At 41.3% G+C, this 230,600-nt stretch overlaps 5 protein-coding genes and 1 long non-coding RNA gene across 17 annotated transcripts; 3 read left to right on the top strand and 3 right to left on the bottom strand.

Annotated features, from left to right (window-relative positions):
* Window positions 1-19,965: 19,965 nt before the first annotated feature.
* Window positions 19,966-81,429, bottom strand: LATS2 (large tumor suppressor kinase 2). Of its 6 annotated transcripts, none has more exons than XM_061628574.1 (8): window positions 81,044-81,429; window positions 69,063-69,718; window positions 40,021-40,153; window positions 37,702-39,254; window positions 35,901-36,483; window positions 33,336-33,518; window positions 24,559-24,665; window positions 19,966-23,229 (listed from the first exon to the last, which is right to left on the bottom strand). In XM_061628574.1, exons 2-8 carry the CDS (start codon window positions 69,402-69,404, stop codon window positions 22,735-22,737), a joined length of 3,396 nt encoding a protein of 1,131 aa, XP_061484558.1. In that variant the 5' UTR covers window positions 69,405-69,718; window positions 81,044-81,429; the 3' UTR covers window positions 19,966-22,734. The 6 variants fall into 6 exon arrangements, with proteins under 6 accessions (XP_061484558.1, XP_061484560.1, XP_061484561.1 ...); XM_061628576.1 differs by having other exon boundaries at window positions 81,322-81,429; XM_061628577.1 differs by lacking the exon at window positions 81,044-81,429 and adding an exon at window positions 80,400-80,803.
* Window positions 81,430-81,958: 529 nt separating this feature from the next.
* LOC133385982 (uncharacterized) lies at window positions 81,959-104,318 on the top strand. The gene is made up of 3 exons (XR_009763042.1): window positions 81,959-82,041; window positions 100,895-101,050; window positions 104,126-104,318. It is a non-coding gene; the product is annotated as an uncharacterized LOC133385982 (long non-coding RNA).
* Window positions 104,319-107,149: 2,831 nt separating this feature from the next.
* SAP18 (Sin3A associated protein 18) lies at window positions 107,150-115,285 on the top strand. 2 transcript variants are annotated; one of them, XM_061628572.1, is made up of 4 exons: window positions 107,150-107,480; window positions 110,796-110,905; window positions 111,943-112,065; window positions 114,809-115,285. In XM_061628572.1, the coding sequence occupies exons 1-4, from the start codon at window positions 107,409-107,411 to the stop codon at window positions 114,963-114,965; spliced, it is 462 nt and encodes a 153-aa protein (XP_061484556.1). In that variant the 5' UTR covers window positions 107,150-107,408; the 3' UTR covers window positions 114,966-115,285. The 2 variants fall into 2 exon arrangements, with proteins under 2 accessions (XP_061484556.1, XP_061484557.1); XM_061628573.1 differs by lacking the exon at window positions 107,150-107,480 and adding an exon at window positions 107,595-107,687.
* Window positions 115,286-118,869: 3,584 nt separating this feature from the next.
* Window positions 118,870-137,390, bottom strand: SKA3 (spindle and kinetochore associated complex subunit 3). Of its 2 annotated transcripts, none has more exons than XM_061628566.1 (10): window positions 137,175-137,390; window positions 133,506-133,661; window positions 131,915-131,979; window positions 128,026-128,191; window positions 125,588-125,933; window positions 124,953-125,038; window positions 122,925-123,100; window positions 122,522-122,746; window positions 122,282-122,400; window positions 118,870-120,006 (listed from the first exon to the last, which is right to left on the bottom strand). In XM_061628566.1, the coding sequence occupies exons 2-10, from the start codon at window positions 133,606-133,608 to the stop codon at window positions 119,934-119,936; spliced, it is 1,359 nt and encodes a 452-aa protein (XP_061484550.1). In that variant the 5' UTR covers window positions 133,609-133,661; window positions 137,175-137,390; the 3' UTR covers window positions 118,870-119,933. The 2 variants fall into 2 exon arrangements, with proteins under 2 accessions (XP_061484550.1, XP_061484551.1); XM_061628567.1 differs by having other exon boundaries at window positions 118,870-120,056; window positions 137,175-137,388.
* On the top strand, window positions 137,386-139,851 carry MRPL57 (mitochondrial ribosomal protein L57). 3 transcript variants are annotated; one of them, XM_061628570.1, is made up of 2 exons: window positions 137,386-137,492; window positions 139,440-139,851. In XM_061628570.1, exon 2 carries the CDS (start codon window positions 139,442-139,444, stop codon window positions 139,754-139,756), a length of 315 nt encoding a protein of 104 aa, XP_061484554.1. In that variant the 5' UTR covers window positions 137,386-137,492; window positions 139,440-139,441; the 3' UTR covers window positions 139,757-139,851. The 3 variants fall into 3 exon arrangements, with proteins under 3 accessions (XP_061484554.1, XP_061484553.1, XP_061484555.1); XM_061628569.1 differs by lacking the exon at window positions 137,386-137,492 and adding an exon at window positions 137,518-137,605; XM_061628571.1 differs by lacking the exon at window positions 137,386-137,492 and adding an exon at window positions 138,080-138,104.
* A 4,827-nt stretch (window positions 139,852-144,678) lies between these two features.
* Window positions 144,679-215,706, bottom strand: ZDHHC20 (zinc finger DHHC-type palmitoyltransferase 20). 3 transcript variants are annotated; one of them, XM_061628564.1, is made up of 13 exons: window positions 215,164-215,706; window positions 195,855-195,881; window positions 189,674-189,768; window positions 180,997-181,117; window positions 179,380-179,449; window positions 172,006-172,038; window positions 171,186-171,306; window positions 161,516-161,648; window positions 154,557-154,683; window positions 152,812-152,901; window positions 150,426-150,541; window positions 150,115-150,195; window positions 144,679-149,321 (listed from the first exon to the last, which is right to left on the bottom strand). In XM_061628564.1, exons 1-12 carry the CDS (start codon window positions 215,321-215,323, stop codon window positions 150,158-150,160), a joined length of 1,131 nt encoding a protein of 376 aa, XP_061484548.1. In that variant the 5' UTR covers window positions 215,324-215,706; the 3' UTR covers window positions 144,679-149,321; window positions 150,115-150,157. The 3 variants fall into 3 exon arrangements, with proteins under 3 accessions (XP_061484548.1, XP_061484549.1, XP_061484547.1); XM_061628565.1 differs by having other exon boundaries at window positions 144,679-149,325; window positions 150,504-150,541; XM_061628563.1 differs by having other exon boundaries at window positions 144,679-149,325; window positions 215,164-215,705.
* Between the last annotated feature and the right edge of the window lie 14,894 nt (window positions 215,707-230,600).

Genomic DNA, 230,600 nt, shown 5'->3' with positions numbered 1-230,600 from the left:
TATTTCTATCAAACTTTAAAAAGCAGGGAAATCGGGCAGCTATAGTGAATGCACCAGGGGAGCAGGAGACCTGACCTATCTAAGATACTGTACTGCCCTACACATTTGTCAAAATGCAAACACAATTTGGGTTCGTCTTTCACAGTCCAATCCACTTTCTGTGTAGCTTGGAATAATTTGGTAACGTGCCTCTGAGCATGTGGTGAGTGGTGACAACACCTGCCATCTCCAAAGATAGAGAATTGTATTTTTGTATGTTTGTTAGTGTTCTTCTTACTTTGCTTCATTCCTGTGTAACTACTGTTTCTACAGAGAATTTACTGTTTCTACAGAGAACTCTAGAAAATTATATTTCTCTCATAATTCTGCCTAGAAATCTGTGCCAAATTTATTTTTATTAATTTCAAAGCCTTTTTATTGGTCAATTTCATGTGATGGTGAAGACAGCTTTTTGTTTTTCAAACTGGAGGTTATGTTCTATTTCTCTTTTGGGTGCATTAACAGTTGAATATGAACCTGCAGTTTGATGTAAAATCAGACTGATTACAATATGTTGCTACTTAAGCAATTAATCCAACTGTTGGAAAAAACAAACTTGGCTTGCTCAAGATGCATATTTTCAGCCTGCTATGATTAAACCACTCCACTTAAGGAAAGGTGGATGTGATGTTCCTGTATTAATGTATATATGGTAAGTGCTGTTTGTATAGAAGATACATGGTAAGTGGAATGAAAGAGGAGGGGGGAGTAAATGAGCAGTAGAATGCTGGATGATTGGCTGAGTGTTTGGATGGCTGAGAGTATAAATGGAAGGATGACAGTTGAATCTGGGTGGACGTGAGTGGGTTGTTTTGGTGGAGTTGGGAGGTGGGTGTGAGTTGGTGTATGTCAGGAGAGTGTGGAGAAGGAGGGAGGTGGAGTTTGGATTAGTAATAAGTCAAATATCACAGTAATAGATGAAACCATAAGCTTGTAGATCATTATCAAAGTTATCTTGTTATTAATGTCATTTAATAAAAACTATATTTGGTTTACTGAAGGCCTGATCCTTGGCTGGGGTTTCAGAGACCAGAAGGGAGGGTAAGGTAATGACCAAGGCTGAAGGGAAACAGTAACAAATGGTGGCAGCGGTGAAGAGGAGATTATAACATTCATAAGTATCTAGAGCAACCCTGAGTTATGAGTTACCTGCAGTGATACAAGGGGGTTGGGAACAGCATAGGCACGCAGTCACGAATGTAACCGGATAGAGAGACTCAGGCAAGGTCTCTGGGAACATTGGTTGTAGAACGTGACTGGTGGTGCTGCCTAGCAGGGGGATCTATTGAGATCTGTGCTAGAGCGGAGAGAGAAACCATAAAAAAGGACAGTCCGGACTGGTGGAGTCCCTGATGGTGCCTAGTGAAAGGCAGTAGCCACGAGCAGGTAGGAACCTGACAGGGAGAGCCAGGGAAGGGCGTCACAGTGGACATGGTCAATTAATAACACAGAGCACACCTAGAAATTTGCTAGAGTATATTTCACATCCCACTGTTTTATCTTGTGCAAACTGAGACACTCCATTGGAGACTATTCCAATGTGCCATTATTCCACAATTGTTCTGCAGTTTTATAGTGTAAATTATGCAAAGTGTTGCTGTAATTCACATAGTTGCAGAAGCAGAAGCACAAGAAAATGATTAACTATAGGAAATGTCACTAAACTTGCAAAGTAAGTCAAACATGCAGTACAGTATTTAAAGTGACTAAACTATATCAATTGTTCTAATATTGTTGCTTCCTCCCTGCTAAAACAAAATCAGCACAGCACGTCTTTTTTCTGTTATTTCAACTGATTGCAGGTGTTGCTACCACTCACCATGTGCTCAGAGGCACATGTTACCAAATTCTTCCAAGCTACACGAAGTGGATTGGACTGAGAAAGACCAACCCAAATTGTGTTTGCATTTTGACAAATTTGTGGTGGGTTTAAGCAAGCTTGCATGCCACCACCCCCTTTGATAGGGAGATGTCCTCTCTAGCTAGGAGGACATCTCTATGCTTGTTTACCATGATGTAACTTCCTAAAGGGTGGGGTTATTTACCTTCTCTTCCTCCTCCTTTGTTAAAGAGATATTGGTCCTTTTTGCATATTCATTAAGCTCAGGAGTGAGAAGCATACATACGCTTCTCTTCCAAGATGACCATTACCATAGACTAAGACTTCTATTTTTCTATCCAAGCTAGAGCCTTGTTGAGCCCCAGGTAACCCAGGGGGGCCTGGATCAGGAGGTGGGGGACCCCCAGGGCCCCTTCCCAGCACAGAGTGACTCTGGGGGGGAGCTCTTTGAGGGTGCACCCCCAGCCCTGCAGATGGGAGAGTTGTCAGATGTGGAGGATGCTCCTTAAGATCTGGGAGAAGGAGACACGACCAACCACTCTCTGATTCCCACGGGAAATTTGCCCACTCACGTGGAGACCCCTTCCTTGCCAAGTTACCCAGGAGAGCCATTGGAGCAAGACCTCACGTGTGCACCAACTCCACCCCAGGATTCCTTGTCTGGCCCTTCAAACACCTCCCTGCCAGAAACATCTCCTCCCCCTTCAATGGAGCCAGCACCTGAGGAGTCTAGACTGTCCGATGAGCAGACGTGTGCGCGCCCTCTGTCACCTCATGTGCACTGCCGAGAAAAGAGGCTTCGCCAGAGGGAGGTCCTGTGCAGGAGTCAGAGATTACGAGTGAAAACCTCTTCTACTTAAGCCTGCGACCCCTTGATGAGGGTGCTGAGTCAACTCCCCTTACATGCTGCAGAGTAAGCCTGAGTAGGCTAGTTAGGGATTACAGTGAGCTAGTTAGCGAAACCTATGAGACGCCTTACCTTCAATGTTACTCTAATAAAACAGGAATTAATTCCAGTCTCGACTCCGTTTCATGATTCTCACTCTGGGCAGGACAAGCCTATCTTTCCTGAACATATGAAAGGTTGTGAGTAAATATTCTTTATACTTTTTACCTATGAAGACTGCCTGTCTTTTGTTTATTTCAAATTAACTAGTGTGCATGAGAGGAAGGTGGGACTGGTTGTTCTCAATTCCGCTGCTGCGTATATATACTTTGCTAAGAAATAGGACTACATTTAAACCAAACAATTTGTAGGGCAGTACAATATCTCAGAGAGGTCAGGTCTCCTGCTTCCCTGCTTTTTAAAAATTGATAGAAATATCTGTTGGCTATAGGTACATTCTTAAACCACAAGGATTTTTGACTATTAGTGAATTTCTCTGCTTTTTAATCCGGGAGGGTAAGGCAAGGAATCCTGTGCAAGTTTGCTGAGGATGGATTGATCATTTGCATGCTTATTGAGTTTACTCCCCAGCAATCATGCTTAGGATTTAGATTTACTCCCCAGCAATCATGCTTAGGATAGGTGAAACTGACCATGGGGGAGGGGAGAGGACAGGAAAGGGGAGAAGGAGGGGATTGGAACAGGGGGGAGGGAATAGGAGGGAAGGGACAGAGAAGGGGAGGAAGGGTAGAGAGGGGGGAGGGGGAGGGAAGGAGCTACAATCCCCAGAAGAGGGGCTGACTGTTAAACCCCTCTGGCCACTGGAGCTCTGTCAGGGGAATAGGAGTCTCCTAACAACTCTCAGCACCCTTCACGAACTACACTTCCCAGGATTATTTGGGGGAAGCCATGACTGTCTAAAGTGAAATGAAGGTCTGGTATGCGTGTGGCCACCTGATTAGCTAAGCCAAACAGCTGTGAGTCTGGCTTTTAGAACACTGAGCATGCCCAATGTTATAATAGACTTCAATGTTAAATTTCTTAAATTAATTAAAAATTAGTCAGGCATTTTTAAAACTTTTAAACTGCAGAAGATGAAGGTCAGAGTATGAGGCAAGGTCAGTAATAGGATTACAGGTACTCTGAACATGGCTGCTTTTTAATTAATTTCAACAAATTATGAGACCACTGACATAAAAATGTCCAACAGGGGTCTGGTTGTTATTTCTCTTGTTTTACACTTTGAACTCTTGATTCTCTATGAGTGTTTTGTGTATCACCATGAAAACTTAACAGGGTTGTTAAGCAAGCGTTTCTAAGTTTCGGGTTATATGTTTTGTAAGGTTTTGTTTTGAAATGTGCTTATGGGAAGCATCAGAATGGCATGGGGGGCTATATTCAATTTAAGATTGCAGAATGCGAAAAATCCATTCTGGCTATAGTATACAACCACTCTTGTGGCTGTATAATTAATGTCCCGATTGCTATAATGCATGCATGGCAAGATTACTTTTTAGCCTATGAGGAGGAGTAACACAAATTGAACTAAATGAAAAAGCTAATGTTCTCTGTTTTCCTAGAGAGGGGGATCAATTTTTAAAAATATTTAGTAGTCACCGGTAAAAAAGAATGGTAACAAAAAATGGTAGCAATCATACATGCCTTTTACCACTAGATGGCTCTTGCCAACAGTACCACTAAACTGTATATTGAAATATCATAGAGTTGGAAGGGACCTATAAGGCCATCGAATCCAACCTCCTGCTCAATGCTGGAATCCAAATTAAAGCATAGCCAACAGATGGCTGTCCAGCTGCCTCTTGAATGCCTCCAGTGCTGATCATTATTACACACACACATTTTGTATTATTCAGCCCATAAATTACACCTTACGCAGCCAACACAACTTCATATATCATTCCCAATACTGACAATTTAATTAGCCCCCTAGAATGCATATAGAACACCTGTACGTTATTCTACAGGATTTGTACACTAACAGAAGTTCAACCCTCAGAGGCTGGGAGTTGGAGGACGCTAGTAATGGCTTAAGGTAAGGCCTACAAAACTTTTGAACCATAAAGCAGAATACAGCCCACCAACCATGTATATGGTGGTCCACTCCACGTTCTGTTTTTGCTGCCATGTCTGGGATTATAAGAATAGGGGAACTGTCAAACATCCCTGAGGCACCTGACCTACATTTGAATTATAGGGCAGTCCTATTTTTGCAATGGCCCCTGAAGGGCATAATTTGCCCTCCTACCTCTATTCATGCTCCATGACCCCCCTTGAATCTCTCTATAGCTCTTGAATCTCTCTATAGCCAAGTGAAACAGCCTCACTAACTCGTTAACTTATGTTATATCTGGGTAGAAACACACTGTTGTGTAGTTTCCAGTGCATCTCCACCTCTGTTTTCTGAAGATGGAGGCACACAAAGCTAGCCAGCTCCACCCCTTTTTACTCTAAAACCTGGTCAGATCAGCTCGAGTGTATTTTTTAAAAAATTTAGCTTCAGGCAGAGTTCACTACTGATTGGTAGATCAACCCATTGCCCTTCCGGGTGTGGTCAATAGAAACACTTTGCTGTAGGCTCAGGCAGAGACAGTGATTGGTCCAACACTTAGCTGTGGGTGGTCCTGAAAGATCTGAAGTCAGCAGTGGGGAAGGGAGGTGTGTCCAACAGAGGGCAGAGTCACTTCAGAACACAGCCAGAAAAAACATTCTCACTGCTTTTGAAACCGCTAATGTGCCCACAGCCTCTAAGACAATTTACATTCCAAAAGGCTCAAGAGTTTCAAGGTCAGTATATTCTTGAATTCCAGAAAAAGGGGGAGTCCAACTCAAATGTCCAGTAGAGAGCCTTTGGAATGGAGCTTCTACTGAAGTTATCAAATTACACTGCAGGTGGGATGAGCCAGAGGGGATCCTTACCCTTTATCTCTGACAGCATGTGTGTCAGGGGATAGTGGATTTCATGATAAGCCATATTACCTCCCCTGCCCCTGCACTCCCAAAAAATTGTGTATAGTTTTACAAGCTAGCTGGTGGACTTAAATTGCCTTAATGAGTCACACAGTGAAATTAAGTATTGCTTACAGTGCAGGAGTTATATTAAGGCATCCAGAGTTTGGAAGATTACTTTTAAAAAGGAATAAATTACAATTACTGTTACATGGCCCCAAAAAGGAATGAATTACCATTACAATTACAACTGTTCTGAAAGGAATTAATTACTTTACCAATACTCAAAAGTAAATCACTGCAATTACACTTAAGTTACTTAAAAAAAAAGCAACTAGAGTGCCTACAAGGTGCTGGCCTTTGGTTGCTGCATACCTAAGTAGCCTTAAGAAGCATTAAACATTAAAGAAGCATTCCCCTTGTTGAGAGGAAAATTCCCACCGGCGTGGAAATCACATATCGAACAGATAGAAAGCTTTTTAATCTCAATAATAATAATAATAATAATAATTTAATTTGTGGGTCGCCTATCTGGCCAATGGCCACTCTAGGCGACGTACAATTTAACAACAATACATTACATCATAATAAAATACATCATAAAATACAATATAACAATAAAACAGTTCCAGTACAGAGTAGTAGGCTATTGGTCGTAAAAATTTAACCCTCCCCGTAAGTCCCAAAGGCCTGTCTGAAGAGCCAGGTCTTCAAAGCTTGGCGGAATACATTCAGGGAAGGGGCATGTCGAAGGTCATACGGGAGGGAGTTCCAGAGAGTGGGGGCCGCCACTGAAAATGCCCTCTCTCTTGTCCCCGCCAACCTAGCTGTTTTAGTTGGCGGGATTGAGAGAAGGTCCTGTGTGGCTGATCTTGTTGGGCAGCATGGTTGGTGGCGCTGGAGGCGCTCCATCAGATAAACTGGGCCGAGACCGTATAGGGATTTAAAGGTTAATACCAACACCTTGAATTGGGCCCGGGAAATAACTGGAAGCCAGTGTAGGTCGAACAACACTGGGGTGATGTGTTCCCGGCGGCGACAGTTTGTAAGTAGTCGAGCCGCAGCATTTTGTATAAGTTGTAATTTCCGGACCGTTTTCAAGGGTAACCCCACGTAGAGTGCATTACAGTAATCCAACCGAGAGGTGACCAGGGCATGTACCACCAGTGGGAGCTGATGAGCAGGAAGGTAGGGCTGCAGTCTACGAATGAGGTGTAATTGATACCAAGCTGCCCGGCTCACTGCCGAAATCTGAGCCTCCATGGACAGCTTGGAATCAAGAACAACCCCAAGGCTGCGGACCTGGTCCTTCAGGGGCAATTTCACCCCGTCGAACACCAGGTCAACATCTCCCAGCCTTCCCTTGTCTCCCACGAGTAGCACCTCGGTCTTATCAGGATTCAACTTCAGCCTGTTCCTTCCCATCCATCCACTCACGGATTCCAGGCACTTGGACATGGTCTCCACAGCAGACTCTGGTGAAGATTTAAACGAGAGATAGAGCTGAGTGTCATCCGCATATTGGTGACACTGCAGCCCAAATCTCCTGATGATTGTCCCCAGCGGCTTCATATAGATATTAAATAGCATGGGAGAGAGGATAGAGCCCTGTGGCACACCACAATTGAGAGGCCAAGGGTCTGAAACCTCCTCCCCCAATGCTACCTGTTGATGCCTGTCGGAAAGAAAGGAATGGAACCACCGTAGTACAGTGCCTCCTATTCCCGATTCCTCCAGGCGATGTAAAAGGATACTGTGGTCGACAGTATCAAAAGCCGCTGAGAGATCGAGGAGGACAAGAAAGGTGAATTCTCCCCTATCTAATGCCCTCCTCATATCATCAACCAGAGCGACCAATGCTGTTTCAGTTCCATGTCCAGTCCTGAAATCCGATTGGAATGGATCCAAATAATCCATTTCATCCAAGTGTGTCGACAACTGATTAGCCACCAATCGCTCAATGATCTTGAATGGTAGGTTCGAAATTGGGTGAAAGTTATTCAAAACTTGGGGATCCAAGGAGGACTTCTTTAAGATGGGCTTTACAATTGCCTCCTTGAGTGCTAATGGCATTACACCCTCCTCCAAGATGCATTGACCACCGCCTTAATCCCCTCGCCCAATTTCTCTTTGCAGCTCACAAGGAGCCACGATGGGCAAGGATCAGTTAGACAGGTGGTAGGCTTCGCAGTCGAGAGCACCTTGTCCACATCCTCAGAAGGAAGAGGTCGAAACCGATCCCATTTGACCGGATTGCAACTGGCCAACTCTGTTTCATTTACTGTGTCCACGGCGTACGGAATTGAGCTCCGTAAATGTTCGATTTTGTCGGCAAAGTGCTTTGCTAATTTGTCACAGGAGGCCTTAGACTGTTCCAAGGATTCCTGAGCAACTGGACCGACCAGGCTTCGGACCACTTGGAACAACCTCCTGGGACAGCACTCTGTGGACGCAATAGAGGCAGCAAAGAACCTCTTCTTTTCTGCCTTTATTGCCACTTGGTAGGCAGTTACTGCTGCTCTAACCTGTGTCCGGACATCTTCGGAACGGGATTTCCGCCACTGGCGTTCTAGTCGTCTCACCTCCTGTCTCAGATTTCGCAACCGTGGAGTATACCAAGGTGCTAACTGAGTTCTGTTCAGGAGGAGAGGACGTTTCGGCGCCACGCGGTCCAGAGCCCTGGTGATCCCCTCATTCCACTCCATCAACAGGGTATCGACCGTGCGGCCTTCAGCAGGTTCCAATTCCCCAAGCGCAGTCAGGAATCCTTCTGGATCCATTAGGCGTCTGGGGCGGACCATTCTAATAGGTCCTTTTCCCCTACGGAGGGTGTGTGGTATCGAGAAGTCTATATTTACCAGATAGTGGTCTGACCATGACACAGGGGTGGAAGAAGCCACCCCCAACTTCTGAACACTTCCCTCCCCTCCCAGGACAAATATAAGGTCGAGAGCATGACCGGCTACATGGGTGGGCCCAATATTACTAAGGTGCAGTTCCCAGGAAGCCATGGTTTCCAGGAAATCCCGAGGGGCTCCTACGAGAGTGGCCTCAGCATGTACATTGAAGTCCCCGAGAATTAACAGCTCTGGGGACAACGCACGTACAGCCGAGACCATCTCTGGCACCTCGGCCAGGGAGTCTGCTGTGCAGCGGGGTGGGCGGTACACAAGCAGGATCCCCAAACTGCCCTTCGGGCCCAACCTCCAGTACATGCAGTCAACAAACTTAGTCCTATGAAGAGGAGGTCTGGTAAAAACTAGAGACTCACGATAGATGACTGCCACACCCCCTCCCCGCCTTCCCACCCTCGGTTGTTGTGCATAATGGAAACCCGGCGGACACATGGCCTCAAGAATGGGAGCTGAGGCCTCATCCAGCCAGGTCTCCGTAATACATGCCAGGTCTGCTTGCCCATCCAAGATTATATCATGGATATGCTATGTTTTTTGTACTACAGACCTGGCATTACACAACAACAATCGAAGGTCGGTAGGAATCCTGCATCCCCCAGTTGTCGTCTGGTTCTGAACAGACCCGGAACATGGGATGGGTATTACACATCTATCCCGTGTTCCCCTCATCTGGCATGGTCTGCCAACAGTACCATTCCAGCGTCTGCCGCCCACTCTTTCTATAGTTTGGCCCCTCACCCTCCCTGTCACATCCCCCCCTGACTTGCACATGCCCCTGTCCCTGTTCGCCAATCAGACAGGCCACCCACCCTAAAACAATAATGAGCCGGAGACCCGCCTCTAACACTCTGATACTGCTAAATTAAATTTAAATTAAAATTAAAAATCATTACAATTCCCCCACAACCACACATCCACACATCCATACATCCCCACAGTCAAAATCAGCCCAAAATCAACACAAGTAGTCCTAGTCTTGGCAGTGGTGGCAATAATAAAGATGACAATCTTCCTTCGGTTGCTGGGCCGCACCCAGAGCCTGGCTGCCCTTCACGGCGCTCCCACCGCCGCCGGGCCGATGTCCTCCACGGCTCTTCTACACTGCCGCCCCGACCGTTCTCCTGGCGCCTCACACCGAGTCCAGGGCCCGGCTGTTTTCTGCGGCGCTCTCACCACCGCCAGGCCATTACTCTCTACAGCCCTCCACACCACAGGCAGGGGGAGCAGGCTAGGCGCTCTCCCACCACCACCTGGCTGATGTTCTAGCCGTCCGTCACACTGCTCCCTCACTGCCACCAAAATCAGACCCTAAGGTAGGGGGGGTGGCCATAAAGGGGGGTGGGCTACTCAGCTCAACACTACCCCCCTCTTATAGTCCCAAAAGGTGTTAAAGGGGGATAAACTTGATGTTAAAAAAGTGGCTTACAGAGCTCTAAGTAGAAGGCAAATAGGCTAAAAGCAAAAACTAAGGTAATTACAACCTCCATTGTAGAACTTCAATATGCCGATTATAATGTAGCTGCCGCACATTCAGAGAAAGATCTTCAAACTATCCTAAATGTCTTTGCAGAAGCATATGAAAAGCTTGGCCTCTCACTTAATATAAAAAAAACCAAAGTGCTTCATCAACAAGTGCAAACCAATCCCTCTGTAGCACCATCAATCCAGCTTAATGGTGCGACGCTGGAGAATGTCGATCACTTTCCTTATCTTGGCAGCCATCTCTCCGTAAAAGCTGACATCGACGCTGAAATCATCTGAGCTCTGCGAGTGCCGCATTCTCCTGAATGAAGCGTAGAGTGTTCGAAGATAGGGATACAGTAGGGCCCCGCTTATACGGTGGGTTCTGTTCCAGACCCCCGCCGTAAAGCGGAAAATGCCATAAAGCGGAACCCCATTGACTCGAATGGGCCGCGTCGCGCGAAAATGGCGCGAAACAGCGCAAAAGGGGAAAAAAACTTTAAATTGGAAAACGAAAGCCGCCGCATCAGCGGAACGCCTTAAAGCGGAACGCCGTAAAGCGGGACCCTACTGTATTTGCAGGGAGACCAAAATGCTTATTTACAAACCCATTGTACTACCGACCTTACTGTACGCCTGTGAAACATGGACCACCTATAAACACCATTCCCTTCTTGAAAGATTGCACCAACGCTGCCTCCGGAAAATTCTGCAAATTACTTGGGAAGATAGGCGGACTAATGTTAGCGTATTGGAAGAAGCAAAGACCACCAGTGTTGAAACAATGATCCTCCAACATCAACTTCTCTGGACCAGCCATGTTGTTCGAATGCCTGATCACTGTCTTCCAAAGCAGCTACTTTACTCCCAACTTAAGGATGGAAAATGGAATATCGGTGGACAGCAAAAGAGGTTTAAAGATGTTCTCAAACCTAATCTAAAAAAATGTAACATGAGCATCGAGAACCGGGAAGCCTTGGCCCATGAGTGTCCCAATTGGAGGTCAGCCATTATCAAAGGTGCTATGGACTTTGAAGAAGCATGAGTACAGGGCGAAAGGGACAAACGAGCTAAGCGGAAGGCACGTCAAACAAATCCTCATTGTGACCATCTTCCATATGGAAACCTATGTCCTCACTGTGGGAGGCTGTGTGGATCCAGAATTGGCTTCCACAGTCACTTATGGACCCACTGTTAAAGACCTTACCCTGGAAGACAATCTTACTCAGCCACGAGTGATCGCCAATGAGCTTCAAAAAGCATAAAAAATGAACACACACACACAGAGGGTAGTAGAATATTTTTTTTATCCATAAGATTAACAGAATGGCATAACAGAATCTCACATCCACCCTCCACCCCACCCCCACCCCCACCCCAACAATGGTGATACCCCAACACAAGTATACTTTTTCACTTGAAATCAAATTTTACACTTGAAATGCTTCTTTTGCAAAATATTTCTGTTATGTCGCAAGAGAACAAGATGCTCAAAGATCCCATCAGACAAGGAATGTCTTTTTACAGTCATCATGTTGCCACTGGTACAAGTGTTCTACTGTGGTGCTTGAAGGCATGCCTGTGTTGTGTTGCAAAAGACACTGCAGCACCCCTTTCAACTAATACACATTTTTACCAATATAGCAATCCCCTATCATCAAAGAAAAATGCAAACTTTAGTACTTTACTAGTTGCCTTTGTGATTTTTGTTAACAGTATAACTTAGAGGTAACTTAATCCTGTACATACTTACCTGGGAGTAAGTCCCATTGAACTCACTGGGTAGACACATATGCACAATTGAACTGTCTGAGGTAGAACTTAAGAGAGATAATGTAGGTAAACAGAAAATGCACATGTCAAAAGTAATCCACAAGAATAAACATTGTCCCTTCTTCAATTAAAAATGTAGTCTTGCACAGCCTGTAGTTAAACTATGGAATTTGCTATCACAAGAAGCAGTGGTGAGCACCAACTTGGATGGCTTTAAAAGAGGATTAGACAAATTCATGGAGGATAAAGCTATCAGTGGCACCTAGCCATGATGGCTATGTTCTACTTCCACTGTCAGAGACAGTATGCTTCTGAATATCAGTTGCAGGAAACCACAGGAGGGAAGAGTGCTCTTGAGCTCAGGTCCTGCTTGTGAGCTTCCCATGGGCATCTGGTTGGCTGCTGTGATGACAGGATGCTGGACTAGATGGGCCACTGGCCTGATCCAGCAGGCTGTACTTATGTTCTGTATGTATTGCAACAAACAACAAAATTTACCTTTGAGGCCTTAGAGATGAGGGATAGCTAACGTGGTGCCATCCAGAAGTTGTTGGTCTACAATTTCCATCATCCCTGATGTTAGGTCCAAACCCAACACGCGAGTCGCCTCTGTCAACCCCAACTCGCTTACACCCGAGAAAGTGCGGAGTTGAGTGCAAATGAACCCACTATCAGAGATCAAATAAAGACAAGACAATTCCTTTGCAAAGGGGACCCAATACTTACAAGCCAAAGCAGGTCAGCATGGGAACCTCGTTTATTGATGTCTTAGGGTTTATATAGTCTCACCCCGAAGTTTACAATATCGGGCTCACGTCATAAAATATAAAAGAAGCAATTGCTAGATATTGCAGCCTCAAGTCATATGTAAGGAGGTAAAGGGGTACGGAGGGAAGGATAAAGTGGAAACATTGAGACTCTATGTCTGCATACTTCGCATGTCCTTGAGATAAGCACTATGCAGCAAACAGACAAAGGCAACTATTGAGGGGAGGCCCAGCTGCAACCGGGCGCCCCATAAACTGGAGACAGACATGAAATTACTACGCTTGCATATCAAAGGTTTTACAAGTCAAGGTTTGTGGGACAGCGGAACAACTTTTTAACATTTCTATGTGAGGCACATTTTGTAACAATAAGCAAGGTTATAGGCATAGATCTGATACAAGAAATACATAATAGTGAAGTTTCCAGCTTAAACCAGCTTTTATTATTTGATCCACTGGAATGTAGGTAAGGGTCAGGTCACCAGGAAATAAACCGACATTTTATATTAAAAGTCAACTAAAGGCCACTTTGGTCCTATTTCCCATGATGCCCAAGCTGGTTCATGTAAGACAAGTGAATTATAGTTCTACAGGCAACTGGGGTTCAAATCCAATCCTAACACTGATAACTGGTTATGTTGTCTGAGACTGATGGGAGTTGTAGTCCAGCAACATCTGGAGGACACTATGTTGATGACCCAGTTAAATTAACACAATTCCCTTCCCACCTACCCACCTGTATCAAACATGTCCAGAAAAGTATGTCTCTTAAATTCTATGTCTGATACCATGTTCCTTACAAAGGTAAAAATTAATCTGCAATCCTTTATACTTCTCAGTTTAACTCAATGAGGCTTAATTTGGAGTATACATATATAGCACTGGACTCTGCTAGAATACATTTCAGCTTTTCAGGGACTGCACTTTATTAATGCTGTGCCAACTACAACTACCAACTGCTGCTTATATACATATTGTTATGAGCATGGGGGGTCGGAATGGATGATTCCTGTGGGTCCCCTTTGCAGCCTCGGATTTGGAATCCTGTACCTTGGGGCCAGCTCTGCTAGCCAGATGAATTTCTTTTGTTAACCAAATAGAGTGGACAGGTAGTTAATGGGCCTATTAGGTGCCCAGCAACTGATGAATGAGCCAAGAAGATCCTTTTGTCATTGAAACTCTTCAGGAGAGCCTCCCCCCCCCCTTCTGGAGCCTAGGAGAGGTTTGTGTTTTTAGTTGTGTCCAGAGAAAGGCTGGTGACTGGAGGCAGGCAGAGAGACTGGCTGTCTGCACCATGGCATTTGGGGTGCCTCCTGTAATACAGATGGAAAAGCTGGATATTGGACTGCTGATGCCTTGAACCCCCTCCATCTTAAGCTCGGGTTGGAATGTGTGTAAATAAATAAACCATATTTCATAAAGACACCGCAGTCTCCGCTGACCTTCTTCCCAAAGGAAACCAAACCCTGGAGGAGCGCAGGGACCCCAGAAATCTCACCGCTCGAAGATTGGGGAGGCGCGCAACAATTTATTGTCTCAGCCTAAGCTACCCAACACAGTTGTTGCAAAGATAAATGGGGGGAGGGAAGGGCAATGTATATGGCATTCACAAATCAAAAGTAAATCTGGGGAGGGAGCATACACAAGTAATAAGATGTCTGACAGACAGAATGTTAACAGGTGGAGCTTTCCTGCATTGAGCAGGGGGTTGGACTCGATGGCCTTATAGGCCCCTTCCAACTCTACTATTCTATGATTCCCCATAATTGTATTTCCATACTAGAAGAGGCTTGCCCCATTTAATTTCTACCTGCCCCACAGCTGTTAAATGCACAAGAGCCCTGATCTCCTGCAATACTAACCCTAAACCATGGGGAAAACTCAAGTTAAAGAACAACCACAGAATTTGGGATTTTTTTTAAAAAAAGAACATCTGTAACTGTATGAAATACGACATTCTCAGGCAAACAGAAGTGATGAGACACTAGACATAAAAACATACACAAAGCCTTGACAAACAGCAACAAAAATACCCAGACCATGAGCATTTTCACATTTTAAATTTTTACTCATTATTGTTTTTGCTTATTTATTGCCATGAGCCAGTTTCTAACTCTCAACCTAACCTACTTCACATGGCTGTTGTGAAGATACAGAAGGCAAAATTAGAATGGCTGCAAAAGGAGACTAAGGCTGCAATCCAATACATGTCTACTCAGATGTAAGCTCCATTGGGTTCAATAGGACTTACTCCCAGATAAGTGTGTGTAAGTGTGCAGGTGATCCAATACACACTGACCTGGGAGTAAGTCCTATTGAACCCAATGGAGCTTACTTCTAAGCAGGCATGTATTGGATTGCAGGTTAGTCCTTGTATTATAGGCATGAAATTTTACTTGCCTTAACCAGAGTGATGCATCTTTGTACTATAAAGAGTCATACTTTTTCTCTCTCCCCCTGTCCCCCACACGTTAGTATAGCTTAAAGGCTTCACCCAGTACTTATCTGACCTAATTAGTGCAATCCTATACCCAATTTGATTTACCTGGGAGTAAGCTCCATTAAACATAAAGAGACTTACTTCTGAGTAGACCTGTATATACTGAACTGTAAGTTAACTATACAATGATTTTTAACAAGTGCCTGTTTGCAACTTTTTGCATTTGCTATGGGGATGGGGATTTTTTAATTTGCACAAAGTAACTTCCAGGGAATACCTTCCTCAGATGACAAAGATGCATCCTGGTTGTTTAGGAAGAAAGGAAGGGCAGGAAAGAAAACTGGAAGCAGTGGCTCTTTAGGACTCTGGCTGCTTGCTGTTGCAACTTCTGCCTGCCCACCCCTAGCTCACCCTGAAGCCCCGGCTGTGAAGAGGCTATTGGCTCTGCTCCTTGCTCTCTCAGCAGCCCTGCTACTTCTGGGTGGCTAGTGAGTGGCAGCAGCTAGCTAGCAGTGGTGGTCTCTCATCTCTCCTCTGGTAAGAGAGGGGATGAGAGGAGGGTGGCACCAAACCAAGTGCACCCCCCCTCAGCCAACAAGATTGACTCAAGCACCTCCCAGACTCTGCCCTGCCACAAAGCAAACATTTTCCCCTGGGGTGCAAAAAAGTTAAAACACTGCAAGTGCAGCAAAGTAGCCAGGGAGGGCTACTCCCTCACACCAAGTACTTACATACATATGTACGTACACATACACACACACGATCGTCTCTCACCTCCACAGTTCTTCACGTCCATTCTGCTGCTGCCTCCTTGCCCTCCAGCTCCTTTCTCTCTCCATTCTTCTCCACCAATGTCCTTTTTTTAAACAATTTTCTCCACTCCACCCTCCTGTCTTTCTTTCCATCTCCTCCCTCGTTGCCTCCTAAACACACGAGGGACGAGCAATGCTGTGTAGAAGCACATGATTTTCATCCATGAATCTGAGGAGCAGAATGCTTCCCCTCTCCCCCCTAAGTAAGGCCCAAAAGTAATGCTGGAAACACTACAATTACAGGTCAAAAGTAATAAAATTACTCCTCATTTTATTACAATCAAAATGTAAAGAAATTACCCACTTGTTCTTAAAAAAAGTAATAAATTACAAATAATTTGTTTTTCCTAACAGATTACTTCCAAACTCTGAAGGTATCCTGATTGATGCTTTCCTTGTGCAGTTGTTAGGTTAATTGTTTAAGTTGGGCTGCATACACACCATATGTTTAAAGCACATGACTCCTCCCCAAAGAATCCTGGGAGCTGCAGTTTGTTAAGGGTGCTGGGAAATGTAGCTTTGTGAGGGGTAATCTCCAGTTCCCAGGATTCTTTGGGGAAAGCCATGTGCTTTAAATGTATGGTGTGTACACAGTCCATTCTTGAAATATTTTTGCGTGAGCCAACAGGAGCTTCCATGGCAGCCATCTGAGCTTGACCATAAGATCAGACTGACGTTTAAGACTAAGTATGGTTAAGGAGAAAAATGGAACAAGTTTAAGGGAGCATAGATAATGCAGCAATGACACAATTTCCCACTATTAAAATCTATCATTATTTGGCACCCACAAAATGCCCTGCCAATGCTCAGTTCTCCAACAAGTGTATCTGGTATGTGAATTCTGCTAATGTTGCCTCAGTATTTAACTGAAGAGTCTGATTCATGGCAACCATGGCAGCGTAAGATGAATTGCCAGCAGCATTCAGTCTGCCCAAGGGGAAAAAAATTGGTAGTAGGGAGGGAACTGTCATGGTATTTCAAGTCTTGGATAATGGCATTTACAGGTGGTATTCCCCACTTACTTTAATGATGTATTAGTGTATTATTCATTTTATTTTATTATATTTGTATTGCATCTTTCCTTCATCATGGAACCACAGCATCTTCATCATCACCACCATTCTTCTTCAACACAATTGTCTCAAGGCAATGTACAATTAAAAACAGCCAAAAAGAGTTTAAAAAACACCAAAAAGTAGATACATTAAAAATACAAAATCGACACCTATGACAGAGACTCATTAATCCAGCTGGGAATGCCTGCTAGAACAAAATTGTCTTCAATTATTTTTTCAAAATGCAGATAGTGGGTGCCTGTCATTATGTTGACAGGAATGCTATTCCACAGACCAAGGGCAGCCACACTAAAAGCCCTGCTCCAAGTTACTGTGGAGAGGGCTTCTGACATCTTTGGATCTTGCAGAGGAAGTTCTCTCACAGATCACAATACCCTAGTGGGTATATAAGATATAGGACCATCTGTTCCTGAGCTCTATAAGGCCTTATATATGCTAATACCAACATGTTGAACTTGGCCAGGTAGCAGATTGGCAGCCAGTGCAAATCCCACGAGCAAGGTGTTATATGTTGGCAGTAGTTTGCCCCCACAAGCAACCTAGCCACCACATTCTGTACCAGCTGCAGCCTCTGGATCAACCTCAAGGGTAACCCCACATACACATTGCAGTAATTCAGCTGTGAGGTTACCAATGCATGAACAACTGTGTTCAAGTTTCCTGATCCAGAAATGGCTGCTGCTGTTGTATTTACCAAAGTCAGTAACCATCCTAGCCATTGAGGACACCTGCACCTCCAGTGACAGAGCTGGATCCAGGAGCACCCCCAGACTGTGCACCTGCTCCTTCAGGGAAAGTGTGACCCATTCCAGGGCAGGCTGCTTATCAGCTTCACAGATCCAGAAGCCTCTTACCCACTGAGCTTACATCTTGACTAGATTCAGACTGTTTATTAGTTCTCATTCAGCTCAACACTGCATCCAGACACCAAATCCAGAGCCTTCTCAGCCATTCTTGATTCAGATGTTACCAAGAAATAGAGTCTGGTATCACCAGCATACTAATGACATCGTTGGGAGTGGTTATTATGGAATTTCATGTTTGATTATCTGCCAATAATACTGCATTTTTATATTTAAAAAAATTAAAGGTAAGTTTTTGCATTGTACAAAAAATGGCTTGGATCCTAAGAATGTAGGGTGCAATCCAATTGCTATTTACGCTGGGCTGAGGGGAGTTGGATATGGCAGACCCCCGTCTGAACTGACTGGGTCTTGGATTAGCTGGGCTATGCTGGCGGAAGCCCCGCATCCCGGCTCTGCCACGGCAGAGCCAGGACCCAGCCAGCTCAGCCAGGGGTCCGCTGAGAAAGCCCAGCCTGGCAGAAAGGGAGCCGGTGGAAGCCAACAGAAGGCCCGAAAGAGGGGCATTCTGGGGGCATGTTAGAGGAGGGGCTGCAGGGGGGGACTGAGACCAAATCCAACTAGTGTTCAGACCACTCCTCCAAGTCCTGATCTGGGCAAAAGTTATGCTGGGAAAAGGGTTGGCCCAAGAAAATAATTGTAATGGAGGTCAACGAAGAGCACTTACTCCCCCATAGTAGGGTTTTTCATGAGAACTGGCTTTTACTTTCCAGCTCCTGGCTGAGCCAGTGTTCAGCTGGCCTGGAGGCTTCTGATCTTCCCTCTGGCACCCCTTCCGCTGGCTTTCCCTGAGTTCAATTGTTCTACCTGGCTGCAGTTCTAATACTGCTCACCTGGGAATAAGCCCCATTTAATTCAATAAGACTTATATCCGAGTAGGTATGGTTAGGATTGCACTGTAAAGCTGCAATCCTAGACAGAGCTGGGAGGAAGACTCACTGGACTTCTGACTAGATATGTATAGGAGGTTCATGGAAAGAAAACTTTCTGTTCCAGCATGTGCATGTTTTTTCAACCCACAATAGTACAGGAATCAGGAATCTGTGGTCCTCCAGATGTTATTGGACTACATCTCCCATCAACCCTGATAGTTGAGCATGCCGACAGAGGCTGATGAGTTGGAACCCAACATCTGTAGGGCCACAACATCTGGACCCCCTCAATACCAGCATTAATGACTATTGAATCAGAGGTGGTAACTATTAAATTACTGTTAAACACAAAGAAGTATCTTGTGAATATATGTTTTCACACCTCTTCCCCCCCCCCTTTGCTAAATATATGGAGCCTCCCATGCACGATCAAACATAAAGGCTCCTTCTCCAACTTTATTTCCTGTTATGTGCTTCATCATCTTCTCCCCATAGCTGTTACTGCTGTAATCTGATTAACTAACAGTGCAGTCCTATGCATACCTACTCAGTAGTAAGTCCCACTGAGTTCAATGGGACTTACTTCTAGGTAAGTGGGTATAAGATTGCATCCTTAGTCTCTTAGCAAAACTGGTCCCACTTTGGCAGGGCTGCTATGTTACAAGTGGTACTATTAAATTAGTTTAGTTCTAGTCTTTACACCAAATCAGAATGTGCAAAATCCAACAAAACACCCCTTCACAACAACTGCATTAGTCTTATTGAAACTCTGCTGACCTCCTTCAAAATGTCTCACCTGAAGAGGAACCTCCATATTTGCTTCATATTTTATTATAGGCAATATACGGTAATACAACGGAGAGATATACTGACCTCCTATTTATCCCTGAATTTCATTAATTTTATCAAAACTCTTTTAGCTTCCCATGAAATTCCCTCAAGCCTTTTGCCTGAGGAGAAACTTCCACATTCAGCTTTGAACTTTACTTTAGGTGATGTGTTTGTGGCAACTCTACCACCAGGTTCCTAAACACCTTCTTACCTGGGAATCGGTGGTAAGAATCTTCACGGTCTACAAAAGGTGGCCTTCGAAAAACAAATGTAGGGATATTTAGGGAGGCAAAATTGTTGTCAGCTAAGTAATACATATGGGCTTGTTATCAGGGCTATGTAACTCCAGCAATTTCAGTTTGCCTTCCATCAATTAACAGGACATAAAAACACAGAGACATCTTTGGATTTTGATTCCTTTTTTTAATAATAATAATAAATTGTGCCAGCAGAAGCTTTCGAAAGACAAATGATAAATAAATAACAGTTAAACTGAGTTCCTGAGGAAGAACCTACCACATGAAAGAATGTCAGATAGTTGTAAATATAAAAAAATGGCATTATTATATAAAAAGTAGTAATACTGAATCTTTCATAAACTGCCACAACACAAGCACTGCATATCTCAGAACACTCATACAAATGTAAACAAATACACAATCATTTTGTTTAGTTTAGCCTGATGGATTTACAGGTGCTGTTGCTTTATATATCTAGACAATGGGTAGGATATGATAGGCTAAATTGTTAAGGAGTAATATGTGGAATAATATAAGGAAAAAATGAAGCTTCAGATTCAAAAACTTAAAATAAAGCAAAAACTCAGTGGAATATTGCCCTCAAATGTTATTGCAATCAATTATTTAAAAACAGGACTGTTAAACTAATCTGAATTAAGGATTTAGGTATATATAGAATATAAATGAAGATACTTATGGCTTAATTATCTTTAGTATTCCATTATCATTTTGAATAATCCTTATGTTAACATAACTAATAAAATGTATATTTTAAACAATTTTTAAAAATATTTTAAAGTATGCTTGCATTTTGACAGAGATGAATTATTAGTATGGTCCATCATAAATATATAACAATACAACAGACCAGGTATAATCAGGGCCACCATTTGGGAACTTCACTTAGACAATAAGGCTGCAACCTCAAATATTATTCATTTCTGTGTGTACAAGGTTAGGGTAGGCCTGTCTATTTAAAATAGGTCAGAATAGTTCTCAATTCCTGGCAGCTCTGGAACAGTGTCAGCCATTGTTGCCTCAATGTGATGTTAATAAATGGCTGCAGGTTTTTTAAACAACATGCTTTTACCATGTATGCAGTTTCCAGGCCTCCAAGTGATCACTGAGAAACAGCTAGATAGGTCAAGATAATCTGATGTTATCTACTTTATGATTTTAGGGACTGTTTAAATGAATACTTGGGGCAGCTACATATGGGGGTTTCCCATCATAAGATATAGCCATAATAATGAAAAGATGCCTCTGGGGAGAATCTATATCTCAATGGCAAAGTAGATGCTTTGAATGTATAAAGTCTCATGTTCAATCCCTAGCATGTCCAGTTAAAAGATCTCAGGTAACTGGGCTTGGAAGACCTCTGCCTGAGAGACTGCCAGCCAGCGTAGAGTATAGTGGCTGGGATAACAAGGATTCAACTCAGCATAAAGGCAGCTTCATATACTCAACACATTCTAGACAGAAAAGTATTGTCACTGCCTTAATATTACTGCTATGAAGAGCAGAGCTTGGAAAGTTACTTTTTTGAACTACAACTCCCATCAGCCTCAGCCAGCATGGCTACTGGATTGGGCTGATGGGAGTTGTAGTTCAAAAAAGTAACTTTTCCAAGCTCTGAAGAGTCCTATCAACTTTAAGGATAAGAAAATAAGGCTTGTGAATCAAATTTAAGGCACAGAAAACTAAAAATTCTCACCTGTGTTTTTCCCCATATAGACACTAACTGATGATATTTATGAATACTATATGGCAAGTTTCAAACTACTGAACACTATATATCATGTGCTAGGTAAGTGGTCCATCTTACACAGTTAGTAGATCCTGGCCACAAATTTATTTTAAAAGCAATGTTTTGATATTTACCCTTCTTTGGGAGGATAAATATTTTATGAAACAAGACAATCCAATTATACTAACCTCCCTCTTCCCCTATACACACCACCAATCCCTAGCCTGAATTACAGCTTTATAAATTTGTTTTTACAGAACATACAACGGTGGCACACAGTCATAACAGAGTCAAAACCATCCACACAATATGTTATCAACACACAAGGCCTGAAGGGTTAATGTTCAGACCCTCAGTAAAAATGGATACACAGGACCTGCCTGTGAATGGCAAGAAAATGGTCATTTCAAAACAGAAACACAAAATAATCACAGCCCCATGCAACATTCTCCACACATCAGTCACTGAAATCACTCTTTGATTGCCACTTGCTCACATTTTGATCACTAAATAAAAAAAAATCAAAAGGGGAAATAAAGCAGCTTCAAACATTATGTAAGGATATTTAAATGTGTGAAAAATACACATAAAGATTATGATGTGAATAAAAATGGCACCGGTAAATTTAGGACATTAAATTTAGGACATTAGACAGTGGACTTTTCTTCTCTTATTAAACATTATTGCACAGAGACCATTAATCACACGTTCTTCAGTCTTCCGCATTTTCCTAAAAATATGACATAAGTGCAATGGACAATTTTTAAAAAATGTAGAAAAGAAGAACAGCAGCATGATTTGTCAGAATTAATCCCTATAATTTAGTAGGATAAACACAACCCTGCTATAAACAAAAATAAGTGCTCTTTGCTCACTTAAAAAAAAAATAGCACAATGCTGTGGAAGCCTGTAAATGCTCAGAGTGGGCAACACTGGCCCCAAAAGGAAAACTTGATTAAGAACACACTTGTCCTCGGAAATCTGTGGCGAAAATCTGGATTTCAAGTGCACTCATCAACATAGCTATCTACCGTTCTAAATAGCCTCTAAACCCAGAACCAGCTTGCATTTAGGACCTTGTCTGCAAGTCCTAGTCTCTCCAGGCTCATATTATCCTCAACGTTATCCCAGATAAGGACTATAAAAGGAAGATCCTAAATGAATAAAGGGTGGGGTTTTTGTTGTTTTAGAACTCTGTACAATAATTTACACATATACAGGTTGACAGGCTCCAGTCTGATCCATCCCATCTTTGCTTTCTACATCAGAATTCTCAGACTGGCTCACTTCTGGCCCAGAAGGCTTTGGGTATCTGAATGGGTATCCATTGTCATCAAAAAACCTTCGGAAAGTGAACTCATAGAAGGCATGTTCTGTGTGTTTGCCACTAGAAGAAGTCTGTGGGTCCCATGCCCTGGTGCTGTCCTCACTAGTGTCATCCCAAGGACCATCTTCTTCAACTGGATCAAAATTCGAGGTGTCCATCGGATGGCTGATCTTTGGGACGTAGGGAGCTGGCTGCCTGCGGATATCAGTGGAGAAGTCTATGGAATCAAAGAAAGGGTGAGCCTTGAGATCATCTGCTCCATTTCTTCCAAGCCTCTCTTCAGCAGCACAACACAGCTTTGTGATAAGGTCACTTGCTTCAGGGCTAAGCTTGATCTGGGATGGAATGTGCAGTGTGTTCTCCCAGTTTATCACCTGAAGAGCAGTAATATACAGTTAGCATCCAATAATATTCCTCCTAAAAGGCGAGACTTTTAGACGTACAACAGGTTTGCTGCAAATTGGAACAGGATAGTTGGCCCCAATGACAATTCCATTTCTTGTTATATCCCCTACACATAATTTCTCCTGCTGTAAAAAATTAGGCTAAGAAAACAGCAACAATGAATACAACCCCCACACCGCTGCCATGACATCATTCTGTAAAGGGTGAAGCCATGAAGCAAATTAATTAAATATTAAATATTAGAAGAGGCACCATCTCTGTTAACTTTTCATTGCCATTTGAAGACTTTCCTCTTTCAACAAGCCTTTTAAGTAGAAACCTTATCTACTTATCCTAGTTTGTATCTGCGTTGGAACTGTTTTTAAGTTGTTTTAAAAGATTTTTTAAGAAGTTTAAGATGTTTTGGTTGAAAGATGTTTTTAGGATGTTTTGTTTTTAAGATGTTTTGCAGATGTTTTTAATTTTTTGATGTTAGTTTGCCACCCTGGGCTCTTTCTGGGAGGAAAGACGGGATATAAATTTAACAAATAAACAAACAAATCAAATTATGCTAGCATGGCCTCCTGTTGACCTATTTCTTCACTGTCACCACCCCAAGACCTGTAAAAACACTGCCACAATTTTGTACGCACATCCCACCAGGATAGGGCCAACAAGAACAGAGTGACATATCCAAGTGAAAGTACTCTATTGTCATTGTTGCTAAGGGCCCCAAACCAGTGAGGTACCACAAATTAGGTTAAGACAGGCATAGAAGGTGTTCTAATTGAGGCAAAAAGATATTTAAAGGATTCCCCCACCCACCAGAAGAACTCTTGAATTACCAGACATTCTTTCTACATATGGGTATCATTTGCTAAGCAGTACCAATGTGAATTAGAAATTACCATATTAAATTTTCTTAATTTGGAAGAAAATGTGATCAATACTATTTTTAGACAATCTTAAAATGATTTTTGCTGAAGAGATACAAAGTAAATCTAACTTCATTCTAATATATTGATAAATACTGATATTTAATGCTGGCTCTATTAGGAATTTTGGATATCTTTTGGGATTTTTTAAAGGATTTTATTGATGCATATTGTCTTATATATGTGGAAGCAATGCACAAGTTAATTAAGTAATAACCACGATGCTTTGTCTAAATTTGATAGTTGCCAAACAGCAAATTCAGATTAGATTTATTATTTGAAGAAAATTGAGAAAAGATGGGGGAGGAACCACTGGATATAGTTTTGAACCTTCTCCCTGAGCTACACAGTTTATTTTAACAACATTAATTGGAAAGAATTTACCTTCAGCTGGGTTTCTGTGGGAGAGGCAGCCAGAAAGGGAGGCTGCCCTACCAGCATCTCAAACAGAATCACACCGACACTCCACCAGTCACAAAGCTGAGTGTATCCTGAAAGGTAAGCAGGAAAAATGTGTTATCCAGTTAGTAAGAACAGAATTGTATACATGACTCGCTGCTGTGTTATGAAAGACGCAAGTCAGATTTAAAATTAAAAACAAAAGAAAACATCTCACCACATACAGGTTTATAGGTTCATCTCAAAAAAATGAACTGTAGCCAAAAATTACTGAAAATCTGTTTTATATGTGTTGTGATGGGTGACCTTGATCCTGCCTCTGAAAGCAAAGTGGATATTCAAGAGTGCTCTGAATATTTTATTCACTGCACTAAACAGACAACAGCATACCTAAGGAAATCTGGAATTCTTCACTGAGAAGCCTGAACTTTTCATATCAAACATAGTCAGAATTACGCGACAACAATCCTAAACACATTTAAACCCCACTGAACAAGACTGTACTTACTTCCAAGTAAAAATGCATAGGATTGCACTATCCACAGTATCCTGTACGCTTGTATTGGGTGTTATTAAGTAGGGCACAAGTGTCACACCCAGTGTTTGGTGTATCTGTCTTAGTGTTTTCACTTGCAACACTTTAGTGAATCCAAAAACTACAAAGTCTCAATAAAGGTGGACAGGAATTCCCTGCAGTTCTTTCTACTTTTTGCATTTGTTGCCCACCAGGCATGTCTCAGCTCTAAGGGTAAAATGTACATTGATTCAGTGGTTGAACATCACTCTTGTGTTTCCACAGCTGCAAATCACCCAGCACTATGAATCTCAAGCTTCCTTCATGACATATACAGAATACAAGGCAGGAGTTAAAATATCAGACTTCATCTAACAGAGCTAGGAATCCCTGGAATGTTGATGATATTTTTCCTTGTCATCTCAATCAGGTGAAGCAGTAGGGTCCTGGACTTGGTAGTGGGCTGGATAATGGCCCATAAACTGAAAACAGAATTCTGACAAGAGGCAGACCCTGTAGGTAAGCAGTTCTTGTGTCTGGGAATTAGGCAGAGTCTGTTCTGGATGCAGCTCCCGGAGGAAGAGAGGATTTTAAAGAGGATTAGACAAATTCATGGAGGATAACAGTATCACGATGGCTATGCTTTGTCTTCACAGTTGGAGGCAATATTTATTTGTTTAAGACATTTATATACCACTTTTCAGGTAGACCTCACAAAGCAGTTTACATAAGATTAGTACATCAGACTTCCCGGAAGGAGTGCTGGCTGGTGGCTGTCTCTGAGGGAGCTCTATCTCAGAGAAAGCTTTTTTCAGTTTAAAGTCAGTCAAGAGGAATCTATGACTGGCGCAAATGTTCTCCAAGATAAAAGGAGAACCGAAGATTATCCACGTAACTTCGTTGAGTTGCAGATAGCTGGATTTGATCAGGAATCCCCTGAGATAAGAAGGCATACCTGGCAACGGAAGACGGAGCTTGGATTTCCAACATGCTGTGCTGAAAGTAAGCGAGACTTTTTTTTCTCTTTAAAAACGTTTTTAATGAGCTAGCCTCCATCTGTCTAAATCTTATCTTGGACTTAAATTACTACCGTAAAAGAGGATTGTTTACGAATCAGCTAATTAAGAAACTTGGGTGAGTCACACTTTTGATTTGTTCTGCATAAAGTTAAGGAAGAAGGGAGCAATACAAAGAATTTGTTTTACTTTTTTTTTATATATGACAAAAAACTGGCTTAAATTTGGAATTATAAAGATTAAAACGAATAAGAGGCAACCTATTGGACAAGATAATTTGATTATTTGAAGGAAATATATCTGAGACTATTTTTTATTCATTTCTATTTTGGATTATGTTTTTTTTTTTTTCAATGAATCTGCTGTTCGTGTATGTTATTAACTGCTGGACGCTGAGAACTGGATTTGTTTTACATTCTTGAACGTGCCGGAGATAAGAACTGTGTTGGCTAAGATCATACTAACAAGCCTGATTATATTAACTCTTTTGTTGTTGAGGAAAAGTAAGAAACAGTTTGCCACTAAGTTTGGGAACATTGGTTAATAATAGAAAAAGTTTTACCTTTTAAAAATGACAACCAGGAAAACAGCCAAAGTTTTAGAGCGAAGAGTTTCAACTGATACTCAGGAAGGGATAGACATGTTTCAGAAAATTATGGAGGGGTTTAATGACTTTAAACAAGAGATGAAACAGGACAGACAACAATTTAAAGATGAATTTCACAATATGAAAAAGGACTATAAAGATTTACAAGATCATATCAAAACAGAAGTGGGTGAGATTAAAAATAATATTGGGCAATTAACACAGGAAGTAAAAAATGTTAAAGATAAGGTGCAAACCTTAGAGAATAGAATTGATAGTTAATTTTCTAAAAAAAAAGACTAGAAATATGGTATTGCAATATCATTTCAACAATGGCTTCAAAATTGACGGTAAAGAAAAACTGGTGATGAAGAAAATTCCTATTAGACTTTTACGAAAGAGAAAAGAATATGCTTTCTTCACAGAAAAACTTAAACAATGTAAAATTCAATTTAGATGGGATGTTCCAGAGGGAGTGATTTTTACATTCAGACAACAGAAGTATCGATTAAATACTGTTCAAAAAGCAAGGGATTTCTTGAGAAAAGCTTCAAAAGATATGGAAGAAGATAAACTCAAAGACATGGATACAATTCCTGGGAAACAAAGTCAACAGAAACAGGTAGAAGAAGAAAAGGATGATGATGAATCAAAGGGAGCAACAGGTACAGACTTTTCTAAAATACATGCTTAAAAATGGATTACAAATATTTAACTTGGAATATAAACGGAGCTAATTCGGCGCAGAAGAGAAAGTATTTCATTATTTGAAAAAATTAAAATTGGATATAATTTGTTTACAAGAAACTCATATTAAGAAGAAAGACTCCAAATATTTAATCTGTAAAAATTTGGGTGAAGAATTTATTTCGGCAGGATCAAAAAAAAAAATGGTGTGGTCCTCTATATTAATTCACAATTGTCCCCTAAATTGATATTATTGGATGATAGTGGCAGATTTGTGGGAGTTGAAATTACCATTCAGGGTACAAAAATTTTGATAGTGGGCATTTATGCTCCCAATGAAGATAAAACAAGGTTTTATACTGGACTTATGGAAAAATTATCAGAGTTTGTATATGATCATTGGTGTGTCATGGGTGATTGGAATGGGGTAATTTCACCAAAAATGGATAGACTTTCTGAGAAAAATATTAAAGAGACACAGGGCAAATTGCCGAAGATTTGTTTTGAATTGATGGAAAATTTGGAATTGGTGGATGCTTGGAGACATATAAATAATAATGCAAAGGAATTTACCTACTTTTCAGAAAGGCATAAAACATTTTCGAGGATTGATATGATTTGGATGTCTAAAAGTTTAGTGAAAGATATTTCCAAGATGGATGTATTACCAAAAACTTTTTCGGATCACAATCCAGTGATATTGACTTTAAAAAAAAAAAATCTTGGATTTAGATGGAGATTAAATGAATCTTTATTACAGAATGATAAAATAGTGCAGGAATGTAAGAAGAAATTAAAAGAGTTTTTTGAACACAATTTACATAAAGGGATAAGTGAAAATATTGTTTGGGATACAAGTAAAGCATTTATGAGGGGATATTTTATTAAATGTAATTCTGAATTAAAAAAGAAGAAACAACAGAAAATGCAATTAATCTTGGAAGAAATAAAACAAAAAGAGGAAGAATTGAAAAAGAATCCAACTAAAGCTTCTACTGTAAATCAAATTAAAATGTTACAGAAACAAGTGTCAATGTTGACAGAGAAATTGAAAGGAAATTAAACTTTGCTAAACAAAGGACGTTTGAATTTGCAAATAAACCGGGGAAATTGTTAGCATATAAATTAAGAAAAGAACGACAAAAAAATCTTATTTTAAAGATACAAGAAGGAGATGAGATGTTGACAGACAATGTAAAAATCCAAAGGGTTTTTCATCAATATTATTCAACTTTGTACAAGTGTCAGGAAATTCCCTCTGAAAAAATAGAAGAATATATATCTAAACAGAATTTGCCTAAAATTACAGATTTTGAGAGACAAGCTATTAATGGTCCTATTATGTCAAGAGAAATATCTGAGGCTATAAGTAAAATTAAATTAGGAAAGGCGCCAGGACCGGATGGACTATCAGCAATGTATTACAAATGCTTGGAGGAGGAACTTCTATTACCTTTACAGTACACAATGAACTCTATTTTGCAAGAAGGGAAGATACCGGATAGTTGGAAAAATGCCAATATAACATTAATACCTAAAGAAGAGCAGGATTTAACTAAAACAAAAAATTATCGGCCAATATCTTTATTGGATAATGATTATAAAATTTTTACAACGATTTTGGCCGAAAGAATGAAAATAATACTGCAACAATTTATTCAGGAAGATCAAGTGGGATTTTTACCTAAAAGACAATTACGTGATAACGTCAGGAATGTTTTGAATGCGTTGGAATATCTTGAACAACGAAATGACATACAAGCAGCCTTGATTTTTCTGGATGCTGAGAAAGCATTCGATAACTTGAATTGGAAATTTATGTTTAAGGTTCTAGAGCAAATGGACTTTGGAGAAAATTTTATAAAATGGATCACATCAATTTATACATCACAGAAGGCACAGATAATTATCAATGGGGATTTAACGGACTCATGTGAAATACAAAAGGGCACAAGACAGGGATGTCCACTGTCCCCTCTTTTATTTATTTTGGTTCTAAAAGTGCTGCTTAGAGACATAAGGCAAGACAAAAGGATTTCGGGAATAAAGATAAAAAAAGAGGAATATAAATTGAGAGCATTTGCTGACGACTTGATAATTGTACTAGAAAATCCCTTGGAAGGAATCAAAATATTGATGGATAAATTAGAAGAATTTGGATCATTAGCAGGATTTAAGATTAATAACCAAAAAACAAAGATGTTGGTGAAAAACTTATCTTTAAGGAATCAAAAAGAGTTGATGGAGAAGATAGATTTTAAAATAGAAGAAAAGGTGAAATATTTAGGTATTATTATGACAAATAAAAATTCAAAGTTGTTTCATAACAATTATGAAAAATTATGGTCAGAGATTAAGAAAGATCTGTTAAGATGGGACAAATTACAGTTGTCATTAATGGGCAGAATATCTGTAATAAAAATGAATGTATTGCCGAGAATGATGTTTCTATTTCAAACAATACCTGTCATATCCTCTGATTTACCTTTTAAACAATGGCAAAAAGATATTTCTAAATTTGTTTGGCAGGGGAAAAAACCAAGAATTAAATTTAAATTACTACAAGATGCCAAAGAAAGAGGAGGATTGGGATTACCAAATTTGAGACTCTACTTTGCTGCTTGTTGCTTAGTCTGGATAAAAGAATGGATTGAATTGAGGAACAAAAGATTATTGGATTTGGAGGGTCATAACTTGAAGTGGGGATGGCATGGATATCTATGGTATGATAAAGTAAAAGTTAATGTGGATTTTAACAATCATTTTATAAGACGTCCTTTGTTGAAAATATGGAATAATTACAAAACAAGGTTTTTTTCAAAAATACCACTATGTGTTTCAAGTCAAGAAGCATTTTATAGAAGAGAAATGGCTGGAAAAGAGAAATGGTTAACTTACCAAGAATTATTAGAAAATGTGCATGGAGAATATATAATGAAAGAGAGAGAACAATTAATAAAGGAAGGATATAGTTCACAATGGTTTGCCTATTTACAATTGTTAGAAAGATACAAAATTGATAAAAAAATGTATGGGTTTGAAATAAATAAATCTGATTTTGAAGTAGATTTGTGTACAAATGATGAATGTATAATTGCAAAAATGTATAAATTTTTATTGAAAATGGATATGGAAGAAGAACAAGTAAAAGAGTGTATGGTCAAGTGGGCAAAAAATTTTGGTTATAATATACAAATGGATCAATGGGAAAATATGTGGAAAAAAGGTTTGAAATTTACATTATGTTATAATCTTAAAGAAAATTTTTATAAAATGATGTATCGTTGGTATATGACACCAGAAAAGTTGTCAAAAATGTATAGTAATGTTTCTAATGTATGTTGGAAATGTAAACAACAAGAAGGATCTTTTTACCATATGTGGTGGTCGTGTAAACAGGCAAAATTATTCTGGGCACAGATAGGTAGGATGATGCAAAAAATTTTGAAGATAAATATTCAGTCAAAGCCAGAATTTTTTTTATTGGGCTTTATGGGTAAACAAAAAGAAAAGAAATATGGAAGAATAATATTATATATGATTACGGCAGCAAGATTATTATATGCACAAAAGTGGAAAATGGAATCAGTACCAACAATGGAAGAATGGCTATTGAAATTAATGGACTTAGTCGAGATGGACAAATTGACATGCCTTCTCAGAGAAAAAACGATAGATACATTTCTTAAGGAATGGAAGCCTCTTTTGGACTTTTTGTTGAAAGAAAAAAATGAAATGATGATAATGGGATTTGACGATTAATCAAGATAGACTATGGAAAAAAGTGAACTTTGTATGTTTTAGGGGTCAAGTTTGATATATATTATGTACCTATAGCTGATCTGTAACAAATCGGAAGTCAAGTTTTTTTTCTTTTTATTTTTGTTGTATTGTTTTTGTTGTTTGATTTTGTTGTGTTTGTTTTATAAAAATTTGAATAATAAAAATTATTACAAAAAAAAAAGATTAGTACATCAAAAAGTAATGATTTTTTTTAAAAAAAGTTACAATAAAGTGGAAAAGACAGCTTGCTTGTTTAAGACAAATCTATTACTGCTTCTTCTCACTCCCCTCAGGGCAAGATGGTTCTACTGCAGATGTCCCTGTGGGGAAGGAGTGCTTCTGAATACCAGTTGCTAGAAACGGCAGTGGGGGGACTGCTCTTGAGCTCAAGTCCTGCTTGTGGGTTTCCCATGAGCATCTGGTTGGACACTGTAAGAACAGGATGTTGGACTAGATGGGCCATTGCCTAATCCACAGAGCTTGGAAAAGTTACTTTTTTGAACTACAACTCCCATCAGCCCAATCCAGTGGCCATGCTGGCTGGGGCTGATGGGAGTTGTAGTTCAAAAAAGTAACTCTTCCAAGCTCTGCTGATCCAGCAGGCTTTTCTTATGTTCTTATTGGGTGCATAGTCTGAGATATTCTTAGATCCAGCATTGTCGCGGGAAACGTAAGTGTCCTCAATGGCACAGAGTACCTTCTGCTAGTTTTGGCTGGGCCACCAGCTATGGCCATTCTTAGACAAACTTAGACTTGCCACAGTGACCCATGTTGGACTTGTTATGGGCTTCCTCCAATTCTTTTGTATTTTTACCCCCAAGAGTTCTCATTAGTAAGATGCATATTATGTACAGTGCAAGAACTGTTATAATGCTGTATAGGATTAAACCAGCTGAGAGATGCTGTGGGCCTTTTTCCCCCTTAGTCTTCGGCCTGACATTTGATTTCCAGGCATTCTGCCAAGCTTTGTAGTAAATAAAAGATAAGACACCTGGGAATGAAGCCAACAGCATAGAAGTGAACTAGTTATACTAGTTGAGTTTCTTTTAGAGACTTTATTGGGAACGCAAATTAATGTCTCTCCGAGGCATAAAATGGGTGATCCCCTGTACCTTACAAAGATGGTGCCTGTAGATAACACTGAGTGCTATAAATATGAGAGAAACAGAAAGCTTGTTACCAGTGCTTTCAAGCCTAGTCAAAGATGCTGCAGCTGCTGCTGAAAGTCCCTCCCAAGAATTCTTGGGACTTAGGAAATAGGAAAATAAATGGGAGTTCAACAGCGGCATATCTTAAACTTCTTAACCCTTAATATCTTCACACTTAATGTTTTACATGAATGCATGTAGTTGGCCATTAAGTCACAATCAAACAAGTACTGTGCAATATATCTTAAGGCTATCCTCCAGTGTTCTATTACTTTTATCAATATCTCTCTGTCTTATCCAGAAAGAAAATGAATAATTATCTCACCCCAGTGTGGGAGTCAAACTCTGGACATTCAGCAGCAGCTGCACCATCTTCAATGCTACACAGGATCGCTCACTGTATGCGTTGGAGAGACATTAATTTGCATTCCCAATGAGGCTCTTGGGGGTAAAAATACATAAGAATTGGAGGAAGCCCATAACAGCCTGTTGGGATCTTGTTACACCTATCCTGAAAGAGTTGCACTGGCCACCACCATGCTACTGGGCCAAATTCAAAGTGCTAGTGATGTCTTATAGAAGCCCTATAGAACTTGGGATCTGAATATTTGAAGGAGTGTGACCTCCAAAATCAACCTGCTGATGTGTCAAGATTAACAGGGGAGGTGCTGCAGTTATTTGAATCTGTTCTTCTGGGATACCAGAGAGGACCTTCTCAGTGGCTGCACCCCGGTTGTGGAATGCCTTCTCCGCTGAGATGCAGCTGATGCTGACTTATTACCTTGCACTTCCAGTTGAAGATCTACCTTTTCACAAGGCACCTTTAGAGTACTAGTGCTAAGACCTGGTTATGTGCTATTGTTTTGCTGTACAGCTTGTTGTGTCCCTTTATTATCTGCTCTTGCTATAGCATTAAGGAATACTGAGGTTTTATACTGTTTTACTGTATCACACCCTGGGTACAGTAAATGAAAGGTGCTCTAAAAATATTACAAACAAACAAACAAACAATCAAACAAGCCACTTACCTTTACGAAGCAGAACTTCTGGTGCAATATAATTGGGTGTTCCAACTAATGAATGGGCTAAACATCGCTGATGTTGCTTTTTAGCTCTCTGTTCCAAGGTCTTCAGCCTGTCTCCACATCTACAGTTTGACACTTCATCCCACAGATCGCTTGGTTCCATGCTGTCCTGCCTGATGTGGCTCCCTTTCAAAAAAAGGGGGGGGGAGAAAGCAAGCATAATTACATGGAAAGAAGAATAAAAGCTCTCCCAAGAAACAAAATAGGCAGCATTCACCGTTTTCCTCTGAACTGCAGTATGTGAGATGTATACTTATGAGTTTTGCAATTTAATTTTGGCTGCAAGGTGTGTTTGTATTTCCCCTGTCCCCTAACATGTAACATCTTGAAAATTAAAAGGGCATTTAAAAAAAAGCTCAGATGCCAAAAGGTCTCTCCAGTATTTCAGCTTCTTACTGGAAGACAAAAAGGTTCAGCTCTGGAGGGAAACTCAGGAACTGCCAGAAACAGTGACTAAGGTCGCCTCCAGACTGTCAGTATTTTGTGGGAGTGATTCAAGCACATACTGGAAATTTAGGTTTCTTCAGTTAAAGTGAATTAAAGTGTTCTGTTTCCCTGGTGCAACAAATCCACTTTTAAAAATACACCAGAGTCTTGGCAGTTAAAAAAGTGACAGGAAAATACACTGAAAGGTGTGGGATGAATTAATGAATGATAGGAAGATGTATAACCAACATGCAAATAAATACTAATGAGTGCTCATTATTACATAACCTCTCCGCAAACAAATGAGAAAGAATCCTCAATAAAGACTGGACATAGTCTAACCTCTGCATAATCCTTGTACAAGCAAGTTAGGATGAATGCTCAATACACAAGTTGTCTGAAGGAGCCCTATTTGTAGTGTGGAGTATATGGCAACTGTGTATTTGTTTGCACATTTATAGTCACCTCTGTTTGTAAACAGTTTGGCCTTGACTACTGTGACACTCACATCTCTGGTCTTCTGCTATCACACCTCGGCCCTCTCATCTCTATCCAAAACTGCCATGAAAACCATTCATGCTTTTACAATGAACTTCTCTCTTTGTTCTGTCTGTCCCTGGGTCCAGTACAAACTCTTTGTTCTCACCTTTAAAGCTCTTCCTTAACCGTGCCTGCGCTTATCTCTCTGCTTTTACATGTCCATACATCTGTGCACGTGACCGACACTTCTCCAGCCCCACCACCCTTAGCCATCTGAAGGTTTTCTGCTCCCTCAAAAGACTGTCCTTTCTCCCTTATTGCCCTGTATGCTTGGAACTGCCTCTCAGAACACCTGGACAACATCACATCCTTCAAACATCTCCTCAATCCTCACCTTTCCCATGTTTTTATTGTATTTTTGATTTTGTATTGTAAGCCACTCTGGGAATTTTTTTGAAGGCCAAAATACACATTCTTGTAAAAAGAAATAAGGCCTTTGGCACAATTCGGGAACCCACCTTAGACAATGGCCAGAGATGATGCAAACTGTAATCCAGCAACATTTAGAGGACCACAGATTCCTCTACAACACTACTGAAGGATTTTAAACATATACACACAATGCTGTACTACTTTAGAAGTTAATAGTAACATCTAGAGAGCCACAAGTTCCCAATCCGTGTCTTAAATCTTACCTAACACTGAAACTATTTTTATTTTTTAAACATGTCTATACTGCCAAAATTAAGAATTAATGAACTAAACCTAAAGATTTGTAACTGAAGTGAGTGCACATTCTTCCCCTATTCACCTTCCTCATGCTGTTGTCGCTCCTAAGTCTAACTTGGATTGCCAACTGCTTGGGAGAGGGGCCCATTTCCTTCTCTCTCTCTCTCTCTCTAAACATGTAAGCACCCCATCATGACGTCACAGTGTGATGGGGCGAGCTATGTGGCAGCCGCAATAGCAGCTGTGGCCTGGACAGGAGGCCAGGTAATAGGTCAGCCTGGGAGGTCTGGTGACCTGCAGGGGGAAGGAAAGCTTTGCCAATGCAGGAGCAGCATAGAGGCCTGGTGGAAGTTTGGTGACCCATGGCAGGGGGAGGTTTGGCAACCCACAGAGGAGGCAGGGGGAGTGTTGGTGACACATGGGGGGCAGGGGTAGCTTTGGTGACCTGTGGGGGGGGCAAAGGGGAAGCTTCAGCAACCTGTGGGAAGCGAAAGTGAGAGCTTTAGCAACCTGCAGGAAGCGAAGGGGGGAGTTTTGGCATCCCATGGGGAGTGCAGGGGGAGCTTTGGCAACCTGTGGGGGGAAGGGGGGCTTTGGCAACCCAACAAGATCAATCAGAATAGGAGGCAGGGTTGACAAGTGAAGCGAGCAGGGGCACAGCCCCTGGTACTCCATAAAAACAGGGCAGCTGACATGGTGCCCTCCACATATTATTGCAAGCATGGCCAATGATCAGGGATGATGGGAGTTGTAATCCACCAACATCAGAAGGGCACTGTGGTAGCTGCCCTGCTGTAAAGTAGTAAAGGTAGTAGTAACAACTACAGCAGCACGTTTTGAAGTTACATCCTTGCCCCCAGGTAAGCACTATACCTTTCTGATAATATTTTGAGTTGTGTGTCCACCTGAATCCAGTGCAGAGGCCAAAATCAGTCAGTTTGATGTGTCCATCAAGATCAATCAGAATGTTATCAGGTTTGATGTCTCTGTGGATAAACCCCATTTTGTGCACACTCTCTATGGCCAATGTGAGTTCAGCAATGTAAAACCGAGCTAGCTTTTCTGGAAAGACTTCCATTCGGATCAACAAGCTCATCATGTCTCCACCAGGGATGTAATCCATCACAAAATATAGGTTCTCTTTGTCTTGGAAGGAATAGTAGAGCTTAACCACCCATTCGTTGTCTGCCTCTGCAAGGATATCTCTTTCTGCCTTGACATGAGCTACTTGGTTTCGGTTCAGCACATCTTTCTTCCTCAGAGTTTTCATGGCATACAGAGCATGAGTGTCAACTTTGCAGGCAAGGCAGACTTCTCCAAAAGCGCCAATACCCAGAGTCTTGATTTTTACAAACATTGATTTGTCCATTTTGGCTCTCTTAAGCCTGTTGTAGTTGGACTCCTTTTGGTAGAGAATTTTCCTCATTTGCTCTTGTTCTGCTTCACAAAGGCCAGCCTTGATAAGAATGGGGTGGGGAGAGAGCAATCAAGACAGTTAAGATTATCAGGAAAAAAATGTCAGAAAGCTACACAAACACCTCAGGAAAATTATTAAAAAATTAAAGGCTGAGGGTGTTTTTGTTCCATTTCAACTTTTAAATATTTAAACACAGGACATGCAGGTTGCATTTGGTCTAGTACTTTAATTTGGTATATAACTAGGGCTATGTTCATTTCATGCTTCTACAGTCACAAGCATATAAAGGCTTGTATCCAAAGTAGCATCAAGTCTCTCATTCTGTTATGCTTGCACAATGGAACTTCCCGTCTCCTCCCTCCTCCCCTCCCCCCTAAAATCTGTTCCCAACCATTTGAAGCAGATTTGGGAAGGATGCAGGAGAAATGGAATGAAGGCATTGGATGCTGTTCAAAATCTGGTAGCAGGCTCAAAACTCATCATTATGATAATCTAATCCCCAGTCTCTCTCTCTCTCGGCATGTTAGTAGCCCACATGACAGGGAAGACACCTTGAAAAATTGGGAGGAAAGCCCTGATAAATTCTTAGAGGTCAAAGGGGATTGACAAGGATTCCACTGGTCACTGGAACATAAGATGAGCCCTACTGAATCAGACCAAAGGCCTATGTACTCCAGCATCCTGTTTTCCACATTGGCCAAGCAGATCCTTATGGGAAGCCCTCAAGCAGGACATTACAATAACCCTCTCCCAATGTTGCGCTCCAACCACAGGCATTCAGAAGCATGCTGCTTTGATAATAGAGGTTCCATACAGCCATTAGGAGCACGAGTCACAGCCTTATCCTCCATGAGTTTTCTAATCCCCTTCTGATCAGGGCAGTGCGGTTTACCTATATGCTCCTCTCTTTGTAATTGGGAAAAGTTGGGTGGGGAAGAAGCACAAATTACATGCGACACTATATTAAAGTTCTGAACAGCAGAATATATTTCTATATTTTCTTTGGGTTTTGGATGAAATTATGATTGCATGATAATGAGATTATGAGAGGTCTGAACAAGCCTGAGGTGGAGAACACAGGTGGGGGAGTTCACAAACACACATCTGCTCCAGGCCAAGACAGGAAACGGACTGGAGTGGGGGCATGGCCAATAGGCAAAGGGCACAAGAAGGAGGAATAACCCACCATGCCATGTGTTCACCACCTCTGAAGAAGCAAAAGGACACCATCACCACCACCCCGGAAAAAAAAATTACCTTGGCCATTTCTTGTTCCAACTGCAATCGACGATTAATTTTTTGCTGGTAGGTTTTTATGACATTCTCCACATGTTGTTCCATGTAGAATTTAAAGGCAAACGGTGAGTAACTTTTAATACGGGACTCTCTTTTCTCTTCATCTTTGCCATTCTTCCGCAATGGCACTGGGGATGTCTGGATCTGTTTTTTATCTTTGCCCATTTTTTCCACTTTGGCTGATTTGATTTTGTCATTCCTTTCCACATTTTCCTCAGCTTTATTGCTTGCTGAGTTTGGGACTCCCCGAAGTGACTGCTCTATTCCTGTACGTAAGCAGTTGATATCAAAGTGCTCAGAACTATTGGGTAGCAGCAAATGCTTAGGATATGGTGGTGGAGGGCACCTGAGCTCCTTATTGCTATAGTCAACGTCTAACTGATAGGCATTAGCTCCTCCAACAGGAAGGGAGTGCTGTTCGATCATTCCTAGGCCATCCACAGCTGAAGACTGTGCAGATAACCAGCCAGGATGAGAAGGGCCTACAGCAGTCTGAGGTTCAGGCCTCATCACTCTTGTGCTTTTCACTGGCTGGAGAATATGAGCAGACGTGACTGCCGTGATGGTGTTTGGGGAAGTCATGGAAGCATCTGCTTTGCCCGGAGAAGTCTGTCTCATGGATACCGGTATTTGTTGCTGATGGTTGTTAAAGGAATTGGTTCTGCTTGGGACACAGCCATCTGGTCTGAAGGGTACATGCTGCCGGGGAGATGCTTCCAGTGCTGGATTCTGTAATGAATCACGACGGGAGGAGGAGGAGGAGGAGGAAGAAGATGTTGCTTGCCACTGCTGAACTTGAGGGTTGTTCATATCATACAGGTCCATGTTCAGGCTGTTTCTAGATGGTGTTAATAGACCCTGTGGTGGGCTGTCTGAAAATTCATTTGTAAATGCCGGGCCTCTGGTGATCACATGCATTGGGTGAGCAGATGGGATTGGCTGCTTGTGATGAGAGTGTGGCATATACATACTGGCTGGTGCTTGCTGGAATCCATGGCCAGTGTTATTCTGAACAACCGCTCCTTTGTTTGGAAGGCTTGGATACCCTGCCTCCTGTTGCAACTTGTTTTGAAAAGACTGGCTTCGCTGAATCCCATAGCCAAGAGCCTGAGTCTCCCCCTGTACCATCACAGGTTGCCTGCTGTAATGTGGGCTGTTTGAGCCATGGGTACCTTGGAGCTGCAAGGCTTGGCTGCTGTGACTAGCCACTGGGTAGGTGATCACTGGGGTATCTATGTTAGCAGGATACGTTTTCTGCTGATGACTGCCAGGCGTGTTGTGGGAGCCTAACCCAGCCGTCCTTTGAACTGGAGTGTTTATGGTTGCAGACTGTGAACCAGAGAGCAAGTAGTCCATATATGGTCTGGGAACTTCACCAAGAACATTTGCAGCTTCTGCCCCAAAGCCTGTTCCTTCATAGGGTGGGTTGCTAATCTGGTGATAGGATGGAAAAGATTCACTGGAACCTTCAAAACTTGGCCTACGGCTTATGTTGTTTGGCATAATACCCTTTCCTATAGTGGGGGGGGGGGGGAGAGAGATAACGGATTGGATAATGTTAGGAAACCATACGTATGAATAAATTTATATTCCTTCACATGCATACACAAAACCCATAATTCATTATTTATTTATTTCATAGGATTTATAGACTGCTTTTCATGAAAAGGCTCAAATATGTAAACAAGGGCAATAAAAACTGCAATCAATTAGAATACTGTTAAGATCAGCTCCATACAACACAACAATGCAACAATAAAAACAGTCTTGAATAACCAAAAGAAGAGGTCAAACTGTTGTTCTTTGTAGATTCAAGTGCAGCTCTTGGCTAAGTTTACCTTTCCATTTGCACCAAGTCAGAAATAGGGAGGGGAAGGAGTAAGAGTGGCACATCACATGCTTCTTTATGAAGAGGACAGGAATGGATCCATGGATGGGATAAATTTCAGCCCCTTTTCTTTTCTTTTTTGTACTGACAACACTGCAAAATTCTCACATTTAAACTTTCCCTTGTGAACTCCATTTCAAATTATTTAAGAGCGAAATGCAATGAACTTGTTGCAAGAGTTCTGTTTGTTTACATCAGACTTTATCACATGAGGAATGAAATTTCAAGTACAGACTGCCACATAGTCCACAGGTCCAAGATATCTTTCCCCTTCTCAAGGGGTCTACAGGGTCAACACGGCTTCAAAGTTAATTTAATCTTCACAGAACATCAAACCCAGCTCAAATGCTACAAAAGCACAGAAATGAAACAGAAAGAATGCCTGTGCTTACCTGAAGAAGTCTGCTTAATTACACGGACTATTTGTTCGTTTCTAGGATCTAAGTATCCCATCTTGCTAATGTATTCCAAAGCTGCTTCAATGCTTCTACTACCAGTCTGTTTCAGGGCCCTCACAGCCATCTCCTAGACAAAATTAAGATATATACATTAGGGATGAGTGAGAATTTTGATTCAGTTCGCATTTCAACCCAAATTGTCAAATCTGTGATTTCTAAAACAATATAAGAACCAAAACACAGCCATCCTTCAAAATTTACACTTATTTGAATTTAGTGATGCAGTACTCCCCCCAAACAATGTTTACAAAAATGCATGTGTTATGGGAAAGTGTGCATAAAAATGAATATGAGTGAAAATAGCTAGCAAAAGTGCATTACAGTAGGGCCCTGCTTACCGGCGTTCCGTTTTCCGGCGTTCCGCTGATGCAGCGGCTTTCAATGAGGGGAAATTCCCTGTTTTAAGGCCGTTTTTGCGCTTTTGTGACATTTTGCGACATTTTTGCGTAACACACCCCATTATTTTCAATGGGTTTCGCTTTACGGCAATTTCCGCTTTACAGCGGCAGTCAGGAACGGAACCTGCCGTATAAGCGGGGCCCGCCTGTATATGATGAGATATGGCTTGAAAAATGTGTACATTAATCAAAACTGCTTACAAAAATATATTGATTGGTAGACACACACTAAAATGCTGGAAGAATTTTCGTAAGGATTTTTTTTTTAAATTGCCAGCTACTGCAAAAATGTGGAGAACTGAATTTAAGACTGGAAAAATAAGAAAGTGAGACAACCAAGATATTTCCATCCCTAACATAAATACACAAATAAGGGCCTGGTGAATGACGTGATAGAATAACATTGGTATTCTCTACACTGACTAGCAGCAGCTCTCCAGGGTTTCAGAGGAGTTTTTTCCAGGCCTACCTGGAGACATCATGAATCCTGGAACCTTCTACATATAAAACAGATGTTCTGTCACTGAGCTATGGCCTTTCCCCAATTTTAGATGGTACATGCACATGTTAGAAGAGGCACTGTAGAGCCACCTCTTCTAAGATGGCACCATATTCTCCAAGTGTATGAAAAATATAGCTAATATTTTAAAAATGCTGCTGCATGATTGATTAAACATGAACCTTCAATTAATCAGAAAGTGTGAAGTGCATTAACCAATTATTTTATTGAATATTCAGCTCAAAAAGAAACAAGTTTTTGCTACTGAATTAGCAATATTAGGCATTGTAGAAATAATAAAATAATGTTTCAGAACTCTGGAAACAAATAGCACACTTCCCATTTATAATTAACAATAGAACAGAGCTATCTAAGACCAGTTAGTTGAGAATGTTCCCAAAACATCTGTATGACTTAGCAACCCAAGATACAAACACAAAAGAGCCAAATTCTGGCAGGTAACTACCCTGTACTTGGACTTTCAAAAAGCTGTTGACAAAGTACCTCACCAAAGACTCCTGAGTAAGCTTAGCTGTCATGGAATGAGAGGAGAGGTCCTCTTGTGCGTCAGGAACTGGCTAAGAAACAGGAAGTAGAGAGAGTAGATATAAATGGACAGTTCTCCCAATGGAGGGGTATAGAAAGTGGAGTCCCCCAAGAATCAGTATTGGGACCTGTGCTTTTTAACTTGCAAATAAATTATCTAGTGTTAGGGGTGAGCAATGATATGGCCAAGTTTGCTGATGATACTAAATTGTTCAGGGTGGTTAAAACAAAAAGGGATTACGAAGAGCTGCAAACTGAGTGAATGGGCAGTAAAATGGCAAATGCAATTCAATGTAAAGAAATGTAAAATGAGAACTGTTGGGGCAAAAAAAATCTGAATTTCATATATGTGCTCATGGGATCTGAACTGGCAGTATCTAAAACAGCTCGTATTGTAAAGAAAGGAATAAAACCTAATAGTAGAAGGAAAAATAATGCACAAATGCTGGGGTTCACAACATGAACAAAAATATACAATATGACATAAAATACTCAGAATCTGAACAGAAAAAAGCTGAACAAAAACCATAATGACTAAGGCCTGCATATGACACACACAAATATATAATGGCTGTGCATATAGTACAATCAATAATCGATGTTGTTTTAGTATATAGTACATATACATCTTTTTATAAAATTATTTGTTATTGAGTCAGATGAACTCATGACCAAAGGTTATGATAGCCAAACAAGCTACTGAAGAAGTTCTGCAGCCGAAAACGCATTTGGCACGTAATTACTCAGATAATCTACTGTGGAATAACATCAGCTGTGCAAACATTGATTATATGCACAGCCATTATATATTTGTATGTGCCATATACAAGCCTTATCCTAGTCATATATGGTTTTTGTTCAGCTTTTTTCTGTTCAGCTTTTGAGTATTTTATGTCACAGTGCATACAGTATTTTGTTCATGCTGTGAACCCCTACATTTTTTGCATTATTTTTCCTTCTACTAATCGGTTTTATTCCTTTCATTACATTAAAATCTGTTTTTAGATATTGTTAATTTTCCAGTCATATTTGTTGTTCTGATAGGCTTATAGCTTTTAGATATTTGGGCAGTGTCACTTTTTCTGCAGTCTCATTGGATCTGTCAGAGTATATTTCCCATTTTTTGCTTAGTCTGAACTGACAGTGAATGACCAGGAACAAGACCTTGGGGTTGTAGTGGATAGCTCAACAAAGATGTCGATCCAGTGTCCAGCAGCTACAAAAATGACAAATTCCATGCTAGGGATAATTAGGAATGGAACTGAAAATAAAACTGCTGATATAATGTTGTTATACATATCTATGGTGCAGAGCTTGGAAAAGTTACTTTTTTGAACTACAACTCCCATCAGCCCCAGCCAGCATGGCCACTGGATTGGGCTGATGGGAGTTATAGTTCCAAAAAGTAACTTTTCCAAGCTCTGCTATGGTGTGACTGCATTTGGAATACCGTGTACAGTACTGGTGGGTTCACCTAAAAAATTTTTTTTGTAGGAAAAGGTTCAGAAAAGGGCAACCAAAACAATCAAGGGAATGGAGTAACTTTCCTACAAGGAAAGGTTACAGTATTTGGAGCTCTTTAGTTTTGAGAAAAGACAAGTAAGAGATAACATGATAGAAATGTATAAAATTAAACATGGCATAGAAAAAGTGGATAGAGAAAAGCTTTTTCCCTCTCTCATAACACTAGAACTTGTGGACATCCAATGAAGCGGCATGTTGGAAGATTCAGAACGTACTTCTTCACACAGCGCAATTAAACTATGTAATTCGCTTCTACAAGAGGCAGTGACAGCCACCAACTTGAATGGCTTTAAGAGAAGAGTAGACAAATTCATGGAGGACAAGGCTATCAAGGGCTACTAGTGCTATGAGAGGGCAAAAACTTTTATCTGTACATTTTCTCCACACTATGCATGCATTTTGAATTGACTGAAGGAAGGAAAGGCCATCAGAAGTGAAAACCAGGAAGAAGAATATTGCTGAATGAGAGTAGGGATGAGCATTTGGCAGTGGATGCAGAGAAAGAAAAAGAGCCCATCTTTAAAATGTTGAAGATGAAGAAATTGCAGGCCATGGCAATGATCTACATGTAGGAAGAGAGAGTGGAATTGATCATAGGAACATAGGACGATGTCTTTTACCGAGTCAGACCACTGGTCCATCTAGCTCAGTGCTATCTACATTAATTGGCAGTGGCTCTCCATTATTTTAGACAAAGATATTCCAATCCTACTTGGAGATTTGGAGGACAGAACCTGGGCCTTTCTGCATGCAAAGCAGATGCTCTGTCACTGAGCTATGGCCAGTCCCAAGTTGCATATCTGGGAGACAAGAGATAAGACCTCTGACAAGCTGGGTGAGAAGATGATGACATCTGTGCTGTTTATATAACCTTCCAAGATGAAACAGACGCAGGAAAAGGACCTGTATGTTTCACAGTCTTATTTGCTTGTAACTCATTTCACTGTCAATTATTTATCATGTAATCATGTGATTAATGGATTGTTTCATTGCAGCAACCAGTTATTAGAACATACATCAATAAAATTAAAACAAAACATGTTTATTTAGACATTGTTAAGAGAATCTTTTAACTCCTTGATAAATTATTTATCTACAAGGAAAAGAATTTTCCAGGAACAGCTTTAGGTTTTGGGGGGCTAAAATTATTTCACACATTAGCAAATCTACATTTGAGTGTTCCAGCAATGGGGTTTTTTCTTCTTCTCTCCATCATGCATCCTGCAACAAAAATGCAGTTGTTCCCTTGATGTGCACAGTCCACTATGGCCTTCTCCTGATCAAGCCCTGTCGAAAATCAATGGAAGCTACAGAAGGTTGGGTTTGAGTTTTGCACACACTCCACAGTATCAATTTGCTACTGGCCCAGGTTAAAGGTTCTTGTGTCATTTCAAAGCCCTGAACAGCTTGGGTCCAAAGCACTGTCTGATTTCTTTTTTGCTCCACACCGATCACTGAGATCCTCTGATGGGACACTTCTGGTGTTTCCCCATGTCCCTGAGGTTTGATCCATCTTTACCAGGTAGAGACTGAGCCTTGATTGTAGCAGGCCCTGCCCTGTGGAATGGCTGTAAGGATATAATGTACATGACCCTCTTGGAACATTTAAAAAGTGCTATACAGATAAATGCCTGACTACTGTATAATGACATGGACCAAAGATAGAGCTCTAGACAAGGCAGGCAACAGAAATGCCACAAACTCAGTCAGCTCTAACACCCAAAGAAGAAAAGGTGATTGTTTAATAGCCAACAGAAATATTTCTATGTATTTTCCACCTGATTGCTCTGTACATACTGAAGGTAAACAACAGTGGATGGCTTCCCCTGTTTTAGTCTCTGTGCTGGCTTTTTCCCCACTCACGTTGGCAGTGGATACGATTCAAGTTGTTTTATAAGGCTGTCCAGCAACATTTTTTCATTGAGAAAAAAAAGAAGCTGGTTGCCAGAGTATATTTATAATCACAAGTAAAATTTGCTCAAAAAGTTACAAAAAGATTCCTCCCCTCCAATAACTGAGTACAATTGAAGGAGACAATAAGCCTCTTAAAAGATCTGGACAAAAGAAAATCAATCACACACACAGAGTGAATAACTTGCTTTCCATTCACAAAGAAGGATGGGTGACAGATGCAGGAAATAGATAAAGATTTCCTCAAGGGAGGGGGCAGAGGCAGCTGGCGTATCAGAACAGCATCTCCAGAAGAATCAAGATTTAGCCTTTTAAGGGAAGCTCCTTTTCTGAGGCGTGAGGCATGGCTAAATATCTGGCCATCTTAAAGTCTGTAGAAGACAATTTTACAATATGCATTTCCCAGGGCACATAATGTCTTGCACTTCTATGCTACTGTAGTCAAGTACTGTAGTTATATACTCCAGGGTCTTGCTTCTGTACATACTATGAGGAAATACGAAAGCTAAAAACAAAAATTGTCCACTGAATTAGCACAAGACGTTAGCCTCCCAAAATGTTTTATACGTCTTATAAAGCTGAGAGAGACAGCTAGTGGCCAACTAGTTACTTTTATTTTATTTATTAAAATATTTATATACCATCCTTTATTGAAAATTCCAGGATGGTTTATAACTGTTTCCATTAGAACAATACAATAAAACCAGACAAATTCAAAATTCATAGGACAAGAGAGAGTTTGCCATCCCACTAACCTGAAGGACCTTGTGAGTACCCCTCTCTTTGAGAAATGATCAGTCAATCCAGAGGCCTCATGTGCTATCACAGAGATTTCTGATAAGAGGCCTCTCATTTCCTGGTGGAAGAAAGACTTTCCAGGTACAACTAGTGCCTCATGCTCCTCCCAGGAGAAAATTAGTGGGGGAGGGCAGACAGAAGTTGAAGGATGGGCAGAATCATTTCCATCTTGGTAGTGCTGATATTAAATGCCAGGTTAGTTCATAATAAGACCAAGCTCATCCACAACTTGATCATGGATGACGGGGCCAACCTGGTATATATCACCAGAATGTGTGTGAGAGTGAGAGCAAGAACTGGGTCGAGTAATCTGACCCAGCTGTGCCCACCCAGGTACTCGGTGCAGCAACAACCTAGGATGAAGGGATGGGGGGTGATGTTTGCTGCAGCCTACAAAACTTCGATCTCAGTCACTGGTGAGTAGGCTTTGAGGGTTGGCTTACTTTGAGGGTCTTCACTTGTTGCCCTCCAGATGTTTTGGACTACAATTCCCATCATCTGACTACTGACCATAATGGCCGGGGATGATGGGAATTATAGTTGAAAATACCTGGAGGGCACCAGGCTGGGGATGACAGTAAGGATTAGAAGCTTAATAAGTGAAAGATGAAATGTGTCAGAATAATGATTGGTGCCAAATAAAAAACACTCTATAGGGCTTGTGTAGCCCTTCCTACTGCTAGTTTTCTTAAAAGGACAACATGTACCTTATTAGTTGGCATCTTCCAAGCCAGGATGCAGTTGCTGCTTTAATATTGGATGGAATGCTAGTGAGAGTGTGAAACTCTGGTTTCCTTCAACCTCCTATAAGTCTTTCTTTTTTCTTCCCAAGTGGATTTAGTGCTCAGAACAGCAATGGAAATGCTGAACAACATTTAATTTTAGCAAGATCAGAACTTATACACCAGCCGGAACACTTAGTCTGGACAAGCCCTCCTTACTGTCCCACAGTTATCTCATAGTCATTTAGTTTCTATGCAAACTAAGACTTTTAGTGTACTGGCACCAGTATCTTGGAACACTATTCCCACTGAAATCAGACAGGCACCCACACTTCAGATATTTCGCAGCCTGCTGGCAGTGTTTTGAATTTTGCCAAGCATTTTAAGAGAATTAATTTGCTTCAGTGTTGGTAATTTGTTCCGTATTTTATGATTTTATAATGTTATGTTTTAATGATTTTATTGTACACCAGCATGATTTTTAAACGAGTTAGCAGTTTTGAAATACTCTTAAAATGAATATAAATAAATAAAACTTTGTCCCATAGATGTCTTGCTAGAGATCACTTAAGAAGTTCTCGTCAGCCTGCAAAACTGTTTAAACAAAAGCCTACATTTTTATATTATTGACTTGGCCCAAACATAGCTAAAGAAACTGTGTCTTTTAGTATGCTTTGTGGCAAACTGAGTATCAATTACTGAGTTTATTTATTTATTATTACATGTATATTTCACCTTTCCTCCAAGGAGCTCAAGGTGGCATACAAACATGGTTCTCCCCTTCCAATGTTATCCTCACAACAAGGTTGTGAGAAAGATTAGGCTGAGAGACAATGAGTGGCCCAAGGTCACTCAGTGAGTTTCATGGCCAAGTGAAGATCTGAACCCTGGTCTCCCAGGTCCCAGTCTGAAGCCCTAACCTCTATAGCACACTTTACTGTACTAGGCTGCAAAAACCAGGAAAATGAGAAGCTACAAAGCTGCCACTCTACCTGGCCTGTTGCCCACAACGTTTTTATTCATTTAATTTAGCTTATATCCAGCCTTTCTCCCATGGTGCTCCAGGCAGTATGTACATCTCAAAAACATGTTTAATTATTCCATACTGGAAAGCAAACATTACATAATTTAACAGCTGTCTTTGATGCCAGTTGTGCTGTCCTGTCTGGACTATGATCATGGCAGGTGGGGACAGAGGGAATGTGTGTCAGCAGTCTGCTTCTGAGTAACCAACCATTTGTACACAAAAAAATGACTCCCCCACCCTAAAAATAATCTCCACCCACTACAGAAGGCTTTGTGTTGTACTCTGAACTTCATGGCTCTAGTGTAAACACAAGGTCAATTGAGCCATAGCAATAAAGCTGAATTAACACAAGCCATGCTACTGCTCTCAATTGGTCCAACTTTAGTGCTTATTATATAAGGGAGATACAAGTTAAAGAAATGTGGTTGCCTCAAGTTAGAAGCCCTTTAAAAATATATATATTAAGTGTATGTGCTCGTACATAATTGAAAATAGTTGCCACAATAGAAAAACATGGTGTTAAAAATCTCGCAAGTTACTGAGAGGTACATACGGTTTCAATGTGAACAATCTTGTAGCCTCAAGTCAAAATATATTTTTAAAAAATCTTGGTTGGCATCTGAGCATTTTCAGCAGAAGCGACAATTCACATAACTGTTTGAGTCACTACAAGGTGATTTCTGTCTTCAGTTTTCATTTAACACAGTGATCTTCTGCAAATGTTCTTGGTGAATAAAAGTGCAGATTTCTACATCCTGAAAATACACTGATTTTCTAACAAGTTTCTGGATATGGTAGCTTGCAAACTTACTAGAGTGAAGGGATTGGTGGAGAGGAGGACATATTTTCACAACTCTGTTCTGCTACATGCAAGTTGAAGAGAAAAGTTACAGCTCTTATAACATTGTTATAAGAATAAAGTTAGTTTTAATTTTTGCTGTTAAGTAAAACATGCATAAAATGAAGTTCAAGCAAGGGGCACATAAGGTGTTTTTGCGTGTGTGCTACCTTTTGAAAAATGGAAATTTCCAAAACACGGCTTTTTTTTGGAAGGGTCAGATGTAATGATGTACTATTAAAAGCATAGGGTTCACTGATGTCCTGCTTGTTCCCATCTACACACATTCTCCATGTGCTCAGCTGTCAGACTGTAATTATACCATATCACAAATAGCAACCATTTATGTATTTAAAGCATTTTTATCCCGCTCTTCAGCCAAAAAAGGCTCCCAGAGTGCCTTACCACTGTCAACGATAAGACAGTCCTGCCCTAATGTTTTCAATCTAAAAGGATACAACACAAGAGGAAAAAGGATTAGGATGGAGGTAGAAAAAAAAGAGTTACAGAATTCTTGTAGATGATCTGGAATTAAAAAATTTTAAGGAGAGGAGAAGTCAAAGTTACTGGTCTTTCAGCAGAACTGATGGAGAGGGCCTATAATCCCATCTCTCTCTCTCTCTCTCATACCTTGATGGAATGACTGCTGATGACAGTTGAGATAGGAACCCAGCGGAGCTGGTCTTTCAGCAGAATAGAGAGGCTCTGCATTCCCATCTCAGGATGGGGGAGAAATTCAATTCAGTATATATGAAAGCCAAATCCATCAAATCCGCACTTTCCAATATAATATGAGAATGTAACTCCATCCTTCAAGAATACAGCCATCCTTTGAAATTCGCACTTATCTGAATTTTGCAATGTAGTTCTCCAACCAATGTTTACAAACTTGCATATATTAGGGGAAAGAGCACATAAAATATTTTTGTGAAAATAACATACAGAAATGCATTATGTTAGGAGAAATTGTTTGCATCAAAACTGCATACAAAATGTGTTTATTAGGAGAAATTTGCACTAAAATGCTGATTAATTTTCATGTTTCTTTTTTTCACGCAAATTGCTGCAGAAATGTGAAAAACTGAATTTAAGGTTGGAAAAATGAGAACTGGGGAGAACCAAAATTGACAGATCTTTCCATCCCTAGTCCCATCTCTCTCACGCACACACATGCTTTTGATAACAACCCCTTGACCTCAACCCTAAGGGCAACTAATCTGTCTGGATGGCACTTTCAATGAACTGTTTTGATGAGGTTATTCCCCTCATTAGCATCAGTGATGCATTTTACTAATTTTACCACACATAAATGTTAGCCAAACATTCATTTGGCTGACATTAAAGTTATAAAAAGCACTACCCAATATGCCAACTATTTCAGTACTGCAGTCACTAATTTAGAAGTGACTAGGTTCTAGTCACTTCTAAATTAGTGGCTGCAGTACTGAAATAGTTCTAGTTATTCTCTTCCTGCAGCTACTAAGATAAATCTGGAGTATGTGTAAAATCTGTGCTGTTTACAAATCTTCCAAAGATTCAAGTGGAATAATTCTGCCAAGCTGGGTCTAAAGAAATCTCTCAGCTGTGTGTTCAGATCAAAAATTGCAAGTCACTGAACTAACTGCTCACAGAAAAACCAGCATGGTAAGGAATTGCAGACCTTTCTTGTTACGTCAATTATAGTCCTTACACAAATATAGTATGGCAATAACTCCCACACTTGTGACATACTTTATATTAATAACGCAGCTTCATGTTATAGCCCAAAGGAACAATGTCCTACTCATAAATATATTTGCATCCAACAATCTGTCAAATGAGAGTTGAGAAATTTGGGGGGGGCAGGGTTCTGAGACAAGTTTTCTGTCTAGGTATGGGCCAAGCCTAAACAGTCTGCATCAGAAAAGGAATGGGAATACATCAGGTGTCTTCTGACAATTTCATGTTACAAAGCAGTAAAGTCTTCCAGTTCACCTCTCCATTGTGGATAATACCACCTTTTGGCAACCCATTAATAAGCATCTTATATAAGCAATTGGAGGAAGTGTCCAGCATTTTGCACCAGCTGGAGCTTCTGAACCAGGGCCAAGGGCAGCCCCACATAGAGCGCATTGCAATAATCCAACCTTGAGGTTACCAATGCATTGACTACAGAGGTCAGGCTCTTAGTTTTAGTCCTGACTCTTAGTTTTTAATTTTTACAGCTGCTTTGTATTTTTAAAAAGCTCTTTTTAAAAACTAGGCTTTAAAAATATATATAAACTGTTTTGGGTGCCTCCAAGTTGGAAAGGAATGTTTTTTTAAAAAAAAACATTGCTGGGTTTAAATGAGATGCATTGTCAGTCAAAACATTAGTGATTAGGACAGTACAGCTGCCAGGAAGGCTGCATCAAAGGCTGCCATGTAGCACCCGTTTCACCTGGCAGCATTCACCTTGTATACAAGCTTTTAATTTGAAAGCCTTTCAAGGGGCCTCTCTTGTGGCAGTTGCAACACAAGAAAATATGATGATCTGCAAATATGAGGCCAAGTAGAGCAGTAATTTGACTTACAGTGAAGTTTACTGTGCTAATTTAAGACATGCACAAGATGAAACATATATATAAATTATAACTGAAATACTAACTGTGACACTGATCTGCCCTGCCAGGGATATATCCCTTTAAGACGTACAACTTCTCTAGTCCTCCATTCTGTCTAAGTGGGCAAGGCACATAATTCTAGGCACTTCTGAGTATACAATCTGAGCAATCCTGTCTGTCAGGAAAAGACCAGGCAATCTCCCTTTAATTGGCACCTTGACAGCCTCATCTCCCAGAAGGTATCGAGCCTTTCCCCATTATGGGCAACCAAGCCCACTGAATGCACACAGCAGCCTGTCAAAGCCACCTGGCTGCAAAAACCACAAATATCAAATACGGTGCCTATATTATTTCGTCCCCATATTTTCCTTTTTTTTATCATTAATTTTTATTCAAATTTTCAAAAACAAAACAAAACAAAAATAATTAAACAATAAAATAAAATGTTGACTTCCGATTTGTCGCAGATCAGTTATAGGTCTACAATATATAACAAACCTGTCTCTTAAATTTGTTATTTGTTGTACACCGCCCTGAGAGCTTTCTGCTATAGGGCGGTCTAAAAATGTAATTAAATAAATAAATAAAATAAAAATAAATAAATAAATAAATAATATTACAAAATCACTTTCCTCCAGTAGTTATCTTAATTAATCATCAAATCTCATTTCCTTGAGAAATATATCTATCAATTTTTCTCCAAATAAACATGTCGATTAATCCATCTCATCAAATCTGTTAGGTCCAATAATTTCAATAGCCATTCTTCCATTATCAATGTTAATTCCATCTTCCATCTTCAATAATCCTGTTAAGTCCAGTAATTTCAGTAGCCGTTCTTCCATTATCAATATCCCATAATAATCTTGCTGTCATAGCCATAGTCATATAATAAGAGTCTGATGGGAATTTCCTTTATCACAAATATTTCCTTGCCATCAATTCTGAATGTGTTGCTGAAATATTGTTGTAATGTCATATCTCTGTTCTTTTTTACGAAATGCACTGGCACATCTCTTGAGAGTTTTTCCATTGTCACATATCTGTAATTAATTCCATAGATTTTTTCTATGTCAAGCTCCATCACATCATTCCAGTCCAGAAATTTATCCAAGACATTGATAGCTTTATCTCTATCGTCATTAATTTCTTCAGAGACAACGTTGAATTCCAAACAATAAATTTTATCTCTAATATCCATAAACTCCAAGTCTTTTTCCAGTTCCACATTTGTTCCAATCTCCAGGGCTTGCATCTTCCCTTTAATTTTTCTTTTTTCATCTTCTAATGCTTGTCCAGTTGTATCTCTGATCTCATCAACCTCCTCTCTCACAAGATCCCCTATTTCTTTAAGCTCCTGCTTCATTTTGCCAAATTCAATTTTCATCTCCTGTCTACCCTGTCTCAGGGTTTGTTTCGTTATCTCAATCTCATCCATTATTTTCTGAAGCATATTTACTTCCAGGATCTCAGCCACTTTCTTGATTGCCATTCTTAAAACCACGAAGAAAAAAAACCACTTCTTATTCCAGCAACAATTGGGTTAATATTCCAAGCCTGATGACATCACAGTGTAGATAGCACAGCCTGCCTTATCTCTTATATGTTCAGGAATGCAAAACAAATTTAGTTCACAGCATCAAAACAGTTAGTGGCATCGTGAACAAGCAGATTCATCAAAATGAAATAGACCAAAAAAATAGTCCCAGACATATAATACAGTTAGGTTGGTGGGTACTAGGGAGAACGCCTTTTCTGTGGTGACCCCCACTCTCTGGAACTCCCTCCCATATGATCTTCGACATGCCCCTTCCCTAGATGTATTCCGCAAGGCCCTGAAGACGTGGCTATTCCAGCAAGCCTTTGAGGTCATTGGGTAAATCACCATGATTCTGTCATTTATCGTATGTTGTTGTTATAATTGCTTTTATATGTATTGATGACTGTCCAGTATTTTATCTATTGTTATTAATGTGATTACATCTGTTATTATTGTATTTTATCTCTTTTCATGTACGTCGCCTAGAGTGGCTAATTGCCAGATAGGCGACAAACAAATTAAATATTATTATTATTATTATTATTATTATTATTACTCCAAAAGTTCATAAATCAGATTTATTTATTTATTTTCTCCTCGCAATAGAAATCCCTCATCCGTTTGTATCTTTAAAATGCACAAATTCCAGGCCAGCTTTTTGCAATAATAACAAAGATAAGCTTTTTCAATTTCTTTCCTCCTTAATTTTGTGAATGAAAGAGAAGAGTTACAACTCACCCAGGGATTCTTTATAGCTGATTCATTGACAAATCTCTTTTTGCTGCAACAATTTAAACCAGATGATAAAAATAGAAAGAAGGATGCTTGCCTGTTAAAATCCGTTTTCCTTTGAAGAAAAGATAAACGTGTCGCTTAATCAGTTAGAGCTTGTTTGGAAGTCCGTCCGGCACTGCTGGCTGAACCTTCTCTCATAAACTAATGAAATCCAGTCCTCCCAACAAACACAGGCTTTTGTGGTTAATCTCTACGTTTCTCCCTGCCCGGGAGAAAGTCTTTACCAGTAAAAAAAAAACGTTCTGACTGATTTTAAAACTGAAAAAGCTTCCTCTGAGACGAGAGCTCGTCTCAAAGGCAGGCACAGGCGAAGTCACCCTTCCTGGAAGTCTCGTCCCCATATTTTCCAAACCTTTGGCTACCCAATGATGCTGCTTGCTGAATCTAGGGTTAGGTGACCCTGCCTATGTGAATAGTTGAGACTGTCTCCAACAGTTTTCCATAGATAGATATTTTAATGTTTTATTTTTAAAAAATTACCATCTTGCTTTCTCTTTTGTGACTCTGTTTCTTAACAAGACCTTGTTTTAGTTTGGCTTTGGGGTTTGAGAATGTGTTTGTGATAGCTTCCATGTTCCAGAGGCTGTGTCCTCCCATATTTTTATATCTGTTGGCTTCATACTATTGATTCCTGCATAAGGAGATTCCTGAGGAAAGCAATTGGCTCCTGGTCCACCCAAGGCAGGATGGGGAACCTGCTAAACACTCTCTCATCCAGACAACTAATTGGCTTGTAGCCCTGGCTGTCCCTCCCAGTCAGCATTAAGAGGGTGGTGGAAGACAACTGAATGCCACTGGCATGAGTGGCCTCCCCCAAGGAGCAGTTAAGACACAGAAGTGCTTTACTGTCTTTATCATCAGTGACAAGTTATGTGAAGCTAGACCATGCTGCAGAGCCTTTGTAACAGATTAAATAATAAATAAATAACAGATGGGATCCATCTTTAAAATCTCACAGCAGCTCCATGGATATACTACAGGGACTCTATTCTTTTGATTGTAGGGTTGCCAGATCTCAAGTAATGTCTTGAAACCTCAAACAAGTGGGGCCCACTTTCATGCCTCCAGCCAACAGCTCAAATTTCCATGTCTAGAAAGGATAGCTGGGATCTCCTTACATTTTGTCTTAGGAAAAAATTAACTGTCAATCTTATAGTCCCTTTGTTAGGATACAGCCACTCATGATTTCAAGGAAACAAGGCTCAGAAGTTAAGCGTACATTTACAGTGCCTTGCAAAAGTAATCAGACCCCTGACCAATGCTCTCATATTACTCAGTTAGAAATGGTACATTGTAATTTCGTTCTGTGATATTTTATTTTGAAACACTGAAACTCAAAATCAATTATTGTAAGGTGATATTGGTTTTATGTTGGAAAATGTTTGTAAGAAACAAAAAACTGAAACATGTTGCTTGCATAAGTATTCAACCCTACACATTAATATTTGGTAGAGCCTCCTTTCGCTGCAATGACAACTTTAAGACCTTTGGGGTAAGTATGTACCAGGCTTGCGCACAGTGTCGGAGGGTCGCTCCAGGTCGTTCAGCTTGGTTGGACGTTGCTTGTGGACCGCAATTTTCAAAGAGCACCACAGATTCTCAATGGGATTGAGATCAGGACTTTGACTGGGCCACTGTAGGACACAGGGCCGGTTCTAAAGGGCGGCCAGGTGGGGCACTGGCCCGAGGGCCACTGTAGCTACAGAGGCTCCTGAGGGGCCCCTCAGCTCCCCTTCTGCGATCCGCGGCAGGAGCCGCGGATCGCAGGACAGGAAGAGCTTCTGAGCCACCCGCTTCACCTACCTTTCTCTGCTGTTTTTTGCGGCTGCACGCACTGCATGCACAGGGTTGCCATCAACCAAGATGGCGGCAGAGGCTTCAGCCCCTTATGGAAAGCTCGGCCACTATCTTGATTGATGGCAACCCTGTGCATGCAGTGCGTGCAGCCACAAAAAACAGCAGAGAAAGGTAGGTGAAGCGGGGGGATAGTGAGCAGCTTGGAAGCTCCTGTCCTGTGATCCGTGCACCTGCCGCAGATTGCAGAAGGGGAGCGGAGGGGCCCAGGGCAGGCTGGTGCCCAAGGGGCCCAGTATGCCTGGAGCCGGCCCTGGTAGGACATTCACCTTTTTGTTCTTGAGCCACTCAGTGTTGCTTTTGCCTTGTGCTTGGGATCACTGTCCTGCTGAAAAGTGAATTTCCTCTCAAGCTTCAGTTTTTGCATGGACTGAAGCATGTTCTCTTGCAGGATTTCCCTGTATTTTGCTCCATCTATTCTTCCTTCAATTTTAACAAGCTGCCCAGTCCCTGCTGATGAGAAGCATCTCCACAGCATGATGCTGCCACCACCATACTTCACTGTAGGGATGGTGTGTCTTGAGGGATGGGCAGTGTTAGGTCTGTGCCACACATAGCGCTTTGGGTTTTGGCCAAAAAGCTCTATCTTGGTCTCATCTGACCACAAAACCTTTCCCCACATTGCAGCTGGGGCACTCTCATGCTTTCTGGCAAACTCCAGACGTACTTTCAGATGGTACTTTTTGAGTAATGGCTTCTTTCTTGCCACTCTCCCATACAGGCCAGTGTTATGCAGAGCTCTTGATATGGTTGACTGGTACAGTCCACTCCCAACCACTAAACTCTTTAGCTCTTTCAAAGTGATTGTTGGCCTCTCTGTGGCATCTCTCACAAGTCTCCTCCTTGTTCGAGCTCTGAGTTTTGAGGGACGGTCTTTTCTTGGCAGTGCCTGGGTGGTGTGATGCAGCTTCCACTTCCTGATTATTGATCCAACTGTGCTCACTAGGATTTCCAAACACTTGGATATTATTTAGTATCCTTGTCCTAATCTATGTATTTGTATTATATTATCTCTCACTTCTGTAGAATGCTCTTTGGTCTTCATTTTCCTTCATATCCACAGCCTGACCAATGATCCTTCAACAGTGGGGGTTTTATCCTGACAATGTGAGAGCAACTTTAATGGTTCACAGGTGGAGGCCAATGGTAAGGTAACTGTGTCCTCGATAGGACAATTTCTTTCATCTGTGTAAACTGGGAGCTTCCACAGCACAGGGGTTGAATACTTATGCAAGCAACATGTTTCAGTTTATGTTTCTTACAAACATTTCCCAACATAAAACCAATGTCACCTTACAATAGCTGATTTTGAGTTTCATTGTTTCAAAATAAAATATTATACAAAAAGAAATTACAATGTGCCATTTGTAATTCAGTAATATGAGAGCATTGGTCAGGGGTCTGATTACTTTTTCAAGGCACTATAGCTCCTTATCTTCAAGGTATGGAACAAACAGGAGTGGGTTCTTACCTAGTACACTGCAAACTAAAATATAGTACACTACAAACTTAAAAATATATAAAAACCGAAACCACAGAAAATGACGTTATCATTATCAAAATGCCAAATATATGAGCTGTGTTCCACAACAAACATAGTCTATGCAGGAACAGGATATTCTCAATCACTATTCCAAATGGTCAGTACTAAACAAAACAATTGCAGTTAAACTAAAAATGAAAAGAAAAAGGGTTGTGTTTGTTTTTTGCTAGCTCAAAATTCTTTTTTCCTTACAGATGGACAATTTAGTCCTCAAAGCATTTCATTGGCACAAGTTGGAAGAGGAGGAAAAGATGGCGTGTGGAGGAAGAGAAGCAATCCATGAAAACATTCATGTTCCTTCACCATCTGCACTCTCCAGTTTTTGAATGACATTCTTTGTACTTTTAACTAAGAATTTTGTCACAGACTTAGCTCAAGCCACATCCGTACCATACATTTAAAGGACTATTATTTATACCAGAGTTCCCTGGGAAGAGGGATCAATTGTTGAACCACTCTCAGAGTTGTATCTCTTAGAGGAATAGGGGTCTCCTTACAGCTCTCAGAACCCTTAACAAACTACACTTCCCAGAATTCTTTGAGGGAAACCATGAATGTTAAAGTAGTGTAAAAGTATGATGAGAATGTAGCCTCCCTTTCAACCAATCAAGCCACCTTAATTTTGTTATTTTTTGTCCTAGATTTGGCATGCAGGGCTACTATTAAAAAGTACTTCTCATTTTCATTTGTTTGTTACATTTAAGTCCTATCTGTCCTCCAACACATGTTGGAGCATGCATGTTCCTCCCCTACCCCCATTTATTCCTCACAACCGCCAGGTGAAGTAGATTAGGATGAGAGTTGGTGAATAGCCCAAGGTCATCCTGTGAGCTTCATAACTTTAAGTTAGTTGAGTACTGGTTTTCATCTTTTAATTGGGTGGGGCAGGATGTGTCTTTTTTATGTTATTGCAGGATGAGCAATTTTAGTTAATAATGTACTTTTAAAAAAGTTGCTTTGAGACAAAAAAATGTAGTAAGTGATAAATATATATAATTACCAATCGTAACAAACATTATTATCCCTATTGTACAGACGGAGAAGTGAAACTACCAGCAACTTGTCAACAAAATGGCAGGCTGGATACTTGGATCCAGATCTCACACAATCAAGCTCAACTCTACATCAGTGGACGTTGTCCTACCAACCTCAGTGTGCCTTCAGCCATGCCCCATCTGCCCACCTCCTTACTTACAATGAGTCTAGGGCTTGGGACTGCCTGTCAGCTTCCCCCTCTCAGTGTTGCCCTTGTAGAACTCACAAGGGAGGAGGATGGGGACAAAACTAGCTTTACTTGGCTCTGCTTGTCATTGGCTCTGGATGCACCTATTGCTGACCTACCTGCCTTCCATGCTACTAGGCGTAATGAGCACCAGCCTCCACTGTCGAATTTGCTGTGAGGCCTATAGAGAAAGCCTTCCAAAATCTCCGTGAGTGTTTAATTGATTTCTATACTGCAGGCATAGTGAGCATCATCCATACAGCTGTCAACCCCAACTCCATATTTTGGGATGCCTCAGTGGTGCACAGAGAACACAACACAAATCTGAATGAGGCTTTACTCAACCCTACCCATGACACTTGGACTTTGCCCAAATTTGTGCATGCCTGGCCTCAAGCAACTTGGGCAAGATTAGGTTCATTATCTGCCCGCTAGGTAATGAACTAGAAAAGTATGGAAACATTCACACTTCCTGCAAGAAATATCCTATATACGCTGCTTTAAAGTGATACCTCACTACAAACTGGCACGTAGCCTGTGCATTCCAGAGCAGAGTGTCATGCTTTCCTGACCTATAACACGCTGAAAATTACTGGCATCAACAGTCCTCTAGTGCAGGATGTTATTTGCAACTTGGAAAACAGTTGAAGATTGGTTAAACCTGGCTTATCTCTTCCACGATTGCATTTCTTTATTGAGCCACACAACTGTACTATATGTATGAGTGTTTGTGAGTACAACTACTCACAAACGGAAGTCTCAGCCCATCTACAAAGTCAAGTCTAAGCTATCAAGGTTTAAACTCACCATAAAAACCTTCCAAGAGGAACTACTACACCCTGATACTATTGTGATACCACTTCCTGTTGCATTAGTAGTACTCTTAACCTTTTGGAATCAGAAGTGACTTTGACCATAGGAATGAACAAAGACTCAAAAGTTTCAATGATCTGCTGAAGCAATCATTTCCTCTTTTCCCAACAAGACTTGGTTCTCATAATTACACATTCCTTTGTCTTTCACTGCTCCCTTCATATCTTATCTTACTATATAATATTTTTCTAAGCGTTCACAAGTAATGTGACACTGCAAGGCTAGGCAATGGTGGTGTGCGAGGCGCCTGCTGACAGCGAGTGAATGAATGAGTGAGGCAGAGGCAGCTGTGCTAGCTGGTCCTGGTCCTGGGTGAGTGGGGGGAGGCGGTGGGATGGGGGTCTGGCAACCCGTGGGGTGGCTGGAGGGAGGGGGAGGGCTGGTGACCCATGGGAGGGAGTGCTGGCAACAGTAGGCAGGGTTGGAAAGTGAGCTGAGTGGGGCGGAGCCCCTAGCAGCAAAATAAAATGACAAAAATCCAGTGTCAAGTGGGTTAAGAGGTTTTTACGTGCTCTGTGCATACACAAAAATCCAAATTCTATTCCAAGGAAACACAAACTCCATGTTCAGAATTAAGAAGTTATAATGTATGAATTATTCTGATTACAGGATTGGGAAGAGACTCCCTGTCTGAAACCCTAAAGAGCAGCTCCAGTCAGTGTAGACAGTACTGAGCTAAACAGACCAATGGTCTCACTCAGTATAAGGCAGCTTCCTAGGTTGTCCGAATGCAGAGGCTGGTTTGTTTGAAACAAACCATGAGTGAGAGGCCAGAAATAAACCAGGGACAAACCTTGGTCTGGTTTCAGATAATACAACAAGCCACAGTATTGTTTGAGGCAGGCAGGAGCTGAATGGAAGTCGGATGTGAAGCTGCATGGGGACCGCACTTTCATGATTAAACCATGGTTTAATATAAACTATGGCTTATTGTGACGTGTGAACCAAATCGGCATGTCTGGGAAAACATGCATTTTAACATTTGAATGCTAGATGAAAGTGGCTGTGAGCATGGCAGATATACTCAAAACACACGGAAGCTTCTCTGTGTCACAAAAACTAGTGTGGGTACCTGCCGAGACAAATAAATTGATGCCTGGCAGTCAACTTTCTCTTCACTAGCATCAATGACAGAAGTGTGGAAGTAGTAACACCAATGATGATGCAGATGATACAAAATTGGGCATAGCTAATACCATGGAAGACAGAAACAAAATTCAAAGGGACCTTGATAGGCTGGAGCATTGGGCTGAAAACAACAGAATGAAATTCAACAGGGATAAATGCAAAAATGTAGCCCAAATCTAAGAAACTATGTGCATGACACTGACATGGGTTATCCAATACAGCACCCTCCAGATGTTGGACAGCATTGTTGGACAGCAACTCCCATCATCCCTAACCATTGGCCATGGTGACCAGGGCTGATGCGAGTTGAGAGTCCAAGAACATTTGGAGGGCACCACACTGGATACCCCGGCATACAGCCTCCTCCTCCTCATTGTCAGCCATGCCTGTGGTCTCTTTTGGCTTCTGAACCACTGTAATTCACCACCAGTATATTATACAAGTTTTGCTTTGACACAATGAAAACAGGACCTGTACTGCTTGAACAACAGAAAATGAAAAGACCTGCTTAAATATCATCTTGACCCTTTAAAATCTGACCTGATTTGTCTAGGTTCTCATGTTTGTTCTCCTACTAATTATCTCCAATAACACAATCTGCAATATCTCATTGGATAGTTAAGTGTATTTTTAATTGAAAAAAATAAAACAAATAGTTTAAAGTTTAATAACGCATGATACTGCTAAGTGCAGAAAGGACTGCCACAAGAACTTCACAAAATCTTATTTTTCATGCAGTGTTTGTTGTTGTTTTACTGCTTCTGTTGGCAGCAGGAGAGTCAAAAGCATTGTAATCTCCAACAGCCAATTTGCTGCTGTCCTGGGTTTAGATCCCCAAATTATTGTACTCTCACAACAAAAGGCTTCTTTTTGAAAAAGCATACACAATTTTGTTTTAAGCCTGCAAATGTTTTTCACCAACAGCTAGTTAACTCATTAATGTGCTTCAGCCATTACATTTTGTTATAGTGGTAGCAACTTCAAAATCGGGGAAAATACACTTTTGTGAAGGAAAAGGGATGGTTGGAGAAATGTCAGATTATCTTTGGCTGGAGACAGGCATACTATCAAACAAGGGTCCACAGTGCAATTCTTCAGCCTTGCGGAGAACTCACCTTCATATCCGAAATGTCAGATGACTATATCAGCAAATCGATGGCTCATCAGTCTTGCCTCCACCTAATCACTTTCTCTTGCCTGGGGCAGGGTGGGGGAAGTGTCCTACAGACTTCTGCCTGATACATGAGCAGTGCAACCTTCTCCTATTTCAAGTTTCCCAGCTGGAGGGCACTTGGTTAACTTCCTCCAAGGTGGAGATGGCAATAACGGATAAGCAAGGCAACAGGTAGGAAGAAGCATGGCTGATAAGCTTGAATTAACATTTGATTTGCTGTTACGTTTACCTGATGATTCAGATATAAAAGCATGTTCACAGCACTGTGAACATGCTGCAAGACCTCTTTTTGTATTCCAGAGGAATACATGTTGGTCTGTTGCAATAAATGTAACAGAGAGTCTTTGGGCCCCTTAAAGACTAAAGGAATTTATTGTGGCACAAGATTTTTGTAGAGTAGGGTTTAATTAATTTGGCCCATGAAAGCTTTAAGCCACAATAAATTTGGTTATTCTTTAAGAGACCACAAGACTCTTTTGTTGCCTTTGCTCTTGTATCTGTTCAGTTTTTCAAAGTGTTTTCCATTACAGCAAGATCAAAGGATTTTGGAATGCAATCAAGACTGTTGCCCCAGCAGACAGATTCCAAGCCCTTGACTTCAATACAGGTGATGGGTGGATGTTCTGAGACATGTTACAGTATCCACTAATAGCTCTTAATTTTCCAGTTCATTGAAAGGCATCATAGTCTCAGGTATTAGCAGAACTGTGAACCCCTCAATTGTGCCAGACTACAGAATTCAGCAATGCATGCAGAATTCAGCATTCTGTAGCTGGTGAAGTCCTAGACCTCAGAGAGGGGATATTATTTTAACTTGTACATCATTCAGAGGACTCTTGTTATTGGGTGGCTGATAAAGCACATAATAAATATTGAAAATGGAGGAAATTGTCTAGCCTTCTATTGGGACCTTATCTACGTTCAAGCTTCATGGAAACATGGTAAAAACTAGACATTAATGAATCATACTTATATCATGCCCTTCAACAAATGGTGCCAAGGCGGGCTGCAGAATGTAAAACAGTACACACGATTTAAGCACAGTGTAGGGGAAAACACTTTCTCTTGAAAGTTTAAACACTTTCTCTTAAAAATTCTCCTGAAGCTGCAAACGTGCCCCAATTTTAAAATCCCATGTTGCAGTCTTGCTCCAGATTTTAAAAAACCAGTCACAAGGGTTGCTGCAAACAAAGAAATATAGCCAGTTGAAGCTCATTATTTTAATCATATGCTTAAAAACCCTATATAATTTGACCCAAAGAGAAGAGACAGAAATCAAGCAAGCAAACCAACAGAGCAAGGTGCCGTTATTGCAGGGGAGTAAATCCCATTGAACTCAATAAGCATTCAAATGATCAATCCATTCTCAGCAAATTTGCACAGGATCCCATTTCTTATCTCCCAGATTAAAGAGCAGAGAAATTCACTTATAGGCAAAAAACAAAACCCTTGCAGTTTAAGAAGGTACATATAGCCAACAGATATTTCTATCAAACTTGAAAAAGCAGGGAAATTGAGCAGCTAAAGTGAAAGCACCAAGGGAGCAAGAGACTTGACCTCCTCTCTGAGATATTGGACTGCCCTACAAATTTGTCAAAATGCAAACACAACTTGGGTTGGTCTTTCACAGTCCAATCCACTTTCTGTGTAGCTTGGAATAATTTGGTAACATGTGCCTCTGAACATATGGTGAGTGGTGGCAACACCTGCCATCTCCAAAGATGGAGATTTACAAACGCCCTCGAGCTGATCTTCCTAGGGGCCGGTTCACATGGCAATTTAATGTGAGATGGGTTCTACTTGCATGCCCATTTAATTCGCAGCGATCACATGACATAGGAGGCAAAGGGAAGGCATCCCGGTGCTTTCAGCTTTTAATCCACAGCAAATAAATTCAAGTTTAATCCAAAAAGGGAAGGAAAAACCATCTGTTTCGTATCTCTAGGGGCTTGTATATGCTTAGCTCCGATCCTTTTGTGAGTCCACACCCACTCCCTCCTCCTCCCTTTGTTATGTCATTTCCTGCTGCCTCCCATTCTGCAAGCCTGCCGCAAACGGTGTTTTTTTCTTTCTGCCCTAACTTGTACAAAAAAGCATAACGTTGTTCAAACAAATATTTATATTTCTGTTGGATTCTGAAAATACATATAATCAAACTTAAGGATTTTTTTCTTTTTTTAATGAAACTTACTCTGGAACAAACTGAACATGCTCGGTTGCCAGGGTAACCAGAGGAAGTGATAGTTTGACTTTAAGTGGCCGTGGTCATTAGGAAGCTGTGCGATTGACTCTTTCCCTTCAGTACGAACAGAAGACAGCAATTGGAAGGTAGGGTGATCTTTAAACTCCCATTGTGATGGAAAAAGCTTAATCTTTAAAACCAAGTTCAACTCCAGTGTGAATGAGCCCCAGGTTTTACAGTAAAAAGGAGCGGGATTTGACTAGCGTCACGTCCCCACATTTTCAGAAGAGAGAGATGGGGAGATGCACTGGAAACGGCAGACCTGTGAGTGTGTCTCTCACTACCCTCTCTCTCTCTCTCTGTTGTAACCAGCAATGGCAGATGTTGTTAAAGGCCAATTTTAACCTTCCAGCCGTGTCTGTCTTCCTTCAATTTAGACAAAGAACCTACTCTACAACAAACCGCTGTTGAACGCCCACAAGCAGGGCAAAAGCAAGTTAATTACCCTACACATCTACAGTTGATATAGCAGCTTTTCCCAACCTAGTGCCCTCCACATGTTGCTGGACTATTCCCACCAACCCTGACTATTGGCCCTGCTAGCTGGAGCTGATGGGAATTGGAGTCCAAAAACATCTGGAGGGTACCAGGTTGGGGAAGGCTGTCATATAGGATTTCTTGAGGTCATGGGGAAGCAGGGGTTCGGTGTCTGACATTGCTCCTCACCCTCCCCATGAGTAGCAAAGTAATTCTTTTATTTGCTTAATTTGTATAATATATGCACAATTTTAAGCTCACACAGTTCCAGGTATTAGTATAAATGGTTTTGCATGTCTTTTTTTTCCCAGTCTCCAAGCCACAAATATTTTGCCATTTTATGAAGAAAAATGTGTTAAGACACAACCAGATCAACATTGCTAAAACACACACACAGTTTCCCAAGGAACCCTCATAGCTCAGCAAAGAAGCCGACAACTGCAGCTCTTCAACAATTCACATCAGAATATCATTTTGTAGTGGAAGCACCAACCCTGTCAACTTTTTCATTCTGGGAAAGAATGAAAAAAAGAGAGCGCAAGCCAGAATCCAAACCTCTCCAGGTTGATGAATATATCCAATCGTATGCTCAACAGGGGTGTATTTGTCCAGGGTCTCAGGGGGTCTTAGACCCCTTACTTTTTTGGGAGCAGGGTCCCAGCACAGTGCCTATGTCTCCAGCATCCTACAAGCTGGAGGAACTAATAAGCATGAAAGGGGAGTGTGTTGGCCATTCAGAAAAGTCTTCTGACATGCTTCCTTGTCCTTTCCTGCTGATTGGAGCCAATGAGAGTTAAAGGAGGTGAGTCAGCCACTGAGAAGACTCTTCTCAGTAGCTGACACTCTCTCCTTTCATGCTTATTACCTCCTAGGGATGTCTGTTGTTGTGGGAGAAGGCATTAACAAGGATCTCATTCTCAACCCATCAGTCAAAACTGTGACTATCATGAAGGGACCCTGCACTTCTGAATTTACCACTACACTATTGTTCAATTGCATCTATTCAGTGCAATTCAAATATTTAAAATATTTAAAAATCTACTATCTATAACTGCATGCAACATTCCACATCTGATTGTCTGGAGTGCTTCTAAGTAGATTAATGTTCTGCAAGAAGAATATCTACTGTCCTGCTGCCAGTAGTTCTTGAAGACTGAAAGGTGCACTTTCAAGCCTAGCAAGTTTTGTTTACCAACCGATGGGCAACTACCAGCATTTCTGGCTTCATATTTTCATGCTGAGTAAGGTTGTGCCTTTTGCTGTCAAGTTCTACAAATCCTGGAACTGTCTGCACTGCTTTTTTTTTTAATTCATAGCATCATCACATGCTAGTTAGTTTAGTCATATCTGAATAATAGTCATGCTAGTGTGAGATACATCCAGTTGTTGGGAAAAGAACAAGTCTAGAATTACAGTTTTGTTAATGTCTCCTTTGTACACCAGTGATTTACAATACTTTTAGACTTTTCAATCTAAAAGCCCTAAGCAGATCTAAATAAAAACATATACCTCCACTTTGAAACTGAGCAGAGTTTCCAATTACTTGTTATTTAAGCCATGGTCAATGAATAAGCCAGAACCATGAACTAAAGTTAGTTCAAGCCGGGCTTGCTTGAACTAGCCGTAGTTTAAACAAACCAGAGTTTGCCCTGAGTTCAAATATAACAGGAAACTATGGTTAGGTTAAGTGAAAACTTCCAATCTCCTCCTTGTAGACTGCACAGCTGTCACTTTAAGAACCCTTCATTTTTAATCATGACAGTCATCATCAAGATTTCTTGCCTGGTCTTTACCCTTAGGTTCCAGGGTGAGTTACAACAATTTAAAAATGCAATTATGAAAATCAGTTAAAATAAACAAATGTTTTATTAGCTAATTTGAGAAAGGCTTAGTTCATCATCTCATGGTTGTTTAGCAGCTAAACAATCAAGATAGAAGCCCACTTCATATTGACAATATTGTGGTTAATTAAGATATGCAATGGTACCTACATGGTGAAGCTGACGTATCATATTAAACTTAAAAGATGGTTGGGTTGCAGCTGAACTTTAATAATTTGTCATGCTTCAAGCCTTTAGACTTATCTGAAGGAAAACATAATGGATTCTTTAAGGTATAAATAATTGTGTTGTTATTTGTGCATTTTCTGTGGAGAAGCGTAATGCATTTTAGAACTGTATTTTCTATTGCTCCATGACCTTTAGTGGAATTAATCCACATAATAGCATTGTAGGACTCCTATTTACTTGTAGCATCCAAATCAGCTCTACTTCTGGACCAGAATATTTTTAATGGGGCTCAGAAGATGTACTGTAATTCACAATAATTATTTTCATTAATATTACTACTACTACTATATTTTATTTATTTATTTATTTTACACACACACACACCACATTTCCTGCACAGAGCTCAAGGTGGCATATATGGTTTTGCCCCTCTCCATTTTATTATCTCAACATCCCTGTGGGGTAGGTTAAGACTAAGAGACAATGGCTCACCCAGCGGTCTTAATGGATGAGAGGGGATTTGAACCTTTGTCTTCCAGGTCCTAATCTAACACTCTAACCACTATACTACACTATCATATAATAGCCCTACTGGATCAGATCAAATGTCTGTGTAGTTCATCATCCCGTTCTCATAATGGCCAACCTGATGCCTTTGCAAAGCTCAGAAGCAGGACATGAGAGCAACCTCCTAAATAGCATTCTCCTGCATATGATCCCCAGCAACTGGTATTCAGAAATTAACTGCTAATGTAAGGCAGTCAAAGGATTTTAAAGTGACTATAAGTTTGTGCTGCCCTAACAGCAGAAACTTGAACTTTATCAGCTTGTATCCAAATAACTCTTTCCATGAGCAGAACATAACTGGTTGTGCAAATTAGGGATTCCTTTTATTTTCACCAGTTGCACACATGCCCTGTGGCATCCCACCATGCCACATCACATTTATTTACACTAACTTTTTATCCCATTTTCCCCCTCCAGTGAAGACACTCAAAGCACCTAACAATGTACAGAAACATCAAAAGTAAAAACAAATAGTCCCTACGACAGAAAGTAATTGCACAAGTGGGTCAGTGGTGCGAGATTACCCTTCTGAGTAGCCCTTTATAACAGAACAGTCTTCCACAGGCATCAGTAATAGTTCATTGCTATTTATCACAAAGGGTGTGCAAGCCTTGAAAATACTTCTCAGGCTTTCATGCCACTCTGAAGTGATTTCCAACCATCAGGAGCAGCTTCTCAGGGGCGCGAGGGGCTGAAGTAGGGAGAAGGAAGAAAAGCGCATCTTGCACAGATATCACTATTACAGTACAAGATGATGTTACTTTGAGTTTCACTGATGTAACATTATTCCATTTTCATTTTAAAGCTCATACTGTATATAGCCTTCATGGGTCTAGAAAAATTGTGGGATCAATTTATATGGTCATCCTGCACTGTCATACATCCCAGCCTTTGTCTTCCTTGGACACAGAAGCAGGAAGAAGCAGTTACTCCTAGAAATAGGGTACATTGCAAGGGGCATCTGGACACTGGTTGTTCTATAGACTCTCCAGTCCTTATATTCAATGGCTGTATTTGCCCTAAAAGGCACTTCAGCTCAGAACAGAAGTAAAAGAAAGTAATACATTTATTTTAACCAACACTTACATTCTGAAACCAGAGATGTCAGGGCTTGGGACTCTCTAGAAGTTACACCCCTGGCACAGAAAGCATGCTTAATGCCAGCTGCATATGGGCTGGTCAGTTATTTCAGGAGAAAGAAAGAGAAAGGCACTCTATTTTTTACTTTATATATTCTGGTGCAGAAATGTGACATTAAAATATGTCTGGAGGCTGAGTCCTGGTGAGCCCTGGTTCAAATGACAAGCTATAGTTAATACACTTTGAAATTGCTGACAAACTTAGATTTTTTTTAGGGCAGACCTCAAAACTGGAACTTAAAAGCAATGGATTAAACTTTGTTGGTTTCCCAGCTTTCTGTGCTCCAATTACTTTTAAACCTTCATCTGCAAACAGAAGAATTAATTCCAGGTTTTAAGCCATTGTGCATCACAAGATTTGCGAAACAACTGTGAGAGTTGATGGCTAGACAAAAAGAGAGGAAACCACATTTTGCCCCCATGCAGTGTTTGTCAACACAGTTCTGTTGCAACAATAAATGCTTTAGCTTATGCCTTCTTACGAAGTGTGAGGAAGAGTTCTTATTCTAATCACTGCTACTCAAATCTTCCAAAGCATTGAGGAATCAAGAGGTTCTGGCAAAGCAGCAATGAATTAAATCCACTGAACATTAAATAGGAACAAAGGACACAATGCCCTGGTTCACACATCTTGCTAAGCCAAACCATGACTTAGCATGAACGTGTGGGCTCTTAAGACAGGAGGTTATGGCCGCTTTAATCCTTCTTGGTCATTCTGCTCCTATGCTGAGCTAAACCATGCCTTGGGGTGTCATCCAACCACAGGCTTGTGGTTTAGCTGTCTTCAGATTAACTTTATTTATTTGTTGGTTGGTTGGTTTATATCCCGCCCCTTCTCTCAGTAGGAGCTCAGAGCGGCAACAGGAGCTCAGGGTAGCTTGTTCTAACCAAGGCTTGTTCTTTCATTTACAGTTTGTGATTTGTGTGGGAGAGCTAAACCATGGGGCCAGGCTCAAACAACACATTAAGTCAAACTATGGCTTGGCTCAATGCAGTGCAGCAGCAGAACAATCAGGCAGGATCAAAGCCGCTGCAATCTCCTCTTCAGGAACCGACATGTTTGTGCTAAGCCATGGTTTAACCAAGCAGGTTGTGGAAACCAGGCCAGTGAGTAACACTCAAGTGGTGAGCACAGACACTCTGAACATAGAGGAGCTTCTTCATGTTCTCTTTTAAGAGCAGGACGATGTTTTGTATCTGCAATGGGAAATCCCACTGGAGATTCTGCTGTTATAGAAAAAAAATCAGGTTGCCCCTTAAGCATGTTGGATTGTTTAAGCATCATTATGGGGAGCTCATGGAACAAAAATGCAAAGCAATTTACCCCATTCTGTCAACCATTCTCCTTTAATCCCAACCCAACATGGTAGAGTGAATGCTGTTGCAAAGCACATGATAAGTATAAGGTAAATAGGGCCACAGCGCTCAAGCCCTAGGACCATAGCGAGGGCATTGTGTACACTCAGCAGCAACTTAGTTGCATGCCAATATTTCCAACAATATCAGTAGCCAATACCAGATTATTACAGCCTTGTTGCAGAGCCAGCCTGCTTTAAAATAATGCTTACCTGATCACACCCTGCATTCACCAGTTCCTGCAGCATCTGCCTATTGACTTCAACAGCTGCTGAGGTGGTACCCAACTCATTAGCAAATGGCAGCAAAGAATATCTGATTTCTCGCAGTGCTTTCTGGTAAGGTCCAAACTTGGCTACTGGTCTCATTTGCTGCTGCCTGGCAGCATCTTTCCCTACTACAATTTTAGGGTCCAGAGAAGTTTCGCCTCCTGGTCCAACAGGTAATCCTTGACTAGAAGATTTGGTAGGCTGCTTCAAACCTTCCCGGATCTCTTGCAATCTTTGTCTGCTGTTCCCAGAGTAAGTGGTAGCAGGAAAAGTCTTTGGCCTCATGGTGAATCCAGTTTTGTTTCAGCATAAATACCAGCTTCTTTTGCATATAATCAAAGGGACATTCAATGCTATTCTTCTTGAAGATAAAAGGTTGCTGTAAAACATAATCCCTTGATAGTAGTTCCAACATAAATAGTAAACCTCTGGAGCAGAGACGTCACACTTCTATCTTCTCTGAAGTCCCCTGGTATATCAATAGCATTACATAAATGTTAAACAGCAGGTGCCACTTGCACACTTCTTCAGCTCAGAGTTTTCAGGGTTTCTATACACAAGGGGGAACCCTGAATCTTCATCTTGCTGTTTTTCAGCGTCTGGAAGAAGAAGAAAAACAGATATAGTCATGCAGTTCTCTCTCTGTCAAAAAGAATTCTTCCCAAGACAAAAGAGCCAGCCTGATATATTATATATATTATAAATACTGCTTTACTTATAAAATCCAAAATAGTGCACAATGAAACCATGCAGAATATAGAAATACATCACCGTTAAAAATTTCCTAGAAGTTTTATACTAAATTAATCCAAAAATAAATGAAACATTAAAAACTTTTCCCAGACAGGAAGCTCTTAACCTTTTTCCTTATAGCACTCGGTGTCTGGGACCTTCAGTGAAGAGACAGTTCTAGAGAACTGGGGGTAACAACTGTACTCAGTGAACAGGATGTTAAATTTGGATCAGGGAGACCTAGGTTCAAATACCCAGTCAGTCATGAAACTTACTAGGTTGTGCTGTGCAAGTTATTCTTATTACATTTTAACAGATGAGAAGATAAAAATGAGATTTATCTCATGCTTGCTGCTCTGAACTTTTTGGAGGAACAGTAGGCTATAAATGTGATTTAATAGTAATTGCCATAATTTAGCAATGACAGGACTATCAGATTCCAGAATCAAATAACTTAATTTGTAGATCTCTTAATTTTTTTCACCTGATGGTTTTTCAACACTAACAATTAAGGGAACATGCAGTATTGTACAGTTTTTACTGTGAAACTTCAGAGCCAAACTCTAAGGTCGGCTGTGCAACACACAAAGCAAATAGGATTGGGTGCAGAGACTACTGCACTGCCTAATTTTTTTAAAAATGTGTTTAAAGATGTTTTGTTTTAATATATTTTAAAGTCTGTTTTTATTATTTTTAAAAGTGTTTTTAGTGCTTTTGTTTGCTGCCTTGGGCTCCTACTGGGAGGAAGGGCGGGATATAAATCTAATAAATAAATAAATGATTCTAAGCCCAGTATCTTTAAAAACTGTGCCCTTGCGATGATACATGTTTACATGCATATGGTGTGTAACATGTTATCACAGACATGTGTAGACTTGGTAACATTTACTATATTATGCCCTAAACAACTTGGACCCAAAGTACCTTAATGACTGCCCCGCTTCTTTATGCTCCACATCTATCATCACTGAGATCTTCTGATGGGGCACTTTTGGTGGTCCCCCATGCCTGACATTTGTTCAGCCTTCACCAGGGACAAGCCTTTAGTGTAGGCAAGCCATGTCCTGCAGAACTCCTCACCAAGAGAAGTCTGGCAGGTCTCATCTCTGCTTTTTTTTAGATGTCTTTTAAAAGCTACACTGTTCAAACAGGCTTTTAGAAATTGAAATTTTCTACCAACCAGTTTACTGACATGCTATTGATGTTTTACTGATATTATTGTAATATTGTGTTATTTGTACACCACCTTGTTATATTTCTGATGAAAGTGCGGTTCATAAATATTTAAATAAATACATGTTAAAATAATGCTTTATTCCATTTATGAAGAGATCTAGAACTGTCTCTCTCCGATATTCTTTACTAGTCAAACCAACAAAAAAGAAAAGAAAAAGAAATTAATGGCAGATGGAAACTGGTATATTTAGTTGAGAAGGTAGCTTTGTTTACTTTTGCAGAAACGTACATGCATTAAGAAAAATTTTAAAGTTTGTGGGGCATTGTTTAACAATGAGCATTTTATTTTAGTGTTATTATGCAGGGCTTAATGTTAGTACTGGTTTGTTGGTGCTTTACTATTAATTTTAATGGTAGTTTGTATGTTGGAAGCCATCTCAAGAGAGAGGTTGACTGGAAAAGGCAGCCTATAAATATAATATTTTATTTAAAGTGTAATATTGCAATTAGATATATTCAACAATTGAAGTAAACACCCAGGAGGTTTTCACTAATTCGGGTGGTGCAACAATGCCAGCCAAACTACACTAGCCAAGACAGCAACAGAACCAGAGCTCTCTCCTTGTGTCCTCCCATGCATATACAGACTGGTGCATACTTCAACACAAATATGTTAGCTCATTAACATATGTACAATAGGACAAGACTCACAGCCCAAACAGTTCTCACAAAAAATGGGAAGGTACACAGAAGTGACAATCTTGTGTGATACTCCAACCAAGTAGAGGAACATAGGAAGCTGCCTTACACTGGATCAGATCATTGGTCTATCTAGCTCAGTGCTGGCTGCTCTGACCGGCAGTAGCTCCCCAGGATTCAGGCAGGAGTTTTGCCCCCAGCCATCCCTGGAGATGGCCGGATTGAACTTGGGACCTTCTGTATGCAAGGCAGATGCTGCTCTACTACTGAGCTATGGTCCTTCCCCATAAGGCACACAAACCTGGATCAGGTACCAGACAGAGCTCTGAGGAAGGGGGCAGAGAAAGGACAGCAAGGAAGAGGCATGCCAAATAAAGGGATACACAGGCAGAGAACATATATACATGACTGTCACAGACCACAAGGTACTGACTTGTGTGTGAGAACAAAGCTGATGCAGTAGGTGCAGCACTCAGCAAGCACCATGAGGAGTTAAGTGTCAGGCTTTGGACCCAAGACCACCCAAGTGTTTATGGGTGGGAAGCAATGCTAGGCAACCCAGTTTCAAGGCCGCATGTCTACCCACACTGGGTCTCTTCGCTCTTCAAACAATATCTTTCTAGTGTTTCTGCTTTCTTGTACAATTCCCATTCATTTCAACAGCACATACAAAAGAATTTTCTAGAGATTGTGTGCATTGTTTACAGTGGGGAACCTTTTTTCAGACCAAGGGCCACATTTCCTTCTGGCCAGTCTTCCAAGGGCCACATGCTGGAGGAAAAGTGGGCAAAACAGCAAATGTAATTTTAACCTTTGTACATAGACTACTTTCCTCCCTCCCTCCCCCTCCCCCTCTCAGCAAAAGGCATTATCAGAGTGCAAGAACACTTTCCAGCCAGGTAAAATCACGTGGGGTGCGAAGCAGGGCCTGTGAAGGGTGTGGTCTGGGAAGAGTTCCAAAGAGTAGACAGAGAGGCCTGGAGGGCCACATTTGGTTCTTGGGCCAGAGGTTTCCCATCCCTAAAACCCAAACAAATTTACACAGAGTTCAACTGATTTCAGGCAACTGCGCTTAGTATTTATATTTGATCAAAATAATTACCACCAAACTTTATATGTCTTTATAAAAACAGAAAGGCCCTCCATGGCGCAGAGTGGTAAGCGGTGGTAACGCAGCCAAAGCTCTGCTCACGGCCAGAGTTCGATTCCAACGGAAGGAGGAAGTCGAATCTCCAGTAAAAGGGGTCGAGGTCCACTCAGCCTTCCATCCATCCGTGGTCGGTAAAATGAGTACCCGGCATATGCTGGGGGGTAAAGAAAGGCCGGAGAAGGAACTGGCAATCCCACCCCATATATACGGTCCGCCTAGTAAACGTCACAAGACGTCACCCTAAGAGTCAGAACGACTCGCACTATAAGTGCGGGGACACCTTTACCTTTTATGAAAACAGAAAAACAACTCTTGGAAAAGAGGGGAAGGAGAGTGAAAACAGAAGTGTATACACGAACATTTGCATTGTGGACAAGCCTTCCGTCAACATAAAAGCAAACTAGCTATAGCACACACAGCTGGTGCAAACAGTTCACATTCCTCTGGAGGAGAGCCCAAACTGGCATGATCAGCAGGGTAGGCGTGATAAAATTGTTCATGGGATTCTTCAGTCTCCAGAGCCACATGCAAACAGACAATCTTCGAGCTGATGCCAACAAAGGCAGGGAGGTGCCCCTATTCAGGGGGTGATTGTCCATCTATACAGATTGGTATTTTGCTTTAGTATTTTGATTCTGGATTTTAACTCACAGCATGTATTTTCATTTTATTTGTATTTTAGCTTTGTACTTTTTTGGTTTTTACTTTGTAAGCAGCTTAGAGGTTTTTTATCTTAAGCAGTCTATAATTTTTTTCAACACATAAAATAAGTAACAACAGTGCAACAACTAGAAATTAAACTCAGGTTCAAAATCCAAACCAGATTCCACTGGGGCTTTACTACAGTTCAAAAGTAATACCCACCACTGATGGACAAAGAGCCATCCCATCCATGTTTAAATTTGCAAGAAGCTTCCAACCTCATAATTCCTTTTTTTTAAAAAGAGCCTACATTAAAACACAATTTTCACCAACATACTTGGCGTTGTTCCATGTCACGTCTTGCTCAGAGCAGACCCAATGAAGTTAATAGACATGACTAACTTAGGTTCATTAAACTTGATAGTGTGAAGAGCCTGAAGTACTGAGCATGCACAGTTCTCTACACATATCCTTTAGATCTTAGCCTCAATGTACATCTCCACAGGTTATTTCCCATGCCATGTTGTTCGAATGCCTGATCACTGTCTTCCAAAGCAGCTACTTTACTCCCAACTTAAGGATGGAAAGTGGAATATCAGTGGACAGCAAAAGAGGTTTAAAGATGCTCTCAAACCTAATCTAAAAAAATGTAACATGAGCATCGAGAACTGGGCAGCACTGGCCCATGAGCGTCCCAATTGGAGGTCAGCCATTATCAAAGGTGCTATGGACTTTGAAGAAGCACGAGTACAGGGCGAAAGGGACAAACGAGCTAAGCAGAAGGCACGTCAAGCAAATCCTCATCGTGACCACCTTCTATCTGGAAACCTATGTCCTCACTGTGGGAGGCTGTGTGGATCCAGAATTGGCCTCCACAGTCACTTATGGACCCACTGTTAAAGACCTTACCCTGGATGACAATCTTACTCAGCCACAAGTGATCGCCAATGATTAAAACTAGGCCATAAACTTGAATTCTCACATAAATAGAAATTATGGGCTAAAGCAAAACCAAGACACCAACCCTCTACTGTATGTGTATCTAAATCTCCTTCTCCATCCAGGTTGGCAGTGCCATAACCTCCTACATTTTCACTGCAAACAGGCAAGGCATTAATATCGGTTAAAGATAGCTGTAATGTGTACCATGAGCATTTAGCAAACAAAAGGGAATATCCAGAATACTAGTTTGCCTCTCATTATTTGGAGAAGCATATGTAGGGATGTTTGATGGCAGCTGTTTGGAGTTGGAAAAATGTTTTCCTGGAACCCTCTTGGAACTTAGGATACAATTGACACAAAGAAACAACAGCATACTGTACTCGTTTCTTGAAAAGCTACTGAATGGAGGCTGCTCCATGGTGCTAAGTGTTCTGTGTAAGGAGGCCCACCATGCAGTTCTAGCGAGTTTCACCATCCCTTACCAAACTGCCAGAAGAGGATTGCAACAGCATGACAAACATCTGCATTTCAAAAGAGACACCACCTTTCTGATTGTGTGAATCAGGCCACAGCAGTTTCCAGAGTCAGTGGACTAGATGAGACCTTCCTGTAGCCAAATTGTGTAAAGCAACATTAGGCACCTTAGAAAGAAAAAAAATCAAAGTTCCTCAAAGTATGCAAAACAGGATTAAGTAACTTTTCCTCCACCCAATGGAGTAAGATATTGTATCACTGCTTTGGAGAGGAGGTGTCTTTTATCTAGCTATGATTCAAGATTCCCCAGCACTGACATGAGACAAAGGGGAAAGTCCCTTTTCTCTGGCAGCAGCTGCAGGGACCACAAGCACTGGAGGAATATGAGCAGATAATTCTGGCACTATACACTTCTATTTGAGCATAGATGAACTCTCTGTCAATCTTACTAGTCTAGACATTAAGTTCTTCAGGGCAGTGACTCTCCCTCAAATTACACATCAAAATGTATACATACACTGTCCTTGGCACATATGAGCTCTAATATCATTTGGGTGTCTCTAAGCTTTGATACAATAAATACTTATTTGCAGCACATTAATACTGGGAAATCCAGCCATATGACCTTCTTCTTACTTAGGGTGTTTTGGATGTCACATTGCTAACACTGTAGAATTAAAATCACCATGCTACCACAAAAATCAGCACTGTTCTGCTATGTTACAACACAGTGGACACACTGGAAACTTATCCCTAGATCTTGTGATATGGAAAGTTAGAGCATACCAGACAATTACTTTGGCTATATGGTTCTACCATGTGCCCCAGTTATGGCTCTCTAGTGAGCCATAGAGAAGTGGCCTAACCTTCCAAAATGGAACAGCTACTTTCTTCTAGTCTCGTATCTTCAGTCCCATAAGATCCTGTGATAGAGTTTCTAATGTTATCTAGAAATAAATGTGCAACATCCCATGTGGCAAATGTTCACCTTGTTACTTCTGGACCAAAATAACCTTTTCAGCAGTTCTTAGAAATATACAGACATCATCATGTAAATACCATAAAGTGCAGTATGACTACACTGACAACAGAATTGTGGTTTCTGACAGCACTCCTAATCAAATTATTCAGTTAACTATCTAATCCCAATCAATACAATGAAATTTATTCAAATAGCCTGGAAATTATATTGCCTGTGGTATGTTATTTATATTTATCAAGGTGAGTGATCAGGTATCAAAACTGCCCTTATATTTTTTATTTTAATTTGGGGGTGTGTGTGTGTGCTCAAACTTAGCAAAACTCAGTGAATGCAAATGCAAGTTGCTAAATAAATCTTAAATTAAAAGGAAGGAACTTTAGTATCTCCTAGTTTTATCTCCCTAGAGCTTCAGCGGAGGAATTAAAAATGGATTTTAGATAGCAATGAGCCTCTAGCTTCTTCTTTAGGATGGTCAGCACTTGAAGGACCCAAACACATCTTAAATGGTTTCAAGGAACAACCCAGAAGCACCAGTTTCAAGGGCTCTCATCTAAGAACTCTACAAACCTAAAACCCATACCTCTAATAACTGAAAGCAACCAAACAAGCCTATAAGGAACAGCAAATCTGTGCAAAGTATCACGCCTAGGACAGATACAGCTTGCAGACAGATTCCAGTCAACCAACTATAACCAAAACTTTCAGATTTAAGGACACAATTCAAAACTCACATACCTGAGAGCAAGCCCACTGAATTCAATAGAACTTACTTCTGAGTAGACTAAGTCTCCTTATAAAGCTACAATTATGTGACTGTAGTCTGCACTTTCTAGGGTAAATAACTTTTTATTGCAGCACAAGTGAGGAACCTCTGGCTTGCAGGCCAAATTCAGTCCAGTACAAGTCCCAATTTGGTCCATGAGGCCATTTGTTCCAAACCACGTCCCAAAATTCTAAACTCCAAACCACTTCCATCATAGGTGGCATCAGGTGTGGGGCAGGTAGCAATGTGGCTGGATTGGCTGTGCAACTGAGTTCCCCGTGGGAAACTCAATCACACAGTTGATCCCTGCAGAAAGCAGGGCTGAAGTCATTGCCCATCTGCTGAGCTCCCTGTGGGGAACTCAATTATGCAGCCGATTCCTGCAAAAAGGAGTTTTGCCAGCCCTACGCTGAACGCATCTGATAGCCACCTGTCCCACCCACCTGTCAAAGTTGGCCTGGGGGGATGGGGACAGATAAGGATCTTGTCCTCTGGCCCAAAAAGATCCCCCACCCCTACACTAGAAGGAAGTTTCAATTCCCAGGTGGATCTTTTTGCATCAGCATCGTCTGCTCAAGAACTACAGAGATTATAAAAGGGGCAAGAGGTCCTGATGGTAGTCTTATTAATTTTTATTTATATAGCACCATCATAAAGGGAAACAAAACAAACAAAAATAGTAAGTGATACAGAGGGCATATGAAGTGACAGGCGGGAAAATCAGGATGCCATGTTTGAGAATGAGGCATGGGGTTGTTGCACAATTGCAGCTCATCCACACAAAGCATGAATGGCCGAAGGGTTTCTGCATGGAAGATTCTACAGCTTCTGGTCCAACACAAAACTGAAGTGAAGTATGTGTAAAAGGAGGCATGATTAATGTGCAGATGATGATGATGATATAGCACAGACAAATCTCATGACAGCTCAGTCAAATCTCATTCACTACGGGAAGAGAAGGTTGATCCTTATTACCTGTCTGATCCACTTCCCTGGTTTAAAAAGTGCCTTCATTTCCACCTAGTTGGTATTTTTAATCCTCCCTTTTCCTCAGCTAATATGCTGCTCAATTGTGCAACACACAGCAAATTTGCCAGATGAGTTATCCATGACACCAATTGCTCCTATGCTGTAGTCACTAATAAGATAGGCATGTGGAGTAAGCAGAGGATTACACAATTCTCATGAGGGCTCAGAAAAGAAAAGAAAGAGCCTAGTTGTCCCAACATGACCTCAGTATGCACAAACAAATACAGAATCATGGGATGCACACCATTCCCACATGTCCCTAATGACAACCCATTTGGCCCAGAATAACCTGTGTGTAGATGCAGCACATGCTTCTAAATGGAAACTCTGGAAGTACCAGACATCTGTGTACCACAAGCTATGCAATGTGACAATGCAAACAGAAGTAAACTTGCAATGCAGAAAAGTCTATACAAATTGCAGCTGTCAAAATGTCCTTATTGCAGAACTTCACACCAGGCTGATTAAGCCAGATAGGCTCCCTTCTACTTCTGGTAGACACGGATGTGTTCTCTCTCTCAATATTCCGCAGAGGAACCCCTGGTCATCTCCTCTGCTAATTAACATGGGATGGAAAATAGAAGAGTGTCAAATTTCTAGCAGCCAATGTTGGGTTTACATCTACATTACAGTAGCAGAAAATGGAAGAACTGGTTTGGCACTTGTGAAAATATTCTAAGAACATAAAAAGAGCCATGCTAGATCAGACCATACGCCTATCTAGCCCAGCATTCTGTTCTCACAAGACCCAGCCAGATGCCTACGGGAAGCCTGAAAGCAGGACCGTAGCAGTTTCCTCACCTGTGATTCCTGGCAACTGGCATTTACAGGCATACTGCCTCTAACACTGGAGAGAGAACACATAAATTGTGCCACTGATAGCCTTATCCTCCATGTATTTGTCTAATCTCCTTTTAAAGCCATCCAAGTTGGCGACCATCACTACATCTTGTTATAGTAAATTCCATTGTTCAATAAGGTTGTGTGAAGAGATACTTCCTTTGGTCTGTCCTGAATTTCCCACCCTTCAGCTTCACTGAAGGGGGGGAGGTTTCTACATGAAAGAGGGAGGGAAAACCTCTCTACAGTATTGTGTTTCTCCACACCATGCATAACTTTATACACCAAATGGAACTGAACACATGATTGTTCTGTTAAGGGCCCAGGAACAATTAAAGCAGTGGAGGAAGAGAGGCCAACACCAGAAAGTTCTGCTTTGGTACTGAACAGACAGCAGGCCCTAACCTTTTCCTGTTTTACTACCGCCTCTTCAGTCCCCAGCCACAGCTGCACCCCTCGAACTGACATTGGAGAAGGGGAGCAGGACGGTGCCCAAGACCGAAGGGCGGGGTTGGGAAAGGAAGGGCCAGCGGTTGGGCTCAGCTGTCACACAGACTCTCTCATGCCTACTCCAAAGGCAGCCCTGGGGAAAATGTCGGGAAGAGGGAAGGCCCGGGTAAGGGGGCGGGCAGCAGCAGCAGCAACTACGCGGCGACTTCTCTGGCGGAGGGCTTGGGACGCAACGACACAACCGTCTCTTTCCTTCAGAGCTGCACAAAGGGGACTCGAGTGAGCGGCGAAGGCGCCACTCCCCTCCGCGCAGCGCCGCCTGACTTTTCCTAGGGCTGAGGGGAAAAGTTTGCTCGGCGGTTGGCTCTTTTCTTCCGGTGGGGACCCGCCAGAGGCCTTGAGCGTGGTCAGAGGGAGCGCCACGCTCTGGCAGAGGGCGGCTGGGTTGGCGGCCGGACCGAGCACAGAGAGCACGGCAATCCCTCACCCTTGCAAAGGCCTCTCTGGAAAGGCTCGAGGTGGAGGCGCAACCCGTTTTTGCTTCGGTAGCGCGCGGAAGGTGTGGCGGCTGTCAAGAGGAAGAAGCGAAGGTCGTTTGGCCACTCCTGTCTCCAACAAAACCGGGAGGTTGCAATCCCCTTAAACCCAATCTGTTTCTGAGTGTAAGCCCCGTGGGACTCTGCCGGTCTTACTCCCGAGGAAGCGTACACAGGACCGGGCTGCAAGGCTCCGCGCCTTGTCACTTCCATGCCACATCCTCAAAAAAAATCACATCCTTGTACACCGCATTGGTTAATCCGAAATAAATGCCCCGGTCTGATTTCCCACTCACAGCTGATATTAGAAACGGCCCTGTTATGTACTTTAAGGATAGTACAAAACCGCACATTTGGCTTTTCACACACACACGTCCCTGTGGGAGTGTATAAGGATTCTGAACTTGAAACAGACGTTGAGAGAGGCCACGAGATGAGAAATTGCCCATGCAAACGTTCCACATCTGTCCCGTCCCCTAACAAACGTACTTACCGCGTAGGAAAGTTCATTCACGTGTAGAATTAACACGCCGGCGGCACAACTGCCCCAGCCATCAGTCACTGGACGTGCTAAACTCGGCACACGTAAATAGGTTAGCTGGCCATGTAAATGCTCCTATATGGGGCTGCGCGCGTGTCGAAAAGATTACGGGGCAACTGTTTTACCAGTGGCTGACTTCATGAGAACATTTCAGCCTCTTAGTCCAGATAAAATACGCCATCACTCTATCCAGCACAGACTCGCTCTTCCTCTTCTCTGCACAACACCCTCTAATCTAAAACAGAGGTTTTAGCCCACAAGGCCCCCTAGTCAGCAACTAACTGTTAGAAAGCAAGTGAGAGCCAGGGGGGTCTCAACCCTCACCCTCTATTCCGGCTTGGCAGCAAATTTTGTTGCCACAGATACAGCTTTCTCCACACTCGCCATTCCTCGCCTTTGGGGCTGTCAGTATCCATCAAGTGCGGAGATTTGGTCCAGGGGCTTCCAGTTTTCGACCGGTCCTAGACGCGAAAAGATGCTTTTCCGCACCGCCTTCCTCCTTTGACCCCCGCGCTCCGCCCTCTGCAAATCTCTCGCCCCACTGCAAAAAGGGCCACCCGAGAGACTGACTCGACCCCCGTCCTTAACACGCGCCATGCAGTGGGTGGACACTTTCCGATTCTTGGCGAAGCTGGCTGGCCCAGCAGATGACCTCCGCCGCTCGCTCTTAGAAACTCCCAGTCCCTTCCCAGAACAACCGTTTTCCTTCGCCGATTCCCCAGCTCCCTCAATTCCCCGAATAATTGTGTGGGCGTGTGTTTTAAAGCACAACTCAGGATTTCCCGAGGAGAAAGCCACCCCCTCGAAGATTCCCGCACCACCGTTTCCCAAAAGTCCTTTCTCTAGAGGAAAAGAATGTTTAAAAGGCCAGAAAGCTGCAAAGTAACAACAAGAAGGGAAGACGGATGGAGGGGCTCAGCCCACCCCCACAGGGGAAGCCCTTGCCCCACCCCTCCACAGTCCCTTACCTTCTTGCTCTAACGAGGAAGGGGGTTCCCCGCACTTAGCCCCCCTTCCTGCCTTCCGATGCCCACCGGAGAGTCAGGGCGCAGCCTCCGCAACTCCTCTCTTGTGCCTCTTGCTGCCGCCCCCAGCGGACCGCTCCTTCTCCATTCTTTCCCCCCTTTCGGGCTCAGAATGCGGCAGCAGCAGGGCACAGTTGGGACATTCGCTACATTGTTAGCATTCCTATCAAGCCACGTGACCCGGGCTCCGGCGTCATTCCATCTCCCTCCCCTTCGCATACCAGCGGGAAGCAGCGGGGCGGATCCGCGGCGTTCTGTTCGTCAAGCGCTGGTTGGTTGGGCGGAGCCCTACTGGACGTTCTGAACCGCCGCCCCCATCTGTATGTGTATGTACTGTCTTCAAGTCGATTCCGAGTTTTATGACGATAGGGTTTTCATGAGGCAGTGATTGGCCCAAGGTTACCCAGTGAGCTTCATGGATGTGTGGGGATTCAAACCCTGGTCTCCCAGGTCGTAGTTCAACACCTTAACCACTACACCACACTGGCTTTCTGTATGCGTTAGCGTAGTGGCAAATTCAGAAGTGCAGGGTCCCTTTGTAATAGTTACAGCCATGCTGCCTCACAGCTATTCCCCTTCTAAGATTATACAGCCTTCTAAGATTATAATCTAGCCAGATTTGAATACTGTTTTCTGCTTCTTTGTCCTTGTTAATGCTTCTCCCACGACAACAGACATCCCTAGGAGCTAATCAGCATGAAAGGGGAGTGTGTTAGCTGCTGAGAGGAGTCTTCCCAGTGGCTGACACACCTCCTTTAACTCTGACTGGCTCCAACCAGCAGGAAAGAACAAGGAAGCATGGTAAAAGACTCTTCAGTGGCCAACACACACACCTTTCATGCTGATTGGCTCACAGGATGCTTGAGACAAAAGGACTCTGCTGGGACCTGGCTCCCCCAAAAATAAAGAGACCCTCCAAGATGCTGGACAACTGCACTCATGTATGTATGGCCCATTCACAACACACATAGAAGTCACTCAAGCCTGTTGCAGTTCACTTTGGCTGCTCCCTTAAGCGTACTTGTTATTAGGTTGGTCACGCTGCAGTTCTAGGAAAGTAGGAAGCCGCCTTATTCTGGGTCAGATCAGTGGTTCATTTAAGCTCAGTATTCTTTACACTGATTGGCAGCGGCTCTCTAGGGTTTCACACCAGAGTCTTTCGGAGCTGTATCTGGAAAAGCTTATGATTATACTTCTAAGTAGATAAGCATAGGATCAGGCTGTAAATTCTGCTCTGGTTGTTATCCTAATCCACTAAAATCAGCCAACCGTATACTATATGAGGATTGGCCTTAAATTTGGTTTGACCATTGATCTATCTAGCCCAGGGATTGCACCATTCCTGACCATTGGCTATGCTGGCTGGAGCTGATGGGAGTTAAAAGTCTGACAATATCTGGAGAGTCAGTCACAGGTTCCCCACATCTGGTCTGGTCTGATGTGATGGGCAGCATGCTCTAATGTCTTGTACAAAACCCCACCTACGTTAAATCCTTTTTATCTTGAGATGGACTGAACCTGGAACCTTGGGCATGGTGCTGGAAAACATGCTTTTTACTTCTGACCTATGGCCCCCAACTCCTAATGACTTCAATCAGGGATAGGATTGCACCTCTGTTGTGTGGTCAGATTCTAAAGCATGCTTTTCTCCATTTTGGTTAATGACCTTGCTGAGGTATTGATAATCCTTGACAAGTTCAATGTCCTCATTTTCAACTTTAAAGTTACATAAATCTTCTGTTGTCATTACTTTAGTCTTTTTGACGTTCAGCTATAGTCCTGCTTTTGTGCTTTCCTCTTTAACTTTCATCGGCATGCGTTTCAAATAATTACTGGTTTCCAATCCTACCTACCGTTGCCAAAAAACCCTTCCCCCCCCGATGGGTCACCAAAGCTGTCCCGCCTTCCGTCCCATGGGTCGCCAACTCCCTGCTATCTCCTCCCCCATGGGTCACTAAACCTGCCATCCAGCCTCCCCACATGGGTTGCCAAAACTGTTGCCTGGCCTTTGCCTCTGAGCTGTTGCTGCTGCTGCTGCCACCACTGGCCCAGCCTTTCGCCCATCCCCTGACCCAGGCAGCAGCTGCCAAGGCCCAGATTGTGGCAGATGTGACTGCCACGTAGCTCTCTGGCTCTTTCAGCAGTCTTTGCTGCTGCCCCCCACCCCTGCGGTCACGTCGTGAGGGCATACATTTTTATATAGAGAAAATCTGACGACACAATATACTACTATCCAGTATCATTTTTTTAAAAATCAGCTTCCAGGTCTGTATTACAGACTACAGTCTGTGGCTGTGGGCACACTAGTCGCTTCAAAAGCGGCGATAATGGTTTTTCTGGCTGCCTTTTGAAGTGACTCTGCCCTTAGATGGACAACCTTTCTTCTCCACTGCTGATTTCAGACCTTTCAGGACTATCCACTGCAAAGTGTTGGGCCAGTTGCTGTCTCTGCCTGAGCCTACAGCAAAGTGTTTCCATTGGCCACACCGGGAGTGGCAACGGGTTGCTCTACTCATCAGCTGCAAAATCTGTCTAAAGCTGAATTTAAAAAACAACACCACACTTGAATTGATCCAACCAGGTTTTAGTGGGAAAAGGGGCAGAGTTTGAGTAGTGTTGTGTACCCCTGTTTTCAGAAAAGAGAAGTGGAGATGTACTGGAACTGGCACAACAGTAAGTCTGTCTCTACCCAACGTATGGGTTGTACCCAGCTATGACAAGGTTGGAGAACTTGTGGCCCTCCAGATGTGTCGCTAGACTACAACTCCCACTATCTCTGACCATTGTCAATGCTGGTTGCGGCTGATGGGATTTTGAGTCCCATAACACCTGGAGGGCCAAAGTTCACTCATCAGTGAACTAAAGCATGCCCAGAACCAGAACAGACCTTTTCCATTGATTTCCAGATCTGTATTACAATCTTTGTGTATGTGTTGGGGGGGATTGTATCCAGCTAAATCATATGTAGAGCAGATGGCAAGTCCATTGATTTCAGTAGGCCTACTCTGAGTTTGATTTAGTTGGATACAATCCTATGTTTATAAGGTAAATATTCCAAACTGCCATGTTCCATAAGAAAATAAAATGTGATTCCAGAGACAGAATATGTTTGGTATTTCGACTGTGCTGCCAGTTACTTAATAAGAATTCATTTGAAACTTCCAGTGGTGTCAATGAGAATAATTTATTGAGGGGAGGAGTTGAAAGGAAACCCCAGCTTGGAATAGAGTAAGAAAATCATTAATTTCTTAGACGATTCCAGGACTGAAAGAATGTTGCGGGGTGAAGCAGTTCATTTTGTAATGATCAAATACCTGCAAACCTTAAATAAGATTTAAATTATATAAGCCATGCTGTTCATCCTCATTTTTTAAATTATTGCAGCACTTAACCCATGCAACGTGGCAATGTGCTTGCTTAAATTAGAGTATTGCTCAATGGCATTTTCCCAATAGTTCTAGCTTCCAAAGAATACTTAAAAATAATGATACAAATATGAATTGAAAATATCTCTGGGAACAAAATATATTACAAGTATAAGTTAGTGAGGTATACTGCCCTGGACTGGGATCACGGAGCCTCCGGTTCAGATCTCCATCTGCCATGAAGCCCATAGACCTTGGGCTAGTAATTATATCTTAGTGTAATCTACCTCGCAGGGTTCTTGTAAGACTCAAATGGAGTTGGGAAAACCATGTACGGTGCCTTAAGCTTTTTGTAGGAAAGTGATGTTTAAAATAAATGTAGTAAATACATAAATAAACACATAGTACAATCCTATACATGACTAAAGTACTCAGGAAGCCTCACTGTTCAGTGGGGCTTGCTCTCAGGCACGTTGGTACAGAATTGCACTGTTAGTCTGCAATCCTATATACACTTACCTGGGAATAATTTAGTGAGGCTTACTTCTGAGTAGACATGCACAGGACTGTGCAGTTTGGCAAGTGTTGTGTATAATTTATTTTTAACAGTTCACATCTATTAATTTTGTACTCTGGCCAGCTTAGACCAATGTTTTTCAAATGTCAGATAGCAGAGAAACCCCAACAATAAAATGGGAGGCATGTTTTACTCTTATAGCAGAAGAGGTTAGACAACAATCATTCCTAAACAGTGTGCCAAGGCAGGGCTGCAGTGCCATGAGACAACTGCTACTGGCAAACTACAGTAAGAACATTAATTAAGGCTGCAATCTTATACCCGCTCACCTGAGAGTAAGCTCCATTGAGCTCAGCTGGTCTTCTGAATAGACATTCATAGGATTGCACTGCAAATAATTAAAAAGGCCAGCATAGCCACCTGCAGAAGTTGTTCCCAGAAGCCAGTAATGCTATAACGTATGGTCTGCCTCCCTGCTCTTCAGACTTCTTAGCAGCGCAAGAGAACAACTGTCTACTGCAACACCATCTCCAGCAGCAGCAGGAGGCTAAGAGTACTTAATTTTATGTCAGTGGAGCAGCTTTGGAGTAAGTAGCTCAAGGCCTGCAGTCCACAGGTGCTTATCCAGCTGAAACATACTCACAGTAACCCACTGAAATTAGTGGATATAACTTACTTCTATTCATTCTTGGGTGGGACTTGTTCTTTTTAAATATATTTTTGGATCAGTAACTTTTGTGTTTGTTTTATTGTTTTTATATCTGATATTAATGTCTTTGTTATTTCTGTTTTATTTTGTGTAAGTCATTATATACTGTAGTCATAATACTTAAATCCATTGATTTCAATAGGTCTACTCTGAATATGACTAACACTGGATCTACTTACAGTAGTGCTGTCTAACTACTGTTCCAGGAGCTAGGAAGTTCTAAGGACGATGGCTTCTGGGGTAGAGATGTGATGGCCTGGTAAAATAACAGAAAACAATCTGGATTTTTCTTCCCAGGCCTTCACATCTCTATTCTGGGGTCATTTAGCTAGAGGAGGGAAAGGAAAGAATGCTGGGCACTCAGGACCAAATTAGACAATATGCTGGAGATCCGTGATTGGGTTTCCGATAACAACAGCAGGAGCAGCAGCTATGGGGGGATTTGGATTGGAACCATAGAGGACATTGGGTTAACCCTTCCCTTTGCTCCACTTAGCAGATTGGAAGGGGGTGATTTTCACATGGAAAATGGCAGGGGAGAAAAGACACCCCTCTGCTGAGGGCTACATTCCCTATCCATCATCTAGCTTGGCTCTTAATATCTCAAATATAGAAGATGAGCATAGGAAGGCAGGCGAGTACAAATATGTGGAATGTGTTTGTGAGTACAACAGCAATGACAGTATACCCTTACCATTCCCTGAGGCTCAAGTATGCAGTAAGGGTTAGTGACTTGGAAGTAAGCCCCACTGAACTCACTGGAACTTTAGAGCAAATGTACATAGAGCTGGATTAGGGTTGACAGGTTCAGGGCCTGAGACTGATCCTGTATCTTCAGAAGAAGAGAAAGTCAGCCAAGTGCAGGTGTTCTTGCAACACTGTGATGGGAAAAACCACAAGGTGGAATTCTCCCTTCCACCTGCACAACTTTTAAAGACAAAAGGTGTGCAGGGGGAAGGGAGAATTCCACCATGTGGTTTTTCCCATCACAGTGTTGTAAGAACACCTACACTTGGCTGACTTTCTCTTCTCCTAAAGATATAGGATCAGTCTCAGGCCCTGACCTGGCAACCCTAATCTGGATTGAGATGTATGTGATTGTCCACAGCCACATGATAATTTAAAGGGGACTATATTAGTATTATGTAAATGAGAAAATAATTGCTGTTAGCATATAAGATGCTGTCCCAGAACGTGTGGGGGGCAACATCATTGCACTGTCAAGGGGCCCAAGGCTGTAGTGGCATTATATCAATATCTCAATTACATTATTTATTTATTTGTTACATTCATATCCTACCTTTCCTCCAAGGAGCTCAAGGTAGCATACATGGTTCTCCTGCTCCCCACTTTATCCCCACAACAACCCTGTGAGGTAGATTAGGCTGAGAAGCTGTGAGTGGCCCAAGGTCACTGTGATGTCCCTGTATTTTAATATCTGTCAATATGGTAAGTGCGGGTTTATTAAGTGATATATGGTAAGTGACTGAGTAAGAGGGGGGAGTACATGGGCTAGAATGCTGGAGAATGTTGGATGATGATTGGCTGAGTGTTTGAACGGCGGAAGGTATAAATGAGAGGTTGAGGAGTTGTTGGGGAAGTTGTTGAGAAGAGTGATTGGCAGAGTTCTGAGGGAGGTTTGGATTATATTTGGCTAGTATTTAAGCAGAATATATAAGACTGGAAACATAAACAGTGACACTAAATGAAACCATACGCTTGTTGAACATTCCTAAAGTAATCTTGTTATTTTCTGGTGTTATCAAATAAATACTTTTATTGGTTTACCTAAAGCCTGATCCTTGGCTGGGGATACACAGACCAGAAGAGAGGGCAGGGTAATTACCAAGGCTGGAGGGAAACAGTATCAAATAAATGGTGGCAGCGGTGAAGGGAGATATTGTAACATCGTCAAGTATCCAGAGCAACCCAGGATTGTATGCTTTATAGACAAAGATACAAGGGGGTTGTGGACAGCAAGGGCACCCAGACACAAAGTAACAACCCATAGGGAGACTAAGGCGAAGTCTCTAGCAGTATTGTTTACAGGGAGTGACTGGTGGTGCTGCCTAGCAGTGGGATCTTGTGAGATCTGTGCTAGAGCGTGTGAGAGAACAAATAAAAAACCGAGATCCTGACAGGTGGTGGCCCTGGTGGGAGTATCACAGGTAGAGCCAGCTGGTGGGATCGTCACAGTCACCCAGTGAGATTCATGACCAAATGGGGATATGAATCCTGGTCTCCAAAGTCCTAGTCCATCACCAGTGTGCGGCAGCTGTGAAAAAGGCAAATTCCATGCTAGCAATAATTAGGAAAGGTATTGAAAATAAAACAGCCGATATCATAATGCCGTTGTATAAATCTATGGTGCGGCCGCATTTGGAATACTGTGTACAGTTCTGGTCGCCTCATCTCAAAAAGGATATTATAGAGTTGGAAAAGGTTCAGAAGAGGGCAACCAGAATGATCAAGGGGATGGAGCGACTCCCTTACGAGGAAAGGTTGCAGCATTTGGGGCTTTTTAGTTTAGAGAAAAGGCGGGTCAGAGGAGACATGATAGAAGTGTATAAAATTATGCATGGCAGTGAGAAAGTGGATAGAGAAAAGTTCTTCTCCCTCTCTCATAATACTAGAACTCGTGGACATTCAAAGAAGCTGAATGTTGGAAGATTCAGGACAGACAAAAGGAAGTACTTCTTTACTCAGCGCATAGTTAAACTATGGAATTTGCTCCCACAAGATGCAGTAATGGCCACCAGCTTGGATGGCTTTAAAAGAAGATTAGACAAATTCATGGAGGACAGGGCTATCAATGGCTACTAGCCATGATGGCTGTGCTGTGCCACCCTAGTCAGAGGCAGCATGCTTCTGAAAACCAGTTGCCGGAAGCCTCAGGAGGGGAGAGTGTTCTTGCACTCGGGTCCTGCTTGTGGGCTTCCCCCAGGCACCTGGTTGGCCACTGTGAGAACAGGATGCTGGACTAGATGGGCCACTGGCCTGATCCAGCAGGCTCTTCTTATGTTCTTAATCCCTACGCTATGGTCACTTTCAGCTAATGTTAGCATAAAGTATTGAAGTGTATTACTGCCATTATGTTATAGAAGCATTTATTGTCAATGAATAAATAGCCTATTAAGATTCAAAGGTCCCCATTTCACTTCCAAATTTGATTACTAAGCATTAACAATGTGCATAATACTGAGACAAAAGACCTTTATTCTGAACCACCTTCCCTATCACTGCTTTATACAATAGAATTATTAATAGATATCAGGGATTTCTTAAATTTCTAGTGCATGCCATGGGGAATCACTGAGGTTCAGTAACAGAGCATCTGTTTTGCATGGAGGTCTCAGATTCTGTCCCCAGCATCTCCAGGTAGGGCTGGGTGAGACTGAGAACCCCCCTTGAAATCGTAGAGAGCCACTGCAGTCAGAGTAGACAATACTGAGGTAGAGGAACCAATGGCCTAACTCAGTATAAGGCAGCTTCCTCTGTTCCTATAGCAATAGTGTAGTGCAGTAATAGTAGTGTAGTGGCAAAATCAGAAGTGCAGGGTCCCTTAATGTTACTTACAGCCACGCCTCCCCCCCCAACATGAAAATCTGGCCATGTGAATTACTTGTCATAATTCCTATTTGTCATATTTATATCCCATCATATATGATGGGAATTCCCATCCAGCACACTTTACCTGCTATACCACACTTTGCACTAATACTGAAGGATATTAGGCCTCCATCTTTCTGAATAAAGGCCAAAGTTGTAAGGATTTCAGTTTGTCCTGTAGACACTATAGTCAGCCTTAAATCATTAATTTATCCCATGGATCAACTAGGTCAGGGAGGTGGGGAACCTTTTTCAGTCTGCTACATTCCCTTCTGGGCAACCTCCTGAGGGCCGCATGCCGGTGGTGATGGGGCCAGAGGAAAAATGGGTGGAGCAATGGACATAAATATTGCCTCTGTACAGCAGATTGGCTTCTACCTTCTCTGTCTTCCATCTAGACAAGCAGGAAGCATTATCAGAATTGAAGGACATATTCCAGCTAGGCAAATGCAGTTGGGGTGTGAAGCAGGGCCAGTGAGGGGTGTGGCCTGTGGAGAGTTCTGAGGGCCAAATTGAGAGACTTAGAGGGCCACATTTGGCCTCAGGTTCCCCAAGGCTGAGTCTGGTAATATTAGATCCTGAACTCAATAGTCTTATAGTCTCGCCCCCTTTTCAGATAACCATGCATATTACTTCAGTTGTGAAGAACACAATTAGCAGTTCTCTTCTCAGCCCCAACCACCATTCCATGCTTTACAGCTGCTTCTACATTCCTATAATGTTAAAGCAAAACAACAAACAAAAGCAGTTTTCCAACTTTGATGTTAAACTTTGATATGTGCAGTTTTAAAAACAAACTTAAATCGCAGCACCATTATAACTTTAGGAATGAAAATTGTGTTTGCGTCTGCTCTCCTGATATATTTACTTAGAAATATGCACAACTGTTGTAGAAAAGGATACCTATCTATCCATTATATAATAATTTTGCTGCTCCCCCCCCCCCACCTTACCAACAGCCTCAGTGGCAGAAGGCAAGGAGGAGGGAAGCGGAAGGAGAGAAGGGACGGTTGCTGACGTGCTGTCCCGGCCACTCCCCACTGTTCCTGTGTGGCTGGTCTCAGCCAGCCACCTCCCTCCTCCTTTCAGGAGGTCTAAATGGGAGGAGAGGAGGAAGCTTGGGGACCCATTGTGGGGAGGGTCTCCTGTTTGGGAGTCCCTGTTTGTGTGTGTATGCCTGTGTTTAAGCGTGTGTGTGTGTGTGTGTTTGAGAGTCCCTGAGGGTGTTGAGAGTCTGTGTATGTGTTTGGAAGGCCCTGGTTGGTGAGTGGAGCAAATGGGGGCGGGGTTTGGTGAGCAAAGCGAGCAGGAGGGCAGAGTCCCCCTAGTAGTTCTAATAAAAGAATAAAGTGAGCACCTGCCTATTTACATGCCCAGCTGGCTGCCCCCCTTACTATAAAATCTCTTACAAATAATTAGAAAGGACTCTGCAGTGACTAGCGGCAGCCCTAGTGGGGCCTGGCCTGCTTGTGGCAGCCTAGGTGCTGACACTGAACCCATTTGTTGCTTCTTCCATCATGTGCTGTTCTCTGGGTGGTCAACTAGGGGTCACTTGGCCTGCTGGGCCCTGGACTTTGGCCCTGACATCCAGCCCTAGCGGCACCGTTACATCTATCATGAAAAGAGCTGCAGAAAACAAACAAAAAACGTGTGTGTGTGTGTTTGTGTCATTGAAAATGCTAACTATAAAATCAACAAGAAAGTGCACAGGCACAGCAGGAATTCTGGGAATGCTAACCATAAATCTCCTGCAGGTATTTCGCCATTGTTGTCTAATCCTGTGTTCAGGGAAAGAATGTGAGGTTTTCAGAATGGCCTCTGAATAGATCAGGGATTGGCATCTTGTTTACTAGCAAAAGCCTCTTCAGAAATGTACTTGCGAGGAAGGCAGCAAAAAAAAATAATGTTATAGTGCTCCCAGCATTCTGGCATGCTCTAGACCAGGGGTGGGGAACCATTTTCAACCCGAGGAGGTGGGATGCATTCTCTCATGGGCAACCTTCCAGAGGCAAAAGTGGGTGGAGCTCCAATGGGTGTGGCTCTTACCTTTGTACACTAGGTTGCATTCCAGATATGCAACTTCAGAGGTTCCTATACCCACACACCCTTTTCCTTCCTCCATCCAGGCAAGCAAGAGGCATTACCACAGTTCAAGGGAATGCTCCAGCCAGGCAAAAGCACTCATGGAGGGCCTGTGGGAGAGTCCAGAGGGCCAGACAGAGAGACCTGGAAGGCTGCATTTGGCCTGTGGTTCCCTACCCCTGCCTTGGACACAGAGTGCAGAGCTTGGAAAAGTTACTTTTTTTGAACTACAACTCCCATCAGCCCCAGCCAGCATGGCCACTGGATTGGGCTGATGGGCGTTGTAGTTCAAAAAAGTAACTTTTCCAAGCTCTGTCAGAGTGGTACTATGCAGATAGGAACCGACAGCTGCAATCCTAAACCCATTTACCTGAGAGTAAGCCCAATTGAATTCAACAGGCCTTACTTCTGAGTAGACATGGTTAGGTTTGCCCTGTTAGTTCTGAATAGCTCCAGCTGAATTTTGTGGGGCAAAGTAAGCAGGAAGATGCAGTCGGGATGCAATCAGGATAAACATACTTTTATCTCCAAAGATTAGCACCACCAGAGACAGGAGTCAGCATTAGTTCCCTCACCCCCGTGGTGTCCCTGCCTTTATGTTTGCACATATAACTGGCAGACTGCCATCTGTTCCTGGGGGAGGAACAGTGAAGTGTTGCCCTGGGAGCAAATCATGTAGCTTGTTTTAAGAACAGGAGCATTTAAGAATAATACCCTCTGAAAAATTCAGTGAATAAGGCAGGGCAAGTGCCCAACAAATGCCTCATCTGGAGGAGCCCCCAAAAGTCTGCTCGTTCAAGACTTTTCCTGACTGAGGGATTTTTCATGATCACAATCATCCAGAATCATCAAGAATGATCAAGGGGATGGAGCGACTCCCTTACGAGGAAAGGTTGCAGCATTTGGGGCTTTTTAGTTTAGAGAAAAGGCGGGTCAGAGGAGACATGATAGAAGTGTATAAAATTATGCATGGCATTGAGAGGGTGGATAGAGAAAGGTTCTTCTCCCTCTCATAATACTAGAACTCGTGGACATTCAAAGAAGCTGAATGTTGGAAGATTCAGGACAGACAAAAGGAAGTACTTCTTTACTCAGCGCATAGTTAAACTATGGAATTTGCTCCCACAAGATGCAGTAATGGCCACCAGCTTGGATGGCTTTAAAAGAAGATTAGACAAATTCATGGAGGACAGGGCTATCAATGGCTACTAGCCATGATGGCTGTGCTGTGCCACCCTAGTCAGAGGCAGCATGCTTCTGAAAACCAGTTGCCGGAAGCCTCAGGAGGGGAGAGTGTTCTTGCACTCGGGTCCTGCTTGTGGGCTTCCCCCAGGCACCTGGTTGGCCACTGTGAGAACAGGATGCTGGACTAGATGGGCCACTGGCCTGATCCAGCAGACTCTTCTTATGTTCTTATGTTCTTATGTTAGGTGAGCTTGAAAACAACAGCCTGCATAGTAACATGACCCTTGAATGGTTAAATATTAGAACTTTGTATTATGGGCTAGAGTTAGACTCCACCCCTTGGACTTCCCCTTGCTCTACTTTTCAGTTTCAGTTGTGCTGTCTACCAAGCCAGCAATAAAGAAGCATGTTTGAAAAGTATCATGAAGGAAGAGACCACACAGAGGATCTAGACAATAACAAGAACTTTACTATAACTATATATACAGAGAACAAGCATGGTGCTGCTTGTAAGGCAGGCCTGGAACTGCAACTGCCACAGCCTGGGGCCGACTCAGTTCCTGGTATGGCAAGCCTGGAGGGCCAATACACGACACTCTTCCCCCCTAGATCTCATAGTCCTGAAGATACTTGGGATGAGCCCTGGTGCGGGTCAATCGATGACAATTTTGCATTGAAGTTGATAGTGCATCCCCTTGTTCAGGGTTCAGGTGCAACTGCTCTTGTCCGGCATCAGGAGCAGCCACTGGCTCATTTTCTCTTTCCACTTGATTGAGAGAGAACTGATGGAGGTGGGCTTCGTCCTCTCATCTGAACCACATGTCGACATAACACACGGCTGTCTGGTGTTTGAGCCCTGTAGGACAATGGGCCCGTGGCTTGGGTCACAGTGGCAGGAATCCACATTTCACCAGGGTCACCTGGGGTGAACACCCGTGCAGGTTCTTGAACTGCAATGGACTTCCTTGGTCGGTCCTTGGTCAAGTCAGGATGCAACCCATCAAGCAGAGTCATTAGTTGGCTGTTTACTAATAGCTCAGCTGGGCTCCTTCCAGTTGTGGCACAAGGTGTGATGTGTTGTGTCAGGAGAAAACTTGCAAGGTGTCAGTCCCAGTCACCTTCTACAATCCATTTCAATGGATCTTTTGTTGTCCTGACCATCCTCTCGGCCTGGCCATTGGTTGCTGGATGAAAAGGGGCTGAAGTGACATGCTGAATCAGTCCATTATCCAGGAATGTATGGAATTCCACAGATGTGGACTGGGCCCCATTGCCTGAGATAATGGTGTTTGGCAACCCATGTGTTGTGAAAAGCCTGCGTAAAGTCTTGATAACAGTACGAGATGTCATTCACAATACCGGAACCACTTCTAACCATTTGGAGTATGAATCAACAATAATCAAGAAAGTTTGTTCATGAAAGGGGCCTGCAAAGTTGATATGAAATCGATATGAAGTTGTGACCATGGCGTTTTTGTCGATTCCCATGGGTGCACTGGGGCATGGGGTGGAGCTGGTCTTGAAACTTGACACTTCTCACATCTTGATGCATTCTTCAATCTTGCTGTCCATCCTGGGCCACCATACATAGCTGCGCCCCAGAGCTTCATTCCCATTATACCAGGGTGTACACTACAAACTTCCCACTGGCGTGGAAATCACATATCGAACAGATGGAACGCTTTTTAATCTCAGTAGGCTGAAAGCAAAAAGTAAGGTAATTACAACCTCTGTCATAGAACTTCAATATGCCGTTGATAATGTAGTCTCCGCACATTCAGAGGAAGATCTTCAAACTATCCTAAATGTCTTTGCAGAAGCATATGAAAAGCTTGGCCTCTCGCTTAACATCAAAAAAACCAAAATGGTTCATCAGCAAGTGCGAACCAATCCCTCTGTAGCACCATCAATCCAGCTTAATGGTGCAACACTGGAGAATGTTGATCACTTTTCTTATCTTGGCAGCCATCTCTCTGTAAAAGCTGACATCGACGCTGAAATTCAGCATCATCTGAGCTCTGCGAGTGCCGCATTCTCCCAAATGAAGCGTAGAGTGTTCGAGGATCAGGATATTCGCAGGGTGACCAAAATGCTTATTTACAAAGCCATTGTACTACCGACCTTACTGTACGCCTGGGAAACATGGACCATCTATAAATGCCACTCCCAACTTCTTGAAAGATTCCACCAATGCTGCCTCCGGAAAATTCTGCAAATTACTTGGGAAGATAGGCGGACTAATGTTAGCGTATTGGAAGAAGCAAAGACCACCAGTGTTGAAACAATGATCCTCTAACATCAACTTCACTGGACCGCCCATGTTGTTCGAATGCCTAATCACCGTCTTCCAAAGCAGCTACTTTACTCCCAACTTAAGGATGGAAAACGGAATATCGGTGGACAGCAAAAGAGGATCAAAGATGTTCTCAAAGCTAATCTAAAAAAATGTAACATAAGCATTGAGAACTGGGAAGCCTTGGCCCATGAGCCAATTGGAGGTCGGCCATTATCAAAGGTGCTATGGACTTTGAAGAAGCATGAGTACAGGGCAAAAGGGACAAACGAGCTAAGCGGAAGGCACGTCAAGCAAATCCTCATCGTGGCCATCTTCCATCTGGAAACCTATGTCCTCACTGTGGGAGGCTGTGTGGATCCAGAATTGGCCTCCACAGTCACTTATGGACCCACCGTTAAAGACCTTATCTTGGAAGACAATCTTACTCAGCCACGAGTGATCTCCAATGAATGAATGAATGACAATGTTTGTTTGTCTGCAGTAAGAAATAAGAGTTTGTTAATTCTGCAGTTAGTATAATGAATAGAGCAGGATTGGGTGCTTATTGCTAAACGGTGAAATAAAGAGATAACATGGTCTGAAAAACTGGCTACCCTTTAGTCTTTTAAAGCACTCATTATGCTTAACAATCATAGTGGCTATTTTCTTATTCTTTTTCTTGATTACTTGATGGCAGAGGATGAAAACAGCCCTAGAGGAATGGAGATATTGCTGTGTAGTTAGCTGGCTGGCTGGCTGGATACCTAAGCTGTAACTCAGGCTTAATAGCTGCTTTTCCCAATACGTGCAGCTCAGCATGAGGCCTTTTTAGGGTTTTTGGGCAGAAAAATCAACCCAGCAACCAGTAAAAAAAAAGTCCAATTGCTTTCCACAATTAGTTTCCAATTGCTTAGTTTGTCATTTATATAGCAGCCAGTTACAAAGTTTTCCTTTGATTGTCCAATAGGAAGGAAAATCTTAAGGCCATGAACAAGACTAAAAGGAGGGGTTCTCAAGGAGAAGTAAACAAACATACCCTATATTATTTATTTTCTCTCTGTTCTTCCCTAAGCTTGTAGTATGGACAAGTTTGTTTTTCAGGTGAAATCTAAAACTGTGATACCTAATGCAGCATCAAAGTCAAGCTCAGGAGCTTGCTCTCTTTACCAAAGATACCTGAAATATCGTCTTACCACTTATATACCCAGTCGATCACTGTGCTGTGCAGGTGAGAGCCTCCTTCAATACCATCTTATCAGGAGATCCATATGAAGTGGACCTTTAGTGCAGTGGCACCTACATTTTGGAATTCCATCCCCTTAAATATTAGGCAGGCACCATCTACCTTTTCAGCACCTACTGAAGACCTTCCTCTTTCAACAAGCCTTTTACGGAGAGACTTTATCTCAGTCTGTGTCTGTACTGGAATTGCTTTTTAAGATGTTTTTAAGGATGTTTTGTTTTAATATATTTTAAATTGTTTTTAATATGTCTTAGAGTGTTTTTAGTGTTTTGTTTGCCACTGTGGGCTCCTATTGAGAGGAAGGGCAGAATATAAATGTAGTATATAAATAAAGTAGTTGAGGACATGGAGAATCAGAACATAGGGACAGACCATAGGTGAAAGGGGACCGTAGCTGTAGGCAAAATCAAGCTTCTGAGTCTGATATTCCTAGGGATCTTTAAAAAAAAGATGAGACAATTCAATAAATTAAACTTCATTCATGAAAGTTAACACACTCTCTGGATGGAGAAGAAATGAGGGGCAAGGTCATTGCCTCTCCGTTCATCTGGCCTGGCCCTCACATCCTCTTCATTGGGGGGAGGGATTGGCTAGCGCTATCCACCTCTCCCCCTCAAATGCCCCACCTAGAAACGTGGCTGCCTCACCTAACAAAGAAGGCTGGCTACAGGGCTGCTTCCCACAGTGGCTGATCAGATGCCTATGGGAAGTCCACAAGCACGACACGAGCCCAATAGGCCTCTTCCCTGGAATTACAGTTTTAGAGGGATGTTGAGAACTCTAGAGCGATCCCTATTTTCATAACTATGTTTCCAGGGTTCCCTTCTGAGACGTAATGGACCTAATGGTACAAAACTATACGTGTGTCCATTCAGAAGTAAGCCCCAGAGTTTAATGGTACTTTCTTTCAGGTAAGCATTCATAAGATTCCCAGGTAAGTGTATATAGGACTGCAGGCTGTAATCTTTTATACACTTTACCTGGGAGTAAATTTAGGACTGAGGTATAGGTGTTCCCTGTTTATGGTATGTGCAGGGCTGTCTGGCTCCTTGTGCAATACCTACTGATTAAGTAGTTCCCAGAATTATAAGGCATTGAGAACTGGTGACTAACAATACCATATTGAACACAAACACTGGAAATTAGCAGCACATGTTTTCATTTTAAAGCGTTTCAGAGGCATCTGGACTTTTTTTGATGACATTATCTTACTATTGTTTGCTGCCTAAAGCATTCCAAAGCGGAAGGATTTGTATCTTAATTCTGAACTTCCTTCTCACATCAGTCACAGTTTTTAGCTTATTTTAAGGATATTTAATTGCTTGTATGAAAAGCTCTGCAGCAGTCTTGGCTTTATTTTCTATTTTTAGTCCTTTTCTTTTTCAGTCTCTGCTCTGTGTGCTATAATTTGATGCTGTGTGGGATCTCATGACTCATGAAATCCAGGTTAGGGAACATAGACCTGGAGTATTCCAGTTGCCATTTATCCTGTCTACTAATGTGGGCAAAAGTTTGCAAAAACAAAACCACCAAAAGTAGCTGTGATCCAGATGACAATTATTACTAAATGTCAGAAGCTGCCTTATACAACATGGATGGGGAACATGTACGTCTCCAGATATTTTTGGACTGTAACTCAGATCATCCCTGGCCACTGGTTAGGCTGGCTGTGGGCTGCCTTTTTCAACTCCAGCCGTTTTTCTTATGTCTAGCTTCTACCCTTAGAACAACAATTTCCATTAAGCCAGCACAGCTGCTTTCCCCCCCTCCTTAAACTCATTCCTTCCCCCCCCCTTCTGGACAACCTTCCAGGGTCTACATGTGACTGGTAGGTGGGGCCATAGGCAAAAGTGGGTGGACCAATGAATGCACATTTTATTTTTTGTACTGTGGACTAAGTTCTAGATACACCTCTATCCTCCATCCAGGGCCAGCAAGAGCCACTCCAGAGTTCAAGGATGTTCCAGCCAAGCAAACACACTCAAGGACAGTGAGGGGTGTGGCTGGTGAGAGGGTGTGGTCTGGGGAGAATACAAAAGGCCAGAGAGAGAGACCTAGAGGGCCACATATGGCGCCCTGTGCCTGGGGTTCTTCATCCCTACCTTAAACCTTCAGAACAAATTTCCTCACTGTTTCTTCGCCCTGTATTGATTTTGCTTGGCCTGTTAACCAGTGAAAGGCCAATTTGTTGAAGGTGTTGGGATCATTTAAATGCTTAATGCCATAAGAAAGGCAGCAACAGCTCTCATATAGACATTCTGTTCTGCACACAAGGAGTGAGGGGAAGCACATGGGTTTTTATGTGCGTCACGCAGTGGAAAGCAACAGCCTGTGTTTGCTCTCTAATTAAAACTCTTGAATGGCTTTAACTTGCAGTGTGTGAAGAGGGGATTTTTTTTATCCACAACATCCCTGCCCTGAATAACCTAAAACCAGCTCAATTAAGATTTTATAGAAGATCTATTACTAGAATAGAAAAGATATCTTACTGACAATGAAAGTCAAAGCACATGGCTGGCTCTCAAGTATGGGTGAAGTATGTCCCAGTTGTTCCAATCTGCCCAGTGCTTTGACAGAAGAGGGAGCTGAGGAAAGAAAACTCTCCCCTCCTCCCTGTTCCTACCAGAGAATAGGGTTTGAATTTAAAAAAATAATAATGCATGCGTGTATGTATGTGTGCGTGTATGACCTTTGCATGCAACATGAAACTATTACTACAATATTTGCTCACCAGTCTTCCTCTAAAATAGCGCAGGGCAGGTACATGGGAGTGATGCTCTTTTCTCTCATAATAGGCATGTAAGGTAGGCTAGGCTAAGAGAAACAGAGCAAGGAAATTTATACCCAGGTCCAACACAAATCTGTCTGCTATACCACGTTGGCTTTAGCAGTAACTGTGTGCCAGATGCTGTACAGACGTGGCATAGTCCTTCCTGCAAAGGCTTGTAATCTATACTCAGAAGAACAAAGCAGGCAGTAACAGGGACCAGAGGTTGATAGGTGAGCAGGAGGATGATAGCTAAATATTTCTCAAGGTATGGTAACTTGTTGTTTTACTATCTTGAAGCAAAATCATAACACCTGAATAACTACGAGGAAGGTACCTCACAGTGCCACTTTCCCCTTTAAAATGGTTGCATGTGTAGCCCTTGAGATGCTGGGCGTAGTGTTGCTGGGAATCAGGAGCTGCACAGTGATTTCAGCTCAGCATCATTTTATTATCTGTGCTCTAGCAAAGCAGGGTATCCTGGCCGGGGGAGCAGCAGCAGTGTCCAGCACTTGAGGCACAAGGAAGGTGCTCCAAGCAAGGCACATTCGTGCACAGAGAACAAAGCCTTGCTTACAGTTATGCATTTGTCTGAATCATGGTTACTAATTGACTCAGGTGATGGCCCAAGATATTTTAGTGCCTGAGAGAGAAAATCCAAATGGTCATCTCCCTGCTGGTAAAAATACGATGATAATAAAAATGACACGCCTTTGAATTGTACCCCAAAATCTGTTACTCTGCCATGCACAAATGTACAAATAGCCCTGTAAAGGTAAGGTTGAGAAGGTCTTAGGTCTTGAATTTCAGAGGGATAGATAACCATGTGCAGGGAGGCACCACACTTAGCTCTAGAAGTTGAGAGATTTTGATTGTTTCTTGCTGGGAAGGGTCATATGAAGAGCGCAGAGTGGTTCTGAGTAATTTAAACCAACTTGGGGTAGATGAGTCCTAGATATAGCATTTATAAGCCAGGCAGGAGCAGCCTTCCAAAATGGAGTTTGGGGTTCAACCTGTCACATGTGCCTAGCACAGGAGTGGGAACCTTTTTCAGACAGAACGCCACATTCCCTTCTGGGCAACCTTCTAGGGGGCTACATGGGTGGGGCCAGTGGCAAAAACAGGCAGAGCACCTAATGCGAATGTGACCTTTTTACAGTAGGCTAGTTTTACAAACACTCAGACACCTCTCCTTCTCCATCTAGGCAAGTAAGAGGCATAATTAGAGTTTAAGAACACATTTCAGCCAGGCAAAAAACACTAAAGGAAGATGCAATGTAGGGCCAGTGAAGGGTGTGGCCTGGGGAGGCGGCGGCGTAACCTGGGGAGAGTCCTGAGGGCCAGAGAGAGAGGACAGGAGGGCCACATTTCACCCTCTGGGCCTGAGGTTTACCACCTCAGTGAAACAGTGCTCAGTTTAGTATCATACAACACAGCATTTAAGAAAGGACAATGCATCTTATCTTTTAATGGTACATTTTGAACTCCTCTTATATTTTAGCAGCTCGGTATGCCTAGTAAAAGGCTGCTGCTGTTGTGGTGTTGTTTTGGTTCAGATTCACTTCACAACTGTTGCTTTTCACTGACAAACAAAATTCCGCAGCAGAAACTGTACAGAGAAGCAAGAATGTCACATTCTGCTACAACAGAAACTCTCCTGTTTTCAGAGAAGGGGGGTGTGCTTTTGTGAGACAGGATGCAGGCTGAATGACCTCCATTCCTGAAGAGGGTGGTCCTGAAAGGTCAGGGCTCTACTTGACACAGTGATAATGGGAAAGGAAGCTAGCTCAAAGCACACTTTCATAACTCTTGGCATCGGAATGAATTCAGTCAGCTCCTGTGCATTAGTCACTCACAGATTTCTATGAAAACATTAAGGTTTGTAACAAAAATTTCTCTAACCAAATATTTACAATAGAATAAGTATTTTTCTCTTGAGTTTCATACAAAGGAAAGTATGGCTTCCAATTACTATTTTACAGGAATTAATATATGCATACTGTCAAGATATCTATTATTGTATTATTTTTTTCTTTGCACAGGAATGTCACCATAAGGCAAGAAACTCCCACAATTCTTCTATGTTCTATACACATGTGCTTCTTGTGATGAAACAGAAGTATAACTATGGAGAGGCACTGTACATTTTTTAGTGGAAGAATTTCATGACTGCATCCCTATTTTCCCCTCATGCAAAGGTACATGAAAGCACTAGACCGATTTCTATGCTTGAATCCATGGCTGGTGCCAGAATTTAATTGGGTTTGTTAGCTGTGGGGGTCCACCTGCCAAGAGCTGGAACTGTTATGTTCTTTGTGACTTAGCAGATGGGGATCATCAAGCATTTTATCCCCTTCTGTCCTTCTGCCGTCATAGTCAGGTCCTATCATCATTCTGGGTTACTGAGTGACCGGTTTTATTTCAGACAGAGTCAAGATGAATTTATAATCTGCCAAATGGGCTGCTGAATGAGGCAAAGTGTCTTCTCTTACTTTTATGCTTGTCTTTCCGCCAGCAAATGCCTTAAGACACTGATAACAATGCTTTTGTATTATGTTTACCCATAAATAAAGCTCACTGTGTTTAATAAGTCATACTCCCAAGTAAATGTGCCTAGGATGGCAGCCTGAATGAAGCCACTCTAATCTCAGGCTTCCATATAACTCGGAGCACAATTTATGATACACACAGATGTAGATCTGTGAAGCAGGCAAGCTTAACTCCGTCTTTTATTTCTAATGTTCAGCATTTAGAATTTGAGACACACTTTCTACGTTACAAAATATTTAAGTATTAGTTCTTAAATATTTTGTAATGTAGAAAGTATTTCTCAAATTCTAAATGCTGAACATTAGAAATAAAAGATGGAGTAAAGCTTGCCTGCTTCACAGATCTACATCTGTGTGTATCAATAAATTGTCCTCCGGGACTACGACATGGGAGACCAGGGTTTGAATCCCCACATAGCCATGAAGCTCATTGGGTGACCTTGGGCCAGTCACTGCCTCTCAGCCTCATGAAAACCCTATTCATAGGGTCACCATAAGTCGGAATCAACTTGAAGGCAGTACATTTACTTTTTAGTCTGCCAGTGGCATCTATTAAGCAATGTGTATTATCAGTTACTTAACAGATATATATTCCCACTCCATTCTTTGCACTCAGAGTATCTTACAGCAGTGTTTCCACATGCAAATATTTGTTCCCTAAGAAGCTCACAATCTAATTAAATGGTGTGGAGAGATACAAAAGGCCAAACAAAAACAAAATTTGTGTACAGACTGCTTCACATGTTTCATACAATCTGCTGCTATGCGCAGAAAAGCTGAATGGCAAGAGACAACTAAACCTTCTGATGCTTGTCTACACTGCAGTTTGCAGTTATAATGGTGTGACCCGCGAATGGGCAAACGTTACATGGGTCATAATGGGGGTGAAGTTTTCCTACCTAACAAGATCTTGATACTGATAGTGGGGCTCCCACTTCTCTTGCTTCCCGGAAGCAACTAGAAGTAAAAGGTGCAGATGCACCCTTCTGCACCTCAAAAACCACAAAACTTTCTAATAGTATTGAATTCGGATGAAGTTTGCACAGTCAAACTGTCACTTTTATTTTGTTTACTATCGCCCTGTGATTTTTAATAGTATTTTTTGGACAAAAGAGCTAAATAAAGGCACCTAATTGACAGATTCCCTGGTTATAGATTAGGGCAATGAGCATTGCAGATTATGTACCTAACACACACTCAAGCCAGACAGAAAAAAACCCCTGGTAGATCAGACCAAAGGATTATCTAGTCCAGCATCCTGTCACCAATAATGGCCAGGCAGATGCTTCTTAGAAGACTGCAAGCAGGGCATGAAAACAACCTGTCCCTCTGCATTAAGAGGTATACTGCTCCCAAATGAGATTATGTTTAGCTATCATGGTTTGCAGCTGTAGACAGGAGAGCAATTCTAAATGGGGCAGGGATTGAAGTGGTGCATTATCCACCGCTTCCAAAGCCCTGCTATCTTGTGGCAGCCATGGTGGGAGCTGGGGTTGAGGCAGATGTTTTTCTTCTTTTTTTTGCCCCAGTGGATCTGCTTTTAGAAAATTTCCTTCCCCAATTGAAACCAGTGAGAGAGAAATGAACTATGCTAGCGCCAAACTGGCATAGCTGATAAGCCCAATCCTGGGCATCTTGGAAAACAAAGGGGTTTTGGCAGTGGAAGCTGGTGTAAATTGGGACTGGTAGGGTGAAAGCCAGAGAGGCCAACAGTAGTGGAGCCAGAGCCAGTGACAGGCAGAGACAACTGGTTCTAATTTTGCCCCCATCTTCCTCCCTGCTGAAGACAACACCAAAATTGAGGATGAGGAAGCTGACAGCCAGTGCCACCCCTTGGACTGGCTTTACAAAAGAAGATAGGCAGGTGGGGACTGGCTGAATGAAGACTGCCAATGGTGGGACAGTACCTCATTCACCCTAATGAACCAGCCACCATGGATCCAGCAGATCTAAGGCTGCCTCTGCCTCACCCTTGGGATGCAGTTTCAGGATGTAATGGTATCCAGACATGTACACTGAATTCCACATTTAGCTACACCAGATGTATAAAAACATAGTTTGCATCCTAATTAGCCCTCTGAGAGCAGAAGGGCTTCCATTCGTGGAGAGAACTTGGAGTGTGTAGTAGGGCATTATTACTACATTATTGTTGACAATCTCCTTTTCTCTCTGCTGCTGCTCTGGATGGTCCCCTAAGTCTTCAGAGCAAATTTTCAAAGGGTTAGGGTTTGCAGGGAAAGTGAGCAAAATATGCTATCTCCCTCTTTTGTTGGCCACAGTGTCACATTAGTAGAACTCCACTCTAGCCACCAGAGCCTTAGTTAGGATCCAGGCCAATGGTATTACCATCTGTTTGTTAGCAAGCCCTTTCCTAACCATCCTTAGTATGAAATTGCACACACACAGTCACCACACAGAGCTGACATTTTCAGTGAGTTATTCAGCTCAAGCCAATTATCTTTTTTTCTGAGTTAGTCACAGATAGTTTTCAGATCCAATCAGTGTTTATGTGAAGCAGGAATTCTTATTCATATAAAATCTCATTTTGTTGCCCATTTACTCAGTTTCTTATATTACTGACTGTTCACCAAGACAGGGGATGTTATGATCCCTGTGCTGATCTTGACTAGTCCAAACAATTTACGGCCTCTTCATAAATTACCTTTTAAGGTATATACATAAAACATGCTAAGTGTATACCTAATATATATATATATCATACAGGTGCCCTCGTCTGGAATGGGTTGCAGATCCCTGCTGACTGGTGACAAATTCAGTCATGTGTGAAATCATGCCCTTTAGCAGACTCCTCATGGGAAAGACATTCAAAATGTGACCTCCATTGTCAGCTCTTGTTTCTTCCCCCACTTCTGCAATGCAAAACCAGCCCTATCAGGAAGAATACAAGTTTGCTCTTTTCTTCACCTGACCACTAGTTCAACAGTAAATGTCCAACATGTTTTGGGCCAATTTATATTCTACTCATTATCTGCCTTCTTGTCGCTGGTTAAGCCTTCCACTCACAGAGAGACTTCCAAGTATCTTTTTCTTCCATTCTCCCTACCCTCTTTAGGCCTTAAGCTTACAATATTTTGAAGGAAGTTGGTCAAACTCAGCATTCTTGTAAACTTGAACCTGGCTGCCAAGAATTTAAGTGATCCATTTTCTACAAGAAATTAATTTCCTGTGTCCCCACTCCATTTCCCCCTTTTGCTACACATTTACTACCATAAACAAGCAACCCCCTCTTTTTTTATTCTGAACAAAGTGCATTCTTAATTGCATGACAAAAAGATTCTTAAAATAATTTCAGAGATCTATTCTTAGAAGAACAAAAAACATTGTCACTAGAGGCCTCACATGGACGAGATATATATTACTCAGAACATTGTGAAAGAACAAACTGAAAGGCTCTTGATTAAATTTCTCTGGGAGGGTTACCTGCCAGAAGGAAGAGAATTGTCCTATACAATCTGTTTGTCCTTTCCAGGTGCCAGGGAGAAAAGGAGGGGACAATACAGCTTTTGTATTGTATGGTATATTTACTTGGTTTTTAACAACACTGTAAGCTGCTTAGAGACTTCCAGGTAACAAGTAACTAACAAATGAAATAAATTAATAATACTTTGACAAAGCAATGTGGGGGCAGCTATGACCTCCAAAGAAGATGGAGAATGCTTTTCAGGGGTAAACATGTTAATACGCTTCAATAAGGAAAGAAATAGCAACAGAAGAGATTGTTTAATACAGGGCCTCCTGACAAGATGACTCCGTTTAGACTCGTTTCCTTGTGTCTAAGAATGGAAATATACTTGAGTGCCCTCTAGCTAATCCTTAAGGTATTTCAGATAATCGACACTTGCTAGTAATAAAAGAAAATTCTCAGTAAAATGATTTACATGGAAAATGCATCAAGGTTACCTTGCATCCCCTGGGCTGTGTTGTGAAACCTAGCTAACAATGGCAAATAGGATAGTCCAGTCCTTGCTCAGAGATACCTGTACCTTTAAACATTCAAAGCAAAAGCTGTAGCCACTGTGCCTATTCCCCCCAGTCCTCCACTGCCTCAGTACATTTAAAAGTTCACTGTTTCTGACAAAGTCGACCTAGCAGATTTAAGGGCAAGCTGTGAAATGCAAAACAAACAGGACTGCTACCTTTCCCCTGACAAGACTCTGTGCATGACAGGGAAAAATCCAACAAGCCCTGTCTTTCCTATCCTTGCATCTCTGTACAGAGAAAAGCTGTATAGCTGAATTTCTGGCTGCCAGTTGGCCATCAAAGGCATAGGGCCCCTATCAAAGAACAAAAGGTGGCTACCCTAGATTAACAAGGGAAGCCTAACTATAGAAAGGTTGTATAAGTTACCCCAGCTGTAAGTATGTATAAGTAACCCCAAACCAAGGGGTTTGGAATAGGTATAAGTCTCTCCTTGTCCTGCCCCCAGAATACCCCCTTTTTGAGACTAACACTTGCATAAGTTGACCGGATCCCAGTCTGTGTCGGAATTACTTTTATAGATGTTTTTAAAGCTTTTTAAAAATATGTTTCATTTAGGCTGAATGTTGTAAGAAAGCTTCATGAATTGAATTCTAGTAAAAAAAGAAAAAAGCATGGCACTTAAAACTTAAGTCAGCCCACTCCTTACATAATATGGATTGCTTTTTCCTTATGCTGGGAACCAAAGACAGACTTAAGTATTCTGTTGGTATACTGACCAACAAACATTCCATGTGGCAGACTATCAGCTTTTATCATATCTAAGCTCTCTGATCTCATCTGCATAATCTGCTATTTTTTTTTACTAAGAATCTCAATGAAATCTCATCTATATGCAAAAAGAACACAATTCCCAAGTATCATTTTCCTTTCTGAAAGATGATAGTTGAGAGCTGTTTTCTATTTACATATATATGACATTTTATTGAGATAGTTATACAAGTAATAAAAATGTGAGGGGTTAGACAGATATTATTAGAGCATTTGAACATGATCAAAGCTGGTATTTTAATACATAGAACTTTAAAATGATATGCTCATATTTATTTATTTAATTTATATTTAATTTAATTCATATACTGACACTGCTTGTTATTGTATTATTCAAAACTATTTTAAATACCCTTTAAAAAGAATGTAACTTGAAGCATGTCAGGGCAAATAAATCTTTTGTATATTTTTTTACATCAGCTGTTTTTGTCCTGTTTGGAATACTGACAACCCTGTTGCACAACAGATTCCTAATTGGCCTGTTCCGTTCCGTTCTGTCTTTTACACCGTCCCTTCATTTCCACTTCTACTGTTGCTTTCCTAGTGTCTGTTTTTTAAATTGTAAGCCCCTTGAGGACAGAGAACTGCCAAACCTTTTCTTTGTAAAGTACCGTGCGGACAGATACACACACACTTCATCTTTTTACTTCATTTTTTTATCCCAGCCTTTCTCCAAAGGGCAGTGCATATGATACCCGTCCCCTTATCCTCACAACAACTCTGTGAGGTAGGTTAGGTCGAAATACAGTAGCTGGCCCAAGATCAACCAATGAATCTCTGGGTCAAACAGGCTTTCAAATGCTAAATGTTACATTTTAGGGGTAATACCACTCCAAAAGCTAAAGACTTAACGTGTGAGTCTGCATCTTTAAACAAACACACGCCCTCATTAAGCCGCTCCCCGCAGGAAAATGTTTCACAGCAGCTTTGACTCAGTCGTCTCGGGAGCAAATCCATATTAGCCGCTTCGAAAGAGTTTCGAAGCTAACTTTTTCCCTTAGATCTCGCGAGAGTTGCGTTGTCGTCATCGTCGTGGTTCCAAAAGCAAACCCGACTCTAGTGGGCGCCGCCATCTTTCTCCTGCGGAGCCTAAAGAGGCGGGAGGAGGACCTTTGGGCATTTCGGGAATTCTTGAGAAGGCCGACTCAGCGGGACAGAAAAGGGGTTTGGCTCAACGGTTCTTGTGTTTTCGCGTTCAGCCGTTTCCACGGAGGTTGGGGCTTGAGTAGGCGGCAAGATGGCGGTGGAATCTCGCGTTACTCAGGAGGAGATTAAGAAAGAACCCGAAAAGCCTATCGATCGTGAGAAGGTATAGGGAGGAGTTGCAAATAACAAGGGGAAACGTGGGAGGGCCTTTTGAGACTTTATGCGCTAGCAGCAGCACACCTGTGTTTGCAGCAGAGTGTGTGCTTAACAAGGAGGGCTGGTTCACACGTGTGTGCATCCCTTGGCTGAGTAGTCACAGGTGAACGTCTGATAACTGAATGCACGATTGGAGGGCAATGTGTGATAGATGGTATGCACGCTTTATTTGAGACGGCCTAGTCACGCATACCTGCAAATCATCAAATGATTAACATGGGTGAACCAGAAATGAGCCTCAGCTAGTCCCATCTCATCTTTCCGTACCTTTTACTTAGGTTTCCAAAACATGTTTGTCCCATTTTAGTAGTTTTTTTTAAAAAAAACATTTCTCAGTTGTTTCAATGGTACAGGGAAATCTGGGAAGGTGTGTGTGTGTGTGTGTGTGTATATGCACTGTCTTTTTCAGGAAAGGCTTCCAAGCAAGTGGACTTTAATTTTTTCCCACTGGTTTGCTTTGGCATAGATAGGATAGTATTTCTAATGGGAAAGGGCTAAGTTGCAAATAGCCTTTTCTTTTAAGAGCAGCATGCAAATACAAAATGAAATGGACTGCCTTCAAGTCGATCCCGAATTATGGCGACCCTATGAATAGGGTTTTCATAGTAAGTGGTATTCAGAGGGGGTTTACCTTTCCTTCCTCTGAGACTGAGAGGCAGTCACTGGCCCAAGGTCACCCAGTGAGCTTCATGGCTGTGCGGGGATTCAAACTCTGGTCTCCCAGGTCATAGTCCCAACACCTTACCACTACATCACACTGGCTCTCCCCTGAAATACAAAATAGTGGTAACAAAAGTACAAAAGAAATACATATGCAGAAGATGGTATTAAATAAGAATGTATCAAGGTACAATAGAGTAGTAGTATCTCTTATTCAACTGTAGAGAGAACTGAAACAAAGAGCTTGGCTCCCATCTGATGCAAACAAATTGATTGTAACATTTCTTTGGACAAGCAGTTAATTAAATTAGTTTCTTCAGTAAGTCCCGTATTTTATTTAGCCACAGATTTTGCTAGCTTCAGGTATTGCTTTCCATGTTTAGCATGGACTTCCCTAGCACTTCTTAACAGATAGAGAAGGGGGATATATTACAGGGATTGAGAGATTAAAAGTTCTTAACAAAATTTCACAAACAATGCTTGACAGAGTTTTGGCTACAGATGGATGATCTCATTAAGAATGTTAATTACCATCTTATAGTATTTTCTAGCCCTAGCACAATTTCCATCACATATGAAGAATATTCTCTTGAGGCAAAATCAATATTTATCACTCACGGTCCCATATATTTTTTAAAATTTCAAGGTCCTGTATATTTAAAAGTGGTTCTACTTAAATGCAAAAAGTATCACTGATATCCAGATAAACTATAAAAAGGAAGACCCAAACCTGTTATAATGGCCTGCAGATTCCTGTGCCATTTTAATGTATATAAGGTCTTGGCTTTTTTTTTATATTGTCTCTGTTAGAAAGATGGCATTAAACTTGACAAATTATGTGTACGTAACAAAATATCAAATTTAATCTTTGATCTTGAGACACTAAATTTTTGCCTGAGTAATTTTTAAAATACTATAACTGTAAGTATTCATAAAAGAATGGTCTTTCTCCCATTAAATAAAAAACTTAATTGCAAGAATGAATTTAATTATTCATAAAGTGCTTCATATGTGTTTAATCCATATTTCTGGCGTTATTGAAATGTCCAAGATTTTTGTATTGTTCAAAACCTCACTGTTAGTCTGAGTCAGTTGGTAACAAAGAGGGAGCAAGTCTATATTTGTCCTACAGCTCAAGAAGGGAATTTATAATGAAACTGACATTTTTATATACTATATTTCTCTTTCTTCTGTTTATCCATACCAAGTCCTTACACATGCTTGTTTTCCAGCTAGCCAAATACTGGGACTTTTATCAAGCATAAAAGCCATATAAAACAATTGCTGTGACGGTCACTCTTGATATGTGAGGTCCTAATCTGCCTTTATCTCTCTGTAAACAAACAGCAGATAAACTTGTAATGAGTTTTTGTTTTTTCCAAATATTTACGAGATACGGACTGGTACATTATGAAAGTTAAAACTATTTTTAAGATGTTCATGTTAATAGAAGCTACTCTACCAAGGAGACACAAATTCATGTTAGACCAAAGATACAGATCATATTGAATGTCCTACAATGAAGGAATATAATTGTTCTTATATAGATGATTGCTTTGTGGTCTAACATGATGTCAAGAAGTTATCAAATAGGTTTTCTTGGCCAGTGAAGCTTATGCATCCTGCTTTCTAGCAACAGATTTCCCCCCTTTTCAGTTTTATTCATATACAAACCATAAATTGAATATGTTTTTCCCCCCACCAAATCCATTAGCTACACTTTTGAATATTGGTTAAGTATGAAATAGTGTCATCTCTGTAAAGGCAAACCTTATATTCATAGTTAGAGACCTTCTTACCTTGGAAGACTAAGAAAAGGGACTAGTGTTTCAGTGATAATGCGAACAAAAAAGGAACAAGAGCAATCTTGCCCAGTATCTCCGTTAATGGAAAACTTTGGTGAACAAACACCACTGTTGTGAGGTTTAATAAAATTTGGTCAATTTTTAAACCATTTAATATTACGTTTTAAATTCAGCCATTCTAATTTTCCAGAAGTGTTTTTGGTGTCAAGAAAAATAAGTGACAATGGTATTCTGTGAGTTGTAACTTCCTCAAGAATGCTTTCTTTTCTAGAAGTTTGCATTTATTGACCATTCACCAGATTCAGTAGTTAAAGTGAAGTTTAGGGTTTGGACTTCTGAGAGGGAGAAGAGTGGTTTAAGGACATGCTGTCTGACGAAGAAGCTGCTGCTGATTATAATCCCACCCTTCCTCCCAAAGGAATCCAGGGCAGGAACTTGAAAGCTGCTGCATATATTGGAGTAATTCTTTGAGGAAGACCCTCCTCTGTAGCCGATAACATGCAACAGAGCTTCCTAATGTGCATACCCATGTGGCTACCAGATGTATGTCAAACTATTTGAAAGTGCATTCCTTGTTAGAACTTTCTAATTTTTATAGGGGGTAGAATTTTAGGGAAAGGGACAGGTATGGATATGCAGAAACTTTGTATGAGCAGGAATGTAAAAATGGAAAGATTAAACAATGATTATACTCTATCCCTGCCCCCCAAAAAAGATGATGTAGGTTAATCGGGCCTGTTCTTCTTCATTGCTTGTTTCACAGCAAATAAATGAATTGCCTGCTGTTTGCCTTACAGACCTGTCCCCTGCTGCTGAGGGTCTTCACAACCAACAATGGGCGCCATCACCGAATGGATGAGTTTGCCCGAGGAAATGTCCCCTCCAGCGAGCTGCAGATCTACACCTGGTGAGTGGCAGCAATCTTATAAGTCTGCATCTCAGCTAGTTTCAGTTTTGGAGTGATAACAGACGTTGGGTCACCTTGCTTCCATGCCTCCAACACAGAGGCTCTGTTATTCTTACTGCTTATTCATCAACTGGTGAAGCATTGCAGTTTCTGCTTCACTTACTTGAAGGCACAGAAGCTGTGCCACCTCGTCCATAGGCAATCTAGAGCTGAGCACACGTCGGCTGCATCGAGCTCCCACCCTTGTTTTTTGGAGCCCTCATTGCTGACAGGTGCCAGCCAGCTGGGGGAAAAAACTTCAGAGTGCAGCTCACAAGCTTTCTTTCTAGCACAGCATCCCTAAGGCTTCCCTTCCAGTAGCCTCCTTTTGGGAAAATTGCTAAAATCTCTTGATTGTCCTCCCGTTCCTTATGAGTCATAATAATATAATAATAAATTTTATTTCTAGGCCGCCTATCTGGCTGCACAAGCGGCCACTCTAGGCGGCGTACAAGATAAAGTAAAATACAGCATATAAACTACAATGAGAAGCGGAGTCTTGTAGCTGATATGATCAGCATTGGTGTGAATGCAGGGCAGCCTTTGCTGTTGCCCAGAGTGCTTGCTGGGTGAGGAGCATTGGCTCACATGGCACTTCTCACCCAGCAGATGCCCTGCTTCTAATTGGAAGATGGCTGAGATGCAGAATTGCTGCAGTATGTGCCTCTTGTTCCTTACATTGCTGATTTCTGCATGAGTGTTCTGTAGATGGGCAAAGAGTGGTTTAAGATCAAGGCAGTCATTATGGATTTACCACTTATCATTCTGTGGTTTGTGGTGCAGGTATACTGTGGCAGTCTTCTGTCCCAGATGAAACTATCTCTGAAGAAGTTGGCTAAAGCTATCCCCCCCCCAGTCCTTTGTGAAATCTCTAATACGAGATACAATTCTTGATGCAGGATGTCTTCAGTTCACTATCCTCATAAGAGTTTGACTTAATATCATTATGTGAAAATCAAGGGTTACTATACTGACCTATAATGCTGCTTTTATTCCAGGATGGATGCAACTCTAAAAGAACTGACTAGCTTAGTGAAAGAAGTCTACCCGGAAGCAAGAAAGAAGGGCACACATTTTAACTTTGCAATAGTCTTCACAGATCTTAAAAGGCCTGGTTACAGGTAATCGTCAATGGAGACAGTAGTTCTAAATTGTAATTAGCAGGAAAATCTTAAAAGTTACAATGAGATTCTTTGTGGGAATTATACACGGGGAATCCTGCATTAGCTTTTAAAAAGTAATAGCGAACAATGCCCATATAGCCTGAACTTCAAGGCCTTCTGTGAAGTCCATTACATATTTTTGTCCCTTTCCCCAGCCTGAGGAATCCCTACCTGGGCAATTGCTAAGGGACATGTGACGGACTTACTGCAAATTGACATAAGGGTCTCTAATTTAAAGCTACCAGTTAGCAAAAGCAGTTGCTTTCTTTTTGTGAAGTGTCTTGCTCCTAGGAGAAAAAAAAATCCCAGTCTGGTAAAACGGACCCTTTTTGCATCAAGATGAATACCTTTGGCTCTAAAATGCAGATGGCTAGACCTGGATACCCCCTTTAGGATGCACACCTTAACATGGTGAGGGGGTTTGAGAGTATTGAAGAAGCTGAGAGCAATGCCGCCAGGAGTCTAGATCAAGAGGCTAGACTCCTAGCAGGGGCACCCAAGGTGAAATGGTCAAAGCTGAGACACCAGACCAAGATGTATCCAAACTCAGAGGAAGGCAATAAACCACCTCTGAATACCTCTTATCATGAATAGAGTATCCAAAATGCAACGTATGTATCACTGAACATGAAAGTCAGGATCATTCAGGCCATGGTATTCTTGATCTCTATGTATGGATGTGAAAGTTGGACAGTGAAAAAAGCGGATAAGAGAAAAATCAATTCATTTGAAATGTGGTGTTGGAGGAGAGCTTTGCGCGTACCATGGACTGCGAAAAAGACAAATAATTGAGTGTTAGAACAAATTAAACCAGAACTATCACTAGAAGCTAAAATGATGAAACTGAGGTTATCATACTTTGGACACATAATGAGAAGACATAATTCACTAGAAAAGACAATAATGCTGGGAAAAACAGCAGGGAGTAGAAAAAGAGGAAGGGCAAACAAGAGATGGATTGATTCCATAAAGGAAGCTACAGACCTGAACTTGGGTGGTTCATGACAGATTCTCTTGGAGGTCGCTGATTCATAGGGTCGCCATAAGTTGTAATCGACTTGAAGGCACATAACAACAACAACAGACCTGGGTAAGAATTTTCCAGAACTATATTTAATAATATCTGTTTTTACCAAACAACTGCTTGCTGATAGGACAGTTTAGGATAAGCTGCCTAAGAGGCAGGATGGAGAACTTTGGGGCTTCATTTTTAAGTGAAGTGACCTGATTCACACCTCTTGGACTAATATGCTAATTGGAACATAATTATCTTTTGGATTTTGCACTACTCTGAATTTTGCATTACAGTTCTCAGCTCAAAAAAAGTACCAAAGTGAATTTCAAAATCCGTATCTTAATATAGCTATACATATGTTGGGAAAGGACTAGGTTTAATCTTAATGTACCAGGTCCTGACTTGACATGAACCTATTTAAAGACTAGCTTTTTGTATGTTTTGTATTCTTAACTTGCCCTATATTTAAAACATTACTAATTTTAGAAAAGTAACTTGGGAAGTGTGCGGAGTAGCCCCTATCTCAGTACATTAAGCAAAAAATCTGCTGAAGCCACTCTTCAAATATACTTCAGTGATACAAGTCATTAGGGCTCCTGCTGGGAAGAAGGGCAGGATATAAATCAAATAATAAATAAATAAATACAGAGCTCAATCTGGAAATAAGCAACACAGCCTTTATTTGCAATGTGTTTGGATTGCAATTAAAGCTCTGCAGAGATCAGTAGGACATGGTTCCATCCAAATAGGTTAGGGTCATCATACGAATAGCTACATACTCCCTTGTATAAATAGTGAACACTTGGAATAAGCACACAAAGCCTCCAATAGAAACTGTTAGCACTACCCTTTGAAATTCACTCCCCTTAATGAACAGCTTAAACCAAAACTATCATTAGAAGCTAAAATGATGAAACTGAGGTTATCATACTTTGGACACATAATGAGAAGATATGATTCACTAGAAAATACAATAATGCTGGGAAAAACAGAAGGGAGTAGAAAAAGAGAAAGACCAAACAAGAGATGGATTGATTCCACAAAGGAAGCCACAGACCTGAACTTCCAAGATCTGAACAGGGTGGTTCACGACAGATGCTCTTGGAGGTCGCTGATTCATAGTGTTGCCATAAGTTGTAATCAACTTGAAGGCACATAACAACAACAACAAAAAATATTGGACAAGTGCTGTCTTTCTTTTTTGGTGCCTACTGAAGACCTTAATTTTTCAACAAGTTTTTAAAGTAGATACCTTACCCCAGTTTGCATCTGTATTGGAATTGTTTTTAAGATGTTCTTAAGTTGTTTTGTTTTTAAGATATTTTTAGTGCTTTATCATCTGTTTTCTGTCCTGGATGGTCTTTGGGCAGGATATAAATTTAATAAATAATAAAAATTAGGGAACAAGCCATAAATAAGTGGAAGAGTATATGCTCTGCGCGTATAAGGTCCCAGTGCCAATTCTTGGCACCTTCAGTTAGAAAGGACCTGGAATAGCAGAACTGGGAAAGCCTTCTACCTTAGACATTGGAAAGCTGATGCTGCCGGTCACAGCAAATGCTTGGCCAGTTGGAACAATGATCCGGGTCAGCATAAGGTAGCATTGTATATTTAGTATAAACCTGTTTTTTAATTTGGTCTTCGTTTCATAAAGGCAAATGACATGCACCTCATTTTTTTCCACAGGGTGAAGGAAATTGGCAGTACAGTGTCAGGCAGAAAAGGCACAGACGATTCTATGACTCTGCAGTCTCAGAAGTTCCAGATTGGCGATTATCTTGACATAGCAATTACTCCTCCAAATCGAGCACCACCTCCATCGGGTCGCATGAGACCTTATTAATATTTTGCTTTCCTCTGACAGCTGCACTGTGCATGGTTGTACTGATTAGAAAAGGCTCGTTTTTTAAAAAATGTGAAGTGAAAATACTAGAAAATCCATTACGCGGTAGAAATACTGAAATTGTTAACTGTATATTTTTAGAAGGGTGTGCCCTCTCCGCTAGGTTTTCTTTGATTAGCTGAAAATCAGAACGTGCAGTGTTTCCAAAGTGTGTAATGTTTGGCTAAAACACAAGTAGCGCTCTTGAGATGTTTGAAACTATACATAGGACCAACCTTTAATGTATGTGGAAATATTAAAATGAGAGCTGTATTTCATAAGCATGCTGTTGAGATTTGTTATGGAAGAAACCCCATGAGGCATATGCATACGTTAGTTAGCAGAACTGTAGTGTATCAGTACATACTAAAAAACGTAGCCTGTGTCTGAAAAAAGCATTTGCCAAAAGTGTTCCTTGAGCATTTATGTCTCTTCAGCAATTGCAATCCACAACACAATCTAGGAGAACTGCATTTTCCCGGGTACAAAATATTGGGTGTGGATAATGGGAATATTGCTGTTGTAATAAGCACAACCTCTGTGGAAGATACGCAGTTTGCTCAACAATTGCATATTTATTGTCAAGATACTCATCCCAATTCAGCTCTAGTTGTATGTGCTGTTAGATGAACAGAAGTGGCAGGGTTTGTTAAGCTATCCTGAATTCCTTGGGATGCTTAATTCCTATATTTTACTGATGTAAACCCTATTTTATTCACTGATGAGCAAGTGGAAGTAGGAGAAGAGCCATTTCTGTTCCTAGTTTTTGCTGCATTTCTTTAACTACTAAAAAATCTGAACCACTCCAGTCATTCACTTTAAAATGCAGTTGCTTCAGATGAAAGTTATGCCCTTAAATATTGTAATTTCTGAAAAATATTCCACAGGCAGGGTTCCATTGTTTCCAGAGCAGTTAGCATGACAGTCTTGACAGATAATTTTTCATGTTAAATAATTTTATAAGAAACTTTAAAAATAAAAAGCAAGAAGAGCTTTGCTAAACATGTTTCATGATACCAGCTACTGTCAAAAACAAAGCTAAAGTTTTACTGTTGCTTGCCTGCCTTTTTGCCCTTTTGTCCAGACATTACACCACTTGCTGCAGATTGAAGATGTGATTCTAATATGAACTGCTTGCTATAAAGTTGAAAACATTCTGGGTCACTGTAGAACAGAATGGCTTTGGTTGTAATGTTAATGGGGATTTAGCCCATAACAAAAACAGGCATCCTGCATGCACAATGGGACTTCTGCAGGGGCAGCCCCCCAATCTATTCTGTAGACCTTCAGCTCTCTGGAGTAGACTGGGAGCTGCACATGGGGAGAAGAGGAAGGAGAAGCATGTTGCACTAGTGCAGCCTTTCCCAACCAGTGTGCCGCCGATGTTATTGGACCACAACTCCCATCAGCCTCAGCCAGCATTGCCAATGGTCAGGAAAGATGGGAGTTGTGGTCCAACAACATCTGGAGGCACACTGGTTGGGAAAGGCTGCACTAGTGGATGCCCTCTAAATGCTGCATAGGATCTCAGCCATGGTCACTTCTAATATTCCTTGTTTCAGAAATTTTCTACCATTAAAAAAATAACTTGCCCCCCCCAAAATCTAATCTCAAAAACTACCTTTACCTTCTTTTATGGGTAAAGAGTACCTGTTTTATGTACTACTGTATCAACCGTAGGGCCCCTGATTTAACCACCAGCAAATCCACTTGAATCTAATTACTTGTTGGCAGCAATTGGTTCAGTTATTGGACAAAAATATCCAATGCAACTGACTTTTTCTTTCATGATAATCTTCCTTGACAAGATGACATTGTCCTTGACTACAATGAAGTGCAGAGCTGGAGATTTCACATTCTTATAAAGTATATATTATTTAATGTGTCCCAGTAAAAATAGGGGCTGGGACAGAATCAACTTCCAGTTGTACCATTGTTGATTATTAGCCAGAATGAAGCACCAATATATAGAGGTCCATCTTACATAAACCCCATGTTTGTACCTGTCTGTTACACTATGATTTGCCACGTATCAATGGTACACATATTGCTTGCAGATAGTGCGCTTGTGAGTTTCTAAGAAAGGCTGGCTACTGTTAAGGAGAGCAAGATCCCCCTCCCTTTGTTTAAACGAGAGATTAATGCTACAATTGAATTGACAGTCAGGCCCAAGCTGTGGGTTTTAACAAATTTAGTGTAATACCATATATTCTAATAAAATTATAACAAAATTCTCAGCAGCAGAATATAAGGCAATGATCAGCACCTGCTAAAGTAGCAAATTGAAAGCTTACTGAACTGTTTTAGATGCTCAATCAAAAGCTGGTCAAGAGGTAGCCTGGCATGTAGTCACAGGGAGGCTAGATTAAAAATCTCAACAGAGAAGGCTGGTTATGGAGATTCAGCAGCTAAAGACAGATTGGAATGCAAAATTTGGCTGGTGGGTGGCTCTTAGTTCTGCATCCTTCTCTGCCTCTTTTAGGCTGTGCCCTTTCAAATTAATCGTCACTACAAGTAGATAGTTTTACCATCTGTACTGGATCCAATCCAATGCACCCATCTCTAAAAGGAGTCTGGTTACAGCTCTATATAGGATACTCTTCTGTCTCCTTTTTCAAATCAGAAGGCATAATGCAGATCAGTGATTCATGTAGAAACATGGGGAGGATGGGCCGTTCTGACTCTAGGCCTCACCAACTTTTTCTGAGCAGATAAACTGTTGTGGGGACTGCACACCATGCAACAATTTCTAGCTAGAATGCTTCATTTAAACCCAATTTCAGGCTTTGTCAGGGAAAGGAAACCACATTGGCAACTCCTGCTCTTGAAAAATAGGCAGGTTTGCACGGGGGGGAATCAATATCTTGGCTCTTTATGGCACACACCAATCCAAAGGTAAACAAGCCTAAAGAGCAGGGAGGCAGAGTTGGCCACGTAATGATTTTTCTAGTTCCCATAATTTTTTTTTTATGCTGGCAAGCAGAATTCAAACATATTTGATTAATGTAGTCTTAATGTACATTAGGACATGTACAACTGTTCACCTCTCCCTGTGGCCTCTGGCCATTCCCTGCAAAATCTCTCGTAGAATTGAAGAAGGGTAGGGGAAGAGAAGATGCAAGCATTCATATCTTGTTTCAAGTTGGATGATAAAGGTATTCCTTATTGAACAGAAAGGCTGCCAATGCATGCAGATGCAAGACAGACCACAGTTATGGAAGAAATTGTTTCAAAAAGAGTTGCTTGAAAAACAAAACACGATGGTAGCTCCAGAAAGCTCAAGTGAAATGGAAGTGTCCCACCCTCCATATCACACTTAGGGAACAGTCCTTAAAATAGTTGGTGAACTACAGTAGGGCCCCGCTTATACGGCAGGTTAGGGACCAGCCCCCCCGGTAAAGCGGAACCCATTGACTATAATGGGTGGCATCACGCAAAAATGCTGCAAAAGCGCAAAATCGGCTTTAAAATGGGGAATTTCCTCTAATTGAAAGCTGCTGCATCAGCAGAATGCCAGAAAACGGAACACCGTAAAGCAGAGCCCTACTGTATATGATTTTATTCACGGTCATGTGGCATGAAGACCTGACACTGTCTCCAATACAGGACAAAGTAGTTGAAAACCCACATTTGGCACAATAAAACACTATCATAGTTCCTTGATTAGACAGTTTGCTTCAAGAATCCAAACTATTTTTAGGTCAACTTCTTATTTGATTTATATCCCTTCCTTCCACCAGGAGCCCAGGGCTTTTAACGGCATAGCTTCCACAAGGCAGTTTACATGACAAATTGCCCATTAAAACACACAAAACAACATTTATTACAAACAATTCATTCTTCAGTAAGCACCAGGAAAGAGATATTCCTTTTATTTTTTTATTTATTTATCCATTCACTGTTTGTATCCAACAGGCATAAATATATGCTGTGTACAAAACAGAAAACCAATATAGAATAAATCAATACAGGGAACATAAAATGCACCATATTGATAACAACAGAACATGGGTCATCCATCAGAAATCTGGCTAGAGGAATCAAGTTTTAAGATGGCACCTAAAAGACATTATGGATAGTGCCAGGCTAATCGCAGTAGGCAAAGAGTTCTGTAATCTCTACATCACCACACTGAATGCACTTTCTAACATGACATTGAAATGAGATGGCAGTCGTGCCTCAGTCAGGCAGGGGTATAAAAGGTGAGGCAAGCCTCGTCCCTGAGAGAACACCAAGGATTTAAGATTTTGCAGATCTCCCTTTCCACAGCTGTTCTTCCAACAATGGAGAGGGCAAAAAGGAAGCATTCTGGCTGAGGCATTGGACTTACAATCTCCTCTCCCCCATATGCCCCCTCAAATAAGCCTAGTTGCTGAGATAGCAATGCCATTTGGATTATGTTTGCTCTATTGAAGGAATAGATTCATTAAATTAGTTACAATGCTATATGCAAAACAATTACTTTTCAACAAGTCTAAAATCAGGGCACCAGTCCATCTACTGTAGTTTCCACCCATTCTTCCCCATTTTGGGTATACATGATTTGCTTGGAGATGTCCTTCGCATAAAGGTGCAATTCCCTAACCAGATCCCAACAAAGTTAATGACAAGCAATAGGTTTCCACAATTGCTTCCTTAAAAAGTGAAGGTTTCCTGCAAGGCTCAGAAGTGTTTAGTACAGATTATCTACTGAAGAAAAACCATGTTCAGAGCCTATGTTACATAATGGATGTTACCCAAAGACATGAACAAAGGAAACAACCTGTAAATTTTCCTAAGTTAGGAAAATGACAATGATTTGAGATAATAATACCACACGTATGTCAGCTGATAGCTTAATGCTTGGTCTGAAGCACTTACATGAAATGCAGCCGTGTATATTCTCATTTAGAAGAGAACACAGTTTCAGTTGAACCAGGTGCCACATTGTTAGAAACAAATAGTTGTCATGTCCAGGTAGTTTCCCATGTAGTTTTCTAGGCCTTTCGAAATATGGCAGCCTCTACAAAAGCCAGGAAACGGACTTCATGTTTAGTTCAATCAAGATACTTTCTGCAAATGTAATAGTCAAAGAAGCAGCAAAGCAGTTATTTATCATCTTGGCACCATCTTCATGTGACATCAGAAATAAACCCATTTGTACTCATTTTTGTAACTTGACTGTAAAAGACAGCCATTGATTTTAAAATATGTTTAAAGATTCACTCTTCCAAACAACTGCTAAGTCTGGATCTGTAAATACTTTACATCCCTTCTTTAAGCCCTGTTCAACCTTGCCTTCGAGAAATCTGTGTCAATATCAAAGCAACAGGCTAATCTGCAGAGAGATATTTTCAGTTGGTACTGTCCCACATTTCCCCCCATTCTCCCTTCTCCAAGGAGAACTTCGGAGAGTTTTAGTTGCCTTATCCAAAAAAAAAATTAAAAAAAAATTGTACAGATAGAAAGGGTTCAGAAAAATTATCAAAGTGACGGAGCAACTCCCTATGAGGAAAGGTTACAACATTTAGGGCATTTTAGTTTAGAGAAAAGGTGAGTAAGGCATGATAGAGGTGTATAAAATTACGCAAGGTATGGAGAAAATGGATAGAGAAAAGTTTCCTTCTCATAACACTAGAACTCAAGAGCATTCAATGAAGCTGCATGTTGGAAGATTCAGGACAGACAAAAGAAAGTTCTTCTTCACACCAAGCATGGAATTCACTCCCACAAGAGGCAGTGATGGCTGTGATGCTTCCTTCCCTGGCTCTCCCTGTCAGGTTCCTACCTGCTCGTGGTTACTGCCTGTCTCTAGGCACCACCAGGGACTCCACCAGTCCGGACCGCACTCTCTTATGGTTTACCTATCCGCTCTAGCACAGATCTCAACAGATCCCCCTGCTAGGCAACCACCAGTAACATCCCAATACTAGTATTCCCAGAGACTCTGAATACTGGTATTGTTATTCTCTTCACCGCTGCCACCATTTGTTACAGTTCCCCTTCAGCCTTGGTCATTACCTTACCCTCCCTTCTGGTCTGTGAAACCCCAGCCAAGGATCAGGCCTTTGGTAAACCAAATTAAGTATTTATTACAGATAACAAAGCTAACAAGATTAACAAGATTTCTTCTTAAGGCACATAAGCATATGGTTTTACTCAATACTAATCCGAACTCCACCTCCCTCCTTCTTCACTCTCTCCTGGCAAACAACTCTCTCAAACCCCACCAAGCAATCCACTCTTTCTCTTCTCCCCCCAGATTCCACAATTCACCACCTCACATTCACCCAGATTTACCTGTCATCCTTTCATTTATATTGTCAGCCATTTTAAACATTCAGCCAATCATCAAGCATTCTATTGCCCATTCACTCCCCCTCCTCTTTCACTACTTACCATGTATACTCTAAACAACCAGCACTTACCATATATACACTAATATATAGGAACATCACAATGGCCACCAACCTGGATAGCCTTAAAAGATGAGAAAAATTCATGGAAGGCTATCAATGACTACTAGCCACAGTGGCTATGTTCTGTCTCCACTGTCAGAGGTGGTACGCCTCTGAATGCCACTTGCTAGGAATAGTGCTGTTGTGCTCAGGTCCTGCTTTTGGGGTTCCTGTAGGCATCTAGTTGGCCACTCTCAGAAGAGGATGCTGGACTACATGGGCGATTGGACGGATCCAGCAGGCTCTTTTTATGTTAACTACACATTAAATCATAAAACTTCCAAATGATGTTGGCCATAGCTTCTAATCCGTACAGTTTCTAAGAACTGTGACTGGTGGCAGGAGAGTTGCAAGATACAGCAGGGCACCACTTTACGGCGCTTTGCTTTACGGTGCTTTGCTAATACAGCGGTCTCAATTAGACACAATTAGACTAAAGCCCCACTCATATGGCGCTTGTTCCGCTTTTACGGCGGTTTTCGGGCATTGCGCGCCATTCTATTCAGTGAGTTCCGCTTTACAGTGGTTTTCGCTTTACAGCAGGGGTCCGGAACGTAACCCGCCGTAGGAGTAGGGCCCTACTGTAGCTTGCCTTCATTGATGCCATATGGTGGAGTGCATACAGCAAGACACAAATATAATTAGGGACACTGTTCTTTGGGCACCATGTCACAAATCTACCTAACTCCAGGCCTCTGCAAAAGACAGTGAATGCCTCATTTGCCCTCACTTAAAGTGGGCCAGTCTTAAGGTATCTAGCACAGTATTACTTCCACTGGGTGCCTGGAAGAGCCAATCATAAAAAGGTGAGGGAAATACAGTGTCGTGCTCAAATCTCACCTGTTTTCCTTGTTTTTATTGTTCCCAATACCGAGAACAGGCTGTGTAGCAATTCCTTCATAACTCCCCTTTTCCAGTGATCTGGATGCTTCTATGTTTGGATTGTACTTTGACAAAATCTAAAATATAAAATAAATTAAGTAGATAACGTTAGAAAAGTGTGGACGTTTCTAAGAAAAAGCTTTTGCTAACAAAAATGTGGTATTCAGTACTAGCTGCAGGAAAGTTTAAATATTTAACCTGAAAAATTTGTTTTGGAATCACAGTTATTTCAGGAGGAGGAGGAGGACTACCGAACAGGTTACTGTAATCTGATATTGCTGGAGGAGAAGGTTCTTCAAGACAATCCAGTACTACTGAAGAAGGTTCAACACACTTCGGATACTTGTCTGAATACAGGACAGGTGCAACAGCATCTTCTACAAGACCTTTATTATTTGGCACCACTTTAGTGACACACATTTGCTAAAACAAAAACAAAACACAACAATGTTGAAATAGCAAACTACAATGCCTATACTTTAAAAAAGATCTAGTTAAGATAGCATTTGGAGATCTTCACTGTTAAAGGCTTTTGTACAGCTTGGTGCAGAAGTCCCATTAAAGAGCCATTTAATTTACCAGAACATTGCTCAATGCTTACTTTAGGTTCTGTTTTCAGAGGCTGTGCATCTGGTAGCGAGGCTTCTGTCATATGGTTAGACGCATCCAATTTATTACTCTCTGGGGATTTAGCTAAGATGGTGTCCTTTCTGCAGGGGATTTTCAAGCCAGGTGTGCAGAATTGAGGTGCAGCAGGTGAAGCCATATAATCATAATCTGAAAACACAGTATTTGACTGGTGGTTTCATACAGATAGTGAATCTGAGAATTCATTTAAGCATAAGGGGATTGATCAAAATGCGGAATCGAGAACCATATTTCTATGAATGAAGAGTTCTCAATGGATCCAGAGCTTTAAATTGGAACACACTGGAAACTTCTATCACTTATGATTGCAAGTCCAACTGTTTTTTGTCTAACTGCACAGCAAAATTCAGCATGCCTCTGATCAGCTACATTTATATTCAGGTAATGAAGTTCGATTGCCAGACATACCTTTTCCCAAATTCCAAGACTCCTTATAGGGACAACATTTCATCACTATATCAGTTTGTGCCTGCTTCAGTAGCTTTTGGCCCATTTCCAGGCCCAATTCAAAGTGTTGGATATGATCCTAGGCCAGGGATAACCAACATGGTGCCCTGTCTAAGCCATACCACAAAAAGGACCACCTCCTCTCCAAGATCAGCTAGGGAGGCCCTGCCTACTTGCTCCACCACTATCTTAGATCGTAAGAAGAGCCTGGTGGATCAGGCATTGGGGCAGCTAGTACAATAGTAGCCAACTAGGTGCTACACGCAGGACCTGAGCGCAACGCCACTCTCCTCCAGTTTCCAGCAGCCAGTATTCAGATGCATACTGCCTCTGAAGTACAGGTGCTGGTGGTGGTGCCTCTGCTGTGGCTCTCCCTGTTGAGGGGGATCCACCTATTCCACTCCCCAAAGATATCCAAAATATTCAGATACCTTTTTCATTCCAGCAACCATTGGGTGTGATGGATAGGCAATTATTTTGTTATGCTCCTGGTTGTAAATTGGAGTTCTGTCTATTAGATTTTATCTCAGCTTTTGTTGTGTTTGTTCAAGTTTTTTGATGCTGTCTTTATGAAACTGTTGTGAGCTGCCTATCTACATTTGTCTATAGACAGAAAGGCAGATTGTAAATGCTTTAAAGAGTTGGGGGGGAGGACAAACTGGTGCAGAACAGCTGGAACCTGTATACAGATAGCTCTATATTTAGCCACATGAAATATTAATAAATTTTCTAATTTCTAAATGGATGTCTAGTACTTCTCAGTTACTGTTGCCTTGTACTAATTGGTCAAAATGCTGGAAGAACGAGATTTGCTTCGGCTGCAGCCCTAAACACACTTTCTAGGGCATAAGCCCCATTAGACAACATGAGACCAACTTCTGAGGTAACATGCATAGGATCTTACTGTTAGTGAGCAGTTGGGTAGAATTCTACTGCCCACACACTTTTCTTTGTATCTCTGCAAGTAAAAGGGCTAGAGGATCCTCCACCTGCCCACTTCTTTTTAATGCAAAGTGAGGGAGGGACCCTGGAAGGAGGCCAGGACTCTACAGGCACCCTTTGGGTAACCCTTCTCTTTCCTTACATTTAGAGCCCACCTTTCTTGCAAGGTGGCATACATGTGGTTCCCAGGAGATCTCCCATGTGACCCAGACCTGCTTAGCTTCATAAGAACAGCCCTGCTGGATCAGCCAGTGGCCCATCTGGTCTAGAATGCTGTTCTCACAGCAGCCAGCCAGATGCCCATGGGAAGCCCACAAGCAGGACCTGAGTGCAAAGAGCACCCTTCCAACTTGCGGTTTCCTGCAAGCGGTATTTGGAACTTCTGTCTAAGGAGGCAGAGCGTAGCCATCATGGCTAATAGCTATCAATAGCTTTTTCCTCCACAAGGAAAAACAACCTTCGGCTAGGTTATGGCCTCATGTGCCTTCAGACTCTGCCCTGGAATCTCTTCAGAGTTATAAAGCTAAGGCATTTGAATTCATTTTATGAACCATTCCTCCTGAAAGATAAAATATCATAGTTCACAACTTACCACAAAACTTGTTTTTTTGCTTAGGTGTGGCCAGATTCTTGTTTGAGACCAATTCCACTGCTGATCCGCTTGATTTATTAGCTTGCCTAAGGAAGAGAGAAAACTATTGTCACATCATGTGAAAGAGTGCCTACCTCTAGAAATGAAGGAATACTATGTTTATGTTCCCAAAGCCCTATGCATTGAATACTGTGGTAACCTTTGGCTAGAGAATTTGTCTACATTGTCAGTTTGTGAAAAGAAGGTTCATGTGCACAGATCTATCTTTTTTTCATCAGCTTCCTCCTTCTTTCAGTAACTGTAATGGGCAGAAGGGAACAAACTTAAGCACAAGTACCTGCAACTAAAATAAACACATTCTTCCCATTTACCCCCTCTCCATTTCCCTCCCATTCCTCTGTTGTCTACACTATGTTGAATTGTAGACACGCCCTCCTGGAACTTTACAAAGTACATAAACTCTAAATGATTATGCCATCAGAGGTTCACAGCAAGTCTCACCCTTCCTCCCCCTAAATATCTGTACGTGTAGCATTTGCAGATCCACCAGCTGATCACTTCACCACATGGTGCAGTCATACCAAGAACCCAGATTGCTCATTTCTTTTGCAGAAGTTCCAAAGGACGGTACTCACCTAGCATTTTTGGCATTAAGTAGGAAGATAGTCTGGTCTTCCATTAAAATTGTGGTTTCATCAATCAAACACAGATCACGCCCATGGATATGAAAGTGTTCTGCCTTGGGCGATAAACACTTAGAATCACTCACTCTCTGGTCTTCCTTCTGCAGAAATGTGGGCTGAATATGTATTGTGCCCGAAGTAGTTGGAAGAGCATATTTTGAAAGTCCAAAATCTGAAAGCTGTGGAATATGATGCGGACTATGATAGGCAGATGATTTTTCGGGTAAATCAAGGTTTTGGGGCTCCTCTTCAGTAGACATAGTAGATGCAGGGTTGATTTCAGCTTCAGCCTGTGTTGCTTCATTAAGATGGAAATTTGCTCAGTCTCAAAAATAGCAAACTTGAAAAAAAAAACTGAATCGCTCACGACCAATGTCATATTCCTGATCTCCTAATCAGAGGAGATCAGGAAAATGACACAGGCTTTTGTGGTTCCTTTCGCTATGCAACTTCCATCTTTCTGTCCCTACTAAGACTTGCTTTAACCATGGTATAGTGTAATGTCTGTATTGACATTAGCTATGGTTAATGTTTATCAGATACCCTTGCAGCCATGTTTTACAATGCCAGTTCAAATTCTGGTCCAAACTCTCCTTATAAGAGAAATTATATGGGGAATTCTGGTTACCATTAACCATGGTTAGCACTGAGAGAGATATAGGCGCCATTTAAAGCACTATCATACCACTTTAAACAACCATGGCTGTTCCCAAGGAATCCTGGGAATAAGAAAATAAGAAGAGCCTGCTGGATCAGGCCAGTGGTCCATCTAGTCCAGTATCCTCTTCTCAGTGGCCAGCCAGATGCCTATGGGAAGCCTGCAAGCAGGACCTGAGCGCCAAGAGCAGTCTTCCCTCCTGCAGCTTCCAGCAACATGTTTTCAGAAGGATACTGCTTCTGGGAAGTGTGTTAAGGGTGCTGAAAATTGTTAAGAGACCCCTATTCTCCTCACAGTTCCCAGAGTTACTGTGTACAGTTCTGGTCGCCTCATCTCAAAACGGATATTAGAGTTGGAGAAGGTTCAGAGGAGGGCAACCAGAATGATCAAGGGGATGGAGCGACTCCCTTACGAGGAAAGGTTGCAGCATTTGGGGCTTTTTAGTTTAGAGAAAAGGCGGGTCAGAGGAGACATGATAGAAGTGTATAAAATTATGCATGGCATTGAGAAAGTGGATAGAGAAAAGTTCTTCTCCCTCTCTCATAATACTAGAACTCGTGGACATTCAAAGAAGCTGAATGTTGGAAGATTCAGGACAGACAAAAGGAAGTACTTCTTTACTCAGTGCATAGTTAAACTATGGAATTTGCTCCCACAAGATGCAGTAATGGCCACCAGCTTGGATGGCTTTAAAAGAAGATTAGACAAATTCATGGAGGACAGGGCTATCAATGGCTACTAGCCGTGATGGCTGTGCTCTGCCACCCTAGTCAGAGGCAGTATGCTTCTGAAAACCAGTTGCCGGAAGCCTCAGGAGGGGAGAGTGTTCTTGCACTCGGGTCCTGCTTGCGGGCTTCCCCCAGGCACCTGGTTGGCCACTGTGAGAACAGGATGCTGGACTAGATGGGCCACTGGCCTGATCCAGTAGGCTCTTCTTATGTTCTTATGAGTTTTCAAGGAAAAAGGACTGAAGCCACTCTGGGAACTGTCGCTCTGCAAGGGGAACAGGGATCTCCTAAGAATTCTCAGCACCAAACAACAAAATACAGTTCCCTGGATTCTTTGAGGGAAGCCATGACTGTTTAATATGGTATGATACTGCTTTAAATGTATAGTGTAGATAGGGCCATACTGTTTAACCATGGTATAGTACAGGGGTGGATAACCTCCACCCTCCAGGCCAATCATGGCCCCCAAGGGGTCCAATTTGGCCTGAGGCCACTTCCCCCAAATCACAGCCATCTGCTGATGTCACTAGTGAAGACAGATGTTTGAAGGTGTGCTTCCAATCCTCCCATCAGCTGATGAGCAGATCAGAACGCACCTTCAATCCCCAGAGATCTGAAGGAGAAGCATGGGGGGTGGGAGTGTTTGAAGGGTCACTCCCATCCAGCCACTGGCTGATAGGTTAAACAGAGCATGCCTTCAATCCCATCCCCCATGCCAGGGAAGGGGGTGCATTTGAAGGCAAGCTCCCACCCTGGGCAGATCTTATATACATGTAACAATTACAAAAGTGGTTAGAACTTTTCATTCAAACAACTCCAAGCACATCCTACCCTAGAATCCAACAACAGCAGCACAACTCTAGAGTGAAATAAAGGATGTAGCAAGAGATAGCAATTTTCAAACTGAAAGCTTTGTGTGTGTTCTTTAAAAACACCTAATATTTTCTGTAGTTCAGAAATGCACATACAAGGATAAGTGAAACGTGGAAAGTATTTAAAGTTACCTGCATCTTTGCCAGCAATTTGTTTGTAACCATATTTCTGGAACAAGTCTCTTATTTTCTCAAGATCTGTTGAATTTCTTTTCATCAGAATTTTACTAGCCTTTATGAAATCGTATGTAGCATCTCTTTCTGAAGAACTCTTACAAAGAGTATTATCAGCATCACTCTTGAATTAAAAAAAAGTTCATTTTTAGCCAACACTGAACAGTCAGTATAGCTTAGCAAGCTGTACAGCTGGCTGAGGACAAAGTTAGTTTTTATTACTGCCAACATAAAAGCAGCAAGAAAAGCTCTTACAAAACAAAAAAACCTTAAGAGTACTTTTTGTTCCTCTACAAGTCTAAAATATTAAGTTTATTTTCCTCCACTCCTTGGGAGGATTAGAGCCAACAGTATAGATTTCTGATGGATTATTTGGTGGAAGTTTAATAGAGATATTTAAACTTTCCTACATTTTTATGGTCATATCTGACCCAAAGGAAAAAAAGAATCTAATGTTTCCACTGTAATGTGATCTACTTCATAAATGCATATGAGTAAAAGATGACAAAAGATGTGCTGTAAGGTTGATTGGGCATGAATAAACATCATAACCGTGCCTACTGTGGCAGTGAGGACAGCCCACTTCTCTACCTCTATTGCATCCTCAAGTAGCTGTCCAGTGCAGCTTTTCTGTATTGTCAGGGGTCTGTTGACATCAACTTCAGGAAATGGAGTTTTAGACCCTTAGGAGGCCCACTGCGAATTGTTTGCAAGGAACTTTGAGTGTAAAGTTGCTTGCCTCTGTAGCAGTCTTGATGCCCCATTCTCATCTACTGTAGTCCCCAATGAGGTGTCCAGTGCAATGTTTGCTGCAACTTCTTGGGAATGGTTTCAGCTGATCTGGCCTGATGATGTAGACAAGGTGCTTGCAATGATGCAGCTAGCAAGGTGTCCTCTCGACCCTTGCCCTTTTTGGTTTATTAAAGCTTGCTGAGGGGGGTTGACCGAGTAGATCCAGGGTGTGGTTAACATAACATTGAGGGAGGAAGTGGTTCCAGCCGCCCTGAAAGAGGCGGTGACCCTACCGCTCCTGAAAAAGCCCAGCCTGGACGCATTGGTCTGTGACAATTACCAACCGGTTGCAAATACCCGCCCTGATGGATGACCTTTATTGGGAGAAGACAGGGGGAGTGCTGAGGGAGAAACCCCCCTAAGCACCCTGGCCCCCAAAATAATTTGGGGCCTAGATGTAGAAAAATTGGATTTCTTTCCCCTTATTCACACACACAGCAGGCATTGAAAGCAAACCCTGTGTGTAGGGAAAAGCAGAGAGGTCAAACTCACCTTGCTGCGAATTCCTGAGCTTCACTTCGTGCCAAGAAATGGCTAAAACCGTGACCGAAGACCATTAATTTAGTATTGTTAAGCCATCCCTTAGTTAATATGCTTTACTATTAGATCTTGGAAATTGGGTTTCAGATTTTCTATTAAAAAAGCAAAAGGCTGAAATCTTTATAATGGAAAATCTAAGTAGACAGAAATTTTAGCTTGATATTGATTTTATAATGGCATGATGTGTATAATTCTATTTCATAAAATTAATTGTGTTTTTGAGGTGAGAGGTATTCTGGGGTGGGCTGTTTTTCTGTATCTCTCTGTGTTTGATGAAGAGTGGCTAAGCTCAGATTTACCCTTTTCGTTTTCTGTGATCCCTAATATTTTAATATTTTGTGGCTTTCAGTTATAGTATGGTGATATAAAATTAATCTTTCTCTATAGCAGTATAGCAATGAGTGGAATATTCACATAGACTTTCCAGTCACTTTAAGAGGAACCAAAATTGGCCTCACATCATGGTATTGTCTAAAGGAACATGCCGTTATGTCCTATGGATTTTCCTTGACCAGCTTGGCTGATCAGAAAACCATGATGGGAATGAACGCATAGTACAAAATCATCAGTAATTACAACAGTAGAATGGTGAGATCTGAAAAAGGGAACAGTTTGACATTAATCTGAGAAAGATAACTACACAATGGAGATGGGAGGTATGAATATACATGTATTCATTTTAATAAAGTTATCTGGTTGGTTGGAAATATTTCAAGAGGGAAGAGCTGTTATGTCACAGAGGGAAGAACTTGGGGGGATTGGTAAAATGATTGTCACATGCTGAAATTGTACTTTATAAAAGGAGCTTGCACAGTGCCTCAGTGCAGTCCCTCCTAGGTTTATGGGGGACTGACCTTGCATATGCTTGTTTTTTTTTTAATAAAGGCCTACCTTTTTGCTTTAAGCTTGTGTCAGAGATTATTATTTAAGGGACCCCCAGCAAAAGATCCCAAAGAGAAGAAGAATTCTCCAACAGTGCAACCCTGTTACTCTTACTTGATCTCTCACTGACCATGGTATCTTTCTGGGCCAATTTGATAAGATGGTATTGGAGGCACTGTTTTACAGTGGTTCCGATCCTATCTCCAAGGTCGTTCTCAGAGAATAGCATTGGGTGACTGTCTTTCGGCTCCATGGCAGTTGCGCTGTGGGGTGCTGCAAGGTACCATCTTGTCCCCTATATTGTTTAACATCTATATGAAGCCCTTGGGAGCGGTCATCAAGAGATTTGGGGCGAGGTGTCAGCAAGCCCTGGACCGCTGCCTGGACTCGGTGGTGGGCTGGATGAGGGCCAATAAACTGAGTCTGAATCCTAGCAAAACGGAGGCCCTGTGGGTTGGTGGTTCAGTAGTTCAGATAATTGTTCAGTTGCCTGCTTTGGATGGGGTTGCACTCCCTCTGAAAGAGCAGGTCCGTAGTCTGGGGGTGCTCCTGGATCCATCTTTGTTGCTAGAGGCCCAGGTGACCTCCGTGGCTAGGAGTGCCTTTTACCAGCTTCAGCTAGTAAGACAGCTGCGGCTGTTTCTGGACCGGGATAGTCTGACCACTGTTGTCCACACACTTGTAACCTCTAGGCTCAATTACTGTAATGCTGTCTATGCTGGGCTGCCCTTGAGGTTGGTCTGGAAGCTGCAGCTGGTGCAAAATGCAGCAGCGAGACTGTTCACTGGGGCAGGGTATCGCCAACATGTCACTCCACTGCTGAAAGAATTGCACTGGCTGCCTATTTGCTACCGAGCCAAGTTCAAGGTTCTAGTCTTGGTGTACAAAGTCTTACACAGCTTGGGACCAGGATACCTGAAAGACCGCCTTATCCCTTATATACCCAGTCGATCACTGCGCTCTGCAGGTGAGGGCCTCCTGCAGATACCATCTTATTAGGAGGTCCGTTCTGCACAACATAGGAAATGGACCTTTAGTGTAGTGGCACTTACCCTGTGGAATTCCCTTCCCTTAAATATTAGACAGGCGCCATCTCTGTTATCTTTTCGGCGCCTATTGAAGACCCTCTTTCAACAAACCTTTTAAGTTGAGACCTTATCCCAGTCTGCATCTGTGTTGGAATTGCTTTTTAATATGCTTTTTAATTTTTTAAAAAACAATATGTTTTTAACTTTTAAAAAGATGTCTTGAAAGCTTTTAAAATGTTTTTAAAGGTGTTTTAATGTATTTTAAAGTCTGTTTTTATGATGTTTTAAAGAGTTTTAGTGCTTTTGTTTGCTGCCCTGGGCTCCTGCTGGGAGGAAGGGCAGGATATAAATCAAATAGTAAATAAATAAAATAAAACACCCATTTTTATAACACTGCCATGCTATCTTACTTTATCATTTTCATGCTCACACATATCCGTTTACCTCAAAATTCTGCAATGCTGATTCTAGCTCCTTTCTTGGAGTGTAAGTGAATTAAAACCTGGCATGCCCAATACATAATCAGTTAAAATACAGAAATAAAATACAAATAAGCCCTTTTTTAAAAAGGGGGTGATGGAAGAGAAGGAGTAAAACAGATGTACCTTTAGCATCCTAACTTCAGAGTACAGTTCATGTAAGTACCTCATTGGTGAATCATCTTCAAATTCTTCAAGACATGTTTTAACGAAAAAGGGGTTTAGAAAGAAAACACAAATCAGTACCTTTCAGATGTGCTATAGCACATTACATCCTTAAAGCCAAGAATACCTTAAGTTTATCAGTGGCTAGATGGGACACTGTTCAGAAGCCCCCATGTGCTTCCAAAATGAAGGGCAAAATAAAAGTATAAAAAATAGGGCACCACCATTCTTATATATAAAACACAAGTAGCCATGGTGCAGATGTAGTCCTTAATTAACCATGGTTTGTCCTAATAACTCTTGTTAAACCCTAGATGAACAATGACATCATGGTTATGTTTCCTGAGCTGAGCCCTGCCTTTGGAAAGATATACAGAAAAGACCTTGTTGTTTCCTTGAACACAGAGAAGCAAGAAACTGCCTTAAGTGCAGTTGGCTCACTGCAGATGTAATACAACAATGGTTTGCAAAATCCACTTCGAGCTATGCCTTCACATCTTGGTTTGCTGGCAATTATTAACTATGGCTTACTGTTATTCAGATGTAACACTTGCCCATGATTTGTTCACTCACAGATCATACACAGATGTAACTAAGAATAAAGAAACATGAACCAAGTCAAAGGCTCCATCCAGAGAAAGTTCAGTGCAACAAACTTAAGTCCCATTGATCCCTTAAGAGTTGTGCAATTAACTACTTCTGGATCAGGGCCAGAATCTATTCACTCAGTGACCTATTTTGCAAGTGGTTATTGTGTGTACTGTTGCAGGACAGCAAACACAGCCATTGAAGGTTACAAAATTATACTGATTCCAGAAAAACCTACCGATGAGTAGTATCTGATAATTACCTGACTACTAGGATCAGTACATGGTTATGTAAAACTATATAATCATCTATTGACTTGTCTTCTATAAAACCTGGCTGTGCTGATAGATGTCTTGCACTGATGTTAGCTAATCCTTAACAGCCTGAACATTTACAGTGGCTTCCCCAGGAACAGATGGGACAGAGTAGCCCTGCCTAGTTTGAACTGCAGAGTAAGGAGAGGTCACTACTTCTTCCTAAGAGTCCACACACAGCAGGAGGTAGAAAGCAAAACATGATACTCTAAACACATCCTAACAGCCCCTTTCCATGCTTTTACTTCAGTGCTGGACAGCATAACTAGCGGGGCCGACAATGAAAAGTGGGGTCATAACTCAGTGGTAGGGCATGTGATTTACTAGGCTCCAATTCTTAGCATCTCCTGGTAGTGCTGAAAAATACTCCTGTCTGAAACACAGAAAACTGCTTCCAGCAAGTATAGGCAATACATAGAGCTTTGCATGCTCTTGTCTTTCTCCTCAAGGCCCTCTCCATGCTAATTCACCCTGGGAAGACAGTCATATGGTCACACTGGAGACTGCTGAAGTATCCTACAGGTCTTGTGAGCACTGAAGTAGCACACATCCCAATCTCAGAATCATTAACTGTCACAACATACCTCCCAAGACAAATAGTACTTGGCACATGCCTCATAATGGATGGTTTCGTTTCTTGGCTCTCTTACCTGTGCCATCACTCTGAAAAATGTGCTTGAACTGCTCAGCCTGTTTCTCCAGAGTGACTGCTAAGGTCCTCAGTTTATTGAAGAAGTTTCTGGTCACATCCATAGTGGAGAAAAATCCTAGATAAAGCCACAGCGTTTTGTTGCTATTGGCGTAATCTGCAGAAAGAATACAGAGTAATTTTCAATAAACATAGAACGCACATCATAATTTTTTCTTTTTAAAGTTGAACAGCTCAGACAAGCGGGTCTTTCTGCTTTGCAAAAATCTTTGCTAGCAATCAGTTTAATCCCTTCAATAACCCAGTAAATAAATCTACACAGGATTAGGTGGCACATGTGCATATGCTGCATATCTCTATATATTGGACATCTAGGCTGTGCTTCTATAATGGGGATGCTGCCTTTTCCCAGCACTGGATAAACCATATTTTATATCCAGAAAATGACCCGGCATCATTATTATGATTGCTATGCAGAATGCAGCTGTGTCAGACACGCCATCGAATACAGTATTGCCTCTCATCATTAGTTACCACCAATTAGAGACCTGGAAACAAAACAGAAAATTTAAAAAAACAAACCCATTTTTTCCAGGCTTTCACATTTCTACCACTGATACAACACCACATCAGCCTAAAAAATCTGTGACTTTTCAATTTATAAGAAATGTCACAAAAAAGTGTCAGAGTTTTTTGGTGAGTGTGTTATGTCCCTGATCAACAACGATATTTTTGTATTCAAGTCTAACTGAAATTCCCTTCCCTTTGAAAAAAAGTTCAAAAAAATACTGCAATTTTATGAGAAGCTATCACCCCAATTATTCAAAGCGCATCATGCTCAGAAAACAGATCAGTTGTAGCTACAGCTCATTAGTGTGCTTCACATTTCAGGCTTTCATATACCTTTTATGCTATATATGAATGTTATCATCAGGGAATAAAACATGGAAGAGTCATCAGATGTACATTGTAGCTAATGTAAGTTGTATATTCACACTACATACTAATTTGTGAGCCTCAGGGCAGGGATTGTGCATTTTATCTATGCAGAGATGATTTAAGCAAACACTCATGTATGACACTTCCCCGCAATTCCACTAAAAACTCCCATGTCCACTGAACTCAATAGGATTTTCATTTGAGTAGGCATGTACAGGCCTACACTGCAAGGTTCCACTTTGTTGATAAAGCCCTAAACAGCTCAGGATCAAGTTGTCTTAGAGACTGCCTGACCGCTATATCCCCACTCAGGCCCTGTACTCAGCTGACTAGGTGTTACTGGCAGTACCATGCATTCAGCATACAGTTACCAACAAGGCCTTCAGTGTGGTTGCACCAGCATCATGGAATTCTGGAAACTCTGTCCCCATAGTGATTTTCAGGCACCTACTATGCTGTGCTTTAGATGGCTTCTCCAGTTGAATTGTTTTAGCTTACAGTTGATATACTCTAGAATTAAGGTTGTTATTATGATTTCTAATTTTGTTTTGTGATTGATGTTATCTTATATTTTTATATACTCTTGTTCACCACTAAGATATTATTAAGCAGTTTATAAATTCTTAAATAAAACAAAAATACATGCTGGATCAAGCCAAGGTCTTTCCAACCTGCTAGGGTCAGCTACATGTTTGGGAAGTTCCCAAACAGCCTATGAAGATTATTTTCCCTATTTGTCATCATCATACATCTGGTACTGAGATATACCGGTCTGGATTCAACAAAGTAGACCCACAGAAATTAACGAACCTAAGTTGGTCACATGTATCAACTTCGATGCAAGCAGAGCTAGCACCAAATACCACCCACTATCTCTGAACATTATTATTATTTTATTATTAAATTTATATAAACAAGTGTAAAATTATGCATATTGGAGCAAAAAATCTGAATTTCACATATACGCTCATGGGGTCTGAACTGGTGGTGACCAACCAGGAGAGAGACCTCGGGGTTGTAGTGGACAGCACGATGAAAATGTCGACCCAGTGTGCGGCAGCTGTGAAAAAGGCAAATTCCATGCTAGCGATAATTAGGAAAGGTATTGAAAATAAAACAGCCGATATCATAATGTCGTTGTATAAATCTATGGTGCGGCTGCATTTGGAATACTGTGTACAGTTCTGGTCGCCTCATCTCAAAAAGGATATTCTAGAGTTGGAAAAGGTTCAGAAGAGGGCAACCAGAATGATCAAGGGGATGGAGCGACTCCCTTACGAGGAAAGGTTGCAGCATTTGGGGCTTTTTAGTTTAGAGAAAAGGCGGGTCAGAGGAGACATGATAGAAGTGTATAAAATTATGCATGGCATTGAGAAAGTGGATAGAGAAAAGTTCTTCTCCCTCTCTCATAATACTAGAACTCGTGGACATTCTAAGAAGTTGAATGTTGGAAGATTCAGGACAGACAAAAGGAAGTACTTCTTTACTCAGTGCATAGTTAAACTATGGAATTTGCTCCCACAAGACGCAGTAATGGCCACCAGCTTGGATGGCTTTAAAAGAAGATTAGACAAATTCATGGAGGACAGGGCTATCAATGGCTACTAGCCATGATGGCTGTGCTCTGCCACCCTAGTCAGAGGCAGCATGCTTCTGAAAACCAGTTGCCAGAAGCCTCAGGAGGGGAGAGTGTTCTTGCACTCGGGTCCTGCTTGCGGGCTTCCCCCAGGCACCTGGTTGGCCACTGTGAGAACAGGATGCTGGACTAGATGGGCCACTGGCCTGATCCAGCAGGCTCTTCTTATGTTCTTATATCCCACCCTTCCTCCCAGTAGAAACAAGATGTTTCTATTTAACTATCATGATATAAAAAACTGTCATAATCATCATCACATTTTAAGAATCATTTTGCATGCTACTGCTGTTTTGATGTTAATTGTTTTTGCTGCATTTAAATCTTGGAATTTTAATGTTGTGCATTTCTTGCATCCCATCTTGGGAAGGCATATACCTAAAAGGCAGGTTAAAAATCCGTTATAAATAAATGAATACATAATAAGTCTTAACAACCAGCATTTATCTAATCCTTATCTGACACTAGACATTTATTCCACTTTAAACAGTCATGGCTTTCCTCAAGGAATCCTGGGAATCATAGTTTGTAAAGGGTGGTGAAAGCTGTGAGAAGACTATTGTTTCCCTCACAGAGCTACAATTCTGACTTTTCTAGGAAGACAAAATGACTGTTAAACCACTCTGACAAGCTGTAGCTCTGTGATGAGAAAAGGAGTCTCCTAACAATTCTCAGCACGCTTCACAAACTACACTTCCCATGATACTTTGGGGGAAGCTATTACTGTTTAAGGTGGAATAATAGCGGAATAAATGTCTGGTGTGAATGGAGCCTCTTCTCTGTCCTCTCCATATTTGTTCTAAAAAACTGAAAGGTGTAGCAGCCAAAAGGAGGTTTACAGCAGAGCTTGGAAAAGTTACTTTTTTGAACTACAACTCCCATCAGCCCAATCCAGTGGCTATGCTGGCTGGGGCTGATGGGAGTTGTAGTTCAAAAAAGTAACTTTTCCAAGCTCTGGTTTACACTACCGCTCACATGTTTAACCCTTCAGAGCCAAGAGTAACAAAAAAAACCACCCAGCCTCCGCAAACACGACCATTCGTTAACACGGACGATAATGGCTCCCGAACAAGCACTGAAATGGACGCAGGCACCCACCAAGGAAAGCAGCCCTTCTGAAGCCCCGCTCCCGTTACCGACAAGGGGGAGCTCCTCACGTCTCTTCTCGCGCTCCCCTGCAGCAACTACCACTTTGCTCTCACAGCCTCCGCGCCTCGAGGTTTGAATCTCGACGCACAGAGAAAAGCGATTGGCCACTCCGAAGGGAGCCCGCCCAGCTGTTTTGTCATTGCTCCTCCATGAACTTTGGGGGTTTTAACTCTCGCGAGAGTGAAGGTTTACGGCAGCAAGTTAAGCACGGACGAGTTTTTTGAGCCCCGCCATTTTATCCTGTCCCGGCTGACCGACTGGTGCTCGGTGAGTTCGGAAGGAGCAGGAAAGGGGTTTGTGGGATCTGAGAGGATGGTTAAATGAAGGGGACGTTGAGGTCCCTTTCTCCCTGAAGAGCTGCGGCTCTGTAATGTTTAAAGGTGGGAAAAACGCGGGCACCGCCGGCAGGGATTTGGTTGCAGCATCTCCCCGCCAAACCGGCACTGCCACCGGGGCTGTCGGGGCAGGAGGCAGCTGGTTTCAGTCTTACGTCGTTTACATTCACCCTCCTACCTTTTTCTAGAATCTCTAAGGCCCACCATTGTGTTGTGCGGTGCATGCGTTTGCTTTTTGTTTGTTTGGGACAGTTATTCCTGGCCTGATCTCGAGGCGGCTTACTTACTTTATTTGAAATAGACAGTAAAATAAGCAAGAGTTACTAGGGCAGGGCAAAAGTGTGTATACAAGTTTCCCCTTAATTTTTAGATGTTCTGGTTGTCACGGTTGCAGTTGAATCTCCTGATTTGGAACATAACACCGTAAGAAGAGCCTGCTGGATTATTTATTTCTTACTTTTCTACCCCACGTTTCCTCCCAGGTGTTCAAGGTGGCGTACATAGTTTTCCCTCTCTCAATTTTTCCTCGCAACAGCCTTGTGAGGTAGGTTAGGCTAGAGACTGTGACTGGCCCAAGGTCAGTTAATGGCTGAGTAGGACTTTGAACCCTTGTCTCCGAAGTCTTAGTCCAACACTAACCATCACACCACACAGGCCAGTGGCTCATCTAGTTCAGCATCCTGTTCCACAGTGGCAAACCAGATGTATATGGGAAGGCCGCAACCAGGACCTGAGTGCAAGAGCACTCTCGCTTCCTGTAGTTTCCAGTAACAGGTATTCAAGAAGCATACTGTCCAACAGGGGGAGAACATAACCATCATAGCTAGGAGCCATTGATGAATTGCTCCTGAAGGAGTCAGATGTTAGCCCCTTACATGTCAGAATTTCTCTAAAGTAGGGGTGGGCAGACTTCAGGCTTGTCAGATCTTTGATTTTTTACTAGAGCCCCAGGATTTACCAATCAAAGTAATGCAAAAGACAAACATATAGAAATGCATGTTCTGAGGCTAGGAATTTGTTTCCACTATTTGAACTGAACTGAGTTCACAGTCCTTTCAAGCAAAAGGCCTCTCTTGGTTACCCTTCTTCATTTCAGCAGCCTAAGTTAGATGGGAAGTGTTATTCCAGCGAGACATCAGGATAGGGCATTCACTGTGGTAGCCCTATATTTTGGAACTACTTCCTTGTGAAGATACGTATGACCTTATCGTTGCTGGCCTTAAAAAAAAATCTGAAGAAACGTATTCAAGTTGCATTTTGCTGAATTGCACTGTGCTTGAAATATTTGGCTCCTGCTGGTTATATTTTGTTTGTTATTGCATGTGTTTTAGGGTCATGTAAGCCACCTTGTGAGGTGTGCCCTGAAAGGTGGGTTAAAAGGGGTTTAATTTATTAATAACACAGAATGATCAGTAATGGGGAAGGTGGTAATCCTTGGTGCAGGATGAGATAGGCTTTAACTGAATGCTGTTGGAAGATGTGTAGTCCTCTTTACATGAATTTGAGAATGTTCTCCATCCTCAAAGGGAGAACAGTTTCTCAGGAGCCATGTTTGTAGAGTCAACACAAACTTGGTTCTCATGGAAGTGGTAAGCCTGGATTTGGGCTATACTATTTCAGACTGTAGGTGTGGGCTGCATGACTGATGTTTTTGCATACAATAAAAAAAATCATATAAAACATATGTGTCAGGATGAAGGTAAGTTAAAGCTCTACTCTGAAATGCCTAGTTTTTTTTCTGGAGGGGATTTTTGTGTGGAAGAGCATTCAATTGTTGGTATTTCTCTTTGGGCTGTAGCTCCTAACTAAAGAATATTGATTTGTTGCATTTGATCAAATAATATTCAAGTAGTCAGTTAAACTCCTTTTATTCTTAAAGGTATGTTTCTGACCATAGCACTGCTTCGAAACAGAATTCCTGGAAGACAGTGGGTTGGTAAACACAGACGGCCAAGATTTGTTACCAATCTAATGAAACAGAATATGACCCGAAGGCTAGAAATTGAAGCTGAAAACGTATATTGGCTGAGCCAGCCATACCTGACAAAAGAGCAGGAGTATCGGCATAATGAGGAACGCAGACGTAGAGCATGGCAAGAATTAATAACCGCAGCAAAATCTAAGTTTCCAGAACACAAGTATGCTACAGAACATCTTAATCATCTTAATGTGACCAAGAAATGGACAGGCTCTTAAAAAACATACATTGGCATTCAGTTGGACTGCTTGCATCTCCTGATGGTGCCAACGATCATTTATGTGAGGCCTGTAAATAAATATATTGCTCTTCAGCTGTCAGTCTCTTATTGAGTGAATTTAATCAGGGCATATACTTTCTTACCAAGTTATGTGTTCCTTTTCTTCCAAAGCTTTGGTAATACTATTCTGCTTGGAAAGGGCCAACTTTTCTTCCCAGGCTGGGAAAGAAAAAAGCCTGTGTTACTATGCTAGCGGGGCTTGCAACAGAGGAGGCAGTTTGAAATGTAGTAGCTTATGGTCTGCTGCAACCCTCAATCCATTTGTTTCCAACCAAGTGTTATGCGTAGAGGGGTGGGGGGTGGGGAGAAAAGCAGTAATTAACCAAATGAAGCAAAATACCTCTTACTCTGGAACATTTGGTCATGATCAGAGGAGAAATGACCATGGATTTAATCCTACATAGAGTCCAGGACCTGGCATGACACCTAAGTGTTGTTGAACCTATTGGAAACATGGACTACAGGGCTCCCAAATTTAACTTATACTTAAATGGACAATTAAAGTTCATCCTTCCAGTATGCTTGAAGGTTATTCAAGACCGTAGTAATAGCAGCCCAGCTAGAATGCACACCATAGAACAGGCATGGTATCACTAAGTCTAACAGGATATTAGTTAGACTAATAGAGTAATTAGCAGAATCAAGGGAGATAGTAGGGCAACGTGGCTTCCTTGCCCAAATGGCAATGAATATTGGAAGACCTGGGACAGAGAAAAGGAAGTCCTTCACATGGCATATAATTACAACTATGAAATATGTTGCCATGATAAAAGGTTCCAGCCACCAACCTAGAAGGCTTTAACGGGAGTAGACAAATTCATGGAGAAAATGACAATCCAAGGCTAGTAATCTACCCCTCTGGGGCAGTATACTGCTGATTACAAGTTGTCAGGAAATAACTATTTCCTTCATATCCTACTTGTGAGCTTCCTATAGGAATCTGGTTAGCCACTATTTATTATTACATTTATATCCCACCTTCCCTCCAAGGGCTCAAGGTGGCGTACATGGTTCTCTCCCTCCCATTTTATTCTCAAAACAACCCTTTGAGGTATGTAAGACTGAGACTGGCCCTAGGGTCACCCAGTGAGCTTCATGGGAGACTCAAGATTTTAACTCTGGTCTCTGAGGTCAGTTTGACATTCTAACTGCTTTAGGGTGCTGGATTAGATAGGCCTTTGGACTGATCTAGCAGGGTTTTTAAGCTAATTTGCTGATAGTTTACAAAGATTCCATGTTTAATATGGTTGTTAAATCATCTAAAAGTCTACCTTGTTAGGGAATTTGTTGACATTCACAATGTCTTGAACAAATGAAGGTGTAAATGTTTCCTAATGGTCTAGGCCAGGGGTAGCCAGTATGGTATGCTCCAGATGTTGGACTAACAGTATCCCTGACCATAAGTTATGCTAGCCAAGGCTGGTTGAGCACACTGACAACCCCCAGTCAAGGCAATTTTTATACAGAACATAGCAGCTATTTTATTGCATAATAATTTACTTATTTTACTACATCTAGTTTAAAAAGGCAGGATGCTTGCATAATTTAAAATTATATCCAACTGAATGCAGTTCTGATTTCCTCTTTTTTCTCTGGTTATTTATTAATATCTAGGCCCTGGGGCATTGTTTAGGATGTGGCTTTTGTGCCATGCCTATCATCTGCCCTTTTCCCTCCAGCTTTAAAATGCTTTAAAAAAGATTTCCTGATGCACTGCAAAGGACAGTGCTGGCAAAACCCCCATTATCTGCCATTTTTAATTTTGCTCAGAGGCATACCAGCATAGGCAAATTTACAGCATGAGTCTGCATTCCAAGTCTGAGCCATAGCAACAGGCCTGTACACTTGCATCTTAGGACTGGGTTAATTTAGCATGTGTAATTCTGCGCATAATAATAAAACAAAAGCTCCAACCTTTTTAAACACCATTTTTTCTCCCTTTTGTTTTGAGTAGTGAAGCTAGTTACATGCATTTGGTGGAAAAAGGAAAAACGGGACAGCTCTGGCCAGCAGGACCTTCATTATTTTCTCACCCACACTGGCCCTTTCAGGCTGGAGTCGAGCACCTCAAATACAATTTCTTATAGGAGCATGATTGCCCTGCACTTTTGCATGCATAGTTTCATCCATGAAACAGTGAAGTCTACACAGAGAAAGGCTCTCAGAATATTTATGGAGAGTCCACATAGGCTCTTTATGTACAGCATTAATTTTCTAATCTAATTTAGGGCCATGTAGGGCAGATGTTGTGACTGGGGTGTGCAAGTTGCTAATAAGCATGAAAGAAAACAGACAAGCTGTCCTATTCAAGAAGCAAAACACCTGAACACATTCAACAACTCTTACATTATCTAGTATGGTAGAGTGCAAAATGTTATTTTCTGTTTTCCAGGGTCCTTAAAACTGCTGACCACAGTTTATTTAGATAATTTAGAACTATTTTGAAGTGGATGGTCTGAAGGATTAATTCAGGTTTAATTAACCAGATACACTTTCAAATACAAATCTTAAATCTAAAGCTCCTATAGATTGGTGTCTGAATAAATCAAGCTGCTGAGTTTGTCTTCCTTGCAGACTGTCAGCTTTATAATTACCTATGCCCCAACATTAACATTTTATTTCAGCTGTGAAAGTAGAGACCACCTGAGTTGCCTGTAGTCCATATAGCTTAATATCCAGTCTGTAAGCCATAGTGGAATTAAAGTTCCCTGAAACATTCAAATAACGCATTATGTTATATTGTAGTTTACAGAGTTGTCTAATTAGAAAAAAGGATTTTATATCTAAACTTTTTGAGAGTGGGGAAGATAAAGGGACAAGCAAGGCTCAAAAGTTCCGAGTGTGAGCAGTTGCCAGTACATATACTTTAGGCTTTGTTTCAGCTGAGCCCAAGGACTATCTGTTAATTCCCATCAGCGGGCATATACTGAAAATTGAGGTTGCACACCTTGTAGCCAGTGATAAGACTTGTGTTCACCTCTGTCTAATCTCTTAAAACTATTGTTTGCATCACATAGTTGTGTTGAATGCTTCCTTTTTTCTTGCACGCACCTACCAGTTTCATTGGATTTCTACTTTTTCCTGAGTGAATATTAAAGAAAGCGATGAGGAACCTAAATTACGTGTCTTTCCTTATAATCTGTCTGAAAACACATCAAAGGGAAGAGGAGGTGGAGGAGGATGATCTTTCATGTCAAGGTAAAGCTGAAAAAGGCAGGAAGAATGGGCATTAGCCATGGAAAGGCTTCGCCAGTTAAGGACTGCTGGATAAGGTTTTGTGCACAAAGAGAGGCACCCAAAGATGAGGATGCCAGGAATCAAGCTATCCCAATAATATCATTCTCATTATGGGACTTCTCAGAGTTCAGGAAGTTCTGGAAGTTTGGGATTACACCCAGCTCTATTTCTGTACATCATCTAAATCTGGTGGGGTGATAGAAGAGCTGAATATTGAGTTCAGTAATGGGTTGGATAAGGTCTCTAGATGGATGGTTCCATAGTCTGGAAGGGGGGATTTAACTTGTTTTGGACTCCCTTCTGAAAGAGCAGATTCACAGCTTGAGAGTACTTCTTGATCCAGCTTTGTCACTTGAGGCACAGGCGGTCTCAGTGGCACCATGCTTTCTAGCAGCTTAGGCTTAGCAGAGAGGCTATCATCTCTCCTGACAGGGATAGTCTGGCATCAATGACCCAAGCTTTGGTAACATCCCATCTAGACTGCAGTAATACATTATACAAGGGATTGCCCGTGAAGATGGTTCAGAAGCTGCTATTTGTTCAGGCTACAGGAACTGGGAGTTTGACTGGGGCAGGTTGATAAAAACGTACCCCATCAGTTTTGAGAGGCCTACACTTGTCACTAGTTCACTTCTGAGCTCAGTTCAAAGTGCTGGTTTTAACCTTTAAATCCCTTCATGGTTTGGAATCCAAGTACCTTAAGTACTGCCTCCTTTCTCCCTATTAAATTACCAGAACACTGAGGCCCTTCTCAAAATGTCTCAAAAAATCAATGCAGTGGTAATGAAAAAGCCCTCTTGTCTGCAGTGCTGACTATGGAACTCTCCCCCCCCCCCAGCTTGCCTGCCACACACCCTATCATTTTAATTATTTTGATATATGGCATTCATTTTCAATATTGGAAGGATACTGTGTTTTAAACTCTGTTGTTTTAATTGATATATGTATTGTTTATTGGTTCTACTTTAGCTACCATATTTTTTTTTGCTGTGGTTTGTGTTTTCACTACATTGTATATTACCCTGGGATGATGCGAGGGCAGTATATTAATAGCACAACTAAAATTAATTCTGAACAAAATACTTGGGTGGCAACTGGAAAGAAGATTTTCAGATGCACCAATGGGAAAGATGCTCTTGATGAAGGGGGGATGGCTGACTCCAGGCGAGTGTGCTTTGGCAATAATTGGAAGGCCACACAAGACTTCAGAGCTCTCCGATAAATGGTACAGTTTGAATTAGGAAGCAAAGAGGTTTGGCTTTTACACCTTCAAGAGTTCCCAAGCCAGTGTATAAGAGGGCTGGGACAATTTTCCATTTCAATTATAGATTGTTAGTGAGACCTGAAAAATGTATCCTGTCCTTAATATGTTAGCCTTTGCCAACTAGTATTTCCAGACAAAATGTGGGGACCCAAAATGGAGGTGAGCTGGTGCTCTCTGGCAACATCTCTTCGCTGTCTTTACCAGAGATAGCTCCAACATTTAAAGCCTTTCTTCCCAAGTGATGTCCCCACCCATTTATACCCAAACAAAAAGGATAATTTAAATGGTATCTTCATCACTAAAGTTACCACCAATTAGAAATGCAGTTCACAACAGTCAGTTCATTTTCAATGTATTTATTTAGTTTCTTTTGCATTCAATACGTCATAATCCATTTAACGTATCATCACTTTGGCAAAGAAGGGCTTAAAGATGATGCTTTTTCCCCTAAAAGAGGAGTTACAATTAAGATATGGAAGTCTGAGTCTTGGTATATAAAATACTCAAGATGATCTAAAATTATTGGTGAAAAATATACATGAAGATATTACAAGATGCAGATAAAAACATGATAATTTCAGGCAAAGTGATCTATGTTGTATATTTTATTCAAAAAAGACCATTTAAAAAGTCACTTTTAAAGTATTAATGGCAATGTTTTCTTTGTGCATAAGAATATTCCAATTTGCAACAAAAAAGATGCATCATTCACATGATACATCCTCTAAATAACCTCATACCAATTTAAATTGAGTATTTTGCAAGCTGACTTAGTACAATGGATATACCTATATTTAAGTAAAATACTTGCACACACCTTTGTCATAAATACAGTGCAATATATCTGACATACCCACCGGCAAACACACAGATTGTGGCAACCCTGGACATAAACTAAGGATGCCAGTCTTATGGCCACGTAATTTACACTGGGCAGGAAACAGAGACAGTGGAGAGCAGTTCTCCATTATGCACTATAGCCTGCAATCCTAAACCATGCAAGTCTTCTTTGCAGAAATCAATAGGATTTCCTGGTAAACGCAATTAGGGATGAGTGAAAAGGCTGCAATCCTTAAACCACTTAATATCATGTTTTCCTGGTACAACCCCAGAATTCTGGGAGTCTTCAGAACTACAACATAATGTAACCTACACACCAGATACAGTTTACTATTTTATTGTGTTTTTTTGTACCAAGAAGATCATCCTGATGCTATTTTAACTTGCGACCAAGTTACGAGCCAGCCATATCCCGACTGGATAATCTTATTTATTTGTTTATTATTATTTTTATTCATATCCCGCCCTTCCTCCCAGTAGGAGCCCAGGGCGGCTCAACTTCAATAATTTATTCTGTAAACATAGTCAGGCTCTTCCCACCATTTACAAGATTCAAGTAAGATCTGGAGAACATATACTGGATATTAAGACTAAGTGAAAACATGATTTTACAACATAGATTCAAGAGATGCATTGTTAGGTCTGTTGGAAGTGGAGCAAGAGCAACTCCTACCTGGGTTCTTTTGTTTGTATTCTAGAAGGAAGATAGAGTTAGGGTCCTCCAGCTGGCTAGGCTTGCCTACCTTTACCTGTGCTCTTCTCTACCTAACTTCCTTCCATTGTAAACTGATATGCTCAGGGAAGCTGGCCTGCCCCTCCTTCGTCTGTCCAAGAAGAAAGGAGACATCTTTGTCTTTGCTCTCTCTCCTGAGCCATGAGGGCAATACCCAAGTCTAGGCATTGCACCTCCAACTTAAGTTAGCTAGTTAGAACTAGGTATGCCTTTCCTATCTACTATGTATTTCTATAAATAAAGTAGCTTTTTCTTATTTTACCAAGTCTTAAGTCTCAGTAATCTAAATGCGGGGTAAAAGCCTGTTTCTAAGGTAAATACACACACTGGTACAAGCAGCTCAGACCGCTGAATCACTCTGCATATATATTTCCATAACAAGGTCACTACAATCTAAGGTCACACTGTATATTACAACTGGCATCATTTTAAAGCTAAAAAGATGCTTGGACCCTGACTGACTCATAGTAGGAGATATCAATTATTAGGGTATTACTCTACCAGAAAAAAGTAGCAAACTGGTAAATGTAGACTTTTCTAATATTTTTTAAAAAACACTTTTCACTCCAAATCTGCAACATAAAATCTAACTCATAAAAGCTGCCCAACAAACCAAGTCAGGCTTTTCTAGAATCAGAACTTGACTTGGAAGATGGACTTTTAGATGCAACCAGGAATGTGCCTATGCTTGCAAAAATGCAAACTGTATTTACTAATATTAAAAATAAATGTGCATACAATAAGCTATTTCCAATTACATTGATCCTTAACTGCTGCTAGTTCATTAACCAGCAAAATGCTTTGATAAGGCATTGGAATTAAAACTGTAAACACGTATTTCAGAATAATAAACAGCTTTAGAAACTATAATCTTTGGTGTAATTTCTCAACACTGTTAGGATGGCTTACACATTAAACAACAGATGCCATGTACAGGAGTTCTAATGGAACTTTAAGTGGTTTAAGGACTGCAAATCAATCTAAAATATTATCTATTGACAATATTACCTCAATAACAATGAAAAAAAGGAATGCATTATCAGTAATATGTGGACTTCTAACATTCATATTAAGTGCAGATGGGCCTTTATTTCTATGTATACTGTATAAAGAGAACCCTGTTACCCATTCATTTTATGTACTCTACATATTTATTCACTTACTAGAAGTGTGCTGCTGTAGTTGACCTATTGATAAGCACAACCCATAAATGTACGGCTTGGCTCTCAAGATTAACTCAGTCCCATTCTATTCCTTCTTGAAGCTGTTGAGGGTCAAAGCATAGGTATTATGAGAGAAGCAGAGCAGAGCAGGACGGCCCCACTTGCTTCAAACAGGAAGGTGCTGTCCATTCGCTACAGTTCCTAGCTAGTGCAAGGAGTTGTGGGACCGCTCTGTGGGTTGTATAGTAGTAGTAGACTTACTGTCTGTCCATCCCCACTTGACCTGGAGAAGCTATCTTCAAGGTGCAGTTGGGCCACATAAAGCTTCCTTCTGCCATGCACTCAAGTAGGAGCACTGATGGCAACTGGTATTTCTGTGCACGAAATGGGACTAAATCCCTTTATCTGAGTATGGAGACTGAGGTTACTGAGAGCCCTGAGCTTGATCATACATGGGGAGAGAATAAGATCCAACTTTAAGTTTAGGTTTGTCACAAAGACAGCACAAACTATTTTAGCTTTTCCCTCATTTTATTTTATTTTAATTAATTTATTTATTATTTGATTTATATCCCACCTTTCCTCCCAGCAGGAGCCCATTTTATAACCTAACCTAAGATGGGCAGTTCCAAGGAAACATTGAGCTACTTTACAAACTACAAAAATGATTTTGTGTATAATCCCTTCCCCAACCACTACTGTGTTGTCTAAGGTTTGCAGAGTGGACCCAGTTTCTTTCACATGTATTATACATGGGAGAAATTATATCAAAAGGGTTTGAGAAGTATTTAGTATTTTATGGTACTAAGAAATGTTGAGCAGTTGAGATACAATTTATGATAGGGAATTAAAAGGTACATGTCAAGACAGAATGATGGGCAGTCACCTCTAGACAGCCAAGGAGGAACTTCGTGGCCACTCTGGTCTCTTTCTCAGAGTACTGGTAGCCAGAGTTCTGCTTAGAGGGGAGACGGTGGGGGAGATGAAGCCCCACACACTTCAATATACTTCCAAGTCAACCGTTTAGTACCTTGCTGCCCATGTGAACTGATCACCAATAAGCTCCCACAGCAGTTTGCAGAATTATTTGCTCAAAAAAAGATTTATGTCTTAAAGGACAGGACTTGGATCCAGGGTCATTGAGGCTGTTGGAGGGATAGTAGGATCCTAGATGACACAGCAGAGGTACTAGAGAACAAGACCCTTTTTCTCCCTTGTGTGCCTTCTTCCCCAGCTTACTCAAGCAATATTCCTGGTAAAGATCCTTGTCAAATCCAGCCCCATAAAGTACAGTACATATTTTGCTTCTTTTCCCTTAAAAACAGAAAAAGAAATGGTTGATCTCTGGGGCTGGTCTGAAAGAAGATAGAGAAATCAACTGGCTTCAGAAGGGATTTGTATGTTGGGACTATCCATCAAAAAGATTTAGAAACAATATTCAGATATAGGGGAAGGAGAGGAAATCACTTAATTAGATTATATTCTTGATATGGCTTAATTAAACAAATTCAAAAAATTAAAATATTGGCTCTTTTTTAAAAAAAAACTCCAAAAGCTGAGTAAACTTAATTGTCCAGAATAATGTACCAAGTTGCCAGTGGGCCCTTATTTTGAAACAAACATGCAAATGAAAAACCTTGCTTGCCTGATATTGTATTGCAACAAAGCAAGTCTGTAGAAAGAGAACTTCAATATCAGAAAGGACTAAAAAGCCAGAGTCTTGGGTTGGCTGCTTAGCAACACCTACCAATACCACTGGTTATCTGATAACGGCAGTGGAGAAAGCAAAAATGCATCATGCTGCAAGTCCACCAGATAGTGTACAGAGACACAAAATCATACTGTGCCATTTCAATGGCCATACTCTATGACTGTATTATATACTTACCCCCCCCCCGACTTGCTATGAAAGTTAATTCCTGTATGACACTGGCATGGCATTTCTCACGTGAACTTTGCAAAATCAGTCCCCTACACCACAGTGCAGCCAAAATGCATAGTTTCTGCACTTTAAAGAGTCTTGCATACCATTCTGGGGCATTTCAGGATTTGGCCTTTATAGCAGCTTACGTCCGTGCAAAAATGCACATCAAGAATCTTAAGGCATCAGACTTCCCACTCTGCAACACTGCTCATAAGCATCCACTGGATACCATCAAGGATTTCATTTTTCATATCCTGTTAACATGCTGGCACTGTTCCATTGATATATCAGTGTCTTCCATCAAAATTAAGTAATATCCAAGCACAAATGTATTGTAGAAACCTATCTGGAAAATAAATTAAATTAGTGTAATACTGCATAAAGAGAGATATGGGAAAAATACATGGCTACCTTACTCTGTATTTAGATCTATATAGTTTCTTTGTATGAACTGCTGCTTATATAGGCTTTCCAAAAAATACTGAAGAATGCATGGGCCCTGTGCTGTACAAATGCAGTTCTGATAAAACAGAAGCTACTTCCGCTCTATGATGGAATGTTCGGCAAATAAGTCTCCCACCTTCCCTTTCCTCTTGTCTTGCTGAGTGTCCCTGCAGTTTGCTCAAATCTGCCTACTGCTTTAAATCTGCGTGGGAGACAGGTTTTTTGATATCTCAAATTAGCCTAGGAAACCCTTCTCCTTATCCCACACAAGCAGGGAATGATTATGGATACTCCACAGTGAAGGAGAAGGACTTCGGACATGCTTAGCAGCACTGCCCCCCCTTCTTGGATGGAATTCCAGAACTGAAAGCAGGTGACAACTCTGAGATCTGCTCAAATTAGAGCTGTGCTTAGTAACGGGTGACAGCATCCAATGCATTCTTGCTGGCACCAAATGAGGAGTGATGGGCAGAGGACAATCATTCTAACATCTGTATCTAACAATGGATTGCAGTATTTTCAAGGCCTTACTTTTTGTGTTTCTGTCTTTGCTACTTAAGTCTAGGCTTTATATTTCTGATGCATCAGCCACACTCCCTTTTCCTTGTAAAAACGTTTTCAGAACTAAATGCTATTTCATAGCCTTGCAAAGTCACAATAAATCACTATTTCTGAGCAAAAGTTATCTTACCATATTTTACCCCCACTGGGAGGAATGGGCACTGAAACCAAGATCAGCTCTCCAATGAAACTATAATATGCTTTTTAACACCTTAAAAGAAAGAAAGAAAACACCATAGTGTAAGTTACACTTTAGAGACTTTACCTGGTGGACATTTTGATGGTGCGGAGTCATTAAACCAGCATTTGATGACTTGGGAGAAGACAAAATTGTCTATGTTTAAAAACCAAGCCCTTTCCAGACTTTCCCCCCCTAAAATCAGGATACTGAAATTCTGTTCTGTAACAAGCAATTATAATTCATCAGTTACCATTTAGTACCTGATATAACATTTTCATCTTCTGAACTGACTTCCACCCACTGGTTTTCATTGGCTAGCAATTGGTTTTGGGACTCACTTAGTGGCCGAGCAGGAAATGGCTGACTGGGACCAGAGCTGAAAAAAAGAATTGCTATCAGAAGTTGGATTCTGCACACCAAAGACTTACCCTTGAAATTCTTCATTAAATAAACTCTATTCTGGAGAACACCACAGTATAAATCAATATTGTTAACAGTCAGTTCAGACATAACTAACAGGAGCTTCAGGATTATGTGCCACTCTCCCTCCTTTGTGTATGATGGGAGGAGATTTAAAGCTTTAGTTCCTGGTTAGTAGCAAAGTTTGCTAACAAGGAAAGGAAGCTTTCAATCTCCTCCCCACACATGTGAGGGGGAGGTTGGATTGCACAAGCCTGAAGCTCACTCTGGTTCCCTCACACAACAAGATACCACAGTTTGGTGTTACATCTAAATTGGCCCAATCTCTCTAAAGGGCTTCTCTGAATGCCTGGAAAAGAACAGGAAGGCTGCACAGAAACACAACTGACGAACACCATCAACACATGGACTCCTATGGAATAATTGTATAAGATGACATTGTAAAGATACAGAAAGTACAGTAAGCCTTACATCATATCTGTGTGCTTACTATTCTTTAATACAATTACACACCCAATGCTTTTCTTCATGTGTTAATATATACTATGTATTGTATAGTTTTGCTGCACAGGGAATTAACTGGTCAGAACAGAGAGCTGGTAACAGGGCTAATCTGCTCTACATGGGAGGCTAGAAGCTCAAACAACTTTAAATGCGGAAAGGGTCCATAACTGAGCTTGCCCTTAATCTTCCAGCTTAACTCATGTGCAAAATAGCTTCCATCAGTGTTTTTAGAAGTAGGCTAATGCCAATGGAAAGTTCTCAAGGGACACCATGCATTGGCTCAGTTTCTGAAAATTGATGGCAGAAAGAAACATTTGGTATCAAGGTGATGCTGGGTCTTCCTTCAGACAGTAAGAGCAAAGAGTGTTTTATCTTGATATGCTTTTCCTTGGTCTCTTCCTGGGACATTTACCTCCCCATCCAGAAACCAAGAGACTTGAGCTCACTTCTGAGTTCCAACTGGTCCCTGAAGTACTATTAAATGAGAGTAAGGAGGATATTTAAGAGAAGTGCCCTCCCTTAAATTATATAGCATGGGAGCTACCAAAACCTAGAGTATGGTAACTCGCTACAGAGGTCAGCAGAAACTGAAAGAAAACTCTGCTCCCTAAACACGTATTTTTTTTCTTTTGCAACCACTGTGTGGTGAAGTCAGTTCGCAACAAACTTTCAAAGACTAGTCAATTAGATCTCCTTAAAAACCAGAGTGCACCAGTGTATTTAGTACTGATCAACTGTTTAATGCTCATCCTGGCATTTTAACCTTCCAATTGTTCAGCATTGGCCAGCACCTTTCCAAAGCCATTGACAACATAAAAACAGTTATTTGAGTGGACTGGGACCATGACTTCAATGCTACGTAACTTTTACACTTCTAACGTGCAAAGCACTTTACCATCTTCATGATGTTTGCACTTAATAACCTGGTAAGGTGTATAACTCTTATTCACAGCTCTTAAGTGCCCTGCAAGTATTTCAATGTGCATGTGCTGTAATGTATAAGGGGGCTAAGTTCCTGCCACTTAACAATATGGTATTATATTATCGCTCTACTTGATTAATATAATAACATTTATAATTATCAATTATTTTTTATGTTAATACATTAACTAAATATTGTTAAACTAATTATTATGCCATCCATGGGTGTCTAGGGCTGAAGGGACAGAGTTTCAGTCCTTCTTGTTTTGTTTTGTTTTAAAAAAAACACAACAGCATTATCAATAATTCTCTTGCTTTTTTATTCTTGCTCTACGAAGAAGAAATTCTTCTTTTATATGCCTGCTAGATTCCAGAGTGTAAGCAGCTTACTCTTGTATTGTCAGATGCCAAGAGATTCTGTAGTGGTGTTGAAGTCTCTGGCGGTGATGCACTGAAGTGCTCAGACATCACAACATGCCATATTACCACAAGAATTCAGGAAAGCAAAGGACAGAAGTCTGAAGGAAAGGCAGGAAAAGACAAAAGGCAAAGGAAATTTGATGGTGGTGGGAGTAAGAACAGATGCGGAGGGGATCTGATAATAGGTCAAAAGCAGGGACAGGGAACAAAGCAGACCACAGGAACAGAAGAGGGGGGAGAAGACTATTTCTATTCAGCCACAGTTGTGGCCTTTTCCAATAATTTTTTAATGGTCTTCAATAGGCATTTCCCTTTGCTTCACTGAAATGATGCAGGTAAGATAAACAGAAACAAATCACAAATGGAAGAAAAGCCACAAACCTTTTGGCAGGATCATTTTGGCTTGAGACTGTAAGTTGCTCTGGGTCCATAATCACTAGGCGTGTCGGAAAGTTACAGCCATCTCCTAAACTGCATAATAAAATTTACACGACATAGTCAACATTTAATTAGCATACTAATTATTAAAAACTAGCACTAACATATACACTGCATTTAAAATAATTGTACAAAGTGGGACTGGGGTATTTGGCACATTTGAAGGCCCCAGTGAAGTAGGTATCACATCACTCCGTAGGGTAGTTTAGCTGTCCAGAAAGTGGAATAATGGCTTTGGTTTGCATAGGAGATGGTAAGTAATTTTTCAGCATTGAAGGTTCCACTTTGAACATTGCAGCTTATTTTACCTGCAGGTAATTTGCACATAATTTTTTTTATGAACACCTTTCAAGTAAATATGTATTTGTTCAACACACAAAGTTTGTCTTAAAAGCAAAAACGTCTCTCCATTTGAACAACACAGAACACATATGAGTTGAACTGTACTGCAAGTTTGAGCTTAGGCAATACTGCCGTTTTAATCTTAAGAAAGCTTCAACTGCATGCCTTTGCAGTATTATCAGCAAGTTGCATGCAGCCTCTGTAACTCTGGAGTCCACAGTAGTGGTTTTGAATGTCTAAGTTTGACCTGAACAGAGAAAGAAATCTAATTTTCTTGCTGTTTCTCTTAAATTTTTGAAACACGGGTTTAGCTATTACTGAGGAAACTATACTTGGCTGCTGACTTCACCTAGCAAGGCAATCTTTTTTAATGCAATGCTCTTACAAAGATCTGAGCAAATCATATAGCACAGTATCAATTCTCACACCAGTTAGTATCTGGAATGTCACTAAAACAGATACCTAAAAGTGTGGTCTGCATGCTGGGAATACTAACTGTAGGACTTGGCATAGATGCCACTTTTTATTTTTATTTTTAAAGACAGTTGTAGAAATGATATGCAATACCCACAATTCAGAACCAATTGCGGCCAACTATTTTGACATGTTTTAAAACCGGGGGGGGGGGGGGGGAGAAGAAAGTGTAAAATCATAGAGAAAGCTGTTTGTGCCACCTAATGCTCATCTTCAATATAGTTCCCCCTATATTTAACTGAGCCAGAAATGCAGCCCAATCCTATTAATGTCTACTCAGGAGGTATGTATCATTTGATAAATGGCATTTACTCCCAGGTAAGAGTGCACAGGACTCACAAACAGTAATGCAGAATAAAAGGTATCTATGGCAAAGTTTGGAAAACTTCTGTCAATAGTAAATAGATAGTAACCAGGATCTTTGTGGTGGTGGGCTTACAATTTTAGAAAACGGAAAGCACTATCTAGATTACAGAGGGATGAAATGTAAAAGCAGGGTTCCATTAGGGAGTGGCATAGTCCTGAAGAATAAAAACCAAGTATCTAGTTAACAGAGGTTCATGTTTGGAATATTTTAAATGATCTGTATAAAATGCCTGACAATAAGGACCCTACAACATGGAGGATTGAACCTACATCTTCTCTGGCTCTATTATACACAGAAGCATTTTTTAAAGTCAGCTACAGTATACTTGACACAATATAGGTGCTGGCACTAAAATATGATAATTGTTCAAGAATTATACAAGCTAAAATGTTAGAAGTCTTTAGATTCTTTGTGAAGTTCAGCTGTCCTCTCCAAATTACCAAACTCTAGACTTTACTGTTAAAGAACTTTTTAAAGCAGAAATATATAATTTAAAAAGGAGTACCTTGTAAAAATTGGTAGCAACCAGTACTGTTTCTCATCTCCAAAAACTTCTCTCAAGTTTTTACTGCATCCAAGAGAGAAGCCATTTTTGTCAGGTCCATTTCGAAACATGGGTGCCCTGAAAGCTTCTGTACCACATACAACAACAGAAAACAAATTAAACAACCAGGGAAGGAGGAACAAATCTCTTAAGAATGTAAGAGCCCTGTTGGATCAAACTAAATGCCATCTAGTCCAGCATTCTGTTCTCAAAGGGGCCAGCAAGGTGCCTAGGGGAAGCCTGCAAGCAAGACCTGAGCACAAGAGCACTCTCCCACTTGTGCTCCCCAGCAACTGGCCTCTGATCCTGGAGGTAATATATGGCCATCATGACTAATAGCCATTGATAGCTTATCCTCCATGAATTTGTCTAATCTCTCTGACAGTTAAGCTGGTGGCCATCACTACATCTTCCCACCTTCTTTCAATCCACCTCCTCCAAACTATGCTTAACCATATACTCCTCCATCATGTCCCCTCTTACATGCTAGAAGCCTCCAAGCCAAGATGAGAGAACTGGAGTGCTTTGTCTTAGAGGACAGCATTGACAGAGTGAACATAACTGAAACCTGATGGAACTGGGACCAATGGGACATGGTTATCCCTAGATATAAACTATATGGGAAGGACGTACTGGAAGTAGTGTTGCTCTATATGTGAAAGAGGGCAGAAAGCCAGAAACCCCAGAAGAGGCAGACTCCTCCACAGAATCATTGTGGGAGATGGTACTGGGCCCCAAGAGTAATTTAGTACTAGGGACGTTCTATCGTCCCCTTGATCAAAGTGCTCAGGGAGATCTTGCGATGAAAAATGAAACTGAGGAGGTATCCAAACTAGACAATGTTGTAGTAATGGGCGACTTCAACTTCCTTGACATAAGATTTGCTACATATGTGTTCAATTAATGACAAAGAGGTAAAATTTATATATACCCTAAATGACTGTGCCCTCGAACTGTTGGTCATGGAATCGACCAGAGAGGCAGCAACCCTGGATTTAATCTTAAGTGGCACCCTGGACCTGGTGCGAGATATTATCGGTTGTCGAACTGATTGGGAGCAGCCAGTGACCATAGTGCTATTAAATTAAACATACATGTAAACGGCCAATTCCCAAGAAAGTCTAATGATCACTTGACTTTAAAAGAGGAAACTTCCCCAAAATGAGGGGATTAATAAACAAGAATTTGAAAGACAAGGTTCAGAGGGTCAAATCACTCCAAACTGCTTGGGAGCTGTTTAAAAACACAGTTTTAAAAGCTCAACTGAGTATCAAAGATCAGGAAAGGTGTTATCAGGGCCAACAGGATGCTGGCGTGGTTAATGAGCTGAGTCAAAGAAGCTATTAGAGGCAAAATGGGTTCCTTAAAAAAAATGGAAGTCTTGTTTGAATAAGAAGAAAAGGCACACAAACTCTGACAAAGGAAATGCAAGCAGACAATAAGGAATGTTAAAAAAAATTGAGGAGCACATTGCTAAAAACATCAAAACCAACAATGAAAAAATATTTAAATACATTCAAAGCAGGAGACTGTCTAGGGAGGCGGTTAGACCCTTGAATGACAAGGGAGTCAAAGGTGTACTAAAACAGGACAAGGAGATGCAGAGAAGCTAAATGAATTTTTTGCATTCACAGTGGAGAACATAGGGCAGATCCCTGTGCCTGAACTAACTTTTGCAGAGAGTCTGAAGAACTGAGGCAAACAGCAGTGACAAGGGATAAGGTTCTAGGCTTAATAGACAAAATAAAAACTGACATATTGCCGGGTCCATATGGGATACACCCAAGAGTTCTCAAACAACTCAAATGTGAGATTGCTGATCTTCTAACAAAAATATGTAACTTGTCCGTCAGATTCAACTCCATATCCAAGGACTGGAAGTAGCCAACGTACCACCAAAAGGGATCCAGGGGGGATACCAATAATTACAGGCTGGTTAACTTAACATCTGTCCCTGGAAAACTGGTAGAAAGTACTGTCAAGGATGAAAAAAACAAGCAGATAGAACAGCAAGCCTTGCTGAAGCAGAACCAGCATAGCTTCTGCAAGGGTAAGTCTCGTCTCACTAATGTATTTGAGTTCTTGGAGAGTGTCAACAAGCATATAGATAGATACGATCAGTTGACACAGTATACTTGGACTTTCAAAAAGCTTTCAACAAGGTACCTCACCAAAGACTCCTGAGAAAGCTTAGAATTCATGGAATAAGAGAAGAGGTCCTTTTGTGGATAAAGAATTGGTTAAGTAGCAGGAAACAGAGTAGGAATAAATGGACAGTTCTCCCAATGGAAAGTTGTAGAAAGTGGAGTCCCCCAAGGATTGCTATTGGGATCTGTGGCTTTTTAACTTGTTGATAAATGATCTAGAGATAAGGAGGAGCAATGAGGTGGTCAAGTTTGCTTATGATACTAAATTGTTCAGGGTTGTTTAAACAAAAAGGGATTTGGAAGAGCTCCAAAAGGACTTGTCCAAACTGAACAAATGGGCAGTAAAATGGCAAGTGCAGCTCAATGTAAACAAGTGTAAAGTTAAGCACATTGGAGCAAAAAATCTTAATTTCACATATATGCTCATGGGGTCTGAACTGGCAGTGACTGACCAGGAATGAGATCTTGGGGTCGGAGTGGATAGCTCAATGAAGATATCAACCCAGTGGGCTGCAGCTGTGAAAAAGGCAAATTCCATGCTGGGGATCATTAGAAAAGGTACTGAAAATTAAACTGCCGATATCATCATGATGTTATATAGTTCTGTAGTGCGGCCGCATCTGGAATACTGTGTACAGTTCTGGTCACCTCACCTCAGAAAGGATATTGTAGAGTTGGAAAATGTTCAGAAAAGGGCAACCAGAATGGTCAAGGGGGTGGAGGGATTCATGGAGAATAAAGGCTATCAATGGCTTCTAGCCATGATGGCTATGCTCTGCCACCATAGTCAGAATGCTTCTGAAAACCAGTTGCTGGAAACTGCGGGAGTGGAGAGTGCTCTTGCACTCAGGTCTTGCTTGCCATCAGCAAGTGGCTGGCTACTGTGAGAACAGGACACAGACTAGATGGGCCATTGACCTGATCCAGCAGGGATATAATCTGGTCGCCATAAGTCGTAATTGACTTGAAGGCACATAACAACAACAAATGAATCAGTGACCTCCAGTAGTATCTGTCATGAACCACCTTGTTCAGATCCTTTATGGAATCAATCCATCTTGTTTGGCCTTCCTCTTTTTCTACTCCCTTCTGTGTTTCCCAGCATTATTGTCTTTTCTAGTGAATCAGGTCTTCTCATTATGTGTCCAAAGTACAATCACCTCCGTTTCATCATTTTAGCTTCTAGTGACAGTTCTGGTTTAATTTGTTCTGACACCCAATTATTTGTCTTTTTTGTGGTCCATGGTATTCGCAAAGCTCTTCTCCAGCACCTCATTTCAAATGAGTTGATTTTTCTCTTAACTCATTCTAGCTAGTTACTGACCCAGAAGAGGAACTGCCCTCTTATCCCATAATTGCTAAGGTTACTCAAGGAGTCTTTGATGAGGGATTTTAATTAAAGCCTTTTTGAAAGTCTAAGAACACAAGGTTTACTGGATCACCCTACTGGACAGACCATTAGGAGTAGCAGAATAAAAACGTGTTTCTTTTTTTTGTTTGTTTCAGAATCAATGCTTTTATTGTTATTTTCTTGTGCCATCTTCTTTTTTTTTTTTTACAATAATTTTTATTCAAATTTTCATAAAACATACAAAACAAAATCATAAAACATTCAAAGACAAAAAACAAAACAAAACAAAAATGATTAAACAAAAAAAAATAAAATGTTGACTTCCCATTTGTCACATATCAAATCAGTTATAGGTCTACAATATATAACAATCCTGTCTCTTAAATCATATTATAAAATCACTTTCCTCCAGTAGTTATCTTAATTAATCATCAAATCTCATAAACATTACTTTATTCTTTCCACAAAAAGTCAAAGAGAGGTTTCAATTCTTTAAGAAATATATCTATCAATTTTTCTCCAAATAAACATGTCAATTAATCCATCTCGTTAATAATTATAATAATCTTATTGTCATAACCATAGTCCAAATAAACATTTCGATTAATCCATCTCATCAGAATCTGTTAGGTCCAATAATTTCAATAGCCATTATTCCACTATCCCTATTAGTTCCATCTTCCATCTTCAATAGTCCTGTTAAGTCCAGTAATTTCAGTGTCCAATCTTCCATTATCAGTATTCCATAATAATCTTGCTGTTGTAGCCATAGTCATATAATAAGAGTCTGATGGGAATTTCCTCTATCCCAAATATTTTCTTGCCATCCATTCTGAATAAGTTGCTGAAATACTGTTGTATAGTCATATCTGTGTTCTTCTTTTTTACAAAATGCACTGGCTCATCTCTTAAGAGTTTTTCCATTGTCACATGGCTGCAGTTAATTCCATGGATTTTCTCTATATCAAGCTCCATCACATCATTCCAGTCCAGAAGATTATCCAAGCCATTGACAACTTTATCTCTAATATCTTCATTAATTTCTTCAGAGATAACATTAAATTCCAAACAGTAGATTTTATTTCTAAAATCCATAAACTCCAGATCTTTTTCCAATTCCACATTTGTTCCAATCTCCAGGGCTTGTATCTTCCCTTTATTTTTTGTTTTCTCATCTCTGATCTCATTCTCCTCTCTCACAGGATCCCCTATTTCTTTAAACTCCTGCGTCATTTTGCTCAGTTCAATTTTCAGCTCCTTACTACCCTGTCGCAGGGTTTGTTTCGTTATCTCAATCTCATCCATTATTTTCTGAAACATAGTTACTTCCAGATTCTCAGCCACTTTCTTGATTGCCATTTTTAAAACCACGAAAACAAAGCAAAACAAAAATAAAGAAAAACCACTTCTTATTTCAGCAACAATTGGGTTAATATTCCAGGCTTGATGACATCACAGTATAAACAGAGCAACCTGCCTTATCTCTCTATGTTCAAGAATGCAAAACAAATTTAGTTCCCAGCATCAAAACAGTTAGTGGCATCGTGAAGAAGCAGATTCGTCAAAATAAAATAGACCAAAAAGAGAATAGTCCCAGACAATATAATATTCCTTGGAATAGAAATCAGGAATAGAAATCCCTCTTCTGTGTATATCTTTAGAATGCACTTCCAGGACAGCTTTTTGCGACAGAAACAGAGATAAGCTGTTAATTTCGTGGATAACAGAGAAGAGTTATAGCTCACCCAGAAGCTGTCCAAAGCCGATCAATCTGACAAATCTCCTTTTGCTGCAACAATTTAAACCAAGTAAAAAAAATAATAGAAAGAAGGGTGCTTGCCTGTTAGTCCGTTCTCTCTTTAAAGAAAAGATAAACGTATCGCTTAAGCAGATAGAGCTTGTTCGAAAGTCCGTCTGGCATTGTTGGCTGGACCTTATCTCATAAATTAATGAAATCCAGTCCTCCCAACAAAAACAGGCTTTTGAGGTTGATCTCTACGTTTCTCCCTGCCCGGGAGAAATTTCATCAGTCAAAAAAAAAAATGTTCTGACTGATTTATATCTGAATAAGCTTCTTTTGAGGCGGGAGCCCGTCCCAAAAGCAGGCACAAGCGAAGTCACCCTTCCCGGAAGTCAGAATAAAAACGTGTTTCAAATAATACTTTTCTTCATCACTTCGAGAAACCAATATTGTCATCCACAAAACTATAACAGTACAAGCAAATACTACAAACCTGGTAATATTTGAAAAACTTATGTGAGATGCAATCATGACATCAGTTTGATTTCTTTTGACCAGTCATTTCCAAAAACTCAAAAGAACATAAACGTAATTAGATTAGAAATCCTTTTATTTGTTTGGACAGCAACCTATACAAACAGTGCCACATGTACCTCAGCCAGCAATAAAAACCAAGCACATTTTTCCTTTCAAACCCTATGCAATTATTTAGCTGATCAATTTTGTACCAAGACAGTAATTTTCCTTGGATGCAATCCAGAAGTCTATGGTGAGCACCACAGGCACAGAGGTCCTTCTGACTTATTCCCCGTTAAACAGCAGGCCTATTTGCAATACTCAAACCGCTTGTAAAATTTGGCAAGTTGCAAATGTGATTTTGTGAGATGGCCTGAAAAGCTATTAGGGGAAAGAAAGAATCGTAAGACCTCTTCCCTCCACCTCCCCATAAGCCCATGAGTTTAAGGGATAGTTTCTTAATTATGGCCCTTCCCCTGGGCGCTCAACAAGAATATCTCACCCCCTGAACGCCTCATTTCTATTGTCTACAAGAATAAGTGTTTTTATTTTGCTTTTTCAATAAAGGTGCAATTGGACTCATTTAAAAAACTAGCAGGTAAAATATGGACCAAATTCAATGAAGGCAGTGGCTGGATCAATGGCAGGGAACAACTAATTAAAGGGACAATTCCAGTATAGGTTGCTTTGTTTGGTATGGTTTAAACCAGCTCCTGTATTTCCTGTATGTTTTGTTTTAATATGTTTCAAAGTCTTTTGTTTTGAAGATGTTTTAAAGTGCTTTTAGTGTTTTTGTTTGCTGCCTTGGGCTCCTTCTAGAAGGAAGTGAGGGACATAAATTTAATAAATAAATACAACCAACCCAGGATGGAAGGGAACCAGTTCAGGAAATGACTAATTAAGGGCCAGTAGCTGGGAGGAGCAGAAGTCACTTTAAACCACCAGTAAGGTAACCTTTGCTGATTGTAAACATTACAGAACCTAGCAGGGCTTATGAGTAAACATAGCCATGAAATTCATTAGGTGATCTTGGGCCAGTCATACTCTCTCAGACTAACCTACTTCACAAGGGTTGTTATGAGGATAAAGTGGGAAAACCTTGAGCTTCTTGGAGGAGGAGGAGGCTATCAATGGGAATAAATAATACCACTGATTGTTTACTAACCTATTGTTGATCTGTTTTTGCCAACAAGCCAGCAGTGATAGCTAAAAAGTGATAGTATGCTGATGAAGAACATAGCAGCCACAAAGAAAAGAAAGAGTACATGGAATTTTGCACGTGTGTCTAGCAGTTCATTCTGGGAAGAAAAGGGGAAAAATATTAGTATTTAACTTTCTATACAACTGACACTCTCCTACAAAGTTGTCTCTGAATTGAAGCAGGTGTCATTACATCTGAATAGTTCTGTGAGCACATTTAGTATTTAAGGAACTTAAATTTGTTCATGTGAAACCAGTATATAACTGCAAATCACAGGGCTTACCACTACCTTGTGACAGAGTATACATATAACGGGTATCACTGCAAATGCATCTAGGGGAACTCTGTCAAATGCTTTATAACTCCTGCTATATTTGCAATACAATTTTTTACATATTTTTTCTTTACACAATTTGAACTGCCTGAGGGAAGATGTGCAGTAAGCCTACACACTCTAAAACCAACTGTGGGAGGGCCCCACTGGAACAGAGGCATAGGGCATCTGAAAATGGAGGCATGAAGTTCCAGACAAGGAAAGGATATTTATTTATTTTGAAATTTTACATACCACTTAATTACACAATTCTCTCTAAGTGGTGTAAATCAAGCTCAACAGATGAAATAAAAATAAAATCAATTAAAAACCAACTATAAAATCAGAAAATCAGAAATGGAGGCAGGCTGAACCTTCCTTCTTCTCATCAAGGCTTAAACAGATTCAGTTATCTAATCACCGTTATTTGTAAGTAGTATCACCACCATGTGAAGCAACAGAACCACATCTGTTTGTATTTGAAAGCATACAGTGTGTTTTTGTGTAGTTGGCTTCACAAGAGGCTTAAACAAAACCACAGAAGAGGAAAACTGATTGCCAATGAAATATTTGTTTATTCAAAGATAAATTCACTGTTTAGAAGGAGGGAAGGGGTGGAGACATCGAACCACAAGTTACTGACTGAACTTAGCTTGTTCTATTTATCTATTACATCAGTTCATAAAATACTACAAAAATAGGATAGTTTCTAGAAAAGGATAACCCAAATTATTGGCAGTGTGGACCACATTCTAGATGAAGTAAGGTTTAAGCAGTTCTGGCTTTTTAGCACAGACTCCTGGTTGAGGGAGATTTGTTTTCTTTGCTTTGTTTTATTATGTGAATTTGATAGCTGTGGTGAGGTATACATGAAAGGCACAAATGAGTTGAGAAATTCATGGACAAGAAATCAAGTCATTGCTCCAAGCTGGTAGGACAACCTCAATTTTTAAACCTATATAATGTTGACTACCACTTGTCTGATGGGCCAAGGTTTGAAGCCGAATTATGAGGTAAGTGGTTCATTGGTCTGACCTAGAATGACAATCCACTGTTACATGGTGGAACCCACAAGGAATTCTGGAGGTGGTGAGGTAAGGCAATGGCTATTTATTGTTGTCCTTTTCCCCAGAATGAGTCGAGCTCAGAGATTCTGAGCCCACTATCTCCCCGCCACCTCTGGATTGCTTTGGTAGCAAAGGGAACATTCAAGTGTCCCTTCGTTCCAACACTGATTGCCAGGGGGAGGGTTTTTGGGTTGGAGACCCAAGAGATATACCATCTCCTAGCACAATTTCAGCATAGCTGTAGTCACTTCAAATATCCTTTATTCTTAGAGTGATGGTTAGAGGAAGAGCTGGCCAGCATCCTGGCTCAAGAACTCTCAGGAAACAGCAATGGCCACTCCAGAGTTCTCATAACCTAGGAATAGGGAGCCAGCAGGCAACAGGAGAAATGCACTCAGTACTCTACAGTCAACACAGTAGGTTTGCCACGAATATTTTAAAAATGTACAGTACTGTGACTAGACTACACCTTAAAACAATTTCAAAACTGTCACATATCAGGGAACATAAAATACTGTTAAGTCTCTGCAAGAAGGTAAAAATGATAGGGAACCATTCATGGATTAATTTTTTTAAAAAATAATGTCTTTTGTACATTGAGTACAAATGTTGAATGAGAAAAAATTCTGTGTATTTTTAATAGTTTAAAAATATTCCATATATGCTCAGATTACAAAAATCTCATTAAACAGTTAATAGATTAGTAGCAGTAGGTACGTAAGCTCAAAATAAATTCTTTCTAAAAGATGACCTTTAAAATAGAAAACTGCCTCTTTATTCAAAGATTTAGATGGTATTAACATCAGTTTAATTTTCTGTCAGCACTTACTAGAACAAATTTATTCTTAGGCTCTACACAATAAGCATTACTTAAATAAAAATACATAATTATACCGATACTATTACAACACAGAATGATAATCTTGTGCCATTGTCAAAAAGGACTGCATGAAAGAGCACACTAGAACAGACTTCAGCTTAAATTGCATTTTACCTTTGGACAATTCTCAGCAGATTTCCTGCGGCAAAGCTTTATGCAAATAAAGACAATTTATTAAATAGCTTTATCCCTTCAAGGCTGGTGTTCAGAAGCAGTAAAAACGTTGTTAGAAAATTAATGTCTTGTGCGTGCACAAGGTGTAAAGCGTGCAGCATTCAATGGCAAGAGGCCTTAGTCTACATTCACTAGATGGGCATGTAAAGGTGAGCTTGTGTTTGCACAATGAGGTTGAGTAAAGGGTAATTGATTTTAATGGTGTGGACTCAGAACACACCATTAAAGTTAAGATTTACACATTGCTCTCTCTAATTTTCCATATTTGAAGATCAACCTTGAAGCCAATCTGTAGTATAGAGAATCAACAAGACTCCTGGAAGTTAATGTCTACAGCGATGCCAGGTTTGAACTACAATTTGTTACCCAGCGACAAATCAGAGAATTTTGAAAGCATGATATCCTTGCCACTATTACAGAATTACACTTTTCTTAAAATGAATTATTTGGACACTCTCACTAAATTACAATGAGATGCTTAGTTCTTCATATGTAATTAAAAGGGAGGTGGGGCATAAGGCAAGGTAGTTGAAGTTTTGTTTGTTAGATACAGTACTTTAATTCTAAAATATTAGCTTAAAGTGTGCCTAGTGGATCCAGAAAAGCCACAGATCTCCCCATGCTTTTGAGTGCATCTTTTTAAGAACTGATGAAGCAGTATCTTAAAAAGTGTTAACAAAATTATTGTAGCACTTTTTCTTTCAGAACATTAGTGAGCTAAAACTGTCATATCTGACAAACTGATGAAATTAAGAATAGTTATCTCCTAAAAAAATAAGCATAGCACACAACAGCCCCCCCCTCACTCACTCACACACACACAGAGAGAGAGAGAGAGAGAGAGAGGGAGAGGGAGAGAGATGAGCAGCCATAAAGGAATATGCAAACTAGATTAACCAGTTCTGGTATCTCAGAGACACTGACTGATATTATACTACCACATGAAATAATATTGCAGTTCTACCTGCCTGTTGCTTATAGCAGCCAAGACAGATGTCTGTTATAGTTTAATCAACATTTGAATTTTGGGGGGACCCTTCCCTACAGTGACTAGAATAACTTTCCTGCACTTGAGTAAGTTGCATGAATTTAATCAGAAACTGGTCACTTCTGCTTCTGATACTTTTGAAAGCAGAAATGAGGACACAAGCCAGCCAAAGTTAGTTTTTAAGTCCCATTAATTTCAAATGGAAAGTTAAGTACATGTTTAAATTTCTGTGGGACAGAATAAAAGTGCTTACCTTTTGTCTGGATTGTGCCCCTCGAGCTCTTATTTTATTGAAATTAAAATAGAAATATTTTCAAATGCTATTAGAAACTATTTTTACAAACACTTCCTTAGTTTATATATAAACTATATATACAGAGTTCCATTTTATAAAGGTTCTTGCTAATCACTAGTAAGTTGTAGAAATTACTGCCAACCAATCTTCAGCTTAAAGAAAGAATTTAGATTTTGCTGATGCCAATGATTGTACTCCCATGGAAAATTGATCTCCATCATATGAATATGGTGGTGCCACAAGTGATCAGACCCTAAAGAATGAAAGCAGGACAAAATTCTCCTGACAATTTTCAACTGTAGACACAAAAAATTATACTCTTCTATAATAAATAGTTCTGTAAGGATAAGCACACATCTTATTATCCAAGTGCATACATCTTATTATCCAAGTGCAAACTAGCAAGATGCTTCTGTAACTCCCTGACCTCTAAGGTTTCTCAAATGTAACTGTTGAACTAGTGTCATATATACATAATATTCGAAAGAATTCTACCAGCAAAATGAGATCCAGAGATACATCACTCCTGAAAAAGCCCACCCTGGACCCATTGGTTTCTGACAACTATCAACCGGCCGCAAATACCCCATTCTTAGGGAAGGTGATTGAGAGGGTTGTGGCGCAGCAATTGCAAGTACTCTTGGATGAAACAGATTATCTTGACCCATTCCAGTCTGGGTTCAGGCCTGGTTATGGGACTGAATCGGCCTTGGTCGCCCTGATGGATGACCTTTATTGGGAGAAGGACGGGGGAGTGTGACCCTGTTATTCTTATTTGATCTCTCAGCAGCTTTTGATACCATTGACCATGGTATCCTTCTGGGCCAACTTGGTGAGATGGGTATTGGAGGCACTGTTTTACAGTGGTTCCGCTCCTATCTCCAAGGTCGTTCTCAGAGAATAGCATTGGGTGACTGTCTTTCAGACAGCTATGCTGGCATAGCTATGCTGTGGGGTGCCGTAGGGTACCATCTTGTCCCCCATGCTGTTTAACATCTATATGAGGCCCTTGGGAGCAGTCATCAGGAGATTTGGGGCAATGTGTCAGCAGTATGCTGATGATACCCAGCTCTATTTCTCTGTAACATCTGAATCGAGAGAGGCCATGCAAGCCCTTGACCGCTGCCTGGACTCGGTGGTGGGCTGGATGACGGCCAATAAACTGAGTCTGAATCCTAACAAGATGGAGGCACTGTGGGTTGGTGGTTCCTGAGTTTGGATAATTGGTCAGTTGCCTGCTTTGGATGGGGTCGTACTCCCTCTGAAAGAGCAGGTCCGTAGTCTGGGGGTGCTCCTGGATCCATCTTTGTTGCTAGAGGGCCCAGATGACCTCAGTGTCTAGGAGTACCTTTTACCAGCTTCAGCTGGTAGGACAACTGTGGCCGTTTCTGGACCGGGATAGCCTGACCACTGTTGTCCATGCACTGGTAACCTCCAGATTGGATTACTGTAATGCGGTCTATGTGGGGCTGCCCTTGAGGTTGATCTGGAAGTTGCAGCTGGTGCAAAATGCAGCGGTGAGACTGCTCACTGGGGCAGGGTATCGCCAAAATGTCACACTGCTGCTGAAAGAATTGTACTGGCTGCCCATTTGCTACCGTGCCAAATTCAAGGTTCTAGTTTTGGTGTACAAAGCCCTCTACTAAGCTGTACTTAGGAGCGGTGAGGGTGGCGAAAAAACAACATTTTGCTGCCACTATTAAGTCATCTCTTTGCCGCCCAACGGAGCTTTTTAGAGTTGTCCGAGGGTTACTTCACTCTGGCCCTCAGGACATGGTAGGGTCATCGGTGGCCCGTTGTAATGAGTTTGCTGGACACTTCCAGAATAAGTTCTTATGCATCCGCCGGGACTTAGACTCTCAGTTTATAGCAGTTGATCCTAATGAGGTGTCCGGAGCTCAGTCTTGTCATGTTTTATTGGATGAGTTTCAGTTGGTTCAGCTCGAGGACGTGGACAAGGTGCTTGGACAGGTACGTGCTACCACTTCGGTACTAGATCCTTGCCCCTCTTGGCTAATAAAAACTAGCAGGGATGGAACAGCTGGCTGGGCCAGGGAAGTGATAAATGCCTCTTTATGAGAGGGAGTGGTCCCTGGCTGTCTGAAAGAGGCGGCAGTGAGACCACTTCTGAAAAAAACTTCCTTGGACCCAGAAAATTTCAACAGCAGACCAGTAGCGAATGTTCCATTCCTGGGCAAGATCTTGGAATGAGTGGTTGCTGGCCAGCTCCAGGCGCTATTGGATGAAACCAATTATCTAGATCCATTTCAATTGGGTTTTAGGCCCGGTTTCGGCACCGAGACAGCCTTGGTCGCCCTGTATGATGACCTATGTCAGGAGAGGAACGGAGGGAGTGTAACTCTGTTGATTCTCCTTGATCTCTCAGTGGCTTTTGATACCAACGACCATGGTATCCTTCTGGAGAGGCTCGCGGAGCTGGGAGTTGGAGGTACTGCTTGGCGGTGGTTCCGCTCCTACCTGGCGGGTCGTCTCTAGAAGGTAGTGCTTGGGGAACATTGCTCGACACCGTGGGTTCTCCAATGTGGAGTCCCGCAGGGGTCAGTTCTGTCTCCCATGCTTTTTAACATCTACATGAAGCCGTTGGGTGCGGTCATCAGGAGATTTGGAGTGTGTTGCCATCAGTACGCTGATGACACGCAGCTCTATTTCTCCTTTTCATCCTCTTCAGGTGAGGCTGTCAATGTGCTGAACCGTTGCCTGGCCGTGATAATGGACTGGATGAGAGCTAACAAACTGAGGCTCAATCCAGACAAGACTGAGATGCTGCTGGTGGGTGGTTTCTCTGATCAGATGGTGGATATACACCCTGTTCTGGACAGGGTTACACTCCCCCTAAAGGAACAGGTTCGCAGTCTGGGAGTTGTTTTAGATCCTTCCCTGTCACTTGAGGCTCAAGTAGCCTCGGTGGCACGGAATGCGTTCTACCAACTTCGGTTGGTAGCCCACCTACGTCCCTATCTGAGCAGGGAGGACCTAACATCAGTGGTACATGCTCTGGTAACCTCGCGATTGGATTACTGCAATGCGCTCTACGTAGGGCTACCTCTGAAGACAGTTCATGAAGCTACAGCTCATGCAAAATGCGGCGGCCACATTGATAATGAAGACCAAGCGGTCTGAACACATAACACCTGTTCTGGCTCGCTTGCACTGGCTGCCAATATGCTTCCGGGCCAGATTCAAAGTGTTGGTTTTAACTTATAAGGCCTTATACGGCGCGGGACCACAATACCTGCTGGAACGTCTCTCCCTATATGAACCTGCCTATACACTGCGTTCTACATCGAAGGCCCTCCTCCGAGTTCCAACTCAGAGGGAAGCTTGGAGGGTGGTAACAAGAACTAGGGCCTTCTCAGTGGTGGCCCCCGAACTGTGGAATAGTCTTCCAGATGAGGTGCGCTTGGTGCCGACATTGCTATCTTTTCGGCGCCAAGTTAAAACTTTCCTCTTTTCTAAGGCATTTTAATCTAACTTTAATTTTAATTTAGTTTTTAAAATTTGCTGTAATTGATTTTAGATCTTTCATTCTTTTATATGTGTCCTTGCTGTATTATATTATGGGTTCTTATTGTATATATCTGTATTTTTTGCTGTACACCACCCAGAGAGCTATGCTAGTGGGGCGGTATAAGAATCTAACAAATAAAATAAATAAATAAATAAAATATACAGCTTGGGACCAGGATACCTCAAAGACCGTCTTACCCCTTATATACCCAGTCAATCACTACGTTCTGCAGGTGAGGGCCTCCTGCAGATACCATCTTATCAGGAGGTCTGTTCTGCACAACATAGGAAACAGACCTTTAAGGTGGCAGCACTTACCCTGTGGAATTCCCTCCCCTTAAATATTAGACAGGCATCATCTCTGTTATCTTTTCGGCACCTACTGAAGACCTTCCTCTTTCAACAAGCATTTTAAGTTAAGACCTTATCCCAGTCTGCTTCTGTGTTGGAATTGCTTTTTAATATGTTTTTAAAACTTTTTTTTAAAAACCAATGTTTTAAAAAAAGTATTGAAAGCTTTAAAAAAATATATTTTTAAAGATGTTTTGTTTCAATGTATTTTAAAATCTGTTTTTATGATGGTTAAAGTGTTTTGAGCGCTTTTGTTTGCCGCCCTGGGCTCCTGCTGGGAGGAAGGGCAGGATATAAAATAAATAAATAAATAATAAAATCAATTCTCAGACAGTACACAAAAGTGGAATACAATCCTTGACATATTTCCTTGTGGCCTTCCAAATGTTGTTGGACTCCTACTCCCATCAGGCCCAGCCAGCATGGCCAATAGTAAGAGAGGATAAGAACTGTAGTTCAGCAACATCTGCAAGGCCACAGTACCCTATTGCTGCTATATTTGAAGCATACATGCAAAAAACAATGTAAGTTCTGTAACCAATTTCTAGAACTCCAAAAAGTTTTTCCTGTGATTTTCCTAGATTAGTTAACCAGGTCTCAGAGGTTCAGTCAAATATCATTACCCAACTGGAGCAGAGGTGAACCCATCTGCACTCATAGATAGCTACCCTTCTGCCCTAATCTGTATTTTCTTCAGCTCCTACTCATGAACCAAAAAAAAAAGACCTTGCCTTGGCAAATGTGGTGCCAAGAAGAGAATGCTGGATTTGGTAATGCATCCTTCTGGTTCAAGTGCTGGGGAAACAGTTACAGCTCAGCTGTACAGAGCATCCACTTTGCATTAGAAGGTCCCAAGTTCAATCCTCAGCATCTCCATATATGGCTGGGAGAGACTCGTCTATGAAATCTTGGAGAGCCACTGCTAGTCAGTGTAGACAATACTGAGCTAGATGAACCAATGGTTTGATGTGATATAAGGCAGTTTTCTATGTTTCAGACACAAAGCTGGATGGCTTTTAGCAAATCTCTGTCCCAGTCTGGATATATATATATAGCTCAGGTTAATAAGCTAAGATATGAATGAGCCTTGTATGTACCCTCAGGAGGCTCCAATAAGCCAGGAAGTCTTCAGTTAACCATAAGTTTCCCATTCATCAGATCAGGAACAAATGTATCTTAAACTACCATTTAAAGTTGGTTTAAAACCCTGGTTTGTTCTAAAACTGGTAATCATAATTTCCCAATTCAGATGCAAAGAGAAACAAGGTGAGATATGTATGTCCTAATCAGACCTATGTTTATCTGTATGTAACCTTTCAAGAATGTTGTGAGGATAAACAAGGGAAGACATATCACCCCTCATAAAATATTAAAGAGATACGATTTGGTCCAATTGGGCCAAAAGAGTTTCCTTTTCCACTTGTGACACACGAATACAAAAACTGTTTTCTGAAATTAGACATTTAAACTTTGACTTATTTAAACTTTATTTATTTAAACTTTGACTTATTTAACGTAATAAATTCTGTAATCAAAGAAGAAACTCTCTCATATTCCATGGATGTTAGTTTTTCAGAAGCGCAGCAATGCAAGTCCATAACATTGACACAACATGCAGCACCTCTGATGTCTTGTGGCATAAACATCTGTAGTCGACAGTGTTCATCAGATGGTATTTTCAAGTAGCGATTTAATATAAATTATGCTACTCAATCAGAGCAGTAAAATTCATGATATTGAGTCTATTTTGAAATTAGATGAGGGCAATGTTGACATTTGAGTTATAAATACCATACAAACAAAATGTGATCTTAAAACATGCATGTAAGACCATAAATTCTGTCCCAGAGTTTTCCAGTTCTAGTGAACCTAAAACTGCACATTAAATAAATACATTTGTGTAACTATTCAGCAGGTTTTTATTCCTTCAGCCACTTCAAATTGATGATGGTTATGTGGTATGTCAAAAAAAAAGCATGATGTTTTAACACAGAGACAGAGATAGATATCTAAGGTATATTTTTTAAAAAAAACTTACTGTCCAAAACTTTATGAAATATTGCAGCACTGTAGCAGCAACAAACAGACAATACAGGAGGGAATAAAGTAAAAACAGGAGGAAAAACTTGTAGTTAGAAAATCCCACGCAGTTATTCACCCTAGAAAAGAAAGGAAAAATGACTAAGTAATCCTCTTTCATTCTCAAACAATGACAGACATAAAAAGGTTGGTTTTTTAAAAGGTTCTCCATCATAGCAGTATTTAATCAATTAGGAGGATTGTTTTCTGGAAGCAGCTTTAAAGCCTAAAGGGAAAAAGCTGCCCTTTAGGTCAGGCAAATTTGCTCTCTTCTACTATGCATACCTGATATTTTAAAAACCATCCCTTTATCAATTAAAGACATATAAATTGTGCTTATTATCTATGCAAACATGAATATAATTTACATTTTTATCTCATTCTAATAATCTTTCTTCTTGTTGTTGTTCTTCAAGCTCTAAGCCTTAGGAAAGTATTAGAGTCATTCGATAGGAACTGTCAACCAGGTAATAATGTTAATACTTCTTACAGTGCAATCCTGTTCTTATTTAAGTCAACAGAAAACTTCCCATTCATTTTAACACAAAAGATCTGCAGCGTTAGGATTTCATTTTGGGAATGTAACTCGTTATAAAAATCAATCAAATTAAATATGAATATAGACTTTGCCAGTAGACCAACCCCTACCAATGTAGAATCAACATTTCCCAGATGTAGTCCCTGTTCTTGGTTCATCTTGTAGTGTAGCCAGCAGTGAGTGGTTTAGTTATTTCTCTCTGCAAGGGCAAAAATCAAGAACAAAAAGGAAAAAAGCATACCAAGGACAATGATGATCCATTTTCAGTACACACCTAAGGGGAAAAAAGGAAGACATTTCTAAGAAATTTAAAGATGATATAAGAGCAAAATTTTCCAATAAGCAAGTAACTGGAGTCTGCATTGGCCAAATAAGCTGAATCAGGGTGATATGGCGTCCCCCCGCAAGTTAAAGCCAAAAAAAAGTATTTCGGTCAATGACCAGCAAACCCAAGTTAAAGCATGATGTCATTATATCCCCCAAGTCAGACTGGGCTTCCACAAAGCCTCCTGTCACTCTGCTTCTGTGCTGTCTATTTTTCTATGCTGTCTAACTATCTTCCTACTTCTATGGTTCTCTGGGATGATGCACAGCCTTTACAAGAAGTTGCCTGTGGACCACTGAAGAGCTCTGAATTTTTTATTTTTTGCTAAAGCACAGCAGCAGAGTGTGCTGCTACCTCCACCACCATCAATAATGGATTGTGGAGCAAAGTTAACCCCTTTTAAATTCTTCCCCTAAAGTCCCCAGATATATTTGCAATTTTGCAGAATTAAACCTCTCTGGAGGGGCTCCTGTGCCCATAAGTTATTTTGGCCAAAAGTGGGAAAATTATAACTGTTTTTAGATCCTCCATTACAGAGAACGGGGAAAACACAAAGCTCCATTTCATACAGAGCGGTTCAGAACAAAAAAACCTTATCAAAGCAGAGACAGTACAGAGCAACTCAGAAGCAGACGAATTTTTTTTAAATGCACAGATGCAATGCGAACCTAGGGGCTTGTGCACACCCCAATATCTAATCTCAATCTGTCAAAGCCTGTTAAAACAGTTTAATATACAGGCAAACAGCACAGTTGCAAAACTCCCACCCAGCAAAATCAATCCTCTTTCTTTTACAATAACCAGCAGCCAAGGGAGCCAGAGTGAAAAAAATAGCCGAGGAAGAGCTTAACACATTCTTTTCTATAGGCATTTTCCACTAAAAATCTCTCCCATTCTAGCTTTTCCACCTATGGAGGGAAGCATAGGGACAAATAAACATCTTATTTTCATAGCATGTTCTAAAGCATATGGCTACAAGCAAATAGTGAGGCATGAATCTTTTTCAGCAGGTTGTTGCAGCAGACAACAGCCAAAGTGCTAACTTAGAACACAGGAATGCAAAAGGTTGTGCAAAGCAACACTGTGATCCATACATGGTCAGAAAAGCACAGCATTTAAGATAATGAGGTATAAAGCCAGGAAGTCCCTGGTTCAGATCTCACTTATGTAGTTCTCACATTGTTAGGAGATAAATAATTGATCCCCAACTTTTTTTATTAAATGAAATGGGTGTATGTAGGTGTGTTTATTTGTTTGGAGCAGTGGTAGAGAGACTCTCCCTGTACCATTTCCCTTATCAAAATCACATCTCTCAGCTGTTGTTTGTCTTGCTTAATCATCACAGTTTAATTTCAGCTGCTGTATGCTGATGGCACCCTGCTTGAGAGCCATGTTCAGGCAAATGTTCTAGGTAAGTAAAACCAGAGATAGGAGTGCACATGCAAGGGGTTGCTCTTTATTTATTTGATTTATATCCCGCCCTTCCTCTCAGCAGGAGCCCAGGGCGGCAAACAAAAGCACTAAAAACACTTTAAAACATAATGGAAACAGACTTTAAAATACATTAAAACAAAACATCTTTAAAAAGCTCTGAAGATATCTATTTTTTTTAAAAAAAAGATAGATCTTTAGATCTTCATGTGATTAGCACAATGGTTTGTAGAATCTATGCACTTAGAATCTCTCCCTGCAATCAGAAATGCTGATATGTCAGGGTTCCTGCTGGGAGAGCTTCTAAGCATGTTCAATTTAAACAGTTAATAACTCTCTTCAGACCTAATTACACAAAGTTCTGAAGAGCAGCTTGTGCACCTGAGGACATGGGTTGCATGTGCATCCTTGCCACCCCCCTCTTCTATTTACAGTGTGTTGAAACCTATGCCTTAACACAGATAATTTCTCCTTTACAACCAATTCAGATAAGGGAGTAGAAGTGCTAAATCAGTGCCAGAGATCACTACTGGACTGAAATTCAATACACGGAAACTCAATCCAGATGAAGTGGGGGTACTGTTGTGGGCGATTCGTCTACTCAGAAGAGGCTGAACACTTCCTTTCTATGTGGAGTCCCATCTGCCCTAACAGAATAGGTTTACAGTTTGGGGGTGCTTCTTGATCCATCTTTGTCATTGGAGTCTCAAGTGGGCTATGTGGCTTGGACAGCCTTTCACCAGCTGAGGCTTGTGTGCTAGATGTGACCTGCTCTTGCAGAAAGACAGCATGGCCACTTTTATTCATTGTTACATTATCTATGGTTAAACCTCCATAAGAACATAAGAGGCTGCTGGGTCACACCAATGGCCCATTTAGTCCAACATCCTGTTCTTACAGTGGCCAACCAGTTGCCCATGGGATTAGATACTGTAATGTGTTAAGAACATAAGAAGAGCCTACTGGATCAGGCCAGTGGCTCATCTAGTCCAGCATCCTGTTCTCACAGTGGCCAACCAGGTGCCTGGGGGAAGCCCGCAAGCAGGACCTGAGTGCAAGAACACTCTCCCCTCCTGAGGCTTCCGGCATCTGGTTTTCAGAAGCATGCTGCCTCTGACTAGGGTGGCAGAGTACAGCCATCACGGCTAGTAGCCATTGATAGCCCTGTCCTCCATAAATTTGTCTAATCTTCTTTTAAAGCCATCCAAGCTGGTGGCCATTACTGCGTCTTGTGGGAGCAAATTCCATAGTTTAACTATGCGCTGAGTAAAGAAGTACTTCCTTTTGTCTGTCCTGAATCTTCCAACATTCAGCTTCTTTGAATGTCCACGAGTTCTAGTATTATGAGAGAGGGAGAAGAACTTTTCTCTATCCACTTTCTCAATGCCATGCATAATTTTATACACTTCTATCATGTCTCCTCTGACCCGCCTTTTCTCTAAACTAAAAAGCCCCAAATACTGCAACCTTTCCTCGTAAGGGAGTCGCTCCATCCCCTTGATCATTCTGGTTGCCCTCTTCTGAACCTTTTCCAACTCTAGAATATCCTTTTTGAGATGAGGCGACCAGAACTGTACACAGTATTCCAAATGCGGCCGCACCATAGATTTATACAACGGCATTATATCGGCTGTTTTACTTTCAATACCTTTCCTAATTATCGCTAGCATGGAATTTGCCTTTTTCACAGCTGCCGTACACTGGGTCGACATTTTCATCATGCTGTCCACTACAACCCCGAGGTCTCTCTCCTGGTCAGTCACCGCCAGTTCAGACCCCATGAGCGTATATGTGAAATTCAGATTTTTTGCTCCAATATGCATAATTTTACACTTGTTTATATTGAATTGCATTTGCCATTTTTCCGCCCATTCACTCAGTTTGGAGATATCTTTTTGGAGCTCTTCACAATCCCTTTTTGTTTTAACAACCCTGAACAATTTAGTGTCATCAGCAAACTTGGCCACTTCACTGCTCACTCCTAATTCTAGGTCATTAATGAACAAGTTGAAAAGTACAGGTCCCAATACCGATCCTTGAGGGACTCCACTTTCTACAGCCCTCCATTGGGAGAACTGTCCGTTGATTCCTACTCTCTGCTTTCTGCTTCTTAACCAATTCCTTATCCACAAGAGGACCTCTCCTCTTATTCCATGACTGCTAAGCTTCCTCAGAAGTCTTTGGTAAGGTACCTTGTCAAACGCTTTTTGAAAGTCTAAGTACACTATGTCCACTGGATCACCTCTATCTATATGCTTGTTGACACTCTCAAAGAATTCTAATAGGTTACTGAGACAGGACTTTCCCTTGCAGAAGCCATGCTGGCTCTGCTTCAGCAAGGCTTGTTCTTCTATATGCTTAGTTAATCTAGCTTTAATAATACTTTCTACCAGTTTTCCAGGGACAGAAGTTAAGCTAACTGGCCTGTAATTTCCGGGACCCCCTCTAGATCCCTTTTTGAAGATTGGCGTTACATTTGCCACTTTCCAGTCCTCAGGCACGGAGGAGGACCCGAGGGACAAGTTACATATTTTAGTTAGCAGATCAGCAATTTCACATTTGAGTTCTTTGAGAACTCTCGGGTGGATGCCATCCGGGCCCGGTGATTTGTCAGTTTTTATATTGTCCATTAAGCCTAGAACTTCCTCTCTCGTTACCACTATTTGTCTCAGTTCCTCAGAATCCCTTCCTGCAAATGTTAGTTCAGGTTCAGGGATCTGCCCTATATCTTCCACTGTGAAGACAGATGCAAAGAATTCATTTAGCTTCTCTGCAATCTCCTTATCGTTCTTTAGTACACCTTTGACTCCCTTATCATCCAAGGGTCCAATCGCCTCCCTAGATGGTCTCCTGCTTTGAATGTATTTATAGAATTTTTTGTTGTTGGTTTTTATGTTCTTAGCAATGTGCTCCTCAAATTCTTTTTTAGCATCCCTTATTGTCTTCTTGCATTTCTTTTGCCAGAGTTTGTGTTCTTTTTTATTTTCTTCATTCGGACAAGACTTCCATTTTCTGAAGGAAGACTTTTTGCCTCTAAGAGCTTCCTTGACTTTGCTTGTTAACCATGCTGGCATCTTCTTGGCCCTGGCGGTACCTTTTCTGATCTGCGGTATGCACTCCAGCTGAGCTTCTAATATAGTGTTTTTAAACAACTTCCAAGCATTTTCGAGTGATGTGACCCTCTGGACTTTGTTTTTCAGCTTTCTTTCCTGTTGTACAGGAATACCTTGCATTAACGTACTCAATGGGACCAGAGTGAGTACGTAAACTGAAAATGTCCGTAAAGTGAAGCACTACCTTTTGAAACTTTGTTTTCCTCTCCTTCATGCGGAGCCTCAAAGCCCCGCACTAAAGCGTCTGCCGCCACGCCTCTCAGCTGATCGCGATCGCGCCTCCCAGCTGATTTGCAGTGGCACGATCGGATCTATTTCCACCCCCACGCACTGTTAAGTGTCCGTAAGTGTGAAGCAAGCGTACGTAAACAGGGGCATGGTGGAGTATGGAGTATGTCCATAAAAGCGAGTGTACATTAAGTGAAGGTCCGTATAGCGGGGTATTCCTGTACTGAGGCTATTTTTGAACACCAGTCGGAAACCACAGTTATTTCAGAATACAGCCACCTGGTTAATTGCAATAGCAACACATCTTATCTGTACTTAAAACCACTGCACGGCTCCTTGTCTGTTTCCAGGCACAACTCAAAGTGCTGGTGCTTGCTTTTAAAGCCTAACCCTAAACAGATTGAAATGTAGAAACCTGATGGATCACCTTCTCCAACATTAGTCTGCCCATAAACAGAGATATCCCTTGAGGCCCTCCTCTACTATTTAAGGTGATACAACAAGTGGAAGAATCCTGACTATGCAACAGTCTCCTTGGAGAGCCTTATCTGGTACCTTTCAGGTGTTTTTCAGGCATGAGGCAAATACCTTTTATTTCCCTAGACTTTTTAACTTTCAGTTTTATTGTACTGTTTTATCCTGCTTTCTGCTGTCTCTTGTTTATTATGTTTTTAAAGTGATTTTTGTATTTTATGTACCTACAGCGGAAATATTTATATTAAAGATACCTTAAAGTTTCAGTCACAGATTTCCTTCAAAATATATAGTACACGCCTTAAGCAAAGCACTCTATCATTCTGGTTTTATGTGTGTGTATGTGTTGGCCCTAGAAACGACTGGTATGTGGTCCCTGACCGCTTTTCTCTGAAGAGATTTAGTCCAGGGAAAAGGGGAAGGTTTCCCAGCACTGTAGGAAGGGCTCTGAAAAAAGTCCCACACCACCTAACAATTTGATGCTGGTAATTCAGTATGCTTTCTAGACTTGATTACCATTCATAACCTCTAAATGAAATGTAAGTCTGTTAGAAAAGTCACAGTAGGCAGATACTCAGCCAAACAAAGCTTATTAAAAGATACAGAGGTAAATATTATTTGTTAGATATTGACCTCAGAGTAGAAAGAATTAAATATCAAGGAGTTAAGGAACCATTTGAATGTAATACAAATCTATTCCATACAAAAAAAAATTATACAACTTAAAATTACAGCTTTATAAAATGAATACCATAGCCACAACAGACAATACATGTTTCCATATACAAGACATGTTGGCAAACTGGATACATATATATATATTAATCAATTAGGATGTGGTGACACGTATGCAGATATATTGTTTGTTGTTGTTGTTATGTGCCTCCAAGTCAATTACGACGTATGGTGACCCTATGAATCAGTGACCTCCAAGAGCATCTGTCATGAACCACCCTGTTCAGATCTTGTAAGTTCCTTTATAGAATCAATCCATCTCTTGTTTGGCCTTCCTCTTTTTCTACTCCGTTCGGTTTTTCCCAGCATTATTGTCTTTTCTAGTGAATCAGGTCTTCTCATGATGTGTCCAAAGTATGATAACCTCAGTTTCATCATTTTAGCTTCTAGTGAGAGTTCTGGTTTAATTTGTTCTAATACCCAATTATTTGTCTTTTTCGCAGTCCATGGTATGCGCAAAGCTCTCCTCCAACACCACATTTCAAATGAGTTGATTTTTCTCTTGCAGATATATTGTACAGATATAATAACCAGATATCTTCCATAGTAAACCAAAAAAAATATAATCAGGTTGAAGATGTGTTGCAATAACAGTTTCCTTTCCCAAATTTTCAAAATGGGAAAGGCAAGCCTTTTAATATTCAAACAGGAAGCAATGGCCAATTCCCTCCAAAGGATTCTTCCTTAAGACAAGAAATACCATCATATGGGGACAGGCTAATTATGTCTTCTGGATACATGCTCAAGCTGGTGTTCAGAATTCTCAGTCTGCCACTGTAGAAGACTTTTTAGTTAGAGCATGTGTGGCTATAAGTGAAGGCATACTTATTGGTTATTGTGGCTATGGTATTCATTTTATACAGCTAAGTTGTATATTTTATGTATGGAATAGATTTGAATTACATTTGCAAGCTACCTTGACATTATTGATCAGGGAACATGTACTTGCTTGGAATGTAGTTGGATGTCACCTATAATCAATACTATGATGGAATATTAGAGGAGTCTGTAAATTGTTTGCTTCTATTTCACATCTGTTTCTCTCTATTGCAGATGGAGCGTATGACTCACAGTCACATGCAGATCTGTATTAATATTATTTCTGATAACAACATAATTTGTGCAACCTCAAGAAAAATATAGTTTGTCATCCATTCCCCAGTTGTGAAACATAGTATTCTGGAGTACCACCCTGTAACCGGAAAAATAACATTTTAGCTTCTGGTGTGAACATGTGCTTGCTACTGAAAACACTAAGATGCATGAATCGAAACAAGACTATCCCACTCCAGAGCTGGTAGGTACTTACAGGTCACAGGCAGAACAGTGGTGACATCGATCAGGCTTGATTAGTTGGCATCTATCGCAGTATCTTATGGCTATATTAAACATTAAAATCATATTTAAGTTGAAGTTTGGAGATTCGGAGTTCAGGCTCGTATCCAGTGCAGAGCTAAGTATCCTGTCAGCGCAAGGATTTCTTCCCCTATGCACTCCCTAATCTATTCAGGGTTTCCCCCCAACTCTCCAGAACAGATTTGTGGAGGGCATGGGGCATGCATGGGAGAAAGAGGAGGGAATTTTTGATGCACAAGCAGAGATCTTTGCCCTGATGGGATGTTTACTTAGCACTGCACTGGACACAAGGTTAAGAGATAGTCTAAGTCCTTAAAACAGGGTTCATTACATCTCAAAATGCTAAAAGGGCTGTTGCATCATAAACACTAATGGGTAAATGGTGATACGAGAGTCTGCTTCATCAGAGTACACAAAGTGTACTGTTAAGGTGATGGGTAGCTCAAGTATAGAGGTTAAAGAAAGCTATCATGATAAAAAAGGAATGAAAGATACACATCTGGACAAATAAGAGCTAAACATTAATGTAACCTAAACATTAGCTGGAACATCAGAATATAAACGCACTGGCCTGGTTTGCACAATAAAAGTCTCACTAAACCCATGATTTAAAGTTGATTTCCACATCCTGGATTGTTTGGAAGCCATAACCATACTTTTTGGTGTGCACGTATGGTTAACTGTGGCTTCCTGGTTTGTTTTCCCACTCATGTGATGGAAGGAGTTTATGGGACCAAAGGGGCTACATGAAGGTGCAAGCTCACAAATATCCTAGCTTGTTAAGCCAAGATTTGATTGCATGAATGCAGCTTCTATCTTTTTTCTGCTGCTACTGATGATCATACCTGCTTGTGCAGAATTTAAAAAAAACAGGTATGCATTCATGCCAAGTTCAATTCAATTTACGTTAGAAAACTTGTCTATCTCTTGGTTGTTAATAGACAAACAGACTAATACCAGACTGAAGGACTAGATGGTTGACCACAGTGAAGTAGCTGAGACACAATGTGAAACCATGGTTTCTCATTGCAAGAACTAACAAACACGAGTCTCAGTCACATGCACTTTCTCTACCACTCTTTCCCCTCATGCTGATTACTTTTGTTACAGATTTTTAACAGACCACAGCTTACCAGTTCATCCAAACCCAGGAAACTATGCTTTGCCTACAAATAAAGAGCGTAAACTCCATTCAAACCACAATCTGCAATCCTGGTTTGCAAGGTTAAAATGAAATGGCAAACTATTGTTTGCCAGGTACCCAGAAGTAAGGGAGGAAACATTTAAGCCTAAGGATCATGTCTGCTGAATGGCTCCAGTCAAACTTGATAATGTCATTGGGGAAGGGCTGTAGGCTCAGTGGTAGGGCTTCTGCTCTGCATGCAGAAGGTCCTGGGTTCAAGCCCCAGCATCTCTCAGGAAGGGCTGGGAGAGACTCCTGCCTGAAACCCTGGAGAGCCAATGCCAGTGGACCAATGGTCTGACTTGGTATAAAGCAGCTTCCTATGTCCCTTCATCTTATTGCAACCATGAAGAGTTTTTGCAGTGTTAGGACTGTTTACAGGCTTACCTCTTGATGCTGTTGTAGTATAGACTGGCAGGTCTTTAGCAACTCTTCGCAGAATTTCCTGTTGGGATTCTGGTCTCTCTTCTTTTTCATATTGCTCCTTATCTGATTTGGACAAACTGAACTGAAAAAAGAGGATAGAAGTATGATTTTTAGGCCACATACAGATTTATGTTTTATAGATCTATGTTTTAATATACAGATTTATGTTTTAAAGATTTCTGTATGTAAATAATTCAAAGCAGAAATGAGCAGGGGAAACCAAACCCACAGCTATTATTCACAAAGCAGTTTCAAAATGTTGTTTTCAAAAGTGTTATTTATGTGCAACAAGGAACATTTGGGTCCCTGTGAAAAAATGGTGGGGCATCAGGATCCAGCTGGGAACTAATGAAGCCCACAACTGAAGTTATGCATTTGCCCTAAAAAACAAACGAACTAGAAGTAAATGTTGGCGATTGCGTGTATAGATCAAACGTGGTTTGAATTCAAGCGCCGTATAGAACAGGAATAAGACAGGCCAGGCAAGTTTCTTGTAAGAGTCTTTACTAGGCAAAGACATTAGACACAGCTCTCTCCATTGACATTTCTTCCCCCACACTGAGTTCCTGCAAGTTTCCCACCTTATCACACTCCCAGCCAGCCACTGACCTTGATAGTCTGGCACTCTGTTCTCACAGCTTAACCCTTCTGCTTCAGGTTTCTCTCTCTCTGCTAAAAACCTTGTCTGTGAGTCTCACAGCCTGCGTCACTGACCAACAGCCCCCACCTGAGACTTACAGACTACAAAACTTCATGTTACAATTATTACATTTCTACAACATTAACTTTTCATTACACAACATTTCAGTACATGGTTTGTTTTCTTTACAGTTCAGTTCAGTTTCTCTTTATTCTTTATTTACACAAGTTTCACAGATTCATGTTTGTTCACTTTTATTTGATGATACATTTATATTTCATTCCTCAACACAAAACTTCCACATTAGATCCATTGTTTCTTTATCTATTGGTCCTTCTTTTTCCCATTCTACTGGAAATTCATCTGTTTCATTATTCTGTTGTGTAACATTAAATGCAAATCTCTGAGGAGGTTGACCTTCCGTTTTTCTCTCTGATTTCCTGACATTATCTATTTCCATTTTTTCTTCACTTTCAATTTTACTTGGACCTGTACCACTGGTACTTGGCATTTCTGTATCATGTGTTGTTATGTCTTCACCTCTCAGCCTTTTAACAGTACGTTTGCCACCGTGTATTAAATCTGTTAATGCAGTTTTTAATGGAATTTGCTGCCCGAAAGGAACATCCGCAGCTTCCTGCTTGTTTGCACTTTCTAGGATCACTGTTTGACTGTCTCTCCAAGGTTTATCTATCACCTTTATGTTTCTGCTTAACACTACTTGTTGTTTCTCAGGCAACCAAACTCTATAATATGAATTCTGAAATCCCAAAATGCATCCTGCCTGCGCTCTTGAGCCTAATTTACCATGTCTTCTTTGTTTTACTACATGTACCCAGCATTTTGCCCCAAAACGTTCTATGTGTTTCACCCTGGGTTTTCTTCCAGTCAGTTTCTCATAGGGAGACATGCCTATTGTTCTGTGCATTAGGCGGTTCTGAATATAAACAGTGTACAGAATACATTCACCCCAATAAGTGTTATTCATATCAGCATCTGCTAGCATTGCTCTCAATGAATCCTGCAATGACCGGTTCCTCCTCTCTGCCGTTCCGTTGGAGGATGGGCTGAAGGGAGCAGTGAGACTCTGTATTATTCCCTTCTTTTCCAAATATGTTTGAAATGAATTACTGGTAAATTCACCACCTCTATCTGATCTGATATTTTTGATAACAACCCCATGTTGTGTTTCTGTTCTCTGTATGAATGCCTTTAATTTCTCTTCTGCATCACTTTTCTTTTTCAATAAGAACACATGTGTAAATCTGGAGAAATCATCCACAATCACTAAATAAAACCTTGCTCCACCTTTTGAGCACTGAAAAGGTCCAGCCAAATCCACATGTATGAGCTGATAGGGTTCAGTAGTTGTGCTTTCACAGCTCTTATTTACTGGAGTTACTGTCATTTTTGTTTTATAGCATACCTCACACTCATCCACATGCTCACAGTGTGTTAACTTCAAATCTTGACTATGCTTTGGGGTGTTTATTATCTTTTGGAAATGTGCGTGTGCCAGTTTTCTATGCCATTCATGGAAACAATTATCATGTTTATCTTTATTTACTGCTATCCAAGCACACATATGTTTATCAAGATTGCACTCAACCATAAACATTTGATTCTGTAATTTCCCTTGCATGCATATTTCACCATCTTTTCTCACAAAAAATCTATCCCCTTCAAATGTAACTTTGCAACCTATTTGAGCCAATTTTCTCACTGATAGAATGTTATATTTTAAACCAGAAATCAATAATACATCTGTTAAAATTCCCAAATTACCCATCTTCAGCGTGCCTGTTGCAATCACGTCCTGAGTCGATCCGTCAGCCAGATAAATCTTCTCCTGCGTCGGCTTTGAAGTGTAAAATAAACTAGAGTCTGTGATTAGGCAATTAGACGCTCCACTGTCAAGAAGCCATTTAGAGTTAATCAGTTTATTGTCCTTAGTAACAAAGTTCACGCTTGCTCTCTGACTTTCAAAGTCCCTGTAATTCCTCTTCTTTAAACAATGTCTCTGTATATGACCACGTGATCCACAAAAATAACATGTTTTAGTCTCTTGCCTGCTTCTTTGATTTTGGTGTTGTACAGACACAGTCACAGTCTCTTTTATCTCTGTTTTCTTATTCTCGTCTCCTATTCCACTCTTGTTGAAGTTTCTGTTCCACAAACTCCAAAGTCAGATTCCCATCAGGTTGGGTTTCAAGACTAGATACCAGAACGTCCCATTTTTGATCAAATGAAGATAACAGGAGATAAACCATCTGTAAGTCATTATGATGCACGCCTCGATCTTGCAGCTCAGCATTTAATCTCCGAAATTCAGCCAAATGCTCTTCCATAGTCACTTCATCTGTAAAACACATTTGATATAGTTTCCGTGCTAAACACAGCCTGCTCCCCGCAGTTTGCTGTACATGAGCGGCTTTTAGCTTTTCCCACATCTGATTAGCCGTCGGCTCATTACTCACCAGCAATAGTTGTGAATCTGATAGCCCCAGAGTAATAAAAGCCTTCGCTTTCTCGTCTTTCTTCAGCCACGCTGCTGAAGGAGCTGCCGGAGGGGGGTTTTCAACGACATCATTCAACTCTTCTTTAATCAGAACTGCTCTCATTCTCCACTTCCAGCTGGAGTAGTTTACAGCATTCAGCCTCTCCATCGGCATCCCGGATAACAGATTTACAGCCATTTTGCCCACTCTTACTTGCCTCTCACTTGCGCTTTGTTTCTCTCTGCAACAACGCCACTTCACCGGCTCTTGAACCCGCTACCACGCCTGATAAGCTGGGCCCATAACCCCTGTTGGCGAGTGCGTGTATAGATCAAACGTGGTTTGAATTCAAGCGCCGTATAGAACAGGAATAAGACAGGCCAGGCAAGTTTCTTGTAAGAGTCTTTACTAGGCAAAGACATTAGACACAGCTCTCTCCATTGACATTTCTTCCCCCACACTGAGTTCCTGCAAGTTTCCCACCTTATCACACTCCCAGCCAGCCACTGACCTTGATAGTCTGGCACTCTGTTCTCACAGCTTAACCCTTCTGCTTCAGGTTTCTCTCTCTCTGCTAAAAACCTTGTCTGTGAGTCTCACAGCCTGCGTCACTGACCAACAGTAAAGACCATATGAAGACTCATCCACTCTCATTAAGTACATGAGAAGAGCCTGCTGGATCAGGCCAGTGGCCCATCTAGTCCAGCATCCTGTTCTCACAGTGGCCAAGCAGACACCTATGGGAAGCCCACAAACAGGACCATAAGAGCACTCTCCCTTCCTGCCGTTTCCAGCAACTGGTATTTGGAAGCATACTGCCTCCAACAGTGGAGAAAGAGCACAGCTATCATGGGTAGTAGCCACTGATAGCCATATCCTCCATGAAAGGATTCCACTCATGCCCCACTGTGCTGCATCCTGTGTCCCCATTACAGTTTGTGTTTTGGTCCCTTGTTACTACTCAGTTTTGTCCATACCATATTAACAACTGATATAGAGAGAAACGTTGACTGAAACTTAAAATGCTGACTGAAAACAGCCCTCCTAGGAGGCAGAAACTGAACTGAATACAGGTATGCCTGCCATGTCTAATATATTTTATGGCTGGTACTTTAACTGGCCTACAGTCACTGCCTCTGTTTATAAAATAGGATGTCTTCTGTTAATATATGTTGCTTTCAGCTGACCTCGGCTGAGAGTTCAACAGGCTAAAGGGAATCAAGGGGACTGTTTCTTTTTAAGCTAGGACCTAACGAAAATAGGGCATGGATTCTCCAAGGCCAATGCACCTCCAGGATCTTGTCAGTGGTAAGGGGTACCCCTCTTTACAGCACACATCCTCCAATCTGATTCCTTCCATCCCATTCCCCCAAATCAGGATCCTTTCAGTGGAAAGAGTGACTCCTTTTTGCTTTAATTAGAACAGTGGTTCCCAACCTCCCCCCCCCTCCACGGACCACTTGAAAATTGCAGAGGGTCTTGGCTTTTCTGCCTGTTGCCTATAGCAATTGTAATGTGTTGCGGTAGATGCTGTATTTTTATTCCTTCTTTAATTATATAGAAATGCATTGCACAGAATTCAAACTGTGATACACAACCCAAAGTAAAAGGAGGAATAAAAATACAATTAAACATTAATATAAATATGTAATACAAACATGCCACGGGCCACCTGAATGAAGCTCGCAGATCATAGTTTGGGAACCCCTGAATTAGAACATTATCAACAAAACACAGCATCTCCAGTGACCTGATACTCTGGGTTGCATCCAATGAAGTCTTCAATTTGCACAAGGACATCCATTTGTGGAATGGAACTCCCCCTGTCTCCCCCACAATCTATTCTATTCCAAGGGTTCCCCTAAACTCTGGTCCAGATTCAGGGAAAAGGAGTGGGAGGGGAAGTTCTGTTTAGAAAGCGGAAGTTCTTGTGCAAATGAAACAACTTCACTGGATGGAACCCTCTGTCTTCGTGCCCGTCTTATACATCTTGCCCATCTTATACATCTTGCCCATCTTACAAGTAATCCCTTTCTTTACATAATATGGAATTTGCCTTTTTCACAGCTGCCGGTCACTGGATTAAGCTATCTACCACAATCTGCGAAGGACCAAGTCTTGGGACCCCACAACCACGAAACTCCAAGATCTTATTATGCACTACTGCACAGGAACATAGGAAGCTGCTTTATACCGTGTCAAACCATTTGTCCATCTAGCTCAGTATTGTCTACGCTGACTGGCAGCAGCTCTCCAGGATTTCAAACTGGATTCTCTCCTAGCCCTGTCTGGAGATGCCAGAGATTGAACCCGGGCCCTTCTACATGTAAGGCAGATGCTCTACCACTGAGCTATGGCCCTTCCCCTTACATAATGTGTAAGCTACACATAATGTGTATAGGTACTCTGAGAACCAGCTTATAAACTTGTTTTCATGACTAAGGTTGGTACTTTGTTTCTGCTCCTGCGTCTTTTAACATCAGTTTGACACACAGAAATTTAGCAGGTGAAGCTTCATGCCTCCTGCTAATTTTTGTTGAGTCAGTTTACTGTTAAAAGGGGCAGGAGAGGGGACCATTTAAATGTCACTGTCAGACATAGCAGAAGACAATGTTCCCAGGAAGACACAAATAACTGCTGTAGTCTAAAGTAATTATACATCCACGCTGCCTAAGGGACCCACTCAGTTGATAATAATTTACTTTACTGGGCATGTTAGCTCAGATTAAGACGATGAAATATTCTATAAATATTCTAGTCACCAGTCAAAGAGCAAGGTCTTGCAAACAAGCTGTTAAAAGACAAAGATCAAACAAGTTGTTTATGGAAAACAACCACCACCATACAAAGTAATTAAAGAAAAATATTTCGTGAAGCAATGCTTAATTTATATTATCTTTAGAGGGCCATTGTTCTCCCCAACAATATCTACACACAATCGAAGGTACATGAGCTTACAAAACAAAAAATCTTAACAGAATTTCAGGCAAGGTCCAGAATGCTTTCCAATTAAAATGGGAAAACAGCATCCCTTTGTTCTCTTGTTTCGTTCCAGGGTCTCAAACAATACCAATTGTTCTTCTTTATTACAAAATGTGGTATTGCAACACAACACCTGGAGTTGATTCTGTTTATAGTATGGTCCTTAAGATCACAGGCTAACCCACTATACAAGAATGGTTGTTTTTCAATAAACTAAAATCATATTCTTTTATATTGGGAAAATTTTACATTAGGTATTGAACACAACCAACTCTGAGATAAATCTATGAACAAGAGAAGCAGATATTCTAAGCAGGGACTATGATCTTTAGATATGGATTTCCTTTTTATTTTATTTTTTAAATCTACAAGAAGAATGCATTTTTCAATCAGTCAGATGAGTACCTCTTTACTGCTACCCAAGAATACTTAATCCCCTCTAACAGTAAATGTGAGTACTTATCAGTTTGAAAGTGAGAGAGAATCACACAAAAATAAGGCAATGGTTTCTGCATACTCAGAGGTCTCCCTAGCCTAGATACACCCAGTAGAGTAGCGGAAAATTCAGAAGTGCAGGGTCCCTTCATGATAGTCACAGCCATGCCCTCCCTTTTTTGCCGCCGGGTTGACAATGAGATCCTTGTTAATGCCTGCTCCCATAACAACAGACGTCCCTAGGAGCCAATAAGCACAAAAGAGGAGAGTTCTAATCCCAGGTATCATAAGGTGATATCTAACTTTAGTCATACTCAGAGTAGACCCTGTGAAAGCAATGGACTTAAGTCCATTGACTTCAATAGGTCTACTCTATGACTTATTTATTTATTAATTATTTGATTTATATCCTGCCCTTCTTCCCAGCAGGAGCCCAGGGTGGCATATCACCCATGTTCCTGATCTCCAAGTCATTGTCACTGAACATGCTTCAGTTTTGCACATTCCTTTCCCTCCTTCCAAATTTCCAGCCTGTTACATTGTTTGCTTTAACTATTGCTTAGTATTATGCTAACAAGGTATCTCAACCAGGGCTTGCAAGTCTATGCAACAGTACCTTCACCTGGACCAGTAATCCTGGTCCAGATTAACTGTGGCTGGAACAAGTGCAAATGTGACTCTACAACATGGTTAACTATCCTTAACTGCCTTTTAATGTTGTTTATTATTGTATTTTATAATGGTTGGATGTCCATTGTTCACTACACAAAGATGTCCGCTGATATCTTTGGTGAGGGGCAATTTATAAATCTTAATAAATAAATAAGTCTATCGAAGAGTGGGGGGAATTTATTTGGCTAAGAACATGGGGAGACCAGCATAAGGAATGCCGTATCTTCACTAGGCCTAATGGATGCAGTGGTGCAAAGGAGCTAAATTAATGCAAATATCTCCATAATTTACATGGGTCACAATATTTAAGTTATCTACACACAATATTCTACTTTTTCCTACAGAAAATACACTGCTCTGGTCAGCGCATATCATTCCATCCATACCACATCATTGTGGGGCACACAGAGTAATAACACAACAATTTCTTTCTACTGAAATGTTTTCAGATGTAAAAATTTGCTTTAGGCCAATGTCTGACAGCAAGAGAAAAACAGCACAGGCCTATATTGGAGAAGATTGAAATGAGCTTAATTGTTTGGTGTCTTTAAAAGAGACTGACTTGAAATTTTAGCAAAAATACTAATGCTGCAACTGTACCAACATTTATTTATTTATTTATTATTATAGCCCAAAGTTCACAGTTCTCTCTCTCTTGCTAAGGCCACATTTTCAATTAGCCACAGAACTTGATATAAATAGAGGGTTAAGTCCGATATTAGTCATACACTGACAGACCTACTGAAATAAATGGACCGAAGTAATTTAAGTCCATTGATTTCAGTGGTTCTACTCTGAGTATTACTTAGATAGTCCATAATGTTAGGAAGGGTCATACCAAATTTAATTTAGCCTAATGGTTTTCAGTACTGTTTTAAGGTGGCATGACTACATGTCTGCGCTCCATATTGATTTTTTTTTCTCTTCGGTGACATATAAGGATGAGTAAATATGGAATATAGTTCAGTACAACAATAGTGACTCCATGCTGACCCAGTGTGCTTCAGCGTAACACACTTGTGCATTGTCTGGAGTCTACTCCAACTAATAGCATTCTTAAACTAGTATGAGGCTGAACACAATGGGAAATTGTTAAAATAAGAATGTTTACAGAAATACACATACAGCGAAATAGTTCATATCCATTTCAAAATATCAGATTAAGAAACTGAGTAATAAAGTCTCCTGCTTGAATGCCACATTACTGCATATAGAAAAATTGACTATCCAAATTAATGAAATCCAAAGTTATCATCAATGATACATTATTTATACAAAATAATGTTACAAATTTAATTCACAGCAATGTTATTTATTGAATGGAAATGAAAAAAGCAAGCCACACCACACATCCGTAGCAAAAACAATTTAGTAGTAAGAAAGGCATCGTTTTGCCAATGTTAACCTTTACCTCATTAGAAGGGGAGGCGGGAGATGTAAAAATAGTCTTCCAATAGGACCACACAAACATGACAAACGACAGATGGAACACCACAAGGTAGACAACTGCAATAAAAATAAAATACAAATAAGGTTTCAGTGAACACAGCGAAAATAAGAAAACAAAAATGCAATGGCTTAGGCCTCAGGCTGTAAAAACAACAATTTTTCTTCATACAACATGCTACCCTAGCCAGTTGTGCAGAATAAACAACAAAAGCATCAGTGTTGGGAGGGATTCTAGTAGTGTGAATAAAAACTTTTTTTAACTTAAACTACAGTTTTAAGCACATTGGGTGGTATTCAGTGCTAGTCCTGCCTGAAGTCACTGATTGAAGTTAATAAATATGACTAACATAGGTTCATTAAAATCAGTGGGTCTACTCTGAGGGTAGGATTTAGTTCAATATAACCCATTTTAAATTTCAACCATATAAAGATTTTATTTTTAAAGCCTAGTTTAAAATGCTAAATGAACTTAACACAAACATGATAAAGGCAAAGCCTAAATTTATAATCTCTTAAAAACTGGATTTATGACAAAGTATCAAACATACCGACTCAATTCAGACATCAAGCCAAATTATGGTTTATTGAAGTTTATCTATGGTTTGCCATGATATCTGAACTGACAAGTCATGGTTTGCAAGTGGCTTACAAACCAGAATCTGAGTCATGGTTTGAAGTGGGATTGTATACAATGGAATTCAGAGGCCACTGCACCTACAGATGAGAAAACAAAATAAGGAAAAGCAACTCTAAACCATGGTTTGCCTGACTGTTTGGAAGCTGAAACTATGGTACAGGTTGCACTACAGTATTCAGTGCCAACCACATTTTGGCATGATGTCTAAATTGAGCTACTGAGTTAAGGACTGCTTTCTTATGTAAATAATTTAAGTCTAGTAAAATATCTGTCATTGAGGTAAAGCATTATAAATACAGCACAGTAGAAGATGTACTATATTTATTTTTACAGTCTGGAACTTGAAAACCATTGCAGGCATTGAGATCCAGCCCTGCTCCAGCCACCCTATATCCCCCACTGAGCCTACTTGGGGGATCTGGTACTTCTAATTTTTGTCATTTAAGCTTTTCAATTTGCTTGGATTTTTAAAATTATGAATATTTATGGCCACCAAACAAATTTATCGTTCATGGAAAAAACACTAATCTCCCCAGAAACTATCAGCCTGTGCTTTGGGGAAATTCTAGATGCTTACTCCACATAGCTGTTTCCTTCACAGTTCTCGCACATGTATTTTGAAATAAACTACAATTTCTGTGCTTTGTGTGTGCAGTTATTTTGTATCCTAATACAACTTAGCACAACTCATAACAAAGAACTTACTGTTAAATAAGTAATTTATTGTGCTAAATAAGTAAAATATTAAAAATGTCATATTTTAAAAAATATAAAGGTTGAAAAGGTAGCATTAGGGCTCTATTTAGTTGTAAGTCAACATTTTGATAAAGCAATTACTATGCACCTTTTTTTGAAGGAGTATTTAGAGAGCAAATGGAAAACTTGACTGTTGTAAATCACTTTAAGTCAATTTACAGTGGATTCTAAAAGGTCTAACATGTATGCCAAAAAAACCATGATCCGCTCGATTCCCAACAGATGTTCATTTAGTTGCTTAATGAAAAAATTCTACAATTCTCCTATATGGGTATATGTTAAATATTAACTCTTGAAAAAAATGAAATGGATGGCCTTCAAGTCAATTCTGACTTATGGTGACCCTATGAATAGGGTTTTCATGGTAAGTGGTATTCAGAGGTGGCTTACCATTGCCTCCCTCTGAGGCTGAGAGGCAGTGACTGGCCCAAGGTCACCCATTGAGCTTCATGGCTGTGTGGGGATTTGAACCCTGGTCTCCCAACTCATAGTCCAACACTTTAACCACTATGCCACACTGGCTCTCTATTAACAACTCTTACTGTCAGGATATTGTTTATTACACTGAAACACAATTGGTTTTGCTCAGCTAAAACCACTGCCTCCCGTCTCCTTTGTTGGGTTCCCTTTGCAATAGCCAAAACCTCCAGAATTGCTCTTCCTCCTCTGAAGCCCAGTTTTCTTAAATATGCAGATCTTCTCATACATTTCTTTTTTTTTTTACAATAACTTTTATTCAAATTTTCATAAAACATAGAAAACAAAATCATAAAACATTCAAAGACAAAAAACAAAACAAAACAAAAATGATTAAACAAAAAAAAATAAAATGTTGACTTCCCATTTGTCACAGATCTTCTCATACATTTCCAGCCTTCTTGTCACATGTTCTCTTCTGAATTCTCTCCTGTTTGCATCATTGTTAACATGGAGTCACACACCAGATGAAGACTTTTCACATATCAGTCTGAGAAACTAAGCGACTTTGTGCTTTTAATGAAAAAGTGTCTGCATACATTTGATAGGTCTCCAATGTGTTTTCTCAGAGAATGGGTCATCGGTGTGATGGTTCAGCTGTGTTCCTGACTTGCTTTCTCTTATAGAAATAAAAGACTCCCATTTACTTCTATAGGAGAGAGTCCCATCAACGGGCACTTCCATAACTTGATTTAATTTATTTAGTAAAGGGGCAAGATTCCTTTCACAAAGAAAGTCATTGCTTTGCAAGGTCCCCATCTTGTTTGTGGTGTTTCCAGGATGTCAATGACCCATCCTCCCCTCCCCATACTGTACTGAAAGCTCAACAACTTTCAAAATGCAACAACTGGGAAAGGTTTTCAGGTCAAAACTGCTTTTCTTGTACATCTACTATTTAAGCATGCTATTTTTCAAGCATCAAACAGCTGCTTGTTGACTGAAGTAACCCACCACTCCAATTTTATTTGGAACATGAAGAAATCTGTGATCTTTATTGCATACCAGCAATGCTGAGGAGTGAACATTTACATTATATACACTGATAATGTTGAACAGCAATTAAAAAGATATATACAAGAACTATGAACAATGGGTGTGGAACAACTATATGTTCCTAAAATAATATTGAAAGTCATGGGGTTTCCTATTCTTTAAGGTCAATCCACTTCAGACTATCAACCTGAAGGCATTTAGGAATAATAACAAAAAACAAAACAAAAAAAAAAAAAAACCAGTGCACAGTAGTTAATATAGTTCTGTATTACAATTTAATTATTATAAATACTTTTTATAATTATTTTTTTCAAATTGGTGCCATCAAGCCATTACCTGGGGAAGGTTTTAATTAGTGTCCTTTAAGCATTAATTATAGTGTTCCTCTCCTAATCTCCGTTCAAAGGGTGCTAGCAATCATAGAAAGTAAGAGCATAAAACCTACTGTCCTGCACCAACATCACACACACACCTGTGCACTAGCACAGGCAGCTGAACTCTGGCAAACCTGAACACTCCAAGGTGCAGAAGCACATAACAGCACTGATGCCGTTGTGACAGGTCAGAACAGCTGTAACTAATCACGGCCAGGAATCCAGCAAGTTTTGTGACTCTTGTTCAGGATTCCAACTGCATTTGGGGTTTATCAGGGCTTAGCGGTATGTGCTGACAAGAGAGGCTCACAACAGTGCAGCAGGCTTGTGGCTCACATCAATGACAGTCTTTGACATGCAAGCTGGCAAAAACGGGATGGGGAGCTCCTTCCCTCCTCTGCCAGCCTCATCATTTGCCTCCATACAATTGCCTCTTAGCTAGGGCTTACCAGGCTTGTGCCCTATGAATTAAGAAGCAACTCATAGCTGTTTCCACCTAATTTACAAGACTGCCAATTGCAGTCAGTTTCTTTTTGGTCCTTACTATTCCTCCATTAGCCTAATCTAACCTGATTTCATAAACAGGCATAATTAAGCTATATTAAGCTACACAATACTAAGTAGAAGGCTTGCTATTCCATCTTAAATCCAGTTGCTACTGCTATACTATCAATCCATCACTGAAGAAACCTTATTGCTAAGCTTCTACAGAACAATCTTACGAATGGTGAAAGAAAGCACCTGCTCTAATTAACTGATGGGTGGAGGGAGAGAACTGTTGCATGGTGTTGAATATTTACTATTATTTCATCTGTCACATTCTCATGCCAAAGGAGAGTTGTTGATCTACTTTCCCAAACTGATAACGAGTGGAAGTTTAAGAAGATATACAATTAAGCTTCAGCCCAAACCCAGAAATATTAGGGGATTCCACCAGCTCCAGAGACATTATGCAAACACTAGATTCTCCTGTGTCTGCCTTTAGTTTTTTACAATTCTATGAAATATTAAACTCTGATAAGAACATTTATTTAATTCATTCAAATATTTATAAGCAGCCTTTCTAGACCATGTACGCACTGGTTATACCCAGAATGGAAATATGAATGTTTAAAAGTTCATTTTGAAACTACAAATGATTTTTTTGGGTTTTTTTAAAAAACAGAAATGTCATCAACCTTGAGGTTTTTCTAACCTAAGTTCAAAGTCCACTATGAAATATAGGTTCTTAACTTCAGGATTTGTGAGGAGGACATTGTTCATTAAAGTGTCTAAGTTGCCATCCTGGGCTCCTAACTGGGAGGAAGGGTGGGATATAAATCAAATAATAAATAAATAAATAAATAAAATCCAGACTTAATTCACAAAAATTCCTGCTTAAAATCAGCTAGCCAATTATTGTTTGAATACCATAATGCATGAATTTAACTGAATTTTCAATTCCAAGCGTGCAAGGAGTACTACTACAACTAATCCTACCTTAGTAGGAGTTTATCTGCAGGAGTTTGTGTATTACTTGCCATAGTAGCTTTTTCCTCAGAGACAAATTCTGAGAGAGTATTACTTGGACCTTTCGGTTCAGAACTGTAGAACAGTAATCCTCTTACTTTTTTTAAAATCAAGAACCCTACTTTATAGGTGTCCCACAGAATAGACTGTTTTATGATAAGTGCTATAGTACAGATTCAGATATAGCATACAGAAAGAGGAAGAAACCAAACAGATAATACTAGATGATTACCAATAATAGAACACGGAACAGGAAGATCAATAACAGACTTCACAAGCAGGAGGAATACAAATGCAAAATGACAACAATAAGATGACTGGGTAATAAGAAACCTAGATTATCAATATAGATGTGAATATATATTCTGTTAACTTGGACAGGCCTCACATAGACAGACAGACACTTTGGCAATGCTTCAAGATAGCATCTTAGGATGCAATGGAAATCTGTAACAGACGGAACACTTAGGAAATATGGACACCGCAGGTTTCAATTGGTTAAACAGCCAATCTCTCCCCCAGGAATTGTAATACTGTGATGAAATGGTCAGCATCGTAATCAACTCTTTGCGGAAGCCATAGTTAAACTGGTAGAAAATGTATATGTATGTATTGAAGCTATGCAATCTAAGGAATTCTTCAAACAGCAATAACAGAATGATTAACATACCAGAAATGCAAAAAAAAATATTAAAGAGAAGTTCAGCTATTTCACACTGATCAACCATCAAGGGAAACAGATTCTTTTCAATAAGAACTTTAAGACTGGCAGTCTTGTCCTCAATTCTATGCTCTACAAACATTCCACCCTTCTTCCTGAATTTGTCATGCAGAAAGTGTACAGCTGAACAAGTCTCAGCAGCCTCTGATATACTTTCTTGGGAAAACTAATCAATCCTGAGACTGGCAGGTGGTACCATCAGCAATTCTCAGGATGCAGTACTTCAGTTTATGAATGGCCAGATGTGAGCCTACTTAAACGGCCTGTCAAACTTCCTGAGGACATTTTTGTTGATCAACTTCTCAAGCTTTCCAAATGCATGTCTAGTGTGCTAGACTGATACATACCTGGATATTTTTCTCTACAGAAAATCCATTACCTCCCCTTTTCTCTGTGTTAATTCCAAAAATATCAGGATTATAATTATAGGTAGTAACTACTCTTGCAAAAATAAAGGGAGAAATTAGCAAGGAAGAACATATATACATAATAAATGGTATACAGGAATAAAGAACAGGGAAAATTTGTGCCTTAATAAATCTACATAAATGGAATTCCAAAACTCAAACAAAGGGCCATCTATCTAGCAAGATTAGAGTTCAGATATTCAACCTATGATGAGAAATATAAAAAATTATAAACTTTACATTTTTATACACAGATAAAATATTCCTACCTTTTTCTCCAGTTGAGGTAATTGTAACTAGGAAAAAAGAGAAAAACCTTGAGTGAATATGCCTGTAGTCTTTTAAAAACTAATATTAATAAAACATGAATAAAGATATTAAGGTAATCCTGGAGAAAAAACATTTTGCCATTTTCCAAAGTACAAAAGTTTGAGGGGAAAATCAGCTTGTATATTCAAGGAATGAACACAATCCCTTTGACAAAAATTGTTGTGTCTATTTAGTGCCCATTTTAGTTCTTGGAAAAAAGTTGCAGCTGTGAGAAACAAATGCAGAGTTTGCTTCAATTTTATTTATTTCAATTTCCCTTCAAGAAAATGAAGCTTAAGAAATGGAGATGACCAAAGGGCAAAGCCACCTGAAGACCTAGAATCAAAATCACGTAAGCTTCGCATATACTGTGCCCTTGGACAAGCCAGTTCTTTCATACTCAGTGGCTCAGTTCAGACAATAGTATCTGGGCTCAAAATGCTGAGATATGAAATAGTCTTGTGCCTGCACCAGAGTCCCTTCCCTTCCATGGCTCTGCATTTAAGCCCAGAAATCTATCATTTCCCTTTTTGTCTGTTTTGGGAAACTATGGTTATATTAGCAGTATGTGGTGATACATTTTGAAGTGCAGGAGTTCATCATGATGCCACCCCCCCCGTAGATATGCCCTCACTGAGAGTCTTAAAAATGAAGGCAGCTCTGTTGATTTACTATCACACACGAACAGCCACACGCACACACATGCACACCAAACAGCAGCCGTACATAGCGTAACACTCCATTTATTAGCAGTTGACTGAGGCATAGTTACCTGGGAATAAGCTCCAACAAACTCAGTTCTGACTGCATAGGTTCAAACTGTAAAACACACTGAGCTTTAACAAAAGATCTTCAGCTGTCTGAAATGAAACCCTTGGCTTTTTAATTAGAATAGCAAACAATCTTGCAAAGAAGCATTTAGACTGCTAGCATGACATAGGAAAGGTTCTTCTCCCTCTCTCATAATACTAGAACTCGTGGACATTCAAAGAAGCTGAATGTTGGAAGATTCAGGACAGACAAAAGGAAGTACTTCTTTACTCAGCGCATAGTTAAACTATGGAATTTGCTCCCACAAGACGCAGTAATGGCCACCAGCTTGGATGGCTTTAAGAGAAGATTAGACAAATTCATGGAGGACAGGGCTATCAATGGCTACTAGCCATGATGGCTGTGCTGTGCCACCCTAGTCAGAGGCAGCATGCTTCTGAAAACCAGTTGCTGGAAGCCTCAGGAGGGGAGTGTTCTTGCTCTCAGGTCCTGCTTGCGGGCTTCCCCCAGGCACCTGGCTGGCCACTGTGAGAACAGGATGCTGGACTAGATGGGCCACTGGCCTGATCCAGTAGGTTCTTTTTATGTTCTTATGAACTCCATCAAAGAAAATGAAAGACATATCCAGCCTCTGCTTGATTTCCTTGTTCTTTCACTTCCTCTATTCTAATATGTCACAAACAAACTTGGAAGATTCCTTACCACCTCTGTCTCAAGGATAGTCCATAAAATACCATGGCACTCTGGCAGGCAGATTATGTCATTGCTCCTGCTCTAACAACAACAAAGACAAGCTGCAGCTGCACTCCCTTGCATTCCACTGCTGGTTGCCAGATTTGGAACAAGCCAAGATCTTAAACCAGGGATGGGGAACTCCTGGTCTACGTGCTCCCCTCCTGCCCATTAGTGTTTAGTGGAGAGCAGGTGAGGGGGAAAGGGCTTTGATACTTTTGCAAAATGTGCAATTACAGGTCCTTCCTCTGTAAGGAGAGCAAACAGAGGGAAATGCCTCAGCAGGTGTAAGGCTTAGGTTCCTTGCAATATGTGTCATTCAAGTATTTTAAAATTGCATGCATGCGATTTCCAGAATGTAAATTACATTTTGAAATTTTGTATTTTGAAAGGCAGGACTTGCTGTTCCAGTGGTGTACTGTACCGATGTTATCTGCAATCTTTTGCTGGAATTACTGAATCTTTTTGCCTTTTGCACAGTCTGGCCAGGTGTTGGAGAAGAGTGTTTTTTAAACAAACGTTATGAAGAAAAGTTCCATGGAGAAAATGGAGGGTGAAACTTGAGAAGAGTTACTAAGAGTTAAATGGGATAGTTTTGTATGATCTTAAGGCTGTGTAAAGGCTGGCTCCACCCAACAGCTTTGAACTAGGGTAATGTGGCCCTTTACTCCAAGAATGTTCCCCATCCCCATCTTAAATTAACTTCAAAATGTCATTTAAGTACCTGGTTTATTCTGAACCTGGACAAAATGGGAAACTAATTGAAAACTTCCTGGCTTATCATGGAGTGCCAAGAAAAGAGGATGGAAAGGAAAGTGTAACAGTGGAGACTGCAGGCAAAAAGTTGTGCATATATTGCCTTATTAAGCCGAGAAAATCATTTGAGCCAGGCCAACAGAATAAGAAGGAACAATGACTCATCAAATAGGGTTGCTCCAATGATGAATTACAAGGAAATTGTGCTGTCTACTGTGACGGTGGAGAATGTAGAACTAGATAAACTGAAATCAATCAATCAATATGTTTAGACTTATTCTGATGTAATCGTCATTCTGAATGCACATAAACTGAGAAGCAGCAAGTAGCAACTGTGAAACACAGCATGTGGTTTAGTTACACTTCCTAGAGTACAAAAGTGAAATGTACCAACAATAATCAAGTGTTTCTGAAAGATGCAGTAAACTGAGCTCAGTGCCCAAGCTTTACCATGGTAAACTTCTTATCTTCTCTTGTTGAAAAGAGAAACATCCAAAATGCACTTCTTTTGCACCACATGAAAGCCACTGCAAGATATTACTAAGAAATACTACATGAGTAGGTGTGTTAGTCTTGAAATTTGGCATTCGGTCATTTGCATGCAAAGAGAGCATATAATTTTCTTTCCCTAAAGGTTCCCTGGAAGGAAATAGCTTGAACACTGCTGAATACAACAATCTGCAGATCTGGATACATAAGGGGTAGTCCTACTCAGAGTAGATCAATTGGCCTTCATAGACATGATTCACTTATATGCATTAATTTCAATAGGCCTACTCTGATTTAGTTAAATATAACCCTGGAAGGCGCAGCCCCTTGCTGAGATTAAAAGCAGCCAAAAGCTTAAACAGCCCCGCCCCTCGCTCAGGAAGGAATCCTGAGAAAATACTAAAGAGTTAAGCCCCAGCTGACAGCCATCAGCCTCAAGTAACACATCACTGGCTGGCAGCAGTAGCTGGGAGGAACCAGCCACACATATAAAGTCAGAGCACCCTAGCGAGGGAGCCTGCTCCACGAGCTAGAGGGAGCCCCAGCTGATAAAGTGTCAAGGCGAGTTCGGCAGCAGGGCGAGGAGGCCAGGGCCCCCCACTCTGCCCGTCTGTTTCCTGACCTCAACTAAACCGCAATCTCAACCCATTGACGTAATAAACCTTAAACAAAACTATGCAGGTAAGAAGCCAGCAGGGGTGTGGGGGCTTTCCAGTGTTTTGCACCGCCTGCAGCATGTACGACTATCTGCCTGTTGGACAGAAGTCGTGGGTGTGCTCTCGGTGCAATGAGCTCCTGGCTCTCCGGGAACGACTTCATTTCCTTGAGGCCAAGGTGGCGGACCTGGAAAAGCTGAGAGAGGCACTCCTCCAGGTGTGTGGAGGAGGCCTTCAGGGACGTTATAGCTGTGTCACACTCCAACGATGATAGCTCTCCTGCAATCATGGACAACGATGGTCTCGGGGAAGGAGAGCATCCAGCTGAGGAAGAGGGAAACGATCCCTTAGAAGGGACCCATTCCTTGGGGGATGAGCAGCTATCCTCTCGTGCCGAGGATATATCTCCAGGGGGTGGAGGGATCCTTGTAGTGGGTGATTCGATCATTAGGAACATAGACAGTGGGGTGTGTGATGGGCGTGTAGACCGCAAGGTGTTTTGCCTGCCTGGTGCGAAGGTTGCGGATATCGCCCGTCGTTTAGATAGTTTGGTAGACAGTGCTGGGAAGGAGTCAGTGGTCGTGGTGCACGTTGGCACCAACGACATGGGGAAATGCAGCCGTGAGGTCCTGGAAGCAAAATTTAGGTTGCTAGGTAGGATGCTGAAAGCCAGGACCTCCAAGGTGGCTTTCTCTGAAATGCTACCGGTTCCACGCGCAGGACCAGCCAGACAGGCCCAGCTTCGCAGTCTCAATGCGTGGATGAGACGATGGTGTCGGGTGGAAGGGTTTGGATTTGTTAGGCACTGGGGAACATTTTGGGACAAGCCGGGCCTGTACAAAAGGGACGGGCTCCACTTGAACCAGAATGGAACCAGACTGCTGGCACTTAAAATTAAAAAGGTGGCAGAGCAGCTTTTAAACTGACTGAGGGGGGAAACCCAACAGGAGCTGAGAAAGGTCCGGTTCGGAATAAACCTCCCCCCTGGGATAAAAACCAAAGAAATGATGAAATTTTAGAAGGGGTAGGCCTAGAAGTAGGCATTGTGAGAGCAGGGGCACAGGATATAAATTCAGAAGAGCAAAATCACCACAGGCCTAACCACAAGTGCCAAAGACACTTGAAGGGAGACACTGCTTACAAGTGCCTGTACGCTAATGCTAGGAGCCTGCGAACCAAGATGGGAGAACTGGAGTGCTTGGTCTTAGAGGAGAGCATTGATATAGTGAGCATAACGGAGACCTGGTGGAATGGAGAAAACCAGTGGGATACGGTTATCCCTGGATATAAACTATATCGGAAGGACAGGGAAGGACGTATTGGTGGCGGAGTCGCTCTATACGTGAAAGAAGGCATTGAATCCAGCAAGCTCGAAACCCCAAAAGAGGCAGACTCCTCCACAGAATCGTTGTGGGTGGTGATACCATGCCCCAGGAGGGACTTAATACTGGGAACGATCTATCGTCCCCCTGATCAAAATGCTGAGGGAGACCTTGAGATGAGATATGAAATTGAGGAAGCATCCAAACTAGGAAATGTGGTAGCAATGGGTGACTTCAACTACCCAGACATAGACTGGCTGCATATGTGTTCCAGTCATGACAAAGAAGCAAAGTTTCTAGATATTCTAAATGACTATTCCCTAGACCAGTTGGTCATGGAACCGACCAGAGGGACAGCAACCCTGGACTTAATCCTCAGTGGGGACCGGGACCTGGTGCGAGATGTAAGTGTTGTTGAACCGATTGGGAGCAGTGACCACAGTGCTATTAAATTAAACATACATGTAACTGGCCAATTGCCAAGAAAATCCAACACGGTCACATTTGACTTCAAAAGAGGAAACTTCACAAAAATGAGGGGATTGGTAAAAAGAAAGCTGAAAAACAAAGTCCAGAGGGTCACATCACTCGAAAATGCTTGGAAGTTGTTTAAAAACACTATATTAGAAGCTCAACTGGAGTGCATACCGCAGATCAGAAAAGGTCCCGCCAGGGCCAAGAAGATGCCAGCATGGTTAACGAGCAAAGTCAAGGAAGCTCTTAGAGGCAAAAAGTCTTCTGACTTCAAAAAATGGAAGTCTTGTCCGAATGAAGAAAATAAAAAAGAACACAAACTCTGGCAAAAGAAATGCAAGAAGACAATAAGGGATGCTAAAAAAGAATTTGAGGAGCACATTGCTAAGAACATAAAAACCAACAACAAAAAATTCTATAAATACATTCATAGCAGGAGACCATCTAGGGAGACGATTGGACCCTTGGATGATAAGGGAGTCAAAGGTGTACTAAAGAACGATAAGGAGATTGCAGAGAAGCTAAATGAATTCTTTGCATCTGTCTTCACAGTGGAAGATATAGGGCAGATCCCTGAACCTGAACTAACATTTGCAGGAAGGGATTCTGAGGAACTGAGACAAATAGTGGTAACGAGAGAGGAAGTTCTAAGCTTAATGGACAATATAAAAACTGACAAATCACCGGGCCCGGATGGCATCCACCCGAGAGTTCTTAAAGAACTCAAAGGTGAAATTGCTGATCTGCTAACTAAAATATGTAACTTGTCCCTTGGGTCCTCCTCCATGCCTGAGGACTGGAAAGTGGCAAATGTAACGCCAATCTTCAAAAAGGGATCCAGAGGGGATCCCGGAAATTACAGGCCAGTTAGCTTAACTTCTGTCCCTGGAAAACTGGTAGAAAGTATTATTAAAGCTAGATTAACTAACCACATAGAAGAACAAGCCTTGCTGAAGCAGAGCCAGCATGGCTTCTGCAAGGGAAAGTCCTGTCTCAGTAACCTATTAGAATTCTTTGAGAGTGTCAACAAGCATATAGTGTACTTAGACTTTCAAAAAGCGTTTGACAAGGTACCTCACCAAAGGCTTCTGAGGAAGCTTAGCAGTCATGGAATAAGAGGAGAGGTCCTCTTGTGGATAAGAAATTGGTTAAGAAGCAGAAAGCAGAGAGTAGGAATAAACGGACAGTTCTCCCAATGGAGGGCTGTAGAAAGTGGAGTCCCTCAAGGATCGGTATTGGGACCTGTACTTTTCAACTTGTTTATTAATGACCTAGAATTAGGAGTGAGCAGTGAAGTGGCCAAGTTTGCTGATGACACCAAATTGTTCAGGTTTGTTAAAACAAAAAGGGATTGCGAAGAGCTCCAAAAAGACCTCTCCAAACTGAGTGAATGGGCAGAAAAATGGCAAATGCAATTCAATATAAACAAGTGTAAAATTATGCATATTGGAGCAAAAAATCTGAATTTCACATATACGCTCATGGGGTCTGAACTGGCGGTGACCAACCAGGAGAGAGACCTCGGGTTTGTAGTGGACAGCACGATGAAAATGTCGACCCAGTGTGCGGCAGCTGTGAAAAAGGCAAATTCCATGCTAGCGATAATTAGGAAAGGTATTGAAAATAAAACAGCCGATATCATAATGCTGTTGTATAAATCTATGGTGCGGCCGCATTTGGAATACTGTGTACAGTTCTGGTCGCCTCATCTCAAAAAGGATATTCTAGAGTTGGAAAAGGTTCAGAAGAGGGCAACCAGAATGATCAAGGGGATGGAGCGACTCCCTTACGAGGAAAGGTTGCAGCATTTGGGGCTTTTTAGTTTAGAGAAAAGGCGGGTCAGAGGAGACATGATAGAAGTGTATAAAATTATGCATAGCATCGAGAAAGTGGATAGAGAAAAGTTCTTCTCCCTCTCTCATAATACTAGAACTCGTGGACATTCAAAGAAGCTGAATGTTGGAAGATTCAGGACAGACAAAAGGAAGTACTTCTTTACTCAGTGCATAGTTAAACTATGGAATTTGCTCCCACAAGATGCAGTAATGGCCACCAGCTTGGATGGCTTTAGAAGAAGATTAGACAAATTCATGGAGGACAGGGCTATCAATGGCTACTAGCCATGATGGCTGTGCTGTGCCACCCTAGTCAGAGGCAGCATGCTTCTGAAAACCAGTTGCCGGAAGCCTCAGGAGGGGAGAGTGTTCTTGCACTCGGGTCCTGCTTGCGGGCTTCCCCCAGGCACCTGGTTGGCCACTGTGAGAACAGGATGCTGGACTAGATGGGCCACTGGCCTGATCCAGCAGGCTCTTCTTATGTTCTTATGTTCTTATGTTCTTATACTTGGGACCTAAGTCACATAGGGCTTTAAACACTAGTATAAGCATCTTAAACTGAGTCTGGAAACAAACTGGCAACCAATGCAGCTCTTTTAAAGCAGGCTATATGAGATCTAAATGCACTTTGTACCAGTTTCTGAGTCGTCTTCAAGAGCAGTCCCACGAAGACCACATTGCAATAATATTGCTTGGCTCAAGAGCTGGCCATTATTTGTAGTCACCACTAACCCTTGGTTGGTGTATATTTGTGTGTGTCTTTGATATCACACAGGACTTCAGAGCAGATAGAAGAACTTCTGCCTGCCCTCAAGCTCATTAGAAGAGCCCTGCTGGATCTGATCAATAGCTCACCTCAGCCCTGTAGTCAGACCTCCTTGTTAGGTGGGGCAGAGACATTTCTAGGTGGGGCATTTTGGGGGGAGGTGCATAACATCAGCCAATCCCCCCCACCCCACTGGTGGAGAGGATATGAAGATCAGGCTTTTGTTGTGCAGTCGCCGTGTTTTATTCACTGAATTTTTCAGACAGCCCAATTCATAAATTGTTCCTGTTCTTAAAATAAGCTGTCATTCTTTATATGGAAGGTACCACTGTCTGTCATATGACAAGAATTTTCCAAAACAAAACCAAACCAACAAAAACCAACCAGATGCCTAAGGAAAGCCCACAAGCAGGACCTGAGTACAATATTACTCTCCCCTAGTGAGGCTCTTGGCATAGGGCAAGATGGGCACAGCTCAACTACTAATCTTTCTGAAACAGCACAGTCAATCACAATAATCATTCATACATTTCATTCCTTGGCGATCACTCGTGGCCGAGTAAGATTGTCTTCAAAGATAAGCTCTTTAACAGTGGGTCCGTAAGTGACTGTGGAGGCCAATTCTGGATCCACACAGCCTCCCACAGTGAGGACATAGGTTTCCAGATGGAAGATGGTCGCGATGAGGATTTGTTTGACGTGCCTTCCGCTTAGCTCGTTTGTCCCATTTGCCCTGTAGTCGTGCTTCTTCAAAGTCCACAGCACCTTTGATAATAGCCGACCTCCATTTGGGACGTTCATGGGCCAAGACTTCCCAGTTGTCAATGTTCATCTTACATTTTTTTTAGATTCGCTTTAAGAACATCTTTAAACCTCTTTTGCTGTCCACCTATGTTCCGTTTTCCATCCTTAAGTTGGGAGTAAAGTAGCTGCTTTGGAAGACGGTGATTAGGCATTCGAACAACGTGGCCGGTCCAGCAAAGTTGATGTTGAAGGATCATTGTTTCAACATTGGTAGTCTTTGCTTCTTCCAAAACGCTAACATTAGTCCGTCTGTCTTCCCAAGTAATTTGCAGAATTTTCCGGAGGCAGCATTGGTGGAATCTTTCAAGAAGTTGGGAGTGGCGTTTATAAATGGTCCATGTTTCACAGACATACAGTAAGGTCAGTAGTACAATGGCTTTGTAAATAAGCATTTTGGTCTCCCTGAGAACATCCCAATCCACTCTACGCTTCATTCGGGAGAATGCGGCACTTGCAGAGCTCAGACGATATTGAATTTCAGCATCGATGTCAGCTTTTACAGAGAGATGGCTGCTGAGATAGGGGAAATGATCAACATTCTCCAACATCACAGCATTAAGCTGGATTGATGGTGCTACAGAGGGATTAGTTCGCACCTGTTGATGAAGCACTTTGGGTTTTTTAATATTAAGTGAGCCCAAGCTTTTCATATGCTTCTGCAAAGACATTTAGGATAGTTTTAAGATATTTCTCTGAATGTGCAGAGACTACATTATCATCACATATTGAAGTTCTACAACAGAGGTTGACATTTCCTTACTTTTTGCTTTTAGCCTACTGAGATTAAAAAGCTTTCCACTGGTTCGATATATGATTTCCACACCAGTAGGAAGTTTCCCCTCAATAAGGTGTAGAATCATAGCAATGAAAATAGCAAATAAGGTAGGAGCAACGACGAATCCCTGTTTTATGCCTGATCCGACTCTGAATGGATCACTCTGAAAAACATTGTTGTCCAAAATTGTTGCTGTCATGTTGTCATGGAGTTGCAAAATATTCACAAATTTATCAGGGCATCCAGTTTTCAGAAGGATGGTCCAGAGAGCGGTTCGATTCAGTGTCAAAGGCCTTAGTCAGATCAATAAACGTCATCTTTAAAGGTCGATTCTGCTCCCAGCATTTTTCTTGAAGCTGTTGTGCAGTGAAGATCATGTCCACTGTTCCCCTGGAAGGGCGGAAACCATTTTGAGATTCGGGGAGGACATCCTCTGAGATCGGCAGGAGGCGATTTGTGAGGATCCTTGCAAGGAATTTACCTGTGGTAGCAAGAAGAGAGTTACCTCGATAGTTCCCACAATCTATTCTATCACCCTTCTTTAAAAAGGTGATAATTATGGCATCCCTAAAGTCTGCCAGGATCTCCTCCCTCATCCAGAATTTTCCGATGAGCTTATGAAGTTGTTGTGTAAGTTCAGGCCCATCTTCTTTAAAGATTTCAGCAGGAATCCCATCAGGTCAACTAGCTTTGTTGTTCTTCATTTGATTGATAGCTTTACTGATTTCATCCAAATTAGGGGATACTGCAAGCTCGTCTCTAGTTTGTTGCTGTGGAATTTGCAAGAAGACCTCACCAGCCACAACAGAGTTACAATGAAGGAGGTCGTGGTAATGCTCTTTCCAGCACAGTGCAATAGACTCTTTATCCTTAAGTTTGTGTCATGGCCCCTTTGGAGGACTCGAAGGAAGAGGCAGCAGCGCTGGACCCAGAGGAAGGAACAAGCAGAATCCCTGAAGACACAACTCCAGCTCTTCCCCAGCTGGAGAATGTCCAGGTCCCGGCTGAAGCCTTTCAAGCAGATTCAGGGGATGAACAGGAGGCTCCCCTTCCCTCTGCAGAGCGAAGACGCCAGCGAGTATCGCAGCAATGGAGGAGGAGTTCGGGCCGTTTAAGAACAAGCGGCTCTGAGAAGTTGGGAGACTGATAACCTGCACCTGCCTAGGAAGTGGGTCCTTTTGCTAGCCCCAAGTGTAGAATGGGTTACAATGTGAAGAGAAAGAAAACATGCAATAAAATTGCACATTAGCTAAACCATTTAGCTCGGAGGTTGGCAACAAGGAAGAGGGCCTTCTCAGTGGTGGCCCGCAAATTATGGAATGATCTTCCACACTGCTATCTTTTCGGCGCCAGGTCAAGACTTTCCTCTTCTCCCAGGCATTTTAGCATGTGTTTTTAATTTTTTTTAGTGTTTTTATATTTGTATATTTGCTTTTAATGTTTTTAATTGTTGTAAACCGCCCAGAGAGCTTCAGCTATGGGGCGGTATACAAATGTAATAAATAATAATAATAATATGAAAAAAATAGTTTCTTTTTAGAATAAAAAACACACAACTAAACTGGAGTATCTGTAATGGAAGGGTTTCTTCTCTTGAATAAAAAGATGAAGCAATGTTTCAATTAAAGTTAACTTAGAATCCCTTCTTCTACAGCTTTGATCAAAAGGTTCTCAAGAACAATTAGTTGGTTTTACAGATGGCACCATGAGTAAGATAAAAGGAGTATTTCAAAGCTCACGTTTATAAACAAAAAGAGGGAGCGAAATGTTATAAATATATGATAGCATTTTACTTCCAAATTATATAAAGAACAATTTTAACTTATGGAATAAAATAAATCACTAAAAACAGGAGCACGCATGACTTCTGAGGCTAAGACATTTAGGGCATGCTCGGCAGTAAATAACAATGGTGCAGGCAGCATTTGTAGCATTACAATTCCCATGCCCCATCTACAACCCCGCAGGCTACAATGCAGCACAACCCCTAAACCCACAACCTTTATGGATTTCATTAAATTCCTTAACCAATTACACAATGCTGCCTCAAACACAAGATTATCACTTGAAATGCTTCAACAAGCATTTCTATTTTGTTATTTAGGGGAGAGAGATTCTAGTCGTCATGTTGATGATGACAGTAGAACATGCAAGCTCAAGAATCAAGTTTATGCATATTGTAGACATTTTAACATACCGTACTTAGCAAAAATATGGTGAAAACAACCCTTGGCTTTTTTATCATGTTACATCAGGGCTTTACCAGCTGAATTGGCTCCGAATCCATTTCCAGGCCCAATTTAAAGTGCTGATATCAAAATATAAAGCCCTAAACAGCTTAGGACAAGGTAACCTGAAAGATTGCCTCCTCCCAATTATGTCTATTATAACCTTCATGCCCTGCTCCACGTGCTCTACCAAGTGAAGCAAGGCAAGTAGTTACACAGAGGGCCTTTTTGGTATTGACACATTAACTATAGCTAATAGAGGCTTCCCTGATGACTCCTCTAACCTATTTCTGGTGTCAGGCGAAGAGCCTTTTGCTCACTCAGGCTTTTTCCTTTAAAAATTGATGTAAATTGATTTTGGCTGTCTGTTGCAAGGATAATTTTAGCTGTCTTTTATTGTTGATTTAAATTATTATACTGTATTTTTAATATTGTTTTGTTGTAAGCCACCCAGGGAATATTTACTGATGGGCAGCTGCATACATTTAATGAACAAAAATGATAATAAGGCCATGAAGATATTACAATAACGTGCCCCTAACATATTTGTAGTAATTCTTTAGCCATCACCAGATAAGACCTACAAATCAGAAGTAGTATTCACATTCAGGTAGGAATTTTAATATAGAAAAAACCAACCGCCATGCTTCTTTGCTTTGAACTGCAAGATCTGTTTCAAAACTTAACAGCAACTCCAACAGAAGTGATTTAACCAATCTCAACACACAATATGAGCTACGATGCTTGAGGCACAAAATAGGCAAAGTGTTGCCATAGACTAAGAGTGAAAAAGGAGAAAGAATACAAACCTATGCTTCACATAGGCGTGTCTTAGTAACAATCTTCAGTACTGACACACACACACACAATACTGCCAACAAAGATTCTGCTTTAACCTTTAAACACCTGCTGAAAACCTTTCTGTTCCACAAGGCTTATGCGGGCAATAAGATGTCTTTTTGCAATAGTTGACCTTTGTTTTTACAGTATTTTTAAATTATTTTTATTGTACGGGTTTTTTGTTGTAAGCCACTTAGATTTTTTTTAAAAATAGTGGTATACAAATATGTTTTAAAATAAAACAAATAATATATGTGCATTTTTAATCTATTCAGAATTTGTATGCATGGAGATGGTGTGTTTATGGAACCAGTCAAGCATTCTAGTCAAGCCTATTTCATTTGGATCTTTACACCTGACAATTGTGCTCCCGTTAAATTTCAGTGGGACTTGTGCAGTTCTCCAAGAGATTATGCCCAACATCTTTTGATCTCTTCCAGTCCAATTTGGATTCAAGCCAATGCTGTTGTTCTGAAAGTCTTGGCATCTTTTTACCCACCCTGAATCATCTGGACTCCACACACAAATTCTCAATACTGAATAATTTCTGACAGGCTTGAGGGTTTATTTTGGGAACTCAATAGAGTGGCTGGCTGCATGTTTCTAGGAATGAACTAAGAGCATTCCAAATTACCTAGAAGTGATGATTTCAAATCCACATTTTACCCCTTTGTTATATAAACATTTTTGTTCACTATATACCAGCACAGTAGCGAGCTACATTTGTCTTGCCTATTCCACTTTTATCTTGCCCTTTAATTCATACTCGAATACAGCCTGTTCATCTAATTAACTGACCAGTGTGCTGCCAACTTCAGCTGTTTTACAAACTACTTTAGGTTAATCTGTAGCGTTGAGACAAGGTGGATCATACAATGTCAGTTATTTTTCTGTCTCCACATGTTATACGTGCAGCAAAAGTATTGAACACTTTTGGAGTATTTGGAGAAACAAGGGCTGTGAGCACACTAGTTGCCTACAGTAAAGCATTTCCACTGGCTGCACCTGGAGGGGCAACGGGATGATCTGCCAATCAGTTGTGAAATCTGTGTGAAGCTGAATTTAAAAATGCACTCAAGCTGATCCCACCAGGTTTTACAGTAAGAGGCAGGGTTGACTAGCATTGTGTGCCCCTGTTTTTAGAAAAGAGAGATGGACACACGCTGGAACCGGCAGAACGGTAAGTGTCTCTACCCAAGCTCTCATATTCAAAGCAAATTCCCTATCTTCCATACATGGCTCGCTTAAGTTCATCTGAGCTGTTTTGAAAGTCACTAGGTTTTTAAAAACACTTGTTAAATGATGCTTAATAAGGAAGACAGAGCAGGGAAATACCAGTCTAGGGTATGGGAAATGAACCAGACACTACAAGAGATACCACACCTAGTATCCTGTCTAACAGAACTCCCAGATGTTTCCTATTCTGCTAGGTATTTTACCGACAATAACACACTTCTTCAAATTCCTGGGGAATGTCGCTGCTGCTTCTAGCCAACATGCTTCTGCTTTTCAAGTATCTTCCCTGCATCTGCCTTTCTAGCCTTTTGACAGCCTTCTTCCCTTTAGAGCCATTATGCTCCACATGTTTCAAATACAAACGCAACTTCCACAAGCACACTTAATTAAACAATGTTCAAACTTTATATCAGTGTATTTGCCTGCAACACAGCTGCAACACCATTATAAAACTGAACACTGGCAACCCAACTCAAGTATATTACTCTGCTTCAGCCAAGGCAACTTTCCTGAAGAGGAAGCCACATGTACGTTGCTCCAGTTATCCGTGGCTCTTCGGTATAGTCAAGACAGCTGCCCAGGAGGAAGCACAGCAGACATATTATGCCTGCTGTCTAGCATGCCCAGGCTAAGCCCTGCTTATTCAACATTACATGATGTGATTTTGTGAACCAATGATACTTCACCAGGCACTATAAACCCTAGCAAAGAAAAAAAATGTACAGCATTTCACAACTACCTCCATCCTTCTTTTTGTCCCCTCCTGCAAAGCGCCCACATCAATCAACCTCTGCCTAGGACTTTTATGCATCACAATAAAATCAAAATGTCTTGTACTTTATTAGATGTCTGGTCAGCCACTGTGAGGATGCTGGACTACACAGTCCCTAGCTAACCTGGCTAAGATATTTTTGTGTTGAAAGTTATCCTTAAAATAAATGGCTGGAATAGCCGATAACTTTCATTAGCCTTCCAACCATACAATTCCAATCTTGGTATTGTGGGACAGATAAAAACCCTGAGAGAATAAAAACTCCTTATGCACAATATGAGAGTGTTAAAAGATTACAAAACAATAACTATTGCTGTTATATATAGATTCCCCCCCAGGTTAAAAATATCTTATTCAATGTTTTGGCTTCTGTCTTTAAAAATGTTTTGCTTCTGATTTTCCAAAATAGCAAACAATAAAACTGAACATTACAAGGCAAAACTAAACAAATTAAAACAAGGTCATACACAACACAGACAATTTTTTCTCCATTTATAATCGGGTTTTATTATTTTATGGATTTTATTTATTATATTGTACCCTGCTCTGGCACTGAATTTAATGAAGAGGGGGCTAGAAGTGCCACAAATAATACATAAATAAAATAATGACAAATTATTTTAGCAAATAGTACCAGCGTATACAAATTTAAAGATTTGACTTCTATTGTTGATCTTCACACATACATGCCATCTTTATCTTTTCCTTCAAATCCCTCCACATGACCCACTTTTCTTTGAGGCCTTTGGCTTAACTTCTCACTCCTCTTCCACAACTGAAAATGGAAATGAACTGCCTTCAAGTCAATCCCGACTTATGACTACCCTATGAATAGGGTTTTCATGGTAAGTGGTATTCAGAGGGGTTTACCATTGCCTCCCTCTGAGGCTAGGCCTGCTCAGCTTGCCACAGCTGCACAAGCTAGCCCCTTCCTTGCCTGCAACTACCAGCTGGGGGGCAACTGGGCTCCTTAGGACTATGCAGCTTGCCCACAGCTGCACAGGTGGCAGGGCACATAACCCCTGAGCCATATAATGATAATGCCTGTCTATATCAATTACTGTATTGACAATTTGCAATAGAAGATGTTCAAAACTAAACATTTCACCTCCCCCTTTATCTTCCCTCTCTAAATCTGGGATGCTAGAGGAAGACGATCATAGCCTTTGCAGTCAAAGGCTGATCCAACAGAAAGAGTGCTGTCAGCTACACAGTTGCTAACCTTTTGAAGTTCCCATGCGCATGGTAACTATCACTCCTAAGCACTATTAGCTCTTTTTTTTTACTGAAGATACATATATGATACAACTTTATTTCAATATATTTATATATCTTGTGCTTTTAATATATGTGAGAGCTATATATATATAGCATATCTCATACAAAAAAATATTACCTGATTAAGATATAATGATTTCAGTCCAAACTACGTTTTAAACTAAGACTCTGGGACTAAGAATCAGGATCATATTCTGGTTTGATATCCTAGTTTGTAGGGGGCATTTTAACTCATAGTTTCCCAGTTCAGACATCATAGGAAACTTGGGGCATAAGAAACGACAAAATCTTCATTGAAACTTGGCATGTAAGGGAAGGAGGTACATGGCTTGTTCCTGATCTGAGATCATTACATCTGAACCAAACTTATATGTTGACTGCTTACTGGGCCTCCATGTGACAATGACACTGCATGTAAGAAAGAACAAGAGCTTGAATATTATTTCAAACAATGGGTTTTATGAATCTTTTGCCAAGAAAACCTTCAAAGGACAGGGATATAGACAAAGCCTTGATTGCTGAAAGCATTTTGAATATGAACACGTATTTCGCTGTAAAATCTTAGCTTCCTATATCGTAAGTGTTGTACGAATAGCACTACCATCATAACTTCACCACACAACCTAGCCAATGTCAGACAGGCCAACAATATCAATGTATCTTTCATTTATAATATAGCAAGTTCACTAGCTCTGTTTGGTTAATCAAATCAGGGGTCATAAATGTGTGAAGAGGGAGAAACCGCTTGCACAGCCAGCCTCAACACGTTGATCCAGTTCTCTTGCAAACAACATACATGTGTACAAGTTGTACGCACAAAGGCTCTCTCTGTATTCTACGTTTGCAAGCTACAGATTGCACACTCTGACCCTACATGCATACATAAAACTTGTACATGAGCAGCTTCTGTTCAAAAGATCAGGATCAACACATGGAGGTTGAGAGGAAGGAAAGTAGGCATTATCCCATTTCCCTTCCATGCATTGACAAAACAGGGCTATTGCATCTAAAAAGGAGCTCATCATTATTCCTACGCATACACATAGATAAGGCTGAGATATGATGGTCTGGAACAAGTAATTAAGGGAATTCATAACTGAGACAGGATTTGAATGCTATTCTTCCAGGTCAAAGTCTTTCACTGGATCCACTGAGATACACCAGCTTTATCAGGCAATACATAGCTGTGGTAGCCATCATTTGAATCAGTCAATCCTTTTACACACACCAAGTTCAATGGGCTTTAGTTTCATACCATCATGCATAGGATCAGGTTACAAGCTTTATTGTACTTATCTGGAAGTTATTCCCATTACAATCAGTGCCAGTTTGGTTAAGAATTACACTGAAAGTCTATTTAAAATGCACTAAATTTTAGAATCAACAGTTAGAAGGATGAAAATATTATGGCTTGGATCCAGGCTTTGCTTCTGCTGACAGGTGGATCCTCTTACTTGGGTGATGCTTCCACTAGTGGAACTAGAGGAGGTGACTTTGCTGATTCCCCCTTCCCCTGCAGCCCCCTGCACACACTGAAAGTCTGCTCTAAAGGGTCCCCCAACATTCCAGAACAGTGCAAGATGTGGTATTGGAGACTGGAGACAGAGCAGCGATGTAGTTGTCTGGGGTCACGGGGGTGATAGTCATAGACCCATAACATGTTTGGGAGCAGGATACCAGTGAGGTCCCTATGTACGAGCCAATCAGCATGAAAAGGAAGTGTGTTAGCCACTGAGAAGAGTCCTTCCTTGCTGATTGGAGCCAATCAAGGTGAAAGGAAATGAGTCTGTCACTGAGAAGACTCTTATCAGTAGCTCACACACAGCCTCCCCTTTCATGATGAATGGCTCCTAGGGACATTTGTTGTAGTGTAGCATGGACTCGCGAAATGACCACGAAAGCAAGAGAGAAAGTAGAAAAGGGGCCTCATGGTTGTGAGGGGTGTGTGGTATGACTATCATGAAGGGACCCTGCACTTCTGAACTGCCACTACACTACTGCAGCAGGGAGAGGCAGGAATAAGCAAAAGCCTTCCCCCCTTCCACTGGCAGGATTCCTTCACTGGAACAAAGCCTTCTGTGAACAGAACCCCTATGCTTTTTGTTTTGCTTTAAATTCTATTTTGTGAAGCAGAAACATTGACAGAGGAAAACAAACAGCAGGTTTTGAAAATGTTTCCATATTTTAACAAGGAATGCTCTCACGATATTATGATTTACAGGATGAAGACTCAAGGATGGTTAGTGAATTAACTCAAAAGTTGATAAAGAACAGTAATCAAGGCTGAAAGCAATAATCTGCTCACAATAATCTTAGCTCCTTCACCTTGAATTAGTTACCAGAACATTATTCTGCAGTGGCTGTCATTAAAACATATTTGCCATTCAGCAAATATATATGAATGCAGCCTATTTTCAAAAATCTACCTTTTCATCTTGTTTAATTACCCTAATTATGGGAAAAAGAGCTACTGAAGTGGGTAACTAACTTGTATTAAATGATCTTGAGTAGGCATCCATAATAATTTCAAGAGGTTTAGGCTCATACTAACATCTTGCCATACAAGTGAAACTTGTATCTTAAACCTGTTCCACACCCATCGTCCTTATTGTCTTTGGGTTGGATTGTTTGATGCTGAACTACTTCATAACCCAGAAGGTTCAATTATCAGACCCTTCTAGGGTGGTCTCTCTCCAGGAACCTTGGTCATTCAAGTAGCAATGACAAGAGAAGCACGCTGAAGTGCTGCAGGAGTTGTTGTTGTCTGCACTTCTGGTCTCAAATCTTGTCCAGTGAAAGGGACTTTCACCAGCATTTCAGCATCAACTAAAGAATCACATACTCATGTTGAATGGCAGCCTCATGGAAATGTAATCTGGTGCAAAAACGTACACAAGAAAAAGTGAAAACCCAAAGATTTTAGCACAGTACAATATTCAGTTAAACATTTGATGTAGGGTCAGGTTGCAACCCTATGCACGTTTATCTGAACTCAAATGGGCCTCCAAGTAAAGATGCTTAGGATCGCACTGTTCAGGTCCCAGGAATACCCTGTTGCACTCACAGCCAGAGCTGCAAAACGGTGGACTTGCTCCTTTCAATCCATGCACTTGAAGTGGAAACTAATCCACATTCACCAACAGAAGTAAAGAGCTTGCGCCTGGCTGCTCTCTCTTCCAGATTAATAAATGCAAAACATCCTGGTGTGCTCCGCTGCATGCAGCGCTAGAGACCAAGGTGGAGACGAGAGCAGGCAACAGGTCTCCCCAGATTCTTTTGGGATGAATAACCGCTGGGCTGGTCCTCACCGCTGCTCAGCAGGGAGGAAGGAGGGGAGGAGACAGATGTAATTTAGGGAAGGAGGAAGTCCGAGACTTATCTTCCCACCATGAATGCTTAGCGGTAAGTTGGGGGGGAGACAGCATCTACCTGAAACTCACCACCTTCCACCCCTATTACAACGGCGGTTTAAGGGACATCCCAGGAAGTGCTTTTTTCTGCCGCCTGTCAGAGAGCGCCCAGCCAGCTTACTCACACACACACAGCTCCACCACGTAGGCGTAATAGGACCAGGCCACAACCAGGGCGATGAAGACCACGGGCACCCAGGCTAGCACCTTCTGGCAACACTTGAGGACGTGCGACGGCGCCATCTTTCCCGCCGTCGAGCGGCCGCCGCCGCCCGCAGGAGCCATCTGCGCCGCCGCCACCACCACCAGGACCGCCTCTCAGGTCTCCGCTGCGGCGAAGCCTTCTCTTTCTGCCTGCCAATAAGCCAGCCAGCCAGCCGCTCCCGCCCGCACGCTAAGGGGGCAGGGCCGGCTTGTCTGCCTGCCTCCTATGCTGCGATTCCGGAGGGCGGGAAGAGGAGATTTCGGTGCCCTCACGCTACAGTTTGGGCAGAGAGACTGAGGACACGGCAGTTGAGGCTGGGAATCAAGTAATGCGTGTGAAGGAGGGGAACACCCACGATGCAGAGGCGGCGGGGGCGGGCGGCGTCCTTCCCTCCCTCATCCAAACAGCCGCCTATCCTCCCTCGCGCAAAAAGCTACCTCGACTTTTCTACCCTACAGACGTGCTCAAGGTCATGGCGAGACAGCCCTGCCCTTGCCTTCCACGTGAACGGAGTCAGAAAGCAATCCCGCCCTTGCCTCTGCAGTCCTCCTCGCCGTCAAGTCGGCTCTCGGCATTTTTCGGGCGCCCGCGCGGATCGTCGGAAGGGAGCCATCCGTGTAGCCGCTTCTTTCATCTTGGTTGCGTGACTCAAATAAAAATGCTAGATAGGCCAACTTATTTTATGGTTCCAACAGAATTTAGATCGGAGGTTTTCAAACGGTCGGCCCCGAGGTCTATTCAGGTGGGCTACAAGATTGAAGAAGAGTAAATAATATCCGTCCTTGGCCTGCACTTAATTCCATGACTTGAAGTCCTCTTCAGACGTTCTTTTCTCCACGTTGTTTCGAGCTCACCCCGTCCCCTGCTCATCCCCCCCCACACACACAGATGGGGGGGGAGTCTGCTATACTCTGTTGGCTCCTTGCAAATATTAAGAGTCCTAAAAAGCCGGGGTGCTATAACACGTGTGGAGCCTCCATCCGCAGTAGAGCACGCTCCCCTCTGTAGCCAGTCAGCCTCCCAACTTGAGGAAGGCGATGGGTAAAGGAGAGCGTCCATAAAGAAATGCCTGAAGAGGACTTGAGAGATCGAGGCTGTTTTTAACCAGGGCCGGGTTATCAAAGAGTCTTAACAGGCCCGAGCCTAAGGGCCTGTGATTTTCACAATTCAGCACTGATTTTGACAGCGCCAGCACTGAACTTTACCACTCCCCTCCCCTTTTTCTCCTACCTGTGCTTAATGCATTTTCATCACTTGCTACTCTCATCCAGACAGAAGCAGGATGAATGCTGAACCTGAGGTGAGGCACAAGCTGACAGACCTTACTCTTGACTTCACAAAGCGTTGCTCACAAAAATAGGCACATTTGTCACATTGGAAATTCAGATCAAGTTTATTTTTGTATTTTTTTGCTGTATTTTTAGGAACCAGCTAAAATTTCTATGAAAAGTCTTCTAACCAGTGAGTTTTATACTGAGCATTAATTAAAAGAATAAAATAATGTGCATTAAAATACAAGAGTTATAGAGAGAAATAAAATACAAATGCAGAAAATGGATTTGTTTAGTTTATACTTGCTACAGTTAGATACAACACAGATAGAAATTTCACTTGCACATCTGTATCTAGAGTTAATATATTTTGAGCGCTTTTTCAAATCTACTGTTGCTGTTCTGAATACCTGCTCTGATTGGACAGTAAACACAATCATTTCTCATGGTGGGATTTCCCTCTGAATTTTACCAGTAATGGCAGGATATATTTAACTTGTACTTACATATACATTTCACACTGTAATAAAAAATGTGTAAGATCCTTCACTGCTGCTAACGAATTCAGCTAGCAATATGAGGGAAGTTCTTTATACAGTATTAAAGCCTGAGTCACCCAAGTAGCCTACACACACCAATTGCCAATGAGACGTAAAATAGCTATAATAAGATGATGCATCCCCTCTGCCAACATTAGTAAAAAGAAACAGTCACATCTTAAAAAAGCTACCACATTGTTCTAATATTAAAAAGTAAAGGGGCCAAAATTCATCCTTGCTGAAGTCCCATTGGGACTGGGATCTTACGTGATAGTTGGCCACTGGCTCCGTGTAAGGCTTTATAGGTTAAAATCAGCACCTTGAATCAAACTCGGAATGCAAGCGGGCCAGAATTGGTATTATATGTTTGAACTGTCTGGTTCCTGTTACCAATCTGGCCACTGCATTTTGCACAAGCTGCAGTTTCTGAACCATCTTCAAAGGCAGCCCCACGTAGAGAGCATTGCAGTAATCGTGGAGGTTACCAGAGCATGGACAACTGAAGCCAGGTTATCTCTGTCCAGATAGGGGCATAGCTGGGCCACCAACTAAAGTTGGTAGAAGGTACTCCGTGCCACCAAGGCTACCTGAGCCTCAAGTGACAGAGATGGTTCTAGGAGAACCCCCAAGCTATGAACCTGGTCCTTCGGGGAGTGCAACCCCATCCAGGACAGGTTGGTCATCCACCATCCGGTCAGAAGAACCACCCACTAACAGCATCTCAGTCTTGTCTGGATTGAGCCTCAGTTTATTAGCCCTCATCCAGTCCATTGTCGCAGCCAGGCACCAGTTAAGCACATTGACAGCCTCACCTGAAGAAGATGAAAAGGAGAAATAGATCTGTGTGTCATCAGCATACTGATGGCAATGCACTCCAAAGCTCTGGATGACCGCACCCAATGGTTTCATGTAGATGTTGAACAACATGGGGGACAGAACTGACCCCTGCGGAACCCCATACTGGAGAGTCCACCTTCTGGAGCCGACTTGCCAAGTAGGAGCGGAACCACTGCCACTCCCAACTCAGCCAGTCTTCTCAGAAGGATACCATGGTCGATGGTATCGAACGCCGCTGAGAGATCAAGGAGAATCAACAGAGTCACACTCCCCCTGTGTCTCTCCCGAGTCCCGACAGAGGTCATCATACAGGGTTACCAAGGCTGTTTCTGTGCCAAAACCAGGCCTGAAACCTGGATCCAGATAATCGGTCTCATCCAAGAGTGTCTGGAGCTGGCCTGGGTAGGTCTATATATTGAAGTTTGTGCCACAGCAGCAGCTAGGCTGTATTGAATTCTCACTTTGAAATATGTCCCTTATTGGGGGGGGGGGAGAAACAGCTAAAGCCATTTTGGAGTTTATGGATACTGTGGGTTTACATGGCATTTAGAGTAGGCCCCATCCAACAGAATGTGACTATTTCTGTACTACACAGCAAATGCTTTAGGCCAAATTATTTTTAAGCATCTAATCCATTTTTACTATAGAAAATAACTTGCAATTGTTCCTATTATTTTGACAAATCATTGGCCTTCCATCTGGAAGGTTACTACTGCAGTCTCGAGGCCTCTCAAGTGCTTTAACACAATTTTACTAACAGATGAGATATACGAGGGTAGAGGCAAGGGATCTCCCCTACAAATTATTGGGAATGATGTGAAGGACAAATAGGGAACACCCTGCTGCACCCTATGGTTCCTACCTACTTGGGCTTCTGATTCCACAGGGGTGCTGGGAGGGACTCTGATAGAAAACATATGAGTTGGATGCAGCTGTGAGGAATGACGGTGAAAATACCTCAGCCTTCTATAAAAGGAGCTCTAGAGGAAGGGAGACAGGCTGTACCAGTCGGTTGGAGTCTCTATCAAGCCGGAGAGGCACCTGGATCCTTTTATCTCAATGTTTACTAACATGTAAGTCCTGGACAGAAACAGCACAAATCTCCTTCATGCCTGCCCCTGAAAAAAGCTGAGTCAGAGCAGCCAGGAAATGAACTGCTTTGCTTGAGCAAGTAAAGACAGCACTTACTGTTGGTAGGAGAGCTGGGAGGGGGGATGTCACTGGAATGGACTAGGGTGTTTAGAGTGTGCCTAATAAAAGCTGTGGAGCTGAGACTTACCTGTGACTGTGCATACTGGGATAAGGAAAAGGAGGTAAGTGGGAATGGGAACCCCTTTGACATGACCCTGCCCATGGATGCCTAATAGATGGATTCAATGCATTTCCAGGAGTGGGAATAATTGTCTGTCTATACCATGAATATGAACTACTTTTTCTGAAAACTCATGGGCTGTAATGTAGTACTAGGTTTGCAATACTGAACTTAAAAGTTACATTAAGCACTAGGAAAGTGAGCAGGCCTGTTGATTTCTGGCCTTTTGCTTGAAACAGCAGAGGTCAAAGAGCATTACTTCAATCTATTGTGCCAGATGGCAGGTTTGCATAACACTAAAGCATTTAGACATAACTTAATAAAGTTTGTAAATCGCTGTATCTAGCTGATATCCATCCTGCCAGGGCAACAATACAGAACTTCTTTGTTACCTTGGCTTTTCGCCACCTAGATGGATTCTTCGCTGCATCTGTAAATGGACAGGAACAAAATAAACCGAAAATTCCAAAAGCAATAAAGTCCTTAGACCAGATGATTTTAACACAGAAGAGTATAAAACATGTAAGAATGAACTAGTGCTGCATCTATCAAAACTATAATAGGGAAGAAGCAGTGATATATTGACAGGGGTGTGCTTTATATGGAACCCATCTAGGACCACTCTGGAATTGCTATGAGACTTTGGGATCATATGGATAGACTGATGAACATGTTGTGCCAGTGTGTGGCAGTTGTGCAAAAGGCAAATTTCATGCTAGGAAAGGGATTGATCACACTTGGAATACTGTATACAATTCTGGTTGCCTTATCTCAAAAAGGATATTAGAGAGCTGGAAAAGGTTCAGAAAAGAGCAACCAAAATGATTAAGGGAATAGAGCAACTCCCTTACGAGGAAAAGGTTGCAGCATTTGAGGCTTTTTAGTTTGCAGAAAAGGCGAGTAAGTGGAGAAATGATAGAAGTATATAAAATTATGCATGGCGTGGACAAAGTGGATAGAGAAATGTTTTCCCTCTCATAATGCTAGAACGTGGGGTCACTAGCTATCGCTAGTCGGGCGGTATATAAATTTAATAAATAAAAAAATAAATAAATAAATGAAGCTGAATGTTGGAAGATTCAGGGCAAGCAAAAGAAAGTTGTTCTTTACACTGTGCGTAATTAAACTATAGGATTTGCTCCCACAAGAGGCTGTGATGGCCACCAACTTTGATGGCTTTTAAAGAGGATTAGACAACTTCATGGAGGATAAGGATATCAAAGGCTACTTGCCATGATGGCTATGCTCTTCTGCTTCCATGGTTGGAGGTGGCATGCTTCTGAATACCAGTTACTGGAAACCATAGAAGGGGAAAGTGCTGTTGTCTCAGATCCTGCTTGCGGGCTTCCCATGGGCATCTGGTTGGCCACTGTGAAAACAGGATGAAGAACTAGATGGGTCATTGGCCTGATCCAGCAGGCTGTTTTTATGCTGGGAAATCCCAGTCTCACTCCTCACTTGATATACTCCAACTGTTCCTGTTTTTCGGAGGTAAACATGAAATGAGCTCCCTTTGGGAGGAAGAAAGGGAGATTCATGTAAGAATAAAAATAAATAAATGTAGAATTGTATCCTGAATATGCACACCTACTTTAATTCTGGTGTCTCAGTCTTCACAGGAGATAACATACTGCCGTGGGGTTTTCTTTTGTCTTTCTAGTGTTCTTTGTCTTTCAAGTAGAAGTTGTAAAGTCTTGAAGTTCATACAGACTGTCATCCTGAACATGTATACCACCTGTTGTTCTGATATCTCAAAACCTCAAGGCAGATAGTGGTTTCTGAGTGTTTCTTCTTTTTCATTTTCCTTGTTCCACTTGGAAAAGGATGCTGAGGCTGAGCTCATATTTGCACTTGAAATGTAGAATTCTGATCTGTACATAGTTCATTCCAATATTTCTTCATTCAATGAGTTGTGTCTTGAACCCACACTCCATTGTCCCAGGTGACATACTCTGTCAAGTTCACTTCATTGGTTTTCTCTGCTATTCACTGGGATCAATATGAGCTTATGTAATGAAATGTCTTTGGCCAGAATCCAGACATCCTTCTCTGCGTGCAAAGTAGCTGTTGTTTGTCTTGTGCAAGCAGCACTTAATGCAGGAACCTTGTGTGAAGAAAACCAGGCTGCTTCTAGATGAGTCTCCTGTGTATGCAGAAGCATATTTCGGACAGCTGAATAAGCTCATAGCTTCTGTAGCTGGTGTACACCCCGTGTTGTACACACGAACAGCAAGAGCAGTATTTTGTTCCCTTTGGCTCCCTGGATCATCTATTTAAAGATTTATATTCCATTTTCTCAAGCATATAGCCTCTACCAAGTGATTTACAATATAACAAAATTAATATAAATACAATTTAACAAGCTACAATTCCCATGATTCTCTGGGGGAAATCATGTGCTTTAGATCTGCATAGAATGTGCTTTAAATGTATGCTGTGGCTCTGCCCCAAGTCTTGGGTGGGGGGCAGTTAACAAATTTTTATCAAAACAGTATTTTTTAAAACAAAACAGTCCTTTGAGTTTAAGTGATCCACTTTTTAAGGGTTTGCTCCTAATTTTGCATTTGGGTCTCATTGATAAGAACCACTTTAATTCATCACCACTGGCATTGCATTTTTGGGTAAACACACAGATCTTGATTATTGTTAATTGGTTGTCAGGAACTGCTGACCACTGCTCTATGTGGTGAGATGCATTGCTGCAGCTTCTCACTGAAGTACTGATCACTGCCTTATGCTGTACAGCTTTTCAGTTAAGAACCTTCCAGACTGACTCCACCCATTTGAGTGGCCATTACTTCCTCCTGGGCAGGAAGCAGTATAGGATGACTTTCTGTCCTGGTGGATCTTTGCTTGAACTACAAGGTCTACCTGTGCTTTGGTGTGTCTAATATTTCTAGTCTTGAGTCCTGGTTTGCCCTCTGATCCAGCTTGCTCTTTGGTCCTGACTCCTGGTTCCTGGCTCACTTCATAGTCTGCCCATGGTCCACACCTGACAACTATGGTTAGTTGAGAAGAACTTCCCCAAATCTTGGGGAATGCAATCAGTCCTTGTCTCAGCGATGAAATGTTATCCCCACCTGTTTTAGGAACATAGGAAGTTCCTTTAAAGGAGCAAGACCATAGGTCCATCTGACTCAGAATTATCTGTCCTGATTGGCAGCAACTGTCCAAGGTTTCACACATGAATCTTTCACAAGCATTCCAGTCCTACCTGGAGATACAGGGAACTGAACACAAGACTCTCTGCATGCAACACACGGGCCACAGACCTTCCTTTAAATTTGTCTCCTGGCTTTCAAGTGGAAGATATAGTCAAACTGATTGCCAATATGCTCAGGTCAAATACAGTAGGGCCCCACTCATACAGTGGGTTACGTTCTGGACCCCCGCTGTAAAGCGAAAACTGCTGTAAAGCAGAACCCATTGACTAACATTGACCAAAATGGCGCCCGACTGCAAAAAAAGCCATAAAAGTGGAACAAGCGCTGTAAAAGTAGGTCCTTTCTCCAATTGACAAACACTGCATTAGCGGAACTCTGTAAAGCGAAGCGCTGTAAAGTGGGGCCCTACTGTAAAAGCAAATGTCTGGTCAAACAGTGCATAAACAATGTATGGAATTCATTTGATACAAGATGTGATGGGGATTGGATTACACAGCTTTAAAGATGGGATTTGACAAATTTGTGGCATTTAGGTCTCTCAGCAATGGTGTAGTGGTTAGAGTGTTGGACTGTGACCTGGGAGACCAGGATTCAAATCCCCACACAGCCACAAAGCTCACTGGGTGACCTTGGGCCAGTCACTGTCTCTCGGCCTCAGAGGAAGGCAATGGTAAACCACCTCTGAATACCGCTTACTATGAAAACCCTATTCATAGGGTTGCCATAAGTCGGGATCGACTCGAAGGGGGTCCATTTCCACTTCAGGTCCCTCAGCAGCCAATAGCCCTGATAATCAAAACTGGGATTTCACGTTTAGAAGCAGTAACAGGAAATCAGTAAAGGGCTGTTCAGCTGTTTCCCAGTGCCTTGAACATTCAGTGTGATGAAGATAATGAAGTGCTGATCTTCCTTTTATATATAACAGATTGTACCTGGACTAATGGCACAATCCAAACCTTCACCCCCACCCCACCAATGGGGCTTTATGGATTGGGAGAGGCACTGCTGCATCTGCAGCCCTGCCGCACGTGGTAGCCATGGCAGATAGTGGGGGACAGTAAGATCACTGCAACAGCTGGAGCTGGGGCAGCGATTGTACCCTGATTGCACTTCAGTGGCAATTAGGGCTCCTCCAGACTGGTATTTTATTGTGGGTGTATTCTGCAACTTGTTCTTGACACAGTGATAGTGCATTAGTGGTGGATTTATTCTATTTTAGTTTGTTCTGCGATGCTTCATCCAGTGCTACCATGTTATTGCAATCCGGAAGGACTATAGCACAACAAAAGCAGGTAAAAAGTAAACCAGATTGTGCGTGATAGAAAAGGCTATGTGATTTCAGCGGAAAGTTATGAGATAGGTACCAATTGGAAATTTTGTCAGGTTTGGGAAGATGACCTCATGGGCCAAATTAGGACCCCTGCTGGGGCTAATTAAGTCACAGACTGGCTGCAGAAATGCCAAAAAGCACACATTTGGATGAGAGCTGTATTATATATAATGACATACAAAAAGGCATGGGGCACAGTCCAGAGAATATAGTGCATGTCTAACTCCCATTGAAATAAAGATATGACTTGTTAACTGTATAAATACCATTGATCAAGGCCTAACTTTCTCTGGACTGCTCCCATGGGCTAGATTATTAAGGGTATTGCACACAAACATCCTCTTTCCTCTTTTAGAAATATTCAGATTAGTCTCAGAATGTTGACTCAATAGAGAAATGATTAGAAAAGCAAGGGCTCCACCTTGTGGGATACAGGCAATATTTCCCACCCCCAAAACAAAGCTGAAAACATACTTGCAATGTTTGGCCACTTATGCATCACCAAAAAGAAGACAAAAGGAGAAAAGAAGACAAAAGGAGGATGCAGATTTGCATAATACTTGCAAAAGCTAATTTGCATGCATAGATGCAAATATAGAAATAATGACTATAATTTAAACAGAAAGACATCTCACCATAGTGGGGAAGGAGATGACCAGGTGACCTGCAGGCCTGTTCAGTCTGCTGTCCAGGTGCCAACTGAGGATGGGCAACTTCAAGGCCCCTGCTGTGCTTTCCTTCGGTTCTCTATCATTAAACTGGACTTCAACCTTCAAATGGGGGGCTGTTCTCTGTGAAATAGGACACACAACCACCTACATACTCCCAAGAGTGTTTGTCTCAGTTTTGTTTCTAGATGCACTGCTGAAATATAGCCAGGGCTGGTTTTAGATATTTAAGCCTAAGCCAAGGAATGATGATGATTAAATTTATTACCCATCCTTCACCAGCAGGTCCCAGGGTGGGTTACAGCAGTTTAAAATTAAATATTAAATATTAAAACCAAATTACACCTCTTTCTCTCCACTTGCTGTATTCCACTTGCAGAATTGATTGGATTGGCATTTGAATCCTCCTTCAACACTGGCAGTGAGACAGTATGCCTCAGGGCAGCACACTCACTTACAGGCACAGAGCTTTGCCCTCTAATAACTCACCACTTTTTCCTGCCTGCAGGGACCTGCTGCCTGAGGCAGCCACTTTGCTGCCTAATAGTAGGGCTGACCCTTGAATTGAACTACTGCTTGCAAGCCCTGCACCCCTGAGCTTTTACTTGTTTACCTATATTTATAACTCAAAATTTAAAATACTCAAAGCAGCTCAAACAAGAGGAATAAAACATTGAATAAAAATAACACAATAAATTAGTTGGTTCCAGTACGTTTCTGGGCCTAGTTCAAGGTGCTCATGTTAGTGTTTAAGGCCCTAAACGACTTAGGTCCCAAATATCTGAAAGTCCGCCTTCTTCCCTACAGACCCTTTCGGGTGTTGAGATCAGCAGAGGGGGCCCTTTCAGAAGCTTGGGTGGTGGCGGCCCAGGAGAGACCATTCTCTGTGGCAGCCCCTAAGCTGTGGAACTCCCTCCCCACCGAGGTGCATCTGGCAACTTCATTATACAACGTTCAGTGGATGCCTTACCCTGGCCTTCAACACCCTAGACCAGCCTTTCTCAACTAGCGGGCCACCAGATGTTGTTGGACCACAACTCCCATCAGCCTCAGCCAGCATTGCCAATGGTCAGAAAAGATGGGAATTGCGGTCCAACAACATCTGGTGGCCCACTAGTTGGGAAAGGCTGCCCTAGACGTATATTTTTAGGACTCACCCTTTTGTCTGTAATGCTGTTTGGATTGTTTTTAACTGTTTTTAATTATATGTTTATAAATTTTTGTAAACTCCCCAGGACCTTTTGGTGAAGGGTGGGCGATTAATAACAACAATAACAACAACAACAACAATAATAGTTACATTAAAAGAAATTTAAAAAACTAAGCGTGCTGACTAATGTTTCTCATAACAATGCTTAGTTTTCTTAGAATCAAGCTGTATATAAATTTTGTTAAAGAAATAACTGCTTTAAAAACTTAGTGATCTAAAACACATCCTCAAAGCTTGTTACAACAAATTAGTCTTCCCTGCCCACCAAAACGCAAAGACAGACAGGGCCAGATGGGCTCTCCCTTGGGAGAATGTTCCATTCCACAGCCTTTGCATTACTCCAGATATGGTGCTGTCCCTTGTGTGCACCAGCCTCAGGAGAAAATTGAGCAGAGCACTGATGATGTTAGCAACCGGGCTAGCTCACTTCTAAGCTCAGTGTTTCCTTCCCAGGATCTGTCAATACAGCTAGCTGAAGTGCCCCCCAGCAGTATTAAATACTCTGCATTAGCAATAGGGGTGTGTACCGAACACATGGTTTGGTTCAGAAAGCACTTCAGCGCTTCATAAAATAACCTCATTCAGCTTGAACCAGTTTGGAGGTCAAACCTTATTTGGTTCAGGGTTTGAGTTTGCTTTGTTTCCAACCCACCCTTCACAACTGGGAAATTAGCAGCTATAACTTTGTTTCCTTTTGAGAGACGTGGGTGAAATTTGCAGGCATGCTAGCCCATGCAGTGTGGATAAAGCCTGACAATTCACAGGTTCAGAGTTTTTTGTGATGGTAAATGTGACCCCTTCTGACAAAGGAACTGTTTCTAGCTTTTTATTTTTGGCCAGAATTGGATGAAATTTGCAGGCAAGGCTGCCCCTTCTGAGGGCACAAGTCTTGCCAAATATCAGGATAGCTGCAGTGTATTTCCTGCAAGAGTAGTCATTACAATTTTAGGCGGGTGGGTGGGTGAAAAAGGACTCAATCTCCCATAGTGTTTTGTGGGTAAGTGGTCTGAAAATTGCAGGCATGAGAGAGGGGCACCTTGTTAAGAAATCTGCCAAACTGCAGACAAGTAGATCCAGGGACTTCTGTGCTAGATGTCTTTAAATTTGATTTGGGGGAGGGAAGGACTACGCCAGTGTGGTGTAATGGTTAAGTTGTTGGACTACGGGTCAAATCCTCACATAGCCATGAAGCTCACTGGGTGACCTTGGGCCAGTCACTGCCTCTCAGCCTCATGAAAACCCTATTCATAGAGTCACCATAAATCGGAATTGACTTGAAGGCAGTACATTTACATTTTTAGGACTAAGAGGAATTTGCTTTCCAGGTAAAAATAATTCCCTTTACTAGACCTGTCAGTCACAAATGAGCTCTCTCCCCATCTCCTTGGCATCTTCCTTAAACATAGAGATTTACATTTCACTCTTGCAAAGCTGCTCGCTTTCCCAAAGCACTGGGATTAGAGACTGCTGGTAAAATTATTTCCTCTGATTACAAGCTAGACCTGTCAGATGAAATGGAGCTCTTCTGACTTGTCCTCTCCCCACCTTGGTGTTTGATTTCCCTTCCCCCTTCATCCTACAATGGGTCCCTGCCCCAAAGTGCTTATAATCTATATTTTGGAAGTGAGAGAGACAACAGAAAAGGAATGGACCAGCCTGCATGGCCAGTAGTCAGGAATGATGGGTGGCATAGTCCAAGAACATCTGGATGGCCCAAGATTCTGCAACCCTGCTCTAACAGCATATGGTTCAGAGGCTGAGGGGTAGAGGAAGTGTATCCCTTTCCCGGTGAGGGTTCTGTTCTATAACAACTCAGGTATACAACTGTAAGTGTCCTGTAACATTTTTAGTTCTTATCTACCACTGAAACAAAGCCCAAGTACATGTGTTTGCTGGTCATTGTTCCTTACTCGACTGACTCTCCAATTTCTCTCCCCTCTCCTTTCCCATCTCTATTGCCTCTCCAGCATGTGAAAGTTTCTGGAGTAGAAAAAATGTGCTCTACAATGTTGTGGCTCGATGGTGTATTTAGGACATTGTCATTGTTTTAAACTGAATCAGATTTTATTTTTATGCTTTGCATGCTTCTTTGAAAATATTGCCAGATGTGGAGGAGTAATCAGATCAATAACAAGATGTGCATGTAATGGAGAATTTTATATATCCATACATGTATGATCATAACTAAAAAAAAGGGGGGTATATGTTTAATAATGTTAAATATGTTTAATAATCATGAGGAGTTAAATATTGAACTTCAGGCCTAGTGGGGCCCTGAGATCTATGCTTATAGAGAAAACAGGGAGTCCTGAATCTTAGCATTTTATTCAGGCTAACAGCAAAAATCCGTTGTGATGGCAACAGGTCACACCTACTGCCTGTTTTCTTGGCAAACTGACTGGTACTTGACAAAGCTGAAATTATTGTTTGGAATTAAGAAGTGTTAAGATTGTAAGAGAAAGCTGCGATTGATAAAATGAGTAGGGATTTCCAATGTTTGATTCTTGAACTCCACCTAGGGGAAAAATTATGAAATATATTGGACGTTTTAATGAAGAGAAATAGTGACATTTTATAACCTTGTGTGTTTTTGTTAAGAAAAAGGTACTTCTGGGGTGGCCTGCTTGCCTGCCTTTATATTTCTGAAGATGCTGGTTAACCAGAGTTATCCAGTTTTCTCTTTTTCTGTGTAGCTTCAAGATGAAGCTCAAGTGTTTTAAATATAATTCCCTCTTTTATGAGCGATGTATTTCATAAGCAAGGGAATGGGATTTCTGAGAAAACAGAAGGACAAGAACCCTTATGGCAAAGAAATTAGAACTGGGGGTGCTCATATGTTCATAAACACCCTGAGTTAAGTTCCCAAACTTAACTCAGGGAACTCGTCCAAAATATTTCCAGGTGTGCCTGAGTCAGCCTGACCCATCTGAAAATAATGCAACAATGGATGTACTGGGTATGCTTGAAAACATTCACAGAAGTAACTGTTCCCCCAACTAGTACCAAAATTCATTAGTCTTGAAGAGACAGTAGGATAATGGTAACGTTATATGGACAGAATTTTGGAAATCACTACTGGAGTTAGCTAATACTTTCTGATCGGTTTGGAATGATGTTATGTGAGCAAGGACTCATAAGATTGGTCAAATCATTGTCACATGTTCTACCTGTACTCTATAAAAGAAGTTTGCACACAGTACCTCAGTGCAGTCACTCCTGGATGTTTCTGGAGGCTGACCCTGCATGTGCTGGCATGTGCTTGTAAAGAATAAAGGCCTACCTTTTTGCTTCAAGCCTGTGTCTTCAATTTTTATTCATGGACCCCCAGCAAAAGATCCCAATGGAGAAAGAATTCTCCTACACATGGATGTGATAGCCAATGGCTATTATGGCACCAGAGACTGCTTTGCCTCTTTATGCAGGGATCCCTCCATTCAATCTTATGAGGGTTTTTTTTTTGTATAATTTATTTATTTAAAAACACCAAAAATCTAAGAACTAGCTGTGATTTTGGGTGTGTGTGTTATTTTTACAGATTCTAGTTGTTGAGATTACAACAGCAAGCACAAATCGCATCAACAAATCTGAACCACAAATGCATGCATATTGCGCTGGTACCACTAGTCCACTGTCTTTCTGATTCACCAAGGAAACCAGTCCAAACTGCAAAAGAAGAGTCTACATTCATCTGTCCTTTCAACATTCAGATGTGGTGTGTCATTATCGGAAACCAGTTTCTTATACAGAGTCCTCATGTTTAAGCCATTTGCATTCTTCCATTAGTGTGCCACTGTAAAGTGTGCTGCCAGTTGGTATATTTCACCAACTAGTTAGCTTGAATTTAATTGCTCCCAGGGAAAACAGGAGCTTAGAGTCTTTGTGAATAATGAACTGCTCTTAATGAACTATATTGAAGCATAGACTGAAGTTTAATCATTTGAATCAGGAATGTGGAATATGCCACACGGGTGGAGTAGTTGGCAGCAATCACTATTTCAAGGCTGCAGAGCTCAGTACCTCAGTACCACTACAATTAAAGGATTTGGGGAGTAAGTTATTGTACATTGTGTGGAGCAGGGACATAAGGCTCTCTGTAGGGACATCATGCATGGCAACAGAGACAATGCTTTGCAGTCACCTAGATGAGTGAGAGAGGCCGTTCAGGCATATTGTATCCCTTAGAGAAAAAATGACAGTGTCATAAATATATACAACACTCTGTGAGTGTGAATTATTTTCATTAGTAACGTATGACAGCAGCTAGAAGACACAATTATGTTTGCTCAGTTTATTACAGGAGTGGCTAACCTTTTAAGGTCCAAGGGTCATATTTATTTATTTATTAGATTTAGATCCCGCCCTTTCTCCCAGTAGGAGCCCAGGGCAGCAAACAAAAGCACTAAAAATACTTTAACACATCATAAAAACAGACTTTAAAATATATTAGAACAAAACAACCATTAAAAACATATTAAAACAAAACTTATTTAAAAACATTTTTAAAAAGCTTTAAAACATCTTTTTTTAAAAAAAAAAGGTTAAAACATATTAAAAACAGACACAGACTGGGATAAGGTCTCTACTTAAAAGGCTTGTTGAAAGAGAAAGGTCTTCAATAGGTGCCGAAATGATAACAGAGATAGCGCCTGTCTAATATTTAAGGGGAGGGGATTCCACAGGGTGGGTGCCACTACACTAAAGGTCTGTTTCCTATGTTGTGAAGAATGGACCTCCTGATAAGATGGTATCTGCAGGAGGCCCTCACCTGCAGAGCGTAGTGATTGACTGGGTATATAAGGGATAAGACAGTCTTTGAGGTATCCTGGTCCCAAGCTGTATAGGGCTTTGTACACCAAAACTAGAACCTTGAACTTGGCCCGGTAGCTAATAGGTAGCCACTGCAATTCTTTCAGCAGTGGGGTGGAATGTTGGTGATACCAGTGAGCAGTCTTGCCGCCGCATTTTGCACCAGCTGCAGCTTCCAGACCAACCTCAAGGGCAGCCCCACATAGAGCACATTACAGTA

Source organism: Rhineura floridana, chromosome 5 (genome assembly GCF_030035675.1).
Source record: "Rhineura floridana isolate rRhiFlo1 chromosome 5, rRhiFlo1.hap2, whole genome shotgun sequence".
Taxonomy (NCBI): Eukaryota; Metazoa; Chordata; class Lepidosauria; order Squamata; family Rhineuridae; genus Rhineura; species Rhineura floridana.
Note: the sequence above shows the minus strand (reverse complement) of the source record. Positions and strands in the feature narration are given on the sequence as shown.

Bases quoted from the DNA above. Each gene is read 5' to 3' on its own strand.
- LATS2 (XM_061628574.1), bottom strand. From the start codon at position 69,404: ATGAGGCCAAAGACTTTTCCTGCTACCACTTACTCTGGGAACAGCAGA. The intron at 39,255-40,020 runs GTAAGCACAGGC...CCCCCACTATAG, and splicing joins AATTAAGCAGACTTCTTCAG to GAAAGGGTATTATGCCAAAC. The intron at 36,484-37,701 runs GTAATTTTTTTT...ATTCTTATCAAG, and splicing joins TGGAACAAGAAATGGCCAAG to GCTGGCCTTTGTGAAGCAGA.
- SAP18 (XM_061628572.1), top strand. From the start codon at position 107,409: ATGGCGGTGGAATCTCGCGTTACTCAGGAGGAGATTAAGAAAGAACCC. The intron at 110,906-111,942 runs GTGAGTGGCAGC...CTTTTATTCCAG, and splicing joins GAGCTGCAGATCTACACCTG to GATGGATGCAACTCTAAAAG. The intron at 112,066-114,808 runs GTAATCGTCAAT...TTTTTTCCACAG, and splicing joins CTTAAAAGGCCTGGTTACAG to GGTGAAGGAAATTGGCAGTA.
- SKA3 (XM_061628566.1), bottom strand. From the start codon at position 133,608: ATGGATGTGACCAGAAACTTCTTCAATAAACTGAGGACCTTAGCAGTC. The intron at 125,934-128,025 runs GTAACTTTAAAT...ATCTTAATGAAG, and splicing joins AATTGCTGGCAAAGATGCAG to CAACACAGGCTGAAGCTGAA. The intron at 123,101-124,952 runs GTAAGTTGTGAA...CTGTGTTTTCAG, and splicing joins GCAAAAAAACAAGTTTTGTG to ATTATGATTATATGGCTTCA.
- ZDHHC20 (XM_061628564.1), bottom strand. From the start codon at position 215,323: ATGGCTCCTGCGGGCGGCGGCGGCCGCTCGACGGCGGGAAAGATGGCG. The intron at 189,769-195,854 runs GTAGGAATATTT...TTTTTATTGCAG, and splicing joins TACCTCAACTGGAGAAAAAG to TTGTCTACCTTGTGGTGTTC. The intron at 150,542-152,811 runs GTTTGTGGCTTT...TCTTTTTTTCAG, and splicing joins CAAAATGATCCTGCCAAAAG to CTCTGGTCCCAGTCAGCCAT.